The sequence below is a fragment of the Acomys minous genome (assembly GCF_964271855.1).
Source record: "Acomys minous genome assembly, chromosome: 4".
NCBI lineage: Eukaryota > Metazoa > Chordata > Mammalia > Rodentia > Muridae > Acomys > Acomys minous.
In genome coordinates, this window is record NC_140486.1 from 11607630 (window position 1) to 11895987 (window position 288358).

A 288358-nucleotide genomic window follows, 5' to 3' on the forward strand; every position below is an offset into this window, starting at 1 on the left:
CACATGATAGCTACAACCATTTATAACTCCAGTTCAAGGAGATGTGGTGTCCTTTTATCACTTCCTTAGTACACATACACACACACACACACACACACACACACACACACACACACACACACACACTGTGGTATGTATGCTTATTTAAGTTAAACTAGGCTGGGTGATTACTGCTCAAAATTACTGCTTATCTGCTTTAGAAATAAGTGGTTAGAATATTTCACCCAAATTAAATTCCACAATGTATCAATAGAAGAAAGGGCATTTTATGCTTGTTTTTAATCCATTAGTTCACTTATCAACTGTTAGGGTTAACAGCAACAGCCTTTATTCAACTATTCACTAAATTCTGTTAAGCACCAAGAATTTTTTGTATAAACACCTCACCATTTTTTTTTTCTTTTAGAAAAGTTAAGGCAACTTAAGGAAGGATGGACGGTTGGATGGGTGTGTTTTGGTTCTCAGTTCCAGATGATGTTGTCATTAGCAGGAAAGGCATGGAGGCCACATAATGGCTGTGCATCACATCCACAATCAGGAAATGAAAGGTGATGAATGAATGCCTCTGCTCAGCTAGATGATTTTTTTCTTTTGTTTTTTTTTTGAGACAGCGTTTCTCTGGGTAGCCTTGACTATGCTGGGCTTGATCTGTAGACCAGACTCACAGAGATCCGCCTGCCTTTGCCTCCCCAGTGCCAGGATTAAAGGCATGCGCCACCACCACCCGGCTGACTCCTTTTTATTCAGTCTGGAATCTCAGTCCATGGAATGGACTATAGCACTGAGATTTATCTCCATGGTGATTCTAAATCACATAAAACTAACATCTCAGGATTAGATACTCAAAGTAGCTATAACTGCTTCAGTTTTTAGTATCTTCACCCCTATGCTCCGAGGAATAGAGCATATTGGTAAGGAAAAAGAATTGATGGGGTTAATGCCAACTTACTAAAGCAATCAAAGTGGAACCTGATAAAAATTAAAATATAGTTAAGCTTATTAACATGAAAAATGCATCCCGATACTGCATTATACTAAATGGGCATGCTTTTAAACTTGAGGTTCAAACTGAACACAGCAGGTATATACTTTGATACACTGGCTCTGCTAATTTTATCAGCTTTTTCTGCCTCACTTTATTCCTTAAGATACATTCATGGTCCTCATGAAAGGTAGAAAATAACATTTGGGCTAAACTGCAGCCCTGGTAAGGGCCATTTATTACAAGCCAGATTTTATAATCTATCAATTGTTGGCCACTTTCGCAAGTTAAGAGACTAGCTTGAAACAGGTGCTCAGCGCTGATTTAATTCTATTTCCAAAATGACAACCCCCCCCCCCCGTGGTGGATACTTTTATGTCAATTTCACATAAGCTATTGTCATTTGAGAGGAGGGAACTTCATTCAAGAAAATGCCTCCATAAGATTAGGCTATAAAGCAAACCTGTAGGGCATTTTCTTATTTAGTGATTGATGGGGGAAGGCCCAGTCCATTGTAGATGGCGCCGTTTCTGGGCTAGTGGCTCTCAGTTCTCTAAGAAAGCAGGCTGAGCAAGCCATGAAGAGCAAGTCAGTAAGCAGCATCCCTCTATGGGCTCAGCATCAGCTCCTACCTCCGGGTTCCAGCCCCACTTAAGTTCCTGTTCCGACTTCCTCTGATGAACTGTAATGTGGAAGTGTAAACCATATAAACCCTTTCCTCCCCAAATTGCTTAGGTCATGGTGTCCCATCACGGCAATAGTAACCCGAAAACACCCCCTCCCAAAAATTCCATGAATGCTACTTTACACACAAAACCTGAATCATAGTGTAACTAAGTATCTTTGCTAAATTACCAAGTGTCAGAGAAGATGTCCTTCAAACCCAGACAGGCTGGCTCAAAGTACACAACACAACCAATACCATATATTTTGAGTTCTAGAACATGCTTTCAGCTTAGTGTTTTTATAGGACTCCTGAGTGTGTGAATGAGTGGGTCTGACTTGTATGCCTGCTCTTGGGAGTTTTTTCCTTTTGTTGGGTTGCCTTGTCCAGCTTCAATGTGATGATTTTTATCTTATATTTTATTTTGTTATGTTTGGTTATTATCTCTTGGAAGTTTGTTCTTCTAATGAAAGACAAAAAAGGAATGGATTCAGAGGGGTGGAGAAATGGGGAGGGACTGGAAGGAGTAGAGGGGAAACTATAATCAAGGTATGTGAGATGCAGCCAGGCCTGGTGGCACACACCTTTATTCCCAGCACTTGAGAAGCGGATCTCTGTGAGTTCGAGGCAAGCCTGGTCTACATAGTGAGTCCAGGACAGCCAAGGGTACACAGAAAAACCCTGTGTCAAAAAACAAACAAACAAAAAGTGAGAAAAGAATCTATTTTCAATAAAGAAAAATTCAAAGAAGGAATTCATAATAAATCAGTTGTAAATATAAGTTAAAACTATAAAATGCTTACAAGAAATAAAAAAAGTATATGCATATTAAATAGACCAACAAGGACTTGTATCAGTAAAACAAAAGAACTCTTACAACTTAGTAAGACCCATAGCTCAATGAAAATGTAGGCAAAAGATCTGAATAGATTTTCCCCCAAACACAGAAAAAGATAGCATGCTCACTTATCATTAGAGAAACATGTATCAAAACTATTGTCAGGTAAGAGTTTCAACCACTAGGATAGCCACAGTAAACAACCAATGTGAGTGAGGATTTAAAAAACAATACTTTTATAATTTCTAGTGGGAATTTTAAATGGCATGCTTTGGAAAAGTCTGGCAGCTCCTCAGAAACTATGAAGGTACAAAATGATCCAGCAAATTCTACACCTAAAGAAATAAAAGAGCATATATTAATGGGCTAAGGACATAACTCAACTGGTAAAGTGTTTTCCATGCAATCATTATACCTGAGTTCAATTCCCAGTATCCATGTAAAAAGCCAGGTATGGTAGTGTGTGCTTGTAATTCCAGCACTGGAAAGGTGGCAGAGATGCAAACAGTTTCATAGGACTTCTTGGCCAGCTGGCTTTGCCTAATCCATAAACTCTGGGTCCCAGTGAGAGACCTTGTATCAGAAAGAAGAAAAGGAGGAGGAGGAAGAGAAGGAGAAGAGGAGAAAGATGAGGAAGAGGAAGAGGAGGAGGAGAAAGAGGAAGAGGAGGAAAAAGAACAAGAGGAGAAAGAAGAAGGAGGAAGAAGGAGGAGGATAAAAAGGAGGAGGAGAAGACAACGATGACGAGAAGGTGCAGTGCTCTTAGGAGCAACTAAGATTATCCTCTGGTCTACACACACATGTACATACATATACACACCCACCCACCAAAACATATCCACACAAATGTGTATATGAATGAGCATAGCAACATTATTTGTAACAGCAAACACATTGGGATAGCTCAAAATGTCTATGATGAGAAAATAAGCAAATGCACATATATTCAAGAAAGGAGCAAACCACATACATTTAACTACAGCATAGGTGATCCTTGAAGACAGGGCAAATTAAAGCTGCCACCAGAAAGACCATATATCCTGATTCACTGTACACAAAAATGTTCAAAAGGGCACTTGAGACAGTTGCGGAGGATGTAGAGTGATAACAAGGGTGGTTGGTGTTGAACAGGATATTGTGTCCTTCAGGCTGTTGTAGGATACGCCTCTGTAACTTGTCTAATAATCTAGGGTCACCAAGTTAATGTAAACGTCATTTTTATTTCCTCAGAAGAGGGCTACTCCCCAGCCTTTTTAAACTCTGACTAGCTCAATTAAGCTGTTTTGGCTAAACTCTCCACGTTGATTGATTCAAACTTGCTTTTCTTGGCTTCTGACTGAATTCCTCTGCCTGGCCTCTAGTTCTGGCGATGTTTTAATCTTGTGGCTCATTTTTTGGCTCATTCTGTCTTCACCTGTGTCTACCTTATTCTCTGTCTACCTGTCTCTGTAAAAGTGTCCGGATAATCAACTCTTAGTAACTCACAAGATGCTCTTAAATAGCCTCTTTCCTGTCCTGTTCTCAAGAGTTGGGGACATATCTCTGACTCACATTCTGTCAATCCTTTCTCTTTGTCTGTTGTAACTTTCAGACATAGCTGCTTCTTTCTGCAAACTAACCTTAGCTTCATTGTTTGGGATTAAAAGTGTGTACTAAGGGTGTGTCTGTATACCAACCAGCAAGATCACATACATCTAGGTCTTTGGATGTAATCCCTTACCAGAGCAGCCATGTTGTTGGATTAAAATTCCTCTAGAGGTTAACTTACTCTTTTTCCATTTAAAGCCCTGAGTCTGTAAGTAGGTCAATTTGTCAGTCTCAAGACTAAAAATAAATACTTATAAAAGCTACCTTCCTTTCTTCCAACTACTCACATCTATTACCTCTGCCACCCATTCTAAATATGGCTTTTGTCTTTTGTTTTGTTTTTTGTTTTTCTTTCCTCTTCTGGTAAATGCCTGCTGTCACTGGACTTTACAACAGGTATTAAATTTCCATACATGTCAAGTGCAAGTGGTAATCAGTGCTATTTCACAAGGCCATTCAAATCAGCCCTCCTGCAGGCAGACTTTTTACAACTACTTTGAATAAGCAGAGTATAAATACACTAGTGAATAAATTTTGAGGTTACAGGGCTCTAGGCAGTACTGCTTGGTACCATGAAACAGAAAAGTGATTTCTGAATTGAATGAAATAAGGTTGGTTAGGGAGTAAATGGGCAACTGTGACTGAATAGATTGCAGGTGCTACAGAGAAAAGGCAAAATGGGTGGCAATGCAGGTGGCACTTAACTGCAGAAATATCTGGGAAGGGCCTGAACTGTCTCCCCTAAGTGCCTTGCACTGTGCCTTTCAACAGAAGCGTAATCCTCCCAGTGCCAGGAGGGTTAAGAACGTGCATGTGCTCCATCAACTACCTTGTACACCATTTGGAACCAGACCCTACATTTGTCTACAGCTCCACTGGAGTCTCCTAAACGACAGAAGTTGGAGTGACCTTAATTGAGATCAAGGGTTTTTCTGTTTTGTTTTTCAGTTAATTTAGGTCAGATTCCCTCAGTCAGTGTGTCAAAAAACGTATTTCATTTGTCAGGGAATTAGATACTAGTTTAAGTTCTCAGGACAATTACTGTTACTAAGAATTCCTGAATTTTCAAAAATGGATTATAAACCCTTTCAAGCCTGAGACTAGGTATCCCCAAATACTTTATGCCAAGTACAGTTTATAACAACCAAAATAAAGAGCATTTTATTCTAAAACAGCACCTTCCTATAAAAGTTCAGGGTTTTTTGTTTTTTATTTTTTTGAAAACAACAGCTATAAAAGCCATTCACTCTCTCTCACACTCACACAAAACAGTCTGAGAAATAAAGTGCATGCCTATCAGAATGCTATGCCTTGGCCATCTGAACACAGTAACCTATTTCACTTTCACTATGCAGTTTGAGGCAAGCCTCAAAACTCAGGATCCAGCTGCCTCTGCCTGTGGAGTTGAGGCACATACCACATCAGGCCAGCATTTTCTTTCCCCATAGAGGTGGGGTAACAATGTGAGCTATGCAATCTAACAACCTGGTTTGATATGTTGTACCCACATGGTGGCAAGAAAACTGACTCCCAAAGGTTGTGCTGACCTCAACACACCTGTTGCAGCATATGTGTACATAAACGCTAAATGCAGCTGATTTTATTTTAGCATTACAATCTTACCAGTTTTATGCTGTACTGCCTATTTCAGCAAATCCTGTTGGCATTAGTTCAGAAAGGTAAATGGAACCTACAGGAGGGGCTGGCAGCAGGCACAAATAATTTAAAACAAAGCAAACATCAAAATTCCGTCATCTTCATGTTGTTAAAACCATGGAAAAAGCCAGCTGGGCATCCACATACAGGAACTTTGGAAACATGTCAGACAAGTGTGGTCAACTCCCCATATCCATCCATCTTTTATCCACAGATCCAATTAAGTGCAGTGTTCTATTGGCATGGAGAGGGCTGAGACTACTTCTGACAACAGAATTCTATTCCCCAAGTACAGTGTAACACTCATTTATATGGTATTTGTATTAGTCTTTAAAGATGATTTAACATACAGTATAAATGCCAGTTTTATGCAAACATTATGCCATTTTCAGAAGACTCAGGCAGTTGTATTTTTGTATTGGAAGAGAATTTTAAAACCAATCTCACACATAAGGCAACTCTATATTTAAAATTGAAAGGCTGGGTCTGGAAAGATGGATCAGAGGTTAAGAGCACATACTGCTCTACCAGAGGACCTGAGCTCAGTTCCCACCACCCACATCAGGTGGCTCAATACTGCTTTGTAGCCTCCAGGTGCAGAAGATCCAAGGCCCTCTTCTGGTCTTCACACAAATGTGCACACAACACACAAAGACACACAGACATTTTGTTTTTTTAATTTCAGAAAGCATGGAAAATTATCTCCTAATTATTATCTCATAGTCCACTTCACTGGAGTCAGGGGATCTTAATTTCAATACCTGCAGAAACAACTGTGTTCTTGGAAAAAACAGCTATACAATCTTTTCATACTAGCTACTGGTGTGCATGATGTGAAAAAATAGCAAAAGTGAAGCTTCCCTCCCCTGGAGATGTGAGAGCTAGCTGTTATTTTTCTTTGGTTTTCTCCTTTGCCTGAATTCTCTGCAATGAACATATACTACTGACAAAACAAAACAAAAACAAAAAATATTATTCAAGGCAGGCAGTGAATGGGCAAAATGTTCTGATCTCACTATTTCCACTGCTTTTGTGAATGATGTAGCTCCTAACAAAAGGAAGATACAAGGCAGCAACTTACCAAGAGCATCAGTCTCTAAAAAGGCAGAGAAATCCTTCAAATCTTTCCTCCATGTTTCATGATAGTATCTGAAGTACAGTGAGTCAGGTTCAACAATTGTCCTCCAAATGGCAACTCTGAACTCCCAACATTACCTGGACCCAGAGCTACTAAAATCAATGTCAGACTCAAATTAAATGGGCACTGACTTTTATTTTTTTAGTATGAAAAAGGGTGGAAAATAAATTATGATTTTCCATAGAAGTGGAGACAAACCTACAGGGGAAAAAAATCTTTTCCCCCCTTTTAAATAACCAAGCAAAGGTAACTGAAAAGCATACCTAAAAACTAAAAAATTATGAAAACCAACCCTACTTTAAAAGGCAAATGCAACTAATGAATATCTTTATTGGCAAAAGACAAAAGTGAGTGTGCAGGACTAATAGAAGACATATTAAAAGTAAAAAAGAACTGTTTAACTCCATTCAACATGACTTTAAAATTCAACACGTTCCCTTCAAATTCATTTAGTCTACTGTAATAGAACCTTGTTTGACATCAGAAGTTCAGATCAACTGGATTATATCCACTATTCCTTACATAGGCATATTCTCATCACAGTGTTCTAGAACAAATAAAAGGCATGTAACTAAACTCACCTCACCAATTCCATATGGCCTTTAGACTTACCCTAGGGCAGATTATCAGTTTTGCAGCAGAAAAGGAAATAAAATCTGAAATTAAATCACCAGGGGGTCAGAAAGCTAGCTAGTAACAGTATACCTCATGAATGCAGCTTTGAGCAGCAGCTATACTGCTTGAAATTACTAAAGCAAGAAAGCCCTTCAATATTTTTATGTGAGTAACAGAAAACGCAGGCTGGCCAAGTGACTGTAAACATTACCCACAATACCTTAGGTGTGGCTATCTGAGATATTGGCCAGGTGGCTGACATCTAACACCAGGATGACCTCTGTATTATTCCAGTTTATCTGGTTAAACAGAAATCTGCATTAGCAAGACTCTGCTAAGAAGTCAGGATCTTGATTAAAATGTGTAAGGAAAGAATGGCTTTGAAATCACCATGTAATCACAGAGTGAAGTGAAGAAAGCAAAGTGTGGTCCTTCAAATATACCTGCAAAGTCAGTCCCAATTTTAGTATTAAGAACTTACGTCTATTTTTAAAGGTGCTGAGATAAAGTAAATCTTTTGGTAATTTCACTAGACAAAATGAACACTAAAATTGTTCACATGAAAAGTGGCAAATGTACCACAACGACAAAAGACAGAGGCATCTATTATGAGAACTAAGCAAATATTCTCTATTACCATTTTCATAGCTTCTAAGACTCTGCATCATGTCTGTATTGACAAATCGTACCACACAGCCAGGTTACTTTTTCTGATCACATAGGTAACAGCAACTGCATCTGTCCTTACATCAGCAACATAAGATCCTGCAGGATGAAATCTCCTATCTGGACTGGCTAAGAAGGTAAAGCAAGCCAGAGGCCACAGCACAGTGACCACTGTGACCACAGAGCCTTGCTTTGCTTTCCCTATCTTTGATGACTCGAAAGCCTATCAAAAGGAAAGACGATTAAACATGAGGCGCTAAAGGTGAAAAAGGGACAGTGTGGCCAACTATACTGTACAAAAAGCACACAAAGGCCTCAAAAATATGAGAAGATAAAAAGCCAACCAGGGACAAGCTAGCTCTGTAGAGCTGCACCAGTTCTTAAGTGAGTAACATGTCTGTCTCTGTTATTAGTGGAAGTACAGAGTCCTTATATTGGGACTTATTTAAGAAAGAAAGAAAAAGAAAGAGGGAGGGAGGGAGGGAAGGAAGGAGGAAAGGAAAGAAAAAGCTTCAAGTTGGATATAACATGGTGAGGACCAGGCATCAGGAAAATACTAAACCCTTGAGAACTAAAAAGTATTATGGAATCCACATGAAGCAAACGATAAGTGCACACAGCACAATCACATGAGAGGGGGGTTTAAAGGCAGCATTAAGTGGGACTTAGGGGTCCTTCACTTTAATTCACTATCGTGTGTGTGTGTTTTCATAAAAGACCTTTTTTTTTTAAATTAGGAAAATGAGATCTGGTACCACCCATCATTTATCATTGACTTTTCTTTAAACTTGAAAATCACTGCTAAATTTAAAATTACATTGGTAAGAATTATGATCAGAGACCCTAAATATAATTTATCAGTGCCATTAAAAGGTGAAAAGTTCCAACCAAGATAGTATACTATACTAGTCTATAAAATATACGAAACAAATTAAATTCTTAGGAGGAATTTAGTTATTTCCACCTCTCCTAAATATGTTCTGGTGCTTCCCAACTATTAAGTATTTGTGGACATTGTAAAAAAAAATTCTAACAGGTGATCCAAGCACATTTCATTCAAAGGCTGTAGACCTTCTTTCTAAAAAGCAAGTCTCAAATTTGTAGAATAAGAATGTGTAATAACCAAATATCACATTATATCAAAACAAGATCTGTGTAGTGTTCTTAAACATAACCATAAAAGAGCAACCAAATCCCAGCACTTTACTTTGCATTATCAACAACAATGTCAAAGCTTAAAGGACAAGAAAAGATGAACAGCACAATGATCGTCTTCTTTGATGGGATCATGAAGAACAGAGAAGCAAAAGAAGAGAAGTGGAACCCAGGTCCTAAATGTCATTATGTCAACAAAACAGAACAAACCTCTATTGAAAGTATTCATTCATCCAGGAAACATGACTTCTTTCCATCTAATTTTCCTTCATACTGAATTAAACAGAAGTTGCTGTTATGCTAGATCAGTGATTACATCTTTAATTACAAAAGTTTAACTATTTACATAATTTTATTGCTGTTTATTGTAACAAAAGATTAACTGGTTTGTAGAATCCATCCAGTAATGTAGAAACTGAAATCCACGGCTCCAGAAGACTCTGCTGTGGATGAGTAGATCTGATGTTCAGTGTACATACAGCATAGGAAGTCCTTGCATGTCATTTGGTTCTTGCTGGAGTCATCTGTGTTCATCTCTTAGAAAGCCAAGAATCCATTTGACATTTCAATAAATATTAAATGCAAAAATTAGCTTCCATGGACTAGACATCCAAGAAAGAGTAGTTTTGATTAATGATTCCCAGAATCAAGTGAGTCTGCCTTTAGTCCAAAGAGATGACATCAGGAATGTTACTCCCACTGCTGGTTATGACCCCTGTTTCACTCCTGCTGCTGGATGAACTAACATGAGTACTGCTTTCATGGGGGCTGGTGGTGGAGACAGACGCACTGCTTGCTGTTAAGGATGAGGTGAGACTATCCAAAAACATAGGAGGACAGTACTGCTTGAAACAAACAATGATGCCGATGAGGAAGAGGCTACATTGGCTTTAAGTAAAGAGACTAGAAATTGTTAGATATGTACAACTGACAGCCATAAAGTTAATCCTGTTGGGATTTAAAAAAATACCAAATTCCCTATTTAAGTGGAAGACAATATGAACTCAGCTATTTTACATTCTTTACTGAATGCCACATTCTCAATTGTCTTGAATGTGTGAAACTTATTTGTTGACCATATACACAGGGAAAAGACAATGTCAGCAACTACTTAAATCATTTAATGGTAAATATTGATCACACCCCCAAAATTATGACTCAAACTAACCTCAAAAACGAATCAATAACTGAAATAGAATTCACCAATTTTTTTTCAAAGTTTAGAATCAAACAGACCCTTCATGAGTAATATTAAGAGTGACAAACTGAATGATGGCTTTAGAGTCCTCTGTAAACAAATATAACAGTACTTATTTATAACGTTAACATTCATACTGAATTGGAGGACATATGGCGACTATTTACCCTGGTATGATCAGAGAATAATAGCATAACCAAAAAGTTAATATTTCTTATAATATTTAACATCTCCCTCCAAATGTCCATATTTTAAGTCCCCTTCCATCTGGATGATGATTCACATACAAATACAAACCTGACTGTAGTAATCTAAAAATGGTAAGGAGTTAACATAAGAGCTAAATGGAATTTTATATTTCACTGCAGAATGCTTTACATGAAACACAACTGCACTGGCTTTAACACATGTAATGTCTAGTGCTACTAAGTTTGTCTTCAGTTAGACTACAGGAAAGAAGATCAATAAGGACACCTAATATTACCCATCCTATATGTCATTTAGATTTCTTAGAGACAACAAATTATGGACAACAATTCAAAACTGAGCTGTGAGATTACATGATTTAAGGCGCATTAAAAACAAAAGGAAACAGCTGAAGTACACATGAAATTGTGGCTGCCTTTTTATTTATTGATTGGCTGGATGGTTTTTTGTTTTATGTTTAAAGACAGGTCTCACTATGTAGCTCTGGCTTTCCTGGAAGGCACTATGTAGACCAAGCTGACCTTGAACTCACAGAGATTGGCCTGCCTCTGCCTCCTAAGTGCTGGGATTAAAGGTGTGATCCATTATGCCCAACTCAGGCTGCCTTTCAACAAAAATAGTTATTATTATTTTTTTTAATGGATAACTCTTGGTTTGGCTATAAACTTAATGTCACACATGAAGAAATTCAACGGCCATTCTTAAGAAGCTCTGAAAGTGCAATTGTCAAATATTAAAAACTCTCCAAATGCAAGTCAATTATAGCAAAACTGACGAAAATATAAAGAAAAGCCTCTAATTGGTTCCATTTTAACCTGCTACTGCCCAACGTTGTTTTTGCCTGTATCATAGCACTAATCTGTAAAAATGCTAAGTGCTGCCATCCTGCTGCCAATGGAACCAGTCAGTGCCTTGAATATCTAACTTGGGTTGCTGCCATCTCAATTTTACTCTAGATCCCTTAAGTATACATCTGCTCAAGGATTACTGGGGTTGTGGAAAATGTGATGCAAAGGAGAAACCTATGGATTCTATAGTCACTTAGTAGGCACCACTCTCACCCTCCTACCAAGTTACCAAATAAATCAGCCTCCCACTAAGTGTGTTAAATAAAACTATAAAATAAAACCATAAGCTCCAAGATTATTTTTCTTTTAAGGTATTGTTCACATGAAAGTATCTAATTCTCTTAAGCTTGAAAATGTGTATCCTAGAAAAATATGCAACTTCCCTATTAAGGAAGTCAAGTAAGAGTGAGAAAGAAATGCTCAGCCCACACAGATCTGGGACTCAACTTTCCTGTGCTGTTTGTGTAATCAGATGCAGACACTGAAAATAGGAGGCTCACACTGAACCTGCAGTCAAGTCAGTCCTGAAGCTGGTAAGACAGGTCAATTCTTCCAGCTCTCCCTGGGTACCACATCTGTGCCACAAAAGTGCTTTCTTTTGCTGCCCCACCTTGCCCCTTTACTTTATGTGCTTTGCCTCTACTGCTAACGACTGTCCATGCTCACCACGCAGTCCTAAGTTTGTAATTTGGGATACTCCTAGAATTTCTTTTCTTTGATTGAAATTGGCAATACCACAACTCTTAATTGAAGCCTTTTCAAATGACTCTGTCATTCAAGTGAGCCATCCTCAGTGACCCAAATTTGATGAACTTTTAGTTGATTGTTTCATGTAAATGTTTTTAGTGTAAAATCTTAATTTCTATGCACTTAATATTTCTTTTACTCCAAAAGACTTGTAGGAAATACCGTAAAAATAGAAAGTTTAAGTAATAAGAGCAGTAAATAATGAACTGTAATATTTATATAGTACTTCCTTTCTACCCAAATGAGAATTGACTGTCCTGATTTTATGCAACTGGTCATTTTTAGTTAGTAAGACATACTCCACAATCAAATACAAATTAGTTGCTTAAATTCAGGATACATACCTGAGGATCAACTGGAATAAGGGAAAGAAAATCCAAACCTAAAACAAAAATGCTTTGTTAATAGTTGTCTCATAATTTGGAGACAATAATTATTTCCCAAGATCATTGTGCAGGTATAAGCCAGGAAACATCTGTGGTAAATGTTCACCTCTCTGCCACACTGAAATTCTATAATCATAAATGGTGATGGGTAATGCATCTAAAACCCAAAGATGGACACATTTTTTTGACCAAACAACTGGAAAAACTGCCTCCCAGCAACTCAAAAGCAGCAGTCCAAAAAATATTCAGAGTTGGACTACTTAAACCAAATCTTTTTCTTTTGTTATTTAGTAGAGCAAGAAGCAATACAAATCAGAATTATATTTGGACCATTGAACAAGATACTTAGGTTCTTAAGATAAAACTTATTTCACAGAAATATACCACATTAGGTTAGTCTAAAAACACCAATTCTTTAACACTATTTACTTCATTCATCAGGAGCTGTCTGTCTAACCATTCCCACATCTAGAGTGTTACAGAGAATAATGCTCTGCATGAAGCAAGCACTTGGAAAGTGCTAGTCACTAACAAGCTAGCTTAGCAGCCACAGGTTCACAGCTAATGCAATGTCCTAAACCAAGGAACCCAAACTCAACTCAAACATTTTGGAAATAGGAATGTGAAAGAGATTCTCAAGTAAGTACTCAAGTAATAATAAGCTACAGAAAAAACATGCCTCAAAATCTAACAAAAATCTTCAAAGTCAACTTCCAAAGACTTCTCTGTGTGATCAAATGCTTTTAAGATTTATTTTAAAACATTAAAACAGAAACCACATACTGAGTAAATTAGGGCAATGTTGCCCAGCACTTGGGAGGCAGAAACAGGTAGACCTCTGTGAGTAACAGGCCAGCCAGGGCTACACATTGAGATCCTGTATGGGGGGGGGGGGGGGAAGAGAGACAAAAAGCCATACAAACAAACAGGCCAATGTCTACTCAATACCATATATTTTAATTTTTTTCATTCCTGGAATAACCCTATGTCTATGTGGATGCTTTCATTCCCTTTCCAGTTTTGCTTTGTTTTTCGAGACAGGGTTCTTCTGTGTAGCCCTGGCTGTCCTGGAACTCACTCTGTAGATCAAGCTGGCCTCAATTCAAAGAGATCCATCTGCCTCTGTCTCCCAAGTGCTGGGATTAAAAGCTTGCACCGCCACCCCCAACCCCACCCAGCTCCCATATATTTTTATTTGATAGCATTAATATAGCAACTACATGGAGTGAAAGTCTAATACTTTATCACTATAAAAATAGAATTTAGTAGGAAAGATAATGGACACATTCCATAAAAATTATGAATAATTTTTAAAATTTAAAGAATCATTAGTTCCTTATTTACAAATGAGTGTATTTTAAACACATCATCATATAAGCTATAACCCTAGGCATTTAGAAGGAATTACGGAAACAATGTATAAAGCACTTTTAAAGTATTGATTTATTACTTATTTAGTATTCTACTTGCATGCCAGAAGAGGGCACCAGATCTCAAGTATAATTGCTTGTAACCCACCATATGGTTGCTGGGAACTGAACTCAGGACCTTTGGAAGAAGAACCAGTGCTCTTAACCTCTGAGCAATCTTTCCAGCCCTGTCTAAAACATTTTTAAACTTGTTAGTACAATCTGTTACTAACTACACGATACAGTAGTTTAAACTGATGAACAAAGTAAATCATAATCTGCTGTTGGCAATGATTAACAAAGTGATGTATTTAAATAAGGAGAACAGTTTTTAAATCTTTCTGCTTTTAAACGCAGCTCAAACCTGTCTAGCCTTTATATGCCTTCTTAGAGTCTTTTTCATCAAGATTTATTGGAGTACTATTTAATAGACTGGGTTCATTTAATTCACTGTTGTTTTATCCTAAGTGGTGTTAACATTTTTGTTCAATTTTACAATAGATTTTATTTTTTAAAAGACAGTTTTAGCCTGTGTGTGCACGCTCTCATGCACATGTGCACAGGTATCCACAGTGGTCAAAAGAGGGGGCACTGGATAATGTGGGGCTGCAGTTAAAGGTGCTGGTGAGCTATCATGTGGGTGCTATAAAATGAACTCAGGTCCTCTGCAGTAAAGGCTCTTACCACTGAGCCATCCCTTAGATACAGCTCCTGCTTCTGAATAGTTTTCATTGTTGGTTTGGACACAGTTCAGACAGAGTCTTACTCCATGCACAGACTGAACTCAGACCTCCTGCCTCTGCTTCCTAAGAACAGGGGTGACAGGCAAAAGTCACCATCTCTGCCTTGCCATCTTTCATGTTGGTTCATCATTCTATTTAATAACAACCTAAATAAAAGCTAGAGAATGCATTACATTTAAGAGGATGTACCACAAATTGAAGCAAATGATTTGAAAATGCTCATTCTTCCCAACATCCAACTGTTGCCGCTTGATGACTAAGTAAACATTTCAGTTTGGTAAAATATAACTCTTTCTGTGTTCTATTATTACAGAACATACACTGAGGGCCAATGTCTTCCAATATTGGTTACTTCAACCGAGCTTTCCAGATGTACTGTAATTGTCTTTGTTGATTTCATGCATCCCAGCAAATGTAAAATCTATGTAGAAAAGCTTTTTATATGCCCTTCATCTATTTGTTTTGATGTCTCACCCACAGATACTACTACTTACTACTACTACTTACACAATGCCCTAATAAGATGTATGAACATTTTTCTAAAGGGTGGTTGAAATATTAGATCATCTTTCAAGCATCACACAAAATCCAAGGAGAGATTAATGTGACTATTCCTCAATGAAAACATTTCCATGTAGTTTGAAAATTATTCCCAATAAAAGAACAGACTATCATCAAAATATTTTATCACTTGGGTATACTGTTGTGCATATGAAGTAAGTTTCATCAACAGTAAAATTTTACTGTCTTGTTAGCAAAATGTTGTTTCCTTATTTTACCATGTTTCAACTGTAAAAAATTGGTAGGGTTTTCTTTTTTTTGCCCTCAAGTATTTCAATTAAAAATGCCTTATTCTTTTTAACTAAAAAAAGTGCTGTTAAAACTTCTGATAATACAATCTGTGTTTTAATTAAAATGAAGTTGAAATTTTTGAATTTTAAATGCTTTGTTAATAATAAAATGGACTGATGGCTGGTTTGCTTTTCATTCCTTCATTGACAACCACACAATTTTTCCTTACTTGAACCATAAATTTCACAAATTATAAATGCTACATAGTTAAATATGTAAAGGTTTTAGCACTTTGAAATTTTAATCATACAACTTTTAAGCACCATTCACACCTGACAATATGGCACTAGCAATAATAAGGTAGACATTTTTTTCTTGAAATAATCAAGCTGTTTTCCACTCCATAAATACAAATTATGTTTTATTTTGTATTCACTGTTGCACAGTATCAGAAGATGTTCCGAGCTGTACTTCGTTATTAATATCATTTCTTCTTTGTTCCCCTGCAGATTCAGAAGATTCAGATTTATGATGTTTAAATGGAATGTTAGAATCTATGAAAACTATCTTGTCTCCATTCTTGGTGTTCTACTTAAATTTTTACTATCAAAATATTATTTATCAATACCAGAACTGCACATATGACTCCTTACATAAAAGTTATATACCCAATCACTAACAAAAAAGTGCATTGACAATAAAACAGAAATACAAACTAAACTTCTTAGGTATCTAATTGCTACATAACTTTTAATAACTAGTAATTTTTCTAAAAATAAGTGGCCCTGGGCATTCTCAGACATACGTTCAATAAGTCTCAGCGCAAGTATATGGCACCATTCACAACACAATACTTCAATACTCTATTCTATTTAAGTTTATCAACTGCTAAAAACTTTTTCAACATTTAATAAACCAGAATGTTGGTTTTTATTAGCCAAATACCAGCCTTGAATATAAGCATGATCTCCACGAGCTTAAATTGATTTTAGAAAATACAAAGTCCAGGCACATTTAAGACACAAAACACACACACACACACACACACACACACACACACACACACACACACACACACACACACCAATCTCATTTATGATCAAAATCAGAATGTACATTCTCCCAAATTAAGAAGAAAAGCATTCAGATTGTCATAATTTAAAAACTTACCAGGACTAATCATTAATACTTTTTTCTGTATTACAGCTAAATAGTTACTTAAGCAAACAGAAATGTTCAACTATCTGTTCTTTTTTTTCCAAGCCTAACTTTTAACTGAAGGTCTTAAGCAAATCCTTTAGAAATACTTATTTCTAACACATACTAAGACAATGAACACTCAATTACCAAGTCAGCCAAGGTTGCAACACATGACGGTTGAGAACTTTGTCATGAGACCACGAACCTTCACCTCTACCCCTTAGTAGAGTCTCTGCATATAGTGAGTGTATTCTGACTGGTGTTAGTGAGTTTCACAAAGAAGTTGGAAAATACCAAATCACAAATTATACATGGAACAAACATATTCTAGTCTTAAGTGTCAGTGCATATGTGTTTGTTTGAAGACATTTTGGGTGGGTATTATTTTTAGTCTACTGTTTTCCACTACATTTTTTTCAAATAAACCTAAACTGAAGAGGCAAAACTATATAAGGATAGGTAATAAGACTATCTATTACTAAAAAGCATGTATTTCATTCAAAGCATAAGCACTGTGCTTACAACTTAATACATTGCAGATCACAATCAACTTCCAGGGAGCAGAAGGAGGAAAGTGTATTAAACTAAAATCATTCACAGATAGAAGGCATGGATGTTTGATGTACTGGTTCCAACTACGTTCAGACTTGACTGACAAAAAATAAGAAAGAATCTCAGCAGAGAGAAAAGGAAAAACTGGTGTGGGAGGCTGTGGTTAGATTTTATGTCATGGTCTTAGTTGCATAAATTCTAGTACTAAGATAATTCCAACAAATTTGAATTGTTAAAATGTTGATAATTTTACATATAAAAGTATCAAAAAATACTAAGATCTACATCAGAGAAATACATGGTCCACCCTATCCTTACAGAGAAGAAAATCGACAAGGTAAAACCACTAAGCAAAACTGGGTCCTGTACTGGCATACTTAGAAGTTATAAGGAAAGACTTCTGAGGAAACTCTGTCCCAAAACATTGAAGCTTCCCCCCAAAACAAGAAGAACAACAACAAAACAAACAAACAACAACAAAAAACCTGAGTGCAAATCCCCTACAATTCTATAAAAATTTCCTACTACGCTTCTGTATCTCCTATTATCAGAAATTTGAAGAGTCCCATTAAATAAAGTTAAAGTAACAATAGAACATGAGATACTAAGACGGTAATACTTCTATATGAAGCCTTGAGATTTCGTTTAGCATTTGCATTCAAAATACAATATATTTGTTCTACTGATTAGGATTAAAAAGAATGCAACTAAAACAAACAAGACAAAACCTCTCACATACCTGGCAAGTCTGATGACATGCTTGTCACTGGCGTGTGGTGGAATGGTACTGAGTAGTCTGTTAATGAAGGTGGAATAGCAGCAGGATCAACCGAAGTCACACTGGGCACCCTTACAGAAGATGGCTGATACATGAGAACCCTGTTTTAAATAGTATGGGAAATTACAAATAATCTGGCTGTTAGTTCAAAGGAGAGAAGAGCTGAACCACTGGGCATTCTCAGACGTACATTCAGTAAGTCTCAGCCCAAGTATACGGCAGCCATTCACAACACAACACTTCTCTCTCTTCTCATCTTTCCTAGGCTTCATTCTCACATGAACACCTCTTGGTCAGCAACACTAGCTGTTAGCATAGAGGCAAGGTGGAATTAAAATATACTGTAAAGCAGCAGTTCTCAACCTGTGAGTCAGATGTCCTGCATATCAGGTATATATACATTACAATTCATAGCAATAGCAAAATTACAGTTACGAAGTAGCAACGTCACTACAACATGAGGAACTATAATAAGGATCACAGCATTAGGAATGTTGAGGACCACTACCGTAAAGAAATACTTTAATTCACAAATAGAAATATACTTTACATTTTATGCTAATGTATACATAGCATATGGATAATTTATCTATAAAGAAATCTATGACTAAAATAGAGGGCTATTAGGGTTTGACTTAATTGCTGAGCACAATGGCACATGCATTTAATCCTAGCATTCCCTAGCAGCTTGATGTACATTAGTGAACTCCGAGGCAGTCAAGACTACATAATGAGATCCAGACTCAGGAAAAAAAAAAAAAAAAGAATGAGATTTTAAAATAAGAACACCTGTATGAAACTACTAACACCAGCTCCACCAGTCTCTTCAATTACAAATTCAATCACATTATCTGAAATATATAAACGATCTGAACAAAATTAATCAATCCTAAAGCAAGCCAGCCTGGCGGTACAATAATACAATCAGAAATTAGGATAAGATGATGAATACTCAGGATTTAAGAACTTTATAACCAAAATGAAAATTCTGGCTACTATGACATACTCCCTACTTTTCTAAGTGGGCCTATACCTTTAAAATGAGCTATTCAGGCTATTACACATACAAATCAAGCACACAGCTAATACTTTACAGTTTATTGTATATAAAATATATGCATACTGTATAATTAAGACTTTTATAATTCCAAAAAGCAAAATAATACAAGAATTGGGCATATATTTGAAAGGTTCAGCTTAAACCGAGATTTCAAACTCATATTTACCTAATTTTTTCTTAGCTTGGGGAAACAACTAGTACTTTATAAGAGAAATATCGTCAACGTATTTAAGAAACTAAGCAAAGCAGGGTGTGGTGGTGCACTTGGGAGGCAGAGGCAGGTAGATCTTCGTGAGTTCAAGATGAGCCTGGTCTACAAAATGAGCCCAGGACAGCCAAGGATACACAGGAAAACCTTGTCTCAAAAAACTAAGAAGAAAAAAGGAAAAAACAAAACAAAACCTAAGGAACATAACAGACTGCTTACATTGGGAATTGGTATCTTAGCAACAAGTAGTAAGAAACAGAAAAGGAGCAAAATATGTGGCCAACCAACAGCAACTGAAAGACCAAGACTGAAGAAAACCAGTATGAGGATGAAGACAGCACAATTCTCTGGGCTGAGGATATACCACAGCTGGTAGAGTGGCTGCCTGGCATGCAAGAGGCCTACACTTTAATCCCAACACCATATAAAACTTGACATGGTGACAAAAGTCTGTAAACCTAGCACTAGCAGCATTGGAGAGTCACAGACATCAGAGAATTTCAAGGTCAATTCCTTTCCAAACAAAGCAACCAAAAAAGGAGGGCAGAAGGAAGGATCAGGGAGGGGAAAAGAAGAGAAAAGCCAAGAAAAAGAAGGAAAGTACAACATTTTTAGAAACTTAAAGGAGGACCATGGTGAGAAAGTGGGACTAGGATAATAACCAGAGCATCTAGCTCTCCATTTCCACAGCTGGAACACATTCTATCATACTTGCATGAAATTCTTCACTCTAAATTTAACCAATAAACTTCTATAAGCTTGACTTAGTGTCAGAGTCTTAAATCCAGTTAGACTCAAGTGTCATGATATGAAAACACTGAAAAATACCTAGCTGCTACTCCACATCATTTGTCAAAAAGATACTGGAAATGAAGAGAACAAAGTTCCCTTAAGTATATATGTATGACTCTACTGTTAATTATGGCAATGCCACAAAAGGTAAGTAAGTAATATCAGAGTTCAAGCATACATCTTGGATAAAAACTCACTAAGGTAGGAGGTCCAGGAAATATAATATACATAAGGCAAAAATAAATCTGGTGCACTAGTTAGTTTTTGTCAACTTGGCACAAACTAGAGTAATCTGGGAAGATAGAATCTCACCTAGGAAGTGCCTCCATCAGACTGTCCTGTGGGCCATTTTCTTGACTCATGATTTGTATGGGAGGGACAAACCTACTGTGTGTGTAATGCTACCCATGGGCAGGTGGTCCTGGGTTTCATCAGAAAGCAAGCTGAGCAAACCATAGACAGTAAGCTAGTAAGCAGTGTTCCACCACAGATTCTGCTCCACCTTGAGTTCCTGTACTGATTTCCTACAATAGATTGTGATATAGAACTGCAAGCTGAAATAAACCCTTACCTCTCCAAATTGCTTTTAGTAGTCTACCTAATTTGTTATCAGGTAGTGTGGTACTGATGTGATGGAGCAGGCCATATGTGCTTATAAGAATTGTGGTGGCATCTGAACTTGGGCTGCAAAGAGCTCAGTCAGCTGCTACTCTACAGGAGGTAGAAGATAGGAATATTAAAAACAATACAGATGGTGGAAGCCTGGCTTGTGATGTTTCAGAGGGAAGTTTCAAAGCATCTGAAGGACTCTATCAGGGCCATTCAACTTGGTGAGTTAAAAATCCGTGGTTCTGGTTAGGTGGGGCTGAAAAATCAGCTGTGATTGTCAAGAATCCAGCACCAATGGAGTGAAACCTTTGCTTTACTGAACAATTGACACTGGCTAGCTAGCTAGAGCTGAGGAATTGGCAATGATTATGATCAGCTTGATAGAGGATCATAGAGCTGGGAGTATTTTCTTAGAATCAGCTGTTCCCAGAGGGGCCTGAGACTACATCTCATGCTTGCACTTGAACTTCACGGTGTAAGAGTTACCCAAGTAGTGCTGAAGGCAAAAAGGTGCTATACAGAGCAGCTGAGGCTTGGCACCATGGGGCAGGCTTGCTGTAACTGCAATAGGGCCAGATTATTGAAGTTGCAGCCCAGCTGAAATGAAAAGCCCAGCTGCATTTGAGATGCCAGTACCATGAAACAACTGCAGTAGGTGTGGAGTGGAGGACGCCTGAGCTTATGAGATAAGCTGTGTGTGCTGTAGAGGACAGAGTCTAGATCACGAATCTCAGGTGTCTGACACTGAGCTTTATACTGGTAAACTTTGGTTTTGTTTTGGTTGGAATTGACTATGCCCTCTTTGAGTTAAAAAATAAAAAAGACGCCAGGTATGGTGGCGCACGTCTTTAATCCCAGCATTCGGGAGGCAGAGGCAGGCAGACTGATGTGAGTTCGAGGCCAGCCTGGTCTACAAAGCGAGTCCAGGACAGCCAAGGCTATACAGAGAAACCCTATCTCAAAACCACCCCCCCCCCCCGCCATTAAAAAAAAACAGACTTTTTTTTTTTTTAAAGAACGAACATTTATGAAACCTTGGCTATTTTAGAAAAAACAAAACAAACAAACAAACAAAAACCCCAAAGAATCAAGTTTTAGAGAAACTGGACTTTTAAGTGTTCAATTTCTTAAAAACTGGGACTTTTAAAAGTTTGAGTAGGGGCTGGGCATGGTGGTGCACACCTTTAATCACAGCACTCTGAATGCAGAAGCAGCCAAATGGCTGGAAGTTCAAGGCCAGCCTTGTCTACAAAGTGAGTCTAGGACAGCCAAGGCTATGCAAAGAAACCCTGACTCAAAAAAACAAAAGGTTTCAGTAGGATCTGAGGAGATGGTACAGCAGTAAAAAAAAAAAAAAAAGCAACACTGGGTGCTCTTCCAAAGGGACCCTAGCTTGATTCTTAGGGGCCATATGATGGCTAACAGCTGTCTGTGTAATTCCAGTTCCACAGGATTCGGGCTCTGAACATGCAATACAGGCAAAATGACCATACACATAAATGTAAACGCACATAAATGTAAATAAATAAATAAAAGTTGGAGTATTTTATATAGTGATACTATATTAACATGTCATCTTGGGAATAAATGTTTGTGTTTCAACAGTGATATGTTGGTGTATCAAGTTGACAGGGGTCAAATGTGCTGCCTACTTGTCAACTTGACACAAGATAGAGTAATCCAAGATGAGGAAACCTCAACTGATAACATGCCTCCATAAAAATGACCTGTAGACAAGCCTGTGAGGGCACTTTTTTTGGAATGATGATTGATGCAGGAAGGCATAGCATGTGTTCTGAGTTGTAGAAAGCAAGCTGAGCAGGCCATGAGGAGCTTGCAACTAAGCAGCATTCCTCCATGAATTCTGCTTCAGTTCCTGTCCCCTTAAGTCCCCGCCCTGACTTTCTGTAAAGATAGACTGTAAGCTGAAACAGGCCCTTACCTGCTTCTAGTGTTTATCATCACAGTAAAAGGAACCTAAGATTAGTGTTTTCTCGGTGACTGTTTTCTGTGCTCATCAGAAATTAAGAGAAACCAAGCCAGGCATGGAGGCACATGTCTGTAATCCCAGCATTCAGGAAGCCAAGGCAGGCAGACCTCTATTGTTCAAGGTCAGCCTGGTCTACAACTTGGTTGTTCTGAGTCCAAGACAGTCAGGGCTGCATAGAAAACTGTCTCAAAAAACAACAAAGAACTTAAAGAAAGCAGTAAAGAGAGTAAGAATAAAGAAACTGTCGGGCATGGTGCCACAGGCCTTTAATCCCAGCACTCAGGAGGCAGAGGCAGGCGGATCACTGTGAGTTCAAAGCCAGTCTGGTTTACAAAGTGAGTCTAGGACAGCCAAGGCTATACAGAGAAAGAAAGAAAGAAAAGAAAGAAAGAAAGGAGGGAGGGAGGGAGGAAGGGAGGGAGGGAGGGAAACTACCTGTGTTTTAGTGCTAAAAGAGGAGCTTTAAAAAGTAATTATTCTGCCTTACAGTATTTATTTTTAAAAATGTAATGCAAGAGAACCTCAGTTGAGAAAATGCTTCCCTAAGATCAAGCTGTAGACAACCCTGTAGGGCATTTTTTTTTTTTTAATTGGTGACTGATGGAGAGGGCCAAGCCCATTGTGCCTGGTAACATCCTTGGGTTGGTAGTCCTGGCTGAGCAAGCTGGCAGTCACCATGCAGGAACTGATAGCCCACCATTTTGCATGGCTGTGATGGGTGTACCTTGGGACATGGTCCCAGGGGCTTCGGCTCCTGATTGCTTCTTGCTACTGATGTCCCTTCTCATGCTGTCATAACTGTATTTCTCATGTATCTGGCATGATGTGACTGGGCCTCAGTAGACCCTCACTGCCTATAGTCTAGTGTGATTGCTTCCAGGGTATTAGGCCACTCTATTGGGCCAATTTCCTGCAGATCAACATGAAGATGTACTCTCATGAAATAATGCTGTGTAGATGAATTAATGATTTTATAATTCCTGATAATGATTTTATAGAATTTCAGATTTGATACAAGTAATTTTAAGCCCCTTCTTCTCCCTATAGAATAGCAAAAAGCTGCAATAGTTTAGTGAGCTTTCATGTGTCACAAGCATGCTAATTACACTAGGAAGAAAAATAAGCTTGGAACATATTTATGGTCAAGGGAAACATTCACTCTAGGTCAGATTCAGGAATGAGGTTACAAGTCTTGGTGTGCACCGTAAGAAAAACCATGGATAACTGTACAAGACTTCAAAAATAAGATATAAGACAAATGACCTGTTTCTTGGTAAAAAACCTTTCTAACCTATGACATAAAAACTATTGTTTTGAACTTATAATAAGGTTGTGAAATGAAAGATATATAAAAAAACCTACTGCTTCCAGCATATAATGAACTTGTGAAATGATAAAGAATGTTTAGTTAGGTATGAATTTTAATAGAAAAACATGTAACCAATAATCCTGCTATAATTTCCTCATATATGAATATATATAGGTTTTTTGATGTATGTATGTATGTATGTATGTATGTGTGTGTGTAGTAAGTTGCTGAAGCTTGTCCAGCTGGAGCCTGCCTTTGCTTCATTCACCAAGTGTGTGTATGTGTGTTTGTGTATATGTGTGTGAAATGTGTGTGACTCTGTTCCCCTTTTCTCTATTTTTTCTTGCAAGCTCCCAAAGAGTTAAAAGAGGTAAAATAATTCAGGCCCCAGAGGAGTTCAGAATCTCTCAGCAGTTACACAGTACTGGCGCCTCCACCAACTTTATGCCCACCACCTCAGTGTACCCTGACCTGTTGAAGCTGATCACTGACAGCAAGCCATGAAGATCAAGACAGTCAGCACCCCTCCTCCATGGCTTCTACATCAGATCCTGCCTCCAGGTCCCCGCCCTGACTTCCTTTGATAATGAACAATAAAATGGAAGTGTAAGCAAAATAAACTTTCTCCCCAGTCATTTTCAGTCATGGTGCTTCGTCATAGCAATAGTAACTCTAAGACAATAAGAGCAAAGTTTTTGAAAACCACACACAAGAACAGTGTGTGTGTGTGTGTGTGTGTGTGTGTGTGTGTGTGTGTGTGTGTGTGTGTGTGTGTTTCCATTTACTTAAAAATATTCTGGTGTAATGGCTCAGTGCTTAACAGCACATACTGTTCTGGCAAAACCTTTCAGTTCAGTCCTCAGCACCCACATTAGGCAGTACACAATCACTTCTAACTCCAGCTCCCGGAGACCTGATGTCCTCTTTGGTTTGGCCCTCAATGGAGCTCTGCTGTGTACTCCCCCTTCCCCACCACCACCAACTTAAAATTTTTTAATCTTGAGATAGAGAGATGGCTCAGGGGTTAAGAGCACTGGCTGCTCTTCCAAAGGTCTTGAGTTCTATTCCCAGCAACCACATGGTGGCTCACAACCATCTATAATGAGATCCGATGTCCTCTTTGGACAGGTGTGTGCAGGTGTACAAGCAGGCAGAAGACTGTATACATAATAAATAAATCTTTTTTAAAAATGTAATAAATGGGGCTGGAGAGATGGCTCAGTGGTTAAGAGCGCTGCCTGCTCTTCCAAAGGTCCTGAGTTCAATTCCCAGCAACCACATGGTGGCTCATAACCATCTGTAATGTGATATGGCGCCCTCTTCTGGCAGGAGTACATGCAAGCAGAGCACTGTATACACTAATAATAAATAAATAAATCTTTTTTAAAAAGTAATAAATAAATACAACTTAACGATATACTTAATCCACTACCTGTTCGCTGCCATAAAAAGAAAAGTACAATAATTTCGGGGAGCTAGGAGTGTAGCTCAACAGGTGTGAAGCCCTGGGTTCAGTCCCTAACTACCACTGTCTCCAAAAGTATAGCTTTGGGGGGAAGGGGCAGATAATGCCTGTCTTCCTTAGAGCTCTTACTTCTCCTGTGACACTTCACTAGGGATTTTCTCATCTTGATCCTGAATTGAACTACCCATTTGATTTGCAGGAAAAATCAACTCCCTTTCCTTCCTTGAATCCTTGACTGACAATCAGGAGTCAAGCCTGTGTTGTATGTCTCTATAGTAACACCTAACTAATGTATACCAAATCTGTTTCTCCCATGCCAAAAACGTAGAATCCAAATATATAAAAACACCAAATTCCAATGGTCACACCAGTTAGTAAATCATTAAAATCTCACTAAAGATGATTAATGTTAAATATTCAGTGCTGATTAATTCCTATTGCTTGAGCTTTACTATTATTATAAACCCAACATTGTAGCTCATCAACAACAACAGAGCAGCCATACAGGTGCTTGAGAATCGGGATGTACCATGATGTAAGGTGAGCTTACGAGTTTTCTACATGCTTATCTGATACAAGTTTCTTCAGACAAGAGTTATACAGCTCTGGTATAGATTACTATCAAATGATGTAAAATTTAATGATTAAATTTCAAGTTTTAAAATGTGTTATTCATTTCCTCAAAGCATTCATAAATATACACACAAGCATATGCACATATTAAACAACTGTTGAGCTGCTCCAGAAGTACAGAGCAAATGGTAAGGGTATTAAATATGGGAATCGGTAAGAGTTGCTGAAAATCTCATCTCTTTTCTGCTTGTATGATCAGAGCAGGAGTCCAGAGCGAACTTTAAGTACATGAAAACTGTTAACTCATTTTTAGACACCTAAATCTGGACCGATTATGGTTTCGAACTGTTTCTAGTGTAAAATATGATCTTGCCAGGCACGGTCGCATACTCCTATAATCCCAGCATTCTGGGAGGCAGAGGCAGGCAGATCTCTGTGAGTTCGAGGCTAGCCTGGTCAACAAAGTCCAGGCTAGCCAAGCCTACACAGAGAAATCCTATCTCAAAAAACCAACCAACCAACCAAAATGAACATGACCTAAAATACTAATGTTTACTATGTTAACAGCATCCTGGCAATTTACTTTTATACTATCATAAAATTAATATGCTGCTTGCAATGTTAAGTGCATCGCATGAGTACCTGGTATTCCTAGGGGCCAGAAGAGAACATCACAATACCTGGAATTGGAGTTGTGGGCAGTTGTGAGCCAACATGTGGGTGCTGGGAACAGAACCCAGGTCCTCTGTAACAGCAATAAATGTTCTAAATAACTAAGCCCCCAGAAAATGAGATTTTAACACAAAACCTCAATAACAAGTAGTCTAGAAGTTTTCCCATGTATCTTTCTTCTACTTACTGGTCCAAACTTCTAAATGTTATACAAAGAATAAAAATCCAGCCAATCAATAGTTCTATTTTTGAGAATCAGAATAGTTCTCAGTCTCTTTTCTTGGCTTAGTATCTTCAGTCCTGATACCCATTCATCCATTGCATTTTGGGCTCCACTACTCACTTTCCTGCTTCTTCCTCTGGGCTGTATTCATGGGCATTTCTCAATGATCAGCACTTGCTAAAATACTAAGTACAGCCACATACCCTAAATGTAACAAAAATGGTATGGTATGTATGCTAATATATATGTTTGCAGTCTAATAAGAACTCAATTTAAGCAGTGAGCTCATCTTCATTAAGTGAATTCAGACATTTAAAAAGACATTTTTTTAATCAGGAGATATTTATTGAATTCCTTTAAAGCATCTATTTGGATAACTAGATAGTGGTCATTGTGACAAAACCACTTCATCAATGTAGTTTTCAATACTAAAGAATTCCCATAATAAACTCTTATTTAGCTGTAGTGAATGTTATTTTAAAATATCATTACTAACTTCCTTCAATTGAGCTCAAAATTCTCATTTATATCTCTACGTGTTCATTTTTTTGTTCATGTGTTAATGCCTAAATGTGATTTAGGTATTAAGTATTATGTCAACTTAAGGGAAACAGCCCAAATAGTTGAAATTTATAAAGACTTAAAATATAAACTCTCATGTATCCTTGATATAACTACAAATTTCCACCTTATATTTAACAGTGTTAAGTGCTTTTTTTTTCCATCTAAATAGTCTTGACATCTACCTTCTTAGTATGTGACCACAGTATAAACTCGCATTCTGTCTCCTATGGGGTAAGAGGAACGGTTTATGAATGAGTAAAAACTGAAATTCAATTTGTAATTAAATGCATAATGAATTCAAGGTGTTTCTGGCAACACTCACACACACTGCAACATGTGACTTCATTTAAGTAAGACTTTGCTCTTACCACACATGTACATTTTGCACTACACATGAAGTTACACCATGCCAATTGATGCCACTTTAAATGTCTTGGCTCAAATTCATCACTATTGTGGCCTGCCATGTTTCTACTGTACACAGGAATATAGTATTTAATTATGAAAAATAAAACTTAATTTTCTATAGCACTCTTTACTCCTCAGTATGTAAATATCAGTTGATAGCATTGTTGGATAGACTGTGTTATGTTTGACTTCAGGTATTCCTTTTAGAGTTGCTCGCTTGAGGTTCATTTTATAAAATCATTAAAGCCGAGTGCCATGACACAAGTCTGTAATACCAGTACTCGGGGAGGCAGAGGCAGGTGATCTCTGTGAGTTCAAGGCCAGCTTGGTCTACAAAGTGAGTCTAGGACAGCCAGGGCTACACAGAGAAGCAATGTCTTAAAAAAAAAAAATCACACACACACACACACACACACACACACACACACACACACACACAATCATTAAATAAATTGGGAGTAAGAATAAGAAGCTTTCAATGAGCCGGGGCATGGCGGCACATGCCTTTAATCCCAGCACTCAGGAGGCAGAGGTGGGTGGATCGCTGTGAGCTCAAGGCCAGCCAAGGCTACATTGAGAAACCCAGCCTCGAAAAACCAAACCAAACCAAACCAACACCCCCCCCCAAAATAAACTTCCAACAATTTCTGAAGTATTCCTTAACATAATTAGATAATTTTGTACTATGTATTTATGTAAATGAGAATTCTTAGCACTGACATATTCTCTGTTCAGAAACATCAAATATTTATCCAGAATCCAATGAAAGCGCCTATGTGTATGTGCTACCTTTTGTGTAAGTGGAGGCCGTGAGTGGTCATCAAGATGGGTTCTTCAGTCCCATCTCAACCTAACTTTTTGAGACAGGCTCTTCACCTGAACCTAGAGCTCACTGATTCAGCTAGACTGCATAGCCAACAAGCAACACTGGGGTCACAAACACACAGGTCACTTATTTATATGAGTGCTGGAGACTTAAATTGAGCTACTCACTTTGTATGTATAGCAAGTACCGTAGCCACTGAGCCATCTCCTTAGTCACCCACTTAATTCTTTTTAATGGATAAAAATAGGCATACCTATTTCATTAGTATGCAAAGTTTCAACTTTAATGGTAAAACATGTCTATATGCTAAAAAGTTGTTTCTAAACAAGTTATGATTTATTATCAGTTATGATTATTATCCCAGTGATTCCTGGGATCACATAAAAATTTCTCAAGCAAAAACTGATGAGTAGAAAAAGTTTGAAACTCTTTTGTAATCTGAAAACATGTAATTATATTTAAGACGATAAAGTAAAAACTAGAAATACTTAAGCACACATTGTCTTGACTTCTAGATTTCAGTAAGCACTTCAAAAGTGTACCTTCATTTGTTTATCATTTGACTTTTAGAAGTATCAAATGAACTGTCCCAAAACATTAATCAGCACATTAGGAAAAAAATCTACTAAACTGGGGCTGGAGAGATGGCTCAGAGGTTAAGAGCACTGACTGCTCTTCCAAAGGTCCTGAGTTCAATTCCCAGCAACCACATGGTGGCTCACAACCATCTGTAATGAGATCTGGTGCCCTCTCCTGGCATGCAGGCACATATGCAGGCAGAGTACTGTATAAATAATAAATAAATCTTTGAAAAAAAAAAAACAAACTACCAAACTATTTTCCTCGCTTTGTGTCACTAAACATAAAAACTTATTCTAACTAAATTGGTAAGAGAACCTAAGCCCATATCATACTGTGACATATAAATCATAGGTGGAACAGAGGTGCTTTATTTTAGGATTTTCCTTTTGAGGCAGGAGCCTAGGTTGGTCTTAGAATCATGGTGATCTAGCTGCTCAGCCGCTCACGCGCTGATGTCACAGGCATTAGCTACCACACCTGTTAGAATAAGTACAGAAAACAGCTCAAAAGTTTTAAGTCTAAAAAATAGCTTTTAAAAGTTATTTCAAGCTGGCGGTAGTGGTGCACACCTTTAATCCCAGCACTCGGGAGGCAGAGGCAGGCAGATCTCTGAGTTCAAGGCCAGCCTGGTCTACTAAGCGAGTGCAGGACAGCCAGGGCTGTTATACTGAGAAATCCTGTCTGGAAAAAACAAGATAACAAAACAAAAAAAAAAGGTATTTCAAAGTACATATAAAGAATTATAAAAAAGAAATCTGAAGTATATTCAAATTATATTTCAGACTATAATTCATTTATATATAATGTCCAGAACAGGCAAATTCAGAAATTTAATAGAGGAGCAATGTTGTGAACATCTAGGGATGCAAGATAACAAACAAGTGAGTATGAGCATTTTTTCACGTTGAAAATATGCTAAAACTGACTTGGAATGGTAAACATACAACTCTATGACATATACTTAAAATGGGCAAATTTTTATTATTAAAAAATGCACAAGGAAATGTTAAATAGACTGAGGACAGAGATGAGACTAACACACCCGTCTGAAGAATGCAATGGACTATCACAACAGTTTACGGCTGTCAAGATCTCTCTGTGAGGAGGAGCTGCTGCTCAACTCTCCAATCTGTCTTGTCTTAAAGGTCCAATAGCTTTCGTGCATCAGTCAGAGAGAGCACATGATAACACACACCCATCTGTTTGCCCATAGTTTGCTCTGTAAAGTGCAAAGGAAAACAGACGACTTTTCATGAAGGAACTAATGTGCTCCTCACATGGTGACCAGGTTCTTTTATCATCTCATGGAAACCTAGCAATGATTCTATGAAGCAGGCATTATTTTACTTCATTTTAACAGAACAAAAAGTGAGTCAAAGTTAAGGACTACCAAACATTCCAGCAAGTATACAAGTCCCAGAAGTGGCTCTGTCCTCACAAGCCGCCTGCACCTACGTTCTACTACACCAACATCCTTACCCCAGACTGAGATGTCAAATCTCCTTGTGAGGAGGTTCAAGCATATAACACAAGGTAAAAATATTTAAAACTCCCACTTCCCAGACATGTTCAGTATTTCCATAAAAATTTGATTTCCTGAAAATACTATGCCCACTTGAAAGTATTTCAACTGTACCAAAGCAGATGAAAACTGGCTTCTGCAGTCACTTTTCACAGACATCTGGTTTTAAGTGCAATGAACAATAGTGAACTATAAATTGACAAACCCTTTGGTCGGACTGCTTTGTGCTTCAGACATAAAGATGCATTTCCTTTTGGCAGGAGGGTCTTCATCTTCATCAGAAGAGCTCTCTATTGTTAGATCAATAACATCTATCTTCTTCTTGCTTGCATCACTGGCTACAGTCACTGAACAAGGTTTACTAAAGACACTTGAACCTGGATGTAGATAAATAGGAAGAAAACAGAAATACCAAAGATATAACACAACTAGCTATAAAAGTCTTAATACACACATGGAGGCGGGAGGGAGGGAGAGAGAAAACACCAGGGAAGCCATTTTTCTCTAGTAGGGACAAAGTCCAAGTCCCTAACTTGTCTGTTCACCATTTAGGTAGAAAACAGCCAGGGTTACTCCTGACAGAGGTCAGAAGCCTCTTTCATAGCATACTTACTCCTTCGAGTACTACAAGTACAGAGCCTGGGGCTGCTCATGTTGTCTTTCTAGGCTAGCAATCATTGTACAGACAGACCTTTAGGGCTAGAGAATTGGTCTTGTGTCATGGGACAAGAGTATACAGTGTGTCATCTGTGTGTATCATCATACATATGTGGCACCATTAAGCCTCAAGAGTATATGTAGTTTCCACAGCCGTATAGTTTAACATGCAGCATCACCAAATCAGAATTCAACACTTGAATTGTAGCAATCTTGCTCATATAAAGTCCCAACCTGGTTATCTAAGTTCCTGGCATGAATCATCTAGTCATCACCCATTCTGTTTATATAGACAATTACATTTATCATGTTACATAACATTTTTTTCTATTATCTGTCAAAAATGAGTGCTAGTTCACTGTGAAAAAACATTAGACAGTAATCAATAAAACCATGCCTGCCCACAATTTTTACACTAATAAGGACAACCCAGCAATGTGACCTCTCAGAGTTCTGTGATGATCACAAGAGAATATTTAACATTGCCGGAAAGTCTGTATTTTCCCTTCTTACTTGGAAAATCTGTTACTGCATTTTTCAATTTCAACAAAGCCGAGAAAAGTCAACTGCAATGAATTCAGAGGTGGCACGTACACATGGGTTTCGACTTCTCAGACTCCTCTAGTGCCCTCTCAGTGCAGACGAGCGCAGGGTATTAAAACTAGATGAGTAACAACTCGTTCAGGACACTGACTCCACAAGGATTAGTAAATGATATAGACAACCTCTCCACCCATACCGGGCTCTGTACAGATACACAAAACAATTTCTAACCTTTCTTTTTGTTTCTCCTGTGTTTATATCATACACATGCACACATGTGTCTGCATATATGTTGATATTAACCTCTTAATATCAAGCATCTTCCTCAATTCTCCTTTTATTAACTCAGGCAAGGTCTCACTGAACCAACTTGGTTACTTAGTCTAGCTCACTGGTTCCCACCTTCCTACTGCTGCACCCTTTAATAGGAGTTCCTCATGTTGTGGTGACCTCAAATCATAAAATTATGTTGCTCCTAATTTTGTTACTGTTATGTATCATAATACAAATATCTGTGTTTTCTGATGGTCTTAGGTGACCTGTGAAAGGGTCATTCCACCCAAGGTAGAGAACAACTTGTCTTAGGGATTCCTGTCTCTGCGTCTAGACCACTGGGATTCTACAAGGGTCCCCCATGGCCACCCAGTCTTTATGGGTGCCCAGGATCTGAGCTCCAGGCTTCATACTATACCCATCCTCAAGGCTAACTTAAGAAAACTTACACTTATTTTGCACACAAAACACTATTTTAAAAGCTTGAAAAATGGTATAGAAATTAGCACATTCTTTAAGAAAAAATTATTGTGGAAGGACGGATAAAGACACAGTTAACAAACTAAATTCTAAATGTAATTCTAGTGGCTGGGGTTAATATCTCAGAGTCTGTACTCCACTGGGTGCTCCTGCCATTCAGCACTTACTTTCTATTTTTGTACACTGCTGGCTGGCTACTTTCATAGCTTCTTTCTTAGGTCTCATGGGGCACCAAGAACCATCTTCTTGGAATTTGATTTCATCCACATCAGAACACTCATTGAGAATTTCCATGAAGAGCCTATAAATCAATTGGAAGTACATATATGTCATAAAAAGCCAAAGATGAAATAGGAAAATAGTATACACTGAAGAAAAGAGTAATAGCTCTAAACTTCTTTTGGAACTTCAATTATTTTATACTTTATGAGGCAGGTAAAGAGATGGATGGACAGGCAGGCAGATATAAAGGATAGGAATAGAAATCAGGGCTTGCAGCCAGGTGGTGGTGGCACACGTCTCTAATCCTAGCACTTGGGAGGCAGAAGCAGGTGGATTGCTGTAAACTAGCCTGGTCTACAAAGCAAGCCCAGGACAGTCAAGGCTACATAGAGAAACTGTGTATTAAAACAAACAAAAAACAAAAACAAACAAAACAAACAAAAGAAAAAGAAAAAAGAAAAGAAAGAAATCAGGGCTTGCAACAGCATGCACTCATACTTAGACACATACATATTAAAAATAAAATCTTTAATAAAAAGACCTTATTTATTAAACCAGTTCATATAATTTTATTTACACACACACACACACACACACACACACACACACACACACACACACGAAACCAGAATAACCTACACACAAATTACAACTTTAAACTTAGCAGCTCTGTACCTCTTTAGCTACTATTGCTTTGCTTGTTTTGAGACAGGGTCTCACTATGCAGCTCTGACTAGCCCCAAACTCAAGAGATCTGCCCACCTCTGCCTGCCACCTGAGTGATGGGATTAAAGATGTGTACCACACAGCACGTTGTTTCCTGGCCCCCTCTCCCCCACCACACCTTTTCTATTTCTTTGTCTAACTACTTGCCTAGAGTTTTACTTACCCAGAGAAACACTTACCCATCTAATATCAGACTTTCATATGCAGCCTTTTTGTCACAAACAGGACAAATCCAGGTGGGCTTTTTCTCATTCATTTGAAGATAAAGGGCAGCATCAAAACACTGCAGATGTGTACAAGTCACTGCACGGCATGGGATTGTCAGCCTCATTTTTCCTAACTACAAAATAGGGAACACAACATGGAAACCAGTACAAATAGGACAAGAAAGCCTACAGGAGAAAAAAATGTATTTTAATAGTCTTAACAAACCAGGCGTGGTGGTGCATGCCTTTAATCTCAGCACTTTGGAGGCAGAGGCAGGCAGATCGCTGTGAGTTCAAGGCCAGCCTGATCTACAAAGTAAGTCCAAGACAGCAAGGCCACAAAGAGAAATCCTATCTCGAAAATCCAAACCAAACCAACCAACAAACATAAAAATAGTCTTAGCACGTCAAACAGCATGTTCAAAATAAAAACCCCAGCCTAAATTTACTCTCATAAAGTTTTTTTTTAAATCTTTTTATTTTATGTGTGGTCTCAAGATTTTTGAAAGATCCTTTCACTTTAGTAAAGTCTAAGTCCAAAGGCAGAAACACACACACACACCACCACCACCAAAAAAATCCCCACCCAAATCTGCTTCATATCTGACTCCTAGTTTCACTATTAAGAAATCAGCTAAACATTTCTTCCATGCCCTTTTATAAATGTTCTAAGCAAAAATCAAGTACAGATTGAAAAAAATATTTTCTCCCAAATGGTGGCATGTTTTACAAAAATCTGTACCTTACTGTGTTACCCAATTTAGTAGCTAACACACACAAGTCAGTATAAAAAAAGCAACCAATAGGAGCTAAAGAGCTAGACCAATGGTTCAGAGCACATACTGACATTAAAGAGGACCTGGGTTCACTTCCCAGCACCCTCATCAGATGGCTCACAACCACTTATAATCCTAGATCCACATGCCTCTCCTCTCCACGGGTACCTGCCCTCATGTGAGAAAAAACACACACACACACCATCACATACTTTAATAAGTAATTTTAGAAAAAGCTACTGTGATACAAAGACATCATGGTTTAATTAGTGTACTAGTGATAGGCATTTATATTGTTTCCAACCTTGTATCACTGTAATATAAATAAATACCTCAAAATGAATTTGGGGGGGGGGGGTCAATGGGAAATCTTTGTAGACTTTGAACATTGACAAAGTACCTAAAATAGAGAAATCTACTGATCTGTAAATTCATGTACATTAATGTGCTTTATTCCACTCAACCATTATCAGTGTCGATGAATTTTTGCTTTTCTCCAATCTGGTTGGCAAAAAAATACTCCAATTTTCAGTGTGAATTAAAGTTCTTCTTCTACTGTAAAGAGCTATTTGTATTTCTAAGAACTCTCTAGATACACACTTTACTCATTTTTTTAATGTGGTCACTAAATTTGTCATTTATTTATATGGCTCTTTAAATATAAAGAATAATTAGCTGGTGGTGGAGGCACACTACTGTGATCCCAGCACTCAAGAAGCAGAGGCAGGCAGATCTCTGTGAGTTCAAGGCCAGCCTGGTCTACAGGGAGAGTTCCAGGACAGCCAAAGCTACACAGAGAAACCCTAAACCTTGTGTGTTACAAAAACTGAAAATATTCATGAAAACTTTTTACAGTCAAATATGTCAACTTGCAGTATGTTTTTTATATAGCTATACTTATATTGTGCTCAATGCTTAGAGAAGAGGTCCACTGACATACACAGCCACATTAGATCAGGTGGGTTTCTTTTATATGTCATTTACAGAAAACCCCCATTTTTAAGCGGGGTTTTTTTTAATTAAACATTCCTTTCAACTAGGTTTATACCCACAAGGACATCTATTTCTGTGATCCCTCAATGCCAGCTCAATACCAGCTCATCAACTGTCCTCACTATCTGTTGACTAGGTAATAAACACTAGAAAGAGGGCAAAGATAAAACAATGAGAAGGAGAAGGAGTTCTTAAAAGTTAGTGATCTCGGGCTGGAGAGATGGCTCAGAGGTTAAGAGCACTGGTTGCTCTTCCAGAGGTCTTGAGGTCAGTTCCCAGGAATCACATGGTGGTTCATGACCATCTATAGTGAGATCTGGTGCCCTCTTCTGGTGTGCAGGTGTACATGCAGACACACCGTTGTATACATAGTAAATAACCAAAAAAGTTAGTGACCTAGCCTGTTGAGAGGCAGAGGCAGGCAGATCTTTGAGTTCAGCCAGTCTGGTCTACAGAGTGAATTGCAGCACAAGCAGGGAAACACAGAGAAACCCTGTCTCAAAATCCAAACAAACAAGCAAGTCCGGAATTTAACCCCAGATCAACAGGAAATGTACCCTGTCTTCTTACAATATACGTTTCCCTATTTTTCCTTCTTTGAAAACAGACATCTCTTAGTTTTCCAGAATCTTACAGTGAAGCTAAGACCTACAACACACTTACTTCTAATTTAGATAAAGCTGCAGAAATTAAGACAGCTGGACTCCTGAGAGTTCCGTAACAGCCAGTAGAGTTATGTGTACATGCAAATGTTCCTCACTGCCTTCATGCGCCTCTAGCTTCATAACATTAAAATAGTAGGGAATTTAGTCCCTACCTTTCCTGATTTAGCTAAGCTTCTGTCCTACTCAGAATGGAAGTTGACTTCTATTTAGCACTCAGTGTGAATTTTTTAACCCTTTCAATTATAGCATGAACAGTTTTAAGAACTTTTCTAAAATCAAACTACCTCTACAGTCTTGGCAGGCATCTCTGTAAGTTTTTAAATACAACTGACCGTCATATTCAATTTCATAATTTTATATCAATATAAGTGCGTTTGTTTCTTTAGACTATGAGTGTGTAGAAACAAGCCATTAAAATAAGCTGAATAAGTTACACTAACTCACTCAACAGAACGCCTACAGAAATTAAAACAGTTTAACTACTAATACATTAAGATACCTGAAAGACAATAAACAACATGAGCTAGAGAGATTAAGCAAGCAAACAACCAAACCTAGGTGTGGTGGCATGCTTGTAAGCAGTGCTGCGGAAGCAGAAAAGGGCAGATCCCTGAGTTCGCTGACCAGACAGCCCTAACCTGACAGGCAAGCGCCATGACCAAGTGAGATCATGGCTCAAAAACAAAAACTAAACAGTTACTGAAGAAACAACACTTGAGACTGACCTCTGGCCTCACATGTCAAGGCAAAAGGAGGTCCACTAAAAAGAAGTGTATTCATATTTTAGCCCAACCTGGTAGCAATTATTGGAAATAAAATTGGAAGAATTATCAGAATAAATGCTTTATTCTTGTTCCACTAATGACCCTGTGATTTGGGCTACCCAACCTTGACCACTTTCCTCATCTGCAGAGTAAAAATAATGCTCCTATCAGGGCTTCTTAGAACATTTACATGTTGAGGAAACTCAGCAATTAGTTCCTTCTCTCCCTGCTCTGATATTACCTTCTCTCCATTAAATTTTTAAAAAACATATGCCTCACAATGGTAGCAATCATCAAATGTCATCCAAAACTCCAAAAGAAATTCATGACTCATAGGTTTTCTCACGAAGTTCTTCTAATTTTTAAAAGGCTTTCTTCCTCACACAGATTTTAAAGAAACTTTCTTCCACTATTCCTGACATTCCTCCACCTCTCCTCATTCATCACTAGTGCAGTTTACCACTTTCTCATGGGTTGTGTTTTCTAACTAGACCGTCTACTTTCTGTTAGCTCAGTGCCAACCACAAAGCACACAGAAGGTATTAGAGTTGCTGATTGATTTCTCACCCAAGTCTCTATATAAGGATATATGACATAAAAAATTTGTAATTTAAAAGTTCATTGCAGAGGGGCTGGAGAGATGGCTCAGCAGTTAAGAACACTGTCTGTTCTTCCAGAGATCCTGAGTTCCATTTCCAGCAACCACATGGTGGCTCACAACCATCTACAGTGTGATCTGATCCCCTCTTCTGGTATTTAGGTGTACATGTAGATAGAGCACTCATATACATAAAAATAAATAAGCACATTGCAGAGACAGCCCATACATCCTAACTCATAAAACCAAAAGCACCCGTTAGCATTTATCAGACTCCAGGAATGGTACTGCTATTATATGCACTCTGATAAAAGAAACTCTTAATATGCTTACTAAACTGCATTATTTACAGCACTGATTTATGAAAGGCTTTCTGAGCTTAGGCTTTTTTCTCTGACATAACAATCTTGTAGGTTATTGCTTCATAATTGCTCACAGAATACAAAACAAAAACAAAAAACAAAAAACCTTAACACTTACTCATAAAGATATCTAAATAGAAAAAAAAGAAAAGTTTAGAATTCTACCCAAATACTCCTTCATTCATCCCCACCCTTACTTTTTAAAGCAGTTAGTTATTTATGAAAAGAAAATTTAGTCAGAATGTTTTGTCACTTTACTTACAGGGCACATCAAAGAGACACGAAGACTAGTTGTAGCAATTTCACTATCAGGATCTGCAGTAAGTTTTTCTTTAACTTTAAAAAGAAGAAAATGGTAGTAATAAATTTTAAAATTAATGGTGATATTGTAGCAGAATTACAGAAAACATCTTGTAAGTTCCTACTGCCCCCGCCCCGAATAGGTTAAGAAACACAAAATGTTGAATATTAATGTAGTGAAAACATAACCACATGCCTCTACATATTTAATTGAATTTTTAAGATTTTCTTTTTAAAATGAAGCCACTGGGAAGGAATACTTTCAAACAAAAAATTGTTTTCAGGATTTAACAAAACAGTTAGGAGAGAACTTTGGAATGGAGCAGGGGCCTGAGCTATAATGTTTTCCATCATATACTCATTACATTTTTATTATGCTACATTGGTTGTTTTCAACAGCTGCTAAATTTACAAACAGAAAAGATACATTCTTTATTTCTTCTACAACTGAAAACAATGTGGTAATGTGTCTGAGATTTCTTCCAATAGCTAACACAAACACAAGTTATGTAACATGAATTATTATTTATATGTGTGTATATATACAAACATAGACATAGACTAAAATAGAAAAATATATACATATATGTGGTGTACATATGTATATATTGGTGATTAACATTACTGTTTATAGTTGTGTATATAAGGGTTTCCCTCCATCAAAGTGTCTTATATGTTTAGTCTTACACACTTTACTTACTTAGTGCTCTGGAATGGTCAGGATTCCTAATACCTTTCATTTTTAATCTCTGTAGTAAAATGGTTGATGTGAGTTGTCGTACAAGATACACAGACATGGAGTAATTCTACAAAAAAAGAAAATCTGTTTTAAAGACAAGACAGTGGCTGGGCAGTTGTGGTGTACTTGGGAGGCAGAGGCAGGAGGATCTCCATGAGTTCAGGGCCAGCTTGGACTACAGAGTGAGTTCCAGGACAACCAGAGCTGTTACACAGAGAAAATCTGTCTCGAAAAACCAAATAAAAATAAAAATAAAAAAATAAATGAATAAAGACAAGAGTATTTTCTTTACTTATATAAAACAGAGATGGGCCACCTAGTCTACAAAGTGCGTCCAGGACAGCCAAGGCTACATAGAGAAACCCTGACTTGAAAAATCAAAGAAACAATTTACTTAATTTTGGCAAAGCATGGTGATGCACACCTTTAATCCCAGCACTCAGGAGGTAGATATCTGTGAGTTCAAGGCCAGCCTGGTCTACAAAGTCAAGTACCAGAACAGCCAGGGCTATTACAAAAAGAAACCCTGTCTCAAAACAACAACAACAACAAAAATATAGATGGAAGAAACTCTAGGCTCTAAAAGTAATACTCAACTACCTCCAAAGGAGAGCTCCTCCTTAAAGTCACTTGTGCCAGGTATTCTGTCACAGCCTGCGACACAAAGCTGGCAGTCTAAGATGATACGTCAGTTCCCAGTGAGGACACTTCATATTACCCAGACAAAAATTCTTACCTTTCCAATTTCAGATGCCCAAGAAATAGAAATCTGATTTGGCACAGCTGAAGACAACCTAACTAAAGATGTAATATTCAAGGGGCGTCCAGGGCGCTTCTGTTCAATCCCATTTTTAGGTGGTGGTGCATAGCCCTATAATCGTAAGAAGATAATTTTAAAGGTCTGTAGGATTTAAATGTTTTTCTCCAAGATGTAAACAGGATCTCAGCTAATTTTTGTTATATCATGTTATTTTTATTTTATCTTACACACAAATACACCAGAAAAATTTAAATCCATATTCCATCATTAGCTATGAATCTTTTTATAGACAACCAATCTCTACAGATAAACTGACACCTCACTAACAGCTCATCAAAACAGACACACATAAATGAGGGAGTAGAGTGCAATCTTTGGGAATTAAAAAGGAATTCATTAATGAACTTTAAAGGGCTCATTAAACTCTTGTGAGTAGTTAAAATGCTTTCTCTTGCCTCTTCTGGAAGAGAAACTATCATCTTTAAAAGCAGGTTAAGAAACTGAAGAGACAGCTCAGCAGAATGCTGGCTACTTCCTGAGAGCCTGAGTGAATCCCACTAACCTATACCAGGCAGCTACAACCACCTGAGACATAAATGTCAAACCATCACGCTGCCTTTTCTGGACTCTGCTGGCACCCATAGACAAATGCATGCACACATATCCAAATAAAAAAAGAAGCAGAATCTTAAGGGAAAAGGAAACCAACAACCCCATAAGCTTTTAAGAGGCAGATAGATCTGAGAGTTCCAAGTCAGCTAGGACTACATAATAAGCCCTCTGTCTCAAAACAAAACAACAAAACCACACAAAAACAAAAACAAACAAACAAAAAAACCAGGGTTAATACATTTTAAAAAACCACTACTTCAGTAGGTATTAAATTGATTTGAATTTTCTTCAAATAGGAAACCTATTCCCTCTTTACTTCTAGTATATACAATTCTCAATTACTAAAAGCCTGTGATTTTTCAAAGGCAAAATAATATACCTTTTAGAAAAAAAAACTTCCTTTGCTGCAGTAATGCCCCCATATTGAAGAGCAGACAGTATGCTTCACTATGTATGATAACCATGCTATTCAGAGCTTTCCCTAACACACTACTGTATTTACACACCAAAGAAATATAAGCACAATGAATTGACTACCATATTCTGTCTTCCTCCCTCCCTCCCTTCCTTGCGACACAGTCTCTCTTATTAATAGGCCTAAGCTCTGGAACTCATTATGTAGACTAGGATGGCTTTGAATTCAGAGATTCACCCTAGGACTCTGAGTGCTAGGATTAAAGTTGTGAACCACCACATATAGCCCTAGCATATTCTTTTTTGACAGGAAAATCTTCTGAGGAACTTTTCATTCTATCATTAGAGCTTACATTTGTATCCTTTAATAAGAAAAAGCTTTACAAGTACATCTAAAAATTATACTTCATTCCACTAACACACTGCAGATTTCCATGAAAGTAAAAAACAATCTTAATTGTGAGTGTTAAAGCTAATAAAATCTGGAATCTTGCAATAATTCTAGGTAAAAGGTTTTCAGGCAACAGCTAAAATCCATGCTAAAATACACCCAAGTCAACTTTCTTTCACTGTCACTTAAGGGGAGAGTAGTCATTATTAAGAGAGTATCCCTGTCGAGCATGGTGGTGCACGTCTCTAATCCCAGCACTCGGGAGGCAGAGGCACTCGAATCACTGTGAGTTCGAGGCCAGCTTGGTCTACAGAGTGAGTCCAGGACAGGCAAGGCTAGAACACCTGTCTAGAAAAACCAAAAAAGAAGAGAGGGAGGGAGGGAGGGAGGGAAGGAAAGAGAGGGGGGGGGAGAGAGAGAGAAAGAGAGAGAGAGAGAATATATCCCTATGACAATTTGTCATCGATGGCTACCAACAAAATTCTAAACATCATCAAAATTTCTGGTACAAGGAACTTGTAATTATGCCATGAAAATAGAAGTGCTGTGTGTTTATATGTTTTTGTTGTTTTGTTTTTGGCTTTTCGAGACAGGGTTTCTCTACGTAGCCTTACTTTAGGTGTTGGGGAGATGGCTCAATGAACACATGAGGACCTGAATTCAGCCCCCCCAGCATCCATGTAAAAAGATGGGCTACAAAGGCCTTTAGCCCCAGCACAGAGGGCAAAGACCAATGTATTCCGAGAGCTGGATGGCCATCCAGTCTGCCCAGGCAAACCAGCTTCTAAGTCATTAGAGACCTGTCCCAAGGCAGTAAGGAGTGGTAACACTTAACGAGCAGTACACACGGGAGTACCAGTACTAGCATTTAAGCAATTATAAATACAAACTTTTGTTTCTGTCTGTTTGGGACCTTAAAAATAATTCTGCTTTGGCTGTATTTATTGGTAGGTTAACCAATACAATCAGTAGCTTGGAGTCTGCCAAAATGATAATAACTCATGTCCTAGCTAAATATCAACTCTAGTTGGAATTTGAGTCACAAGGCATTTCAACCATCCGAAAAACAGAGAAAGCAATAAACATATCGGAGTGTTAAAAGCAAGGTATGACATTTGCTCAGCATGAACAAGGCTGTGGGTTCAAGTATAAGCACTGCTTCACTCTTTCCAGTACACCAGACTCAGCTCTTTTATTTCTTTAATCTTTTTTTTTTTTTAAGTGTGTGTGCATGTGCAAGCTGGCAGGAGCAACAGGGTGTTGGAAACTGGAACTGAAGTTACAGGCCATTGCGAATTGTCCTATGTGAGTGCTGAAAACTAAACCCAGGTCTTCTGCAAGAGCATCAAGTGGCCTTAACCACTGAGTCATCTCTCTAGTCTTTGGGTTTAAAATTTTATATACAAATATATTTAATAGGGAATGTTGTGTTCTTTCTATGGTATACCACATCATGAGGTAAATAAAAGCTAATTGTCCAATTTTCATTGACTGATCAATCCAAGAACTTTATACTCTCCACTATAAGATTCCCATCAAGGGGAAAAATTTCTCCGTAAAATTGCTTTAATCAGGGTGTTTTATAAACAGCAACAGGAGAGGCTGGAGAGATGGCTCAGCGGTTAAGAGCACTGGCTGCTCTTCCAGGGGTCCTGAGTTCAATTCTCAGCAACCACATGGTGGTTCACAACCATCTGTAATGGAATCTGATTCCCTCTTCTGGTGTATACAAAACCAGAGCATATATATTTATTTAAAAATAAATAAATAAACAGCAACAGGAAAAGAGACTAAGATTGTTGGTGAGTTCCAGGTTCAACAAGAGACTCTATCTTAAAAAAAAAAGTTAAGACAGAGATAAGGGAAGACAGCTGAATGTCAATCTTTGGCATGCACATAAACTTACAAATTAAATGGTGTGGCCACCTCAGTGGATGAAGCACTTGCTGTACAAGAATAAAGACCAAGCCTCTGTCCCCAGAGCCCAGGAAGAAGCCAAGCTGACAGGGTAACCTCCTATAATTCCACCACTCAAGAAGCAGTGACAAGATTCCCAGAGCAAACTGGATAGCTAAACTAGCAGGAATTAGAGAGCTCTGATCCAGTGAGACGCCCTGCCTCCAGACATAAGGTCAAGAGTGTATAAAGACACCCAACATTAACTTCAGAACTCTACATGCATGCACATACATCAGCTTACACATGCCAAATGTGAACACAAAATAGTACATATATGCATATAACACATACATTAAAAAAGAAAGAAAGAATCTTGAAGTGGCAGAAATAAAGCTGACTTCATCACTTAATACTATTCCCTATTCCATTTACTTCATACAGGCAATAAAGCAGCCACCTGTAATGGGTCAACAATGACTGGATATTGTAATAGTCATACAAGTAAGGACTTAGGCTAAGTCAAAGACAAGTTATATTCAGATTTGCCATAGGAAATTCCATAATTATATCAAGGTTACCCCTACAGGATCTGTTTTCAGCAATTTAGCAAACTGAAATCATGGCAAAGAACAAGTCCAAATCCTCTGTGGCCTCTTAGTGCTTTTTACAATTAGAATAAGGTCCCACAAGCTATAGGGCTCAGTTCAACCCTAAAGATCCACTGTATCATTCTTGAGGCTGTAGCATACTTAATATGATTGCTATGAACCTCAGAGTCCTGTTAAGTGCAAACGAAGACACTATATTTCATTATCCTAGTGACTAGTAATTGGGGTCCAATAGGCACTTTGAGAAGTTTTTCATTGGCTGCATGTAAGCTTATGTTATCTGTTCCGTAAGATTTCCTGGGCACGGTGGCAAACACCTATAATACCAGAGCTCAGGAGACAGGCAGGAGGACTGTACCTAGAACAGCTCGGCCTATATGGCAAGTGTCAGGCCGGCCAGGTCTCAAAATAACAAGAAAATGGCTTCATGAGATTGAAGTAAAGGCCTCTCTATGAAATACCAAGCCCCTTCTTGCTTTTCATCTTTGAAATATGCTTTTGTCTTTCTCATAGTACTCACATTTTTCTCCTTCACAGGCACCCCTGACTCAAGGAGTGAGTGACAGCCCCTTAAGATAAAGGATGCTCATATCTTCACAGTCACATATAAGGACTTAAGGGTCCCTGGTACTTTAGCGCAGAGCCCAACATTGACTGTCTCACAATGTACTCAAGTATCTCATCTTTTTTTGTCTCAAAATGTCTGGAAAAGTAACAAATTGAGACCCATCAGAGTGAAGTTACAAACCTCATCCATTAAAATACTAAACTAAAGCATGATACTGACTGGGCCATTTAGAGTTCTGTAGAACTTATGCAGATATACTGTATAACCATCATAGGACTATAAAAGTTTCAAAGAGTTAAGGAAGAATCTGGTACACTGCAAACAAACTCCATCAAAGGCACAGTCATATCACACTGGGTTGGTTAAGAGTGAGCAAAAAGCCTCAACAGTTTTATCTTTCTTCAAGGATAGTAAAAGAGGTAAACAGAAATGAGAACCAAATGAGTATTAGCACATACTAAGCAAAAATAAATGTGAGAGAGAAATCACATATATGCAGAATCACCCTATGATTTGTGATTTTGCCAGGCTTCCTTTTTCAAACATCAAACTACCCAACTACCCAACTGGCACAACGGAGCTGCTAAGGGAATGCCAGTGCAGAGTGGAAACACCTGAATTCCAAAGAATGATGGGCAGGGTTCCACTGCTGCAGCATGAGATAACACAACTGGCCTACAACTTCGAATTTTCTTGACTTTTGTTTGAATGCTTTTTGGGTTTCCCCAACAACAGGAATAACTCAGCATAACTGGCTACCGTCCACAACTGGATTGACTACTCAAGAGTTAAGTAACTTATTTCAAACATTACAAAGGTGATTTGGACTTAAACAGTCAAAAAGAAAAAAAATGTATCAGTTGATGCTGAGAGAACTGGCTCTGGTAGAATATATAAGTACAGTAATTCAAAGCTCATATGCTACAGTTAAAAAAATCAGAACTCTTATGGTTCTATTAGATTTTCCAGAACCTCTTAATAAAGTTACTAACTCTCAGTATGAAGAAACATGTAGAAAGTGCTGAACTTATTCCAGATGATTCAAAATTAAATCTGGTACAGGTAATTCGAAGCAGAGATCATCCAATATATCTAACCTATATTCAACCTCATGCTGATTTGCTGGGACCACTGACATTAGGAAATGCGGTGATAGATCAATTATTAATAGAAAATGTATTAGAAGCTTCAAATCATCATAAAAGCCATCAGGTAAAAAGTGAAGGTTTAAATTTTTCTCTAACCTGGCGATGAGCCAACAAAATTATAAAACATTGTCCTATTTGTTTTTTGTATAATCAAACTCCATTACCTGCTAGAAGTAACCCTAAACTTAACCAAACAAATGAAATTTAGCAGTACTTCATATAATTGATACCTATTCAGGATTTCAGTTGGCTTCTGACATGAGTTCTGAAAAAGCTGATTCTGCAGTTACACTTTTATTAGAAGTGATGGGTATCTTAGGGATGCCTTTACAAATTAAACCTGATAATACTCTGAGATATATATCCAGTAAAATGAAACAATTTTTAGATATTATAACATAAAACATGTCACAGGTATACTTTACAATACTAAAGATCAAACAATTGTAAAATATCCAACTGCTCTTTAAAGGAAATGCTCAGAAAACAAAAGAGGGAACCAGGCATGGTGGCACACACCTGTAATCCCAGCACTCGGGAGGCAGAGGCAGGTGGGTCTTTTTGAGTTCGAGGCCAGCCTGGTCTGCAAAGGGAGTCCAGGACAGCCAAGGCTACACAGAGAAACCCTGTCTCAAAAAAACAAACAAACAAAAAACAAAAAGGGGATATAAGGTTTCCCAGAGATAGACAAAATAATCCTTTATTGAGTTTAATTTTTAAACTCAATGCAGCACAGTTGCTGAAAAACCATAGGACGTTAGAAAGGACTGCTGAATTGAATCAGGCTATAAACTTTAAGAATATGTTAACCTCAGGATGGATGGGGAAAAGAATATGCTCTTGTTTCAACAGGAAGCAAAAAGCTGTGAATTTCTTCAAAGTTAATTAAGATTAGATTTGACCAGAGAGACCTCCTGAAAATCTTGGCTGCAGACATGATGGAAGAGACCCAGAAGAACAACAAAACAGGTGACATGATTGCTGATCCCCTTACATGGGAATAGCCAAGAGACTGGCAGAGATATGAATGTTGCTGCATAGCCAATGACATCTTGGGTACAGTGTTCTCATGACTTATTATTTCATATCACTCCTTTACATAGCATGGGTGGAGATTTATAGTACAGCTTGATTATAAAGTCCAAATGGACTGATAAAGTTGACAGATGCCTTTCTCCTACTCAAACACAGAGCAAAGAATGACCTTTAGCTGATTTTTTGTTTGTGCATACCATATACTCTATACATATGTTAATGCAGAAATGTACTTAACAACGTTACCTTTAAAAGTGTATGTGTTTCTGGAGCAAAAGGACTAGATACCAATGAAGACAAACCAAGTAGGCCAGGTCATGCAGCCTCAGAGACTACCTCAGCTATTTCTTCTTCAAAACTTTCCCTCCAGGGCAGCTTCAAAACAACTGTTCCAATTGGTCTAGCCTCACAGACTGCTTCAGCCAGGACTTCAATTAAAAACCCTGCACTTTCCTAGCCCAGATGGTCCCAGATCCTGGATAGCATGTGAAACAGCCAGCTCTCCCAAGACCTGGCCAGTTTCCCAATTTTCCTAGGGTCCCCAAAAGATGCCTTGACCCACAGACAGAAGGAATGAATTTGAAGAACACAACACCTTTGTTTAGTATGTATACAGCGCTCTGCCTGCATGTACACCTGCATGCCAGAAGAGGTCATTAGATCACATTATAGATGGTTGTGAGGCACCATGTGATTGTTGGGAACTGAACCCAGGACTTCTGGTCCTGGGAGAGCCTAGACTCCCCAGACTGCACTGTGACTTGTTCAGCTGCTCAAATGTATATTGTTCACATACTCATTCTAAGTCAAGTCTCAAGCCTACCAGGAAGTCAAACAGTTTCCCTGTCTCTAATAGCTGCTTTTGCTGAATGGCAATTTGAAATACCAATGGAATCATAGAACACTCAATCACAACAAATACACATGCCCCTCCCCTTTGTTTTAATGCTTAGTAAGGAGGCTTCTCCCCCACTTCTGAATTACAGTACTGCTGGCCTTCTATACAACTGTACTAACTTAATGATGTATTCCAGACCTCAGTGGGAACTAACATATAGTACAACTCAACAAGTGAAGTGCTATTTTAAGACCTAACAATTGGAGAATTCTAGTTATCTCAGGCCAAAACAGGTTGTATATGTTCATATGAGTTGCTTCACTGTTAGGCAACAAGCTGTCAATCAAATATTTGCTCCTGGGGCCAAGTGCATCTATCTATCATCAAGGCCAAGCTTTAGAATCCTGGATTCAGTTGCTATTTCTGCTTTCTTTGATGGAATCTTCAGACCAAACCCAGCTAACTCAGAACTTCACCACAACATATTTTGTATGCTCAGCTGTCTAAGTTCAGCTTAGATATGTGTTGGTGGCTAATCTGGCGCTGTGTATTCTAATGTTAATTACTGGCCCCCAAGATCTGCTTGCTAATCAGACTGCGTTCTCATGTATATCAAGTGATGTTGCGCATGTGACTTTGCTTGCCAATATTCTCTGATTGGTTAATAAAGCTGAAGCGTGTAACAGGGCAGGGGGGAAACAGGTGGTGTTTAGGCTCCCGGGCTTGAGGTCTCAGAGGAACCACGAGGATGGAGGGAGAGAGGAAAGGAAGATACAGAAACAGGAGAGCAAGCTCGAGAGCAGGAAGTTGTCATGGGGCAGTAAGGACCATAAGCACATGGCCATGAGGGCTGGCCTGATAGAACCTCTCTAGAGATGGCTAGAATTATTAATCAGTATCAAGTTGTTACTGTTCCTACCCCTTCTCAGAGGCTTTTTAAACTTACACAAAAATATGGTGAATACATAGCAACTTACAGGCAAAGGAAAGAGTTTCCCATTTACTTTTATACACAAACTATTGGGATAGTTATCTTCTTGAGGGCAACTGGTCTCTGCCAAGCAAAGTCTGTATTTAAAAAAAAAAAAAAGTTAGGGCATCAAAACATGCTTACATGTTTTTTAAAAGTACAATGCATATAGCAAGTGGGCAAATATCAAACTCACCGCAGCTGAACTTGAACTGTATAATCTCTCCTGCCCCCTGGCAAAAAATCCCTGTTGGCAAGAGGGGGAAAAAAATGAATAAGAAAGTGCAATAACATTTCACAGAACAGGAGCTGAGGACATGACTCAGTGGGTACTAATTCAGACCTCAAGTACCCATGTTAAAGCCAGGTACTATTTAACAGTGAGCAACTACACCCTGCCTCCCCCAGGCCCTGTACGAGGCAGAATTTATGAGGACAGGACAATCCCTGAGTCCTGCTGCCCAGTCAGTCTAGGCTCACAGAGAGGCCTTGTCCCAATGAACAAGGCAGAGACTACAGAGGAAGACAATCAGCACTGCCCTCCAGTCACCACTTAAACATGCCAAGAGTGTGGACATAGGTGATCATGTAGACAAGACAGACAGACAGACACACACACACACACATACCACTTTGTAAAATGTAAAATGACACTAACCAAACAAATAATGCAATACCTATAACCTCCAGTTAATAAACTTTAGTCATTCTTCATGTCAATTTTAAGGTATTTTTCTTTTCAGCTCACAGAAACTTCAGTGATACGATATTTGCTTTTATACATAAATATAGTTAACATGAAAAGGAGCATTCTAGGTTCTGAAGGAGTTTAAGGAATTAATCTACATGCTCAGGTGATTCTTCACCTTGACTAAGCATGCTAACCACGTGAAGACTTGATTTAATATAAGGTTTCCTCATCAGGTAGTATTTACTGGTTTGATCATAGTATCACAGCTTTCTGAGTTGCATGGGTGATTCTAACATAGAAACCTATAGTCACTCCATGTCAATAGGCAATTCCGTAACCATGTGTCCAAATACAGACACAGAGCCTTTTATGACTTCTGGACTTTTCAGTCTCAAAATGAAGTCCACACTTAAGAAGAACTGTTTTTTTTGTTTGTTTGGTTGGTTGGTTGGTTTTAGTTTTTCAAGACAAGGTTTCTCTGTGTAGCCTTGGCTGTCCTGGACCCACTTTGTAGTCCAGGCTGACCTTGAACTCACAGTGATCTGCCAGCCTCTGCCTCCCAAGTGCTGGGATTAAAGGCGTGTGTCATCACGCCCAGCAAGAACTGTTATTTTTAAGAGATAATAAACACATAGGATGTCAGGACTTGCCTCTGAGCTATACAATTAAAATCTGGATTTTAACAAGATCTCCAGCAGCTGGAGAGATGGCCCAGTAGTTAACAGAATAGACTGCTCTTCCAGAGGACCAGAATTCATTTCCCAGCACCCACCTGAAGCTCTGACTGCAGAGAATCCAATACACACATACACATAATTAAGGAAAAAGAGGAAAATAAGACCTCCAGGTGACACAGATGCACATTACAGTTCAGGAAGCATCTTCCTTGTTGGATGTCTTAGGGCTTCTGACCAAAATCAACTTGGGGAGGAAAAGGCTTGTTTGATTACATATCCCAAGTCATAGTCCACTGAGAGAAGTCAAGACAGAAACTGAAACTGGGCAGGAACCTGGAGGCAGGAGCTGATACAGGTGGCAGGTAGGAGTGTCACACTAACTAAGAAAATGCCCTACGCACTTGCCTACAGCCTGATCTTATAACGCTATTTTCTCAGCTGAGGTTTCCTACTCTCAGATGACTATTTTGTGATTAAAAAATAAAAATAAAACCCACAAAAACAAAAACAAACAGACAAGCAAACGAAACCCCTGCCTGCACACATGGCAGTGTGTGCCTGGAATCCCATCACAGATGTATGAAGACTAGGAATACAAGGTTATCCTGAGCTAACCATCAACTTTGGGGCTAACCTGGGTCTATACACCCTGTCTCAAACGAACACTTTTTAAATTACAGATATAAAATCTGATAAAAATGAAGTATCCCTCTTAACATTATTCTAAGTGTTGGACTGTACCAGGGAAAATATTACAGCACAGCCAAACCTGAAAAACCTGAAGAAGCACATTTAGACTTCACCTTGCTCACTGTTCCTTATTCTGTAGTTCCCTGGAAAGCACAGGGACTCTCTAATCCCAAGTTCAATGACCTTAGGCAAATCATTCAACCTTTCTGTATTCAGTTTCTATGCGTGTTAAAGACAGAAATAAATGCACCTACTTCATCAAGTGTGATGATTAAACAGAGTAATCCAAATGCCTGGGTTTAAGACGCTTATACAAAAACTATCAGCAGCTGTCTTCTCTGCTCCTGCTACTTCCTTTTCTTCTAGGAGCCTACATCCTCCACAGGCATTTCTTCAAAATATTCCAATACCCTCTGCATTACTGATCCCTTCTAAGCAATTCTTGACTAAATTATTCAAACATTCCATTTATTCAAATCAAACAATTCAGTCTTGCCCCTGAAGCTTCAGAGATAAAAGTAATACAGTATTTTCCTTAAAGATTCATGCTAGTAGTAGATACACAAAATAAAATGTGACAATTAGTACCCCTACCCCAAAAAAAGGAAGGGAGGGATGGAAGAAGGAAGGAAGTTAATTTTATTTAAGAGTGCAAGTCACTTTACACAATCAAAATTAGAACCCAGGTTTCTACAAGAACAATTCTGCTAGTGTTTCCTTGAGTCCAGGGATTCTCAACTAGATACATATCAGAACTTTGTGAGGTTTGGGAACAAAACATGAGAGAGAAGTGTCAAGAAGGGACCCCGGAAAGGCAGAAAGTATACAGTTGTTAGAGAAGAGAGGTCAAAGATGAGAAGCTCAGCCCCAGCTGGCAGGTGACAAAATGGGAATTCTATAAACAAGTCCTACAGGAGAGGTTTTTAAGCACCATAAGAGGAAGGAAACCGATTTTAAAATATTATATGGTCACTGGTGGCTGGAGAGACAGCTCAGCAGTTAAAAGTACAGACCCCAGCTTGGTTCCTGACAATCATATAAAGTGGCTTGCAACAACTTACAGCTCTATACACAAGTATATGAACAAATACACACACATTCACACATGTACCCAAATAAAAACAAAATTAGTATTTACAAAAAAGATTACATGGCTGGGTAAGAGACAGCTAGGAAACCATTAGTATTAGTTATTATGTGTAAGCAAATATAAGGCCTTCAAACGAAACAAGTACTTCTGGGTGATTTCAGTAAGAATCTGGTAAGATCCAATGACTGAGGGGGTATGAGTGTGCATAAATGAGGGTGATTCTAGGGTGGAGGCCAGGTTTCAGAAGTGTTCCTGGACGGTTGTGACAATAACTCAGGGATAAGGAAAAGTAGAACAAGTTTAACATTAAGTGTTTTAACTATGCGTTGAAGTAGTAACTGTTATTCCTCAAAGGTAAAACTGCATAGTCAAAATCTACATCTTGAAAATTAAGGAGAGAAATCAATGGCATACTGCAAATAGACATGGTATGCTTAATGAAAAGTACAATCATAGTATGGGTCATCCGATTAGGTAGATTCCACTACTTGAGGGCAATTTATTTTTCAAATTTGTATCCTTTGGGGGGGGGGGTGACCAGGTTTCTCTGTTTTAGCCCTGTCCTGGAACTCACTCTGTAGGCCAGGCAGGCCTCAAACCCGCAGAGATCCACCTGCCTCTCCCTTCCAAGTGCTGGGATTAAAGGAGTGCACCACTACCACTCGGTTTCAAATGTGTATCTTTGTTATATGAAGTATTGTTTGGACTACAGCAGAGAGTCAGCAAATAACATGCTAAGTGAATAAATGAATGGAAATACAAAACAGGTAGGTCTGGGGAGAAAACAAGTTCAATTTCAGACATAATCTGTCTTCCTTTTCTCTACTTCCCTCATTCCCCCACCGTCCTTCCTCTTCAGGGTCAATGTACAATGAGCTCACTCTGTAGACCAGGCTAGCCTCAAACACAGATATCTATTTATTGTTGCTGGGATTAAACATGTGCATCACCACTCCCAATTAGCAGTTCTTTTTGTTTGTTTGAAAAGCCATGTTGATGGGGCTGGAAAGATGGCTCAGTTGTTAAGAACACTGGCTGCTCTTCCAGAGGACCCCAGTTTCAATTCCTGTTTCAATTCCCAGCATGCATATGGCAGCTTACAACTGCTGGGCAGTGGTGGCGGACACCTTTAATCCCAGCACTCGGGAGGCAGAGGCAGGTGGATCCCTGTAGGTTTGAGGCCAGCTTGGTCTACAATGCGAGTCTAGGACAGCCAAGGCTACACAGAAAAACCCTGTCTTAAAAAACAAACAAACAAACAAACAAAAAACCTTTAACTCCTGTCCCAGGGGACCAAGGCCCTCTTCTGGTCTCCCTAGGTACTAAATGCACACATTACATAGCACAGAGACATACATTAAGACAGAACACCAATACACATAAGGCTAAAGCAAGGAGACTGCAGCCAAGTTCAAAACCAGTTTGGATTGTACAGTAAGACATTATCTAAAAAGGGTTAAACACACAACAAAATAAAGTGCCATTAAGTAAGATGACAACAACAACCAAAATGTTTTTAATATCTAGGATTTAATCTGAAAGACCACTAAAAAAAATTTTGAATCACAAAATAAATTACAACCCACAATTTACCTAGGAGTCTACAATTATACAAATAAATAAATGAAAGGCCAGTTAATCCTTCCTTACAGAAGATTAACCAAAATAAAAGCTGGAAGCTGGCAAGATTCAAGAGGAATACTGAACTATCAAGCAGAAGTTTAAGGAAAAATAAAATATATGCCAAGTCTCAAAGTATCTCCCTCAAGATATTTACTAATAACAATGGGAAAATATCAGAGACTTTACAGTATAACAGACAGCTGAGCCAAATGATGTATTAGCACAACCAAAGTAAGAACAAAAATATTATGTAGCACATGAAATTATTTGGAAAAAAAAAACATACAACAAGACATTTTGGCCAAATCTAATCAAGATAAAGCATCTGTGTATGTTCTGGCAAAAAGGGTGCCACATGGTGGAAGTAAGTAACCATCTCCTACAAGCTGTTCTCTGACAGCTACTCAAAAGAAAGAGCGTAAGATGACGAATGGCATCAATAAATGAAAAAAAACAGTTGCTAAGTGAAAGAAAACTAAGTTTCACAATTAAATGCAATTTGGACTGGAGTGCATACACATTTGCACCCACACACTCACACACAACTTTATGAATAATCCTATAAAATACATTTTAAAAATGTATTTTAGAGCTGCACATTCAGGCAAAATTATATATTATATAATACTGGTGACAAGCTTTGAAATACTTTATAGATGCAATTAACATTCCTAAAGGAACCCTAAGCTAACAAGCATGGTATCATGACAGTTTCATGTTGAATAGCTGGGATACATTAAAACAGGAAACAAGTCATGTGTGACACAGCCAATGTGTATGCCATAAGGAAAAGCTTTAGGAGAATAAAACTTATCAACATCTCAATCTTTGACACAATTCTCTAGAATTTTGAAAATAACTTTCTGTTTAAGTTCCCTAGTCTATCATATTTTGTTATGACTTTATAAGACAAACACATAACCTTCAAGAAAAATATATTTGAAACATTCCTCTTACCTTGATATGCATATCTCTCTAACTTGTTGAGGTGTCAAAGCAAAAATAAAAAACTTCTCTTGAAACCGTTGAATACTGCTTTGAACTGAGAAGGGAAAAAAATTTATTCAGTAACAAATAAGCACCTGCAATAACTAGGAATTGTTTGCTAAATCCTGAAATGCTCAAGGTTAAATGTAATTACTATTCTAAATTCCAGGACTGTATGGAATTGCATTCATCTACGATCTAAGTACAGTTATACAAATGAGCTTAATTTTAAATACTTAACCATTCAGTATTCTAAAACATTAACTATACTGTAATGTCAGAATATAAAAAAAAAAATTCAAGATGACACTTTACTCTGGACTATCTCATGAAAGTCAAAAATATTTCCTCCAAGCATTACAATCCAAGAAATACTGGAGAATAGCTCTGGCTGCTTTGCAAGATGACCCGGATTCAATTTCTAGTACCACATGACAACTCACAACCATCTGTAACTCCAGCTCCAGGATTCTGACAACTTTACACAGTTACACATGCACACAAAACACCAATACACATAAATACTAAATAATAATAAAATAAATGTTTTAGTATCTTTGTTGTTTATTTCAGTGATTTATATTACTCAGACCATACAAAAGAAAAATCCAAATTTTCACAATCTGATAAATAGTAATTATTGCTTACAAAAGATGACCTAGCTAGCGGAAGCTTGGTGGAGGCGGGGGTGGGGGGACGGGTGGGGGCGCATGCCTTTAATCCCAGCACTTGGGAGGCTGAGGCAAATCTCTTTGAGTTCAAGGCCAGCCTGGTCTATAGAGCAAGTCCAGGACAGGCAGAGCTGTTACACAGAGAAACCCTGTCTTGAAAAAACAAAACAAACAAACAAACCAAAAAAGATGACCTAGTCATAATTACCTGGTAAAGTTATTCTGGTAAACTATATTACTAAAAGTTGAAACGCACTGCTAATATCAAGAACTATAACACATAATACTGATGGATTATTCAGTCTTATTCTAATGCTTATTACAGGCACAGGCCTGTCATCTTGGCACTCAAAAAGGTAAGGCAAGGGGATCATGAGTTTGAAGCCAGCATGTATATACAATGAGTCCAATGCTACAAAGACCCTGTCCTAAAAAGTAGGAGCTTACTGACACACAGGGCAGAAGAGTACACCATAAAGTACTGCACCATCACCCAAGAACAAGCAAAAGTAACTCCTGTATCCAAGATCGTGAACAAGATAGCTAAATATATACTGTCAAAAGACATTGTTTTTCAGTCACACCAAACCAAGAAAACTACTAACTCTTTGAGTAAAAATCATGGGCACTTTATTACAGAATTACGCTTCATACAAATATAATGCTAATTCCTATTTTTTCAGACTATCTTTGAAATAAGGAAAGAGAGGGGTTGTGAAGGTAAAGATCTAGGGCTGGAGAGATGAGTCAGAGGTTAAGAGCACTTGCTGCTCTTCCAAAGGTCCTCAGTTCAATTCCCAGCAGCCACATGATGGCTCATACCTATCTATAATGAGATCTGGTGCCCTCTTCTGGCCTGCAGGCATACATGCAGGCAGAACACTGTATACATAATAAATCTAAAAATGAAGATCTATACACGAAGCAGTTTTACATTAGATGACAACTATAGGATAAAACAAAGTCTTTCCACTTCCTCAGCTCCTACTTGCTCCTGCATCCCCTTCCTCCTTGTATGGTTTCTTCTGTTAATGGCTAAGTTACGCACACTATCTTAACTATAAAATTTAATATAAAAACCCATATTGTGAGATTACAAGTAACCACAAAGCGGCTGGGGCTATATAGCTCAGCACTAGAATGCTTGGCTAGTACACACCAGAGCCTAGACCCAATCCCTAGCACAAACCAAGCAAGCAAGTGAATACATAGTGATGCATGAGTGCTGTTTCTCTAGCCATAAATCTGAAAATATCTAACACAAGTACAGAATGCCCCAAAAAGAACATAGCAAAATTATAGCACACATATACACAAGTAAAATTCACATAAAACTTCTAAGTCTTCTCTTTCCCAACTTTTTATAACTGTAACACATGTGAAAACAGGAAATAAAAGATAAATGTTTAGATCTGGTAGTTTACATTAAGTCCTTGCGGAAGGAAGGAAAGAAGGAAGGAAGGAAGGAAGGAAGGAAGGAAGGAAATGAGAGGTCTGGAAAGATGATTCAGTAGTTAAAGAGTGCTTGATGGTCTTATAAAGGACCAAAGTTAGACTTTTTGGGGGGTGGGGGTGGTTTTTTCGAGACAGGGCTTCTCTGTGTAGCCTTGGCTGTCCTAGACTCGCTTTGTAGACCAGGATGGCCCCAAACTCTCAGAGATCTGCCTGTCTCTGCCTCCCTGAGTGATAGGATTACAGGCATGCACCACAGCACCCAGCTCAAAGTTAAGACTTTTTACCACCCAAACAGGTGGATGGCAACCACCTGTAACTCTAGTTCCAGAAGGTCTAAAATCCTGACTTTGAGGATACCAAGATGCACTCAAAATAAATAAATAAATAAATAAATAAATAAATAAATAAATAAATAAAAATAAATCTGGGTAGTATTTCATAGTGTAAACGGACCACAGTTTGTTTATCCACTCTTTGACTAAGGACATCTAGGTTGTTTCCAGGGTCTGGCTATTACAAATGAGGCTGCTATGAGCATGGTTGAGCACATATCCTTGTGTGGTGGAGCATCTTTCGGGTATATTTCAAGGAGTAAAATAGCTGGGTCTTGAGGTAGCCATAGTCCCAGTTTTCTGAGAAAGCACCAGATAGACTAATTTCCGAAGTGGTTGTCCAAGTTTGCACTCCCATCAGCAATGGAGGAGTGTTCCCTTTCTCCACATCCTCGCCAGCATGTAGTGTCGCTTGGTTTTTGATCTTAGCCATCCCAATGGGTGTAAGATGGAATCTGAGTCGTTTTGATTTGCATTTCTCTGATGACTAAGGACATTGAGCATTTCTTTAAGTTTCTCAGCCATTCGATATTCCTGTTGAGAATTCTGTTTAATTCTGAGCCCCATTTCTTAAATGGGTTACTAGGTTTGGTGGTATTTAATTTCTTGAGCTCTTTATATAACTTGGATATTGGTCCTTTGTCAGATGTAGGGTTGGTGAAGATCTTTTCCCAGCCTGTAGGCTTTTGTTTTGTTCTGTTGACAGTGTCTTCTGCCTTACATAAGCTTCTCAGCCTCATGAGGTCCCATTTATTAATTGTTGACCTTAGAGCCTGGGCTGTTGGTGTTCTGTTCATGAAGTTGTCTCCTATGCCAAAAAGGAAGTCTTGAAATTTGCAGGCAAATGGATGGAACTAGGAATGATCATTCTGAACAAGTTAACCCAGACCCAGAAAGATACATATGGTATATACTCACTTATAACTGGACACTAGCCCTGAATGTCTTCACTTAGCAGGAGCTTGGGATAGATGCTGGGACTTCCTAGTGGGACTACAGGTAAGATAGGTATGGGAAAATGGGGAAATAGAAGGATCTAGAGAGTTCTAGAAACCTACAAGAAGACAGACCATTAACGCTGGCAGATGCAGAGGTCGGGGGAGGTTGTTCAAACTACTGTACAAACCAAGGTCAATGCATGCAATAAACCTAGAACCCCTATTCAGATCTAGCCAATGGACAGCATATTCTCCACAGTTGTGTGGAGAGCCAGGACTGACTCTAACATGAGCTCTGGTGCCCCTATTTGACCACTTCCCCTTGGTGAGGAGGCCTAGTGACACTCAGAGAAGAGTAAGCAGGCTATCTGGATGAGACCTGATAGGCTGTGATCATATGGTGGGGGAGGAGGCCCCCTTCTGTCACAGACCCAGGGGAGGGGGATAGGATGAAAAAGGGAGGGAGGGGAGAATGGGAAGATACAAGTGAGCGGATGACAACTGAGATGTAATCTGAATAAATTATTTTTAAAAAATAAGTATATGGGGGTGGGAGGGAGATGTCAATGAGAAGGGCCTTGCAAGAGTTGGAAGGAAAAGACTGGGGAGTAGATTTGGTCAAAATATACTGCATACATGCATAAAAATTTAAAATATATATTAAATAAATGCAAATATTAAAAAAACAAATAAATAAATAAAAAAAGCTGGGCCAGGCATGATGGTACACACACTTTCAATCCCAGCACACAGAAGGCAGAGGCAGGTGGATATCTGTGAGTTCAAGGCCAGTCTGGAATATATAGACTACCAAGTTAGCTAGGTGACATAGTAAAACCCTATCTCAAAATAAGTAAAATAAGCTAAATATTTCAAGGAAAAATGCTATAGTTTGATATATACTGCACCCACTTTATAATAATGACTCTAGCTTGTAAAATATTTAGGTAAAAAGTTAGCATTTTAGCAAACCTGTTAAATATTAATAAAATATTTATTAATCCCTTCATCCTCTGGAAGTATTATATTGACACCCTATAGTAAGCTGGCTTGTATTTTGGTCATGATTGCTCTTTATTGCTGTCCTGGTAAAACAACTCCTCTCTCTGTAAAACCCTCTGGGTAAAATGGCTACCTGTGTTTCTCATTCTGTTTTGCTCCCTTAAATAGCTTCCCTTTCCTCTCTGTTCTTATGAGAGAATCTGTCAAATCTGATTGATCACTTTTTCTGCCAATTAGACATCACTTTCAAACATGGGTGCTTCCTTCTACAAACTCACTTTACCTTCATTGTTTGGGATTAAAGGCAGTGTACTACCACACTTGGACTAAGCTTTTCATTACCTGATGCTTGCTCTATACCAGGCTGGCCTTGAATTCAGATCTGTTTGCCTCTGTCTCCTGGATTAAAGGCGTGTTTGTATTCCAGCTGGACCATACAGACCTAGAAGGTCTTTGGATGTGATCTCTTGCCAGAAGAGCCATGTTCTGAATTAAAATTCCTCTACAGGTAGCTCAGTTTAGCCAACCTGATGATTCCTAAATTTAACAGTGAGTGAACTAATTTATTATATTGCATCCTCTAAGGCTGTACTTGGTTTCCATCCCCCACCAATCCTCAAAAGGCAGTATTATACATAGTGATTTTCAGTTTTAAGGAGGGAAAAAATTATGTACTGTGCCAAGGACAAGCATGGAGGACATTATATTAACTTCACAATAAGCCAGTAGCAAAGTCATGTTGTGTGATTTCACTTACATGAGGTATTTAGCGTAGTCAGTATCAAACACAGAAAGTAGAACTGTGGTTGCCAGAAGCTGGGGGAGAAGAAATGGGGAATTATAGTTTTATGGGCTCAAAGTTTGTTTTACAAGATGAAAGGAAATAGAGATGGATGGTGATGAGAGTCACAGAAAAATACACTCTGTAGACATACAGTTTTATGTTATGTGCATTTCATGACAGTAAAAATAAAAGTTGGAGGAAAATCAAAATTTGCTTAATAGAAAAGGGGATGTTATAGCTCAAAAAAATTTACAAAAATGTATAAAAGTCTAACTTTTATATATAATTGTTACAGGAGAAAAATAAGGCTATTTTATATTATCAAATTAATCCATTTTTTACTGTTTGGTTCTTAATACAGTAGGTGCCATCATTATATTAATAATCAACAGCTGCAATAGTCAGCTGAAGAGGTCAGAGAATTGAGATTTCTTATATCTGAAAAACAGTGAATTTAAAGTCAGAATTACATACCACAGTAAAATTCTCAGAAGTCCTTTTCTTTTTTTGTTTTGTTTTTTGTTTTTCAACACAAGGTTTCTCTGTGTAGCCTTGGTTGTCCTGGAACTAACTCACTCTGTAGACCATGCTGGCCTCGAACTCACCTTTCTCTGCCTCCAGAGTTCTGGGATTAAAGGCGTGCACCGCCATCGCTTGGGAAGAAGTCCTTTTCTTTTCTTTAGTGTTCTTTGTTCCACACTGAGCCTTGTGTCTAAAAACTTCTTCCCTGTCACTGTTGCCCATTTTTATGACATCGCTCTGTTCAATGTCTAGTGATGCTGTAAACAATGAAGTAACTGCACTACTTCTCTGCCCATCTCCCATGAGAGTTAGGTGTGGTGGAGCTAGTCATCGTAGTATCCCTTCCATCACATTCCTCTGCACAGTGTCCAGGTCTCACTTGCACTCAGCACAGTCCTGCATCAGCAGTGGTCTTAGCCATTTCCTAGCAAACCCATAATTCTCAAACCTTCTGAAGTCCATTCAGTTTCTGCACCGTTTTCGTCTTATAATTTCAATTTCTATGATTAAAAAGAGCTTTCTCTTTTCTTGACATTAATTTCAATAATCCCAATTATACACATTTGACATCCAAACCTCCCTCGTCTCTAGAAGAAAGCTTCATTGAATCCCTCATTAATTAGGCAGATGCAAAAATCTGAGCACAATTTATAGTTCTTAATCATAACCACACCACACACTTGTTGTTACTCCCTGGCCCCTTTTTAGTTCTAGAGATTAAATTGAGGGCCTCACACATGCTAGGGAAGCCCTTGAACCCTGAGCTACCAGCCCAAGACCCTAGGCCAGTTTTTCATTCCGTCTCTGAGGAGTCTGACTGTATACCTTCAGCTGACTCTGAAGCCTCTACCCTTCTGCTTCAGCCTCCCAAGTTACAGGTATGGGACACCTCACCTGGCTCTGTTTTTTCCTTTTTCCTATTAAACTCCTAAACTACATTAACACACTCCCTAAAGCCGTTTCATATTTCTTCTAGCTTCCCTACAATTAGGCCACATGGCCACCTCCAAATTAATATTCATTTATTATCTGAGTTACTTTTAAATGTGTTTAAATGTATTCAAATAGTTTTAAACATTCTGTTTTAATGGATTTAACATTAATTAGCACATCACTTTATACTGGTCTGATTATCCTCAGGAGCTGACTGAGTATATCCTAATATGAAGGACTTAAGGATATGAAAAGTAGCTAACACTATTAACTTTATAATCTTTGAGATTAACAAGGATTAAAAAGTCAGTCATGCAATGTTGGTAAGGATTCAGGGAAACAATACAAATATGGGTTTTGTTTTGGTTTTGGTTTTTCAAGACAGGGTTTCTCTGCGAAGCCTTGGCTGTCCCGGACCCACTTTGTAGACCAGGCTGAACTCGAACTCACAGTGATCCACCTGCTTCACCAATGAAGATATTAAATATTCATGCTCTTGGGCCCAACTTTTCATTGAGGTGTTTATCATTCATAATTATGTGCAGTTATTCAGAAACATAAGTAAAGATGTTCACAGTTGCTATGTATATAATAAGACTGCAGAAATGGTGCCTGACATTTCATACACTAAAATATTCTAAGTAAGTAAAAACTACAAATGTACATCAGAACTACTGACAAAGTACCAAGGTAACAGACCAACTATTACCTAAAGACATGTAATACACTTCAGAAAAACCACTACAATAGACTGTCCTGGTGAGACTAACAGCTATGGCAAACAGAATAATAACGCTCTCCAAAGAAGACCCTGCAACTACAAAAGCCTTTTCAAATGGAGAACATGGGGGGAGGGGGGACAGGATGGGGAGAATGGCTCAATACATATAGAGACATCGCCAACTTTGAAGTTTCTGTGATTGAACCAGAAAATATGAGCTCCTGAAGATTTTCCATTTCTGTTGTGTTTGTGATGTTTATAATCTAAGAATGGGGGGGGGGTTTAAGAAAAATAATTAAATACTTATACAAAACAGTGACATACAAGACTACTGAAAAAACATATGAACAGTTTATTTTGGTTCACAAAACAGGTTATGTGTGGAGGGATGGGGTTACAACAAGGATGTAAAGTGAATAAGTAAATCTAAAAGAAAAAAGCAGGTTATGTGCATTTCTAATATTACAATTTCAATTTATGAGCAAAATGCAGATTTTCTTAACTACTCTTGAAAATAAAATATCTCCAGCAAAACATAGTAGTACAATCCTTTAATTCCAGCATTGGGAGGAATAAGCAGGTAGATGAATCTCTGTTGAGTTCAAGACCAGCCTGGCCTACATAGCAAGTTCTAGGACAGCTACGGGCTACAAAGAAAAACCCTGTTTCAAAATAATATATTTCTAGTACAATTTATTCAAGTCAAACAAAAATTACTTGGAATGCTAAACATAAAACTTTATTTTATTAAACTTGTATTTTTTAAAAACCTGTCTTCCTTTAGCCTTGCTGAAATGAGTAAAAGAAAAGCTACAAGTACAGTTAAAGAAAGAACAAATTCATGCTTTCAGGTATTATGACCACCGTCTTTCACCCATTGAGGCATTGAGGCATACTGCTTTCCTCTAATATTAATTTTCAAAATGAAAAGTTTAAATAATAAGCAGGTTTTCATATAAATTTTTCAAAAATATGTGGATTTCTTTTGGTGGTTGGATATCTATTACTACATCTATCTGTATGTACACACAGTGGTCAGAGATCAACCTGTGCAAGTCAGACCTCCTCTCCTATCGTGTGGGTTCTAGCAGCCTAGGTTTAGGTTTGAAGGCTCCATGGCAAACATCTTTTACTCACTGAGCCACCTCACTCTCCGCAAAGATGTTTTTAAAAGCATCCAATAATGGGAAGTTGTTCAATGAGACAATTTCTTACTTTTTTTTGCAGAATTTAAACTGCTAAAACATAAACAAATGAAACAAAGAGTAAAAGATACTAAGTAGCAATGCTGGCCTGTCAACAATCAGACCATCCTAATTTCGTAAACCATCTGACAGCTTCATCCTGGGTCACAGGATAATAAACTGTACCAACCACTGATGCACAAAAGGATAAAAACATAATAAAAAATTGTAAACTTTATCAGACACCCTTTGACACTAGGAAAAATATTATGTATAAGAGGTTTGTTCTTTCAAGAGTTATTCTTTTAATTATGTATATGTGCTTGTGTGTGGGTAAAGGAATGCAGGTCACCTGAAGCTGGAGTTACAGCACAGGTTGGCTGTGAGCCACAGGGTACTGGAAAATGAGTCCTCTGTGACAGCAGTACTTACTATTGCCCACTCAGTCACCTCTTCAGCCAAGAGGTTTCTTTGTTACCAAAGTAGCTTAAAACTACATTAAAGAGGCCAGGCATGGCGGTGCACGCCTTTAATCCCAGCACTTGGGAGGCAGAGGCAGGCGGATTGCACCGAGTCTGAGGCCAGCCTGGTCTACAAAGTTAAGTCCAGGACAGCCGAGGCCACACAGAGAAACCCTGTCTTGGAAAAATCAAAAAACGAAACAAAACAGAGGGGAAAAAAAAACTACGTTAAAAAGATGCCAGGGCTCTGTAACACTATCAAAACATGATTCGGACATGAAGGCCTAAGTTTATTTCCAGTTCACACAAAAGCAATCTGAGTCCTTAAGACATACAAAGAATATGAGAGGTAGTTCCAGCCAGAATTAAGAGGGCAGAAAAACAAAATAAAAGGCACACAAATGTGAAAGGAAAAGGTTAGCTAATATTGGGGGACACAAACCTGTAATCTCATCTCTTGAGAGGCTGAGGCAGTAAGACAGTATTCCAGTCTAGCCTGTGCTACACAGTAAGACTCCAAAAGCTGTTTGTTTTCTGTTTTTTCAAGACAGAGTTTCTGTAGCCTTAGCTATGCTGGACTCACTTTGTAGATCAGTCTGGCCTCGCCTGCCTCTGCCTCCTTCACGCTGGGATCAAATGCACACATCACCATGCCCAGCCTTTTTTTTTTTAAACCAAGTTCTTTAAAAAAAAAAAAGAAAAAAAGATTTATTTATTATATATATAGTGTTCTGCCTGCATATGTGCCTTCACACCAGAAGAGGGCACCAGGCCTCATTATAGATAGTTGTGAGCCATCATGTGGTTGCTGGGAATTGAACTCAGGAACTTTGGAAGGCCAGCTAGTGCTCTTAACCTCTGAGCCATCTCTCCAGCCCCACATATACAATTCTTTAAAATTAGAAAAATAGGAGCCGGGTGTGGTAGCATACACCTTTAATCCCAGCAATGGGAAGGCAGAGGCAGGTGTATCCCTGTGAGTTGGAGGCCAGCCTGGTCTACAAAGTGAGTCCAGGACAGACAGGGATACACATAAAGAAACCTTGTCTCAAAAAAATACTAAATATTAAATGAAATAAAATTAGAAAAATAAAAGACACTCAACTGATAAAACATTTCTACATTAAATTTGTTATGGCTGTCACAGTTTTTTACTCATATATTTAAGTGTTTAGAAGTAATACCTCATTTTGGTTTGTTCGGTTTTGTTGTTTCTTTTTGCTTTTGAGACAGGGTCTTGCTATGTAAACTTAGATAGCCTAGAATTACATTATGTAGCCCAGGCTGGCCCCAGATTCTCAGCAAACCTCTTGTCTCAATCTTCCTAGTACTAGGACTATAGGCATAATCCACCATGTATGACTTGTACTGATAGTTAAAAGTTTGTGTGAGCATCCACATTCACATGTGGCAATTCAGGCAGGAGGGTCAGGTGTCAGTCCTCTGTGTGTGAGTACATACTAAACGTCCAGGGATTTTTTTTTTTGTCTCCATTTCCCATCTCCTGATAGGAACACTAAAATCACAGAAGTATGTGTTACCAAGTCTGGATCTATATGGATTCTAAATAGTCAAACTCAGGTCCTCAGGCTTGCTGCTTTTACACACTAAAGCATTTCCCTTGCTCCTTGACTTTTTTTGGTGGGAGGTTGTTTTGCTTTTGAAATAAGGGCTCACACTATGTAATCCAGGTTGGCCTCAAGCTTACTATGTGCTCCAGGCTGGCCGCCTTATGAGAACCTTCCTTAGCTCACAGATCTCTGGAATTACTGCATACCATACCTGGCTATCAGGTTCTTTATACATACACACACACACACACACACACACACACACACACACACACACACACACACATTCTTTTATATATATATATGTACACACACATATATATGTATGTACACACACACATACACACAGACACACACACACATGCACACACATGCACAAAATGATTGACCTGCATGCCAGGAGAGGGCACCAGGTCTCATAATAGACAGTTGTGAGCCCCCATGTGGTTGCTGAGAACTGAACTCAGGACCTTTGGAAGGCCAGCAAGTGCTCTTAACCTTTGAGCCATCTCTCTGGTCCTCTTACAAATATTCCTTAACACTTATTTATCTGTAGGTGTATGCATGTTGTGGTGCATGTATGCAGGAGCATAGCATCTGTTCTAGGAACAGGTTCTCTTCTTTCAACACATGGGTCTTAGGACTGAGTTCAGATTGTCAGACTTGGTAGCAAGTGTCTTTACCCTCAGAGTCATCTTATCAACCCTGGCTATCAATATTAAGGTATTAATAGCAAATCACTAATCAATAATTGAGGGCTGTTTTATTCATTTCTTTTCAACAAAATTAGTTTAAAAAGTAATTATTCTTTTCTTTTTAAAAAGACTTATTTATTATGTATATAGTGCTCTGCCTGCACATGTGCCTTCATGTCAGAAGAGGGTACCAGATCTCATTACAGACGGTTGTGAGCCCCTATGTACATAGTTGCTGGGAACTGAACTCCGGACCTTTGAAAGACCAGCCAGTGATCTTAACCTCTGAGCCATCTCTCTAGACATAAAAAGTAATTTTTCTTAATACTTACCTAAACTTGTGGGCTTGATGAGAACATCAAGGACGTCATAGAAGGGCAGGTTTTTTAACTGCACGTCAGGATGGACAGGGGGAATGGGAGGAGATGGCTGCTGCATTTCAAATGTGGGCTTAGTGTCTTGAAGCAGCACAGAACCAACAGGAGATGATGGTGAATGAGGTGTAATTGAAGTAGAAGGCAACGAGTGGATTCCAGCCACAGCCAAGTCAGGTTCTACTGGTGATGAGCTACCATCCAAACTAAAAACCGATGATTTGATTGTGGATAGATCAGAAAGTCCTTCAAGTGTCCGTGGGTATCGGCGTCTATATAATTCTCGAATTTTAATCTGAACCGCAGGGCTGCAGCCACTCTTCAATAGATGCAACGCCCTCATCAGGAGGTCATGCTTGCGCCCACTTTTATTCCGTCCGGCAAAGCCCAGTAACACTTGTAATTCAGAAACCCTAAAACTAGAAACCATATTCTAAAAGGAGGAAGGAAAAAAAGACAAGTCATTGTTAAGGATATTAAAAAAAAAATCCTACGTAAAATGTACTGTAAAAGTGGACTTTTTCCTGATAGCAATCATTATTTACATAGACCACACCATGCAGAACATAATATTCAGAAAAATATCATCTCTTGAAACTTATATCTGAGTTATGTTGTTAAATCATAATTTGCTAGTCTTGGTTCTTATTAGCCACTTTATTGTCAGCATGTGCTTATATAAAATCCCTGTATGCTTTCTTCACTATGAATAAAAGTCTTTTCAAAACTAAGACCTGCTAATATAAAACGCAGCATCTGTTACAAAATTGTCACTAATTAAACAAATTGGATTTATGTCGCCAAGTATAACTTCTAGTGGTCCTTAGTAAATTAGAAAATCCAACTCTAACTGGTATCCAAAGCCAAAATATTTTTTAAAAATTTTTTTTAAGTTTTTCAAGACAGGGTTTCTCTGTGTAGTCTTGACTGTCCTAGAACTCACTCTGTAGACCAAGCTGGACTCAAAACTCATAGAGATCAGCCTGCCTCTGCCTCCTCTTAAGTTTAGGATTAAACACATGCACCACTTCTGCTTGGCAACAAAATAATTTTTAAAAGAGATTTAAAAATATTAAGGCTAAACATTGCAGCATGGCACAGTGATGCACACCTGTAAACCCAGCACTCAGGAAGGCAGAAACAAGCAGATCTCTGTGAGTTCAAGGGCCAACCTGGTCTACAAATCAAGTCCAGGACAGCCAAGAATACATAGACAGACAGTGTCTTTAAAAAAAAAGGAGGAGGAGGAGGAGGAGGAGGAGGAGGAGGAGGATAGTAGATGACGACGACGACTAAACATCACATACATCCTATTTGAAAGTCAAACTTATAAAATACATTTAAATTTCAACTTAGTATTCAACAAGAATAAGACCTCGGGCTGGAGAGATGGCTCAGAGGCTAAGAGCACTAATTGCTCTTCCAGAGGTCCTGAATTCAATTCCCAGCAACCACTTGGTGGCTCACAACCATCTATAATGAGATCTGGTGCCCCTCTTCTGGCATGCTAGCTCACATGCAGGCTGAATACTGTATAAATAATAAATAAATAAATCTTAAAAAAAAAAAAAGAATCTCTACAAAGAAACAGTAGTTACAATCCTTAAAAATTAAGATCACAGCTAGGAGTGGTAGTACACGCCTGTGTTCCTAGCACCAGGGAGAGAGAGGCAGGCTGATCTCTATGAGTTCCAGACCAGCCTGGTTTACAAAACGACAGCCAAGGCTACACAGAGAAACCCTGTCTCGAAAAACAAAACAAAAAAATTTAAGATCACTCTCACAGCACTCTTACTGATCTGTACTTGAGTATTAAGCAGCATTAGAAGCAACTCCTGCTCTACATATCTCGTCTACTTAGTCCATAAGACCTAGTCAGTACGGCAAACAGCTTGCTGCCTTCTGAGTCTGGCTACTGAGTGATTTTCAGTGAACTCTGAACATAAGAGGCACACTACATAGGTGAGATTTACTATGCCACACACGAATCCTCTGCCAAGAGATGAAACTGATATGGAGTCACCCATCCAAACCAACTCTCAGAAGACCATCTTCTCACTATGACTTGGGGTTCCCTACTATCTCCTGAGTTAGGCATGAAGCTGCCAGGATTCCTTTCTGGCAAGACTAAGGTTTTAACCCTCCCATGACAGGACTGGGACTCGCTGTTGGACTCCAGGTGAGAGTGGTACGGAAGAATGGGGTTGATGGAAGGACCCAGAGGGCTCAGGAGCCCCACAGGGAGACCATCAAGGCTGGTGGATCTGGACCCAGGAGGGCTGCACAAACGTTGTACCAACCAAGGACAATGCATGCACCCCTGTTTTCATCTAGCCAATGGACAACTCACTCTCCTTGGTTGTGGGGTGATCAGGACTACCTCTGTCATGAACTCTGGTGGCCCAATTTAATCACTTCCCCTTGGTAGGGTGTCTGGGCCGCACACAGAGGAAGGGGAAGCAGGCTACCCGGGTAAGACCTGATACAGGCTGTGGTCATATGGTGGAGGAAGAGGTCTCCTTCTATCAGAGGTCTAGGGGAGGGGAAAAGGGTAAAGAGGGAGGGAGGGTGGGAATGGGAAGATACAAGGGTATAACAATCAGGATGTACTATGAATAAATTACAATAAATTAAAAAAAATTTTTAAGAAAAAGACAGAGAGTAGGGAGAAAGACTGTATATAAACTAAAAAGAGCCAGGCATGGTGATGCATGCCTTTAATCCCAGCACTTGGGAGGCAGAGGCAGGCAGATCACTATAAGTTCGAGGGCAGCCTGGTATACAAAGTGAGTCCAGGATAGTCAAGGGTACACAGAGAAACCCTGTCTTGAAAAACCAAAAAAAAAAAAAAAAAAAAAAAAAAAAAGAACAAGAAAAGGAAAGGTGTTTCCTTCAAGGCTGTCAAATACAAATAGCTAAAACACTAAGAACATAACATATATAGAATTCCTGATTGTGTCATGGTTCTTCTTGCTATAGGTATTTTATTATATATATGTGTAATGATATAAATGTATATGTAAAAAATAAAACTATTTTTAAAAAAATAGTTCATAAACATGCATCCAAACAAAACACTCATAGACAAAGTAAAAAGACATACAACATTTCAAAATCTATAAAAAGCTACAGCTCTGGACACCTCTCTAAATACATCTGTAATTATAAAAATAGTTCAAGAATCAAAAGTCATAAAGGGAGAGGAATTAAAGAATAAAGCAAGATAAAACGATGACAAAAAAAACCCCACACATTAACTAGAAGGCAAAATGAAATCAAACCCAAAAACAGAAAAAGAAGCAAATATACAGTATATTAAGAAGAATAAAAAAGCTAGGCATGATGGCACACACCTTTACCCCCAGCACCAAACAGAGGATAAAGGATTTTGTGAGTTCAGGGACAGTCTGGCCCACTTAGACAGTTCTAGGACAGCCAGGAATAGAGAGACCCTATCTCAAAAAAAAAAAAAAAAAAAAAAAAGAAAAAGAAAAAAGTAGTGATAATGATGATAGAAACTGGGCATGGTGGTATACACCTTCTTTTCTACCAATCTAGAGAATGAAGCAGGAGGATGACAAATGTGAGAGCAGTGCGGGCTATGAAAGCCACTTTTTCTTAAAGAACAAAAAGAAAGTACATGCAACGAGATCTTTTCAAGCATAGTGGCTCACGCCTGAAACCCTAACATTGAGAAAGCTGAGGCAAGAGTATCATCTCAAGTTCCAAGACAACAGTGTAGGCTACAGAATAAGCTCCTGTGTATGTACAGAAAGCAAGCGGCAAGCTTGGGAATAAAGCAATTACTTAAATGCAAGCATTCTGAAAGGCAAAGGAAAGAGATTTTAAAAAAGAAAAGTAAGTTATCCCATCTGATTCAGTAACAGATAGTAATATTTTGTCTCCCTGCTCCATCTAAAACCACTACACAGACCAGGCAGTTAAGTGAACAAATCCTGCCAACTGCCAAGGAAAAGGATTCCTTTTCCTGGGCTGTTGAAGAAAATGTGAAGTTAATATTTGCCACATTTTAGCACACACAGTAATCATCTCATTTGTATTTTATTTGTATTTTAAAAAGGAAAAGTGGGAAAATGTTGAACTATGTAAATTATTGATATTCAAAACCTCAGCCAGTGTGGGTTGTTATGTGACACAACTTTTTCTGGAGACATACACACAGGTGTCTATTCACCCCAGATAGGGATCCCATGACAGAACAAGGAAGTAGAGGCCTAGTGACAGGAGGTTAGGTCGGTAGAGTGTGGAGAGGGAGTATGTATATCTCTAAAGAGACTATTGACATTGAGGCCACTTCCCTTCCTGGCTGCCATAAAGTAAGCAGCTCAGCTCTACCACTCCCTGAAATGATGGTCTCCCTCACTACAGGACATAAGAAAGATATCAATGAGCCGGGTGTGGTGGCGCACACCTTTAATCCCATACTTGGGAGGCAGAGGCAAGCAGATCGCTGTGAGGTCGAGGCCAGCCTGGTCTACAAAACGAGTCCAAGACAGCCAAGACTACACAGAGAAACCCTGTCTCGAAGGGAAAAGAAAAAAAAAAAACTAAGAAAGAAAGAAAAAGAAAGATATCAATGAACCACAGACTGAAATCTATGAAGCCCTGAGCCAAAATATATCTCTAAGTATAGCAAAGAAAAACGATCTTATCATTATAGTCAGACACTACTACTAAACAGGTATGAAATATTCAAAATGACATATTCTTTCAAATAATTTGTACGGAGTATGACATAAAAAGGATTATAGCTGATAACTACTTCAGCTGAGTAAAGTGTACAGGGAGAATTTGCCATCTTTGAAAAAGCAAGAATGAGCTGGGAGGTGGCAGCACACGCCTTTAATCCCAGAACTCAGGAGGCAGAGGCAGGTGGATCGTTGTGAGTTTGAGGCCAGCCTGGTCTACAAAGCGGGTCCAGGACAGCCAAGGCCAACACAGAGAAACCCTATCTCAAAAAACCAAAAAGAAAGAAAGAAAGGAAGAAAGAGAGAAAGAAAGAAAGAAAGAAAGAAAGAAAAAGAAAAGAAAGAAAGGACGTTTCCGTTTGATTAAGCATATCAAAGTTGGCATAAGACTTACAGGGATTATTAATTTCTAAACTTTTCATCAATTCTAAATTTAAACAAATAAAAATATTAGTATGTTTCAAGGTGGGATAAAAAACATTTAGTCAAAATACCTATTCAAATATTTTTTAAAAATCCAGGCTCTTTAGAGAAAATGGCTCATTATAGGTATTACAGGCCTTGGTTTAAAACTATACAAGAGATCTCTAAGATCTCTAAGAACTCTGAATAAAGTTGTCCTAACAATAATAAAAAAAAAAAAAACTATACAAGATGTACTTGCAATTTTTCCCCCGAGACAGGGTTTCTCTGTGTAGCCTTGGCTGTCCTGGACTCACTTTGTAGACCAGGCTGGCCTCAAACTCACATTAGTCCACCTGCCTCTGCCTCCTGGGCGCTGGGATTAAAGGCATGCGCCACCACGCGTGGCTCATACTTGCCATATTTTATCATACTAAAAAACAAAGAAATTATACAAAACTATTCAGGTTTTATGAAGGACATACGGGGGAAAAATCTAGGTCTGAGCCAGTCATGTAACCGAGATGAGAACTGGATTCAAACATTAAATATATAATAAAACTTGCTCATAATGATATTAAAAAATTCACTGATTTCCTTTAGAAAACTCAATGATTGCCTTTAGAAGATATGAGTAACTGAACAATTATTTTGAAGTTTATAAAAAGCAAACCTTTTTAAAAAAAGATTTACTGGTTTAAGGAAAGCCACATTGACTTAGATAAATGACAGAAAAGCATCTGATAAAATTTTACTTATTCAGATAAAATCCACTTAATAAGGTATAAAAACTTTGTCAACATGATAAATAACATCAGAAATCAATAGCAAATATCCTATTAAAGATGAAACACTGTATCATAAATCCAAGGCCCATAATATGTATACTATTTTGTCATTAAATGTTATTCCAAAGATTCTAGATAATACAACAAAGCCATAGTCTTTGAAGAAGGCGCTGGATATGTAGCTCAGTTGGCAGATTGTCTGCTAAGCATGCATGACGTCCAAGGTCCCAGGACTACATAAACTGAGCATGGTAGCACACCTGTAATATTAGTAATCGGGAAACTAAGGCTGTTGCAGATTTAAGTTCACACCACCTGGGTTACAAAGCATGATCCTGCATCAAAACAAAACAAAACTGCAAATGACTAAGGAAAATAACATTTACACGTGGAAACCTAAATAACATAACTCAAAATACAAAAGATTACATTTCAAAGCTTTTCAAACACTAAAACACAACTGAGAGAGGGGAGTAGTAGCCCCACATCTTTAATACCAGCAGACAGGAAGGCACAGACAAGTGAGTGATTCTCTGAGTTAGTCTAAATACAGTTCCAGGCAATTCAGGGGTATCTCAAAAGACAAAAGGCCACACTAAATAAATTAAAGACAAAAACCACTTTATCAGATTAAATGTAAAATTCAGTATTGAAAATAGTTAGCCAGTGTGGTAGTGTATGCCTTTAATCCCAGTACTCTGAGGCAGAGGCAGAGGCAGGTGGATCACTGCAAGGTCGAGGCCAGCCTGGTCTACAGATTAAATCCAGGACTGCCAAGGCTACACAAAAAAACCCTACCTTGAGAAAAAAAAATAAAAATAAAACAAAATAAAAGAAAGTTAATACTTTCCAGTTTAAGTTACAAAGATAAAAATTCCTAACTTCGGGGGACATACACAAACTACTGTACCAACAAAGGACTATGCATGCAGTAAGCCTAGACCCTCCTATTCAGATCTAGCCAATGGACAGCACATTCTCCACAGTTGTGTGGAGAGCAGGGAGACAGACTGACATGAACTCTGGTGCCCCCTATTTGACCACTTCCCCTTGGTGGGGAGGCCTGGTGGCACTCAGAGGAAGGGGAAGCAGGCTACCAGGATGAGACCTGATAGGCTGTGATCATATGGTGGGAGAGGAGGTCCCCTTCTGTCACAGACAGAGGGGAAGAGGATAAGGTGAAAAGGGGCGGGGGGGGGGGGGACAGGAAGATACAAGTGAGAGGACAACAATCAAGATGTAATCTAAATAAATTATTTAAATAAACAAAAATGTCTAAATTTCAAATGAATGACAGGGCTGGAGAGATGGCTCAGTAGTTAAGAGCACTGCCTGCTCTTCCAAAGGTCCTGAGTTCAATTCCCAGCAACCACATACATGGTGGCTTATAACCATCTGTAATGTGATATAGTGCCCTCTTCTGGCCTGCAGGCGTACATGCAGGCAGAGCATTGTACACATAATAGAAAATAAATAAATCTTCAAATGAATGACAACTCATGAGTAACTGGAAAATTTCTCGATCCAAATTGGGGTAAAGGCCTAAATAAAATAAATATTTATTTTTATATATGAAATGACTAAAGATAGGGAAGAGAAATAACAAAGAGAGAAGATTTGCAATTGTAAAGGTTTATTTATTTCATGTATATGAGTATTGTATCAGTATGTACAACTGCATGCCAGAAGAGAGCATCAGATCACATTATAGATGGTTGTGAGTCACCATGTAGTTGCTGGGAACTGAACTCAGGACCTCTGGAAGAGCACACAGTGGTCTTAAACAGTGAGCTGTATCTCCAGCCCCAATTTGCAATTTTAAAGGAGAATGGTTAATTGAATAGGTAAGCGTGAGTAAGTAGGAAAAAACACACTCTATGGATACATAAGAAAACACATTCCACCAGGCACTCAGGAGGCAGAGGCAGGTGGATCACTGTGAGTTCGAGGCCAGCCTGGTCTACAAAGCGAGTCCAGGACAGCCATAGCTAACACAGAGAGACCCTGTCTCGAAACCGCCCCCCACCCAAGAAAAAAGAAAAGAAAAAAAAAAGAAAAGAAAGAAAACACATTCCAAAACAAGACGAATATAAAACACATCAGTTAAAAAACATTTTTAGAACATTGGAGAGGTTATTATCGCTGTTGAACTAAAATAGGCTAGAAAAATGAATATTACAATAGTTGGATGATTGGGTTGCTAATAAAGCTTATTGGTAGTGTTTACCTAGCAAGCACAGTTTGATCATCAAAAACAAAGGACAGAATAATAAACAGAGAAAATAACAAACCTGAAAAGAAAAGGATTATATTTATCTTAAATAAATATTTGCTGTAAAGAAGAAATCAAATTGTGAGGTTAAGACAATCTGAAAAGGTAACAATAAGCATATAAACAAGCAGAGCAGTGAGTAGTTTAAAATGTTCTATAGGTGAGAAAGCAAAAGTAATTTTAGACTAACACATCAAAATTTCAGGAGATGTCAAGAGAATAGGAAAAGGCAAAAATGAGGTTGGGTATGGTGGCGCATGCTTTTAATCCCAGCAGAGGCAAAGACAGGCAGATTGCTTTGAGTTTGAAGTCAGCTTGGTCTACAAGGTGAGTCTAGGACAACCAAGGTTACATAGAAAAACCCTGTCTTTAAAAAAAAAAAAGGCAAAAATGTATGTCAAATTTGCAACTGGTAAAATGAGAAAAAACATGACAAAGAGGGAAAAAAAATAAAATCAATCTTACAACAAATCAGCACAAGGAGACAAAACTTAAAGCTCAGAGTAGCATAAAAGGGAAAAGATAAAATGATAGGTTAAAAACAAGAGAGATGCATTAATAGTCCCCCAATCCACCACTAACAACAACAACAAAAATTAATTTAATTGTATTAAAAGAGCCAGATTAAGCCAGGCATGATGGTGCACGCCTTTAATCCCAGTACTCAAGAGGCAGAGGCGGGTGGAAGGCTGTGAGTTCAAGAGTAGCCCAGTAGTCTACAAAGCAAGTCCAGGACAGCCAAGGCTACACAGAGAAACCCTGTATTAGGGGAAAAAGAAAAAAGAAAAAAAGGGGGGGAAAAAGGAGAAAGATTAGGATAATCACTACAGTAACTGTAGAAAGATAATACAGAAGTGGAAAGAACTATAAATGTGGCAATTTTTTTTAAATGGATACATTTCTTACAAAATAAACTATCAAAACTCACTAAAAAAAAAAAAACAAATAATTTAAGTATTCTTCTAATTTGTCAAGAAATTTAATTCATGAGGGGTGTGGGGGAGACGACTATGTAGCCTTGCTGTCCTGGAATTAAAGGGATGTGTCTCCACACTCTCTTTTTAATTCACAACTCAAAAACTTCCCAAAACAAAATTATGGGCCCAGTATGGTGGCACTTGGGAGACAGAGACAGGTGGATCTCCGTGAGTTCAAGACCAGCCTGATCTACAAGCGAGACCAGGACAGCTAGGGCTACACAGAGAAACCTTGTCTTGAAAAAGCAAAAAATAAAAACAAAAACAAATTAAAAAAATAAGAAATGAAATAAATTATGAGGTCTATGAAGAACATCTACAGCTCTTCCAAAGGACTGAAATTTAGCTCCCGGCATCCACACTGGATGACTTAAAATCCCTTGAAACTCAAGAGTAAAGGGTTCAATGACCTCTTCTGGTCTCCTCAAGAACTACATGAGCCAGGTGTGTCACACACCTTTAATCCCAGCACTCAGGAGGCAGAGGCAGGCAGATCTCTGAGTTTGAGGACAGCCTGGTCTACAAAGCGAGTCCAGGACATCCAGGACTACATAGAGACCCTGTCTGCGGGGGAGGGGGGAGAACTACATGTATGTGTTGCATATACTCTCACACATATATACTCACATAAAATTTTTTAAAGAAATTGAGACCTCAATAATTATAAAGAATTCTTTAAAAAAACAACAACAACTAGAAACCAACATCCCTCACAAATATATACAGAACCTTTAATAGAATATTTTCAAAGTCCAGCAATATCTGAAAATAATGTACCACACCAAGTAGGATTATGCCAGGGAGGCAAGCTGTGTTCAAGATACTAGCATAGTATAGCACTTTAACAGCTAAAAAGAAAAGTCATGTGAACATACATAATCCACACAGAATTATCAACAAATTCAAAACCCCATCATGACTTTAAAGAGGAGGAAGAGGAAAGGTCTCAGGTGGGTGTGTAGTGCAGCCTGTAATCAGTACTGAAAACTAATGCTGAGTCAGGAAGGTTGTTGCTAGCTCAAGGCCCACTCAGCTGAACTACATAGTATCAGGCCAGCTGAGGCTATACAACAAGACTTGTAGAAGAGAAGTAAAGTCCTCACTTGACAAACAGTATCTACAAATGGTGGGCCTCATGTTTTGCTTAGTGGTAAATACCTTTCCCCAGATATTAGAATGAGGTAAGGGTGACATGGTTTGAATGAGAATGGCCTTTGCAGGTTCATGTTTGGTGAATGTTTTTTTAAAAATATAATTTATTTATTTTTATTTTATATGCATTGGTGTTTGCCTACATATATGTCTGAGGGTGTCAGATCTTGGATTCATAGACAGTTGTGCGCTGTCATATCGGTCCTAGGAATTGAACCCAGGTCCTCTGGAAGAGCAGTCAGCACTCTCAACCTCTGAGCCACCCCTCCAGCCCCCTTGGTGAATGTTCTTATGTCCTGTCTGTCATCCCTGTCCCCAGTGATACATTTCCTCCAAGAGGCTCCTAATCCTTCCCAAAAGGGAGTGAGCTCTGAGGTTTCAAACCCCAGGGAAGTCCCCAGTCGGTCCGTCTCCTCTCTTTCTGCCTGGTGCCTGCCTGCTAGGAAGCCATGATGACCATGGACTAGTCCTCTGACACTGTAAGCCAGCTGGAGGACTTTGCAGGATACTCGATCCCACTGTGATCCCTGAGATTGTGAATTGGGTGCTTTTCTTGGCCTCTCTGACCTAACAGGTTTTCACCCCAGGATCTGGCTCCTGTGTCTTTATTGGTAAATTAGGATTGGGATTTTCTTTTAACAGCAGAGGATGATCTTGTGTGCTATGTATTCAGATGTTGATTTCTATGTCCCACACCTGGGCATTGTCATTTCTAGGAACAATCCCGTCTCAAGGTTGTGTTAAAAACTGTTCTCCATCATCTCTGTTTGGTTAATGGCTAATCAGTCTATAGCTAGGCGGAGAGAAGACTGGAGTCTGGACTTCCTCTAGCTGGGCTGCCTTGTCTGCTTTCAATAGGAGAGGACGTACTTAGTCCTACTTTGACTTGAGGTGCCAAGGTGGGTTGGTACCCCTTGGAGGCCTCTCTTTCTCTGAGGAAAGGGAGAAAAGGAGAGGATATGAGGATGGGACTGAAAGGAGAGAAAAGGAGGGGGCTGGAAATAGATAAAATTTTAAAAAGAACACTAAGAAAAATATGAACAGGAAAAAATAAACATTCCAGGGGAGGGGAATTTCTCAGGATGTAACTCGGTTGGTAGAATGCTTGTCTAGCATGGCCAAGCCCTAGGTTTGATTCCCAAGCACTGCACAAAGTTGGGTGTGGTGGCTCATGCATGCAATTCCAACATTCCAGAGGTGGGGGTAAAAGGATTAGCAATCAAAGTCATCTTTGGCCAACACTGGATACGTGAGACACTGTGTTCCATAAATAATCATCCTGGCGTAAGAGGTACTGGCTATTTGATCCCATTGTGAACCCAGAGATTGTGAACTGAAAAAACTTGGTTTTTTGCCAGGCATAGTGGCACAGGCCTTTAATCCTAGCACTCAAGGAGGCAGAAGAAGGCAGATGGCTATGAGTCCGAGGCCACTCTGGTCGACAAAGGGAGTCTGGGACAGCCAAGGCTACACAGAGAAAACTGTCTGGGGAAAAAAAAAACTAGGACAATGACAACAAAAACAAAAAACAACTCTGCTTCTTGCTTGGTGTGGTTCAGCCCTACTGCACACCTTTAATCCAAGAGTTTTCTATACACAAGATTTAATAAAATTAATTCTTAGGTCACAGGGACCTGGTGGAGCACACCTTTAATCCCAGTGCTTGAGAGATAGAGGCAGAGGCAAGCGGATCTCTGAGTTTGAGGCCAGCCTGGTCTACAAAGAGTCCAGGATAGGCAGGGCTGTTACACAGAGAAACCCCATCTCGAAAAACCAAAAAATAAAATTAATTAATTAATTAACTCTAGGTCAGGAGGCAGAGCAAGTAACAAGATGAAATGAGGGAGTTTGAGTTGAAGGGTATTTAAGACATCGTGGAGAAGAAGAAAGCCTCTGCCCTTTTCCTCCTCGGAGGTCAACTAAGCTAGCAAGCTTTTGGCCTTGGGCTTTTTGCCTTTTGAGACCTGAGCTCAGTAGGAAGGTCAGCTGGATGTTTTCTGGATGCTGGTAGGTTTTCACCCCAATATTTGACTTTCGAATCTTCATTGGTAAAATCTGACTTCAGAATGTTCATTAGTAAAATCAAAAGATTGGGATCTTCTCAAGGGAGTGTAAGGGAAGGGCTGTGGGATTCTTCTGTTAAGGTTTAAGTCTGTCACTTCCTGATAGCCTCTGAGCTTGGTACAAGATGACACACTCTGTTTCTCAGCTGAGTACCCTCTTCACCTGATCTGGGGAACCCCAGATCCTCCAAGAGTCACATAGCCCTCAGGGAAATCACAGGCTCAATCCTTTCCTGATAAGCCTCCAAAGTGCACACAGGGATTCACCCACCCTATGCTAATTAGATGTCTTGGTGTTTTTTCTTTCAACCAATGACCTTTAACTGTACCTGGAGTTCTTCCCCCCACCCATAGGATAAGTACTGCTTTCCCCCTCTTATGATAGGGCTATGTAGTTACATGTAAATGAAGTATCCTTGGTTCCCCTAGCCCCAAAGAACCAAACACATTCACCCTCAAAACCCCTCCCACTGCCCAAGGTTTATAAGTCCCTGCTTCACACAAATAAATGGGGCAGCATCATCTGTTTCCTTAAAGATCTTCTGATACTCGTCATTTATTCTGGGAAGGGCTCTCCTTCTCCTCAAGGAGTTCATCACTGCACCCTTGGGGCTTCGCTGCCTGTTGGTCAGCCAAGTGTTGCTGCCCACCAAGAGCTTCTGCTATTCAAAGGCATGTCAGCTCAGATTGCTGCTGCCATCTTTCCAGTGCAGCTCCACTCACCACAGCAGTGCCTATCTGCAGGGGTGAACATCTGGCTGTTCTAGAAGCAGCCATTTTGTCTACCCAGACAAAAACTAGACTCCTGCCTGTGCCTCTCTCAGTTTCGGAGTTCTGAGGAAGCCTCCTTTACTGGCTTCTCTTGCCCAAGTAAGGCAGGGAACTCATGCCCCTGGCTAGAGTTTTCCTATTACTCCGCACTTCACCCTTTCAGCCTGGTACACGCACTTTCAGTTTTGTGCTCAACAGGGTCCAAGCTTCCCAGCAGAGTACGTGATAAAACCCAGGCTTCCATTGGATGCAGAACAGGGACCAGGAGAGGTGGCTCAGTGGTTAGAAACACTGGTTGCTCTTGCAGAGGGCCCTGATTTCCAGCACCCACTAGCTCCACCTTCTGACTTCTATGAACACCAGGTACTCACAGTGCACATACATATATACAGGTAAAATATGCACATAAAATAAAATAAATCTTTAAAAAGAGAGAGATGAACAACATAATTAACTATCCAGACAGCCATTCCCAGTGAGTTCACCCTGCCTTACACTCATGGATCAGATGTCAGTGCACAGTTACTGACTCTGCACATGGCTGCCTGCTGCCATGCTCCCTGCCATGCTGGTCCCTGATTCTAACTCCAAATTTATAAGCCCTCTATAAACTGCTGATTCTGTAAGTTACCTTGGTCATGGTGTTTTATCAGAGCACTAGAAATATAAGATGAAATGGAAAAAATATATTTTTCTTAATACAAGCAAAAATGTTTTTCAAAGTGACCATCTGACCTGGCTAATGGCACAATGCCTGCAAAGTCAGCACTTAGAAAGTTAAAGGGACACTGCAAAAGTCTGCCTCAAAGCATGAGGGGAAGCATACAGTTCAGTTCCAGAGGATTGCTTAATATGCGGCAAGGCCCTGGGTTTTTTGTTGCTGTTGTTGTTTTTCGAGACAGGGTCTCTTTGTGTTAGCCTGGGCTGTCCTGAACTCGATTTGTAGATCAGGCCAGCCTCAAACTCACAGGGATCCACCTGCCTCTACCTCCTGAGTGGAATGCTCAGATTAAAGGTGTATGCCAACTACGCTTGGCTACCTGGGATCAATTTTTTGGGGGTGGGGGTGGGGGATTAAAGGGAGTAACAATTTTAAAAATAACCATATAGTTTCAACAAATTTTTGTGTTTGTTTTTCAAGAGAGAAGGTTTCTCTGTGTAGCCTTGGCTATCCTGGAACTCAAAAGATCCACCTGCCTTTGCCTCCCAAGTGCTGGGATTAAAGGCATGCAACACCACCGCCCAGCAACAAATGTAAAAACAACTGCTATCACACTGACCTTGGCCATCAGCATAGTGCAATTACAAATCAATAACCAAATTTAAAAGCCAGGTGTGACATATACCTAATTCCAACATTCAAGAGGCTGAAACAGGAGCATCACCAGTAGTGAGTTTGTGTCCAGCCTGTGCTATATAAAAGACCCTACCTAAAACACACTTTGACCAGGGGTAGGAGGTTCATGATAGCTAGAAAGATGGCTCAGTGGTTAACAGCACGTGCTACTCTTGTGAACCCAGGTTCAATTTCCCCCACCTACATTGTGGCTCACAACCATCTATAATCCTAGTACTAGAGCTGATGCACTTCGGCTTCCATGGATACTAAGCACAAATGTGATACACATATATTTATGCAGATGAAACACCCATACACATGAAATTAATTAATTAAAAGGTTTGTTGGTTAGTAAGGGCCTCCTGTCATAGACATGAGACCTTGAGTGCAGATTCCCAGCACCTACATAAAAAGCTAGGTGCCGGAGCTCACACCTATAATCTCAGGGTGAGGGAGGTGAGGACAGGAGGGTACTTGGAGCTCATAGCAGCCAAACAGGTGAGCCCAACATTCAATGAGACAAACTCAAAAGAGTATGGTGGAAAGCAAATAAGGAAGACACCCATTCTCTGGCCTCCAAACACATGCACATGTACCAACTATGACAGACAGAGAGACACAGATACACACCTCACACTATGGTTTTAAATGCCTATATAATATAATAAAATACTAAAGAATGAGACACTCAACGTAAGAAACTAGGGGGAACGTCAGGCGTGGGGGCACATGCCATTAATCCCAGCACTCAGGAGGCAGAGGCTGTGAGTTCGAGGCCTACAAAGTGAGTCCAGGACAGAGAAGCCAAGGATACACAGAGAAACCCTGTCTCAAAAAAAAAAAAAAAAAGAAAGAAAGAAAGAAAGAAAAAGAAACTAGGGAGAAAAAAATAGGCCAGAAAGAGTAGGAAATTAAGGGCAAAATTAATCCAATGACACAGTAAAGAACATAAAGAAAAACTTAATTCTCTGAAAAGTCTTTAAAAGTTGACAAGCTTTTTTTTTTTTTTAATTTTTGTTTTTCGAAGGCAGGGATTCAATTAAAAGCCACCACTACTGGGGCAGTTGACAAATATTTTAGCTAAAATAATCAAGAATAAACCAGGGCACTTTAAAAAGGAGGCTAAAGGAGCACATGCCTTTAATCCCTACACTCAGGAGACAGAGGTAGGTATATCAAAAAGAAAAAGAAAATAGGGCTGGAGAGATGGCTCAGCAGTTAAGAGCACTGACTGCTCTTCTAGAGGTCCTGAGTTCAATTCCCAGCAACCAGATGGTGGCTCAAAACCATCTACAATGTGATCAGATGCCCTCTTCTGGTCTGCGGGTATACATGCAGGCAAAACACTGTATACACAATATATAAATAAATCTTAAAAAAAAAAAAAGCAGGGCACACCTTTAATCCCAGCGCTCAGGAGGCAGAGGCAGAGGCAGGTGGATTGCTGTGAGTTCGAGGCCAGCCTGACCTACAAAAGGAGTCCAGGACAGCCAAAGCTACACAGAGAAACCCTGTCTCAAAAAAACAAAAAGAAAAAAGAAAAAGAAAATAGAGGGCTGGAGAGATGGCTCAGCAGTTAAGAGCCCTGACTGTTCTTCCAGAGGTCTGGACTGCAGGTGTACACTGTATACATAATAATATTAAAAAAAAAAAAAAAAAAGAAAATAGAAGACATGAACAAACTTCTATTCAAGATGGGGAGGAGGAGTTGACAATTAGAATTATAAACAGAGTAATTGCATCAATTGGTTAAAAAATGGTGTTCAGGGGCTGGAGAGATGGCTCAGTGGCTAAAAGCACTGCCTGCTCTTCGAAAGGACCTGGGTTCAATTCTAAGCACCCACATGGCAGCTTACAACTGTCTGTAAATCCAAGAGCTGACACCCTCACACTAACACACATAAATTAAAATTAAATAAAAAAATATTTTAAAAATAGTGTTAAAAGAAAACACCACCAACAAATTTACAGCAGATTCTATTAGACATTTATAAAACACATTATTCTCTCCCCCTCCACCCCAACACAGGGTTTCTCTGTGCAGCCTTGCCTGTCCCTAGAACTCAGAGATCCACTTGCCTCTGCCTCTCCAAGTGATAAGATTGCAGGCTTGCGCCACTGCACCAGACTAAAACACATTATTCTAATGACATGACAATTCTTCTGGAAGAGGGAAGGCAAAGTGAAATTTGTACTATGAATACAAGATTGGCTTAGATATAATACAATAAGCAATCTACTTCATTATGTTAAAATGATTACAAAACAATGATTTTCAAAAACATAGAAAAGGCATTTGCTAAAATTCAGTATCCATTCGTGATTTTAAATAATTAGCAAACTTAAAAAACCATTAACTTGAAAAGATTCTCTCTAATAAGCCTACAGCAAACATCATACATAACTGCAAAATTCTGAAAGCACTCCCTTAAGGTAAGAGAAAAGCTCAGGCTATTATGCCCCCACCCCCACAGTTTCTATTCAATACTGCACTAGAGAACATAGGCAGAATGTGTTAAGACAAGGGAGGAAAGGGGACAAAGTAATAATCAGAAAAGTGAAAATAAAGATCTCATTACATACTAGGATTAAAGGTGTGGGTCAGCACCACCAGGCTCCCTCTTCAATTCTTCTTTTGTTGTTGTTTTTGTTTTTTCGAGTCAGGGTTTCTCTTTGTAGTCTTGGCTGTCTGGACTCACTTTTTTTTTTAACCTTCATGCAGACATTTATTAATATGCTTTTTTCCTTCATTATATAGTATTTTTGGAGGAAAATAGCTTTTAAGTTTTTTTTATTTCTTACATATACATTCATATTATTACTCATGTATACAATAAACTACCTACAGCAACAAGAACCATGAAACAATTAGGAATTATATGAATGTTACATTCTTAGTGTTTTGGCTATTTGTATTTGGCAGCCTTGAAGGAAACATCTTTCCTGTCTTGGTGCATCTAAACTTCTGAATGTAAATCAGTATTTATCATTACCATTATCAACTTAAAACATCTTAGTTTTACAATTAAGCTTAGCTGTTTAGGAGCTGTTTTTAGGTCTAGATAAATGTTTTAAACTGAAAGTAACAGGATATCTTAACGTCTATAATTTATTCTATCAAAGTAACTGAGGGATTAAGGTCTCACAGAAGAATTAGTAAGTAAGTCTCTCTATACATAAAGATATGAATGGATACTGCAAACAAAACTTTCATGTCATCTACAATTCCTCCTGAAAAAGTTATCTTTAGATTATTTATAATGCCTAATACAACATAAATGTTATGTAAAGAATTGTCGCCAGGCATGGTCGCACACACTTTAATCCCAACACTCAGGAGGTGGAGGCAGAGGCAGTCAGATTTCTGTGAGTTCGAGGCCAGCCTGGTCTACAAAGCCAGTCCAGGATAGCCAGGGATACACAGGAAACTGTCTCGGAAAAAAAAAAGTTTTTTTAATTGTCATACTGCAGTGTTCAAGCAAGCAAACAAAAATCAATAAAGCACTGAAGAGATGACTCAGCAGTTGTGGACACTGGCTAGTTACTCTTCCAGAGACCCCAGTTTGATTCCTAGCACCCACAGTGGCTCACAACCATCTGTAACTCCAGTCTTGGGAAATTTAACTCTTCTGAACTCCTCAAGCACCAGACACACAGTGGTATGCAGACAAAATACCCATACACATAAAGTAAATTTTTAAAAAGAAAAAAGTAAAGTTTACTGCGAAAAAGTACATCTTATTATGCCTGCAGCAGCCTCACTAACCTCTTTCTTTGCCAGTTTTTTATTACTTCATTTTCTTTTATGCTTGATTTAATCACTTTATTATTTTGTTTATGGCCTTAGGAGCAACAGGCTACTGCATATTGCATATGTAAATGCCATATAGCCTAAGTATACATAGTAGGCTATCCCACCTATATTTGTGTAAATATACTATATAAAGCCAAATCTGTGGACACATACTGGGAACATCAGGAACTCAGAACCATCTTCAGCTACACAGTGCTCAAGATCAGCCTAAGCTACAAGAGACTATGCCTCAAAAACAGAAAGAAAACAGAAAGGGGGTCTGAAGAGATGGGTCAATGCTTAAAAGCACTAGCTGAAGCGCCAGGCATGGTGGCACACGCCTTTAATCCCAGCACTCGGGAGGCAGAGACAGGCAGATCGATGTGAGTTCAAGGCCAGCCTTGATCTACAAAGTGAGCCCAGGGCAGCCAAGGCTATACAGAGAAACCCTGTCTTGAAAACAACAACAACAACAAAACTGAACAAATTGCTTATACATGCTACAACACAGATGAAGCTGGAAAACATTATGCTAAATGAAAATTAGACACAGAGGCCACTGTTGTATGATCCCATTTGTAAGAAATGTTCACGACAGGCAAGTCCACAGACAGAAAGAAGACTAGTAGATGGTATGGCCTGGGGAAAAGGTGAACTATAAGGAGCGACTATTATAGTGAATGTGGAAATAAAGACTATTTTGGAATAAGAAAAATGCTCTTGAATTAGACAGTGGTGATACTAGCATGATTTTGTGAATAATCTCAAGAGCACCATACTCAATACTTTCCAGTGGCTTAATCTTACAACAGGTAAATTATTCCAATTTAAAACTAATTAAAAAGCAGGCATCAAACCCACAGAAACAAAGACAAAAATGCTGAAGGAAAAAGGAATGTTCAGATGTTACAAAAGTTACTGGTGTTTACTGAAAGGTACAAACAGACCTAAAAAGCGAACAATACAAAAGTGCCTGCTTATACCAAGAATATCATGGCTCACTGACAACTGGAAATTGTTTATTTCATTTTAAAATAACATTTATTTAATTGTGGCATGACTTCATAGGTAACTCAAGCAAAGTATTGGAATCCTCATTGTGTCTCCTTATAGTGCTGAAACACCATGGGCTGTCACAGCACATATATAGTGGTTTGATGGAGGGGTGATGAGGACTTATAACATGAACATCTCATTAACTTCTCATTCTTCCTCTATCCTAGTGGTACCTAAAGTTAGAAAAATGAAGATAAATGAAGATTTCTTGTAGATGTAAAGGATACACCTTGGATATTCTAGGCAGAAAATTACCTGTTACAGAATTACTAAAGACTCTTAGTATCAAAGACCCACCTCTACTTTCCACATCCCACCTTCCACACTCCCAAACCCAGGGCATGAAGTATATTAGGCAAATTCTACATAGCAATGGACTATGTAGCAACCAGCCAATCTAACTGATTTCAAATTACGATGTAACAAACTTTCCAAACTTTATAAATGTTCTAGTTTACCCATAACTATAAAATTGTAATCAACACCATACATATCCAAGCTGTCATATGTATCTTCACTCTCTGTTAGATACACAGAAATCGAGTTCTCAATACATGAAAGGTAATGAACAAAGGAGGAATGTCCTTTTAAGAAAAATAAATCCTTCTTTCTTCCTCAGGAAACTACCAAATGGGGAGGGCCCAGAGGCCAAGGATTAGGAGGTCAAGGCTGCAGGACTTGTGGAAGTAAAGCAAAAGACAAAGAGTGGATCCCCGTCACCAAGATGATCAAGTTCTTGGAGATTCATCTGTTCTCCCTGCCCATTAAGGAATCCAAGATTATTGGCTTTTTCTTGGGCACATTCCTCAAGGAGGAAGTTGCAAAGATCATGCCAGTGCAGAAGAGACACAGGCTGGCCAGCGGACCAGGTTCAAGGCTTTTGTCACTATTGGGGACTACAACGGTCACATTGGTCTTGGTGTTAAGTGCGCCAAGGCAGTAGCCACCACCATTGGAGGGGCCATCATCCTGGCCAAGCTTTCCATCATCCCTGTGTGGAGAGGCTACTAGGGGAACAACAAGACTAGCAAGCCACACACTGTTTTGTGCAAGGTGACAGGCTGTTGCAGCTCTATTCTAGTGCGGCTCATCCCTGCCCCCAGAGGGGCACTGGTATTGTCTCTGCTCCTGTGCCCAAGAAGCTACTGATGATGGCCAGTATTGATGGCTGTGACCCTGGGCAACTTTACCAAGGCCACCTTTGATGCCATCTCTAAGGCCTACAGCTGCCTGACACCCAACCTCTAGAGGGAAAGAGACTGTGTTCACCAACATCAGGAATTCACTGATCTAGTGAAAACTCACACCAGAGTCTCTGTTCAGAGGACCCAGGCTCCGGCCGTGGCTACCACATAGGGGTTTTTATACAAGAAAAAGTGAATTAAGTCTAGAAAAGAAAAAGAAATAAATAGAATGTCACTACAAACAGAGTCCCCCATCCACTGATAGTAGAGAACAGAATGGATTAACTAGACTGAATTGCTGCAAAAAGTTTTGAAGAATGACTGCCACCCGAAATCCAATGTTGGAACTGTGTAAGAAGCCAAGAAAGACAAGGGTAGAAGCTAGTGAAAGGATGAATAGGTTGAATTGGTCCCAGAACCCAACTGTTGTACCTCCATGACTTCACCCAGTACTTAGCTCTCTGAGGGACTATTTTAAAGGGAAAAAGTAGCAATGACAGAAGTATCATTGATCTTTGTGGTAATTTGAGTGAGAATGCCCCTCCCAAGAGTCTCATGTTTCAATGTTTGGTCCCCAGTTGGTCAACTGTTTGAAAATGATTAGAAAAATTAGGAAGTGTAGCCTTGTTGGAGGAAGTGTGCGCGGCTAGGGTATGCTTTAAGGTTTCAAAAGTGCAGGCCAAGCCCATGTGCCTCTCTTGCTTCCTGCTGACTAGGCATCAGGATATAAAACTTTTAGCTCAACAGTTCTCAATCTAGGGGTCAAAACAATCCTTTAAAGGAGTTGACCAAGACCATCAGAAAACACAGATATTTACATTAAGATTCATAACATAGAATAATTAGTTATGAAGTAGCAATGGAAATAATTTTATGAGCCAGGTGTGGTGGCGCACGCCTTTAATCCCAGCACTTGGGAGGCAAAGGCAGAAGCAGGTGGATTGCTGTGAGTTCAAGGCCTGCCTGGTCTACAAAGTGAGTCCAGGATAGTCAAGGCTACACAGAGAAACCCTGTCTCGGGGGAAAAAGAAAAAAGAAAAAAAAAGAATTTTGTGGTTGGGAGTCACAACAAGAGAACTGTACTAAAGGGTTGCAGCACTACGGTAATTACAAAGATTGAGAAGCACCGTATCAGCTGGGATGGCTCTAAGCCTATGCCTGTTCGCTTCCCACAACAATGATGATGAACAAATAACTCTTTCAAACTGTAAGCAAGCCCCCAATTAAATGTTTTCTTTTAGGAGTCACGTTGGTCAAAGTGGCTCTTCATAGCAATAGAACAGAAACTAAAATAGTATGTACCAAGTTAATTCACATCCAGCTGTTAATTCACAAACTAGTTAGCCATCCCTTCAATTATAACAAAGATGTTTTAAGTGAGCATCTAGGAAACCAAGTAATTTCCCTGGCACATCAAAGCTTCTTATACTAACCACAACATTATAATCATCTTTGACTACACTGGCCACCTTCTTCCTTCTCAAAGAATGTCCCCCTTCCTTCCCTTCAACCCATTAGAACAGCTTCCTACATAAGGTTTGTACCATGATTCCAATGCCCCGGCTACAGTCCAGTGGACTCTGACAAAAGTTCTACACTCATCATATTCTCTCAGAAGGATGGAACAAAGCTAGACTGGTAATCTACTAGTCACTTGGGCCTGAAAGGCAAAACAGAGCTGCCATATTCTGGGACTACACAGTGTCTCTTTGTCCCTGGCTCACACTGTAGTCTTGAAAAACATCTTGTCAAGCAACCCTTCAAGGTTCCACAGCTGCCTGACCAAACGGCACCTCCCCTCCCCACCCCTTTGCCAAGCCTAAAAAGTAAGAGGACATGGATAACTAAACCACACTGGGGAGGCAATTATCTTTCCCCAACAATCCTTCCAGAATAGACACAGACTGACTGCTGACTGCTGATATTATACTGATCTTCAGCAGCTTAAACTGTGGTACCAACAGGGCTTGGGAAGCACATGCCTGTAATCCCAGCACTCCAGAGACAGAGGCAGGCAGATCTCTGTGAGTTCCAGACCAGCCTGGTCTACAAAGTGAGTCTAGGACAGCAAAGGCTACACAGAGAAACTCCGTCTGGAAAAACCAAAAAAAGAAAGAAAAGGAAACAAAGAAGAAAAGTGTCATTCCTTCCACTGCCAAGAAGATAACCAAAAAATAAATGCACAGATTTTCTCTGGTCCTATAATTTAATTGCCACTCTGATCATTAGAATATAATATAGATCAGAAACCATCATTCTGAGAGTCTCTTCCCCTTCTCTTTCTGATTATAGTTTTTGTTTGTTTTTTAAAGTATTTACTATTTATACAGTATTCTGCCCCCATGTGTGCCTGCACTCCAGAAGAGAGCACCAGATCTCCAGATCTCATTATAGATGGTTGAGAGCCACCATGTGGTTGCTGGGAACTGAACTCAGGACGTTGGGAAGAACAGACCTCTGAGCCATCTCTCCAGCCCTGTTTGTTTTTTTTGTGTGAGTGTGTGTGTGTTTATTTGGTTTTGGTTAGCTTTGGTTTCGTTTTTTTTCCACTCTATTTTTCTTCCACTTTTTTTTTTTAAACAGTCCCATTTTCTTTTTTTTTTTATAATTTATTTATTTTTATTGTATGTACACTGGTGCTTTGCCTACATGTATGTATGTCTGTTTGAGGGTGTCAGCTCTTGGAGTTACAGACAGTTGTGAGCTGCCATGTGGGTGCTGGGAAGTGAACCCGGGTCCTTTGGAAGAGCAGTCAGTGCTCTTAACCGCTGAGCCATCTCTCCAGCCCCTTTCTTCCACTTTTATGATTTAACAGAGTGGTATTTATCATTTAACTTATTCCATAAATGTCAGTGGTTAGGAGTTCCACCTGGACCCAAAGGCATCTGAATAATTAACTCTAACATGGACAAAAGAACTCAGGACTCTGAAGTCAGATAACTGATGTTTGAAACTTTCAACTCTCAAACTGTGATCTAGGAGAAATTTTTGTCTTTGTTTCATTTTCTTCATAAAATTTTGAGAATGGCAATATATCTATGAAATATTTGAACCAGAGTTTGGCATGTAATAAGACCACATTAAAGTGACTATGCACCATCATCATCACTTTTCTCACTGGAGAAGTGGTTCTTTAAACACAAGTTAATATGAGTCTGTCTAAGAAGCTAAGGTAAAACATTGTGGATAGGGTTGGGGAGATGGCTCAGAGCTTAAGAGTACTTCTTCCAAAGGTCCACAGTTCAATTCTCAGCAACCACATGATGGCTCACAACCATCTATAATGAGATCTGATGCCCTCTTCTGGTAAATAAATCTTTAAAAAAAAAAAAAAGAAAAAGAAAAACATTGTGGATAATTCTTCCAGCATATACTCAGCCTGCAGCCTTCATTCCTTCCTTCCTTTCCTCTGGAAACTCTGAGGTCACGTCTCTGATGGTCACCTGGCCAGCCAAGGGCTTCCAGGTGACTTAAGGGATGAGACAAAATGGGAAAAATGCAAAAAGGGCCACTTTGGTGTCCACTGCTCTCAAGGGCCCGGTTCCACTTCAATCTGAGTATTGGTGCTCTTTTCCACCCTGTATGATTAAGGTTAATTCTTCACTTTAACCAGTAGCATTTCTAAAAGTCTCATACAAGCCCTAGAGAGATTTCCACCAACCAAATTCAAACAATGACAACAACAGCAGCAGCAAAGCCCTACCTTCCCGCGAAGAGGAAATATACATGCTACTGTTCAAAAGTTAGGGTAATACTGCAGGTAAAAAATAACTCCAGAGTTCAGTTGGCTAGAGCAAGGCTCAGGCCTGCTTGTTTCAGGAGCACCACAGAACATTTAGGACTGTTATGGTTCAAATGGCCTTTATGATCATGATTCTCAGTATAAAGTGTGCGTGGATACAACACGTAGCCATATTATTTTCTTAGTGGGAAAGTCAGTCTTTTCTGAAACACAAGGGAAAATGGTAGGCCCCGTGCAATCTCCCACATTCACTCTTTTGTTGGTGTCCAGCCAGCTAACAATCTTTTCCCACAAACAATCACAGTCTTACAAAACAGTTCATCAGGTTAAAGAAACCCAAATACCACACGCGGCTAAGTTATCCCAACTGGTTATACTTCACTTAACCTCAAATCTATACTTACGTCTCTACTTTAAAACACAAGGGGGAAAAAAATCAGGGTTCCTACTTGTAAAAATCCCACATATGCCCTCAGTATTTCGGATTTCAATCCAGCTAACTTATCACACCTGGTTTAGTTTGAGACAAAGCTTCTGTGAAGAAGCAGCTCATCAGGCTAGCGGAGAAAAAGAAGAATCTTTTTCCAGGCAACCTCCAACTCCCTCTATTTTAAACTCCAACTACAAAGGTACCAACAATAAAGTTATGACCTTGTCCTCGGGCTAGCAAACAGTTTTTCCTCAAGAGCACAAACTACAAATGCATGACAACACGGACTTTGACGATTTCTTACCATGGTTACAAAACAAGTATCTGGGTATAAGGCCGGCTACGCAAGGCAGTGTTCCCAAAAGACCGCGCTTCTCCCCACGCTGAGGGAGAAAGCACTGGTGGGAGGAAGGGGCCTCATCTCGTGACAGACTTGCCTAGCCCACAGCGGGGGGACAGGAAAATTCCTAAACGCGACTCCACGTTCCCGAGGGCGGTCTTCACACGGTGAACGGCGGGCACGCAGGACTGAGGGGTCGCCAGCACCGAGGCGAACGCCGCTGCCCGTGCCCAGCCGAGTCCACCCACCGGCCCTCCCTCCGAAGGCTGGCCGCAGGTGTGAGGCCCGGCGCCCGGGCTCTGTCCCTCCCTGCGCAGCGCCCGTGGATGCAGCTCCGCCAACCGGCCGCACGCCCCGGCGGCGCCGCGCAGCTCCCGCCTCCCCTCCCCCCCGCCCTGCGGCCTCCACTCCCCCCCGCGACGCTCACCCTCAACTCTTCGAAATCCGCCATCTTATCCCGCCCGCGGGCGCCTCAGCCGTCACCGCTCCTCCGCCCGCTGCCGCCAAAGACACCACCGCCGTCTCCTGCAACATCCTGCACTGGGCGCCTCTCTAGACGCCACGGCCGCTGCCGCCGCCGCCGCCGCCGCCGCCGCCGCCGCCACCGCGCCGCCACCACCACCGGGCCCCTCACGTGACCTGCGCGGGAGCCCCGCCCCCGGCGCGCTCAGGCCCCGCCCCTTCGTGGCGCCCCCAGCCCACCGTGCGCGGCCTTCCGCCCGAGCGCCCCCCACGCGCTTCCGGTGGTGGCCTGTAGCTGCCGAGCTTCGCCTGCCTCCTAGCTTCCTGCACCCCCGCTCTCTTTTCCGTGCACCGGACTACAGGCTGCTACCGAGGCTCGTAGGATCACACGGAACTGCTGCGTTCTTCCGGACTTGGAGGGACAGCCTGGGCTGAGGAAGTGGCCGGGAGAAAAGAGTTGACAGGACTCGTTCGGGAGAGATTCTCACAATGCTCTTCCCAAGGTGGTTAAGAACAGAGGAAGCAGCCACAGTGCCATCCGCAGAGTAGCTGTGGTAGGATAATCCAAACATGGGTGACGGGTAAACCGTTGTTCGAGTTAATAGTGCTCACACATAAGATTTGTGTGTGTGTGTGTGTGTGTGTGTGTGTGTGTGTGTGTGTGTGTGTGCTTTGTTGTTGCTTTTGAGACATGGCATCAACTATGTACCGCTGGCTGGCTTGAAATGCTTTAGTAAACCAAGCTGGTCTCGAATTCAAAAAGATCCACCTGCCTCTTGAGCGCTAGCATTGAAGGTGTGCGCCACCACACCCAGCTGAATAAGACTTAATTTATGTCTTGACAGTGGCTGATTTTTTTTTCCTAACCTTGAAGTTAATGTCAGTGACCTGTATGTACAGCAGAGCTGAAAAGAGGGCCCCAGAGAATCCTGACGAAGTTGAAAGATCAAGAAACTCTGACAATGGGGAAAAATGAAAAGACACGAGATAGAAGATTGCTGGATGAAAAATTGGTCATGAGGAAATGGGGGGGGAGGTTGTATACCTGCACTTGGGAGGCTGAAGTGGAAGGACCAGACAAACTCCATCTTGAAAAAGAAAGTCCGTTTTGTGTTAAGCCTAGCCATGGGCTGAACCCAGATTACAGAAAAAACACAAACTAGTCTAAACAGAAAAATATTCCCTAGCAACACAATCAGCTCACCTTGGGGAAGTCCAAATATACTCTGCTGGTCAAGCTGACTAGCAGGTGGTCTGGCACATAGCAACAACCAATTATGAGAAGCCAGGCCAAAGTTCCTAAGGCCCCCATGAACACCTGTTATCCAACCATGAAATGCCAAGGCTTGTAACTCCATGCTTGCAGCTTTTTTGCCCAAATGACATCAAATCATATACTGTAAAACCCATTTCTTTGTCTAAAACCTATTAAAACCCCTCTCAGTTGAGACTTGAGGCCACTTCCCTGCATCAGCTGTGTCAGTGGATACGAGGTGTGTCCCAGGTTCGAACCTGCAATAAAGACTTCCTTGTCTTTGCATTTGTACTCGGCTCTTGGGTGGTCTGTTTGGGGAGTCTCTCAAATTTTGGGCATAGCAAAAGCAGGAGGATCAGATCAGGAATTGTCATGTAGCCAGATGGAGGCCAGCCTGGGGTACAGTGTGAGGCTGAAAAAACAAAACCAACGATAGACAATGCACTCACACTGGTTGGAATGCAACCAGTTCAGACACCTGTTTAATATTGTTCCTACCTAAGGCTTTTTCCCAGTCACATTCATTCTGAGAACGTTGCACTTCTAGGCAAAGAGTTTCTACTGTATATATCCACTAGTTCTCACTTGCCCGCAAAGATCTTCCTCAGACCGTACTAACTCAAATGCCTTCGGTTTGGCCATGGCTAGACTATAATAATCCCTGGCCTCCTTCCCCAACACAGAAAAACAAAATAAAAAAACTAGGCCCTAGAATGCCTCTCCTTAAAACTGTTACCTAAAAGCTAACTGAAAGTCTAAACAGAGTATACTATCCATGTGTAATAAATAACAGAACTTAAGTGAGTGGAATGTACACAGCTGACTCAGGTAAGGCTTAGAAACAAAACGCAGTGTCCTAGTAGTTCTGTTTCTTAGTCACAGCAGTTGTATTGCTATAAAGAGGCACCATGGCCAAGATGAATTTTATAAAAGAAAGCATTTAATTGGGAGCTTGCTTACAGTTTCAGAGCTTTATTCAGTTATCATCATAGTGGGGAGCAAGGCCACACTCAGGCTGACAGCTACAACCCGATCCGTAGGCAGAGAGAGAAAGAGACTCTGAGCTTACCATGTGCTTTTGAAACTTCCAACACCCACCCCCACTGACATAACTTCCTCCAAGAAAGCCACACCCCTAATCCTTCTCATGTTACAGGATATTTGATTATTGTATATAGAAAGCCTTATTAGCAAAATATAAAAGCCTAAACAGAGCTGGGAATGGTGGCACACGCCGTTTAATCCCAGCACTTGGGAGGCAGAGGCAGGCAGATCTCTGTGAGTTCAAGGCCACCCTGGTCTACAAAAGTGAGTCTAGGACAGGTAAGGCTACACAGAGAAACCCCATCTCAAAAAACAAAAAAACAAACAAAAAAGTTCAAAGTATCTTCTGAGACTCAAGGCAATCTCTTAAGTGTAATCCTCTGTAAAATCAAAATCAAAAGCAGATGACATACTTCCAACATACAATGGCACAAGTATAAGTTACCATTCCAAAACGGAGGAAAGGGAGCACAGAGAGGAAATGATAAAAGCAAGACTGAAACCCAGCAGGGCAAACTCCAAACCCTGCACCTCCATGTCTGTAGAGGAATTTTAATTAAGAACATGGCTTTTCTGGTAACAGATCACATCCAAAGACCTTCTATGTATGTTTGATTTGCCTGGAATACAGACACACCTTTAATCCTAGGAGACAGAGGCCAGCAGATCTCTGGGTTCAAGGCCCACCTGGCATAGAGCAAATTTCAGGTAAAGAAAAGCTTACATCCAGGCATGGTGGTGTATGCCTTTAATCCCAGCACTCAGGAGACAGAGGCATGCAGATCTCTGAGTTCTAGTGAGACAGTTGAGAGGCAGTGCAGTAGAGTTGAGTTTGTGGAATTCAGAGTCTGTTTTACTGGAATAGTTTTACCGAGACAGGTTGGAGAGAGAACAAACTAGACACATGTGAAGACAGAAGGAGCCAGAGAATGAGGAGCCAGAAGATGAGAACGCATGCCAAAATTAGTGTGAGACCAAGCAGAGCAATTAAGTCAGAGCCTGAGAGGAGCCAGTCAAGTAGGGGAAGAATTTGAGCCAGAACAGCTGAGTTGAACCAGCCAGCCAGAGTTCAGAAAGAGCTAGAAAGGGTGAGCTTATTCAGCAGTAAATCCCAGGGGCTGAAACATTCTAGGCCTAGATTAGATTGTACAGAGGCTAAAAGCTTCCAGGACTAGGCCTAGGTTAGCAGATGGAGGCAATAAGCCTCGGAGACAACAATTACATCAGGTGAGTAAGATACTTTTACACATTCTGATGTCAAAGAGCTCTTCAGATCTTCAACTTCTTTCAGCTTTGTTGACTGTAACTCACTAGTAGGTCTCTGTTGCAGGTATCACATAATTCTTGCGTCTTCAATATTTTAGGAGCTCCAACACAATCCAGGATTCACTTTTTTTCTGTTTTTAGTTTTTTCTGTTTAGCTTTGGTGTTTTGCCTGCATGTATGTGTGAGGGTGTCCAATTAGAGTTACAGACAGTTGTGAGCCCAGGTCCTGGGAATTGAACCCGGATCCTTAGGAAGAACAGTCAGTACTCTTAACTGCTGAGCCATCTCGCCAGACCCCAGGCGTCACGTTCACAGCTTCACTCAATGGCCTCTATGGGCCTCCATGCAAGGACGTCCCTGACGCACACCTGGCCTTGTAAGACTCTGATCGGGAGAGGTTATACCAGGAAGCATCAAATGAGAGAGACAGAGACTGGGTGGATGCAAAAGCAAGAGGCTGTATTGTTCCAGTGCACTGGGGTCCACCTGCACACAGGCGACCCCAAATAGAAGAATTTTAGGGTTTTTGTATTCTTAGGCTGGGCAGATTTTGGTCACAGTTCCTGAAGGGAAGGGATAGGTGAAGCTGTGGAAACTTCACAGTTCCTTAGGCAGGTTGAGTGGAGACTTGAGTCTCCAGGGAAGTTGTTTTATCTTAGCTAATCGCTCCTGTGGGGTTTCTGGAAACTGCTAGCAGTTTATGGCAATGCGTGGTCATTCCTGGAACACAGGAAGAAGTGAAGTCGCCTGGAGACAAGTTCTGATACAGAATATGGTATTAAATGCAGAATATAAGTTACATAGAGGATATGGCGTTAATTTTGCTCCTACAGCCTCAGCAGCTTTCCTTACCCATGGAAGGAGATTCCACAAGCCCCTTCTTGTACCCTTGACTTTAGAGCCAAAACCATATGGCTGAAACTGCCAGTTTCTACTGATTGCTGGAGCTGGAATTTGTTCTCCTTCAATTACATTTTCTTTCTTTTTGTTTGTTTGTTTTGTTTTTTGAGATAGAGTTTCTCTTTGTAACAGAGCCCCAGCTGTCCTAGACTCTTTTCTGTTTGTTTGTTTGTTTGTTTGTTTGTTTTTCAAGACAGGGTCTCTCTGTGTAGCCTTGGCTGTCCTGGACTCACTTTGTAGACCAGGCTGGCCTTGAACTCACAGCGATCTGCCTGCCTCTGCCTCCCAAGTGCTGGGATTAAAGGCATGCGCCACCACGTCCAGCCCCTCAATTACATTTTCAACAGCTTTCTGTTGTTGTTCATTTCCCTCACTACTTAAGCTTTTCTTTACTTTCTGTCCACAGGTTGGAAGTTTAGCTGGGTGAGGTCTTGATCTAAGGTAACGACTCCCTTTATTTCATTTAGCATCAGAGTTTTTTGTTTGTTTGTTTTTTACACTTTTTGTTTGTTTGGTTTGGTTTTTTCGAGACAGGGTTTCTCTGTGTAGCCTCGGCTGTCCTGGACTCCTTTTGTAGACCAAGCCTTGTAGGCCTTGAACTCAGAGATCTGCCTGTTTTTTTGTTTTTTAGGTTTTTTTTTTCTTCACTTTTTATCTCCATGAGCTACGGATTTAGCTTCATTACACTTCCTGGTCCTCTTTTTTTCCCCAAACTACATTTGTATGTCTTTGTCCAGCTTTCTCCTTTTCATAATTATAGATGATGAATTATGCATAAGAATAATTACTGATAACCTCAGGATACATTAAATACTAGGCTGTCTTGAAATCTCCTCTGCCAAAGCCATTGATCCAAAACTCACTTTAGCCTTGGGCAGATTCTTAGGACAAGGGCAAAAAGCAGCCACATTCTGGGTTAAAACACAGCAAGAATGGTCCCTAGGCCACTTGCTAATATTCTTGCCCTCTGGACCTTCTCGGGCTGGGCCGTCATAATCTACATGGCTCTCAAAAACCACTGTCTTCCATGCCCCTTCTAGGATGTCCCACTAGGCTCTGCTTAACGCATTCAACTGCTTTCCTACTCCAAAGTCAACATCCTACCAGCAAGCAGCACGGTCAGGCCTGTCACAACAATACCCCTGTCCTGGTACCACGGACCTAGTGGGCTAGTTCTGTGAACAGACACCATGGCCAGGACAACTGTAAGAGGAGCATCTGACTGGGGCCTTGCCAGTTTCGTCCATGATTATCATCGCAGGGAGCATGGTGGCATGCAAGCTGCACTACAGCCCACCCATAGGCAGAGAGAGGGACTATGGGTTTGAAACCTCAAAGCCTACAGCCTACACACACACATACACACACACACACACACACACACACACACACACACACACACGGCACACTCCTTCCAACAAGGCCACGCCTCCTAATCCTTTCAAATAGTACCACTCCCTGGTGACTAAGCACTAAGCTTTCAAATATGTGATCCTTTGGGAGTCATTGTTATTCAAGCCACCATAAGCTGTAAGCAACTAAGGTTCCATGTCCCTGCACCTGACAGTGTCACTACTCTCAAGTTCTGATAATTGTGAATAAAAGCTCTTAAGATGTGTTTCAGGAGCCCGGAGCTGTAGAACACGCCTTTAATCCCAGCACTCAGGAGGCAGAGGCAGGTGGATCTCTGTGAGTTTGAGGCCAGCCTGGTTGCTCTACAAAGTGACCAACAGCCCGGGCTGTTACACAGAGAAACCCTGTTTCAAAAGAACAAAAACAAACAAACAAACAAAAAAGCAAAGATGTGGTTTGGCCTATGTTTGTAATGCCATTGCTTGAGTGACAGAAGAGGCTTTCCAGCCTTAACCCATGTGTTTTTCACAGCAAAATCCGTGGTTTTGTTCTTTGGGCTTTTTAATTTGGGGGTTTTGTTGTTTTTGGGTTTTGGGTTTTTTAGCCTTGGCTGTCCTGGACTCACTTTGTAGACCAGGCTGGCCTTGAACTCACAGCAATCTGCCTGCCTCTGCCTGCAGAGTGCTGGGATTAAAGGTATACGCATTTGTTAGTTTTCTTAAGCTAATACCTTTCTTCTGGTGTTTAAATTATTTTGAGTTTCCTGTTAATTGCCACTGAAAATCTTAGAATGGAGTGTTGACACCCTGAAGCAGATTATTGGATGCCTTTCTGAAACTGTACTTCATAGTCAAGGAAAGTCTAAGTGATAAAAGGTGTTAAGGACACTTGTTACTTTTCTTCATTATTGTAAGCCATTCAGCTGTGCTTCAGACTTTGTACATCCCACTTGTCAAAAAAAAAATCACCCAAATTTAGTTTCCTCAAATTGTAGTATACCCTTGGGAGAGAGAAGGGACTCGGGTGTATGTATAATCTCTCCTCTCACAGCAGGCCACATATTTCTAGCCAGTTCCAAGGCATTTCCACCAAAAAGAACTCCATTCAACACTACCATTACCTTTCTGTTAAAACATGGGCATTCGGCTGGAGAGATGGCTCAGAGGTTAAGAGCACTGGCTGCTCTTCCAAAGTTCCTGAGTTCAGTTCCCAGCAACTATATGATGGCTCACAACCATCTACAGTGAGATCTGGTGCCCTCTTCTGGCCTGCAGGCATTACATGCAGGCAAAACACTGCATATGTAATAAATAAAATCTCTTTTAAAACAAAACAAACAAACCAAAAAAAAAAAATGAGCATAGACCTTTAACTCAGGCCTATATCAGGTCATGACAACAGTTCCTCTTGCTGGAACAGGGTTGAAAAAGCAATCTATGTCTTAGCATGATCACATACTCTGATTCCAGAGCGCAGGAGGCAGAGATCTCTATAAACTCAGGGCTAGCCTTGCCTGTGTAGTGAAGTCCAGGCTAACCAAAGCTACTTAGCAAGACCCTATCTCAAAAAAAAAAAAAAAGAAAGAAAGAAAGAAAGAAAGAAAGAAAAGAAAGAAAAAAGGAAAAGAAAGAAAAGAAAAGAAGGGAGCTAGAGAAATGGCTCAGCAGTTAAGACCATTGCTTGCTCTTCCAGAGGACCCTGGTTCAATTCCCAGTACCGACATGGCAGCTCAGAACTGTCTGTAACTCCAGGTTCAGGAGATCTGACACCCTCACACAGACATACATGTAGGCAAAACACCAATGCCCATAAAATAAACAAAGTAACTTAAAAAAAAAACCTCCAAATCTCAGCGGCACACAAATGGCAGCATCTATAAACTCCAGAGCATTGGATAGAAATGATTTGAAGTGGAGATAATAAAAGTTTCTTTCTTTTTTCTTTTCTTTTCTTCTTCTTTTTTTTTTTTTTTTTTTTTTTTTTTTTTTTTTTTTTTTTGAGACAGGGTTTCTCTGTGTAGCCCTGACTATCCCGGACTAGCTTTGTAGACCAGGCTGACCTCAAACTCACAGCGATCCACCTGCCTCTGCCTCCCAAGTGCTGGGATTAAAGGCGTATGCCACTTCCATCCAGCTAAAGGTTTCTTAACAAAAAAAACCAAAAAAAAAAAAAAAAAAAAAAAAAAAAAGGAAAGGAAAGGACAAAGTAGCAATCTCCACTGTGCTTGGCAGCTTTGGATTTATGGTGCCTGGTTCTTCCATGCTGTTTGCCATGTGATATGAAATTTCCCATCAAAAAGTTATTGAAAGTCAAATCTTTCTTTTGTTCAGTGCATTGGTCTTAGATTCCTCGGGGGAACTGCTGGGGAGATTGTGTTTGGAAAGAGTATTCTCAGTATCACACAAAGTAACACAAGCACAAAGCAAAAGTAGCCTGGCAAGCAGTTTCTTTTGGTTAAAAAGAAGGTATGCCACAATACACACTATGCTAGCAAGCATGCTAAGGAGCAGGACACAGCCTTGCTTTTACTGTAGGACAGGTGATGCCTAAGTCTTATCCCATTGGTGGGAGCTCAGCTTTATGAATCTGTCTTAGAGCCGGGTGTGGTGGTACATGTCTTTAATCCCAGCACTCGGGAGGCAGAGGCAGAGGCAGAGGCAGAGGCAGGCGGATCGCTGTGAGTTTGAGGCCAGCCTGGTCTACAAAGTGAGTCCAGGACAGCCAAGGCTAACACGGAGAGACCCTGTCTCGAAAAACCAAAAAAAAAAAAAAAAAAAAAAAATCTGTCTTAATTGTCAGTGGGAAGGGAAAGAGCATTACAGTTTAGAGGATGGGCAAACGTGGAGATTTCTAGACTATTGACTCTTGCTGAGCTAGCTACATTTTTTTTTAATTTGGTTTTTTGAGACAGAGTTTCTCTGTGTATCTTTGGATGTCCTGGACATGCTTTGTAGACCAGGCTGGCCTTGAACTCACAGTGATCCGCCTGCTTCTGCCTCTGGAGTGCTGGGATTAAAGGTGTGCGCCACCACTGCCCAGCAAGGTAGCTACTTTTGAAAGGGACAAAAGCATTTCTTGTAGCTGGGAATATGGTTCCGGGATTAAGAACACTTGTTGCTCTTGCAGACAACCTGAGTTGTTTTTCCAGCATATAGGTCGTGCAGCTCACAGGAGCCTATGGCTCCAGCTCCAGGAGACCCTGTACTCTCATGCAAATAGTATATACACAGCAAGACCCACAAATGCACATACATTTTAGAGTTTAAAGAAGAAAAAAAAAGGGCTGGAGAGATGGCTCAGAGGTTAAGAGCACTGCCTGCTCTTCCAGAGGTCCTGAGTTCAATTCCCCCAGCAACCACATGGTGGCTCACAGCCATCTATACTAGAGTCTAATGCCTTCTTCTGGCTGGTAGGTACACATGCAGGCAGAATGCTGTATACATAATAAATCTTTTAGAAGAAGAAGAGGAGGAGGAGGAGGAGGAGGAAGAGGAGGAGGAGGAGGAGGGCTGGAGAGATGGCTCAGAGGTTAAGAGTACTGGCTGCTCTTCCAGAGGTCCTGAGTTCAATTCCCATTAACCACATGGTGGCTCATGACTATCTGAGACCTGGTGTCCTCTTATGACCTGCAGGCATACATGCGTGCAGAACATTGTACACATAATAAATAAATAAATCTTAAAAAAAAAAAGCTCTCTCACAATTGGTCCAAAGACTGTTCTCTGCAGAGACTTCTCTGGCCTCCCTTCACATCTATAGTTCTCTCTATGCCCTCTTATTTTCTTTCTTTCTTTTTTTTAAGGTTTTTCGAGACAGGGTTTCTCTGTGTAACAATACTGGCTATCCAGGACTCATTTTGTAGACCAGCTTGGCCTTGAACTCAGAGATCCACCTGCCTCTGCCTCCTGAGTGCTGGGATTAAAGGCATACAGCACCATGCCCGGCCTCTTATTTTCATTTTTTAAAGAGATTTATTTATTTATTTATTTATTTATTTGGTTTTTCAAGACAAGGTTTCTCTGTGTAGCCTTGGCTGTCCTAGACTTGCTTTGTAGACCAGGCTGGCCTCAAACTCACAGTGATCCCGCCTGCCTCTGCGTCCCGAGTGCTGGGATTAAAGGCGTGCGCCACCACGCCCGGCTATTTATTTATTTATTATGTATAATGAATACAATGTTTTGCCTGCATGTACACCTGAGCGCCAGAAGAGGACACCAGGTCTCATTATAGATGGTTGTGAGCCACCATGTGCTTTCTGGGAATTGAATTCAGGACCTTTGGGAGAGCAGTCAGGCCTCTTAACCTCTGATCCATCTCTCCAGCCCTTATTTTCATATTTTAAGGGTCTATTTACTTTGATATATGTGCAATGCCTAGAGAAGCCAGAAGAGGTGGTCAGATCCCCTCAAACTGTGGTTACAGACAGTTGTTAGCCTCTATGTGGGCATTGGAAACCCAACTCACATCTTTTGCAAGAGCAGCTATTTCTTCAGTCCCTCAATTTTCATGAATAGTGTTTTTCCCCTGGCTTTAAAGGGAAGTCTTTCTTTGCCTTTTTGTTCAGATCTCTGTATTCTGTCTAATGCTTTGCCTCCCACCTCAAGCTCCAATCTCTGGCCTTTTGAGACCCTTTCATTCTAATAAACTTCGCTGAAGAAAATTTGTGTGAACTTTCTTTATGACTCAATGGCTGTTATTCTTACCTTATTTGACACTTGACATGCCAGAAGAGGGCACCAGATCTCATTACAAATGGTTGTGAGCCACCATGTGGATGCTGGGAATTGAACTTAGGACCTTTGGAAGAGCAGTCAGTGCTCTTAACCTCTGAGCCATGTCTCCAGCTCATATTTGACACTTTTTAATAATGAAATGTTTTTACATTATTGTTATTTCTGAATTCAGTCTATGGGAATACTACAATAGGCCACGACCTTAAAATTAGTCCAGTTAGAGCCAGGCATGGTGGTACACGCCTTTAATCCCGGCACTCAGGAGGCAGAGGCAGGTGGATTGCTGTGAGTTTGAGGCCAGCCTGGTCTACAAAGTGAGTCCAGGAAAGCCAGGACTACAAGAAAAACCCTGTCTCGAAAAACCAATAAATAAATAAATTAGTCCAGTTACAAAACTCATTACTATGCCAACGCTACACAGAGAAACCCTGTCTTGAAAAAATTAAAAATTAAACAAAAAGAAAAGAAAGGAAAACTCATTAGTGTCTGGAGAGATGGCTCAGTGGTTAAGGGCACGGCTGCTCTTCCGAGAGGACCCAGTTCAGTTTCCAACTCCCACATGGCAGTTCACAACCGTATGTAACTCCAGTTCCAGGGAATCTGAAACCCTCACACAGACACATGCAGGCAAAACACTAATGAACATAAAAGAAATTATATCTTAAAAAAAAAGAAAGAACGAAAGAAAGAAAGAAAGAAACCTCAGCCGGGCGTGGTGGCACACACCTTTAATCCCAGCACTCTGGAGGCAGACGCAGGCACATTGCTGTGAGTTCGAGGCCATTCTGGTCTACAAAGTGAGTTCTTGACAGTCAAGGCTACACAGAGAAACCTTGTCTTGAAAAACCAAAAAAAAAAAAAAAAAAGAAAAAGAAAAAGAAAAGAAATCTCATTACAAACTCTGAGATTAAAAACTAAAAATTAGCCAGGTGGTGGTGGTACACACTTGTAATCCCAGCACTCAGGAGCCAGAGGCTGGGGGATGTCCATGAGCTGTCTGGAAACATCCCCTCTTTAAAAAGTCAGGGTTTCTCTGTGTAGCCTTAGCTCTCCTAGACCTTGCTCTGTAGAACACAAAGCCCTAAAACTCACAGAGACCCACCTGCCTCTGCATCCAGAGTGCTGGGATTAAAGGCATGCTCCATCACTGCCTGACAGAACGTTTAGAATTTTTTTATTTTAATTTTGAGACAAGTTTTTTGTGTGTAGCCTTGGCTGTCCTGGAACTCACTTTGTAGACCAGGCTGGCCTCGAACTCACAGAGATCGGCCTGCCTCTGCCTCTCTACGTGCTGAGATTAAGGTATGAGCCACCAAGCCTGGTTTAGAATGCTTGTTCTTAATAAGGGATAAATCATCTTCCTATTTTGTTATCTTCTATGTTTCTTTTTAACATATTTTGAATGCATTCACTCGCAAATTTCTTCCTTTTCTATGACTTATCAGTACCATAAAGTGGATAGATTAAAAGCCTGTGGGACTAGGGGCCTGCAAGATCCCCACACAGGAGGGAGAGCTGAAGCACAGGGCTAGGGTTGAATGAGATGTGGCTCCTTAGTCCTCACTGCATTGGGGCATTGGTTTCCAGTTGATGGTACTGTTTGAGTAGGTTTAGGAGGTGTGGCATTGCTGAAGGAAGTAGGGGTGGGGTGGGCAAGGTGCTTTTAGCTTTCTTTTGTTTATTTATTATGTATTTTATGTATTGAGTGACCTATCTGCATGGACCCCTGCATGCCAGAAACGGGCATCAGATCCCTGTATAGATGGTGGTGAGGCACCGTGTGGTTGCTGGGAATTGAACTCAGGACCTTTGGAAGCCAAGCAAGTGCTCCTAACTGCTGAGCCATCTTTCCAGGCCCTCTTTTAAATATTTTATATATACATACTTATATTATTACACATATATAAATGAACTACATACAGCAAGAAGAACCACAAAACAATCAGGGATTGTATTAATGTTACATTCATAGTGTTGCTTTTAGCTTTCAAAAGACATGTAGCATTCCTAGTTTGATTTCTGCTTCCTGGCTGTGGTTTGAAGTGTGTTGCAGGATATTTGATCACACTGTGAACTCCAAGATTGTGTACTAGAAAAACCTACGTCTAGTTGTCATGTGGCTCAACCCCAGCACATACCTTTAATCCAAGAGCTAAATAAAGTCAACCCTAGGTCAAAAGGCAGAGCAAGGCCAGGCATGGTAGCGCATACCATTAATCCGAGCGCTCAAGAGACAGAGGCAGGTGGATTTCTGTGAGTTTGAGGCCACCTTGGTCTACAAAGTGAGTCTAGGTTAGACAGGGAAGTTACACAGAGAAACCCTGTCTCAAAAAAAAAAACAAACCCCAAAACGTAAAAAATAAAATAAAATAAAGTCAGAGTGAGCAACCAGCCCACAAGAAGTAAACAGAAAGGAAGAGACATCGGGTTGAGGGTATATCAGACAGTGTGGAGGAGGAGAGGGGCCTTTTCCTTCTAGGACACTGGTGGAGTAGGAAGGTGGCCTAGGTGCTTTCTTTGCCTCTCTGAGTTAGCAAGTTTTCACCTCAGTATCTGGCTCCCGAGTCTCTATTAGTAAAATCAGATGGTTGAGATGGTGTTTTAAAAACAAGAGCGGCCTGAGGCCCAGCTCCACTAGCTACACTTCCCAGCTGTAATGGTGATGGATCCCATCTTTCTAGAACCACAAGTTAAACCTATCCATCTGCAAGTTACGTCGGGCGCTGTGTTTTATCACAGCAATAGAAAAGTGACTAAGATGGAGGGTAAGTACCAAGCCAGCCTGACCTGCCTAGTAAGACCCTGTTTTAAGGAGGAAAAAAAATGTAGATTATGATTTTTAAAACCTAGATTCTAGAACCTTCTCCAAGGTAGAATTATGGCATAGGTTCGGTAACGTAGTAGGAAAAAAGTAAATCTGCTTTGAGGAGAAAATGAATAACCAGTGAGTGAAATGATAAAAAAAAAACCAACACATTAAAAAAAAAAAGGAATAAATGGTTTGGGTTTTTGTTTGTTTAGTTTTTGGTTTTGGTTTTGTTTGGTTGGTTGGCTGGTTTTTTGAGACAGGGTTTCTCTGTGTAGCCTTGGCTGTCCTGGACTCACTTTGTAGATCAGGCTGGCCTCGAACTCACAGTGATCTACCTGCCTCTGCCTCCAGAGTGTTCGGATTAAAGGCGTGCGCCACCATGCCCGGCCTAAATGGCGTTGAAACAATAATAGGGCCATCTAGATGACTCTGCAGGCTAAGGTGCTTGCTACCAAACCTGGCCACCTAAGCTCAGTCCCCAGGACTGATCAGCCTTGAACATCGATGACTGTAGAAAGGTAGGAATGTTGCTGGTCTGAAGCATAATGCCCTGTGACTATCAGGTAACATCGTTTGGACTGTGTTAGCAACAGCTCACAAGCTAGCAGCCTCATTCCATCACCAGTGGTTTCTGAGGCCCACAGCAGAGGTTTCTCTGTTTGGCTGAAACTTGCCTACATTTTTAAAATCTGTTGGAGGTTGGTCTGGTGCTATATATATTTTTTTTGGGTTGTTTTTTTTTTTTTTTTTTTTTTAGACAGGGTTTCTCTGTGTAGCCTTGGCTGTCCTAGACTTGCTTTGTAGACCAAGCTGGCCTTGAACTCACAGCGATCCGCCTGCCTCTGCCTCCCAAGTGCTGGGATTAATGGCGTGTGCCACCATGCCCGGCTTTATTTTCATATTAATTACTGGGTCCCAAGATTTAATTGCTGCCCTGACAAGCACATTCTCAAATACCCCAACTATACCTGTGAAACCTTGCCTCCAAGACTGTCTGAGTAAAAGGCCTGGGCAAGGCAGAAGGAAGGGTGGGGTGGAGGTTCAGGCTTTGAGGAGGGAAGGGTCATGGGAGGAAGAAGCAGAGAGATACGGGAGGAAGGAGGAAGGAGATGATCACTGTGGGACAGGAGGGAGCCATGTGGGCCCAGAGGAGGAACTCTGAAGTCCCACGAGAAAAGAACTGGCCCAGATGAACAACCTTAGCAAGTATTTTGGGATTATGGATGGGAGGTAGGCCAAATAGAAATTATTAGAGGCAGACAGCATGGGATGGAAGGTTGAATATAATGGAAAGTAGCTTAGTGGTTAGTATCTGCCATGCACCAGGTGATAGCGCTATTCTGAAGTGTATCAGTTGTCAATGTCTTTATTTATTCATTATTTTTAGGATTTTGTTGTTGTTTTGTGTTTTTTTCTAAAGATTTATTTATTTATTATGTATACAAATCTCATTATAGACGGTTGTGAGCCAACATGTGGTTGCTGGGAATTGAACTCATGACCTTTTGAAGAGCAGTCAGTGCTCTTAACCTCTAAGTCATCTCTCCAGCCCTGTTTTTTTTTTTTGTTGTTGTTGTTGTTTTGTTTTGTTTGTTTGTTTTGGGTCTTTTTGGTTTTTCGAGACAGGGTTTCTTTGTGTAACAGCCCTGACTGTCCTAGACTTGAGTTGTAGCCCAGGCTGGCCTTGAACTCATAGAGATCCACCTGACCCTGCCTCCCCAGTGCAATGGTTAAAGGTGTGCGCCTCTGCACCCAACTGTCTATGTCTTTATTAATTGTGAAAGTGGTCCAAATAATAATTATAAGTGTAATAATAAACATTTGTTAGGCCAGACCATTAAATTAACAGCAATAACAATCTTTTTTAAAAAGCAAGCTATTCAAATGTTGTTATATTCACTCCTGAATTAGGAGGCACTTAGGGCTTAATGTCCCTTTCAACTAGCCATTCTCTCTACAAATCGAGTCCAGGACAGTCAAGGCTACACAGAGAAACCCTGTCTCAAAAAACAAAACAAAACAAAACAAAAAACAAAAGCAAACAAACAAAAACCTAGCCATCCTCAGCAAAGCTTGGTGGTGCACCCAAAACAAAACAAAAAACTAGCCATCTGCCTTGGGGTCCAACTTGAGAAGCAAAGCCGTGGTTTCTGGTGAGTTCTGAGTTAGGAAGGTTATGGGAAAGGTACTAGGCCTTCCTTTTCCCTTTCTCAGACCCTACAACTTCCTGTTATGTCCCTCCATGCTGCCCCTTTCTGCCCTGACCCTGGCTGTGCTGCTCCCGAAGCGCAGGTACTCCTCAGGGCACCATTCTTACACACTTTCATTTGGCTTATTTTTATTATTAGTTTTGTTTTTCTTTATTTTTCTTTTTCTTTTGGTTTTTTGAGACAGGGTTTCTCTGTGTAGCTTTGGCTGTCCTGGACTTGCTTTATAGACCAGGCTGGCTTTGAACTCACAGAGATCCTCCTGCCTCTGCCTCTCAAGTGCTGGGATACAAGGCGTGAGCTACCACACCCAGCTTATTTATCTATTATCTGTTCACCCACTCAGTAATAAGACTTCTTCTCACTACAAATAAAGTGAACCCTGTCCCACCGCAAGTTATGCACCACTAAGAGCAGGTGAACACATGGAAGTAATCAGGACACTGAGACTGAAGCTCTTAAAAAACTAAAACCTAAAAAATAAATTGCGGGGACATAGGGCATGGGTCCCATTTGGAGCTCAAAACAGGGGAGTGGGAGAAAAGAAGTCATTATCAGTAAATATGGGATACTCAAAATGAAGGTTGAGAAGAACAGGGAAATATAGTAACTTTAGTTGCTAAGATCCACTGAAAACTATGTGCTGGGCCTTCCCAAGCATTAGAGCCAGATCCTTTGAGGTTGAGGGGACACATCAGAGTTGCCTGTCTTCCCTGAGGCTCCTGCAGACCTATTCCTAGTATGAGATCATACACCATAGCCGGGCTGATTCATCTGGGGGAAGAGCCCATCTGTCAGCCAGCAGAGAAGCATTTCAGTCTTCTAAGTTTGGACTGAGCGTTAGAGATAAAGAGGCTTTAAAGTGAGTCACACTAATGGCAGGACACTTTGAGCAAATGGAACAGCTGTTGAAGCTGCTCTGGTCACAACCTCTCTTCAGTTGTCTTGTGCAGTGCTTTCTGGCATGATGCTCCAGATAACCACACAGACATTCCTTCCGGCAACATATACTCCTTTCTTTCTTTTTTTAAAGCTTGAGGACAATTTTTTGGGGGGTGGGGAAGTCAGAGACAGGGTTTCTTTGTGTAGCCTTGGCTGTCCTGTACTCACTTTGTAGACCAGGCTGGCCTCAAACTCACAGAGCTCTGTCTGCCTCTGCCTCTGCCTCTTGAGTGCTGGGATTAAAGGCACGCGCCATCACACCCGATAAGGACAATTTTACTATCGGTTAAATGAAAAACACTAGCTCAGGCAATCAGGCCAGAGGAGGAAGACAGAGAAGAGAAAGAGAAAAAACCTACACAGTTTGAATTAAGCCGCAGTCAGGGCCAGCAACATGGTGGACAAACACCATGGCAGTGAGGAGAGTTTTGGAGAAAGAGGAATCCAGAATCCTGGGGAAAGCCTACAGGGTGTAGTGGGGCACACCTGTAATCCCAGCACTCGGGAGGCAGAGGCAGGCGGATCGCTGTGAATTCAAGGCCAGCCTGGTCTACGAAGTGAGTCCAGGACAGCCAAGGCTACAGACAAGCAAACAACAACAACAGAGCAGGGCAGACAATTCATCATGGAAGCTGTAGAGTGTCACAGTATATCCCTCTGTCCACGTCTTCACTTGGCAACGTTCATTGCAATGAGTTGTTCTAGTTTGCCATTTGTGGCTTCTGTGACACCATCAATTTTGGATCCTCCTGGTTATCCTGTTGTTGCCTTGTGTCATGGAGATCTTGCAGATTTGGAACAACAGGACTGGCCCCTTTCACATGTCCCGATCATTCGCAAATGATATAGATTTTTGGGAGAGGCAATTCAGAGGGCTCTGGATCTAGGCCTGGGTGGTAGCTGAGCTGGTCATTGTGCCAGCTCTCCCTTATCCGTACCACCAGGGAAAGCCCTACAGCACTGCTTCAGCTAGGCCACCCAATGCCACCATTGGCAGGAGGCAGGGCCAGCTCTCCTGCTCTCATGCCCTCATGCCAACTCAACTGCACCTGCCTCCAGAGCCAGCTCTGCTATGCTGCCCAGTCAAGGTTTGTGCGGGGCCCACTCTCCCAAGTGCTGCAGCCTGTGAGGGTGTGAGGGGCTAGGACAGCTCTCCTGCTCCCACACTCTTAAGGGTATGCCTTCGCCATCAGGGCCAGCACCATTGTATTGCCCAGACAAGGTGCAGGGCCCTCTTTCTCAAGTGCTACTACAAGTGAGGGGTCATCGCTAGCCCTCCCACTTTCATGACCTCAGGTTAGATCTCTTGGCTAATACAGATGGTGTGGGAGAGGGAGATCACTCCTTCACCCATGCCACCTCATGGCAGACAAGTGGTGGGGCTGGCTCACATGCTCCCCTTGTGATGCCTAGCTAAGGTGCAGGGCCTGCTCATCCACTCTCATAAGCCCCAGGGTCAGTTCTCCCAATTGCCTCTGGTGTCAAGGGGCGAGGGGTAGAGGGTATCTTTCTCCTAAAGGCCAGCTCTCTGGAACTCTCTCTACTGTGCTGCCCAGGTGAGGTGCAAGGCTCACTTTCCTGCAGCTAGTTAGGGACAGGGCCAGCTCTCCCAACTGCTGCAGGTGGTGAGGGGCAAGTGGGACAATGCTTTGCCCCTGCACCCATACTACCTCATGGCAGAGGAGTGATGTGGCCAGCTCTCCAGAGCTTTAGCTCTCAGGGCTGACTTACCTGTGTGTCCCTCACCACTCACCCCGGGATCAACTCTATTGTGCTGTCCAGGAGAGGTGCAGGACTTGTTCTCCTGAGTGCTGTAGCTGGTGAGGGGCTGGTCTCCATTGGAGCACTCGGGTAACCACAGGAATTGTTGATGAACAATACTATTTTGAAAGGGCCTTTTTTTTTCCTCCTCAGTGGTTCTAAACAGTGCTTAAAATATGTAGTAGACCATGTTGTAACCAGATGTACAGTTGTCCAAGCTCTGTTATTCCATTTATAGAACACAGAGGTTTAAGAAAATGATGAAGGGCCCTAGGAGGTTCTGGATGGGAAATAAACATTGCTTCCTTCTTTAGTTACCAGCTTTAAGCTAGGCATTGACTTCTTTCTGCATATTAAAGTCCTAATAGCATCCTTTTCCAATAAAGTCTGCTTTATCTGCACTGATAATTGTTCTGCTGTTTGTCTAAAACAGGGTCTCACATGCACTGTCCTTAGACTCTACCTCAGGGCTGAAGAGGTGGCTCAGTGGCTAAGAGCATACACTGCTCTTGATGGGGACATGAGTTTAGTCCTAGCACCCACGTCAGCAGCTAACAATTATCTGTAACTCCAGCTGCAGGGGATTCAACACCTCTGGCCTCTGCAGGAACCCATACTCGCAGACACACACACACACACACACACACACACACACACACACACACACGTACTCACATAATTAAAAGAGTGGTGGCACATGCTTCATAGGGTAACAAAGGCAGGGCTCTAAATCACATAGTACTGGGTACCATAGATGCTTAATAAGTTATAGATGCTAGTACCTTGAAAATAGTGGCACATTTCAGTAAGAAGACTAAGTATGGTTGCTCATGTCTGTAATATCAGCAGTCAGGAGGCTGAGACACAAGGGTTGGCAACGTGAGACACACCACCCTGAAGGAGAGATGAGCCTGTCTTTTAGGATCCCAGGTGCGGGATCTTGTGAGAGATCTTGTGAGAGAACAGGTGAGGTTAATCCATTGAAAGACCAACCACCTCGTACAGGAGCTTGATTATCATCAGATGAAAAGATCCCGTGACCAGACTCTGGGAAGAGATATATAAATGAGCCGAAAACTGGAGGCGAGGCTTTTCTGGAGAGTTCAGATAGTTTTAACTGTTCATTGCTCCACTTTGAGATGCTCCTAGAGAGAACTGCTTGAGGGAAGGCTTCCAGGTTCTGGCTCCTGCTGAGGTTCCGGGTTCTGGTTACTCCAGGTGCCAACAGAAAGAATCCTGCTGATTATGCCAGGAGAATCATTCCTTGGAACTGATATCCTTACAGTTTTGTTATTGTGTTCTTTAATCCTCTTTTACTATTGTTTTGGTTGGCTGGGTTATAAATGATGTACACTCGGTTAATAAGTTGTTGGGTTAATAAAAATGTTGGGTTAAAAAAAATTGAGCCTACACCGCCCCAGCCGCCCCTCCCCCATTTACCCCCTCCTGCCCCAAGAATTCAAAAGAGCAAAGAGTATAATGTGAGAAGTGGATGGGAAGTGAAGAAACGAAGAAAAAGACAGACTGAGAGTGCACTCAATTCAACTCATACTTTTTTTTTGTTTTTTTGTTTTTCAAGACAGGGTTTTCTCATACATTTTTAAAAGATGTAGAACACTTGAGTATTTTATATCTGGACCAGAGCGAATGGATGAAAACAGAAAATAATGAAGAGGGGAAGCTTTGGCACAAAAAAGACAGAAGGGCTGGAGAGATGGCTCAGCGGTTAAGAGCACTGGGTGCTCCTCCAGAGGTCCTGAGTTCAATTCCTAGCAACTACATGGTGGCTCATGACCATCTATACCCTCTAATGCTCTCTTCCGGTGTACATGCAGATAGAGCACTCATATACATAAAATAAATAACATATTTAAAAACAAAAAAAAGACAGGAGGGAAAAGATAAAATATAGTGGCTTTCACCTGTAAATTCTAAGTGTATGGAGGCAGAGGCAGGAGGATCACAGCAAGTTAGAAGTCAGTTTAGTGCAAATAGCGAGTTCTGGGCCAGGACTGGTGTGCAACGAGACCCTGTCTCAGAAAGTTGGACGTAAGAAAGACAGAAGGAGGGCTGGAAAGGTGACTGCTTGGTGAAGAGCACTTCTTGTTTTGTCAGGGGACCCAGCGCTCACATGGCAGCTCCCAACTGCTTGTTAAGTCCAGCTTCAGGGGATCTGAGCCCTCTTCTCTTCTGGCCTGCATGGACACACACATGAAAATAAATCTTTTAAAAAGTTTTATTGCCCCCCCTTTTTTTTTTGGTTTTTTGAGACAGGGTTTCTCTGTGTAGCCTTGGCTGTCCTAAACTCGCTTTGCAGACCAGGGTGGCCTCAAACTCGCAGCAAGTTGCCTGCCTCTGCCTCCTGAGTACTGGAATTAAAGGAGTGTGCCACCACACCTGGCTAGAGGGTCCTAGAAACCTACAACAAGACCATTAAGGCTGGTGGATCTGGACCAAGGGGGGTATGCTCCAACTACTGTACCAATCAAGGACAATGCATGCAGTAAACCTAGAACCCCTGTCCAGATCTAGCCACTGGACAGCACATTCTCCACAATTGTGTGGAGCAGGGACTGACTCTGACATGAACTCTGGTGGCCCCTATTTGATCACTTCCCCTTGGTGGGGAGACCTGGTGGCACTCAGAGGAAGGGGAAGCAGGCTACCAGGATGAGACCTGATAGGCTGGGATCATATGGTGGAGGAGGTCTCCTTCTATCAGAGGTCTAGGGGAGGGGAATAGGGTGAAAGAGGGAGGGGGAACGGGAAGATACACGTGAGAGGATGACAATTGAGATGTAATCTGAATAAATTACTTAAATAAAAAAAAATAACGGTTCTATTACATTAGCTTTTTAAAAAGAAGAGAGAGGAAGGGAAGGAGGGAGGGAAGAAAGAAAAATGGGGAAAGACACTGAAGTCATTAAGTGTGTTAATATATTAAGAAAATGGGGGCTGGAGAGGTGGCTTAGAGCTTAAGAGCCTGATTGTTCTTCCAGAGGGCTGAGTTCAATTCCCAGCAACCACATGGTTGCTCATGACCATCCCTAATGTGATCTGATGCCCTCTTCTGGCCTGCAGGTGTACATGCAGGCAGAACACTGTATACATAATAATAAATAAAACAGAGGAAATCCTGGAGCCCATGTTCGTCCACTCCTGGCGGAAACTGGGCCCATGAGGCAGATGGAGAAGGGAAACTTGTATTCCTGAAAGACCCTGGCAGCCATAGTATTGGTAGACTCCCCACCTGGGGCATTATTTCAAAGAAAAGCTGGGAGAACTCCAAACCTTTATCCTTTGGCGAGGGGGTTTGTGTCAAAGCACAGCCATTGGGTCACAACCGTCTAAACAATTTCCCAGCACAAGTCCGAATTAGGAGAACCCCAACAATCACAAAGCCCGCCTCCAAAGGTTCTACCAATCACACCCTCTCAGCCTCTTGATTGACGGTGACCGCGCAGACGCTCTGGATCAAACGTTTCGCGTAACCTTGATTGATTCGTTAACGAATCCCTCTGTAGCCGGCGATTGGCTGGGACGTGTGGGCCTAGGCCAATCACGAAAGGGGCGGGCTGGTTGAGCGTCGGGTTTCCAGCAAGCAGTTTTTAGACACAGGTCGGCTGGTGGCGGGCTCTTCTCTCTTCGTGGGCCTCGACTCACTGTCTAATGGAGCTTTCTTACCAGACTCTCAAACTCACGCACCAGGCGCGGGAGGCGGTAAGGAAAGCCACCCAAAACAGGACTGTACTAGGAACTCTTGCTGCAACAGGCAGATTCGCGAGTCTCCAGTTGCTATGGCAACAGAGGCGGCCGCCGAAGTGGCGCAAGCGCGGTGGCCTTAGGTTCTTTTGGCGAAAGAGGCTGTGTTTGAAGTGGTGATCCCTTCCAGGATAAATTTTGGGGCGAGCCATGGAGAGTTTGGGAATGACATTGAACTTTTTGAAACAGGGCCGCAGATCGGTTTGTGAAAGGACAAAGGAAATTGGATTTTGAAGGTCAGATTAGGCTGCTTCTTGATGTGAGTTTCAAGTGCGCAAAATGAGATTGTTGAGTTGGGCATGGTGACCCAGGCCTTTAATGCCAGCACCAAGGGGGTACAGAAACAAGCTGGTCTCTTGTGAGTTCGAAACTCGTCTGGTCTACATAGCAAGTGCCAGGCCAGCCAGGGAGGGTTTTCCCTGTCTCAAAACAAACGAAACCAGAAAAACAAAAAATTGGTTTGTTGAAACCCTTTTACCGGGCCTCCAAAAAAAAAAAAAAAAAAAAAAAAAGCTTTGAGCTGAAGGTAGAATTTTAGATTTGGGTCCTCAGTTTCATTACCAAGGCTTGAGCTCACAGGCATTAAGTCAGCCCTCCCTCTCCATTTGAAGTAAGAGAACTGAGTGTGATCCTTTCACACGAGGGTTTTGTGAATTTACAATACACCCCATGGTATCCTGTGGTCTGGGTTGTCAGCTACTGCCAGCAATATTTCCACAACAGTGGACATGAATCGAAAGCTTACCGTGTTACAGGCGCAGGGCATGGAAACAATACTGTCGGTACTCAGGAGAGGCGGGTGCTGGGGGAAAGGCGAACAGAGTTAAAGCTAAGAAAATACGGACATCTGGTGCCTACTCAGGGATTCAGGACAGATTCTTTTTATTGATAATTTTTGTAAAGCTCCACAGGTGACAACTTCATTGTGTAGGTAAGCTTGTGAATCACTGCCCTGGTGTCTTTTAGCTTCTAAAAACAAAAACAAAAAAAAACCACACACACACACACACAAACTTATTTTGTGTATTTGAGTGTTTTATCTGCACATGTGTCTGTGCGCCTCCTGTGTTCAGTCCCCACAGAGGCCAGAAGAAGGCATTGGAGCCCAGGGTCTGGAGTTACAGATAGTTGTGAGCTGCCGTGTACGTGCGTGTGCACACGCGCACACAGTGTTCTTAACTGCTGAACCATCTCCCCAGCTCCTTCTGCTCTTTGAAGTGCTAATTCCACACACATAAAGCACACAGCCTTCTGCTAGGCCCCCTCTCTACCCACCAACCTCTATAAGTTCTAGAAAGAGTTGGATACCCTTGCTGTTGCTACTGCCCTACCCAGGCATCGCGTTTAAGCCCACTCCACTCGGAGCCTGAACCACCTGAATCAGAATCAGAAGCGTTACCTAGTAACAAAAGCATGTTCTTGGGCTTCAGTGGGGTTTGATGAAACACACAGTGACTGAGTTGTGAAACTGGCATCATAAACACGCCCCAAGTGTTTGTTTATTTTGGTTTTTCCAGACAGGGTCTTTCTGTATTGCCTGGCTGTCCTGCATTCCCTTTGTAGACCAGGTTGGCCTTGAACTCACAGAGATCCATCTGCCTCTCCCTCCCAGAGTGCTGGGATTACAAGCGTGTGCCACCACGCCTGGCTAGAGCTCCAAGGGTTTGAGGCACAGTCCTAAATGTCTCCATGATTTCAATTCTATCTATGTGTGGGGAGACTCCAAACCATGCCTCACCCACTCCACTCACTGTACGGTGAGGACAGTGGTTTGGTACTTGGCAGAGCCAGTGGGCCAGCTGCAGTGTCTTCGTCTTCACTTGCTCTGTACCTAACTTTCCTGGTCAACACCTATATCCTTTTCATCCTCCTGACTCTCACCCGCAGTTCCTTACAGAAGGAAAACAGCAACAAATATTCCTCATTCTGCTTCTGTCACGTACCTTTAGCAGTGCAGGTTGCTGTTGCTGTCCTTATGCGCTGTCACCTCAGTAGCCTTTTCTCTGTTCCCCGGTGAGTTTGCCTCTCTCCTGTATTTATTGAATGTAACTCTTTGCCTGGGATCGTTTAAATGGCTTTCCATTATACTTGGAAAAAGAAACCTAAACTTTGACAGGACCTATGAACCACTACAGGAAATTGTCTGTCCCAGGGTTCATCCATACTGCTTTCTGCTTCATGTCCCTTGGCAGCAGATACGTTCTTTCTGGTCAGACCTATATCCAAGCTCCATAAAGTCTGTACATTAAAATATGCTATCCAACTGTAATTGATTTATTATCTGTTGTTGGTATGTAACGTACTCTCAGAAACAAATTCTCTGAAGCTTGAACACAAAGGTTTAAGTCTTGTTTGTTTGCTCTGTTTCAGGCCCTAGATGGCGCTCACGCAGTGTTTAGCTCTGCTCAGATGTCCATGCAATGGGGATGCTTTGGTTAGAGGTCCTGAGGAAGGCAGACAGTATAGATGGAGGAGGAGACCGGTTAATTCTTCATAAAGAGAACTAGCTGTCCACAAGAACTGTGATCACCTAATTCGTATACTGTATTAGGATGTCCAGAATGTTCCCAAGTGTCTCCTGTGGCCCTGTGTGGTCTCAGATTTGTCATAGGTTACTTAGACCAAAGGAATTCATGCCCTCAGTTCTGAAAAACAGTGTAACATATTTTAAGATAATTTTCTCTTTTCTCTTCCTCCCCTTCACTCCTTTCCTTTCTCTCCCCTCCTTTAGGAGGAATTTATAATGGATAAGCAATCTAGAGATGACAGGGATAAGGGGGATATGTATAGGTTATATGCAAATACTGTTTATTACATTTTACATCAGATATTCGAGATGTACAGATTCTGCCATCTGACACCCAGACACCCCAGGATACCAAGAGATGCCTCATCCTCCATCTGCGGTGTGTGTGTGTGTGTGTGTGTGTGTGTGTGTGTGTGTACATATATGGTATATTTTACAGGTTTTGTCTCTCTGAAGAACCTTGATAAATACAGATTTGTATGACAAGATTCTATGAAATAACTGACACTATTGGTCACTTTGGATGGCAGATTTTTGCTTACAGTTTTGATTGTTTGTTTCTCTGTGTAGCCTTGGCTGTTCTGGACTCACTTTGTGGGTCAGGCTGACCTTAACTCGCAGAGATCTGCCTGCCTCTGCCTCCCGAGTGTTGGGATTAAAGGCACATGCCCACAGCACTTGGCTCTCTTATAGTATTTTAATTTTAGTGTGTAGGATCTGGAGAGATGGCTCAGAGGTTAAGAACACTGTCTGCTCTTCCAGAGGTACTGAGTTCAATTCCCAGCAACCACAAGGTGGCTCTTGACCATATATAATGAGATCTGGTGCCCTCTTCTGGTGGGCAGGCACACATGCAGGCAGAATATTGTATACATAATAAGTATTTAAAAAAATTTTTTTTTAAAATTTTACTTTTAATTAAAAGTAGACTATATCCAGGGTCTGAGAATGTAGCTCAGTTGGTAGAGTGCCTCCGTGGCATGCAGGAAACCCTGGGTTCCGTCTCTTGCACAACGTAACTGAGGATGATGGTGAGTACTTGTAATCTTAGGAGGGAGAGGTCGATGATCGGGGTTCATTGGGGCATCTTTAGCTGCATGGTGAGTGTGATGCCAGCCTGAGATACCTGAATGATACCTCGTCTCAAAAAAGAAAAATAAACAAACAAACAAACAAAAGGATTGTATCCAATTTGTGTACCTCTGCCACTGTTGTTTTCTTTGAGACCAGGCAGGTTGTAAGGAGCAATGGCTTCAGTGTTTTTGTTTTTGTTTTTTTGAGGCAGAGTTTCTTTGTGTAGCCTTGGCTGTCCTAGACTCACTTTGTAGACCAGGCTGGCCTCGAACTCACAGAGATCCACCTGCCTCTGCCTCCCGAGTGCTGCGATTAAAGGGATGCACTGCCACGCCCGGCCTCCGACTTCAGTGTTTTAAATGTGAACACACAATCAGGAATTAATAATGACTGGATTAGTGCCCAGGAATGTTTTTTTCGAAAGCCTGATCCACATACTCATGGGTGAGTAAACTGCCAATAACTGGGACACGGAGCCAGTCTTCCTTTCTCTCACCCGGTTGCAGCTGGGGAAAAGACACTTCTTCACTGGTAAGGGCTATGCACTTTTTTCTCATGTGCTTTTTAAAGATGATTCTGCTTTTCCTAGGGTGAGCCTTTTGTTTTAAAAATTTTTAGTATATGTTTAGCTAATTGATAAAACAGTTGACTAACTTTTAAAATGAGTGTTAAATGCCTTAGCTTTTATTAATTGCATGGGTCCCTAAAAAAACAAGTAATTGAAAATTTAATTACCTCAGAGTTTTCCTTCAAAGAACCAAGGCTTATTAAACTTTAAATGTTCAAAACATTTAAGCATCTATTGAAATACCAATAGCTATAAACAATGTTCAGTTCTAAATACTAATTAAACAAGTTCTAAATCACCAGAAACCTAGGCTGAATTTTAAGTAACTCATGTTTTATGCTCTGCTCTGTTCTTACACAAGGAAGATTAACTACTTCACTGCTGACCACTTCTCTGGCCTTGTGGGCATCTTTCAAATTGTCATGGCTTTAAAAACTGCAGATAAATGGGCTGGAGAGATGGCTCAGAAGTTAAGAGCACTGACTGCTCTTCCAGAGGTCCTGAGTTCAGTTCCCAGCAACCACATGATGGCTAACAACCATCTATAATGTGATCCGATGCTCTCTTCTGGCCTGCAGGTGTACATGCAGGCAAAACACTGTATACATAATAATAAATTTTTTTTTAAGATTGATTTATTACATATACAGTGCTCTGCCTGCATGTATGCCTGCAGGCCAGAAGAGGGCATCGGATCACATTATAGATGGTTGTAAGCCACCATGTGGTTGCTGGGAATTGAACTGAGGACCTTTGGAAGAGCAGTCCGTGCACTTAGTCTCTGAGCTATCTCTCCAGCCCAAAAAATAAATCTTAAAAAAAAAAAAGAAGCTGCACATTATTTTGCACCACTGCAATCCTAGTACACTGGACACAGAGGCAGGAGGATTGCTGAGAGTTCAGGGGTAGCCTAGCCTATATACTAAATTCCAAATGAGCTTGGGCTAAATAGCTAAACCATGTTTCAAAGCAAAACAAAAACCTAGAACATAAATAAAATGAAATGCTAGCCAGGTATGGTGGCGCACACCTTTAATGCCAGCACCTGGGAGGCAGAGGCAGGCCGATCTCTGTGAGTTCGAGGCCAGCCTGGTCTACAAAGAGAGTTCCAGGTCAGCCAAGGCTACACAGAGAAACCCTGTCTCGAAAAACCAAGCCAAACAACAACCACCTGGCTGGAAAAATGGCCCAGCAATTAAAAGCTCTTGCTGCTCTGTTCTCAGCACCTATATAGGGGCTCATACCTGCCAGCAACTCCTGTTCTGGAAGATCTGATGCCCTCTTTGGCTTCCACAGGCACCAGTCACATACATGCTACACAGCCATGCATGCAGGAAAGACGAACACATAAATAAACACCTGTCAAAATATATTTGTGGATTAAAAGAAAAACATGGTCACAAAAAGGAGAAAAGCACAAGGTGTGATAAGAATAAAATGGAAACCAGGGAGGTTTTTGTTTGGTTTTGTTTTGTTTTTGAGACAGGGTTTCTCTGTGTAGTTTGTTTGTTTTTTGAGACAAGATTTCTCTGTATAGCCCTGGCTGTCCTGGAACTCACTCTCTAGATCAGGCTGTTTTTGAACTCAGAGATTTGCCTGTCACTGCCTCCTGAGTTCTGGGATTAAGGGCATGCATCACCACCACCACCACCACCACCACCACCACCAGGCTAATCCTAGCATTCAGTGGCCAGAGGCAAGTGCATCTCTCTGAGTTCAAGACCAGCCTGGTCTACATAGAGAGCCCTTGTCTTGAAAACAAACAACGAATAAAATGGAACATCAAGAGTTGAAAAGTACAGATCTGCTCCTGAATGTCACACTCTCTGGATGGCTTAGGAGGTAGATTGGTGAATTGAAGAGCTCAAAGTAGAAGTGATCTGAACTGAGACACATAGAAAAATGACTGAAGAAAAAAAAAAGGAGGGCACAACCCAGAGAAAGGCAGTTCATGTCCAAGGGTGAACGTGGGGAGGAAAAATGTGTATCAAGAAATTATGGCCAGCCGGGCGTGGTGGTGCACGCCTTTAATCCCAGCACTCGGGAGGCAGAGGCGGGTGGATCACTGTGAGTTTGAGGCCAGCCTGGTCTACAAAGTGAGTCTAGGACAGCCAAGGCTACAGAGAGACCCTGTCTCGAAAAACAAAAAAAAAAAAAAAAAAAAAAAAAAAAAAAAAAAAGAAAGAAAGAAAGAAATTATGGCCAATGTCCCCTTGACGGGGAGGCCCGATGGCACTGGAGGAAGGATAGCAGACTACCAAGAAGAAACTTGATACCCTAGCATCATATTCAGGGGGAGGAGGTCCCGTTCAGTCACAGTCATAGGGAAGGGGAATGGGGTGAAAGCAGGAGGGAGGGAGGAATGGGAGGATGCATAGGATGGGATAGCAATTGAGATGTTATATGAATGGTTTTATCTTTCAATTTAAAAAAAGTTAAAAAGAAAAAGAAGAAATTATGGCCAAACATGTTCCTGTAGATTACAAAACCCCCACGGCCTCCATGCAGAGAGGTCACACTCGCTGACTGACAAAGCAAGCTGCTATGCTGTGCCCTGCTGCTTAGAAGCCAGTGTGATGAGGAACTGAAGGCAGCTTCCAGTCACCAGAACCAGGCCTGAACCCCGTAAGGAGCAGGGTTCTGCTACTAACCATTCAGGCTGAGGGGGGATAGCTTGTGACGCTGGGAAGGTTCTAAATTTCAGGAGCGCGTTGATTACCCATGTATGTTTCTTTTTTCATTTTCATTTTGGTTTTTCAAGACAGAGTTTTTCTATGTAGCCTTGGCTATCCAGAATTCATTCTGTAGCTCAGATCCACCTGCCTCTGGGCGGGATTAAAGGTGTGCGCCACCACACTTGGACTGTGTATGTTTCTTGAAACTCATTGCTCTGATCCCCCTACCTTATTTCATATGTATATGTTGATCTGAGTGGAAACAGGTGCTCCTGGTGGCCAGAAGAGGGTGGCCGATACTATGGTGGTTTGAATAAGGATGGATGGCCTCACAGACTCATAGATTTGAATGTTTAGGGAGTGGCATTAATAGTCGTGGCCTTGTTGGAGGAAGTGTGTCACTGGGTTGGGCTTTGAGGTTTCAAATGCTCAAGCCAGGTCCCATGGCACACTCTCACTTTCTGCTGCCTGCAGATCCAGATGGAGAACTCTCAGCTCCTTTTATTTTTAATTTTTTAATTAATTATTATTTTTTTTTTTTTTTGGTTTTTTGAGACAGGATTTCTCTGTGTAGCCTTGGCTGTCCTGGTCTACAACTCACAGACACCCACTTGCCTCTGCCACCCAAGTGCTGGGATTAAAGGCATACACTACCATGCCTGGCCCTCTCAGCAAACAGGCTCAGAGCAATAGCCACTTTTTAAATCCTGGTGCTTGGTGCCTGAGGTGTAGAAGGACCCCTGAGAGTTGAAAGCTAGCAGGGCCAAGCAATAGCTTGTTTTCAGAAGGTGCTGGCACACATCTGCATGTCTATCTGTAACGCTGTCACTTGGGACAGAAGCAAGAGAGTTATGGGAAGTTTGAGGGCAGCCTGGTCTATTTAGCAAGTTCCAGGCCAGCTAGGGATACATAGTAAGAGACCTTGTTTCAAAAACAAAGAGAAAAGTGTATGATAAAAAGTCAGTGCCACAGCCAGGTGTAGTGGCACATGCCTTTAATCCCAGCACTCGGGAGGCAGAGGCAGGTGGATCATTGTGAGTTCGAGGCCAGCCTGGTTTACAAAAGAGTCCAGGACAGCCAAGCTACACAGAGAAACCCTGTCTCGAAAAACCCAAAAGAAAGAAAAAAGGCACAGCTAGGCATGGTGGTGCACGCCTTTAATCCCAGCACTCAAGGAGGCAGAGGCAGACAGATCTCTGTGATTTTGAGGCCAGCCTGCTCTGCAAAGCAAGTCCAGACCAACCCTGTCTTGAAAAAAATGACAAGAAATATCAGCGCCACTTTCCTACAATTGGCTCTTGCCCAGCTTTTTTCATATGCTATGTGACATTTTTCAGCACAGGGATACAGAATGCAACACACACACAAAGACAGACACACACTTATTCACCTCAGAAAGGAACCCCACAGTGGACCAAAGTAACGAGGGTCCCTAAGCCCAACTTGGTAAACCAATAAGTTTTTCTTGGGGTTACTACAAGAGTATGGGTAAAGGGCTCCAAGACCAGAGATGAACCGAAAGCATCTGCATCACTGCAAGGCCCACCCCAATGTAGGACTCCCGAAAGCCGGGCACCTGGAGCTCTCTGCACGGCTTGCAGGCTACCGAGAACATGCGGTGCTGTTTTTATGGTTCTGCCACACTTTGGCTAAGATGATGGTCTCCAGCTCCGTTCACTTCCCTGCAGATGGCAGGTCAGAGGATCCCCTCCCAGCAGCTGCACCGCTCGGCCCACTCCCCAGCAGTTGTTTTCTGCAGCTGTTGCTCTGCAAAGGGACGCTAGTGAAGCTTGTAAGTTTCAGTTTTTCCCAGACTTGGGAGGTTTGCTGACTTCCTGAGTCTCATGAGCACAGACCTTCTCCTGGAGAGAATGTTTCGCTATGGAGGAAACAGCTCTGTGATGCTGTAGAAGAAACAGCCATCAACAGTGTCTTACTCCTTTCCATGTCATCATAGCATATGTCTTTTTATATTTCTTTACACAGAAGAGAATAATTTCTTCTTTCTGTGTTCCTTTATTTTATTCCTATGTTGAATGTCTCTGTTCTTTACATATATTGACTTTACAAGACAGTGGGCTCCGTCATGGCATTTTCAATAGAATGTAGTTTAAGTAGATTTCCATCCTTACAACTCTCCATCTTATCCTTTGTCTCCCTTCTGCTAGGTCCCTTGCTCTCCCTAAACCGTCTCTTACTTATGTATTGAGTCAGAATCTTGCTGGAGAGCCCTGACTAGCCTGGCACTTGCTATATAGCCCAGGCTTGACTTGAACTCTGCAGTTCAACGTCAGCATTCTGAGTGCTGGAATTACACTACATACTCTGCTTTAAAAACAAAATCTAGATTCTTCAAATTAGAAAGAACATTTGACATTTGTCTTTCTGATTCTGACTTTTTTAGCATGATAATCTCCAGTTTTGCCCATTTTCCTTTAAACAATGTAATTTTATTCTTAACCTTTATTCATAATAAATTAACATGAAGTAAAATTTTTTCTCCTTGGCATATAGCTCCATGACTTCTGAGAAGTGCATACATGTATACAGCAACCCCAATAGACAGATGTAGAATAGATCTGTCCCCCAGGTCTTCCTTTATGCCATAACACCAGTATATTGGTATCCACTTCGTCCATTTCCCCCCTGTGGGCATCTGGACTGATTCCTTATATCCCAATAAACATGGATGTGGGAGCATCTTCCAGTGTGCTGATTTGGTTTCTTTCAGGTCTTCACCTAGGACTGTGTAGCAGCATGATGTTATAGTTTGGTGTTTAGTTGGTTTGTGAGACAGAGTCACACTATGTTCTTTCAGTGTTTGATCACGCTCCTTACTGCCCTGATAAATACTCTGGGAAAATAGTCTCGTTTTTCATTGTCCTCACTGTGAGATCATGTCAGTTGTAGTCCAGTCTGACTTCAGACTAAAGTGTTGCTGAAAATGCCCCTGACTGAACTCTCAGCTCTAAGTGTTGGAAAAGCAGGCTTGTCCTTCTGCTATCCCTACTTTCCTAATCCTGTTGTGACGCTGTTCTTGGCCAGGCATCTTGTCAACTTGACCATATCCGGAGTTAGCTTAAACCCAAATGCCTGGGCACACCTGTGAGGGATTTGTATTTTTCTTAATTAAATCATTTGAAGTGGGAAGACCCACTTCTAATCTGGATCTTTCAGATGGGAAGATCCACCTTTTCTTAGTTGTTTGTTTGTTTGTTTTATGAGACAGGCTTTCTCTGTGCAGCCCTGGCTGTACTGGACTTGCTTTGTAGGCCAGGCTGGCCTGGAACTCAGGAGATCTGCCTCCTTTAGTCTCCAGAGTGCTGGGATTGAAGGCTGCACCACCACATCTGGTGTCATAATGAATCTTTTATTTATTTTTATTTTTTGGTAAGATTTATTTATTTATTATTTATACAGTGCTCTGCCTGCATGCATGTGTACACACCAGAAGAGGGCAGCAGATCTCACTATAGATGGTTGTGAGCCACCATGTGGTTGCTGGGAACTGAACTCAGGACCTTTGGAAGAACAGCCAGTTCTCTTAACCTCTGAGCCATCTCTCCAGCTCCCATAATGGATTTTTTTTCTGTTTTAAATTATTTATTTATTATTATGTATACAGTGCTCTGCCTGCGTGTATGCCTGCAGGCCAGAAGAGGGCATCAGATCACGTTATAGATGGCTATGAGCTACCATGTGGTTGCTGGGAATTGAACTCAGGACCTCTGGAAGAGCAGTCAGTGCTCTTAACCTCTGAGCCGTCTCTCCAGCCCCTAGAATGGATTTTTTACAATGCAAAGTTTTCATAAAGACTTTCTCAGTCTTTCCCTTCATGGTTGCTTATATTTTGTACCGTGAAAACAATCTTTCCTACCTGGTGTGGTAGCTGTGGTGGTTTGAATGAGGACAGCCCCCATAAGCTCCTATATTTGAATGCTTTGTCCCTGGTTGGTGGAGCTGTTTGGGAAGGATTAGGAGGCGTGGCTTTGCCGGAAGAGGTGTGACACTGGAGGATGGCTTTGAGGTTTCAGAAAGCCCATGCCAAGCCCAGTCTCTCCCTCTGTCTCCAACTTTTGGATCAGGATGTTAAGCTCTTATTTTTGCTCCAGCATGTCATGCCTGCCTGTCAGCTGCCATGTTCCCAGGCACAGTGGGCATAGAATTACCACTTGTGGTGGTTTGATAGGATTGGGCCCCATAGGCTTATATATTTGAATGCCCGCTCGTTACTGAGTGGCACTACTTGACAGGAATTAGAAGGTGTGGCCTTGTTGGAGTGGGTGTGGGAGTGGGCTTTGGGGTTTCCAGCCAGGCCCAGCGTCTCTCTCTGCTTGCTGCCCGTGGATCCCGATGCAGAACTCGCAGCTGCTATCCAGGACCTTATCTGCCTGCATGCCGCCATGCTTCCTGCCTTGCTGACAGTGGACTAAACCTCTGAACTGTAAGCCAGCCCCAAGGAAATGTTTTCCTTTATAAGAGTTGCTGTGGTCACGGTGTCTCTTCACAGCAACGGGACACTGACTAAAACACCCTCTAAAACTGTAAGCAAGCCCCTAATTAACTGTTTTCTTTTATAAGTTGCCTCGGTCACCAGGTAGTGGTGGAGCATGCCTCCACCCCTTTACCTTTGCTGTCTTAATTTTGGTTTTATTCTTTGATGTTAACACATTTTGTATAATTGTATTGTACAGCTGTGTTGAATCATGTAGTATCAAATATTAGATGTTACTTAATACTGTTAATCAATTTAAACCCATTTTAGTCTCTTTTTTTTCCCCTAAAAAAATACCGCCAGATGCTGATGTTCAGTGTAATTTCTTTGCCTGTTCAGGTACAGAAAGTGGTGCTTGGTTGTAGAATGCATTGTACCTTTTGACACCTGATGTGCACATCCCGTGTGACAGAAAGGGCGACAATAAAATAGCAATCCTAAAGAAAGATGTGGCAGAAAGAGATCTTTAAGCATAGCCTTACTGGCTTCTGTTGTCCAGAATACTTACACTTCTTGAGCCATCCAGAAATTGGAATCTAAATAAAGCAATTAAGTTTCCTTAAATAAACAAAAAACAAAAAACAAACAAATAAAATACCCCAAGCAACACTGGAATAGGAAACTGGCTGAAGCACCTTGACATCTTTTATTTATTTCTAGGACAGAGCCCTTGATGTCTCTAGGTCTCTTGACTTGCTGGGTCCTACATACAGCTTTTGTGAGTGGAGCACTTAGAAGTTGGTATCGCTACTCAGTGTCTTAGATTTTACTATTATTATTATTACTATTACTATTATTATTTTGAGATAGGGTCTCACTATGTAGCCCTGACTATACTTGAACTCACAGAGATTTGCCAAACTCTGCTTCCTCAAATTTAGAGTAAAAGGGTACACCATGATGCTTGGCCACAACTCTTTGGGAGTAGTAAATGTCCTTGAAAAAGGTGGCTTCAAGGGCATTGGCTATTTGTTTCTTTGTTTGTTTTCTGAGACAGGCTATCTCTGTGTAACAGCCTTGGGTATCCTGAAACTAACTCTATCAAATTTGATGTATCTTTTTCGGGACAGGGTTTCTCTGTGTAGCCTTGGCTGTCCTGAACTCACTTTGTAGACCAGGCTGGCCTCGAACTCACAGCAATCCACCTGCCTCTGCCTCCCAAGTGCTGGGATTAAAGGCGTGCGCTACCATGCCTGGCTTTCAGAGAGTTATCTTTTACTCCTGGTCTTCCTGGCTTTCTGGATCATGGCAAGACAAGGGACCATAGATAAATATTTCTGGAATCAAGTGGAAACCAGCCATATGAGAACACGAAAAGACAATATTTGTCAGGGCTTGAGAGTCCACCAATACCTGCCTTTAGCAGAGTTGAACTCAAAGGCAGGCAAGAGAGAGCAAGAGCTTCATTATGGGAAAGAGGAGGGGCTTGGAGAGTTCCCTTCTGTTTTTGTCCCTTGAGACAACAACTACACAACTCACTGTAGCCTTCAGTCCACTGTGTAGGTCTCCTGAGTCTGCATCTCCAGCCGTGGGACTGCAGGTGTGTGCTGCCAGCCTGGCCTGTGTCCCTTACACTGAGCTGTGCTTTCTATTTCTTTCCTATTTACTATCGTTCTTTCTTTCTTTCTTTCTTTCTTTCTTTCTTTCTTTCTTTCTTTCAGTTTTTCAAGACAGAGTGTCTTTGTATTATCTTGGTAGTTCTAGGCTTGTTTTGTAGACCAGGCTGGCCTCAGACTCACATCAAATCGCCTGCTCTCTGCCTCCCAAGTATTGGGATTAAAGGCATGCGCCACCATGCCTGGCCCTCTTTTTTTTCTTTTTTCTCTTTTTAAAGATTTCTTTATCTATATTATGTATACAGTGCTCTGCCTGCATGTACACCTGCAGGCCAGAAAAGGGCATCAGATCACACAATATAGATAGTTGTGAACCACCATGGGGGTGCCGGGAATTAAACTCAAGACCTCTGGAAGAGCTGTCAGTGCTCTTAACCTCTGAGCCCTCTCTAGTCCATTATCTTTTCTTTAGAAGAATTATTTATTTAATTTGTGTATATGTGTGTGTGAGAGAATTGGTGTGAGTGTGTCAGATTCTCTGGAACTGGAGTTACAGACAGCTGTGAGCTGCCACATGGTTTCTGGGACTTGAACCCTGGTCCTTTGGAAGAGGAGAGAGTGGCTCTTAACCACTGAGCCATCTTTCCAGCCTCTCCTCTTGTCTTCATATACTCATATTTATCAAAGAAATGTATAAATACACAAAGGAACAAAATTATGCAGAAAAGTGGGCGAAACCGTCATAGTGCTTGACAGAAGTCAGAAAGGCAATGCTGGCTGCTTCTCCAGGCAGAATCTAGATTTTCTTTTATTTTTAAGGAAGATATTGTCTTAGCTAGTTTTATGTCAGCTTGATATAAGCTAGAATTATCCGAAAGGAGTGAACCTCATTTAAGAAAATGCCTCCATGAAACCTGGCTCTGACGTATAAGCGGAATAAGCCCTTCCCTCCCCAAGTTTCTTTGATCATGGTGTTTCATCACAGCAATAGGAACCCTAAGACAGAAGTAAAATTATAAGGGGTAGGAAGGGGAGAGAGAGGGGAACAAGTGACAGTAATAAAAAAAATGAATGTGATCAAAGTATATGATATACAGGAATATAAGGTCATTTGAAAATCCATTATTTAGTACAATTAATTGATATTAATAAAAATGAATTTTAGAAAAAGGGTTAAATACAAATATAGTTCGTGAAGATGTACAAAGTAAGATAAAGCCAGGTGTAGTGGCTCACACTTTTACTGCTAGCACCTGGGAGGAAGAGCAAGGTAGATCTCTGTGGGTTTGAAGCCAACCTGGTTTACATAGTGAATTCCAAGAACACTAGAACTACATAATAGAGATCATTTCTCAAGAAAAAAAAAAAGATAAAATTAACAGGCTTCAAATAAATATGTAAAAAATTTGCCAGTGTTTTGAACTTCAGGACACTGGGAGTCTAAGATAGCTTTCTTTAGTCTGAGATTTAGCAAAACTCTCCTCCTCCTCCTCTTCTTCTTCTTCTTCCTTCTTCCTCCTTCCTTCTTCCTCCTCCTCCTCCTCCTCCTCCTCCTCTTCTTCTTCTTTTGAGGCAAGGTTTCTCTGTGTAGCCTTGGCTGTCCTGGACTCGCTTTGTAGACCAGGTTGGCCTCAAACTCACAGCGATCCACCTGCCTCTGCCTCCCGAGTGCTGGGATTAAAGGCGTGTGCTACCACTGCCAGCCAAAACTCTCATCTGTAATGTTTTAGTAATTTCTTGCTTCTTCCAGTGCAACCCAGAGATATTTGTTTATGCAAATCATGTTACTGTCTATAAAGCAGGCATTTAACAGTGAGCAGCACTGTAAGGTGGGAAGATGGTCACACCCTGGGAAACTGCAGGCTCAGAGGCCTAGTTGAGATCATGAGAGGAATTCTAGTTCCTGTTGGGATTTCACTGCAGGGAGGGCTCGGCTTATCTTTGGTCCAGTCCTCTAATCTTTAAACATTTTATTTTTTAAAGAAAATTTATTTATTTATTTATTTATTTATTTATTTATTATTATGTATGCAGTAATCTGCCTGCGTATACACTCACAGGCCAGAAGAGGGCATCATATCACATTATAGATGGTTGGGAGCCACCATGTGGTTGATGGGAACTGAACTCAGGACCTCTTGAAGAGCAGCCAGTGCTCTTAACCTCTGAGCCATCTCTCCAGCCCCCATCTTCTAATCTTTAATGTACTTGGCCACGAGCAGGGCAGTTTGCTGAGCAGTGGATTTCCTGATGTTGACCATTGACATGGTGAGAACCCTTCTGGTGTCGGAACAGGTATGAACTGTGGGATTCAAGGTGCTCCTGCTGCTGGCGCTGCTGGCGGGGGTAGTTCCTGTGTGGGAGGGGCTGGTAGGATGATGGCTTTGCCAGAGACTGCTGTTGTCGCCCCCACCCCATTGAAGATGTCTGCCTCCTTGGAACTTGATCGGGTGGTGTAGTCAGTGTCTCCGCTTCCCACCTGAACTGTTTCTCAGCCTTTTTCCCTTAAAGTCTTTGTGAGTGAGTTTCCCATAACTGGTCTGTTTCCTCAGGTACTTCCTGCTTATGGTTCTCCATGCCACACAGCTGAGCAGGCGTGCTTTCCTGCAGAGCTGGCTCAAGGACAGGATTACTGGGGAGTCTTGTCACTTCTGAGAAGTTCAGGTTGCACCACTGTTTGCACAGCCACCCCCTTTGGGAAGATTACCCTGGCTGGAAGCATCACAATACACCTGCAGTTTTGTTTTGTGTTTTGTTTTTCGAGAAGGGTTTCTCTGTGTAGCAGCCCTGGCTGTCCTGGACTCTCTTTGCAGACCAGGCAGACTTCAAACTCTCAGAGAACCGCCTGCCTCTGCCTCTAAGTGCTGGGAACTTAGTCTATGACCAGAACCACTAACCACCACCTCCTCCTCCTCCTCCTCCTCTTCCTCCTCCTCCTCCTCCTCCTCCTCTTCTTCTTCTTCCTGGGGTGAGGGTGTTTTTATACCTGGTTAGAAGCGGACTACTGTTGGCCTTAGCCTGGGTAGTGCAGGGTAGTGCTGCACTGTGGCCTCTGGTGAGATCTTCAGCTTGCCCCATCTGCTTTCACAGATTACAGTGTCCCTGGCTTGTTTCCATGCACAGTAAGTAGGTAAATAAAACTAAGCCCCCCCCTTTTTTTACTAGTGCTTTTTGTTTTTGTTTGTTTGTTTTCGAGACAAGGTTTCCCTGTGTAGCCCTGATTGTTTTGTACTCACTTTGTAGACCAGGCTGGCCTCGAACTCACAGAGATCCGCCTGCCTCTGCCTCCCAAGTGTTGGGATTAAAAGCGTGCGCCACCATGGGCCATCTACTAGTGCTCTTTTCTTTTCTTTCTGAGACAAGGTTTCTCTGTGTAGCCCTTGCTGTCCCGGGCTCACTTTATAAACCAGGCTGGTCTTGAACTCACAGTGATCTGCCTGCCTCTGCCTCCTGAGTGCTGGGATTAAAAGCATGGGCCACCATGCCCAGTTCTACTAGTGCTTTTTGAATTACCTTTAAACTTTTTTTCTCCTCGAGTGGAGGCTAAAGTTTTCTTTGCCTTTTTCTTTAGTAGCTGGGTCATAGGTGAAGACCTTCCATGCCAACTGGGTATATGGGTATATGGGGGTTTATGTGGATTCTCTTTCTGTGACTTGGATATGTTTGAAATCTGTTCTGCCTCAGAAAGCTGGTCTGCTACCTCTGTCTCTCCTCTGTTCAAGCAGTTTGGACCTGGTGTGTTTGGGTCAGATTGGGTTCCCTCCAAGCTCTTTGGACTTCTAGCCTGTTGTCTGAGGCCATATGAATTTGGGCGAACTTTTAGCGATCTCCTGCCCCTTTCTTGTTGCTTTCCTGTCACCCACTAGAGGGCAGCCTTGGCTATTTGGATTTTGAAAAGGACTTGAGGGCATTTCTGGTCTTTCAAAGAAAAGAACTTCTCCCTATCCTCCAGGCTGACTTCCTGTTCTTGCTCTTCCTTGTGAGACTTCTCCCCTGGGGACCTTCTTGAGTCCTACCTGTATCAGAAGGTGTTGGTGTGGCCTTTTCCAGGTGTTGGCAGGGAGAGGCGGGGCCAGGATTCTCTATGGATTGTGGGTCACTGCCCTAGGAGAGGGCAGGTGACCATGAGGAGGCCTGGTCCATGGCCATGAGATGATCCCTAGTATTGGGGAGAAGCTGGTGTCCTGGCTCCCAGCGATGAGGCTTCTAGTATAAGGTCCTTGGCGCTCCGGCTTTCTGTCCTTTGTCCATTTTCTCAGCTATGAAGGTGGCTCTTGGGTGCTGTCATGTTTTCGAGTTGGCCATGGAATTATGGTTCTCCTGAAGAGTGTTCCTGGGATGCTTTCTACTTTGGCTCTCCTAGAAGTCCTGTGAGTCAGGCTCAAGGCTGGGGCTAGAAGAGGCAGCTTTTTCCACTTGGCTGCCAAGTCTTTGGCAAAGGAGCCAAGCAACTTGTTTCTGATACTGGTCTCCACAAGAATGCCAGCGGTGAGAACAAGCTAGGACTTCTTCAGATACCACCACAGCTTCTCAGGGTCAGCGCCGGCAGCCAGGCGGGCCTGCAGATTCAGCAGTGTGCCAAGCGCCCTCTCAGCTGCTATCACTGTCCTTGGTGCAACCCCTTCCCCGCAGCAAGGTGGACCACTGTTCCTCAAGTTCACTGCTGGCCAGGTCAGCTTCTGGCCCTCGAGCAGAGACCTTTGCTGCATGCTGATGTCCAAGATTGATTCAAGTGCCAGCATGAGACCCCACCCTTACCTCTGGGCTCTGCTTAGGCTGTGAGCCATGCCCTCCCCATCCGTCTCTGTTGGTGGGCTGCCCTGGCCAGAGCCTGTTTGCTGCCTCTTACTGATTGGTTAGCTCACCAGAACTCCATGGGGATTGATGACCACTCTTACCAAACCCACTTTAGTGAGTTCTAGAATCCTCATATTAGAACAAAAAAACAAAAACAAACAAACAAAAAAACCCAAAACAAAACCTGGGTTATGAGAAATCCAAGGAATTTGCACATACCTCAGGCCAGAGAGAGGAAAAGAAACTGAATCCCAATAGCCTAGGTTAAGTGTAAGCACAGAAGTGGGAAACTAGAGAGAAAAAGGGATGTGTCTCCAGATAAAAAGTGTGGTCCTCTGTCCAGTTGCCTTCCTATGTATGGATGCTTTGAAGATAAACATTGTAGACATTCTTCCTAGCCGAGTATAGTAGGGTTAGGAACCTCAGCACTTGAGGTCAAAGCAGGTGGATCTCTGTGACTTCCAAGCTAGCCTAGTCTGTATAGCAATAATAATATAAAAAGTAAATAAAAAGCTGGGCGTGGTGGCTCATGCCTTTAATCCCAGCACTTGGAGGCAGAGGCAGGTGGATTGCTGTGAATTTGAGTCCAGGACAGCCAAAGCTACACAAAAAAACCCTGTCTTGAAAAACAAAACAAAACAAAAACACAAACAAAAACAAAAACAAAACAAAAAACAGAAAAAAAGCCAGGCGTGGTGGAGCACACCTTTAATCTCAGCACTCAGGAGGCAGAGGCAGGTGGATCGCTGTGAGTTCGAGGCCAGCCTGGTCTACAAAGAGTCCAGGACAGCCAAGGCTACACAGAGAAACCCTGTCTTGAAAAACAAAAACAAAAACAACAACAAAAAATTCCTGAATGGATGAGATGGTTATGTGTTGCAATTACTTTATCCATAGGCCTATGTCAGAGGGTCTTGATACACTGTGTGGAGGGTGCCTACCCATAGGCTAGAAGGCCTACATTTTATTTACTATTACAATGTAGAGTTAGAGGCCAGAGAGGTAGCTCAGCAGTTCAGAGCACTTACCAGGCACTCACAGCAAGCCGCTCAAAATCTCCTGTGACCCCTCCCCCAGGGGAATCCCAAGGGGCTGGCCTCTGCGTCCCCTGCATTCACAACACGCATGCTCACACACATACATTTAAAAATTGTAAATATAACCCAGTTAGTTCCTTCTGCCTATAATCAAGGTACTTGGAAGGCTGACACAGGAGTGCTGCTGCAAGTTCAGTAGCAGTCTGGACTATACAGCGAGTTCTAGGCCAGCCTGGCTAGGGCGAGGCCCTGCTCCCCCCACCCCCAATCAATCAGATCTCTGAGCCTTGGGTTACAGGCCTTTAATCCCAGCACCCAGGAGCTAGAGGCAGGTGTCTTTGTAAGTCTCCATAGTAGAGTTCCAGGTAGAGCTACATACTGAGACCTTGTCTCAAAGTTTTTAGAATTATCAGGATGTATTAGATTAAAAGGTCTTGACTGCTATTACTGCTTTCAATATTCTCAGTGCTATAACTTTGCAATTCAAAAAATCATTAATTGAGTTTTCAGTCTTAAAAACTGATGGTTGGGCATGGTAGCATACTTCATAACTCTAGCCTTGAGAAGTGGAGCCAGGATGGTAATTCCAGGCCAGTCTGTACTACATGGTGAATCTAGGCAGCCTTAGTTATCTGTGAGTTTCTGCTTCGCAAAACAAAACTAAGCCAGAAGGGTGCAAGGGAGCAGAGAGAGTGCATACATACTGACCAGTAACAGAAGGAATCCCGTTACATTCCCTTAAACCAGAGAAACTCAGACTGTATCTGAATGTCTTTTAATTTCTATCTTAGTTACTTTTCTATTGCTGTGCCAAAGCACCACAACCAAGGCAACTTATAAACGAAATGGTGTATTTGGAGTTTACAGTTTCAGAGGGTGAGTCCAAGACCCTCATGGCAGGGAGCATGGCAGCAGGCAGCCAAGCGTGGTGACAGCAGTAGCTGAGAGTCTACATCTGATCCACAAGCACAAAGCAGAGAAAGAGAGACCTGACAGGGAATGGTGCTGACTTTTGAAACCTCAGAGATCACATCAGTGACAATAAGGTTGTCCTCCTCCAATAAGGCCACACCTCCTAATCCTTCCTAAACGGTTCCACCAACCGGGAACAAGTATTCAAACATATGAGCTGATGGGGAGCATCCTCATTCATACTTTTGGCTTTTGGTTTAGTATTTAAAGATGTGTGTGCACATGCACCTGTGTGTGTGGAAGTTGGAGGAAAATTGTGGCATCAGTTCTCTCATGTATACCAAAGGGATCAGACTCTGGTGCTGGTTTAGTGGTAAATGCCTCTAATCGCTGAGCCATCTCTCTGCCTCCCTCCTTTTTGAGACAAGGTCTTACATAACCAGGGCTGCCCTTGAACGTTGATTTCCTTGGCTTCACCTCCCGATGAGATTACAGGTGTATATCATGTCTGACTCCAGTGTGTATTCCTGTTGGACTTATGGTGTGGACTTTTGAAAGCAATGTAAACGACCTTTATTACCTTTATTCTAAATCTTGTTCAGTGTTTAAAGCAATAGTATGGTAAGGACATCTTTCCTGCTTTATATTTCTTCTCTGAACTCCAAAGTCCAATAACCAGTCTGTACTTGTATTGGCTACTTTTTGTTGCTGTAATAAAACAGCATAATCAAGGCAACTTATTTACTTGGTTTTTTTGAAGCAGGGTTTCTCTGTGTAGCCTTGGCTGTCCTAGACTCACTTTGTAGATCAAGCTGGCCTCGAACTCACAGAGATCTGCCTGCCTCTGCCTCCCTGAGTGCTGCGAACTCACAGAGATCTGCCTGCCTCTGCCTCCCTGAGTGCTGGGATTAAAGGCATGTGCCACTATGCCCGGCTGATCAAGGTAATTCATAAAAGAAGTTCACCTGGGCTCACAGAGGTTAGAGTCCGTAGTGGCAGGGATAGCACAGGAAAGGCATGGCAGTCGGAGCAGAAGGTTGAGAGTTCACACCCTAAACCACAAGCATGAAGCAGAGAGAATGACCTGGAAATGACACAAGGCCTTCCTTCCTTCCTTCCTTCCTTCCTTTCTTCCTTCCTTCCTTCCTTCCTTCCTTCCTTCCTTCCTTCCTTCCTTTCTTTTCTCAAAGCTTTCCTCTAGTGATGTACTTCCTCCAACAAGGCTGTGCTACCTAAACCTGCACAAACAATACCAACTCCAGGGACCAAGGGTTCAAATACCCAAGACTATGGAGGGCGTTTCTCATGCAGCCTCTACACACATGGCTCCCTCCTCTTCGGTGCCTCTTGTTGAACTTAGGGCCTTAGTTAGGCATGCTAGGCAAGCATTCTACCACTGAGCTCCATTGTCAGCTCTCTTTCTGCAAGACCATTGTGACAGTGAGCTTGGCACACCCTAGAATCACCTGGGAAGCCGCTAACCCGAGGAATTGTTTGCTCTTTCTGGATAGGCTAAGTTGCCTAGGCTATAGTCGAGGCAGCTTTACACGTGGCCTTCTGCTTCAGCGTCCCCAGAAGCTGAGGTTACAGGTATCCACCACTGCCAGGTCTAACTCAAAATTTGTTTTTATATTCAGGACCTCAGTTCATCAATTATGGCTCTGTATCAAATACAATAGTCTCTTTCCTGGATTCTGGAACATTCTAGTTGTAGCTTTAGAGCCTTTGAAATTTATGAACTTTCTTGGTAGAATCAGGGAGTAATCAGAAAACAAAACCAGATCAGAACCCATAGGCACATCTACTCAAGCTTTGAAATGAATATTAGTTGTGAGGACTGTGGACTCGAACTGTAATAAAAAGGATTTGAAACGAGATGTGTCCTTCTTCACCTTGTTTTTGAGGTAGAAATCTCAGTGTAAAATTTAGATCTTGTACAGAAATGAAGCGAGCTCATGCAAGTTAATCTCCACTGCACCCGTAAAAGGAAATTGAAAGCACTAATGCTGCCCGTGGAACACAGGCAACAGCGTTTCCTAACTGTCTTTGCAGTCTGAAGCTGGGAATTATAGTCAGTGCTTCCTTTTCCTCGGGCTACAGTATCATAGGATTCAATTTTGAATCTGATAGTGGAGGCGTTTTTGTGGCACAATGGCCCACAAAGGGCATGAAGGAAGACATAAATAACCAGATCACTGCGACAGACAAACAAGACCCCCAGATTAGATCTTCACTCCTGGCCTTCTTTTCATTGGCAGACAGAAATTAATTGAGCGTCTGATTGTGTCCATTTCTGGGGCATGCCCTCATTCTTTCAATTTACTGTTTGTTGGTCACTCACTCCTAGGTTTTAATTCAGAAGATGGTTTTCCATGCTAATTCGAAGGGCATGAACAGAACGATACTGTAGATGTGGCAGGCTTCACACCATTAACTTAAACGTTGTGAGTCAGGCATGGTGGCAAAGGCAGGAGGATTGGGAGTTCAAGGCCAGCCTGAGATAGAGAACAAGTTCCAGGCTAGCCTGGGATACAGAGGGAAAGCTCGCCTCAACCACTAAAACAGAAGCAAAACAAACAACAACATCAATAACAACAAATCCAAATGGGGCTCAGATGACCAAGGTAAGGGGTTGGCAGGTATAAAATTGTCAAAGAGTAAACGACATTCTATTAAAAACCCACAAACAGCCGGGCGGTGGTGGCGCATGCCTTTTATCCCAGCACTCCGGAGGCAGAGGCTGTGAGTTCAAGGCCAGCCTCATCTGCAAAGAGTCCAGGACAGTCAAGGCTACACAGAGAAACCCTGTCTCGAAAAATCAAAAAGAAAACAATACAAAAAACAAAAGAAAAACCCACAAACAATTCTGTGATACCATTGTGCCCGGTTAGCTTGGCGCACCCTGGAATCGCCTGGGAAGCACCTAAATCAAGGAATTGTTTGATCAGATCGACTTGTGGGCATGCCTCTTAGAGACTGCTTTGGCTGGTGTGTGAGAACCCAGCACTGTGCCCTAGGCAGGAGGCCCTGGACCACATAAGGAGGAAGAAAGCTAGCGGGGCAGGCAAACAAACAGTGCACTTGCATGCTTTCCTTTCCATCCTCGGCTATGGCTGGTGACCAGCTGCTTCAAGCTCCTGCTGCTCTGGCTTCTATGCTGTGATGAACTTTAACCTGGAATTGGAAGCCAAAAACACTCTTCTCTAAGCTGCTTTTTTCAGGGTATTTATCACAGCAACAGATATGAAACCAGAACAACCACATTCGTGTTGCACAGAAGCTCATCTTAGTTATTTCCCACTAGTTTTTTTCTGTATCTCCTTTCTACTGTACTAAATGGCAAATTTCTATCTGTATTGTCTTAAAGTATTGTCATCACCATCGTCATCATTGTTGTTTTTTGGTTTTTCAAGACAAGGTTTCTCTATGTAGCCTTGGCTGTCCTGTACTGGCGTTATAGACCAAGCTGGCCTCAAACTCAGAGCGATCTGCCTGCCTCTGCCTCCTGAGTGCTGGGAAATATATTGTCTTAAAGTAAAAGTTACTTTATTTTAAAGCTAGTGACCCCAATTATAAGCTGCTTCACAGTATCTGTAATACAGAAGCGCCATCTCCTCTTCCTGGTACTGGAAGCCTCTTGTGTTTTACCATTGAGCTATATATCCAGCCCTTTGGAAGCCATTTTGTTTTTGTTTTTCAAGACAGGGTTTCTCTGTGTAGCCTTGGTTGTCTTGGACTCACTTTGTAGACCAGGCTAGCCTTGAACTCACAGTGATCCACCTGCCTCTGCCTTCTGAGTGCTAGAATTTCAGGGGTGCACCACCATGCCCAGCTGGAAGCCATTTTTAAAGTGGCCCCGATCTCAAATAGAATTTTACCCAACTAAATTCAAGGATATTCTGTAATTTTTACCTTCTGCCACAGAGAATAGAACTATGGAACCATGACTTTAGTAAATGAGAAACAAACAAAAGGAAATACTTTTGGGTAGCTTTGGAATGGCTACCAGGAATGCAATAAAAACTGTATATGTCTCTCTGTTAGGCTATCCCCACCCCTTTCTTTTTTGAGACAGGATCTCATTGTGAAGCAGTGTGTAACTTTTTATCTTGGTGTCCCCCTGCTTCTGCCCCAGGGGATTGTAGGCATGTGCCATCATGCCAGGCTTTCTGAGAAAGTAAACTCTTCAGATCAACTGAGGACCTGGAGTTCCCTCCATCTCAAGATTCAGGGTTTGTTGTTGTTGTTGTTTGAATTTGAGTTTTCACCTTCTTTGTTCATCCTGATCAAATATATTTCCTCGGTTGGTGGCCCAATGTTTAGAGAGTCCCCGCAGACTTGGAAAGGGCCTGCCTCGTGTCTCAGATGTGAAGTCGATCTTCTTCCTGCTCCTCTAGAGAGCCCTGGTGCATATAACACAGCACGTTTTGCTCCTCAGCCTGAAGCGGTCCTTCTTGCAGCCACCATGGCTGGCTTAGGAGTCATAAATCCCTCCAGGCTGCCTTCATCATGCGCTGGCTTGATTCTCCGTCAGCTGTGGCAGTCGGCAGTCGGGCGCAGCACTCTGGGTTGTAACTCTGGTTTTCAGGATTTGAAATGTATCATTCTTTGCCCTTCCAGCTTTTAAAGTTCTGTTGTGAAATCTGCTATTACTGTGATAGGCCTGCCTTTATAAAGGATTTGGTGTTTTCCTTTTGCACATTGCAGTATACTTTCTGTTCTGTACATTTAGAATTTTAACCGTAATATGATGTGGGGAGTTTTTTTTCTGATCATTTAGTTAGGGTTTTGTACGCCTCTTGTATTGGAGAGGTCTTTCCCAAGACTTGGAAATGTTCTGCTCTGGCTTTATTGAAAATATTTTCTATGCCTTTGACATGAAGTTGTCCATCTTCTGTGCTCCTAATTTGTAGATTTTATCTTTTTATGGTGTCTCAAAAATCTTTTTTTTAAAAGCTTTTTAGTTTATTTGTCCTCTTAGAAATGTGCACATCACAGCTGATCAAGTCACCGCAGATCTAGTCCTTTGGCTGTGTCCAATCTCCACTCACTTTTTGCCAGCACCAATGTTGGCCTTTGCAGTCCCCCTGACCTTCTTCATTCTGTTCTTGCGTTCCTTTCGCTGTTTCCAGGAGGTCTTTCTCTTCTCATAAAGGCCATGTCTTGCGAGTCTGTGCTTAGGCTCATTCTTCTTTGCGTAATCTAGAGAATCATCTTCCCACCGCCAAAGTGGGTTCTGAATCCAAATACAAAGATGACATCTGGTGTGGTTTTGTACATTTTGGCCAGCTTTTCCCGAATTTCTGTCTTTGGTACTGTTGCCTTCCCAGGGTGAAGGACATCGATGACCATCTGTTTCCTCTGAAGCAGACAGTTTGTCATGAACTTCCTGGTCCGGATCGTCACTGTGTTGTTCATGATGGCTACGGTGCCTGAGCTGCAGAGGTGTCTCAAAAATCTTGCCTGTTCTGTTCATATGTTTAAAAAAAAAGACCAGGTATGGTGGTGTATTCCTTTAATCCCAGGACATGGTAGGCAGAGGCAGGCAGATCTTAGAGTACAAGGCTAGCCTGGTCTACATATCGAGGTCCAAGAAAGCTAAGACTACACACAGAGACTCTGTCTCAAAACAGCAGCAGCAGCAACAACAAAAATCGTTGTTTCTGATTATGTGTACTAATTCCTCCATCTTGTCTGTCCTCCTCAAGATTTATTCTGTTGGTGAGATTTTCCAGTAAGCTTTTTATTCATCTTATTGAAAATTTCTCCCCATTATTATTTCTTTCTTTTTTTTTTTTTTTTGGTTTTTTGAGACAGGGTTTCTCTGTGTTAGCCTTGGCTGTCCTGGACTCACTTTGTAGACCAGGCTGGCCTCGAACTCACAGCGATCCGCCTGCCTCTGCCTCCCAAGTGCTGGGATTAAAGGCGTGCGCCACCACGCCCGACTTCTCCCCATTATTATTTCAATTTGAATTTTCTTTTTTTTTTTTTTCATTTTAAACAAGAAGTTTATTTAAACAACAAGACGCTTGACTTGAAGGGAAAACTATCTAGGGTCATTTTGTTCAAGAGTATTTACCCCTACTTAAAGACAGATTGCCCTACATGTAACAGCTATGTACAAAAAAGTTATAAAATTGTCCTTGGTTTTACAATGATAAATGAAAAACATTAAAATTCTCCAATCGAACAAGGTATGCAGGGATTTATGTTGTTGGGTTCTTTTGTTAAAACAATGAGAGAAAAATAACTTACTGGAATATAAAGATAAGAGCTGAATGAGCATGCCACTAGTGGAGAAAGGGGGGGTGTTTTCACAGAACCAGTACTTTCCCCAGACCGTCTCCATCTGATGTCAACCAAAGCAGAACATTGGCCATTTAGTTCAAAAAAGAAAAAGAAGAGCAATATGCTTGTGCACATACACCAGTTACTTTATGTACAATAAAGAAATGGGGACAGGGAAATGAAAGAATAGAGAAAACTATACTGTAGTAGTCAGGATGGTGGAACCAAATTGCGGCTTTCTAATTGAGAATGTATTCTTGGTCTATAACAGAATTCTGGAGTAAAGTAGCAGGTTCCCTTTTTAGTAGACACCTCCTGTCTGCTGCTGGAACACATCAATCGTATCTTCGTCCTCCATTTCCAACTGTGCAGGTGTGTCTGTTTCATTGATTGGTTGCCCATCAAACCGGAATCTGATCTGCCTCATCGACAAACCCTGTCGTTCACAATAGGCTTTCATTAGTTTACTAAGTGGTATGTGCCTCTTAATCTTAAACTGCACCACAGAACCATCCTGCCCCGCCACCTTCAAATTAATATGGTCATTGTTCTCAGTCTTGACTCCTTCCTTGGGTTTCTCGTCGGCCATGGTGAGCGCCGGAGTCTCCTCAGCTGCCGCTTCACAAAAGAGGCACCAGGTCCGCACTGAAGGAACACACAAGCAGCACCAGGAGCGGCAGAAGAAGGAGGCGGCAGCGGTGGACGAGGCGGAGGGCGCGCGCACGTCGTGCCTCAATTTGAATTTTCATCAATATTTGTATATCATTGTTGAAGTCTGTCTTCATATCCCACATTGACACCCTTATTTCAGCCAGCTGCTTGTGCTCTCTTGGAATTTATTATGCAATTTATTCACATCCTTCTTCATTTGAACGTATTTATTGTTCTTTTAACTTCTTTGTTGGAAATTTGATCTAAGTAACTCTTATTGAGAAAAACTACTCTGGAATCAGTAGATTTTGGAGGGGTATTCTGGCAATGTTCTTTTGTTGTTGTGCTAAAACATTCTGACTAAAAGCGACTTGGGTGAGGGAAGAAATCATTTGGCTTACATTTCTGGGTCTCAGTCCATCACTGAGGGAATTAGGGCTCCATCCCAGACAGGAACTGAAGCAGGGTTACTGGAGGGATGCTGCTGACTGGCTTGCTTCCAGCCTGCTTTCTCATGCAGCCCAGGGCCCCAGCCCAGGAGCGGCCCCAGCTGAGGCGCACCATCGCCACTATAGAACACAGATGGCTTCACTTCCATGCTTTCGTCTTTCAAACGTGTCACTTGGATGGTCCAATAGTGTCTTTGATTCTCCTCTTCCCCCTTCTCTTCCTCCTCCTCCTCCTCATTGTCTTATCTCCCAAGCTCCTGAAACGGCCCATCAAGCTGCGAGCCCTAACTAGCTTTTCCAGTTTAAAGTTCCCAAATCTTCCACTTGCCACCCACAACAAAGCTCAGGGCATAAAAGCCGCATGGCCAGGGCTACCGCAGCAGCATCCCACTTATCCTGATACCAATTCTTTTCCACTTTGGTTTCTGTTGCTGTGGTAAACACCATGACCAAAAGCAAGATGTGAAGGAAAGGGTTTATTTCGCTTCCACTTCTACATTGTAGTCCATCACTGAAGGAAGCCAGAACAGGAACTCAAATGGAGCAGGAACCTGAAGCCAGGAACTGTTTACAGATTTGCTCCCCATGGCTTGCTCAGATGCTTTCTTTTTGAATTTTTTGTTGTTGATTTTTCGAGACAGGGTTTCTCTATGTAGCCCTGGCTGTCCTGGACTCATTTTATAGACCAGGCTGGCCTCGAACTCACAAGATCCGCCTGCCTCTGCCTCTTGGAGTGCTGGGATTAAAGGCGTGCGCCACCACGCCTGGCCAGGACTGCTTTCTTATAGAACCCAGTACCACTATCCCAAGGATGAACCCACCTACAATGGGCGGGGTCATCCCCCATCAATCACTAATTAAGAAGATGGCCTACAGGCTTGTGTATATCCTAATCTTATGGAGACAAAGTCTCAGATGACTTTGGCTTGTGGCGAGTTGACATAAAACATCGGGCACAGTTACCTTTCTAACTCAGCCAGGCCCACCTGCCGCGGGTAGCCTGCTGGGCCTATAGATCAACGATTAAGTTGATTTACAACTGTTTACCATCTATGCTGCTTTACTGAGAAATTTTAAAAAATCTGTGATATTGAAATATGAAATGAACAATGAAAGGCTAAGTTAATAGAGTCGACTTGACAGGGTCTGGAATTACCGAGGAAGGCTCGAGAGATGCTCAGGGTTTAAGAGCCACAGTGCTTTCCAGGTCAGACAGGTCTCACAACCACATATAACTTCAACTCTAGAAGATCTGATATCTCTGGCCTCTGCGGCCACCTGCACTCAGGTGCACATACCCATACATGGACATACTTAAGAATAGTAGACATACTTAAGAATACTAATACATCTTTTATTATTATATAATATATATTATACAATATATAATATAATAATAAAAATACATCTTTTACAAAAGACTTATGGTCATTGGAGAGACGAGCCCCTGGACATGTCTACGAAAGGCCTGTCTAGATTAGGTTATCCAAGGTGGGAAGCCCTTGTGCATGTGGCGTCCTAGACTGTGTAAAAGGGAGCACAAGCTAGGCACTCGTGGCTTCTGCTTCCTGACTGGGGGCACAGCGCCATCAGCTGCATCCAGCTCCTGCTGCCCTACCTTCCCTACTGAGATGTAGGCCCTGGAGCTGTAAACAGAATAAGCCGTTCTTCCCTTAAGCTCCTGCCATCAAGTATTTTGTCATAGCGATGAGATAAGCAACTGAACCAAGGAAGGAAAGTTTCCAAGGGCAGTTGCAGTGTAAGCTCCAACCTAAAGCAGAGTGAAGACGGAGGTGTTATGGGAGGTCCAGGTTCGTGGTGGTGTATCCAGAGATCTGCACACACATAACACACACATAGCAAACAACAGGAAGTAACGAGAAAGGACAGGATTCACTGCAGAGAGCCAGCAGCATCCTTGAGCTAGAGTGCCCAAGACTGTCAGCCTTTGTTTGAAGTTCTCCTTTTCATGGGGTTCAGGAGGAGGTTGCTAAGGGATTCAGTGTGATGGTTCTCTGTTTTGATTGATAGGTTTGAGCTATTATGTAAGCCTTTCCCTGTCGCACATGTCCTTTCTAGTGGTGTCTCTGATTTTAACCATATATATACCAATTGAGCATAGGCATACAACAGTAAATAAAGGAGAGTTTCCCAATAAGTTCACTCAGAGGACACAGTTCATTTTAATGTATACAGACCGAAAACCAGTAGAGTTGAGGCTAGGTAGGTCCATTGTCCATAGTTCCCAGGTGTATTGCAGTATGTATTTTGCAACAAAGGGGCTTTATCAAGGCGTTGCTGAAAGAAAGTGACCTATTGCATCGTTGGGAGCAGGGGGTACGTGCAGCTTGATGCAAGGGAGGGTCCTAGATGGTGGGGGGGGGCACTGTCAGGATAGGAGCATACGTATAACCCAAGCCAAAAGGAGCTCTAAGTTCTAAGCCGTCCCTCTGCTTGACTGCCTCAGATGTTCCTGGAGGGAAGCCATGGAGGACTGTAGTAGACATACTACCTGATGTGTCCCATGGTGAGGAAAGTGATGCGACATGTCTGGGTATTTGATAATTGTATTACATTACTTTTCTATTGCTGCAATAAGACATCATGACCAAGGCAACTCAGGAGAGTTTATTCAGGGCGTACAGTTTCTGATGGTTAAGAGTCCCTCATGGCAGAGCTGAGGCAGCAGGCAGCAGGCACTGGAGCAGTAGTGGACAGCTCATGTCTCAGAGCCTGCCCACCCTACACCCAGTGACACGCCTCCTCCAACAAGGCCACACCTCCTAATCCTTACCAAACAGTCCCACCAACTGGGGACCAAGGATTTAAACATATGAGCCTATGGGAGCCATTCTCTTTCACACCACCGCAATAAGGAATAAGTATTTTGAAAAGTAACCTAATAAAATGAACAATAACTATTCATTACAAGAAAGAAAAACAAGGGCTGCAGAGATGGCTCAGGGGTTAAGAGCACTGTCTGTTCTTCCAAAGATCCTGAGTTCAATCCCCAGCAACCACATGGTGGCTCACAACCATCTGTAATGAGATCTAATGCCCTCTTTTGGCATGCAGGTGCGTATGTGGGCAGAATACTATGTAAATAATAAATAAATCTTTAAAAAAGAGAAAGAAAAACAATTGTCAAAGAACAATAGCCATGGTGACTTGTGGCTCAGCAGTGAACAGTATTTTCCTGGTCCTAATAATACAGTCACTGATGTAACTGTCGGGGGAGGGACTGCAAGGGTGTGATAGGCTTAATTCTCATCTTTTTTAAACAGGGCAGTCATATTTCATGAACCTGATGTATAAATTAGAGGCATAGGACAGGATACTAGGTTAGCTAAAATAGTTGATTTCCCCTTATAGAAAGTGAGTTTGGGGTTAAAGTAGCAGAATTTGGCATAATACTATTTTGTAAGGTAAAAAAAAAAAGCTATTTAAAAATATTTCTTTAAGGCTGGGCATGGTGGCACACGCCTTTAATCCCAGCATTCGGAAGTCAGAGGCAGGCACATTACTGTGAGTTTGAGACCAGCCTGGTCTATAAAGTGAGTGAGTCCAGGACAGCCAAGGTTACATAGAAAAACCCTGTCTTGACAAACAAACAAACAAACAAAAAAAAACCTCTTTATTTTTATTCATGAGTGCTTTATCTGCATGTACACCTGCAGGCCAGAAGAGGGCGTCAGATCACATTATAGATGGTTGTGAGCCACCGTGTGGTTGCTGGGAATTGAACTCAGGACCTCCAAAAAAGCAGCCAGTGCTCTTAATTGCTAAGCCATCCCTCCAACCCCTGTTTAAAAAAAAACTATTTAAAATTTTGCAATAGTGTGTTATGGCTGGAGAGATGGCTCAGTGGTTAAGAGCACTGGCTGCTCTTCCAGAGGTCCAGGATTTGAAATCCAGTACCCACATGGCAGTTTATGTCTGTAACTCCAGTCTTAGGAGATCCTGTACCTGCTTCTGGTCTCCGCAGGCATGGCATGCACCTGTTATACAGATACACATGCAGGCAAAAGACCCATACACATAAAAATAGTAATTTTAAAAAGTAGTACTTATTGTGTGTGCATATACATGTGTGCATTTATGTGCATGTATGAACATATGTTATGGAGATCAGGGGAGGCAGTTTTTCCTCCCCCCAAAGGGACCAAGGCTTTAAACCGGGGTTGTCAGGTTTGGTGTACCTACTAAACCATCTCACTAGCTTGTGTTTTCAGTGTTAGAGGGAAGGCAAGTTTTACACATACTACAATGTGGGTGAACCTTGAAGGCCTTGTACTAAGTAAAATTTACCAAACACAAAAGGACAAATACTGTGTGATTCTGTTTGGATGATGGACTCAGGATAGGCAAGGGCATAGAAAGAGAAAGTAGATGGGGGAGAAGGGACAGGGAACCGGCGATGACTGAGTACATTGTTTGAATTGAGGCACATGAAAGGGTTCTGAAGATGGAAGGTGCAGGGGTGTGAATGTATTCAATGCCTCTTACCTGGACATGTGTATATGTTTTCCTGCAATAGAAAGTAACTTAAAGGGGAAAAGAGTGGATGGGCATGGTGGCCCCAGCCTGTTATTCTTGCACTTGAGAATTGGAGGCCGGAGGATCAGAGTTCAAAGTCATCCTCAAGTACATAGCAAGCTTGAGTCTGCTCTTGGCTATGTGCTCAAGAAAGAGAAAGGAAAAAAGTACTATTGCATTTTGAATAATTAATTCTTCATACCTTTTTATTTTATAACAGCATTAGTTTTTAGAAAACCATGAACATCACATGTCATGAGTGTTTACATGTAAGTTTAATTTTTTTGTTTGTTAGTTTTGGTTTTGGCTTTTCAAGACAGGGTTTCTCTTGTAGTCCTGGCTGTTCTGGACTCAGTTTATAGAAGAGACTGGCCTCAAACTCACAGTGATCCTCCTGCCTCTGCCTTCTAAGTGCTGGAATTGTAAGTGTGCACCACTGTGCCTGGCTGTAAATTTAATTTTTGAGACAGGGTTTCCTACAGCCCAGATTAGCCTGAAGCTCCTCATGTAGCTGAGTATGACTTTGAACTTATGACCCTCCTGTGTCCTCCTTTCTATTGCAGGGATTACAGGCATGTACCATCTCATCCAGTTTGAGGTTTAAGGCAGTGCTGGGGTTGGGTCCACAATTGTGAATGCTAAGGGCCCTGCTAACTGAGCTACATCACCAGCCTGTGTACACAGATTTTATGACGTAATTTGGACTACAGTGAGCTCATTTGAGGCCCCCCACTTCTTACCTTTAGTCTCTTTAGATAAGGCTAGTTATTTGCAGTGAGGAGAAGCACTATTAGATAGAGCTATTTAGAGAATTTGAAATTCCAGAGTACTAAATGTGCGCATTAGCACTGCAAATAAAGGCACAAATACATCCAGCTTGGATGATGACTTTCTTATGCTGCAACTTCCCTTTACTGGCCCTGCTCCTCTTCGTGCCAGTCCGAGTACTTGATGTATGGTCACCTCTGAATGGCGTAGGGGAAGCCATCGTTGAGTTGGTCCAGGAACTGGGAAGGACCCTGAATTAAAGATAGATTATCATGTGGACATGTGTTGCACAGATGATTTCTAGATCACAATTTTATTTTATTTTATTAATATTTTTGTTTGTTAATTTTTTGAGACATGGTTTCTCTGTGTAGCCTTGGTTGTCTTGGACTCACTATGTAGACCAGGCTGGCCTCGAACTCACAGAGATCTTCCTGCCTCTGCCTCCCTGAGTGCTGGGATTATAGACATGTGCCACTGTGCCCAGCAATTTATCTTATTTTTACAAATTATCTTTTTTTGCCGATCACAGTTACAAAAATTAATTTTTCTGTTCTCATATATTACATCCTGACTGCAGTATCCTTTCCCTCCTGCCCTCCTAGTGCCTCTTCCCCACCTCCCTTCTCTGCCAGATCCATATTTCTTCATTTCCATTCAGAAGAGAACAGGCCTCCCAGGGATATCAACCAAATGTGCCATAACAAGGTACAATAAGACCAGGTACATGTTCTCAGACCAAGGCTGGGTGAGGCAACCCAGGAGGAGGAGAAGGCTCTCAAAAGCAGGCAAAAGAGTCAGAGACAGCCTGTAGGTCCTCTGCATATACATTATAGTTGTGTGGCTTAGTGTTCTTGTGGGACTCCTAACAGTAGGAGTGGGGGCTGTCTTTAGAAATTATCTTATTGAGCTGGGCATGGTGGCACATGCCTGTAACCCCACTCAGGGAGACAGAGGCAGGCAGATCGCTGTGAGTTCAAGTCTAGCCTGGTCTACAAAGTGAGTCCCTTACAGCCAAGGTTTCACAGAGAAACCCTGTCTTTAAAAAAACCAAAAGAAGAGGAAGAAGAAGAGTGAGAGGAGGAGGGAGAGGAAGAGGGGGGATGAGGAGGAAGAGGAAGAAGAAGATGATGAGTAGGAGGAGAAGGAAGAAATTATCTTATTGTTTAGTTTGTATGGGTGTTTTGTTTCCTTGTGTACATGCAGTACCCCTGGAGGCCAGAAGAGGGCATTGGATCTCCTGGGATTAGAGTTCATGAGCTGTCATATAGGTGCTCGGAATCAAACACTGGTCCTCTGGAAGAGCCATTTCTCCAGTCCCCACAAGTTACTTTGTAACCATGTTAATATATATCTTATTATATATATTGGCTAAAAACAAGGAAAGGCACTCCAATGAGTGAGTGAGTGTGTGTGTGTGTGTGTGTGTGTGTGTGTGTGTGTGTGTGTGACTAATAGGCTATCTAGCTTTCCAGTAACTTGTCACATGCAGTCAGTCACATTCAGGTCAGTGTCTCTCAGACTTACTGATGAGCTAGGAGCTGGACTGAAGGAGAAACAGACTGTAGAAAACAACTTTATGCATCCTCTGAGGCCACGGAGGCTGGCCAGCCTCTAAGACAGACTGCTTGGTTTTGACAGCTCGCCTTTCCCTGTAAGCCTTTATTGCTATGCTATAAAGCACTGCTGCATCTTGTGGGCCCTTCTAAATTTTCCTCTTTGTTCACAGTACGAGATGAGAACAGAAGCACGGCGAAAAAACCTCCTCATTTTGATTTTGCATTACTTAACACAAGAAGGGTATGTTATCACCCGCGTTCACGATGATGCCTCTGCTCTCCGACCCTCCAAAAGCAGTGACTGCCCTTTACTTTTAGAACAGTTTCATATTACAGGGCAATGAGAAGAAAGTATAGTGAATCCTTATATACTCTTTCTCCCCACCTGTTTCCTACATCATCATCATCATCATCATTGTTATTATTATCATTATTTGCAATGCTGGTGATGGATCCCAGGCAAGCACGGTGCATCTGAGCCCCAACTCAGTCCCTTATCCTTCCCATCTCTCCTTAGTGTAGTTTATTTGTTATAACTGCTGAGCCTGTGCTAATAAATGACATTATCCACAGCAACAAAAGAATAACTAAAACAGCAGCTGCATCCATATTTGGCTAAAAACAAGGAAAGGCACTCCAAAGACAGTTTCTTAAGTACTTCCTTATTTGACTATAAGCACTTTGGAAATTGTTTTGGATGGTGGGAACATCTCTAGATATCACTAGAAGCCAGAAGCTTCCACAAATAACCATTGCAAATGACAGTGTTTGGATATATTTATGGTGTGGTTAAGTCATATGTCTGCAGTCTCTGCTTTGGAGACTGGCACAGGAGGACCACAAGTCCTAGGAACCCTTGAGCTATGTACTGAAACCTTATCCCTAAAACAACCAACCTGAAGACATCAGAAAACTGACATCACCAAAAGCCATAAAGAACCAACCCATTCAAAGTGTTAAATAAGCCAAACCAGAAAACCAAATCCAAGAAAACCAAATCCAAAACAACCCCCAAAGCCATATGTATTGGTCCTTACTCTAGAAGAATCCTTTACACACTGGTTTTTCTGTCATGTGCTGCTCACAGCCTGCTTGTCCTTTGTGTTGAGTCTCTTTGCCTTTGAAACCCTCTTTGTTTTTATTCCTTAAACTCAGACTTAATCTTCTCTCTCCTGTAAAACTGCCAGCTACATGGATGCAGCTAATGCTTTGGAGGAGGAGACTAAGCTGGGATTACGGCGCTTTGAAGTTTGTGACAACGTTGACCTGGAAACTATTTTGATGGAATATGAGAGCTATTATTTTGTGAAATTTCAGAAGTACCCCAAAATGGTTAAGAAGGCACCAGATGCAGGCAAGTAGCTTTGTGCTAGTAGTGATGCTTTATCCCATGGTTAAGGATGGTGTTTCCGGTGGCCCACATCTATAACCCCACTATCAGGGAGGTGGGGACATGAGGAACAAGAATTGGTGACCAGATCGGCCTATCCCTCCCCCAGCAAAAGGTGTTCCCACGTACGTGGTTAGATGGAAGAGTAGACCAGAAACATCTGGAGCCTACTTCAGACCCAGAACTGACCACTCAAACATGAGTGCCGGGATGTTTGGCATTGTCTAGTCTTGTTGGCATTTGTTTGAGGAATGTGTTTTAGGGTAATGAAAGCAGAGCCCCAGGGTGCTCAGGTGCTCTTCAGAAGACCAGCATTAACTTCTGCAGTGATGGAAAGGGCTGTTGGAAGACAATAAATGACAAAAGACTCTTCCTTGTTAGGAAGACCTATTATCTGTCTTGAAAATAACATGGAAATGAGTATTGGTAAAGCTAATAGCTCATGTATAGATAATGAAATGCTTTTGAAAGCCATCAATCCAGATGGTGATCAATATAATGCAAAGACCCAATATAGGTCAGCAGTCAAGGAGGCTGGCTAGAGGGAGGATCTACAGCCAAGGTCTCAGGTTTTGTAGTAACATTGACTTAGAAGTCAGTAAGTGGGGGAAGTAATTACAAACCAAGGGAGACTGTTGTCCTGTTTACAAGGCACTTGTTAAGCCACAGAGTTTAACATTTCATGTCGGGACCAGGAAACTGAGAGGAGCATCAATTAAAAATAGCCAGGGTCAAGGCTAGGGTTGAAAGAGGCCTGCAATTTTAATTTTCTGTTCTCTGAGCTCCCTTCCAGTGAAGGGCTCAGAACTCAGTTCACTTGGGTGGTTGTGTGAGCTAGGCACTGTCTTCTGACACAGAGAGACAGGCACCATCCCTGACAGGGACTGACCTCTAGATGGCCTGTCCCCATCTAGCTTGGCACTGATCTTCTCCTGTGACATTGGATACAGTGTCTTAGTTCTAAAGGTCACTTGGCAGAATTTGACTCAGTAAATGTTCCTGTCAGACTCATGAGATCCTCGAGCTCTGTGTGACCCAGAACAACAGTGGCAAGTCCATGAAAACTCAGTGGACAACTGGCACGCTGTAAAGCCAGCCTGTTGTGGGTCTTGTTCCCACATGTGGGGTCTGTGACACATTCACTAACCAAGGCCTGGGTGCCTTTCTCCGTGTGGTTCACGATGCCTGAGATGCTCTGACTTCCTTCTGTTCGGTGGCCCCTTCACCTCTCATTTGGCTATCTAGCTGTCTGTGGTCCAGAAGGCTGAAGCACAAACTGTAAGAATGCTGTGAAAGAAAATGTACATGAAAGTTTGCTTGTTCCCTCTTAAGTATAAATTCTTCCCTTTCTCCCAATGTTTTTTTTCCCACAGTAGAAAATAATTTACCATCAAGAAACGGAGGGAAGAACAGAAGGTAAAGGGATGCATCTTGATCAACTCAACAACTTAACCCTGTTTTTTCTGTTTTTTGTATTGTTTTGTTTTGTTTTTGTTTGTTTGTTTTTGAGACAGGGTGTCTCTACATACCCTAGATTTCTTAGAGCCTGGCCGTGAGTCACAGAGATCCACCTTTGCTTCCCAAGTGCTAGGATTAAAAGCATGCACTAACATGCCAGGCCTGATCAGCACTCTGATCTGAGGCTCTCTTTCCCGAAGAGTCTCCAGTGCCACTCCATGGTTGCCTGCCAGAAATGCCAGACTGTGGCCATGTGACCTTGGAGTCCCCCTCTTGTCACACCACTGCCTGGACTTAAGCCAGTGTCTTTAGATTCTCCTGGGTCACTAACATTATGGTCAGTGATATCCTATCTTTCTTGCCCATGTGGCTTGGAACATCCGGATCTCTAAAGTTGAAAGATTGACACCCAAGTCCCACCACTGATTTTTAAGCATGGAGTAAGCATCTGGCATATGTCTCAGGATTGGCTGGCTTGGGGCAGCAGGGACTGAGGTTTTTGCTAGTATAAAAAAGCCAAAATCTCACGAGTGGGTGAAAGTGTGATTCTGGAAGGAACTGTAGTGCACACCCATTTTAGGCAATGAAAAAAAAAAAAAACACCTTAGAATGTGCCCGAAAAAGAAAACTTAGATTGACATACTAAATGACGTATTAGGTCTTGAGAGGCGTGCATTCTGTGGGCCTCTCCAAGTGCTTCAGCTTTGTGAATTCAGGATCCAGAGACCTCAGTAGGGACACTTGGCATCTGCTGTGACAATGGCTGGATGGACCGCAGGCTCTCTGCAGAATACTAATCACAATGCTCTTCTGCCTCAGGCGGAAGCTTTCTGAGATAAATTGGAACACGAGGGTCTTCTTGTAGGGACCCTCCTACTGATCCCCTGCGGAGCTGGGAAAAGAGAGCAACTTATGGAACTCAGCCAGGTGTAGGGGAGCACACCTGCAATCCCAGCACTCGGGAGGCAGAGGCAGGTGGATCTCTGTGAGTTTGAGGCCAGCCCGCTCTACAAAGTGAGTCCAGGGCAGCCAAGGCTACACAGAGAGACCCTGTCTCAAAAAAAAAAACATGGAAACTCATGTTTGCCTCTTAAGAAGGCCCTGCCTGTTTCTTACATTGTCTTCCATTGCAACATTCAAAAATCCCAATACCGTTTTTTGTTTTTGTTTTGGTGTGTGTGTGTGTGTGTGTGTGTGTGTGTGTGTGTGTGTGTGTGTGTATACTGGCAAGGCTTTACTGAACAAATTAGTCCTGCTCTTGTGGTGATGTAGCACATATTCTCAAATGCGTGCATGTGACTATCACACTCAGCCCAGCAGCAGACTCCCTTATCCCTTCCCACGCTAGAAAGCCCATCTACCCCATCTTTACCAGAGTCACCTACTCTCCTAACTTCAGCACCCCCCACCCCCACCCCTACACTGTTGATTTGTTTTTCCGGAAATGACTTCTACTGAAGAGAAATCATTTTGCAAAGATGAATGACACGTGACAGTAGACATGGGTTAAGTTTTGCTGTCCTTACATAAGTCCCCCGCCTTTAAGTTATTTTCTTATGTGTTTATGCGTATTTGTGTGTGTCTGTGTCTGGATACCTGTAAAGGGCATACGATCCCTGGGAGCTGGATTATAGCCGTTGTGAGCTGAGTGATACAGGTGCTGGGAATCAAACTCAGGACCTCTGGAAGAGCAGCAAGTGCTCTTGACCGCTGAGCCAGCTCTGTAGCCTGTAGCCCCTTTGGCTGTTTACTGTGTACATCAGGCTAGGGCTGCTTTATGTAGAGGAGACGTTTTATATTCAGTATCCTGGGTTACAACCTAGACAGACCCCTGAGTCTTCTGAGGTTTCATAACTTGAGTGGAAGGACTGTTTCCGCCCTCCACCCCCACATCATCCCTGGTCTAAGGTGGGTGGGAGATGCTAAATGGTCAGAACACTTTCCTGAAGGTCTTTGTTCCCTTCCTCAGGACGACGAATGACAGTTGTCAAAATCTCCCCAAGATCAGTCAGAGGTCACGACCCAAAACTTCAGCAGGGAAGACAGGGGACACCAAATCTGTCAAGGAACACCCTAAACAGGTCGAGATGACTGCTTGATGTCGGTAATACCACACTTGCCTGATAAATGGCCTCAAGAAAAATATCTCTGTTTAAAAGTTGCTGTATGATTTAATTAAATTGTAGGGGTCCCTGAATACAGGTGACATTTATTTCAGTATGCTGGAGCAAAGAAATGGACAAATCTGTAGGTTTTCCAGCTCCTCCTCTGGTTCCAGCGCAGAGGGTCGTGGAAGTTGTTGTGCTGCCTGGAAGAGCCTCATAGCTGAGACACAAGTGCAGAAAGCAGGCCTCCCCACCCCAGGCAGGTCTCCTGGTTCCCCAGTGTGTCCCAGGGACAGTCTGAGGGACAGCTGGGCCTTGGCATTTCTGTCTGGACATCTGTAAAGCCCGCGAGGTTCCTCCTTACCCTAGACCTCAGTGTTAGACATCCTAGAAGGAAGGGACGTGAGAGGAGTAGGCCCAGCAAACGTGTGGAACCAATGGCTCCTACCTCAGGAGAGCTACATCCAGAACCTTCCTGCCTAGGACAAAACAGTTTAGGTTTTTGTTTTTGTTTTTTTAAGATTAATTTATTTATTATGTAAACAGTGCTTTGCCTGCATGTACAACTGCAGGCCAGAAGAGGGCATTAGATCTCATTTAGATGGTTGTGAGCCACCAAGTGGTTCCTGGGAATTGAACTTAGGATCTCTGGAAGAGCAGTCAGTACTCTTAACCTCTGAGCCATTTCTCCAGCCCTAACAGTTCATGTTTTAATGAGAAAGGACCAGTGGAAACTGATAAATGGAACAGAAAAAGTTAGCCCTAACAACTAGATGGAAAGAAATGATAGAATTCTATTTGTTTGAAGAGGGTCTATGGCTGTCTTGGGCTGTGCCCAAGGTAGATGGGAGGTGGTTGGGTGACTCTGCTGAGTCCCCGGACTCCGGCCAGCCTTGGCCAAAGGAGAAAAGACAGGCCCATGAGTGGGGTTGGGCTAAGTACAGGTATTTTCCCACGGGTAGGACTACTTAGAACCCATAGCCTGGAGTCTCAGCCTCTGGGAATAGCTCCTTTCTCAAGGCACAGAGACATGGTTTAGAGTCCTGTCAATCTGAACAAAATTGGCCAAGTAACCATTACACAGAAGTGGTATCCAGCATTTGGTTTTATGGGGGAGATGGGCAGTCAGAGCCAGGGTCTCAGCTGCTTGCAGACTAGCTACTCACGGTCTTCCTGTTTCTCCAGGAGAGTATCAATAACATTAAACCAGAGACCACCGAGTTTGGCTTAAACATATCAAAAATCCACAAAGACAGCCCAGAGGAAAAGGCCCACCCACGAAGGGTAAGTAGGATGGAAAGGAGAGTTTGTTTCTCTGTAGAAACAGGAAGTAAAGCACACAACTTTGCCAGACATGAAGGTGAAGAGAAGAAACATTAAAGCTTGGCTGTGAGGTGAGGTGAGAGGGATGTCCCATGGGACTCAGAAGCCCAGAACGTGGTTGTGATCACCTGTTCTTTCTGGAAGGATGACCGAGAGCGACTCTTCTGTAGCGATCAGTCTTTAGATCATTCGCAAATGCAAGTATCAGAAGAGAGACGGTTCCATGTTCCTTTCGGCCTAAACATTCTATGATTATGGGGTGTAATCGGGTGCTAGAGTGTCTGCCCGTCCTTCACAAAACTCCTGGCATCAGAAATGGCTAAGAAAACACAAAGAATCCTAGGACGCTTGCAATAAACATTGGCATGCCACATCATTTACTGAGCCATGGCCTCATGCTCGCTTGCTTTGGGCCTTGCCAAGAGTGGTCGTTGACGCCCCTCTGCTTGGAAGCATGGCTCCAGACTGAAGTTAAATTTTTTTTGTGAACCGTGAAAGGTTGGTTGGTTTAGGGCTGAGCTTAGGGCTTAATAGATATTTCTGTCTTTCCGTTCCTCCCCATTCCTCCTCCCCCCCCCCTCCTCCTCCTCCTTTTCTTCTTCCTCCTCCTCCATCTGGTTTTTTGTTTTGTTTTGTTTGAGTTCACTAGCTAGCATGGAACTCACTATATAGACCAGGCTGGCAACTCAAAGAGATCCACTTGCCACTGCCTCCTGGGTGCTGGGATTAAAGGTGTGCACTGCCAGCTATTTTTACCTTTTTCTGATGCCACTCAGGTCTGGTTTTGTAAAGAATAGTTTGTTCAAGACAAAAGCCTCAGATGGACTGAATGTAGCAAAAGGTAGGGGCAGCAGGCCCTTTGTCAAGGAGGGGCACCTTTCTCTCGGACCCTTGGTTAAGGAGAGGTACCCTCCTGTTGAGGAATCTGCAGACTGTCCTTCCTTAGCTCCTTCTGTCCTGCTGTTGAACCGCGGGCTGCTGGATTAGCTCCGGCCTGCCTTGCAGACAAACTGATCGCTGTGGTGTGTGTGGGAAGGGCTCCCAGGCCCACCCCCTTGCAGAGCACACCTGCCTTAGGGGCTGCACCGGCTTCCCCGCATGCCTCAGGAACTGACTGCTGCCAGAGACATCGGGTCCCTGGTTAGTCCTCACTGCCTTTGTCAAACTCTTAGTCCCCTGTGGTGTGCCTAGCAATTTTGTGGCTTTAGTCTCTTGTGAATGCTTCACATTGATATAAATGGGTGCCTCTGATTGAGTCACAAGAAGGGACTATTTAACCCAGCACTTAACCTTTCAAATAGTCTGGCTATAAATTCTGTTTCTAGTAGGAATGGCTTCAGGGTAAAATGTAGATAGATCCCTGCCCCCAACCCCTGTAGATTTTCAAGTGTTCATGGGCTGAATGACAGTGCCTAGGCTTTTCCCCCAAGAGGGTCTCTTGTCACTAGCTTTGGATTCTGGTACCTTCTATTCTTTGGAGCCCAGGCCTGAGAGCCAGCCTGTTCCAATCCTCCATGGTCAGGCTGTTTATCATTCCTCAAGCCTTAGGCTTTTGTTTTTAATGAGTGAAATGGAAACCATGACACTACCTGTTTTAAAGGTGAGAAGGAAAGAGGAGCCTCCCATTTTTGCCTGCCCTGTAATAAACACTCAGTAAACATTGATGGTTGTAAACATGTCTCATGTGCTCTCTTGATTTCCTTTCCTGACCCTAAGGAGAGCAGTACCAGGAGGATGGGGGATTGTGTTGGCTCCTCTTTGTACTGTGACCAGTGCCTGGCAGAAGCAACTCAGGGGATGTCCATCAGCCAGGCAGGGCAGGGCAGGCAGCGTGCAGTTGCACTTCTTCCACATCCTGGCCAGCCAGGACGCAGAAAGCTGGACTAGAGTCAGAGGGAACCTCCACAGGGCTGCTGGTAGTGGCCATTGTCTGCCAGGCAGGCACCGTATCCCAAAGGTTCTACAACCTCTGAAAAGAGTACCGCCCCCCTCCGGTGCTACTTAGGATTAAATGTTTGAATATTTTGATGCTATGGAGGACATGTCAATCAAACATAATAGCAAATATCTGGGTTTGAGTCCTGGCTCAGCCCTATTAGTCTTGTGGCCCTGGGCAAGTTGCTTAATTCCTCTGGCTCCTAGAACAAAATTAAAAGTCACTCACCACTAGTGGGTGTGATCATGGGCTGAGAACCTAGTACACCTGTTTTGTCCCAGGCCGTCCTCTGCTGGATGATGCATGCAAATGCAGCCAGCACATAGGACCTGTCTCTATCCATGGCCCACTGTGTTCTTCCTGCATGTATAATGCTTTAAAAGGATGTGGTCAGACAGGGCAAGTAGCCATATAAGGAAGCATATCAGTATCAGCAATGCAAAATGCCCATGAATTTTATTCATCTAACTTCATCCTAAAGAATTAGTTTTCTTTTTTACTGAGTCCTGACTTAAACACATCATCTTATTCAGCAATAGTTCAGCTTTCTCTTAAGATGTGAAGTCTGCCTGACTTACATATACAGCCACACAGCTACTAAGGCTACTCTGCTCTTGTGTGTTTATGCCTTAAGTAACCATTGCTCCTTTTTAGGGCCAAATCATTGACTTCCGGGAGCTGCTCTCAGATGCCATCAAAGGAGCCACCAGCAACTTTGCCTTGAACACCTTTGAATGTAACCCAGACCCAACAGTAAGTGACCAAGAAAATGTGCCTCCGCTTTCAGACTGCCCAAACCTAGTGGACCTTCTAGAAGTAGCATTCTGAGGCCGGAGAACTTTGAGATCTAGTCAAAGGTCATAGCAACCAGTCACTGTTTGTTTCGCCAAGATCCTGTTTTTCTTCCTAAATTATGAAGCAGCTTTGTAATGCCAGCCTATCTGTTCCTCTCACCAGGAACGATTGCTGAAACCTCTGAGTGCATTTATTGGCATGAACAGTGAGATGCGAGAACTGGCAGCGGTGGTGAGCCGGGTAAGGTCTGCTATTCAATTCACAAATTTATGGAGGCAGACCAGGGCTCCTGGAGCATTGTGGGTTGCTTCTTTTATTAATAACAATAAATATGATCATTTATTTATAAAGTGCCCCCACTTGCAGAGGCACTCATATTGTTTAGAGGCACAATAATGCATGATAAATAAATTATAGAATCATAAAATTACAATAGAAAAAGCCCACCATCCTACTATAGGGGCCAAGAAAACAGACAGCAAAAAAGATGCCAAAAGGAAGGGACAGGTGAAAGGCTTTCTAGCAGCCCAGAGCCGAGGAAAAAGGTTCTAAGAAAAGCAAGGAGCACACATGCATTTTGTTTAAAATGTCTAGAAATTCAGGGGTCTGGGAGTGTGATGCCTTCATACTTGGAAATTTCAATGAATATAACAAGATTTGCAAGAAAATTTTTACTACCAGGCTATAGATACATCAAGCTTGCACCCTCAAACCTAAAGGCAGTGAAAATTATGGCCAGTGAGACAGCCTTGAAATCAATTGACCTGCATTTGATTTCTAGAGCCTTCTCTTTTTAACCATATGATTTTAGGCAAGATTCTTTTTTTTTTTTTTTAAGATTTATTTATTACATATACAGTATTCTGCTTGCATGTACACCTGCACACCAGAAGACGGCACCAGACCTCATTATAGATGGTTGTGAGCCACCATGTGGTTGCTGGGAATTGAACTCAGGACCTTTGGAAGAACAGCCAGTGCTCTTAACCTCTGAGCCATCTCTCCAGCCCCTTAGGCAAGATTCTTATGATAAGAATAGATTATTGATTACAGAAGACTTTTCTAATTTTTACTGATCTCAATTTAATTGAAGGCTGAAACTGAGATAGGCTCAAGAAGATGCTTGAAAATCACTCAAACAGTTCACAGCAGCCGGAACAACCACGGGAAACTCAGCTGCTCTGTTCAGCCAGCAGAGTCCACTGCACACCCATAGCAGTCATGCAGAGGACCTGCAGATAGAGAGGGTGACTCAGGCCCAGGCCTCGCCTCAAGAGACACTGGCTGCATCCATAGTGCATTCAGAGAGGAAAAGGGTGCAGGAAAGAGTGGAAGAAAAGAGGGAGCTGGAAGGCTCTCAGAATAGAGGTGGGGTGGAGAGAGGGACAGGGTTCTGGAGGAAGGGACCCTGAGCAGTGTCCAGGAAGGAGAATTGGGTAGAGGAGGATGCCACAATAGCATCCCTCTGAGCGCCTAGGCCATCCCGTGTGTTACTGGGTAGTTTGTTTAGTGGGGTGGATGGTGGCAAATCAATGGAGAGGAGAGGTCAGCTATGAGGTGTTCACCAGAGAAGGAGGATAAAGATGAAGCTGGGTCAGGATGCCTGAGGAAGCTTTCCATACCCACAAAATTCTGTCATCTCCTTCCTGGTTTTGCAAAAGGATAACACGACTAAAGTTCAGGCTAGAGCGTGGAAGTGGCCAGAAAGGAATCCACACCGCCAGATGAAGTGGACACTCGCTTTTTTCTTGAGGCCAATGTCATGAGGCAGACCCTGCTGAGCTGTGGCAGATAACTCTGGGTGTATGTAAGGACGAACCTCACAGTGGGGAACTGAAACACTACCTTGTTCAACTCAGCATCAACTCTAGACTGTGGAGAGAAGTGCAACTGTCTGTGATGGTTCAAATATCAGAGTAGATGGCTCTTTGTTGTGTGCCAAGATTTCCTAAGAAAGTCCTTGATAAGACATGTGTGGTCTCCCCAGGTTTGGGAAGCCTGGAGTCAGGTGTGACCTAATTCCTGTCATCCCAGTACTTGAGAGGATGAAGCAGGAGGCCACACAGAATTCCAGGCCAGGGGCACAGACACAAACCTTGGAAGACTGGGTCCTTTCTCCACCACCTCGTCCGACAGTGGATGACATACAGTATGCGTGGCCCAATCATTTCTAATAAATGTGTCTCATTAGAATGGAACTCCTGGTGCCTGGAGGGAGGAAGGTAGACATAGGACCAAAACATCTTATGCCATTTAAAAACAGATCTTTATATATTTGAAACATGTGCACATATCACTTACAACAACAACAACAATAACAACAAGTAGCCAGGCATGGTGGCACACAGCTTTAATCACAGCACTTGGGAGGCAGAGCAGGCAGATCATTGTGAGTCTGAGACCAGCCTGGTCTACAAAACGAGTCCAGGATAGCCAGGGCTACAGAGAGACACCCTGTCTCAAAAAACAAAAACAAACAAACAAACAAACAAACAAAAACACCAACCCAACAAGTAGTTAGAGAAACAGTTTCTGGATTTGTTTTTAGTCAGGATGGTACAAGAAAGGCCCTTTAAAAAGAAAAGTAATACCCTAGACATTGCTTGCCTGAAATCGCTCCTATGGAGAAAGGCCCCTGAGTGACTGTTGAGAGGCATCTTGTGAAATTGAAATTGGGAAACTGTAAATTAGTTATCAGTAAAAGCTACTTAATTGATTACCTCAGGGCGGTTGCTACAGGGCTCTCCTGTATGAGGGGAAACTGCAGTTACTTGGTTGTTGGCCTCCTTGAATGCTGAGAAGCAATCACTCCATCTGGGAGCAGGGAATGCCCTCTAGGGAAAATGGAAATGGGTTTCAGGGGAATATGGGAGCAGTATCTCTTTTATGTAACAAATTAAGAAAGTGTTTACCAGATCAGGAAGCTAGACGGACGGTGATGATCTGTTTTTCATTAAAAACTAATGACATTTGAAGGTATTTTTTTCCTTTTGTTTGTTTGTTTGTTTTTTGACACAGGGTCTCTCTGTGTATCCTTGGCTGTCCTGGACTTGCTTTGGAGATCAGGATGGCTTCGAACTCACAGTAGTCTGCTTGCCTCTGCCTCCCTAGTGCTAGGATTAAAGGTGTGTGCTATGACCACCCAGCTTGAAGTGTTTCTTGACTGTGTTCATAAATGAGCACAGGTTGCTATTGCCTGATGGCAGGCATAGCTCACTGTTGGACCTCCACTAAAAGACACACACACACACACACACACACACACACACACACACACACACACACACACACAACACACACACACACACAGTCAATACCTTCTTCAGGGAAAATCATTGAATATGTTTATACCATTTCTTTGGTGAACTAACCCCAAATTATAATGTATGCATAGGTCTACATTATAATATTCATGAAACATTTTTTTTTATCACCAGCACTTTATATACTATTAAGTCCCATGTTCTTTGCTGCTATGTTATTAGAAGTGGAAGAAAACATTGGTTTTAACAAAATAATGCAACACACATTACAGGACATTTATCTCCATAATCCCAACATAAAGTGGAATGACATTATTGGACTGGACGCCGCCAAGCAGTTAGTCAAAGAAGCAGTTGTGTACCCAATAAGGGTAAGTATGGAAGAAAGCCGTGTTTCTGCTCACTATCAACTGTACAAGCTGTGTCCAGAAGGGAACCCATGGCAGCTTGTCTGTGTATAAGTCAGCCTTTGCCTGGGCCACACATGGTCAGTGCTGGAGCATCAGCCCAGGCTATTCTGTACCACCTCACGTCATTGCCGCCACAGCTCTTGCCGAGGACCCGGTCAGGTTCCTGGCACTCACCTCATGTGGCTCACAGTGCCCATAACTCCAGGGCCCGGGTATCCAGTGCCGCCTTCTGTTTTCCTCAGGCACTTTCATGTGCTTGTGCATACAGAACACATAAATAAAAATAAATATTTTTTAAAAATCACATTCTAGGCTGGGCATAGTTGTACACACCTTTAATCTGAGCTCGTGGGAGGCAGAGGCAGGCAAATCTCTGTGAGTTCCAGGACAGCCTGGTCTACAAAGTGAGTCCAGGACCGCCAGGGCTATTACACGGAAGAACCTTGCCTTGAAAAATGAAGAAAAAAAAGAAAAAGAAAAGACATTCTAAATTGGTTCAAAGCAAGTCTCTGCTCAGTGGTAGCTGATCTAAGACCGTTGTGGCTATACAATTTTTCAAATGCTAAACACTAACCCATTAGCTTGCCTCCCCAACAGTATGCTAAGTGTTGTATGCTAGGAGGGAAGCCTCTCACTTTGTTTCTGTGGATCGTCCCTCAGGTCCCGTCAAGGGCTTTGCGTCAGTTATTTATGAAGACTGGACAGCCACTTCCAGAGCCATGGCCAGCAGGGCCAGCATGCTGTTCTCTTTACCTACTTCTGACTTTTCTACACACTTCATAAAACAAGTGGACGAATAGAAAAGACAGTGCTCTTCAAGAGGGCTGAGGAGATGGTCAGGGTACCACATAGCGTTTGCTGTCTGACAGACTAGCCCACCACTCAGCGCCCTAAAACAATACTCATTAAAACAGATATTCATTTGTCCTTCTGTGGGCGGGCAGTTCAGGTTGGATCCAGCTAGGCCAGCTCATCTGATTCTACACGGTATTATTCGCCTGGTCTATCCCATGCCCAGGGCATCAGCCAGAGTGCCTGGGAAGACCAGGTGAGAAGTTGGGATAAACGTGTAGCCAAAGTCATCCCGTGTGTCCTCCCCCTGTGACGAGCAGGTCCAGTCTTGTTCACATGGTTCTTAGGAAAAGGGAAGGAGGAGCAAATCCTAATGTGTGTGCTTTTGCGTATCTCCTCTCCTATTTGATCATCTTATATTTTCAAATCACTTTTTATATTTCCCAGCATCCTATTAGGCAAGAACAGAGGGCTAGGCCCAGATGCTGGTGGTGGAGAAACACTCCACCTTTTTTTGTTGGGAGCAGCTATACAGAATTTGGGGCTAGCAACTATAATTTCCTAAGGCCAGGATTACATACTCATTAAAAAAAAAAAACCACAGCTGTGTATTACTGCCACTGACTCCATGAACCTCTCAGTTTGGGGTACTTTAATTCTAAGGGCAGAAAAACCATTAAATCAGAAGATGTTTTCCCACCTCTTTCTTCTTTCTGCTGAGATAGGAGTAGGAAATACATTGATATTAGAACCAAGAGAGAAACCATAGCACAAAACTTTTAGAAAGAATGGAACATTTCATTGGCACCCTGGATATGTTATTTTCTCATTGTGGGGAAGCTAACCCATGGCCTGTCACATGTAGGCAAGAGATCTACCACAGGGCTACAGCCCCGCCCCCTTGCTAGATGTGTTATTTCTGAGGTATTATACCTCTATAAGCTATGGTATTGGGTTTGCCAGCAGCACTAGTGAGACACTAAGAACATGTGTAACTTCACTACTGTTTCCCTTTGTCCTGACTTCTACTAGGCCTGTCCAGCTCCTACAAGAATTGAACGTGAACAAATGAAAGACTTGACTGAAATCTGCACACACCCTCTAGGAGTCGGTGTCCCCAGCCTCCACCCCAGGCTCTACCACAGCTCCACGTGGACATGCAGGGTCCCCAGCCTCCACCCCAGGCTCTACCACAGCTCCACGTGGACATGCAGGGTCCCCAGCCTCCACCCCAGGCTCTACCACAGCTCCACATGGACATGCAGGGTCCCCAGCCTCCACCCCAGGCTCTACCATAGCTCCACGTGGACATGCACGCTTAGGAGTTGGTTCTAGACCTCATCCTGGGTTTATGTCTTTACAGTTTTAAAAAGGAGTTAAATGTGCCACATAGAGAACCCAGAGGGAAAGGAAATTGTACGCATAAGAAATAACTATTGTCACGGAAGAGCAAAGCTGCACATACCTTTCTTTTCCTTATTTATTTACTTACTGCTTTTCAGAAGCCACAAAAATTAAGTCAGACATTCTTGCCCATTGTGAAAATGCCATTGGGACAAACATGATACCCGTAGAGAAGAGCACTGTAAAGCGGGCCTGAGCTGGAGAGTGGCTGTTTTGCACTCGCACTCCTGCCCTGCCTGCTAAGGCTGCACAGGCTGGCGTGTTCACGCTCACCTTGTTCTTTGTTCTCAAAGTACCCGCAGCTATTTACCGGAATTCTCTCCCCCTGGAAAGGACTGCTGCTCTACGGCCCTCCAGGTAAACACGCCTTTCTGTTGGCGTCCTACAAGTGCCTGTGTTGTGTGTCGTCCCTCCTCCTCTGCCTGTCAGTGACGCAGGCGGCTCATGTTTACCCTCATGTGTCCCTAGGTACAGGGAAGACTTTACTGGCCAAAGCTGTGGCCACTGAATGCAAAACGACCTTCTTTAACATTTCTGCATCCACCATTGTCAGCAAATGGAGAGGAGACTCAGAAAAGCTTGTTCGGGTAGGAATTCTTAATATTCTTAAATATCAGCTTTCCAGATCACCGAAGTACAAAAGTATGTTAGAGCTTATTTGTTTCAAGGCGATATATATCTTAGGATCCACTTGGATTGTGGCTACCAAAAGCCTAGGAATGGACTGACTATCACATGTGGATTTTAGTCATAGCACCATCAGTAAAGCATGGACTCCCTTCTTTTGGAGTTTTACCAACAGCCCTTTTTTGATTCATGCAATTTAGGAATAAAAGCTAAAATAAAAGTCTCTAAAATGGCCTAGTTTTCCTTTACTCAAGAAACATTCATTATTAAGCATGTACTGTATATCTAGTTAACGTTTAGTGTGAGGCCACTGCTGTGTGCCAGACCTACACTAAGTAGTCTGTGGAGGAACTGAGAGACTTAAAACTTAATTATTCTTTCAGATGTTCTGAGCAACTTTTCTTCCTCTGTGCTCATTGCCTGCGCAGTGTGTTCTTTCCTTGAAAGGCTGTTTGCATCTTTACAGTATCTCATTCCTGGTCCATGGCTTCTCTTACACTATACTGTTTTGCTGTGGCTTCCTGTATTCTTGAGAGAACAGCTGCTTGTGATGTACACCTCACCATGGGGGTTGGGGGGGGGAGGCTTCCCAGAGTCCCGTTAGACTGTTGCCTGCAGTGCAAGGATTGATGAGTAATCAATGCTAAGTGAACGTAAAAATCATTTTCTAAAAGGAAGTTATCCTAAAATACTACCCTGGAATTATGTTCCTTCATAAAACTAATTTCCAAATGATTAGAGACTGCTTAGGAGATGTAATGGATTTTTAAAGTGTTGGTTTAAAAAAATAAAGCTTTACTTATTATTTATTACTTTGACTGTTTATTCACTCATTCCTTTTCTGGGGATTAAATACAGGCCTTGCGCATGTCAGCCAAGTGCTGCAACACTAAATAGGTCCTTAATCCCTTTATATTGTTTTCAAGTTATTTCAAATGTTTAAGTTTTTATGAATTTTTATCACCCCCTCAACACTCTCTTTCCTGTTGTTATTTTGTTTATTGTGGCGGCGGTGGTGGTGGTGGTGTTTTGACAAAGACTTTTTGTATATGTAGCCCCGGCTGGCCTTGAACTCATGATTCTTCTACCGGGATTACCTCATTCTCCTAGGTGATGGGATTATGAGCATACACCACCATGCTAACTCAGGTCACATCCACAGGCCCCTGGTTTATCTGCTTCTTCATATGTGGATTCTTGGGGTTCTGAGAGTCAATTAACCACAATCATTATCAACTGAAAACTCTTTGGGACGTGTGCTTTTAATTTCTGTGTGTTGAGTAACCGTAAAACAACTCCCAAAAGACACCCCCCCCCAATAGTCCAGATGCATGTCCTGTCATGAAACGTGTTTTGAATCCTAAGCACAAGACATTGAAAAGTGCTCAGAGAAAGAGGTGTTCAGAGAAGGATGCCAGGCTCTTCGGACAGGCCTTAGGTGGAGATGTGGGAATATCATCAACAGACATGGAGACGGAGTGGTTTCTTGTGTTGAGTGGCTGCAAATGCCAGATCACAAGAACACCTCTTTTCTGAGAGCATTTTCTTTAGTTTAGGTTTTTCTTTTTCTGCTTTAGTGTTATTTTATCAGAATTCTCGGAATGAGGCAATGATCCCTCCCCCGGCTTCCCATCTCCTTTACCTTATGTTTAAAAGAAACAGGCTTTATGAGTAATGCATGAAAGCGTATATTTCTTTGATTTGGAATGTGTGAGCTCATATTCTCTTGCTCACACGCCAGGCACTTCACTGACTGAGCCATCTCCCAGGCCCCTAATGTGAGCATTTTGCAGATTACTTTAGAATATACTTGTATTTCTTTTCTCTGATGAGAAATGCGCTTTAATTTAAACATTTGAAAAATATTTAAGGAGAGCCGGAAACCTCTGCTGGTCTTGAAGGCTCTCATCTTATTTCCTTCTAGAAGTTATTTTTTCCTTGTTTTTGAGATTTGGGAAGATCCCCAGCTGAAGCATTTCAGTCATTCTGTCAGCTCCTTCCCGTAAAGGATGTTAGAGAAAGGAAACCCTTCAGGACCTTCCCCTAAATCACAGACGTGTTTTCTCCCATTTGCTTCTCTTTCTATTCCAATTAAGGAGTTATTTATAGGGAACCTTTGGGCTGCGAATCTCCCCCCTCTCCTAATGCTCCTGCTCTTAGGAGCTGCGCACCGCTGAGCAGTGGAGTGGTCTCTTTAGCAAATGCACACACCTGTTGAGGATTACGTCTTCTTCCCCCTTGTATGATTTAACTTCCTCCACCTCTGGACGTTTTGGGCTAACGCTTCTAGAAGCACTTACCAGGATTCTATTTATCCTGTGGGGATGGAAACCCACTAATCTGAGCAACATGGAGACCTGCACCCGAAGAGCAGGAGAGGCTCTCTCTGGGTCTCTGACACCTGAGTGAGCTCCTTAACACTGGGGAAGGTCGGATCTGGGTTCTAGTGTCTTCTTCATCGGATAGATTGCTGCTGTTGTAATCACCGTTAGCACCAGGTACAGTTGGGCTTCTCGTTCTGTGACAAGGAAGGAAAGTTACGTGCTTCTGATTGTCTGGTCTCCCTGTATCAGAGAGAGGTCAGTGATACGTCCCCCAGCACTGCCCTGTCGCATGACTTTTCCTGGGGAGGTGTGAACAACGTGTATCCAACCCAGATAGGGCGCTGGTAACATACGAAATAAATGGTTCTACTCCAGTCTTATTACTCAACCAGTGGATTATTGGAGCATGGACAAGTGGTCATATAAGTAAAAGTATCTGCATCACCAAAAGGCCCACACAACATAGAGGTGATCCATGGAAGCTGCGTACATGCTGCTGCCTGAACAACATACAGGAAGCTCCCACCAATCACAGAGTTTCCTCTCAGACCAGTTATTCACCTTTTTACAACCATGGGGATCAGCCTTGTGAATCTTGTGTTTCAGCAGTTCCCGAAGCCTTGTAAATTCTCTTTATCCCCCTAGCCTGTAAATTCCCTTTACTCTCTGACCCTTCTAAGTTCCCTTTATTCCTGGAACCTTTGAAATGCTCTGTATTCCTTGAGGCTTGTAAGCTCCCTTTACTTCCTGAGCCTTGTAAAGTTCCCTTTTCTTCCTAAGTTTAGTAATTTCCCTTTATTCCTTGAGCCTTGTAAATTCCCTTTACCCCCTGAGCCTTGCAAATTCCATTTGTTCTTGTATCCTTGTAAGTTCCCTTTACTCCATGAGCCTTGTAAAATCCTTTATTCCCCAAGCTTTCTAAGTTCCCCTTTGTTTTCTCGAGTCTCTTTAGCTTCCCTCCTTTGTCCAGGAGGGACTAAACTAAAGGAAATAGCTGCACACCATCTTTCTTTCAGTTTTTGAGAAGGAGCTGGGTCCTCTGAATGAGGGTTCTGTGAACGAGCAGCGCTGACACATCACCTTGGGCTCACCATACCCTGAGTCATGGGGAAGGTGAGGGCGTTCCTCCTCAGTGACAGGGAGGCTCAGAGGGATATTATGCTGCTGCCACTCCTGAAAGCCACACTCTAGCTTTCCCCCTCTTATTTAGTTTGTGATGCTTGCCTAACGCTAAGTGACACAGAGAATAAATCTCCCATGGCAACAGAAGAATATCTTTCTTGAACCTCTGCTGCATTCTCCAATCAACAGTGAAGAACTGTATATGGTGCTCAAGAGATCAGTTGCAGGATTAAGGGGGGAAAAAAGATTTAGGTCTTGATGCTGTTCACCACCACTGTGTCTCCCTGTTGAGTTCTTTACTTTGTTTTTATGTCTGTTCTTTTGCTGGCTGCTTTCTTGTTCTTGTTCAGTCTATAATGTTTTACTCTGGAACGGAACATCTTATTCAATCAAGAATTGCTTTTAAGGATCAGATCCTCCAGCGTTTGGGCGGCAGGGTAGGAGGATCACCAGGAGGTCAGCAGCCACCCGAGCTTCCGCTGTCTCAAAACAGCAGCAAAAACCTAACAACGATAACAAACAAACAAAGGAGAAAATGTGCGAAGAGCCAGATCCTAGCAGGCAGTGTTGAGGTGGGCTGAGGGCCTGTGGAGTCACGTGGAGAGCAGAAAAGGACATTTCCAGCTTGCTATCCACGACTTTCCTTTTCCTACACTCTTTCCTTCTGAGAACAACCCTGTTGTCCCCAAACATGAAAGGGGGAAGTTACTGGCTGATCTTATAAATCCTAAGGACATTTATGTCCACATGGAACTTGTTACTGGCAGGATGTCCCCAGGGGTTAACTAGGCAGCCGGGAGCTTGAGAGATGAATTTTATCTTCAGTTCTCACAATTATCACTGGGAACCGTGAACCTTGAAACACGTACTTTCTTTGGCTAGAATTTTATCAGATGACAACTGGAAATAAGTGGACCTCACCCAACCTCCTGGCCTACAACTAAGGAGAAATAGTGGTGGCTGTAAACGTGCCTCACGAGTACCAGTGTAGGATGGGTGCTCACTAGTTCAACAATGCTAAACTTTTAATCTGGGAGCATTTGCGGACTAAAGTTCAAGTGTATGATGAGGACTAAAGAGAACATAAATTCAAACCTGTCCTTGCTTTTCAGGTGCTGTTTGAATTGGCCCGCTACCACGCCCCCTCCACCATATTTCTGGACGAGCTGGAATCTGTGATGAGTCAGAGAGGCAATGTTCCTGGGTAACAGACAGGGTTTTAGTTTTTTTTGTTTTGTGTGTGTGTGTGTGTGTGTGTTTGTATGTGTGTGTACGTGTGTGAGTGTATGTGTATGTATGTGTGTGTGTATATGTGTGTATGTGTGTGAGTGTGTGTATATGTGTGCATGGTGTGTAAGTATGTGTGTATATGTGTGTGTGTGTGCTGAGTGTATGTGTGTGAGTATGATCATTTCTCTTCTTTTTAAGTGTATGTGATGGTCGGAAGCCCATCAACATTTACCAGCAGAATGAGCCTATTAATAAGCCCACACATTTTCTGCAGACACATGAAAAGGTCTTTAAATTAAATCCTGTTAACTGAGTAGCTGATTTAAATAGTTTTTATAACCGGAGGAAATATCACCCTCCTTTCTCCCGTCCCCGCAGAGTGGCTGTCAGGCCTCAAAATCAGCCAGCCACAGGATCCCAGGCTGCCAGAAGGCCTGGCTGCCTCAGAATACCCTCCTTTGGAGCCAGAGGGCTGCCCATGGGGATGGGCACCAGGCTCACTCGTGGGCACCAGGCTCGCCAGTGGGCACCAAGCTTGCCTGGGGGTACCAGGCTTGACCAGGCTGGGCTACTTCTGTATTTCATTCTCTAGAGGCCATCCTCCAGGCCGAGGAAACGGGTGATTCTTTGACATCTGTCACAGGCATTATTTCTAAAGATTATCAGAAAATGTCCCCATCAGGAAGGGGGACCTCTCCATTATAAACACTTTTGGGTTATGCTTTCAAAAGGCCAAGTAGGGCCGGCCGTGGTGGTGCACGCCTTTAATCCTAGCACTCAGGAGGCAGAGGCAGGCGGATCTCTGTGAGTTTGAGGCTGGCCTGGTCTACAAAGTGAGTCCAGGACAGCCAAGACTACACAGAGAAAGGCCAAGTAGGGTTGTTTGCTTGCCTGCCTGCTTAGTTTTAGGAGTGTGTATGGCATGTGTTATGTGTGTGCTAGTGCATGTAACGTGTTTTTTTGTGTGTGCATGTCTGTGTGAGGTATGTGACATGTGTTATGTGTATGCGTATGTATGTGCTGGTATAGATAACATTGTGTTTATGTGCATGTGTGTGTATATATATGTGGTCATGCATGTGTATGTGTATATGTATATATATACGTGTATGTATGTATAAGTGTGTATGCATGTATATGTGTATGTATATGTGTGTATGTACATATGTGTGTGTGCATGTGTGTTTATGTATGTATGTGTATATGTGTGTGCCTATGTCTGGCTCTGTATGTGTGCTGGATCAGATCCTCATGCTTACACAGCAACATTTTACCAGCAGAACCGTCACCTGAACCCCCATTTTTAAGTTTTAAAATTTACTTTAATTGTTTGAGAATTTCATACAGTATATTTTGAGCACATTTGCCCCCAATTACTACCTTTAATTTCTCCAGATACTCCTTACCTCTGACTTCATGCATTCATTTAAAAAAAATTCCTTTAAGAACTCATTGACTGATTTGTTCTATGTACTTCTGAGCGCTGGGCCATCTGCTGGAGCACAGCAGACTTAGTGGAAATCCCTCCCACTAGAAGCCATCAACTGGGCTTCTCAGTGAGTGGTGGAGGCTCACAAGCCCCTTTCCACTACACGCCGGAATGCTGATTAGCCTGACCTTGGGCATGTCTGCAGCAGCATTCACTGCTGTGAGGTTGTGAACATAGAGGTCCTGCCGCTGCCCAAAAGCTGCTGTTTCACTCAGTTCTCCCTGACCTCTGGCTCTTTGTCCTTCTACTCTGTCTTCTGAAATGGGAAGGAAGGGTGTGGCACAGAGCTGTCCCACGCGGGGCTGAGCACGCACGCCCGTCACGTACAGCCTGCATGCACTTTGGCCAGCTCGGGTTTCTGCATTGACCGCTATCTATAGCACTAGGCAGCTACTCTGCAGGTTGCGAATGGAGAGCACGGTTCTATACTATGTCCAGTAGCAAAATGACAGTAGTAGGTTCACCCTGGGGCCATCAACTCCCAACCTTGGGTACTGGCTAGATTTGCAGCACCAAGCGTGCACGTCCTCCAGGGAAGGGGCCATGAATGCAACCAGAAAGCAGTTGCTTACCCCCATAACATCACATGACTGTTGCTGTACTGGTCATTATTGGGGTTTATAGCATTCACAGTTGGATAGGGCTGTTGATTCCCAAGCTGGGCATAGTGAGCACGCCTTTAGTCCCAGTACTCAGGATGCAGAGGTAGGTGGGTCTTTGTGAGTTCAAGGCCAGCCTGGTTAACTTAGACAATTCCAGGACAGCCAGAGAAACATAGTGAGACCCCCATCTTGAACAACAACAATGACAGCAGCAACAAACTGTTGCCTGTCTCCCCCCCCCCCACCCCCCGCCAGCAGGCTGCATAGCATCCTCTAGTGGAATTAAGTAGTAGGAAGGAAGCTTCCTGGTCAATACCAACATGATTTCTCAATGTCCTGTGACCAATGTGTATGCTGTCTTCAGCAATATGGAGCAGTGCAATAGCCTGTATTGTGGGGGCTAAGAGCACTGGCCGCTCACCCAAAGATTCTGAGTTCAATTCTCAGTAACCACATGGTGGCTGACGACCATCTTTAAAGAGATCTGGTACCCTCTTCTGTCTGATGCTCGCTTCTGTCAGGCTGGCATACATGCAATAAAGTGCTTATATACATAAATAAATCACTCTTTTAAGAATGTTTTTAAAAATAACCTGTATTGTTTTGAGGGTCTTTAGGACACCTCTTACCAACAGCAGAGGAGAGGACAATTTGGGGTTTTTTATTTGACAACCTGTGAATGGTTCTCAGATGATATAATTTCCTGTGAAGGGAAACTCCAATTAAACTCTTCTATATGAATGTGGTGTGTGTGTGTGTGTGTGTGTGTGTGTGTGTGTGTGTGTGTGTGTGAGAGAGAGAGAGAGAGAGAGAGAGAGAGAGAGAGAGAGAGAGAGAGAGAGACATAAAATAGTAGGTTTCCATATACCTTTCTCAAACATCCTTAGAATTCTCATGTATCCTAGGCTGGTTTTGAACTCACTATATAGGTTAGGGTAACCCTGAACTTTCGATTCTCTGGCCCTCCACCTCCCAAGTGTTTGAATACAGATATGCCTATACAGTGTGGGAGACTGACCCCACGACTTTGGATTTGATAGGAAACCATTCTATCAACTTGATTGGTTTGTTGTGATCAGTGATATTTTTGAAACGTTTTATTAGATTTGACACCTCCATCTGGAAAAATAAAAACAGGTGTCTGGAAAATCTCTGTGCATCTGTATTTATTAATGACCTTTAATGGTCTGTTATCAAGACAAAGCCAATGGTAATAAGAAGCAAAGAATTTGCTTGTTGAAAATATAAAAGTAGTATTAGAAAATAATTTGTGTAATTTTACTTATTGGAAACCATTTTTCTGAGCAGAGAAACAGAAAGCTGAGCATGCAGTTAAAGTGGCTGGGGTTTCATTGAAATGGGACACTGACCTGGCCTTCAGTGCCTTGTCAGATCCGAGCTGCAGCCCTCTGCCTGCTGCACCCATGCAGAAGGCCCCTGACTGCACCAGCTGCCTCTCCCTCTGCAGGGACAGGCCTCCCTGCTGGCCTAGCTTCAGTGGGACCTTTTCCTGCCTTGTAGATGGTTCTTCCTGGGGTTTCCTGTGGCCTAGATCTCGTTAATGTAGGTCTTTCTCTGCCCTTCCTGATTGCAAGTGCTTCGTCCATGATCTCTCTGAGTTTCAGTGTATCCCTTTCTAGGACTCAAAGATCCCAGCTTATAAAACGAGGGCAGCTAAGCCAGCATGATTGTGCACACACTTAATCCAGCAATTGAGAGGCAGAGGCAGGCAAATATTTTGAGCTCCAGGCCAGTCTGGTCTACATAGCAAGTTCCAGGCTAGCCAAGGCTAAACAATGAGACTCTATCTGAAAAAACAAAAACAGACAAAAAGTAAGGTCACCTTAAAGACATATCATGGGTCATATGCCAATTATGCAAAAGTATGGACAATTACATTAAAATTAGCACATGCACACATACTGTGTGTAATTATGGACAAAGGCTATGGGAACATATAATTGTATATTGCAAGTCTTTTCTCTTAGACACCGAGAGGCACAAATTCTACAAAGTCATACACAGCTGGAGCACCCCCAATGTGAAAATCCAGTGTGACTGACCCATTCTGGACCTTTCATGAAAATGGGAACTTCTGCCCCAGGAAAGTTTGTTTCATATAGGAAAGTATAAAATATCATATAAATTACCTTCAGGCTATATGACAAGGTACTATGTGAAAATACAAATGAGTTTTATGCTTCGACTTGGGTTTTATCCCCAATATGGCTCTTTATATCTGAACCTAACGCGAGCTGCTTCTGCACACATGCACGAGGGGTTGAGTGTTGTGCCGTCTAAGAAGACATTTTGTTACTGTGCCTTTAACTACATCTATGCCAACGAGGAGAAGTATGCTGAGCCTGTTCTAGAGTTCAGCCTACTACAGGCTGTTCAGCTCTTCCTGGTCCTTGAGGGAGGGACTTAGGCGACGGTGATGGAGGCTGAGAACATGAAGTTTCAGAGTCTAATCTATGTCATTAGCATGCATTTCATTAGGAGAGAATGAAGCTAATTCAGTGTGGGGATTTTATAAACACACAAATGTACATACAAAAATATTAAGAAACATGAAAATGTTATACTACTCCATAAATGGAGTATTCTCAATTATGCCATTTCAATTAATTAATTAAGTTTGCTTTTTAAAGACCAAGGTGGTCTGAAACTATGTAGCCCAGGCTAGCCTCAAACTCATGGCAATTCTTCTGCCTCAATATCACAAATGCCAAGCTACCATTATACCTGGCAGTTATGGCATTTTAAAATAGTGGACCAGGTAGATACAACTGGTTATGTGTAATCTAACCCTTCAGTTATTTATTTATTTATTTATTTATTTATTTATTTATTTGTCAACCTTGGCTTTTTATTTTTAAATGTCATCATTTTATTATTTACTTCTCTTTTTAATGCCCATTTTCTTGAACTCACTTGCTATCAAAATGGAGCCTGTTCTCAGTCCCAGGGCCTTGGTGCGAGGATTGCTTTTGTCACAAAGGCTCCAGCATGAGGGGAGTCACATCTCCTTGTCTCTGTAGGGGAGAACACGAAGGAAGCCTCCGGATGAAGACGGAGTTACTGGTGCAGATGGATGGATTAGCGCGCTCAGAGGATCTCGTGTTTGTCTTAGCAGCCTCTAACCTGCCATGGTAAGACATCAAGAGAACGTTGTACACGCAGTTTCATGATCCAGTATACACAGGTTGGATTTCAGTGACTTGAGAGCTGTGGGAGGAGGTACTGAAGTGATACAGAAACCGAATCTGCAGTGGCGTGGGGGTGGGGGTGGCAAAGGCACCAATCTCCTCTGGAACAGAGACCCAGCATAAAAGTGGGCAGCACTGCTCCCTGGACTTGGGTTCTAACCTGTAAGAGTGGAGAAGTGGAGCTCATCAGAAGGCGTGCATGCATTCACTCTCTCTGCTCTAACCTGGAGCTGTGAGCTAAAATAAGTCCTTTCTCCCTTATGTTGCTTTTGTCAGGTTTTATATAGTATTTTTAAGGCATCAGAAATGAAATTAGGAGAGAAGGAGTGACTATTCTGTTTCTTTTTAATCAAGCAGAGGTTTTTCATAGAACTATAAATGTTTAATACTGCTAGTTCTCAAAGAACATTCCAGAAATAATGTTTCAATTTTATCGGTACTAAAATTAAACTTTTTTAGGTTGGTAGAAAAATCCTTTATTTAATGCCATATAGTAAGTGGAAAACTAAACAATCTCTAATTGAAAATATAATCTACTCTCAGAGCCTTCTATTCAGGCTGTATCCCAGAGTGGTTTAAGAACAATTCTAGAAGAAGAATTGGGAAATAAGAGACGTTGACTAGGGGAAAACAATATCTACTTGGAGAATGCATTTTTAAAATGTTATAATCCTCTTACAGTTCTCAGAACATTTTCACGTTATTATTTTTTATGTCTTGGATAGAGAAGGAGACGCGTGAGGAAACATTCTTATAGGGTGTCTGGGAGCCCATGGTCAGTGGCAGCGAGCGGGGCTGTGGTCAGCGGCAGTGAGCAGGGCTGGGCTTCTCACTCCACCCCCACCTCCTTTTCCACATTTGCAGACAGACAGCTCTTTAGATCTTGTGTCCCAAACAAGAAGTGGCTTTTTAGGCAATTCCTGTGTACTCTTTAAATACATTCCTAATCTAAACCCAGCCTCACCTCCCTGTATTTATGTGCACCGTTGATGTGGGGTCCGTAGAGAAGTGATGTTTAGATGTTTACATGAACATTATTGGGAACTGTTGTTTGGGCCTGAGCTTCTGTATGGACTTGTCATGATTAGGTTACTCATGTTAAACTTCCATTCAGCTACACTGGGACAGTTGTTATTTAATCTCAGAAATTAAACAGGCAAATGTCATATAAATGCTCTGGGTTGTATGCTCTGTACTTGCCACAACAACCCAGTAACCTAATGTTGGCCAGTTGGGTTTTTTCTTTCTTTCTTTCTTTCTTTCTTTCTTTCTTTCTTTCTTTCTTTCTTTCTTTTCTTCCTGTTGTTTCGTGTCCTTGCCCCCCAGTTTCTAAGAACCATTTCTTTGAGGAGGACCAAGCTGCTTTTGATCTCTGTGCCTTTATTTTGTTGCCTGGTGGCTGTGTGTGTTCACCCAGGTGTGTGAAGCTCCTGTCATGAGCGTGGCAGGTCTGCACCTTGGGAGACTAAACACATCTTCCAGAAGCATGTAGAGCCCTCCCCTTGGCCGTGAACCCAGTGGTTCCTGCAGTGTCGCTGTGTTGATTGACAGGGCAGCTGTGGTCTTGGGAGTGTCTTCTTCCTGCTTTAAGTGCTCTAGGCTGAAAATGAGGCTGATTCACTTCAGTTTTTTTTTTCTTACAATGTTGACTCAGTGTTGGGAGCATCACACTGTATCACATCCTGAGGTGGACAGTGTCGTTTTCTCACTTTTGCTGATGCCAGAATTGATCTGGGGGTTAGGGTATATTGGTCTGGTTCCTTTACTGTACATCTCTGAGTTATAGCATCCCCTGATCAGCGTGGCCTCAGAGGTTAAGTGCACTTGTTGCTCTTCCAGAGGACGCACGTTCAATTCCTAGCACCCATGTGGTGGCTTACAACCATCTGTAACTCCAGTCCAGGGCATCCGATGTCCTCTTTTGACATTCTCCAGCACCAGAAATGCATGTGGTTCATAGACATACATTCAGCCAAAACATTCATGCACATAAAAAATAAAATAAAATAATATTAATGAAACTTCAAAGCTGTTTTTTGTGTTTCAGTGAAAACTCTCTGAAGAGTGAACATGTGACTTATAATTGTAAACTGAGCATGCTCGGAAATGTGCCTGCCCTTAAGTGTGCTTTCCTGTTGTGCTCAGATCTTGAGGTCCCTGAAAAGAACCAGAAAGACTCGAAACCTCTGTAAATGCAAGGGGAGTCTTTAATATTTCAGCCCGAGATGGATCACACCCAACACCAAATCAGTAGTATCGAGAAGTGACCCCGGGGCATTGATCTGGGGACCTTTTCTTCCATTGCCCCTAAAGCAAGAGCGGGGGGTGGGGGGTATCCTAGTACGGCAGTCATCTATTGGTTGAGTAACATAAGTGGGTCTATTATCCAAAGGTGACAGGCTACAGAAAAAGGCGCCAAGACCACCCATGGCTTAACTTTCTTTGTTCTCTTTATTCACCACCTTGCCCAGGGAAGTGTCTGTTTTTCTTAGTAACTCTTATCTCCTGTGGGCCGGGTCAGTTGCTAGGTAACACTATCTCTAGTGGGGCTCTTCCTTGCAGCTGTGAGTTCAAATCTCCTTACCTTTTCAAATCTCCTTTTTCTACCTTTTAAGTCTGTTTCTTCAAAGAACTTTTGTCACCCTTAGATAGACCAAGGCCATTTGTGGTTCCAGCAACCTTGGTTTAGTGGTCATCCCTAACATCCCTAGTGTTAGAGAACAGTATCGTGTTAGCTCAGGAGGGAGTGCACACCCTACTTGCTCCCAGGGTCTGTCTAAGTGCTTGTCTCTTATATCGGTGTTTAGCCAATTTTAAAAAAATCTTTTAGGCCTCAGCCGGGCATGGTGGTGCATGCCTTTACTCCCAGCACTTGGGAGGCAGAGGCAGGCGGATCGCTGTGAGTTCGAGGCCAGCCTGGTCTACAAAGTGAGACCAGGACAGCCAAGGCTACACAGAGAAACCCTGTTTCTGGGGGAAAAAAAATCTTTTAGGCCTCTCATTCTCTCATCCTTCCTGAATGTGCGTAGGTAAAACCATCATGTTGTGCTCGGGAAGAGCATCGCTTTGGGAAAATCCCGATGCAGTCTTGCTCTTTTTCAGTTGCAATGCTACCTCTTTTCCTGACCTTTCATCTCCTGTTTGCTCCTTGCAGCTTTGTGTTCACAGCGATATGACCTGTTGTCATTGCTTCTGGCTGACAGCTAGAATCACTCAATGGGGTTGCTTGGTTACCCAGAAATGTAGAAAGACAGGCAACACCACTAGCAGTGAGGGAGTCCCCTCGCCCCACTTCCCCAAACTGAGAACTATGCTTTAGAACCTCTGGTGTGTCCCATGATTTCTAGGCTTGTTTGGCACATTACCATTAGGGTTTGTGAGTGATTTTTTTCTTTCTTCTTGTTGTTTTTGGTTTGTTTTAACAGGCCCTTAGTACATAGGCAAGGCTGGCCTCGAATTTTAGATCCTGCCTGCCTCTGCCTCTTGGCTGTTCTGATTACAGGAATACAGTGCCACCCCTGAGGAGTTCTGTGAGTTTTAAAGAAACTTTCTTAAGCTGTAACTCACAAAATGCACAGTTCACAACCAATGCTTTAACTGTGGTATATATTTTCATTGTATCACTATTATTGTTGTTGTTATAATTATTTGCATTATGTAGAGATTAGAGCTAGGTCCTTGTATGTATATGTTCTGGTTTTGGTTTGTTTGTTTGGTTGGTTGGTTTTTGGTTTTTCGAGACAGGATTTCTGTGTAGCCTTGGCTGTCCTGGACTCGCTTTCTAAACCAGGCTGGCCTCGAACTCACAGCTATCCGCCTGCCTCTGCCTCCCAAGTGCTGGGATTAAAGGTGTGCACAACCACGCCCGGCTATATGTATATGTTCTGAAAAATGCATATCTGTTATTGTAGGATGTATTAGAGTTCTTTAAAGGAACAGAACAAACAAAATGTATATGTATTAGAACAGGATTTGTACTAGCCTGGTTGAACACACCTTTAATCCAGCCGTTCTGAGACAGAATCAGACAGATCTCTGTGAGTTTGAACCAGCCTGTTTACATAGCGAGTTCCAGAACAGCCAGAGCTCCAGAGTGAGACCCTCTCTGAAAAACAAACAGATCAACGAAAGAGGGGTGTTTACTAGAATCGTTTGCAACGGATAGTGGTGGTAGTCCAACCATGGCGGTAGGCATGCTGGACTGGCTGAGAGCCTAGTTTCTAAGCTGGATCTCTTAGCTTTCCCAGTCTGTGCTGAAAGCCTGAGAGAACCTGGGAATCACCTATTTTTAGTCCTCTCTAGAAGGCCAAACAAGCTAGGTTCCGACATCAGTTAGGGATGTCTCAGCAGCATTGATGCACTCACCAGCAAGAAGCTAGCTAAGTAGACAGCAAGCAGCTCTGCATTTTCCTCAGACCTTTTTATATTTGCGCTGTTCGACCTTGAAGAGGGTCTTCTCCCAACTAATCCTTCCTACAAATGCCCTCACAGACCTGCTCAGAGGCTTGTCTCTCAGCCTCATTATGTCAGCTGTTGAGATTTACCATCATGCAGGAGTACAAACCTAGATAACTTAAATCACTCACTCAACGTAGCCTCCTAATGCAATGAAGAGATGCAGCAAAGGCCTGTCGGGGTAGCACAGCAGATAGTTCTAGCACTTAGGAGGTGGAGGTAGGAAGATTCAAGGTTGGCTGCATAGTGACCTTGAAGTGAGCCCCAGGTACATGCAGGGTCAGTGGTGGGGAGAATGTGTGTTCTCAAATTGCTTATGGTAGCAATTGCATCATCCTGTGACAGCACTGAAGCCGTGCACACATAATGGTATCTCAGGCAATCATGGGCTGCACATGCTACAGTGGTCCCATGAGATGGTAATGCAGCCACAGAGGTCCCACACCTCAGAGTGTGAGCACGGTGCTCCCATGTCTGTGGATGCTGGTGTCAGTGCGCCTATTGAAGTGTTAACTGTATCAAAGTGTAGCATACACAGCACAGTGCATAGAGAACAAACAGCTGGTACTGATTTACATGTTTTAGTAAACATGTTTACTGCTCTGGCTTTTTATTATTTTAAAATCTACAACTTCTAGTTATTTAAAAATGTTTTACTATTAACAGCACTCCATGTTTTATAGGCAGAAGCTTCACACATCTTGTATTTATCTCTTACACAAAAGGCAGCACACTATATACATTGTTGTGTATTTTGGCTTTTTTTTTTCTGTAGAAAATATCAGAATATCCTGGAGATCTTTGCAAGTAAGGCCACAAATTCTTCCTTACTCCCTTTATAGTTATATGGTTCTACATTGTGTAGCTCTGAAAAGTTATCCAACCAGTCACCTAGCGGTGGCAGCAGGGCTGTCCCTCCTCTTGCTATTACAAATAGAAATGCAGTAAGGAGTGGGCATGGATGTGTCGCTTTTCTTTTCTTTTTCCTGCCAGTGCACCTTTGGGATAGGTTCCTGGGAGGAAGAGGTCAAAGGGTAATGCGCATGGAATTATGGTATAGCCCGCCAAATTCCCCCCGCAGAGCCTGTGGCACTCTAGAGTCACTTCCAGTGTCATTAAATAATCCTTGGAAATTGGATTTGGTAATGGCTGCCCAGAATTCCCACAAGTGGACTATGCCATAATTTAATCATCCCTTTCTGTTGAGCAGATATGATGTTCCCAAACTTTATTTATGGATAAGTACCAGTGAAGTGAACTTGGTTGCGTGGAAGCCTTCATGAACAGGACTAGGGAGAGAGCTCAGCCAGTGAGGTGTTTGTAGTCCAAGCACCGGAGAGCTCATTCCTGGGCTCACTGGCCAGCCATCCTACCTGCTTACTGACAGTGACAGACTCTCTCAGAAAGAAAGGGTGGTGGCACCTGAAGATGATACACCATGATTGTCTTCTTGCCTACACACACACATACACACACACATGCCCCCTCACACACGAGCGTGCATACATAAGCCAGTGTGCACACATGCACAAAACACCACCTTTGGGTACGGTTCTGGTTCTTAGGAACGTCCTCTGGAGGTGGGATTACTCACTGAAAGGGTTTTGTATTTTAGCTCCCGTGCGACATATTGCCAAACCACTTTCTAAGGACAGATTCTCTGAAGAAGAAATATTCTTAATGAATAAGGTTTTCCTTGGCTTCAGGATCCCATTCTAGAAAGGGGTCTTTTCTGCTTCAAGAAGTGAACCCTGGAGAAATAACTGCTTCAGAGCAACTGTGTGAAGCCTCAGGCCTAAAGTATCAGATTCTTTACAGTTGTGTGGGATGGGGGAGGGGGGTTGGGGGAGGGTAGGGGTAGGGGAGGGTGGGGGATGAGGGTCATTTCTTGTTGAGAGTGCCATCGGGGCACTGGGCAAGCCTTACCACTGTCTCAGCAGTGGGGCGGCTTACAGTTTTTGCTCACGTCCCTTGGCTGGTCTATACCATGAGAGAGGACAAGAAGGAAACAGGATGGAACCACTTCTCTGTGTCATCTGATGTGTAAGTGAGCAGTGAGAGGCATGCAAAATGTTTGCACATTTAATATTACCACTTAATGTAATAGCGATGTAAGAAACTTAGCATAATTAGGGCTAATTTGACCTGCCTTGATTGCTGCGTATTCACCGACTCAGGCCTAGCAGTCCAGAGGGAATGAGTGCTGAACAGGGCCATTAAGGCAAATCCCATTTAGAGATGTCTATTTAACTCTATGGTAGTTTGTACAAATAAGGTGTGGGGCTGCGAGTGTCACACTGACACTCCTGTCTCCCTTGATGCTTGCCAAATGCTAGACATTCCAGGACCCCTTGTTAGAAAGCAGGTACCGGCAGAACCAAGCTGTAGGTTAAAAAACAAGGCGGTGACTTTCTTGTAATGTTCAAAAGGAGACTCAAAAGCTGAGCCTCCTGCGCTATGAATGAAACTGCCTCAGTCTGTTTAGGGACACCGGCAGCTGCTCAAAGGGCCATCCCTTCGTGACTCTATTTCCAGTTTCTACAAGACCTAAAATGTTCCCAAGACCACTTCTAGCCTGGCTGCCTTTCTACCACCTGTGTGAATAGACTTCTTCCCACATGGGCGAGCCTTCCTGCTGTGGTGCTTCTGTGGAAATGCACATTTGTGACCGAAAATATCAGTAAACAAGCATTGCCTTTTAACAAAATCTCAATCCTTCAATTTTACCAATAAAGGCTCAAGAGCCAGATGCTGGCACAAAAGCCGGCTAGCTCAGGGAGGTTCCCAGCTGCCATCTCAAACAGCCCTCAAACTGAAGGTCCCTCCCTTCTACTTCCTGTGCGTCTCTCTATCTGTCCTCTTGACTTCCTCTTATTTTCTATGGCTTTTTTCTGTTCACTCTCTGTCAACAGGTTGCTTGTTCCACCTCTTGACCTATGGTTGATTTTATTTGATTCAAGCAGAAAGCTCTTGGATTAAAGGCACATACTAGGACTGAGCCACACCACAACTAGAAACAGTTTTTTTTTTCAGTAAACAACACAATCTCGGGGTTCACAGTGTGATCAAATATCCTGCAACACATAACCACAGTTCTTTTCACACTAGCATTCTGAACCTGGGGGAGGAGAGGTGCTCTTTGAGGGTCTGTCTTTGAACTTTGAGCTTTGACCAGGTCTATATTTTCCCAGTGTGGGCTACTGCAGGTCAGTACTCACTGTATGAAAAGCAGGATCTAGCTGGGAAAGTGGAGTGCCTGCTTCCCATGTGTGAGTGAGGCCTTGAGTTCCATCCGGCACAGCAAATGAACAAACAAAAATGAAAATAAGATCTAATGGCCTAACACACTCCAGAGATACTGTGTGCTCAGCCCATGCACGTAATGCACGTACAGCAAGAGATGGGATGGTCCTGTGGGTTGTGTTACGCTATGGCCTTCCGTATATCCCAGGCCGTGGCCTGCCGTATGTCCCAGGCCGTGGCCTGCCTTATGTTCCAGGCTTGATGCACTGTTGTTACTTTTGCAAACTTGCTTAATTCTATGTAAACAATTCCATTATGTTAGGGGCCCATCAGTCATTTGGCTTTCCTTTTGGAGAAGTTGTGTTTGTTTGTTTGTTTGTTTTTTTAATGTTTTCCACTCTTGACTCTGCTTCCTCATTGCTGCCCCCACCCCTGCCTCTCTGCCCAGTCCCTTGGTGGGAAAGGTATCTGCTAAATGCTTGGCTGGATTAGGGCAGATAATATCAAGAAGGGTTCTGTCTTACAAATCTCCTTTTTTTTTCATCCTATGGTTGGGGAGAGGGAAGTTTTCTTGGTGTTTCATCTGTAGTTTTGAGTTGTGGGTTTCTCCAGTGAACCACCAGGAGAGATGAGAGACAGGAAAGCCCCAGGCACCCCCAGCCAGCCTGCTGGCTTTTCCTGCCTTTCCGAGTCTCCTCGTGGTTACTTATTGTAGGCAAGGCAGAGGTTTCTGTCACCAGGGGTGAGATGTGCAAGTCTCTTGCTCATATTTTTGATTCACCTTTTTTTTTTTTTTTGGCACGTCTTAAACATTGTTTTATTCTCTGCTAAATGGAGTGCATTTCTGCTGTTAGTTTTTTTCTTCTGAATTTCATTCATGGTGGTTGTTGCATGTCTTGTAACTTTATTAATGTTGTAGATGCTATCTATGGGAGCCCTGTAATGGGCTCCTGCAGAGCAGATTCGACTGTTTCTGGTTTTGGACAACTTTGACTTAACTTCTCTTCTCAGCTTAAGATAGCTTGGGCTGGGACAATGAAGCTGCTGGTTCCTAACTATCCATGAAGATGTTTCTTCCCCAAGTGCAGGGCAGAGACGTGCTTTTCCGATGGCTTCCCTTGCTAGTGGGAAGGCATTGTACGCTACACTATCATACGGGCAGGTGCCCATCAGCCACATAGGCCATTTGCTTTATGCCAGAACCTTGGCTCTACCACTAATGGATCCCAGCCTTCTGGCTCGCCTCGTAGGAAGCCTTTCCAACCTAACCCATTGTAACCAAGAGGCAAATAGCCCAAGTCATCCATAGTTTCACCTTCATCTATCCAGTCTTGATTTTGAGCCTCTTTTTTTTAGCACTTGAGAGTTTTGCCCCAGTCTCTAGGAGGGTTCCATTGTACATTCAAAAAGTGTTTTTTTTAAATAATCAATTGAGTTTTTAAATGGGTCTTAAGACAAGATTTCTGATCTCATTCATCCTTCTCTGTGGTTAGAGCCATCAGATTTCTCCCCTCAGTTGTTGGTATTGTATTTTGGGGTGGGAGTAATCAATAGGTGCTGTGAGGTAACTTCCACTCCACTGAAGTGATACTTGCAGCTCACATGGGAGTAGAACAAAGACTGCGCTGCCAAGGCTCCCCTGCCAGATCCTCTGACCTCTCAGAGAGGCCAAGGAATCTTCAGAAGCACCGCCCAGCGAGCCTGGCCAATCAGCGCTGAGACTCACGATTCCCACGGTTTCACTAAGAATGAAAGTCCAGTGATTGTTCCCTCTGCCCAAGCCAATGCAGCTTCTCCCGATTAATTTAAACTAATGATGGCCACAGTGTACTAATTTCCAACAAAGCACATTCCTCTTCATAAATAACTCAAGGAGTTTAAGAAAGCAGGGCATTTTACCCAAAGCCAGCAGCTCTGCAAGCCCAGTCATTCATCTGCCCACCAGAGCAGGATTTCTTGGGAACTTGGCAGTATTCTGCATGATGGAGGACACAGGGCCTAAGAGCATGCTGCCCTTCATACCTGGCCTCTGGAAACTAGAGGGGACAGTGATCCACACCTACACACGTAACTGTGAGCTGGGGGTGCAAGAGTGTGGACAGAAAAGAATGGCATGGGCTTTTTTTTTTTTAAGATTTATTTATTTATTTATTGAATATGAGTGCTTTATCTGCAGAAGAGGGTGTTAGATCTCATTATAGATGGCTGTGAGCCACCATGTGGTTGCTGGGATTGAACTCAGGACCTCTGGAATAGCAGGTGGCGCTCTTAACCACTGAACTATCTCTCCAGCCCGGCGTGGGCTTTTGTTTTGTTTTTCTGTTTTTTGTTTTGTTTTGTTCTTGTTTTTGTTTTCCAAGACAGGATTTCCCTCTGTAGCCTTGCTGTCCTATCCTGGACTTGCCTTGTTTTGTTTTTCAAGACATGGCCTTGCTATGTAGCTCAGGCTGGCTTTGAACTCATTGTATGGCTCAGGCTTATCTCCACTTCATGTTCTTCCCGCCTCACCACACAGGGGTTGAAATTCCAGGTATGCGCCACCATGCCTGGTGTAACAAGTGCTTTTTATGATAGATATTAAAGCAAATCCAAAGCCTTTTCTGCATACTAGAGCACTTGCGCTGGATCTGTCACACTTGACAAACAAATTTTGTTTCACATGAAGAAAATGACATGGACATGCCAGCAGCACTCCGATTACTGCCCCACCTCCCTCTCCTTAAGTGTACACACACACACACACACACACACACACACACACACACACACACACACAAACACACACACCAGAACTAGAATGAAAAGCAGGTTCAAGGTCAGCACGTGGATCTTTGGGGAAAATGCGTAGGTAGGCAGCCTTCCATGTGCGGCTCACTGTAGGAGACAGCGCTTACATCTCTGGCCTCCTGTTATCTGTCAAAGACAGCTCCTCAGCCTGCTCTTCCAGAATGGTCCTGTCACGACCATCCCTTCCTGGTGGCTGTGGGTGGACTGCAAGGACTACAGAACGGGTGTCGGCTCTTCTGTTAGCATACCGAGATAGCGCAAACTCGAAGTACGGTAACTGTTGAGGAACACATTGGACCGTTCTTGGTTTCTACATGCTGTGAATTTTGGAATGATCTCAGTTCTGGGGCAACGCAGTGCAGCAGGGACAGTGAGTGGTCCAGGGGTGAGGAAGGTGTCCCCCACAAGTTCAGTGTGGATACTTAGGCTGTAAGGCCCAAGGCATTGTGGCCCTTGGTAGTTCTCAGTGTGGCCAGGGCTGCACAGGGCTTTGTACTGTCTAGAGTAAGCAGAGGTCTGAGAGCCTTGCTACGTTTCCTGTCTGATGTATCTCATGCTTACTGGTTGATTTGACCACTGATGGGATAGAAGTAGCAAATCACCAGGAGGAAGGAGTCCTAGGAACAAAAATAACTGCTAGAAAGTCTAAGTGCAAGCAAGAGCCAGGACGTGTCTTTTCTGGTGGCCACAAGTTACATTTTTTATATAAATATATTGGCATAAAGAATGATTTCTGGGTATATTCCATTTGTCCTTTGTTTCCTCTCATATATGATTATATGATTATTGATGTCATTAAGAGAGCATTCATCAGGCCTGGCTGGCAGCACTTGCACTTATTTTGTACCCACAAGCAGTTTTGAGGTAAATCTCTCACTTTAGGGCATTAGTTGATCAATACAGACATCTATAGTGAAGGATTGTTTCTCCACCCCATCCATGTGATCCTCTTGTCTTGATCTTCCCTCTTAAAAAGAAGCCACTCTGGATAAGATGGGGACAAGAATTAGGTGCTGTTCAAATCAGCACTTGCCTGACACCCCAGATGCACCATCCTACAAAATTCTTCTCCTTGCTGATATGTCTTCCTGAACCTTCAACCCAGGTTCAAACCGAGCTGCTTGTCCCTGCACTTGTGTGCAGAGGAGACCCTGAGTGCTGGCCTTGCCACCCTGGTGACTTTCTTCTCGTCCTGTCAGTGTCTCTGGTGCTTGGGTCCTGCCTGGCTCTGGCTTCACGCGTTGAAACTGTCTGTATTGCTGATCCATATAGTTTGACCAAGCCATAGTTTTTTTTTAATTAAAATTATGTTTTTCCTCAGAAATTTAAAGTCTTTGGTGTCTTTTAATATCTCATGTTGCTCTGGACAAAGCTTGTTGTTGTTTTTTAGTCATGATCGTGCCCTGCTGCCTTAGGCTGGCCCAGAACCGGCTCTGTAACTGAGGCTTATCTTGACTAGTTGCTCCTCTTTCTTCAGCTTCTGAGTTCTAGAATTACAAGCACAGACTCCTACACGTGGTTTGGGAAGTGTTATGTTTAATCCACTGTCTGAAACTTGTTTTTTCTCTCTGGTGGAAACTCCTTTCATCCTTTATTCTTTGTTCTAAAATCTCACCATGATGCAACTTGCGGGCCAGTGGGCAGAGAGCCGTGCCGTCCTCAGTGCAGCACCCTGGCACCTTTCCCAGGGGTCCTGAGTTCAATTCCCAGCAACCGCATGGTGGCTCACAACCATCTGTAATGAGATCTGGTGCCCTCTTCTGGCCTGCAGGCACACATTTGGGTGGAACACTGTGTGAAGGGCTGTAGAACATAGACACTTGGGGCCTCCTAGTGCCTTCTGGTAGCAGATAAAGGTTTGTTTCTACAGGTAACAGGAAGTGTAAAGTCCACCCTTCAGAGGCTTTGAAGGGTTTCTAGGTGTATCAGGGCACTCGTGCTTGACCATGGTCATTGTTCCTAGGTACTGGCACAATTATATTATTTTTAACTATCTTATGTATGCATATGTTCTGTCTGCATGTTTGTCTGTGAACCATGTATGTGCCTGGTGCCTGTGAAGGTCAGAAGAGGGCACCAGATGTCCTGGGATGGGAATTACAGGGGGTGTGAGCTGCAAGAGCAGCCAGTGTGCTTAGCTACTGGGTCGTAGCTCCAGTCCTGAAACAAATGTGCAATAATTGAGGTTTAGTTATTAGTGTTGTTTATCTAATCTGTTGATTTTGTTCAAGTTCTATACAGTAATTACAATTTGAGCAGCATGCAATAGTAAGGAAAAACCTGTTCTTTATCCTTCTGAATTTGTTTCTGCATGTGTGTCTTTCTTACTCTAGGAAATTGCTACAGTTTTACCTTTTAAATGTTCCCATATGCTCTTAATTTCACCTAGTTTATATTTTGTTGTTTCCCACCTCCCTGAATGACTCTTTTTAAATAGCATAGATAAGTCTGTTTCACAGATATAACATGTTTTATTTATTTTCTGAGAAGAGTGAATTTTTTCTTTTTTGTTTTTTTGGGACAGGGTTTTTCTGTGTTATCTTGGCTGTCCTGGACTCCCTTTGTAGATCAGGCTGGCCTTGAACTCACAGGGATCCAGCTGCCTCTGCCTCCCTAGTGCTGGGATTAAAGGCGTGCAGTACCACACCCGGCTGAGCGATTTCTTTTTAACAGTTGTTTTAACTGTTCCTTGCCTACTTGGTTCCGACTCTGTCTTGTGCTAGAAGCATTCAAGAGAAGCAGTTTTTCGGTTGCCTGCTCATGTTTATGCACACACTAAGAATTCAGGTGCCTGTGGGGTGGCTTCATCCACATGGCTCCATGTCCTGGGACCTGACAAGGCTGCTGTGTTGGGAAACCCTTAGCAGCTTTGTTTTCTGGTCTTTTTCTTTGGATGCTCTTTGGATTGGCACTTGACTGCCAGTCATCTATGGCCGTGGTTCTCTTTGAGGGTCCTTTGAGGGTCAGATGACTCTTTCACAGGGGTTGCCTAAGACCATCTGCATATTAGAAATTTATTTTATGATGCATAACAGTAGTAAAATTACAGTTATGAGGTAGCAACAAAAATAATTTTATAGTTGGGGTCACAATACGAGGAACTGTATTAAAGGGTCGCAGCGTTAGGAACGTTGAAAACCGCTGATCTAGGGTAGAAAGCTGGTACCTCGCTGTTGATTGATGACTCTGTCATCCTACTTTCAACTTAACACAGTTTTCAACCTGTTTGATGTTTCTCAGCACAGAGACTCCCACTTTATCCCCTCTCAGGGTGTGATGGACGCAGTCCCTCTCCCCATAAAACGCAGGGAAGAAATTATGATCTAGTTTTTAAACAAATTTTAACCCATCCTCCCTTTTTAAATTGGCCTTCCCCCTCAGCCCCAAAGGAAAGTGCTGCTGCCACCCCAGGGCCTTGGTGGGGAGGGCTGTGCAGCTGTCATTCACGTTGGCTTGTATCTTGGCTTTCTTCACAGCTTGATCTGAGAGCAGCTTCTCAGGCCTTCCAAGTCGGGTTGTCACTGAAAAGTGCGCTTTCCAGCTTGAAGATTTTGTTGTGGTTGTTACCAATTCTCCTATTCCATTTGCATTTGTAGGCTTATGCCAATTACACACCCTTTATTAGGGTGTTGCAGGAAGAAGTGGGGATGACTATATCCCCTCTCAACTTTAAGTACCATCTTTAAAAAATAAAAGACTTTATTTATTTTATGTATGTGCATGCTCTATCTGCGTGTACACCTGCATGCCAGAAGAGGGAATTAGATCACATTATAGATGGTTGTGAGCCATCATGTGGTTGCTGGGAATTGAACTCAGGACCTCTGGAAGAGCAAACAGTGCTCTTAACCACTGAACCAGCTCTCCAGCCCTTAAGTAGCGTCTTAGTTAAAGTCCTCCTTTTGCCTTCCTCTGTCTCCACCCTCCCCTTTCTCTGTAGCGCAGGCTGACCTCCAGCCCTCAGTCCTTGAGCCTCCTGAGTGCTGGGTGACAGGTGACTCTCTTGTTACTTCCTGTCAGCAATTAAGGTGGATAAACATACAAGCATTTCCTCACTTCTACTTTAGAAAATGAAATGTTTCTATACTTCTAGGAGTTTGAAAATTTAACATGTGAAGAACTCACAGATCACACACAAAATGAACCATTAATAATAGAAATGGTAACCATGGTAACCAGGAAGCTCCCACCAGTGAGGAAAAGCTCCTCTACAAAGCAGGGCTGGGAATTGCCACAGCCACTCCTCATAAAATATCTGGGATAGAAACAATTTAAAATCACTATATGGAAGCTTGTGTGAACAATAATTCTTTAAACTAAAGTCTCTAACAGAGTGTCCAACTACTAGTGGAGAGATGATGGCAAAATCATGTGGAGTCAAAGGCTTGCACACAAAATGTTTAATACTTATTAGAAGGTGTATCTTTTTGATGTAGAGTTATGTCATCATCAGATGGTCTCAGAAGTGGACACACTGTCACTGATGGTGACACATACACATGTGTATCATGATATGCTGTAATGCAAAACTGTCTCACCAGAGGAACAGAGTCTCCATGATGAGTACCCTGGAGCAGGTCAAGCCTTTAGTCCCAGCTTACACACAGGACGTGAGGCATTTCCCAAACAGCCTCGTTCCTTCTTAAGAGGCTGGCCCTGCGTAACTGCTTTAGGAGACATGACTACACAATCCATGTGCATTTGCTTTGGTTGGAAAATCCTGAAGAGAGATTTTGGCGTGACTGGAGAGGCTGAACATGGCTGAACAGTGGGCACGGTATCAGTCAGTCTCATGGTGTCAGGTGCCACGTGATAACCATGAAAGACAGTGGCCCTTTTCTCAGAAGCAGTGTGTTAGCGATGGAGTCAGTGATGCAGCTGAGAAAGCTGAGTAAGGCTCTATGGGAGGCTGCGTGAGGCAGGTGTGGCCAAGTGTTACCTGCCGTGTAGTCACGATGACAGGTATGTAGATGGATTGCATTCTTTACTCTGCTTTTCTACTTACTTGAAGTATTCACATTGAGAGGTTTTGGAAAACAACCTAGAAGTGCAGAATTGTATACACCTGGGCTGGTGGCAGCAGGGACGAGTGCTCCATGAGGCCACGTTGGCACAGGACACTTAGGATGGAGAGTACTGGTGCTGGGTTCACCAGAGCAGTGGAGTGAGGTGGTTCTTCACTGAAGCATGGATGAACGTCCCAAAGTTAATATACTTCCAGGATCACTCAAGGTCGTCCAGCGATTGATGTTAAAATCTCAGTGAAATGCTCATAGGGTTGGTTGTTGGGGGTCATCCATTGGCCATTGTCACAAGGAGTACCTTCTTTCCATGAGGCCTGAAGTGCACTCTTCCTCCCTTCTCTCCTTCTCCTTCTCACCAATTAGTCACATCTTAAAAAACTTCTTTCTTGTGCTCTCTCTCTCTCTCTCTCTCTCCCTCTCCCTCTCCCTCCCTCTCCCTCTCCTTCTCCTTCTTCTTCTTCTTCCTCTTCCTGTCTCTGTCTCTGTCTCTCTCTCTCTGGGGTACCCCTCCCCCTTTCCTTCTCTCTCCATGCTTATTTAATAAACTCCTCTACAACATTTAAAAAAAACTTCTTTCTTCAAACAACATGAAGTAACTTCAGTAACTACTCAGGTATAGATATACAGTGACAGTTAAGATACGGAATTGCTTTTTGTAAGGCTAAATTACACTTAGAATGTAGATACTGGGGCCAGTGAGATGGCTCGATGGGTAAACGCAGCTGCCTCTAAGGCTGACGGCCTGAGTTCAATATCTGGGACCCACAATAAAAAGAGAGAACCAACTTCCAAAATGTGCCCTCTAACACACACACACACACACACACACACACACACACACACACAAAATAAGTAAATGTAAGAAATCTGTCTGTCTGTCTGTCTATCTGAAGCACTGCTTGCTGCTCCATCCATTTCCTGTCTCCTGGTGATACAGGGAGCTGGACTGTGCCATGTTACGGCGCCTGGAGAAGAGGATTCTGGTTGATCTCCCCAGCAAAGAGGCCAGGCAGGCCATGATCCACCACTGGCTGCCCCCTGTGAGCAAGAACCATGCCTTGGAGCTGCACACCGAGCTGGAGTACAGCGTGCTGAGCCAGGTGGGCACGACCATGCATCCAGCACACACCAGTCTACGGCCCTTAGAAAAGATGCAGGCCGTCCAGCAGTGCAGTGGAACCGCTCCTCATGACAAAATGGGTGCCAGCGAAGCAGAAAACGGGAGTGGCAGGGAGTAGCACAGGATTCAGATTCAGAGAGCCCTACAGTCAGATCCTGCCCTGCAGCATATTAGCTGCGAGACCTTGGGGACACCCCTTACTCTGTGAGCCTCAGTTACTCCATTTCTAAATTGGGTAGCAGAGAACCTAGAGTTATTGTAGCTAATGAACTGATGAGTCCTTTACCAAGAAAGACTCAAGGTTCGGTTCTGTTAATCCTCAAGGTTCTCTAGAGGAGCAGAACTCATAAAATTAATACATGTGTTTAATATAATAATATATGTATACACACACTAAAGGGATTTATTAGAGTTGCTTACAGGTTGTGGTCCAGATAGTCCAAAAATGGCTGTCTACGAAAGTAAGGTCTTGCCAGGCGTGGTGGTGCACGCCTTTAATCCCAGCACTCAGGAGGCTGGGGCAGGCTGATCTCTGAGTTCGAGGACAGCCTGGTCTACAAAGCAAGTCCAGGACAGCCAAGGCTATACAGAGAGACTCTGTCTCAAAAAAAACAAAAACCAAAACCAAAACCAAACCAAACCAAACAAAAAACTGACCAACCAAAGTAAGGTCTCAGTTGGTCTTCTGTATACTCCAGAATTCCCTAAGGTAGCTGAATGGCTTTCTAATGCCAGTGAAGGAATGGACTTGCCAGTGAGACTGAGAGCAAGCAAGTGGAGAGCGAGCTTCCTTCCTCATGTCCTTTCTATAGGCTGCCAGCGAAAGGTGTGGCCCACCCAGATTAAAGTTGGGTCTCAAAAATACAGATTAAAAGGGAGTCTTCCAACGTTAAATGATTTAATTAAGAAAATGCCCCTCACACATACACCCAGCTGCTCGGGTTTTGGTTAATTACAGGTGTAGTCAAGTTGACAACCAAGGGTAGCCATCACAGGCATGCATTCCCAGAATATCTGCTTTGGATAGACACTTAAGCCTAATGTTTTCTAAAGACCTCAAAATTGGGAATGGCTTTCACACAAGAACAAAATATCCTCGTTGGCCATCTTGGACTTAGGATAAGGGACCTATTAGGCAACACTGGCTGGTCCAGTCCTCCACTGGTTTTCTCACAGTGTGTTTGATGGCATGAGAACGCTATCCCTCAGATGGCCAGGTTAGGCCATGTGTTAGTACCTTTTCTCTCTCCAGCATTGCTCATGTGGAGATGTTGGTATAGTGAACTGGGATGATGGAATTCTCAGGCAGTGTTCTGATATGGGGTCCTGCCCATACGGATGAAGAGGGCACCGGCCTCCTGCCTGCTGCCTGATCCTGGCTCTACCACTATTTCAGGAGACAGAGGGTTACTCAGGCTCCGACATTAAGCTAGTCTGCAGGGAGGCAGCCATGCGACCCGTGAGAAAGATCTTCAGTGTGCTTGAAAACCACCAGTCAGGTATGGTTGGGGTCACTGTGCTGGTGCTGTGGGAGAGAAATTTGTGCTCATGGAGGGACGTGGTGGTGTGTGCTTGAACTCCAGCCACTTAGGATCTAAGGCGGAAGCAAGTTTTAAGGCCACCCTGGGTTACATAGTGAGCTCAAGGCTAGCCTGGGCAACTTAACGGGACCCTGTCTCAAAATACACACACAAAAATGGCAGAGCACTTGTCTTGCCTTGCGTGCAAAAGTTCTACCGCCTCTCACCAGCAGATGGCACCCGACACCCTGTTTTTACATTTGTATGCTCTGATCAAATCATACTGCTCTCGTACTCAGCTGCTTCTTCTGCAGCAAGATCCGCGTTGCTGGCTGATGGTAATCTCCTCAGAGTTTGGGCTTTAGTTTTCCTGCCACACGCTAACGTGGGCCTGGATTGTTCTGAGGTGTTGTACGAAAAGTAAATAATACTTCGCTATCGAGATATGTAATTCCCTTTTGGAGGCAGGATGGTGAGGTTGAGTGGGAGGTCACCACTTAAAGTCCCATAGCCCTCCTCGGATGTTTGAGCTGCATTACTCATCTAGAACGGGAAGGTGCCCTGTCTCCAGACCTGGCCTATTAGCCTTTCTAGACCTCAGATCCCCACCAGGTGCAGCGCCGCGCTCTCACTGTTGCCTTTTTGTCTAGATAACAGCACTTTATCTGGGATCCAGCTGGATATCGTTACCACGGAAGACTTTCTGGATGTGTTAGCTCACACCAAGCCTTCAGCAAAAAATCTGACCGAGAGATACTTGGCCTGGCAAGAGAAATTCGAGTCTGTGTAAAGCTGCACCCAGCCTGACCTGGCCAAAGGTGGCAGGCCTTCCTGGTGTGACTGGGATGGAAGGGAGGAAATTATCCTTGAATGCTGGACTAATTTGGAGGACTGTGTTATTTTGAAAACATGAGATCTTGTGTCATGGATGTCAGCTAAGTGAAGATTTCAGTTACAAGTGTGTGCTATTGGGTCAGGCAATTGAGATTTTCTCAGAATTCGACTATAAAATTTTAAAGAAGTTTCCTGTGGTTTTCCTTATTTGTGAACTGAGGCCGTCTTTTTGAAGAAAAATATTTTCTTAGTCTCTGTTCTTGATTTCTTCCTTGTAACACAACCTCAAGCTTGTCAGATACCAGCAATACACCACCCCCTCCCTCCCTCCCTCCCTCCCTCCCTTCCTTCCTTCTGAGACAGGCTCTCAATGTATAATGCCTGCTGGCCTGGAACTCACTTTGTAGACCAATGTGGCCCTGACTTCACAGAGATCCACCAGCCTCTCTGCTGGCATTAAAAGTGCTGCGTGAACACACCTGGCAATGTGCTTTCCTAAAGCCGAACACCTCACAGAACGCAGTGTTCTCCCCACTCTCTCTGCCGCAGGGGAAGGAGACCACCTTTCCTATCCACCCTCTCCTTCCAGTCCGCTTTACCCCAGCTGACCACCATGACCGCTGTCTGCAAGGCCTTAACTCCTACTTTCCCAGAGAATAAAGAAAAACCTCCATTCTCCCGCCTGGCTGCTCAGTGCTTCTGGATTCCAACTTGTTTGCCACCTAATTTCAACCACTTGGCTTTCAGGCTGCCTTCCCTTTCCCTCTGCACAGTCTCCGAGGGCGTTCTTAAGGATTCAGTATGTGTGTAGCATGTAGCATGTTGTGTTTGGTGCTCAGTTTGGTTATTAGTGCTCCTTCTACTTTCCATCTTCCAGTGTTACATCCTCCTCAGCACCCTCCTGCAGGCAGATCTGTGGGTTTACAACTTCTCTGCTCCCTTCCTTATTTTAGTGGGGGCTTAAGAAATAGACCAATACCTAACTTTAGAGCATCTACATTTGTTCGTTGTTTCTGTGTGAGTGTATGTCACAGTATACAGATGCCATGGAGGCCAGAAGAGGGTGTCAGCTCCTCTGGATCAGCTGTAGCTAGAGTTACAGGCGGGTAGTTGTGAGCTGCCCAACATGAGTGCTGTGTACCAGACCCAGATCCTCTTAAAAAAATGCAAGTGCTCGTAACCACCCAACCATCTCTCCTGCCCCCTATTTGTTATTTTTCATTAAATTTATTTGTTGACACTTTCACATAAGTGTATAATGTATCCTGGGTACTCTCACCCCTACCCTTTCCTTCTTCCCTCCCCTCCCATGCTGTCTGCCTCCCTCTCCCTTGATAATGTCGTTTTGACTCACCGAGTTTAACCAAGGCATGGCCATGGGTATGGGACTGTCCATTGGAACTGGTGGGCTCATCAGTGGGCACACAACTGAACGTAATGGCTCCTCCCACCTCAGCATCCACCAGGAAGCAGTAGCTCCCTGGGGAAGGGTGGGGGTTCATGGCCCTCCCCAATCCATGACTGACGGCTGATAGGAGTCTTGTCAGACTCGGCACAGGTAACGGCAGCTGCTATGAAGTCATGATTGAAAGGACGTCATTCTTAGCAGACAGAGGCTTGCAGCCTATCTCCCTGTCATCCAGTTCTTAGGTTTTTTTCTGTTCCCTCTTCTGAGATGTTCTTTGGACTGTAGAGGAGGTCTGTAGTTATTCTTAATTTTGGTAGGTTAAGGAGTTGGTACAATAGCTCAGTTGGCTTGCCTTATAAAGATGAGAACCTGAGTTTGAGCCCTAACATTCACGTAAAAATGCCAGGTCTCGTGTTGCGTGTTTATAGCCCCAGTGTTGGGAAGGAGGCAGAGCGAGGAAGAAACTTGTGGATCTAGCCAGTGAGCTTCAGGCCAGTGAGATCCTGTCTCAAAGGAGGTAGATGGTGTTTCTGAGGTCTCTAGAACATATGTGCATATGCACTTTAAGAAGATTATTATATGTATATATGTGTATTGTATGTACACACACATATTTATGTATATATGGTTGTATGAGGCATTGATTTCTTAGTAGTTGGAATAAATATTTTAACCCAGCAACATGTGGGGAATTTTGTTTGTTTTGAATTGTGTTGTTTTGTTGAGTTGTGAGAGTTCACAACTCACATGCCTATAGTAACATGGAAGTTGATACCACACAAGTAAAGTGTGTTAGGTATAGTACAAGGCAGAGGTGAGGAGGGAGACGAGCTGGTGAGGACCAGCGATTCTTGGAAGGACACAGTCATGTCTCAGCCCAGTGCAACATGGAAATTTAGGTCCAGCATTGCCAGATCTCTTAATCTTCCTAGAAACAGCAGCAACTGACTTACATCAGAACGTCATTCTCAAATGCTGGCATCTAGGGTTAGTCACCTCTTGCTCCTGTATCATTTGCATCCTTCTTGTCTGTCTGGGGGAACCACACCTCCAGGAAACGAACCTTACTGTCAGTGTCAATGGTTGTCTTCTTCACTATTTACCAGTCTCTTGCACTGGACTAGGCAGTTGTGTGTTCGAGTCCCTGTTTATCCTCAGACGTAAGCTCCACGGTTCAGGTCCTTTTTTTCATTCCTAGTGAATGAATGCAATGTTCTCTCAAACAGTACAGGCCAATGACTTCACACGTGCAGAAGTCGGGGATATCGTTGGCAAGCACTCAGCTCACTGCTCTCCATGTGGAAGTCTATGGCTGCTTTGAACTTGTCAGAGCCCTTTGTAGTGCTAGGTTTGCTTCCGTGTGCTTCAGTGCCCTGATGAGGAAGTACACATCTGAAGAGACAGAGCTGTGCCTGCTGGTATCCTTAGGCTTTGGCCACAATAGGCATTTAATAAGTACAGATTTCTCAGGCACGTCAGCCATGGAAACAGTTCCAATGTGTATGCCATGAAAGTAAATGCTAGAAGATACGCAAAGCTGTTAGTGACCTATGCAGTTTACATGATTTTTGACCTGGTGCCTCGCTATTGCCTCTTAAAGACAGAAATGTGCTTCTAGCTAGTAGGTATTGACAACTGGCATCATAAAAAGCCAGCAAAACCCTCATGAATTTATGTAGGAAAAGGCCTTTGAGATTAATGACAAAGAAACATGATAATGTAAACATGGCTCCCCACAAATGACTGTAATATGAGAAAGGGATTCATTCTCCCACTCAGGGTGGAGTGTTTTGGTCAGATTAATGCAGTTTTAAAAATTTTTTATTGTGGGTGCCTAAGGACCTTCCTTTCACGTTACCAGAACCATTGATCCAAAGCTAACTGCATGTAATAAATACAGGGTGTTTCCACCTCCCTGTCTTACAGGACACTGCAGTTTTAAAGTGTGGGATTAAGGGTGAAATGACAGCGCTATCACTCCAAGGTACTCACATCACACCTGGTGGCAACATTTGTGGAGCCATCACAGTGGGGTGGTCCCTTTTCTTTTCTTTTTTTCAGAGTTCTGATTCAGATTTACTGTAAACAGGATAACCCAGGACCTGACCATACTGGCAGTGTCACATGCTCTTACACATCAACGGATTAAGAAGACTTTTCAGCCTAGAGTGATGGCCACACCTTTAATTCCAGTACTTGGGAGGCAGATTGATGTAAGTTCAAGGCCAGCCTGGTCTACAAAGCGAGTCTAGGACAGCCAAGGCTTCGCTGAGAAACCTTGTCTTGGGTGGGGGGGTAGACTTTTCAAGTCTCTGGTGACTCAGGATTTTTTCACAAATCTCACTTGGGAAGCTTGAGGGCACTGTGGTGGCAGTCTCTGGGTAGTCTGATACTGTTTGTGGACCCAACCTGGACCCACTGAGATGAACCCGTCAGGCTGTCAAGTAACACACAGGAACTCTGGAACACACTCAGCACCATGTGCAGGTCCACAGAAGACCACATGGGATTGTTTTCCAATCTCTTCATGGGCCTTTTCTCAAACAAATGATGAACTTTTAACTGTATCTTCCCCCCTTTGTTTTAAAGAGCTAAATTATTCAATGCCATGTGATCATTAACAGAAAAGGTAGCAGACTGTTATTTGCTTTTACAGTGATGGTGGCCCCTTTGCTGTCCTTATGATGACAGGCTCTTACAGATGTGGTGTGGCAGGCAGGCAGAGCTGCGCCCAGTGTTCAGCTGTGTGCAGTGTGGAGGTGATGCAAACCCACCTGGCCACCACTGCACTGGTTCTGCCCTCCCCGCTGTGTTCACCGCTCAGGGTACCCATCAGTTCCTGTCATGCCCGCTGGCCTCCCTCTTCCCAAAGCATCATTTCATTCCTTTTCTGGCCTAGGAGAAGATGATTGTGAAACAGATGAGGATACGGTCTTTCATATCAATCCACATAACCTTTTAATTATGGGATGGCCTGCGTGATGGTCAGTGCTGTCCTGCTAAGAACCACTGTGGGCTGCCTGTGGGGGACTATCTTGACTTTGTGGAGGAGGTGAGATCTGTGCTCTGGGAGGCACTGTTTCCTGGTTGAGATCCTGAACTATATAAAGTAGAGAAAGACCTTGAGCAACACAGTGCATTCTTCTGGATGGAGACATGACGTGGACAGCTGTTTCAACTCCTGTTGCCTTCAATTCCCTGCCATGAAGGACCTTGTACTGTGAACTATAAGCTGAAACAAACTTCTCCCTCAAGTTCCTTTTATCACGGTATTTTGTCACAGCATCCACAGAAGCCAGGACAGCTGGGAAGGAAGCCCCTTAGACACTGAGTCTCATTTCCAATAGTGACCGGCTGAGAGGCTTACTGGAGTGTCTCTAGCAAGTCCAAGATGGGCGTCTGCGTCACCCTCATGCACCTCTGTGGCCAGGCCAGTTAACAAGCCCTGAAGTGCCAAGTATGTTAAAGAAATGCCTCCAACTAAGGTTCTCACGCTCCCCGGGACACTGGAGCAAGCTGTTTCCCCAGCACTGAATCCTTAGCTCCTCAACTAGAGAGCCCCTCAAGGTACAAGCCTTTTCTTCTGTACCACTTACTTACCACAGGAACCAGGGCCAGCACAGTACGTGGTGCAGAGCAGCTTCAGAGTATGTGATAATTCCTGAGTGGAACCACGTGACCTTGGCACCCAAGCACAGACACAGATGGACATAGCCTCTACCCCAGGCAGGGTATTTTCCTGCAGGCTGAGCTTGTGCCCAAAAGCAGCTCTTCCCAAGTCTAAAGGTGGCATAGTGTCTTTGACCCTCAAGACCAACCCTCGTCAAGACAGCCCCTGCCAGGGTTTCTGGGCTAAGTATCTAGTGAGGGTTCCCACACTGGAGGCTCACAGCAACGCTGCGTGCTGAGGGCGACTCAGAGGGCTTGAGCTCTTCAGGCACTATAAGCTCTGCCCTCAGCCATTCCAGCTTCCTTCCGACAGGATGTGGTGCATGTCACACTGTCATCTGCACTTGCCAGCATATAAGCACTAAGTTTGGACATTTGCAAAACCAAGAACAGAGCACTTACTAAAATACATTTATTTAGCTTTGTTCCCTTCCATCCAAGGCAGAGCTGATCTCTAAACAAGCATCAGAGCCTGAAGCTCATTAACATTAGTGTGCGCCTCAATAAGGTGAGCACTGCAATGATGCACAATTACATTCTAATAATTCAGTGCCCAAGAGCCCTGTAAAACAATTGCCACGGCCTCGGATTAGCACAGCATGCAAATGCACCAGGAAAATCATTACCTACGTAGTTTCCTTCATTTGGGTGGGTTTAACATGAGAAGAATAATCCAGCGCCGAGACGAGATCTCATTTTACAACTGTAGTAAGAAGTACATAAAAGCTTGAATCTGTCCCAATAGTTTCTAAAAGATTTCTCCCATAGTGTCAGAGGCAAAAATAATGAAATCTTGCAAATGTACAGTTAATAGGTCCCCAGTGGACACTAACTTCAAAAATGCACGGTCTATAAGACATTAAAGGCTTGATTTTAGTTTCTGCACTGTTCCTGTTAATAACAATGTCTAATTAAAACATCTGTAAAATACTGATAGTTTTAATTTTACATAAAATTTCCAAAACAACTGTTACACAGTATAATAGGTATCTGCAATGAATAGGTTATTAATGGAAATATTATTTTAAATTAAATTTGGGTTCTAAATTTAAATTAGTCATCTCTGGCTAATGAAGAGAAAAAGAAGTCATCTGTGCTGGGAATACAGTGGGAGATCTGGCTTTCCACATCTGTTAAAGCAACTTCACTGAAGGACTCGCCATGCTGCCTCTGCCTTGCTTCTCTGTGGCTCTTCTGCCGTTCTGCAGTTGACTCTGCATCCGGAGGACAGCCTAATGCACCTTTCTGTGCATCCCTGTGTGACACAGCCACAGCCACAGAAAATGCCCCTCATTTCTAGCAGAGAGAAAGTGAGAACTACCTTCCTCTATTCCCAGCCCAGTGAACCTGATGAATATCTGAACAGGAATGGCATGAAATCTCAGCTCTCCCTTTCTTCAAGTCCCTTCTTTTACAAAAGAAAACAAAAGAGATTAGCAAGGTTTTGGGCTGGCTGCAACTCAATACCCTCTTCCTAATTAATGCATAATGAGAGGGTCCGACTGGATGGCGCTGTCTGCTGATGCCACTGTGTTAGGAAGGATCGGTCTGGTCCAGACAATGGAGGCTGCAGATGGAGCTGCCTCACAGCACAGGCCGTTCACAAGAGATGCTGCAGAATGTGGTCCACAGCGTGAGGGAAGCTCTCGCAAGTTAAGTAAGGAGGTGGGTTAATCTTTTCTTCATCTGCTGCTCGGTATTTCCCTGAAATGAAGGTGAAGCCAATGAACAAAGGCTACAGCTAGGATGCCATGGGGCACACACACCCAGGAGCACCCTACAATTGCCAGAGAACCAGGGGTTCCGCCTCTCCCCAAAGCACCTTCACTGAGACTGTGGGAGGCAAGGAAAGAACTGTCGCATCATCCCTTTCTAGGCCTCAGGTCTTTCACAATGAGGAGTTCTAGCTACAGGGTTACCTGACAGTTAAGATTTCCTTCAAATCACGGGCTTATTTTCTCCCTGACCTACAGTCCTGAAGGTGGGCCGACCATTTAAATCAATGCTTTTTAAAACAAGACCGGATATAAGCCAGGTGCCAAGTGCTGCCTAACTTGTGACACTGGAGTCCCGGGGCCTTCATCACCCTTACTAGACCAGTGCATGTCTGAATCTCCTCTTCCTTCCTAGCACCCAGCTGTTCTAGTGTTTATCAGCCTGCAGCTGCCCATTTGTTACCGTCTCACAGCTTCTCTGGGAGCAGGGATGCTGTCTGCTCCACACCCTAATGGATTCCTAGCACCCAGCATTACGATGGTGCGTGGTACACATTCCCTAAATATGTCTTTAAATATGGATAGGAGGGAAGAGAGGAAGGAGAGGCAGGTGAGGAGGAAGGAGGAAGAAGAGAAGGTAGCCAGGCTCCACGCTCAGTAATGAGTAAGAGGGAGCATGGCAGGTGCCTGTAGCGGGCCTGCAGGACCGCTCTGCACTTACCTCCTTTCTTGTCTACTTTTCTATGACCTCTATTGTTTATTTTTAGGGTTTTTTTTCAAGACAGGGTTTCTCTGTGTAACAGCCCTTGCTGACCTAGACTAGCTCTGTAGACAGGCTGGTCTTGAATTCATAGAGATCCACCTTTCTTTGCCTCCTGAGTGCTAAGCCAGGCTGCCGACAATAAACAGAGCAGGTGAGTCAAGGCAGGTGGGCCATTCACAGCACAGCACAGATTCAGTTTTGGTGGCTGCTATAAGTCCTTAGTTATATGAACTAAAAAAGGAAACACTCATGGAATAATAGCCAAAAGCAAAAATAGTGGGTTCCCTCAAGGTAGGAAAAGGAAAACAAAACAAAGGGGGGATGGGTGTAGCTACCCCTGCTTCCTTGTCGCTTAAATCATAGGGCTGTAATGTTCCTGGGTAGGAGGTGACAGAGAATCTGAAGAGATGCTGTGTCAATTCTGAAGTTATGGACTTTACTGTTTGCAAGGCTCCAAATGGACCACACATGAGCTCAAGCATTTACACACTTGACACAGGGCCTAGTCTGACATTTTCCAACCATCTACATTTTTCTGTTGCTAGCCTCAAAGCAACTCTTTTGTTTGTTTGTTAGGCTTCTCTGTGTATCCCTGGCTGTCCCAGAACTCACTCTGTAGACCAGGCTGTCCTAGAACTCACTCTGTAGACCAGGCTGTCCCAGAACTCACTCTGTAGACCAGGCTGTCCTAGAACTCACTCTGTAGCCCTGAATGTCCTAGAACTCACTGTGTAGACCGGGCTGTTCTAGAAATCACTCTGTAGACCAGGCTGGCCTAGAATTCACACTGTAGACCAGGCTGTTCTAGAAATCACTCTGTAGACCAGGCTGGCCTAGAACTCACAGAGATCCGTCTGCCTCTGCCTCCCAAGTACTGGGATTAAAGGAATGAGCCTCCACTGCCTGGCTCTCAAAGCAGCTCTTAAGAGGTCAGATGTCCATAGTCACTCTCCTGTAATAACTCTTCTGTGACTTTATGTTTGGTCCTTGCTTGATCCAGCTTATACAACTCGTCAGCACAGAGCTGAGACCGAGACACTGCACAATTAACCACTGCATTGCTGTCAAAATATTGACTTAGCTGTATTTGCCCAAAGAAGGCATTTCCTTTTTTCTAAACTTGAGATAATGTGAAGAAAACTAACTTTGGTGTAAAGAATTTGTAAACTCTTGTTTTTCTATGGTGCTAAAGTTCAAACCCAGGCTTTGTGCATGCAATCATTCTACCACTGAGCTATAGTATATTCCCAGTCCCCTAAACTTTCAATCACCAAAACAGAAGTTAAGAGACAAGAAAAATATTTTTCTGCATATACTTTTAAAAATGCAAAGTGAACATGTAGGATAAAGTCTAGCGGACCAGTTCCTGAGATCAACTTCGTCGTTGGCCAGCCCACACAAAATGAGTTATTTTCACAGCACTATGACCCAGTCCTCTTCCTAACCGCTGTGAATCACATTTCTAGGAAAACCTGCAAAAGTGACTTGTCCACAGTGTGGTCCCCTCTGGGAAGTATCCCAATGCCTCCAGCTCCAGCCTTGTGCAGCGCATCCCTTACTGCTTTTTCCTGGAATCCTAAACTCATTTCCCCTTTGCTTATGGCAGAGAGAGAGAGAGAGAGAGAGAGAGAGAGAGAGAGAGAGAGAGAGAGAGAGAGAGAGAGAGAGAGAATATGCCTTCTGGTGCCTTCTGGCTGGCCTGGAACTTGCTACACAGGCAACATTGTCCCTAAACTCATGGCAACCTTCCACTCTGAGCTTCTCAAGCACTGGGTTAAAGGAGCCAACATGCCCCGCTCCATCCTATCTTTGAAAAGGCATATATAGGAGACACATACCAGTTCTGACTAAGATGCCCAGCATGCCGGTGTTCTGAGCCCCACCAACATCGTCCCTGCAATCCTGGAAAAACACAAAGACATTTAGTCCAGAGTCTTTACTCAGCTTACCCACACATAGCACCAGGGACTGACTGGGCTGCGCTGACTACCTATAATGCCCTGCCTGTCTTCTTCACTCCTGGGAAGGAAACCATGCTGGAGCATCACCACACAGACGGTGAACATCAGGGCAGAAGCCCCAGTAAGTGAACACAGAGCACATTGATGAGTGTCCATGCTTTTCACATGCTTGTCGTCGTCTTAAAGGGGATCATGGGAAGCTGCATCCTTGTGAAGTGGGTTATCAAGCTGCACACAATCAATGAACCAGACTTACATGGTAACTTTTCTGTGGCATAATGTCTTTAAAGTCCTTGCAGCCAGCGAGGATCAGGTCAGGCAGCTATGTAAGCAGACTGTCTGCATCCACTTCCCATCTGGGAGTGAGAGCAATCTGCAGGAGCTCCATGGACCAAATCTTACTCAAGACAGGCATGAGTATGCTTGCTGGAGCTGGGTGCGGCCACACATACCTGTGGTCTCAAAACTCAGGAAGCTGAGACAGGACAATTGATTGAGCTCAGAAGTTTGAGGCTAACTGGGCAGCACAGTGAAATTCCATCTTTAAAAACTGCCCTAGACCAGAAACCCAGCCAACATATACTTAGTTAATTTTGGCAGTGGATGTGGGGTAACTAAAAATTCGAGGCCTGGAAGAAGCATCAAAACAGCCAACCTTGCCAATTCATGTTTGAAAGCACACTCACTTAGATCATGCCTGAAGACAATTTGTTTCTTTAAAAAAAAAAATTACTATTATTCAACAATAGTTCTTGGAAATGATTTTCCCAAATACCAAAATCTTCCTTTAAAGTCTACCAAAGTCCTTTTATGTTAACACAGCTAAATTTTCCCTGTTGAAGAGTGGAGTTGGGGAGAGAAAGGAGGGGACCCACTTCTCCTGGATAATGGCCACTGCATGCAGCTGAGCACATTTCTCGCATGCTTCTCCCTCCTGCCATCCTATCAGCCCCAAATAATTAACTTATCACACACATTTGTCTAGGAAAATCAGGGAGAATGCCAAGAGAAAAAAAAAATGAAACAAAAAGCATAGTTTCTCAAACTACAGTAAGGCTCAATAACCATTCTATCGACTTTAGTGGGTGACTGAAGAAGCAGAAGGGGACACCAGGGGACTGTGACACTTTCACCACCATGGACTAAGAAACTAGGAGGGAATCTAAACCCTGGTCTGCACGCAGCTGTGCTAGGCAGGAGACCCACCCCTGCAGCCTTCAGTCTCCACCCCTGCAGCCTTCAGTCTCCACCCCTGCAGCCTTCAGTGTCCTAATGTGGAAAGTTAGGGTGGAGCAGCTGTGCTAGGCAGGAGACCCACCCCTGCAGCCTTCAGTGTCCTAATGTGTAGAGTTAGGGTTGAACAGACAGTCTGAGCGGCTGCTTCCATCCTGCCATGCTGTCACTTAGAGCTAAACTAAACCATTCACACCAAGTTACCACACACAGCACACAGAGGACGTGATACCTGCTCAGGTCACGAAGACAACAGCAGGGTGCTCACCACACATGTGTCTGTTGGAGGCTTCCACTTGTTCAGGCTCTACCCCACTACTCAGAGAGCTAATGTGGTCAGTATTCCTAGCTACTAGACACACTGATTGGGTGATTCTTTCATTAGTATAAGGCAAAAATGGTAGAATTCTTTTGGTATAGGTTGTTTTCTGCATAAGTTATATTACATTTTTTGAGATCTGTATTGAGGTTTTCTTTAGCAGGGTACATAAAGCATTTAACTGACTGGAGTATAAATAGTTTTTCACATACATGTCTCTAGTCACTAGGAAGACATGTTAGACACAAAATCTCTATTTTTACAAGAATACCACTGAACATCTACAGGAAGCAGGGATCTGAAGCTGTCTCCCCAAGCATGACAGACACCTCAGGACATCTCTTTGGCTCTTCTACTTACATCTCCTATCATGACGGCCTCTTCTGGTGCACAGCCGGTGTCTCTCAATGCTTCCAGGAAGAATGTCTTCTCTGGCTTTCCCACTACTGTGGCTTTCGTGTCTGTGGCATACTCTAAGGCAGCCACGAAGGGTCCTGGTCCCAAGGCTAAGCCATCTTTTCTCTTGTAGTATCTGGCCTTATGGATAGCTATCAGAGGGGCCCCATCCAGCAGTAACCTAGAGTGACAGAGAAAATGGAGACAGGCTGAAAGAGTCTTATGACTGAGAAAAATGTCAGACTTAGAAAGTGGTTCTATTCACATTCGCAGAAACAAATAGTTTCTTATTAACTTTTAATGACTTGCTGTCTTCTAATGAATTCACAGAGAACTGCTGGGAATAGCACAGGGATACACTAAAGAAAGGTGATAGATTATTAAATTTGGGATGACTTCAACCTTTTACCTTTAGTGATTTCAGACACTTTGCCCAAATCACCAGGGAGAGAGAATTAAGAGAACTAAAGCTAAATAAGGCACTGGAGGGAAGAGGCTTAACTTAATGAGACGAGTTGTTTCGCCTTCCCTAATGGGAAGCAGGGGGCTCCGAGCCTCTCAAGACGCCATCGGGTTGTTGCTGCCGTGATGGAGGAGCGCGCGTGTGGAGCGCTTGCAGTTCTGTCTCCTCCACTTAAAAATGTAAGTTTTTTTTTTATCTTGGGAAGTTTAACAGACATTTTTCTAGTTTCTTTTAGTAATTTAGCCTCCTCACACAGCCTTGTGACTGCAAGCCAGGCAGGGCGTCACTGTGAAGTGCTCACTAGCAAAGCTGAAAGGAGGGCTCACCACCAAGCCTAGCACAGGGCCTCCCAGTAGTTTGAGGAACAAGCTCTACATACAGCTCGGGAGCTTCAGTGACTCAGGCAGCAACACTGCCAAGCTCCACAAACTTCATACCCACCCCTAAAACCTGCCACCTCGCCCAGCAATGCAGCTTTAGTCAAACAGCGGAAATCACACTCAGCTTACTGGCTAATGGAATTTGAGACATGATATTATTACTTAATCTGATTTTAACCAATGTAATAAATGACCTCACCAGCTTAATTTACTTTAAGCCATCTACTTAGTTAAAATATTTAGTATGTCCATGGAGGAAGAATTCATCACATCTTATCCCTCACAATTATGAGTAATTAAGCGCTCAGCTATGAAACTGCTAAATTATTCTTGTCAGTGGGCACAGAAATAACTTCCTGTGGGAGATGCAGAATTCAGACATTTATGATTAAATATTTTATTAAGTAAAAACCAATGCCGGACGATTACAGGGGTTTACTGTTAGTTACTACGAATTGCTCACAGCCAGGACTGCGCCTGCAGAGTCCCTCTGCTGGCTTTAAAGAGCCACAGTGACAGCAGCGACTTAGCATAGGATGACTCACCTAGCCCTGCCTCCCCGTCCCATTACTTGCTTCTGCACCATGGAACTGTATACAACAGACCTCAAAACTGCTTTCTACTTACACAGCTAAGCTAAAAACTCGTTTGATTTAGCTTGGTTAGTATTTTATTATGTACTAACTGGGATGGAACTATCATCGTGATTGATGAGCCTCAGGGAAGGCGAGCTCTCGCTGCTACAGCTCTCTGCTCAGCTTGGGTCTCACTGGATCTTGCACAGGCTGAAGCATATTTAAGTAAATGTTTTCCAGGGTACAGCCTTAAACACCTTTTATGGTTACATATTTTTCAGAAAATATGAAAACTGGGTCAGGCGTAGCAGCACACACCTATATTCCCAGAATTCCCTCTGTAGAGGCAGAGGCAGGAGAATCTCAAGTTCAAGGCCCGCTTGGACAATACAATGAAATCTTGTGTCAAGAGAAATGATAGCTGCATTAAAAGCAGCTACTCCATAGTCTCAGCGCTCCTCCATCCACTAAGTAGGCAACAGAGGGTGGCTTTCTACCTCAATTACTACAAATAACATGTCAGCAGGAAATCTACAATTTTCTAACTATAAACTTATTGTGGCATAAGAAACAAAGGAAAAAAAAAAACAAGAAGGGCTGTTACCAAAGCCTTTGGCTGTAAATTTTAGGCTGGCAAGGAAAAGAACTAAAAAGTCCTAGCTGGGGAACAGAGTAACAGCAGAAAACCCAAGGCAATACAGCAACAGCTGCCCGGAAGCAGACTGCATGGCCACCACTCAAAGCTATGGAGTATGGTACACCCAGCCCAGTTTGCCTTGTTTGGAGAGCCAGAACCAGCATCAGAACTCTGAGGTAATCTAGATACTCACACATCTTTTCAAGTAACTTTACTCTTTACGGCCATTACTGGTCTGTCACCATTCCAACTGAAGATGGGTCACGGTTGAATCAGACACCCCAACACCTAACTAGCCAGTCTCTCACCCCAGTCCCTCAAAGCTTTCTGCCTGTTTTTTTCCCCCCACTTCAAGGAACTCCTCACCCAGTGACTCAAGCCAGGAACCCTTGAGAACACCTGAACTTCTCACTCTCTCCCACTATCTCCATGTTCCGACCCCACTAACTTCATTCAAAACAAAACTTAAAGTCTCTCAAAGCATCCTCTGACGTGCACATGACACGGCAGCCTTCCAGCACATCTGCATGCGTCTCGTGCCCTAGTATTTCAACCCACTGCACAGGCAACAGGAAGGTGCACGTCCCCTCCCACTTAAGACTCTTTAATAAGCTTTCGCTGCAGGCAGGCGATAAGAAATACAGGCCACACAGTCCAGATCCTCCCCTTCTTCACCCAGGGCTGCTCCAGCCACCTCCCCACTCGGTGTCCTGACAGTGTTCAGACACCGACCACTCTCATTTCCTGGGAGAACTCTTAAAACTCTGTCCTGCTTGCAGATGCCACCTGAACAGAGCTTTCTCCTGCCCACCTGACAGGTCTGAGGTTAAGTTTCAGGACGTCAAAGCGAGCATTCCCAACCTCCTCCTCAGAATAAACAGATTCCTCTTCACTTGGCATGGTAGTTCTGCCCGCCTGTGGTTGGTCTGTTTTCCTTGCTGGAATATAATCCCCAAAATGTCAGTTTTACTCCTCCCTGTATTTTTGGTACCTCTTACAAAATGGTTCTGAGTGAAACTCTAAATAAATGAAAATACACCTTATAGACTGGAAGATGCATTATTGTTTAGATGCAAATCCATATATTTAATAAAGTATCAGTGAATGCCAGGGAACTCCTGAAAGGGAAGTTAACAAGCTGATTCTAAACCTTATATGGACGTGCAAAGGATGGAGCACAGCCAAGTTGTTGTACAACAGTCATGGCAGTGTGGACAGCAGAGTCCAGAAACAAGCAAGGCACATGGCTACTTCTCTGGGGAAAGAGCAGGTCCCTATAATGTTTCTGGAACAAGTGAATAGATAATAAGATAAGAACTTGTCCCTGGGCATCGTGATACACATGCATAACCCAGCTTTCGGGGGCTGAGGCAGGCGATCAAGGGGGCTGAGGCAGACAAGTTCAGTGCCAAGGAGAATATGTAGGAAGCCCCTGCCTCAAGCCTCCCTCAACCACTCATTCTTACCTCATATGAGTCATAAAGACTCAAACAGATCCTATACCTAATCATTAAAAGCAAATAAACAGTATGCAGAAGAAAGCATAGTACCTTCATGACCTTGATGTATAAAGATTCACTAGGCAGAACAGAAGACTGTTGACAAATAGAACCCCATCAAAATGAAGAACTCTGTGCTCTCACATTAATAGAGAGCACAAAGGCAAATCCAGTGCAGCTCAAACACTTGCAGTCCCCTATGGAAACTGAGACTGGTACACACAACACAGTACATCAGAACAAGAGACAGCTCAACCAGAACAGCAAAGATGTCAATGGGCACATCAAAAAAGCTTTCTAATGTCCAATAACATATGAAAAGTTCTCCAACATTACTCATCAGAGAAATAAACTCAAGCTCATTAAGAAACTTCCATGAATGCCAAATGGACATGCAGACTGTCAACAGACTAGGGAGAATGTGGAGTAAGTGGAGCTAGTGAGAAGGTATGACTTGGAGCTGGCACTGGGAAAACTGGCAATACTGACCAAGGCTAACACTGTTACCTGCTCCACTCTCTGGCAACTTCACTCCTAAGTCCATACCCAAGAGAATGGATGTGTATGTCCCCCACAGACACGTGGAAGAGTCCACAGCAGCAAAATGGGGACAAAGCAAGAGGCCAGGAACCAGATAAAGAGGCATGGAAAGCTCATCCAGTATGCTACACTACACAATGCGAGAACGGGCAAGGCAAAGTGAAGTTCGGCCGCCTGTCAGACATGGGTACATCTCAAAACCAGCAACACCAGAAAGGGCCCCATGCACAGTTTCACTCATGTGACCATCAGGAACTGAATACACTGACAGACACTAGGGCAGGGGCTACATGGAGGAGGCGCATCACTGCCTGACAAAGGGAACATCTGGGGTACAAGAAAAGTTCTTTGTTGTGAACACAGTCCAGGTTACACGGGTGTCTAAAATCTTCTGAGTTCTGCTTTCTACATTTCTCATGTCCAAAGCTTTAACTCCTTTTGTGGCCTTGCAGGAGGAGGCTCTCTCCTTCCACCATGTGGGTTCCAGCGATAGCACTCAGGTGGCTGGCCAGCAAGCACCTTCATCTACTCAGCCGTCACGCTGACCCTTTCTGGACTTTAATTAGGACCGCATATCAGACAGCCATTTCAAAAATGCAAGAGCCCCACAGGACATGTCTGCTTTGACCTTGGTACCACACTACTCTGAAAGTTCTCCCGCCCAGGGCTCTAGGCACTCTGATTCAGGAATTACATGCCAACAGTACTCACAGAGGCCATCACTGCTCATCTTCACCCGCCATTTGTATTTGCTTCTGATTCATAAGTAGATATGCTGGAGCCCTAAACCTGATTTCTGTTGCTGTTAAAAAGGCATGCCCCTAAGTGAGCAGCCCTCCATTACAGAGGGCTGGGGAGAAGGGTTTCAGTGGGAGAAGGAGGAAGGTGAGAAAGCAGAGTCAGAGGTAAAAATGGTGACATTTCTTTATATAAATTTATGGAACTATAAAAAAATTAAGATTATTTACATGTATTTTTAGTTTTGCCTGTGTGCCTGTAAAGGACCTCTGCATTTGGATCTTCCCTTGGAAGGGCACCCAGTACTCTTAATGGCTGAACCCCAGTCTGTCAACCCCAATTGTTTAATTTAAAAAGAAAGAAAGAAAGAAAACCTCTCTAATCCCAAAAGTACTAAAATCTGCACACTGTCAACTTTAGGAGAATGCACAGACCCTGTAACAGGAAAGAAAATTACAGAAACGAGGTCATGAGTGAAGCCTCAAAGCTCCTTAAACAGGCTTCCCCTATGGAAGTTGTGATACCCTGCATCTTTGGAATTGTGATATTCTTACACACAAATATGTGCAAGAAACCAATAAGTAAACCAAGTGTGTGCTAAAACGCTGATATTGATTCTTTTCAGGTGGCAGAAGCAGATAGATTTAGTTGACTCGTTCTTGTGTGTTTATAATTTTTCACAACAGAAACATATTATTTTCATGTTGAGTATTTTTTTCATGTTGGATATATTTTTTAGTCTTATTAATACTAGGTTCAGGCTAGATTATTAAGTAGTCTTATGTAGATTAAGTAAACCTATGTAGTGGTCCTTCCAATTGGTCCATTACTTAAAGGTGCAAACACTGGGCTTCTAGCTAAGATCATAAGAGAAATAGGCTTTACTCCAACCTAGTTATAATGTTGTGACCATAAAAATAGAGCTATGTTAATATTAATGAATCATACAGTATTTCTAGGAAAGTAAGGAAATTGGTGAAGAAGTAGCATAAAAGATAAAAAAAAATAATTTTTTTTCCCATTTAGGGATAGCTATATATGTGTTACTGATAAAGAGGTACATGAAAACAGAGTACAAAATTCATGATTCTAATACTACAGTGAGTACCAAGGTGGTAGCAGGGGCGGGGTAAGGCGGGGCATTTGTAGTAGATATCAAATGTACTGGTAATTTCTACTTCCTAAAATAGTGGAACATTAATTATTCCTGCATAGTTTGCATTAAGTGAAGAGGAAAGAAGTTATCACAAGTTCTTAGGTTTGAATGTTTTAGAGAAAACAAACCCAGATGAAATCTATTTTTTACAGCTGGATTACATCCTTTCCCCAAATCAATTCTTTAAAATTATTCTCAGTTTCACTCAGGCAGGTAAGACATATGTATGTATGTGCCATGCATTTTTAGAGAGGCCAGTTCATTAAGAACATAACAGGGATGAAGCAGTGTAAGATGAAATTTGATGCATCTGTCTTGATGCGTAATGCCTGTGAAGGCAGTTATACAATGGGCTTTAACATCCAGTGTTTATTCTCATCATCAACGTGAGTAGTAATTTAATCGGTGGTTCATTTGTGATGCCCATATTTGCCACATATACTCCAAACAGCTGCAGTCACTGGTTGGAAGGCACAGTCTCTGTGGGAACATCAATATGCAAACAAGGCCAAGACCTAGAATCTTTGTTAACTCTCCATACAGCTGTTAAGTGCATTTGTGAAATTAGAGTTGACCTAGAAGTACACTGCAATGCTTTAAAATGTGGTGTCTGAAAAAATCAATATGGTTAGGAAAGTGTACTAATTAGACAGCATCCGAGCAATTACAAAGCCAGTGTTATGTCAACATATATTTTTATTACCCTGAGTCTAGTATTCATTTAAAAGAGACCTCCCAACTTCCTATTAAATATGTCCTTCCCAAATTACCAGTAAAATCAATCAATAGCTTCTTCTTGAAATCTGTGGCTGGAGGAATGCATAAAAGTAACAGGAGTAAGGAACAATGCAGGGTTTCTACTTCAAATAAACCCCAATGCTGATATGGTCGGAGGCCTTACAAAAGGAGGGCAGACAATCTGCCAGGAAACTGAAGCTGGACAATTAAAATATGTGAAACAAAAGATATTTTAATACCATATACTGTGATGTATGATCTCAAACCATTTGGCAGTGACTAGATGAATTTTAAAGAAGGCGTGAGCATCAGAGTGAGCACGAGAGCTGCCGACAGTAGTGGCTCTCATTGACGACGAGCACAGAAGCACACCTGCCCTCAAACTGCACTTCCTGCCCATTCAGACTGTACACAAGGATGAGCACTTCCCAAAATGGACAGCAAACAATGTGGTGAGACGTGTAACCTGCTACTGTGCTTAATTAGAGTTTCTTACACGGCATACACACCAAGAAATTAAGTATGTGTTAGGGTGATTCTTATATGTCCTCATACAGTAGGAAAAATTAAAAATAGTGTCCTAAAATACTATTGCGCCATTGTTTGTTTTACCTTCTTTTGTTTGTTTGGTTATTTTTGGTTGTTTCCTAGGCTGACCTTGAGTTTTATGCAGCTGAGGATGACTGACCTTCTGATCCTTCTGCCTCCATCTTGAGTGCTGGGATTACAAATTCATGCCACACCATCCCCAGTTTGTGAGGAGCTGGGAGTGGACGAGGGGCTTTGTGCATGGTAGGCAAGCACTCTACATCCCTAGTCCTCTACCAAACCATTGGCCTTTCTTTGTAAATTAATTCAATAAATCTTTCTGTAATATTTTAAATACTCACCTGTCGTAAATACAAAGGCAAATCACACCGGTTAGTTGTTTGCCAAGAAATAAAAAGATGAAAAAAAAAAAATCACAATCTCTCTCCAGGTCAGATTTGTAAGCAAATTCTGTCCAATGTATTTTGGAAGTAAGAGAACGAGTAAGGAACGAGTAAGAGGAAAACAAGTCCATACTTTCCCTTTTGGAAGCTGCAGGAGTTGGTACAGGCTAAACACATGCATACACTGGATTTACAGCATTGCTGAGCTATGTGTCTGCCAAAAGCACCGGAGTATCCCCAGCTGGCTGCCTCACGGGTTGCATGTCTGTCTCCAGCCGCCCCTCACTACTAAGGCAGGGCTCCATCTACATGCAGAGGCCGGAGTCTGACAGTCTTCTGGGTTTACTCTTCTTCACTCTGACCTAGCGACTTAGTAAGTCATGGGGACACTCCCTGAATCTCCATCTTTACACTTTGCAGTCACTTTTCCAGGGAAGTCCTTCATTAGCACTCACTGTTAATTCTTTGAAAACACTATGAGACTCCACTCTTTTCATAGCCTGGCTTCTCAGTGAGGAGGAATCACAACCATTGTTTTCAGTTGATTAGCTGGATGCTACTTTCTCTCAGTGACCAGCATTGTTGGTGGAAAATGCCGAGTATCATCATCATCATCATCATCACCATCATGATCATCATCACCACCACCACCACAAGTACTTCATCCTTTCCACTTATAATTTTATTATTAATTCCTGTCCTAGAATATTGATTCTACAAATAAGAGGAAAAATGATCATCACATATCAACATCCAGATGAAAAACAAAACTAAAATGAGATGATGCAGGTAAAGGTTCATGCTACAAGCCTAATGACTTAAATTTGATCCTCAGGACACACACGGTGAAATGGAAAAGAGCCAACTTCTGAAAGCTGTCCTCTGACCTCCATGCAGATGTGTGGGTGAGCATGCGTGTGTACACACACACACACACACACACACACACACACACACACACACACACACACAGAAGGGGGAGAATAAATGTAACACAGTGCACACGCCTTTAACCTGAGCACTTGGGAGACAGAAGCAGATGGATCTCTGAGAGTTCAAGGCCAACTGATCTACACAGAGTTCCAGGATAGCCAGAGCTACATAGAGAGACCCTGCCCCAAACAAACAAACGATACCAAACCCCAAGATAGTTAATATTATTTGATGTTGACTCTAAAGTGATTTTTAAGAGGTTTATCCTCATGTAAAATCTAGGATGTCAGAGATTAAAACACAAAATCTTATGTGCTAGAATCTAAAAAAGAAACTAAAAAAAGAACATATAACTAAATGAAAGGTGGCTGGCTTACCGAAATGCTTGATTCAGAAGTTGGTAGTGGAAATGTTCTGGTGCCAGGCCTATGACCACAGCATTGGGGTCACCTGTTTGTACTCCTGGCAATGGAAAAAAGTGAGACTTTAAAGCTGTCACACTGTGTAACAAAATCTCCAATATGCACACATTTAGCTATCACCATGAATTTGAAGTACATTTTGGAAGTTTAAGAAGCGAGAGAAAGGAAAAAAGAGAAGGGGTGGGGTAGAGAGAGGAGGGAGAAGAGAGAGACATTAATATCTTCCCGTATTCTTCATATATGTTGTTATAGCTATTGAATACCTGAATTGAACACTGTAACCTGATAATTCTAGTGATTTCTGGTTTCCAAATGCTTTACTGATTACAACCAGGAGTACATAACTGAGTTTTATCAGAGCAACAGTGACTGATGAGGGAACAGAATTCTAAGCAGCAAGGGAAATTAGACTTCTAATTGGCACATGTGTGACAGATAGAGAAAGCACTGTTGTGCAGAATTCTACAGTTTTATAATCATTTCCTAATCTTTTCGTTTCACGCATGCTAAAGTGTGTTTTAAGGCCTTAGCATCTAACAGTAGGACTTCAGATATGACAAACAAACATATTCACCTTCATAGTTTTTGCCTGATTGCAAGTTCTGTGGATTACGCATATGCTAATTCCCCTTTGCCCAGCACTGCATTCAGATACCCATTTCTGGATTGTTTTTCTTACTAATTGCCATGAGTATTAAGTAACTTGTTAAAGTTTGCTGAGGGAACAAACTAAAATAATTGCCTACAGTGAGAACTGAGTATTTTTAGTGTTCATTCTTTTTATCACATCTACTACTGAAGCAGAGATAACGTTGGTAAAGATATTTTCATTTTCTTCAAAGACTCACATATACTGGTTATTTTCATGTATATCAACGCGTTTCAAGAGGTACAGTTCGTCACCAAGTGACAAGATTTCTTCTAGCCCTGACGAAGGATTCTGCTTTTAGATCCTAATTCTAACTTACTGCTACCACATCAGAAAAGCTAGGATTTTAATACTGTTTTACTCTAGTCCAAAAGGAAAAATCAGATTTGAATCTTAGTTTGCTAGCCTTCAGTTTATTCAGAAACATCTATGTTGATGACGGAATACGCTCACACACTGTGCTGCATCCCACTGTTAACTGGAGAACGTGCTGGCCTGTGTGGCATCCCACAGGCAGAGGCAGAGAATACCAGAGTACCAGGTTTCGTGGCAGCAGCCTATCTGGCCTTCCTCAGGGTTAGTGTCTAATTGCATCAAGGAGCAGAAGTGAACTTACACAACGAGAAGTGAGAGTGGCATGGCCTTATGGGTGTGGCCAGTTTGACATTCCCTGTGCTGAGGCTGATTAGCATTTGGCTGGTTCTGTAGTAGCATTTAAGTTGTTTGTTTACCCTCTACCTTACCTGTCCACAGGACATTAGGAGTCTGAACAGGCTCATATCCAACTTTTAAGCAGTCAACTTCACAGGCAATACTATAACTTCTTACTATATCACATCATGAAACTAGGTCCGGTTACTCCATTTCTGCTGGTGTGGAGATTGATCAGTGGAGTGCAGGAACAAGTACCTAGACCCCTCCAGTTTGAAGGTCACATCACCCTTGCAGTTAATGCTTTAAAAATCTATCGATATTTTCACTTGTTTCTTGAGGGCTTATCAAGTGCTGCTGTTTAATTCTCTCATTTCTATCTGTGATTCCTCTTAAAGAACTTAATTTTATCAAATATTTGGTTATTCCAAAACAGTTTAATTGGAAAAGTACAGTAAGCACTTGTCCCACTTTTCAGAGTAAGGCGCTAGCACCCTCCCCATCTCCAGCCGTGGCCTGGGAATAGTGTGGCTGATCACTGGGCTTCTTGTCTGTATGGTATGTTATAAACCACATCATTGTTTTTGATAGTCACATTATCCCATCTTCTTGGTTCTACTGTTCTTTGGACACACCCTCACCATCAGGTCTTCAGTAGGTTCCTTACTAACATGATGCACCAAGTAAGACTCACCTACTGCCTTCCTTGGCAGGGAGGCAAGCCCTATCCAGGAGTAGGGAAATGGCAGCAGACACCACAGTCTGAGCACTGGGTTGTCACTGCTCACAGGCACACTTAGTGGAAGACCTACACAACCTGCAAAACTTTCTGGGATGGTAATACATTTATTTTTCAGTTAAATTCAGTTAAAGTTGGTTTTTGTTTCTTATAAGTAGCAATTCTAATTGCTGCACTGGTATATCTCCTATTAGTACAGGTTTGGGGGTCCTGGTATTACAATCAAAATATTCACATCTATTTTTGCATACTGTGTCATTTCACAAAGAATCATCTATAGCAACAAAGCAATGCAGCAAAGCTTCAGATACTCAGAACATTTTCCTATAGTTACTTTTTCCAAAGTAAAAACAATTTACTCTATTGAAAAATATGTCATGCTCATTACGGAATACTTGCACTATTTAGAATGGCATCTGTTTTTAAGAAGGCCTTGATTTATCTCACGTAACCACATTAAGAGAGCACATCCTGGATTAAGAATTATAATATTCAAAATAATTCTTCTTTTAAAACATGGCTCATGGGGCTGGAGAGGTAGCTCAGAGGTTAAGAGCACTGACTGCTCTTCCAAAGGTTGTGAGTTCAATTCCCAGCAACCACATCGATAATGTGATCTGGTGCCCTCTTCTGGCCTGCAGGAGTACATACAGGCAGACCTCTGTATACATAAATAAATAAATCTTAAAAAAAAAAACAAACATGGCTCATGATTCACCAACAGATTATTAATTTGGAATGATCTATGCAGCATTAAAAACCAAACAACCCAAATAATACAGCACACCTCACAAAGTGAAAGTAGTAATGAACACATAGAAACACACTCACACCCCACCCACACCGCTATACAGTGAGTCTCTTATTGTGGAAAGTGGTCAAAAGGTTTGTGAAACATCAACTCAATTCAGGCTCTATTAACACAGCAGGTACCTGGAGAATCCGAACCCAGGGGTGCAGAGGTGGCTTCCATGTTCCAGCCTACAGCGGCTCCTACTGTGGCAGAGCTGCTGACTAAGTGTTGGGGAGAAGTCACTGTATTGCTATGGACAAGGTTGCTTTGGTTTTGTGGACTATTTCAGTAACAACAGAGAAATCTGAGTAGATGTCTCTTCTGCACGATTTCAGGAATCCCTATATGAAGAATCTCTTTTCAGTGTCTTCCAAATCTCTCTCACCTGTGAAGTCAGGCAGTGCACGGTCATCAACCAGCAGCATAGGCCTGACTTGCTTCTGCTCAACTAAGTTTCGGGCTGCCGTCAGAGACGTGAATATTTCATCTTCGGAGATCTCAAACTCCAGTTTTTTCAACCTTTCCAGTAGGTCTTGCTTGCTCTCTTTCGTTGTATTGGTCACAAACCGAACCATCACAGAAGCAGCTCGTAACCTGGAAAAGTCAAGTTCAGAAGTGCAGAGGCAGTGTTCACCTGCTGCTCTCTAAAGCCTCCTAAGCTGACCAGGTGTTAGGGCACGAGGACAGGTCACTGTTGTTAGACAAAGGGAATTTTTATTTTTAATCTTCCCAGAATGCTTACAGGTTACCCACACCCTGTGGGCAGTGTTTCACCTCCAAAAGCTGGAATGTCAAACTTTGAAAGCTATACCCATTTTTGTGGGGCCTTCTGGACTTCAGCTGCCCTTTGCTGAGGGGTTTAGTAAGGAAATGAAATGCCACTGTCCTCACAGGGTCAGAGAGATGCATTATCTTAAAGGCTATCCACTGATGCAACACTGCAAAACAGACTTACAGAGGCAAGTAACTTCCCAACTTTACTTAGCTAGGTAGCAGTGGGGCCATGACAGGGTTTCTGGGTTCTGGTATAGTGTTTTACTGTCCTCAGTAAAAGAACTGAGGGCACTACAGTTATTAGAGGTCTGTGAAAGTAATTTTGAAGAAAAGACATTTAAAAACCAAAGTGAGATGCTACACCCCAGTGACTCACTGTGTTTGTAAACAGGAACTACTGACAGCTCAGAGATGCTCAAGTGTGGTTTTCTTGTTAGACCCAGCAGCTTGTGGAAGAATGGGAAGATTGTACAGTGAGTTCAAGACCAATCAGGGCTACACTGCAAAGCCCTGCCTCCTCTTGAACTGCTTCCACAGAGGACTGATGTGATTCCATAATCTGGTTTTGATAATAAATTGGCATGATTTCAGAGAAATAATTAGTGACTCTAGCCTTCTTTTAAAATATTCTTTTCTTGCTTCAGCAGTGTTTCAACACAAAATCTAGAAGTAATTATAATTTAGCTATAACTTAGAATTTATATTATTAGCCTGTGGCTTTTAATGTCTTCCCTAGAAGGCTACAAGGCATAAAAGTACTTGACACAATTTAAAGTAAGCAAATAAAACAGAAGAGAGTTGTAAGAATGCACCCAAAGAACATTAAGTAAATTTGTACCATTAGGTAACTCACTGTAATCCTGATTACCATTGGAATATCCATGTGGTAGCTTTTCAGTAAAACACATTAAACTTGGTAGTTTATCTCACAAAAGAAACAGACTACTTCAATGTGGCTATTATCCAAAAAAGGAGTGTTACTGTGGAATAACCACATCAGTTTTAATGAGTTTTGCTTAAAAAACCAAATCTCAACTTTTTGCGTAACTAGTCCCTCAATTTCCCTTGTCTGTCTGTTTCTGCAGAAACCACAGTGGCAGTGCCAGTGGGAGAGTCTCTGGCAGGGAATCTGCCAGTGCCCCAGCGAGAACAATGACCATCTCCTGACTGGCAGAGTGGCAAGCTCACAGGTTACACACGGCACAGAGGTGCCACTGTTCAGCAGAGGTAAAGATTTTTCTTTCAATCTAAGCAGAAAAGTCATCTTCAAAGCAGTGAGACCTAGTACTGATGGGCGGTTTTGCTGAACTCGTGCACAAAGATTTAAAGACAGGCAGAACCATCAGTCCTCATTTTCAACCCAGAACTCACTGTTAGTGTGGGTTTTGATCTATGCATGAAGGAATACGATACTTAAGAGAATTAAAAGTAACAAAGGTACTGACACTAGGCTTTTATCTTGAACATGAGGTCTGTAGTTGAAGGTATGAGCCTTACTGTGATGAACAGTGGCTGTTTCAACGAAGCATATTCACAGATCTGCAGCCTTCCTCAGTGGGACTGGCAGCTTACGAATGAATATTATCTGAGCTCATCGTGCTGGGAGAAGTGGCACGGTGGTGTCTGTTCTAAAGTGGATTCTGAAGTAACCTGTGCGGGGAGACAGCTGGAGCAAACACCAGCTCGCTCAACCTAGAAGATGTACAGGACATCTTGAGCTTTAGCTTTGTCTCCTAAGCTCTGGGCCTTATGAGCAGTATCGGAATCACAAAGGAAATCGCTTAGATAAAGAACTAGAGAGTTTAAATAATTCTGCCTAATTTTACTTATTTTTATAAAGCCCCTTTTACAGTTTGTAGAAAGTCAGCATGGATTTTTGGCTCAGTTTCTCTAGTGTTTTCTATGGAGGAAATAAAAATTAAATTTAGCTGTTAAAAATAAATAGAGCTGAGGAAGTATCTCAGTTGGAAGAATGCCTGCCTATTGCACAAACCCCTAAGTTCCTCTACTCCCCAACACTGCATGAGCTGGGCGTGGGTGGCATGCACCTGCAATTCCAGCCCCTGAGAGATTACAGTAGGAGGCTCAGAAGGGCAAGGTCACCTTTGGCTACATTGTGAGCCCAGCACCAGCCTGAGATACCTGAAGAAACAAGCAAGCACTAGGAAGTCTACTCGCAGATGGTGCCCGATCAGTTGACACCCGTCCTGACCCGGGGAGGCCTGACTCAGAGATTATGTCAAAGAAGTCTAGCTGTCACTTGGCTGTCTTTTGGTTCCTCCAAATGAGATGACAGCTCCACTTGATGAGCTTAGGTATATACTGGCATTTTTATGTTTGGTTCTCTAAGTGGATAGTAAGTACCAGAAAGGGTAAAGCCTGTGTTAACTACTGCCCTCATTCCCAGCAGTGCTGACACTCGTTACCAGAGGCTCTGATTAACAGCCCACAGTGAACATTCTAGGGTTTGAAAATAACTACTAAATTCTATATCATTGACTTTGAAAACCTCTAATTTCTTTCAGGATAAAGACACTTAATAGTAAATTTTTCTTCATGACACCCAGAAGCAAAGATCCATGTTCAGTTCACTTGTGTACGTATGTGTATATATGCACATGTGGGTGGGTGTGCACATGTGTGTTCATTCAAATGGCACTGTCTACCTCTTTTGAGACATTAGCCTGAGGCTTGTGGATTTGGCTAGGCTGGCCAGCCAGGTCGTCCCAGCGATCCACCACACCTGCCCTAAGTGAGTGCTGGGGACCAAACTCGGGTCCTTATGCTGGCAGATCTCCTTGGCGAGCTTCTACCATGTTCTCTCTGCTTATCTCTAGACTTGTTTAGTACTACAGCTGGTGAATCAGAAATATAATTTAGAGCCAGGAGCGGTGGTGCATGCCTATGTGCCTATGTATGTGATTTTTTCCCAATGCTATTCATTCTATATTTTTAGTATTAAATTACTATTTTAGTTTCTTGAGTCTTCATGACCAAATTTACATTATCAGTTTTTTAAAAAATCAGAGCAAGAGAAGGAGGAGGGAGAAGAAAAAGACTAAAGGCCAAATCTAATAAAGGCAGGGAGAACAGTGTTCGGAGGATATTACAACGCATACATCTTCTAGATAAACCCAAGGCAGTTCGCCACGTATGGTGAGCTGGTGAACGCCATCTCAAGGCCATCCATTTAGCTAATGATCTGCCTTGGTAAAGCGGCACTTAAAAACGTATTTGTCATCTGAACCTGGAGGATAGCTTGCCTTTTAAGAGCTTCCTGTGCGCCTGGCACAGCTGCATCTTCAATGTGAAGTGTGCCATTGAGATCCACCAAAACAGCTTTTAATGCACGGCGTGCTGCCATCCTTCATTCCCTAGGAGAGAGCAAATGAAATTAAAAATACAGTTTAACAAACAATGGACAATTAAAAACTGGTAAGCAATCAAAAATACCATCTACATCCAGGAAGATATTGCTTAGTGTTAAGCTGCTTCTCTTTTGGAAAAAAAAATATTTAAAAAATCAAAACCCCAACATTTAATGCATGAAACTTTGATAATGCTTACATTTTTATATATTTTCTTTTTAATTGACTTAAAAGTTGGAAGATAAATGCTAAAAACAGATACTTTGACTTACTTTCAGGTTTCTTAGAATAAATCTGGTGAATAATACATGTTTTATTTTTAAGTATGAGAATAATGAATACATAGACAGAACACTACATTAACAAGGTCTTTTTATTTTTGGTTATGAACAATTCAAACATTCAATTGTCACTGCTATGTGTTGAATTGGTGTGTGTGGCCAAGGAGTTGCCAGTATTTATAGGTTATTAAGGGGGAAAAATCAAGTTATATAGTAAAAATAAGCTCTGTCTATATATACATGTGTGTACATACACACACATACATATGCACATATGTATGTGTATTTAAAATAAGGTCTTATGCAGTCCAGGCTGAATTCCCAACTGAAGACGACTTTGAGTCCCCTGCTTCCGCCTCTCCCAGTCATGCACCGCCAGACATGAGTCTTATGGTGTTTGGTACTGAATCCTGAAATCAATGCATGCAAGGCAAACGTGCTATCAACTAAGCTGCACCTCCAGCTCCATGTTGCAAGGTTTAAAGGTTACACCCTCATTTTCTAAGCTGCAACTTTACCTTGCAAACTTTTCCCCACATAGTTGTTAAATACTTATTTGTTTAAATTATGTGACAAGGTCTTGATATATACATATATATATCTCCCAGGCTAACCTTGAATTCACAATCCTTCTGCCTCGTAAGAGCTGGGACAACAGCCTATGCTACCATACCTGAACCCTTTAATCTCTACTGTGAATCACAGCACGTAAGAATAAATGCAGTTTATAGATAGATACTAAGGAGGGCTTAAAATATAGGATTAAGAAAAGGAATGAGCTTTGATTCAGTTGAGACTTAGGAAGTTTTAAGGGGAAAATCAAGTTATATAGTGAAAATAAAAAAGATACATATATTATGTACACAGAGAGAGAGGGGGGGGGGGGAATCCATTTGCCTCCAATTTGCAACAATACTACTGCGGCTTCTGTTTCCCACCAGAGGCATTTGCCACCATGCTTGGTGACTTACAGGTTCTTTTAAAATTAGCTAATCCATTTATCAGTCATCGATTTTTTCCATTTGTTTCTCATCTTTACATAGTGTCTTAATTAGGGTTACTATTGTGACAAAACGCCATGATTAAAGAAGCTTGGGGAAGATACAGTTTATGCAGGCTTCACTTCCACAGCACTGTTCATCAGTAAAGGAACTCAAACAGGCTGGAACCTGGAGGCAGGAGCTGATGCAGAGGCCATGGAGGGTGCTGCTCACTGGCTTGCTTCCTATGGCCTGCTCAACCTGCTTTCATATAGAACCTAGGACCACCAGCCCAGGGATGGTACTGTCCAAAATAAGCGGGGCCTTCCCCCATTAATTACTAATTAAGAAAATGCCTTACCAAGTGACCTAGGCTCATGGAGTTTACAGAGGCTGAAGCACCAACCCAAAAGCATACATGGCCTGGACCTAGCCCCCCTACACATATGTAACCAGTGAGCAGCTTGGTCTTCATGTGGGTTCCCTACAGGTGGAGCGGGAGCTGTCTCTGACATGGACTCTGCTGCCTGCTTTTGGATCATTGTCCCTTAGTGGGCTGCCCTGCCTGGCCTCAGTGGGAGAGGATGAGCTTAGTCCTGATGTGACTTGATGTGCTGGGGTGGATTGGTGGCGGGGCTCCCCTTTTCTGAGAAGGGGAAGGGGGAGAGGGTCAGAGGGCGGGACAAGAGAGGAAAGAAGGGGCTGTGATTGGGATGTAAAGTGAACAAGTAAGTAAATTTTTAAAAAATTCCTTACATCTGGATTTTATAGGCATTTTCTCAATTGAAGTTCCCCCCTTTCAGATGCCTCTAGCTTGTGTCAAGTTGATAAAACACACACACACACACACACACACACACACACACACACACACGGGGGTGGGGGGGCAGGGAAACTAGCCAGGATGCAAGGAATATAAAAATGGTATTAAGGATAATAAAATCATCCTTTTTTTTCTACCCTTCTTTAACCTTCTGAAGACAGAGATACAGTCAAAGCCCTGTTCATCTCCTTACCCAGTTCCTCTTCTTACATTATATGACTGATGCTATACATTAATGAAGCTACAGTGTACACTTAGCAATTTGCTACATCGTCCCCTATCATGTTAGATGTGTGTAGGTTGCTACAGGTAGCTCTGGACATTCATTTCACTACCATATTCTATTATATAAGTGCATTATTATTGTGTTCTCCTAATAATAAACAACTGTAGTTTTACTATTTTATTATACCACAAAGCACATCTATCAACAGTTTACACGTCTCCTTGTGGATACCTGTAAGCATTTCCCTGGGGTCTTGCTGGGTCTGAAGGTGTCAAATTTCAGTCATGGTCATTTTATACATTCAGTACAAAGTTCCTCCATACAAGAATTTATTAATTTTAAGAAAACCACTGGGTGTGGTGGTTCAGGCCTATAATGCTATCTCCAGCATTCAAGTGCATCTTCAGTGTCAGTGATATTGTTTGCGGCCAGCCTGGGTTACATGACACCCACTGCTCTATACCATCACCCCTCCCCACAAATGGAGTCTGCTTGTCTTTGCCAAATATCTACTGGAAAAGAGTACAGAGACAAAAAAAAAAAAAAAAAAAAAAAAAAAAGGATATTAAGAGTTGCAGTCAGGGCTGGACAGACTGCTCTTGCACAGGATGGGGTTCAGTTCCCAGCACCCACATGGCAGCTCATAACTGCCTGTTCCAAGTAACTCCACTTCCTCCACTTCCAAGGGGATATGGCATTCTCTTATGACGCCCTTGAGCTCCTGTCTGCAAACAGATAAGCTCAGGCACATAATTTAAAAAAAGAAAAGAAAAGCTGTAGTCAATCAAGCCTCAAGGGCAAAACCCCCCTTTTATGAGGATATTTTCTATCCTGACCTTTTGTGACCTTAAAATTAAGATATGGTTGTGTATGCTTGTGACCCTAGCATTTGGGAGGCTGTGGCAGGGCCACAGCAAGAGGCCAGTTTGGGCTACTAGAAAGTTCATGATCTCCATGAGCTAATTAGCAAGACCTTGTCCTGCAGCTAAAAGGCAACTGAAGGTTATTAAAGAACAGGAGAGTAGAAAACCATAACCAGAAAGAACTGTAGCTAAACAACTGTCCAATTAGCGCCAGGGAGTAACCAGAGAGACTACTGATGGCTTTAATCCTCCCAGATGCACCCGAAGGTGTAATGCTATTTAAAAGCCTACATTAAAAAACTCATTTCCATAGAACATGCCCTGCTCTTTTTGGAGCTTCACACATGTGAGAGGAAGGGAAAACAGAACTCAGATGCTCCAGTCAAACTTTAAAACACATTCACTTTTTAGCTAGTCCTATTAGGCCCTGGCCAGATCTGCCAGGCTTTCTACTCTCTTTGGAAACTTTAGAGACTAGTATTTGATAAAAGGGACACTTGGTATACACGGGCTTGGTCCCAAGAGCCCCTGGAGGAGCCGAAATCTGAACGTCCTTTTTGAAAGCAGTACAGTACTTGCGCGCAGCCACCCTCTTCCTACTAGATAATTGGAATCATCTTTCAATACAGTAAAACGTGAATCTGTGTGCACTTGCTATATTCCTGTAGGGAATAATGACAAGAACTGCATATTGTTTAACATAAATACAATTTTATTTCTTGCCCTCCCTCCCACTCTCCTTTTTTGGTACTTTTAGAACAAAGTCAGCGCAAGCTGGCCTTGTACTCATGAATCTGTCTCCTGAGTGATGGAATCGCCAGTGCCTACCACCTCATCTGGCTTTTCTGGAATAGTTCTGATGTGCAGTTGACCGGATGTGTAGATACAGACCCCGCAGATATGGAGGGCCAACTGCAGTGATAAATCTGAGTATCAACCTGGGTAGAAATATAAGGGCTTCAAAGGGAGTCTACAGCTTTTTGTTCTGATATGGAACCAACACTGACCATTACCCCTAGTTTGAACAAATTATATAGAATTTCTCTTGGAAGAGTTGTAAACTGCTAGACCACTGAGGCAGGAATAAGGAAAAACAAACAAACAAACAAAAAAGCAAACAAACCAAATAAAAAACAAGCAAAGAAAAACCATAAACAACTGATGAGAACTGTTCAGTGCAAAGAAGTAAAGCCCATTTGCTTTTACACCAAGAGGAACTGACCCAAATATTGCAGAGGGCAGCTGCCACCCCCCTACCCCACTTCCATCTTTACCTGGAAGGCCCTCTTTTCTCTGCAGGCCATGTGATGGTGGAGGTCCCAGCAGGTCAGACAGTCCTACCACCTTCAGCTTTCAGCCTGACTTTTCTTATCTTTAAAACTATCTTAGTTTTAAAATCACCTCTTAACTATTTGAGGGAAACCCCAAACCTCCTCTCTTAGTCCAGTCCCAAATCATTTCCTGGCCGGCAGGCGCAGCAGTTGAGTAGAACAAAGGAGGGTGAGCGAGCCTGCCCACATGAACTCTGGAGAGTTTTGGCTGCTTAGCCTGTTTCTTCATTGCTGAGAGTATTAAACACCATGAACAAATGCTCCACAGTAGAAAAGGTAGGTTTCTGTGTCTGAGGTTGCGGAGAAGGGATCACATAATGATGTGATAAGGGCTATTTTTAAAACCCACCAAGATAAGTGTGATGCAAGTTGTGGCACATAATTTTAAAACGTGTGTAGCTAAGATAAAATATCAGACTTCAAAGAATTCATTCTCATGGAAGGTTCAACGTCTTTATGCCATCTGAACGCTCTGGATTTAAAACGCGTCCCTTCCCTTCCCTTCCCCGTACAGTTCCTGACATTTTGGGAAACCACTGTTATTCATCCAGCCGTTCTGTAGGCTCCCCATACCCTCAGACCCAAGTCCTAACAATGAACAGTGGTGTACAAAGGGCGTCCTCCACCTCTGCAACCGATTTACATTCACTCCCACACCCTTCTTGGCAGCTTCTGCCTCCCTCACCCGCCTCCTCCCGTCTGGCCACCTCCTTCAGTGCGGTCTCAGGTATCACTTCCTCTGATAACTTCAACTTCTCTTTCTGCGTCTGCGCGTCCCCAGTATAAAACCTACCGCCTTTGTCCCACCTGCTGGCATCTCCCACTAAACTGCAGAGCTCTGTAAGTGGGAGAGCCATTGCCCTGTCCTCTGTGGACGCTCTAACGAGACTCTTAAATCAACTGAGCTCATGCATTTATCTCTGAGCTGGGAAGGCTTAAGAGCAAGGACCTCTTTTGTCGAACTCAATTTGCAATGGCTTCCACCTTTAGGGGTAAGGTTCCTCGGCTTCTGCATTCTGCTCTAACTCGAGTTCCAGGGATTCGAGTTGCTGACGTCCACATTATACTGTGCAGGACGGTAGAAGTGACTACTACATAGCATCCACCCGCCCTGGGAAACTGAGCCCCAACAACGTCTAGACCAGTTCTGCGCACGCGCAGGCCGAGAGGACGGGTCTCCGCTACAAGATTCGGGGAGGCCCGGCCCAGCAGCGCGATTCTCTAGGGAGGCGCTGGTATTTTCCCCAACCCGCTCACAGAAGTGGCCTCCGGCAGGGGCGCGGCCGCCATTCCCCAACCCTCCGCCTCTTGGTTGCGCGCGCCTCCTCACCCTCACTGGCCCGCCGTCCTCTGGAAAGCCCAGGGCGCTTGTGGCGCACAACACCCGACCCGGATAGAGTCCCGACGCGCCGGAAGTCCCGCCCTGCGTCCCAGGTCTCCCTTGCGCCTCTCGAGGTGAGAAGAGGCGGCAGTTGGCGGGCGAGCGAGCAAGTGGGCAAGGGAACCGAGGCTTTCTCAATCGCTCAGTATAGAGCCTCATACCGTAGCGCCATTGTCCAAACACTGCCTACTCCCTCCTTCGCTTCCCTATTGCTTGTTCATTTCAGAGGTCTTCAAAATCCTTTAACACCCCACGCCCTGTCTCCTATTTCGGTACTTGAACACTTACTTCTGGGTCCCATCAAGCCATCCAAAACTGTGCCTTCAGCTTTCCTAGTCTTTATCTTCCATGGCTCCATGGCCTTATCTGTTTTTAGATGAGATCTTGGTCCACTTGCCTCAGCCTTCCTTACCACCCCTTTCTGCACACGTTAGGAGTCAGTTTGTCTCCGTTTGATCCAAATAAATTGCATGCAGGCATAGGCAACCTAGTGTGTTCACTGTGTGTGAGGGCTAATTTTCATTGTCAACTTGACTGTTTTTTGTTTTTGACACAGGGTTTCTCTGTGTACCCCTGGCTGTCCTGGAACTGGCGCTGTAGACTATAATGGAGGAATTTCTTTAAATTAACCATTTGAAGTAGGCAGACCCACTTTTAATGTGGGCCATCCCTTCTGCTGGCAGTCTATAGATAGGACATGGAAGAAAGACGCTTGCTTCCCTTATGTGCTTGCCCTCACCTTGCCAGCAGTGCCATTCCTTCACTGACGTTAGAGCCTACTTCCTCGGTGTTCTGGCATATACTAAAGAGCTGGCCAGACACCCATTCTTGTGGACTCTACAACTACTGGATCTCTCTCTCTCCCTCCCTCCCTCCTCTCTCTCTCTTTGTCCCTCTCCCCCCCCTCCCTCTCTCCCTCCCTCCTTCTCTTGGGCTCTGGAAGAGGCTGCCCAGGTTCACTGAGTCAGAGGGAAGACACTTTGCTGTGCTACCTCTTCTGGTACTGCAACATCGGGTGCCATGAAAGCCTTCTCTTGACTGATCTACCTACCTCAGTTGTGTAAGGGGAGGTGGTAATGCCAAGAAGCAGGAGAGGGCACAGCATTTATATAGCTCAGCAGGTGGCTAGCTTCAGTTACAGAGGGACAGCCAACTGCATCTAAACACCGAGAGTGGCCAGAGCAAGAAAAAAGAAAAGGGCGGCAAAAAGGAGCAAAAGGGCAGAATGCCAAGGCAGATAAAATAATAATAATAATAATAATAATAATAATAATAATAATAATAATAATAATAATAATAATAATAATAATAATAATAAAGCCTGTGAGGAGCCAGAGGTTTGGTCACCAGGAAAACAGGCACATCTTTAAAGCCCAGAAACCCCAGATGCCTAGGTCCAATCAAGAACTCTAACACTGGCTGCTGCCAGGGGCTGAGACCAGGATTGCCTGGAAGCTCTGATGCCAGCCAGTCAGCAGCCTTTGAACCTTGACCTTCTAGGCCCACACGAGAGTTCTAACACCAATAGGGCTGGAAGTGCTGAGGCTGCACCAAGTCTGCAGCCCTCACGCTGCTCCTCCCATCTGACATCACTCCTAGGCCCACAACACCCACAGAAACAGACCGGCAAAGACCACCTCCTTGTGGAGCCTTGCTGGTCCGGGCAGTTCATAAGCAAAGCCCGAAAACCACTCTACTTGAGTAAAATTGTGCCGTGAATGTTTTATTATCTTGAGACCCTAAAAACAGAGCAAGGCACAGACACTGGCCAGAGCATAAGAGGACCATCATTACTAAAACATTTGGAGTCTACAGACATGACACCTTGTTCATCCTGAAAATGGATCAAGGGAGGACATAGTGGGTTACAGGAACATCAGGTTACCGTGGACTAGAATAAGATATTGCAGTTTTAAATATCATCTGCTCTGGGGGAGCTCAGGGCACCCCAGACAACATCAAAACAAGACTATGAGCAGGCCTCCATAAGCAATGCTATAGTACCCTGGTCCTGCTAGGTTCCCAGTGGAGTGAACTTGAACAACATTCCTAACTAAATTAATAGAAAGGTGCATTGTTACGTCTTACGTGAGCAGTGGGGTAGGACCAAAGTCTCTGAAAAGTTTGTACAGCTCAGTAGGTAGAGACAGGAATACCCTGAACTGAGTGCTTCTTAAAGAGCTGACAAGAGGCTCAGACTTGGACACAATCATCTTCAGCGTTTTAATGAGGTGTAAATCGCCAAGGCCGGTCAGTTAATCCTCAGGCCAGAGAAATGTCCTAGTGCCAAGCTCCTCACAGAAGCCATGAACTCAAGGACATTTTTTGGTCCAGCTGCCAGCCCTTAAGTCCAGCCTTCTCCAATTGACACATTACCAGAAGGTCTTCAACACTGAGTTGAAGACTCCTCCAGTTTTAGAAGTAACTTAAAGGTTACTCGAGAGTCCTCTTGATTTATGTCAACAATTCAGTGAATATTAACATTCATTAAATTTTTACTCAGCAATTTTACAGTAAAGAACAAAAGAGGTCAACAAATTTATAACGCTAGGTTTCTTCTAAGGCATGAACCAGATACTTAAGATGGAAAGTCAACTTTATTTATAAAAGTTCTATACAGAAAGATGCTATCCAACCCTTTAAATTATTGTAACTGAAGCACTTCACATATTATTTGCACAGTTTAAACTTTCCTGTACAGTAGTATTATGGATGAGCAAAGAATATCAAAGTTGGACTAAAACATTCATAAAAGACATAAAAAACAAAACCAAATCAAAACTAAAGTAAACTAAAAACAGTTTCATAAATAGTCTACTGGCAGACAGAATGAGCAGCTAAGAATCAACCTACCCCATGTTGCTCCACTGAGGAATGGACTCTGACCCGGGAGAGGCAAGCACTTCATAATTAACCTGCTTGCACAGCTTGCTTTGTGAGTGTATGGGCTGATTTTGCCAACTAACAGTTACACTGATTTTATCGAACAAGTCATCTTTGTAAAGAGGGAAGACTTTCTACCACTGACAATATGCAAATACTCTGGTGTCACTGTTCAGGTCAATTAATAGACAACGGCATGAAGAGAACTTAAAACCAGTTACCAAACAATTGGTTTTTGGTAATTAGAATTCTCCCTGAAATAAGGGTATTGCCCCATATAGTTACCTATAAATTTATAGCAGAAATGATGTAGGCTAGTTAACCAAAGAGCTCAAAATAGATGCCAAATTACTAATTTGTCAATTGCATCTAATTGTTACTTTTAAGAAACTCTTTAAGTTTCTATAGGAAGTTAATTACTCTCAGGTCATATCTAAATGACAAGGAATCCCAAAGCTTTGGGGGAAAGTCCATCCCTGAGCTGTGAGACAGAACAGCATCTAATGGAACAGAGGCAGCAGTCTGGTGCCTTTAAAGAACTTGACCAATTACAACCAAAACGAGTATGCTCCAATCTCGGAGTGCTCCTGCCTCTGATGAGCTGATCTTTCTGTACTGAAACTACAAGTGTAACATTAAAAAAAAAAAATCAGATAAATATAAACTCTGGTTTTATTGAGCCTACTGAAACACGAATACTCCAGTCACAATGGAAATAGTGGCTTTAGAGAGGGCGTCTCTTCCACTGAGTCGATGACTTCCCAGCGATGTTCAGCCAAATAACAAAAGCAATACAATAGTAACTGAGTTTACTATTATCAATGGCACTGAAAAGGAAAAGAGAAGTTTGTTACTATTAAAAAAAAGGAAGAAAGAAAGAAAAGAAAAAGAAAGAAAAAATTAAATAGTAGCAACTGGCTTCCAAGGAGGATGGAAGTATCTAAAAATACGCCATCATGCTCACACTGTAGTAGTAATAACAGAAAAATACACTTTATAAAACTGAAGACACTCTTTTGGTGGATGGTAGTGAAACAGGGATGCTCTGTACCCCTGGCTGGCCTGGAACTTTCAACAACCTCCTTTCTCTGCCTCCCAGGGGACAGGACTGCAGGTGTGAACCACCATGCCCAGCCCCACTGCACATCCAGATGCATGGAGGCATTTAAGGATGGGTCAGGTGCACCTCTGGGATTTTATCGAACAAGTCATCTTTGTAAAGAGGGAAGACTTTCTACCACTGACAATATGCAAATACTCTGGTGGGTATTGAAACAGTGAGATTTAAGAGACGTCTAACTTGAAGGTGTGTGGTATTGACAATTGTGGTGGAGAACATTGTGACAGCCACAGCCAGAGAGATCCACAGGGCTACACACTTAAGCAGAAATACAGTACAAGGAAGGTTCTGCAGTTTCAATGTATTAACAATGAATCCAGAGATATGATTAAGACATGCAAAGTCTCTAACCCTGGTGTTTAAATATGAGGTGTTTGAACTCTGTCTTGGCTGAAGTGTTGCTCCAGAGTATTTCTCAATACAGTGACAGATTCAGAACCCTTAGTTCTCTCTTGGAAAATCTTCATGATTCTACTTTACAGCGTGGAAGCCCCGGTTTCTAAACAGCAAGGACATGGTTGTCTTTCTGCCCTGACAGGTAACACACAGAGCAGACTAGTAACATTGCATTCCCTAAAAGATGTGATGTAAGAAAGAGGCCAGCAGGTTTCAAGCAGCAAGTCCAGGTTCCAGAAGACAAAGCTCCTACTACAAAGAGAACCCGGTGGTTCACACTCCCGGATGCTTCCCTTCTATAATCCTTCCACAAAACTGTAACTTAAATGCCCTGTAAGTTCTTCATCTTACCTCTCATCACGGTTCTCACTGACCGAATAAGGTTCATTAGTTGAGACTTAATTCCTGGCTCCTCTCCGAATCCACCAATTCCCTGGTCTGTTCCCCAGCCAACTGCGCAAGACAAAGACAGCCGAGTTAGATGCGTTATGCACTCGTCTTATCTCCTCATTAGTCACCGTTAAAAATTAGTTTGAGCTCTGAACAGAAAGTCGTATGTCTCAAAGTTAAAATATTGAGCTCGATAGGTCGTTGTTTTTTGTTTGTTTGTTTGTTTTCCTGGCTTCCAGCTCTTCAGCTTCCGAGGGTGCTAGTGGCTGTGGCTGTCCCAATGTTCTCCACCACAATTGTCAATACCACACACATTCAAGTTAGATGTCTCTTAAATCTCACTGTTTCAATCCCTTTAGGTTTTTCCCTTAACGAGTTAGGACTTTCTACCTCAGAATTCAATGATGTTCACTGGACTGCAAACCATTACTTTAGCATTCTGGAGTGTGTCAGTGTGAGCTGGAACCAAGCCCTGCAAACACTAAGGAACAATGGCATAGACAATTACTTACCCATCAGCTGTTAAAGCTGGCTTCTGATCTGGGTCTGTCACATGGGGCTTTCCTAATATGCCCAGGTCACAGTAAATCTTCCTTCTCTTTGTTCCCCAAATCCCACTTATTGCAGAGACTTTTTTCTCCTTGTAGGTGGTTTTTCTGAGACAGGGTTTCTCTGTGTAGCCTTGGCTGTCCTGGACTCACTTTATAGACCAGGTTGGCCTTGAACTCACAGCGATCTGCCTGCCTCTGCCTCCCGAGTGCTGGGGTTACAGGCATGCGGCAGGGTACCTGGCTTGGTAGGTGTTTTCAAGCACTTCCCATCATATTATAAATTCCTGGAGGACAAGGACTGCAACTCACTGTCTTCATGTTTCTGTATTCTCCAGACCACAGCAAATACTTAGCAAAGGCTGTGGAACTGAACTCAGTTACAGTGGACTGAGTCAATCTAGGACAACGGAAGGTAAGACGAGTTCCTGGCTGTGGAATTGAACTGAATTGTAGTAGACTGAGTTAATACTAAGATAAGGGAAGATAATGTGAATTCTAAGATCATAAAATTTGTAAATAGTGCCATTTCTTTATTATTTCTATTACATGTGGACTTAAGGTGAAGAACCCTTATAACAGCCTTAGGGACTAGGAAGAAGGTTCTGTGGGAAAAGTACTTATGCAAGCACAAAGACCTGAGTTCAAATCCCCAGTACCTAAGACAGCTGCAGGAGCACACATCTGTAATGCCAGTGTTGCTATGGAGAGATGGGAGATGGAAACAGGAGAATCCCTGGACGCTTGAGCCAGCACCTTTCGTTCCCAGGAATCTTTTTTTTTTTTTAAATTGGGTTAGTTTTTAAAAGATGCTTACACACATTTTTAATATGAAAGGAATAAATCTTAAAAAAAAAAAGCATTTTCTAACATTACAAACATAACATAACAAAACAGGCAGATCCCGGGCAGCAGTAGCTGACAGGCAGATGCTCTTGGCTTACTGTGGCCCAGTCTTCACTCTCATGCTTCCAGGATGAAAACAGGCAGAAGTTTGGGTAAAGAGCACACAGTTGTGGCATTTGGAGGACCAGGGGGAAGAGATGTTTATCAGTTTCCCCTCTAAATACTATACAAGGCTTCTCAACTGTTTGGTTCAGGGCACTGATGTGCGCTTGTGGGGGTGTGCGTGCACCTGTGTGCAGGTAGATGGCGGAGGTCGATGCCAGGTGCCTCTCTTCTCTGCTCTCCACCCTTCATCTTGAGGCCCGTCTCTAGCTGAACCTAGAGCGCACAGATTTGACTCAGGCATCCCTTGTCTCCACGTTTGGAGTGCCAGGGCTACAACAGGTCACCAAGCCCACCTAGCATTTATGGGGATGACAGGGACTCAAATTCAAGGCCTCGGGCTTTTATGGGAGGCCCTTTACCAACTTAGCCACCACTCCAGCCTCAAACGACTGGTTTGTATGTACTATATGTGCCTGAGAACCGCATCGAGCTTGCTTGATATTAGCCTTATAGCTAATGGACTTTTCAGGACCTACTATGTACACAAGACTATATTATCTGAAAATGGATAGTTCTTGCTTCTTATCAAATTTCCCTGGCCAGAATCTCCACACAGTGCTAAACAGAAAGAGCAAAGAGAGGGTCTCCATGTCTTAGTCAGCGAAAGTAGTCAGACTTTCGACAGTTACGTATGATGTTAACTGGGACATTTCCATAGGTGACGTATGGCTGTTTGAGGAGTTTCCTCTTATTTCTTGTTCAAAAAATGTATTTTTGTTTTTGTATGTATGTGTATATACACGTGTACACACAGGCTAGAGGTTAAAATCAAGCATCTCCCTAAATCACTCTCCATCTTATTTTTTTTTAGACCAATTCTCTCACTGAACCTATCGCTTGCAGATCACACTAGATTAGCTGGCCAGCAAGTCCCAGGGACCATCTTGTCTCTGTCACCCTAGAACGTAAGGTCACCCCACACCTGACCTTACTGACAGGGCTGGGGAGTAAACTCAGCTCCTCTTGCTTTTGCAGCAAACAGCACCAAGTCACTTTCCCAGCCCCCAGGATCAACACTCTACCAGAGTACTAGGCTTTCTGAATGCTGTTCCTGTGCGTCTTGTGCTGGCTGCGTTGAATTTTGTTATTAATATGATGAAATGTTGAACCAATCCTGCCATTCTGGATAAATACCACTTGATTACGATGAATGGTGTTTTTATACATTCGTGGATTTTTTAAACATATACTTTACATACATTCGTAAGAAAGTTATAAATATTTTGTTTGTATGAGTATGTGTGTACGCCTGCTTGATTTATGTGTGCCACATGCGTGCAGGAGCCAGACGAGGGCACTGTGAGCCACCTTGTGCATGGTGGAGCCAACCCAGGTCCTTAGCTGCCTGCCGTTGTACTCGATGGAGTGTGTTCCCTGAAAAACAAATGCTTCGTTTGATGAGCACATGCTCCTGAGAGGAGTCGGAGTGTCTGGTTTTCACAGACTCACCACTACTCACATTGCTCTGCTGGGAGGTGGGTGAGCTCAGGGAGTCTTCACCCTCACCGTCTGGAGCTCTCTCCATTAGCATCCTGCTTCCAGACCCTCATGCAGTTCAGTGGGAGAGTTGCTGCTATCGTGTACAGGGGCTGGGTTCAAAAAAGGTTCTTCCACATTAAACAAAACCAATACATTATGTGTATGGATGTCTTGTCTGTATATGTCTGTGCACCGCATGCATGCCTGTGCCTTCGGAGGCTTGAAGAGGGCATCAGATCGCCTGGAACTGGGCTGACAGATGGTTGTAAGCACCATGTAGGTGCTGGGAACTGAACCTGGGTCCTCTGGAAGAGCAGCCAGTGCTCTTAACTGCTGAACCATCTCTCTGGGCCTATTCCCCCCCCCCCCCAGATTTTAAAATAATCACCTAAGTATATATGATAGTCTCTCACTTACCTACATATATGTAATGTTTCTTGTATGCAAAGCTTAAAATATTTATATCGTGGCTCTTTAAGGAGAAGTGTATGTTCTTTCAGGAGCCCAGTTTCACCATTGGCACTTAGACCCTCAGTGCTCTTCCAACTGGCTTGTGTGTTTAGGATGATAGAAGGCCCAGACTCAATTATTTCTTTAAAGCTGCCATTCTGTAAAATTAATATGTTCTTATAAGGTCACCATTTCTTTTCAGAAAATCTTTTGTTTGTTTGGGGTTTGGGAAGAATTGTTTGGTTTTGGTTTTGTTGTTTTTGAGGCAGGGTCTCCAAAGCCAGCCTCCAACTCCTTATGCAGTGAAGGATGACAAATGCTGGGCTGTGCCACTGTGACCAGCTTGATGCTGGGAATTAAGGCTGGGGCTTCCTGCATCCCAGACACTGTCTCTGCAAAATCTGAACTAGACCTCAGCTGAGAAACATTTGCTGAAAAGACCATCCTTTAAAAAACAACAAAAACCAGGCACCAATTCTTTCTGTATTTTTCTGTGCTGGGACTAAAGGCGTGTGCCACCACTGCCCAGCTAAAAGACTGTCACTTTAATGAAACTTTACTGTCTAGGTTTTCTGTTCTACCTCCACTTAAGTTATGTACTAGAGGGATTTGTAGTGCCTTTCTAGTGCTTATTTTTGTTTGTTTGTTTTTGTTTTGTGGTTTTTTTTCAAGACAGGGTTTCTCTGTGTAGCCTTGACTATCCTGAACTCGCTTTGTAGATCAGGCTGGCTAGTCACAGTGATCCACCTGCCTCTGCCTCTCAAGTGCTGGGGTTAAAGGCGTGCGCCATCACCGTCAGGCTCTAGTGTTTACTTTTATTTGCCTCCATGTATGTGTGTGCAGGACCTGCAGATCTCAGAGGAAGATGTTGGAGGCCCTGGAACTGGAGTTAAGCCAGCACGTGGGTGCTGGGAACCGAATCTGAGTACTTTACAAGAACAAAAAGAGCTCTTAACCAAAAAACCCCAGAATTTTTTGGCTTTATTTTTTCTCCCCCATTGTCAGTGTTCAACGTGCTGTTTGTGTATGGCTGGGAGCAGCAGGGAGCACATGAGGTAAATACTCTACAAGAGCTGTATGTCCAGCCTTCCCTGTACTTTCCGAGACAAGGTCTCACTAAGACCACTTACTTGCTCAGAGGTCTTAAACTCACTTTGTAGCTCAGTTCGACCTTACAGTTTCAAGCCTCCCCAACAACACCTTCTGCCCTGTTTTCTGGTCTGAATTAGTCTCCTAGAGTGCCTGATTAAAGCACCATGAACTAATGCTTAATATGACAGAAATCACTTCCCTACTTTTGGAGGCTACGTCCAAACCCAGCAGACCTGGTTCCTTCTGGGAACTGAGGGAGAATCCTACCAATGCTCCAGTAACATCTATCTGGAAGTTGCTGGAATCCCTGGGTTCCTCGGCTTGAAGGCAAGCCACTCTCTAACCTCTGCCTCTGTGACCACACTCTCTTCCTGTGTGCGCCTCTGCCTCTCATTCTCCCTGTGAAGAGCTCAATTTGATTACAAAATTTTGAAGCTGGCGTTTCCAAATTAAGGTAACAGCCACAGGCACCACAGAGCCAGAACACAATCCGACCCATCGCATGGTCTCAAAGATTTCCCTGTATCATTCAGAGGTAAAGAAATGGACTCTGGAGTCCGTATGCTCTACTGCGCCACCTTCTCCCCATGTGATCATCCAAGTCACCCATCCACTTCCTGCTTTAGAGTCCTTACCTGTAAAGCTGGAATAAAAGCACTTCACAGAGCAGCAGTGCAATCCTGGGCTTTCTCACACACATATGAAAAAACGTCTTACACAAATCCTGCACACAACTACGCAATTACTGTTTATTATCAATATTAAGGTCATATTCATCTACCTGCCTTTCTGAGATGGCCCTTTCTAAATCTACTTCTTCTCTTTCCCATTGCTTCCCCACACTGCAACTAACAGGAATCAGCAACACAAATCTGGCTGTAACCCTCGCTTACAACTATTTTCACCTCCCGTGGTTTTCATGCCAGAGTGACACTATGCAAGGCTCCAAACTTTTTCCAACCCGTTGCCTTCACCTAGTTAGTATACATTCACTTAACAAACTTACAGTCAGACACACTTCCTCCAGGCCTTTTCAGATTCTCATTTGTACATGGCTCCACATAATTTTAATAATCGGCATATTTGTTACTCATTTTAAATTAGCGTAAATTTCATTTTAAGGACAGGTGACTGGTGTAACCAGCCACGGTTACATATAAGCCTGGTACGTTTTTGTGTGTGTGTGTTCATTTCTTCCGAAGTAAGCGGAACGCATCCTTCTTGCTTGTGGGTTTGAGTTTCAGTGATTCCAAGGACACAGTTGGTAAACTGCAACAAATAATTCACATCGTGTGGTCCTGTCTCAGTTTTGCCCTATACCGCAAGAACCATAACGTGTGCAGGTCTTCATTTTTGTATTCCTCGATTCCAGTCCTTGGTACACTGTAGGCACCCAATGGGGCGTGCTTATTGAATGCCGCGCTCCTCGAACTAGGGTGGCTGGAGAGCCTCCTAATTCCTTTTCCCATTAACCCCAACTTCCACGAACCTCCACTGCTCTCTCTCCACATACATTCTCCCCATCAGTCATTCTAACAACTAGCACTCTGGAAAAAAAGCTACGTTCCTCTTCCACTCCCAGTACTTAAGTCAAAAGTCACACGCCAGCTTTCCGATCTATAAAGTCGGTAACAAGAATACGCAAAGAAATGACTGAGCGGAATTCAAGGAGGGCAGAATGGAGTCCGGGTCCCCCGCCGCCGACCCCAGGTCCCACACTCCTACCCAGGCTCGACACGCAGGGACGCCCCTCTCCTAGCCGCCCGGCAGTTCCCAGCCCCCACCCGATCACCTCCACACCCCGCCGGGGCACTCACTGTTCTTGAGGAAGCGCTCCTCGTGCAGCACGGCGATGGCGTTCACGCACAGCAGGGCCGCCTGCATCAGGGAATACAGCGTGAAGGCCATGGTTACCCCAAACTATTCCCAGGCTGGACTGACTGCTTCCCTGACGCCGCCAGGGACGTGGCGCCGCCACCACCCGCATCCAGCTACGGAAGCCCGCGCGGCCCGAAACGCGCTCACAGGGGAGCCCCGCCCCCGCTGTCATAGCCTCGCCCCGCGCCGGGTCCGGGGCAGAGTCCGAGCGCCTGTGACTCCGGGAGTCCAACACTTGATACAGTATTCAATCTCCAAAGACAGGGCCTGAAAATAACGCTTGTAGAGCATAGCATAATTTTAAAGGGCTCTTTACAGAGTGAAGTAAATGTTTTTCTAACACTTTCTGCCTACTTTTGCTTTTTTGTTAACTGTGGCTGTGAGAAGTGAACCACGTGTGAGGCTTGTGTTGTGTTTTGCTTGAACAGGGCTGCGGGACTTGTTCCCAAGAACTGTGTGAAAAGTCTGTATTTAAGATTCTACCCCTGAGGAAATGGAGAGCATAGAAATGTTTAAAATTATAAAATAACACCTTAACATTCATTGTTCATAGAGAAGGATTGTCTCCTTGATCAAACTCTACCCAGAATGTCAGTACCACAGACTGGTACATCAGCTCTTTCACCCATAGCGGCATGGGAAGACTTGAACACATCAACATGTCTCACAGCTGACGGCTGCAGCCCTAGGATGATGACCCAGCCCTCCCTGACAAGTTTGCCCAGGCCTTTGCTGTAGGAACAGAAAATGAACGGAAACAGGAAGTGATCAGAGACTATGAAAAGGAAGCTGGGAATGGAGCTGCCCAGAGCTGTGCCTGCCGGCTGCCACGTGACTGATTCTCTTACTGGCACAAATCTCTCTGGGCTCCTAATTTTCATATACAAAATTAGGTGATGATCATCTCTAAGGCCCTTTCTGCTCCAAAATTCTAGCAAACGCAGCTTAAAATATAAGGTCGTATACACGTTTCCACTGCTGTATTATTTGATTTCTAAAAAATCCGGGTTTGTAACCTAAGTGGCTATGAGCAGATTATATCCTTTAAGACAACTGTTGCTTTATTTTCAAAGAAAGTCAAAAGCTTAGACGCCGTTATATATATGGTAGATGTTACAGCTTATTTACTTATTTTTGAGACAAGGTCGCACTCTCTAGCCTTGGTTGGCCTGGCATTCTCTGTAGACAGCACCAGTCTAGAGTCCACAGAGATCGATTTGCTTACTGCTGGGATTAAAGGCTTTGGCCACCATGTCCAGCCCAATTTGTTACAGCTTAAAAATCTCTCAAAGGATCCCGGAGTTGGTGGCACAAGCCTTTAATCTCAGAACTCAGGAGGCCAAGGCAGTCGAATCTCTGAGCTTGAGGCCAGCCTGATCTACAGAGGTAGTTCCGGGACAGCCAGGCTACACAGAGAAACTCTGTCTCAAAAGCAAAATATAAACAAACAAACAAATAAACCAAAAAATTCACCCAAACCAACCACCACCAACAACAAAAACACACACAAAAACAACCCTCCCCCCCAAAGAAAACAACAAAACCACGTGTTAGTCTGCATCTCTGCGGGATGACTGATTTAAAACTAGCTGTGGTTTGGTGCTGAACTTCTGATGGACCTTTGAGAAGGGTTCTTGTGTCCTTGTTAATCGCCTTATTAGATGTTTCTACTGGGGGTGAAATTTTGTATTTACAATGCCAGACAGTGAGGGCTTTTCAACATTTCCTTCGAGGTGTTTTGTTTGTTTGGGCTTTTCTTTCTGGGCTAAGAGACAACACAGTTTGTTATTGTACAACATCTTACCATAGACTTTCCTTATAACTAGTAATTTGGAGTCAGTGTTTTTATTTGCTTAACAAGGATCAAGGAACTGAGGCCTCCAATAACCAACTGGCTTCTTCCTGCAGGGGAAAATAATAGTTAAAGAGTTGTTTGGGATAGGAATGGAGAGATGGCTCAGTGGTTGAGAACACTTGACTGTTCTTTCTTGCCGAGGACCAGTTTTGGTTAGCTCACTCCCAAAGCCATTAGCATCTGTAACTCTAGTTCCAAAGGATCCAGCGCTTTCTTCTGGCCAATTCTGGAACTGCACTTATGTATTGCACCAATATACATGCAGACAAAACTTACACATCCACACAAATTAAAAATAAACGAACCTTTTACAAATAAAGTGTATAGCTAAGATAATCTTCATATTTTGTCTCATGATAAATGAAGGCTTTTGTGGAGAAAGTAAGTTATAGGGTTCAAACTTGACCTTTAGAGTGATGGTCTAGGACTTAATCCTTATGCACATGAGAGATTTACTGAGCCCACTCTTCTTTTCTCTCTCTCCTTTTTAAACCTTTCCTTGTATTGATGCCTTTGATTTAGAATCGTCTGGTCTTTAACTTGAGGTGTCAGCTATGTGATTTGCTTTGGCTAAGAATGCAGAGAAAGTGACCCTGTGCCTGCTCTGAGCATAGACCTCAAAAGCTCACATGTGTTCCTGCTTTTTCATCCTTTTATGTTGTTGTTGTTGTTTTTTTTTTTTTTTAAGCCTAACAAGAGCCACCTGGAGAAGTGCCACAGACCAGCAACCCAGACAAGATTCACCTGCAGCAGCCACGCCCTCTCCAGTTTCAGAGCCCTGAGAATGGTCGCTTTAAGTCACCAAATTTCTGGATTGTTTATCTCACGGTACTTGTAAATTGATTTTTTTTTTTTTTTTTTTTGGTTTTTCGAGACAGGGTTTCTCTGTGTAGCCTTGACTATCCTGGACTCGCTTTGTAGACCAGGCTGGCCTTGAACTCACAGCGATCCGCCTACCTCTGCCTCCCAAGTGCTGGGATTAAAGGCATGCGCCACCACCGCCCAGCTATAAATCGATTTCTTTTGGGTCAACATATGCTTACTCTACTCTAATGGCCCAAGTACACTGCTGTGCCCCGGAGCCTCACATTCACCTCACCCATTCAGAATGCACTCATCAACTCTTGGATACCTAGCCCTTGAGGATCTGTTCGATATTTCAAGTTCTCCTTGCTCCAAACAGAAGTAGACTTCTCTTCTGAAACTAACCTGTGTTAGTGAACGGCAGCTCCAGAGCTGAGAGGAAAATTCTGGCATCATTACTGGACCTCTCTTTTTACTTTTACGTCCTGCATACAACCCAGCAGATCCTGTTAACTTCTACTTCTACTATTGTTTGAATGTTCTCTCCAAAACGCATGCTGAATTTTTTTATTCTTTGTTTTATTGTTACACACACACACACACACACACACACACACACACACACACACCATACAGCAAGAAGAACCACAAAACAGGAATTATATAAATGTTACATTTATAGTGTTTTGGCTGTTTGTATTTGGCAATCTTGAAGGAAACATCTTTCCTATCTCAGTGAGTCTAAAATTCTGAATGTAAGCCAATATCTATCATATCTCACTCATCTCTATCAACTTAAAACATCTATCTAGACCTAAAAACATCTTAATCCCTAAACAACTAAGCTTAATTGTAAAACTAAACTATCTGGTCTTCAACTTGAGACTTGAGAAGGAATACAATGAATTACCTGAGTAAACAGGAAGTGCAGGTTAGCAGCTTCCAAAGTGGAAAAAACAAATGACAGAGACAGTTTGCTGCCTGGACAGTCCCCCAAAACTGTAACATTGGAGCATCATCTTCAGCCTTCTGGCCCAGTATATCCGACAGACATATTTGTGAAGCAGGAACTACTGAGGGCTTACTTACCCTGTCTTGGTAGAGTTTGGCTGTCAGCTCTGTCTGCTTTGTGCTAAAAATTTAATTGACTTTGTAACCTATGGAGCGTGTGTACATGTGTGATATGTGTATGGGGTAGGTAGGCGCTGGTCCCCAGGTGGTGGGACTGTTTGGGAAGGATTAGGAAGCATGGCCCTATTAGAGAAGGTAGGTCACTGGGCTTCGAGGTTTAAAAGCTGACGCCGTTCCTAGTTACTTGTCTCAGCTTCGTGCTTATGGATCAGATGTCAGCTCTCAGCTACTGCCTCAGCGCCATGCCTGCCCGCCTGCCACCATGCTCCCTGCCATGATAGCTGTGCTGGCTGGTCTTATGTCACTTTGACACACAAACTCAAGTTCTCTGAAAAGAGGAAACCTCAGTTGAGAAAATGCCTCCACAGGATCCGGCTGTAAGACATTTTTCAAATGATTGATTCTTGGGCGAGGGCCCAGCCCATTGTGGGTGGTGCCATCCGTGGGCCGGTGGTCCCGGGGTCTATCAGAAAGCGGGCTGGGCATCCCCTCCCCTCCCCTCCTCCCTCCCCCATCCCCTCCCCTCCCCTCCCCTCCCCTCCCCTCCCCTCCCCTCCTCCCTCCCCCCTCCCCTCCCCTCCCCTCCCCTCCCCTCCCCTCCTCCCTCCCCCATCCCCTCCCCTCCCCTCCTCCCTCCCCCATCCCCTCCCCTCCCGTCCTCCCTCCCCCATCCCCTCCCCTCCCCTCCTCCCTCCCCCATCCCCTCCCCTCCCCTCCCCTTCCCCCCTCCCCTCCCCTCCCTTCTCCTCTCCTCTCCTTTCCTCTCCTCTCTCCGGTCCTTGTTGCAAGGTGGCCTGATAAACTGTCTAGAATGACAGGGAATCTCTTCCTGTCAAGTAAGTGCCTCTTCCGGCTGGCAGCCACACTTCTGTATTTTAATTCTTCAGAGGCCACTGTTTCAATCATCTGATGGTCACGGGGAGAGACATGTGTGTCTTCTTCGAATATCTCCTGTCCTCCCAGGCTGGCTACAGGGCCATTAAGGAGCAATTAGGTCAGAGTGGATGAATACTGTTGTTTCACGAGCCAGTTCATCATAAAAGGGCAGACTCATGCCTCTTTCCTTCTATAATGGGATGACACAGCAAAAAGTCTCTCACCAGTTGTTGGCTCCTTAATCTTGGGCTCCCTGGCCCCCAGAGCCGTGAGCCAATACATTTCTCATAAATGGCAGCGTGTGGGTATTCTAGCTGGGCCAGGCCTTTTCATCACGCGGAACCCTGCTCTTAACTCCCATCACCTCTTGGTATCTCTGGGAGGCTGGCCTCCAGACAAGCTTCTGTGTCCTGGGAAGGTTTTCCCCTTTCTCAATTAGTTCTTCCTAGAGCATCCTAGGAATTTCTTATGAAGCCAAATAATGAAAACAAGTTCTTTGTTGGGAGAATTTGGGTCATCTGTTCTCTGGAACTCCCCACATTTCCGTGTCCCCGTGGTCCTGTCTGAGCCACATCACAGGAGAAAAATGAAAATACTGACTGATTAAAAAAAAAAACAGTTGCTATAAATTTTCACATGTTTGATCTTAGAAGAATTTTACCATAAACTTGTTAACTTGGCCCTTTCTCTTCCTAGCTTTAAATCTCAGCATCTCTATTCCTGCAGTCATTAAAAAATAACCCTTGAGATACATATTATGTGTTGTTTATTAAAAATTTAGACTCAGTTTGAAGTCTGACAAAAATGGATTTTGGTTTTTTTTTTAAACTCTTTTTTTGTCCTAGTATATGCTTTGTAGATATTTTTATTTTCTTATTCATGTCTGCAATGGGAATCAATGGTGACTGAAGTATGTTTGCTTTTAATCGTGTTATTTACAACAGCAACCCTGAGTTTAAATGGACTTCTGGCAGCAGAATTCACCTAAATGGCTTCTATTTGGGGGTCAGCACTGGACTGAAATAGAAAGATCCCACAAGTGAGCTTCATTCATGTTGGTGAGCATGTGCAAGCCATTTCTGCTCCAAGGCTCAAGTGAAGCCGCTTGCAAACTAAAAGTGTGTGCATTATAAAGTTTTTCTGGAAATAGGGACTTAAACTGGGAAATTTCTTTAAAAAAATAAAATGAGTACCTAAAATTAATCCTAAGTAGCTATGGTGAGCTGACAAATTTTATTTCAAAATGTACCACTAGAGTAAATGAAATCAGGATTAAAAGAACTCTAGAAACTACTTATATGTGTATTATTTGCTCACTCATTCATTTGTTTGTTCATTTTTTTTTCATTCATCAAGAATTTTTTGATTTTTTTTTTTGGTGGGTTTTTTTTTTTTTGTTTTGTTTGTTTTGGTTTTTCGAGACAGGGTTTCTCTGTGTAGCCTTGGCTGTCCTTCCTAGACTCGCATTGTGGACCAGGCTGGCCTCACAGGGACCTGCCTCTGCCTCCCGAGTGCTGGGATTAAAGGTGTGTGCCACCACTGCCCAGCAAGAATTTTTTGAACTTTAGTGTCTAGACAGGTGGTTCAGAAGCTAAGAGCACTTGTTATTCTTGCAGAGGACCCAGCTTTGGTTCTTAGCATCCACGTGGTGGCTCACATCCATCTGAAGCTTCACTTCCAGGGTGTCTGATGCCCTCTTCTGACCTGTGAGGACACCAGGCACACATGTGCACAGACATACATGAAGGCAAGATACTCACATACATAAAATAAATAAAACAAAAAGGAATTTAAAGGAATTTATGGAACTTTAAAGAACTGCCTCATGCCATGCGAGGAGTTGGGTGAGGTGCAGTAGGGTGAGCACAAATAATCAGGTGAGGTGTTTTTTTTTGTTTGTTTGTTTTTTGTTTTTGCTGGCGTAGAGGGAGGTTGCCAACAAAGACTATAAGCAGTTACAAAGCAGACATGGCACAGAAGGACAGGTTAGGACCAGACTCATCACCAGGATCATCTGAAGGCTCTAAAATGTAACTGTCTCTCATTTCAAGGTGGTGCACGAAACACTTCATGGGCCTGTAACTCTCTGCATGTTGTGGGTCTCTGTTTCAAACACCAGCTTCTGCAGAAAGAAGCCTCCTCAGTGAGGGCTGAGAGAAACACTAATCTATAGGTATCTACTGTATGCATGTATGAAATCCTCAAACAATATAGAAAGATTCTAAAGCTAAGGGGAAAAGCCAACAACCACCAAGTGTCGGAGGCAAAGGCATACATATTTCTTTCACTATTTTGAAAGAAAATAAATTTGAATCTAAAACTTATATCCAGTCAAACTATCTACCATCTACCAAATATCCACGTAATTTAAAACAGCAATTAAAAAGAAAAGCAAAATAAGGGGAAATTATTTTAAAATGAAAGTTTTAAAAACAAAGGAAAAATCTAACATTTTCTAAGCAAAAACATGTTTTGAAAAATCTTTTAAATGTGCTCATGGCTTAGAAAATTTTTACTAACTTAATTTTAAAAATATTTTTCAACACTAGAAATGCAACAATAAATATGATCAAGCAGCTTACCATGAAGATTGGGTTTTTGAATATCCTCTTTGAGAAAGTTATTTGAAGATGGTACTCCAGGGACACATTGATTAAATGAGGAGGAAAAGGGGTCGGAGGAAAAAAGTTATAAGAAATGGCAAGCCGGTAGGAAGATACAAGAAGGCAGAGGCAGGGATGAAGGTTACCAAAACATGCATGTAGTTGTCAAAAATAGACTAAAATATTAAAAAAAACTTGACAACTAAACTAAGCAGTCAGGAGGAAGACTCTTGGATGACAGTAATGTTACAATCCCACAGTGCTTGGTCCAGATTAGAGCAGCAAGTCACTGTGATCTGTAAAGACTCTGTGACAGGAGTGGCCCAGTGGGAAATGTGTTGGCTGCATCCGAGTCTGGATTTCAGCACTCATGCGTAGAGGCAGGTGTGGCTGCTTGCACCTGTAACTCCAGCAGGGACAATGGCAAGAGGGCCCCTGTGGCTTGCTGGCCGCCAGCCCAGCTCCAGGTTCAGTGAGAGATGGTATCCTCATGGAGGGCCTCCAGCCATGCAAGTACAGACATGTGTGCTCTCTCACAACATGTGTATACACGCCACACACATATACCACATACATACATAGGAGGGGAAGGAGGAGGAAGGAGGAAGAAGAGGAAGAGAAAGAGGAGGAAGAGGAGGAGGAGGAGGAGGAAGAGAAGGAGGAGGAGGAAGAGGAGGAGGAGGATGAGGATTCCTTGATGTGAATGCAGCCTGAAATGCAAGTCAGACAGCATTAGTACTGGGTGGTGGCCAGCTGTAGCCTCCACAGAGACACAAGATGTTTGCATTTTCCTGTGTTCCCAGCAGTTCAGGTAGGACTGTGTACAGAATTCTGCCCAACAGAATGAAAATTTCATTTTGAGGCCAAGGCAAGTAATCAATTATAAATCTTTATAGTCTATTTCCTTTTCTGGGCAGATGGAGAAAGCCCAAGACTGGGAAGACCCTAAGATTGTTGGTCATAGCAGAGCAGAAACCTCCTCTGGCGTACACTAGGCAACTAGGCTTTTGTTCACCACTTAACTTTTTAAGTAGGTATTTCTTCATCTACCCAAGCTAAAGAGCTGCTCTTAAAGAAGGACACAAAAATATAATCAGGAGTCAAGAAAATAAAACGAAGAACAAGTACTTGATCGAATATGAAATCGAGGTAAAAATGGCCTTCTCCGGTGCAAAGGCTAGGCTCCAAGGAAGAAAGAAACGCTGCAGGGCTGAAGGAGAGGAGTCGTCAGTGACAAGGAGAAGGCCGAAGCAACAGCTTGAGGATAGGGCAGACTTTGAGAAAGGTTGTTCCATTTGGTTTCAAACCCAGTGGTCCAGTGAGAACACCACTCAGACATGTGCTGATGTGGACAGAGCTAACTCACCTTGCACCTGCAGCCAAGCTGCACAACAGGGATTTGAAACTCAAGAATTCAATAAACAGAGGAGGGAGGGTGTGGTGGGGGGTGGTGACGGGAAGGACAGACAGATGATAGATAGATAGATAGACAGATAGATAGACAGACAGACAGACAGATAATAGATAGACAGATGAGACTGTGAAGGGCAGGAGTGGAGAGAAGAGATGCTAACAAAGGGAACACAGCTAACAAAGGGGATAAGCTTGACTGGCCACATTCTGTGAGTCTTCCCAAGTTTTGATCTTGTACAAGTTTGGGACTTGCACTGGAAAACCCTTAAAGGGACAGCTATTGTTGTTGATCCCAGCAGAGTCCAGTATAAGATGCTGACTGTTTATAGTCTCACTGGGCACTAGAAGACAGAAGGCAAGGATGCGCATAGGCATGCCGACTGGTGTGGTCAAGCAGTTCTTGTTTAGATGACTGTATTTGTTGGGATTTCAAGGGTGCAACTTCCTTGTCATGTATAGAAGAAACAATCTGCAGCAGATGTCCTGACCCTCCGCCTCCTAGCATCTTTCCACCCCCTTTTCGGCATGTTCTATGTGTTGTGGGTGCAGGGGCTGGGTTGTAGGCATACTAATTAAGGTAGGGTTTTTTTTCCCCCATTTACTTGACAGCTTTGTCAAAAGAGTCAAATGGCATGTAAATGTATTTTATTTGGGGGGGGGGTGTTAAAATAATAATGTATTTTAGAATAAGATATTTAGTAAGATAAAAATATGCTAATGTGGATGAGAGATGTTTAAGGCCCCACCTGTACGGAGAGTTACAGGAAATCAATGGCTGCTAAGCTAGGGAGAATGGAGTTTCTTTCTTTCCTCCTTTCTTTCTTTCTATCTATCTATCTATCTATCTATCTATCTATCTATCTATCTATCTAAGAGTTATTTATTATGTATACAGTGTTCTGCCTGCCTGCATGCCTGTCTGCCATTAGAGGGCACCAACATTAAGTGTTTGCCAGCCAATTGAGTTTCCTCTTTTGAGAATTCTCTGTTTAAATTTGTTCTGTACTCCATTTTTAAAATCGGGTTTTTGAGTTCTTTAGATATTTTAGATATTAGGCCTCTATCCGGTGTGTAGTTGGTAAATGTCCTTTTCCATCCTATAGCCTGTCACTTTGTCTGAGAGACAGTGTCCTCTGCATGCAGAAGCTTTTCAGTTCCATGAGGTCCCATTCATTGCGGATCTCGGTGCCTGTGTGAACAGTGCTCTGGTCAGAACGTCCTTTCCTGTGCCAATGAGCTCCAGGCTATTCCTCACTTTCTCTTCTATCACGTTCACTGACCTGGTTTTAAGTTGAGGTACTTGATCCATTCGGACTTAACTCTTTTCAGGTGAAAAGTGTGGATCTATTTGCATTTGTCTACTTGCAGCCATCCAGTTTGACCAACACCAATTTTTGAAGATGTTGTCTTTTCTCCAGTGTGTATTTCTGACTCCTTTTTGAAAAAACAAAACAAACAAACAAACAAAAAACAGATGTCCATAGGTGTGTGGATTTATGATTGTGTCCTAAATTTGATTCTTTTCATTGACAAATTCCATTGAATCGTTTCAATTCTGTGTTAATTATTATAGCTCTGTCATATGCCTGGAAACTGAGGTGTTGATACTCTTCTCACAGTTCTTTTATAATTCAGGATTGTTTCTGTTATCCTGTGGTTTTTTGTTTTTCTATATGAAGCTGAAAAAATTTTCAAGATCTGTGAAAAGCTGTGTTGAAATTTTGATGGGAATTGCATTGAATCCGTAACTTGCTTTTGGTAGGATGGCCATTTTTACTATATTAATCCTATTGACTTTCCATCTTCTGATATATTCTTGAATTTCTTCTTCAATATCTTTTTTTCACTTTCTATTTTATTATGTTTTTATTATTTAAAACTATCTTTCAATTTAAATATATTTTTTGTCCCATTTCCCCTCCCCCAAGACCTTCCAGTTCCACTATCCCTCCCTATCTACCCAACTTTAGGTTCTTTCTAAAAAAACAAACAAACAAAAACAAAAACAAAAACAAAAAAACCTGAACAAACAAACAAACATGAACCCAATACAAAAACAAAACTCCCAAAACCAAAATAACTACCCCTAACCCCCCACCAGACTGTAAACAAATACATGGACACACACAAAAAATAACTGTGGGTTCCATTGTACATAACTACTCCGGAACACGAGGCCCTTCTGGACTGGTTGATATTACACAAGTCTTTCACTTGCTTGGTTAGAGTTACCCCAAGATATTTTACATTATTTGAGGCTGTTGTTGAAAGGCCTTTCCCTGATTTCTTTCTCAGCCCATCTGTCGTTTGTATACAGGAGGCGTACTGATTTTTGTGAGTTAGTTTTGTATCCCGCTGCTTTGCTGAAGGTGTTTACCAGCCGTAGGAGTTTCCCTGTGGGACTTTTAGGCTCACTTCTGTACCCTATCCTATCATCTGCAAATAGAGACACTTTGGCTTCTCCCTTTCTGATTTGTGTTCTTTCGTTCTCTTTCAGTTGTGTTATTGCTCTAGCCAGGACTCCAAGTACTGTAGCCCTTATCTGTCTCTCTTCTGAGACTTGCAAGTTTCATTTGGTTTCCGGGTCTCAGGGAGCCTCCCCTGAGGAGGGAATGCTTCAGTTAGGAGGAAGTAGCCACATAAGATCATCCTCTGGACTTCCGGCACACACTGTGCAGAATCGGCTTGGCTTGGCTCACTTAACAGTGAGCAGTGGCAAAGTGACAAAGATGATGTAAAAGTTCAAGGTCTTGCTTTGTTGTTTAGTAATTTAATATCTTAACCCTAAGGTTCAACTCAATAGGCCCTCCCTTGTAGGGTTCTTGGGGGGATTGTATAAATTCATAGACGCTCAGCACGATGCTCAGCTTACTGTAAAAACTCAACCGATGTTGGCTGCTGTTACTCTGATTGGCTGCCAAGTAATTGGATGGTCTCGTCATTTAAGCAGAGACATGAGAAAACAAGTACATTTAAAATCGCAGTTTCACCAATGACACTTAGTGCTAAATCCAAGCAGTATTTAACCATGTTTTTAAAGTACACAATTCGGGGGGGAAATGTTGAGTCTTGGAAAAAGTCAATCTCTAGAGGGCCATAAAAGCTATTTTAATCACTACAACTAATTACAAGGAAGTATAAATCAATAAACTTTGCTAAATGGTCTAAAATATAATAAAGAAAACTATCATTAACAGCCATGCAGGAAGCCACCGTCCTTAATAGATGATGTAAAAGTTGGATGAGAGGAATGAGTTTTGCCATTTGAACACTCCAGGCGTTGCTTTCAGGGAGGGATTATTTTAGTGTGGTGCCAAGGGGTTTCAAAATGATTTTTACTGTGGGGAATGTGAAAGCACCATTTCTAAATTACATGTGTGTTTGTCGTAGAATAGAAAAAGGTGGCCGTCTGTAGAAAGGTGTTTTCCAAGCACCCTTCTCAGTCCACTTTGATGTCCTCCTTAAGACTGCAGTTCTGTTTCAGAACACAAATGGATCGGGCCAAACTATAGATGAGAGCCTCCTTTCTCAGGTATGCAAGGTAGTTCCTGGCTTGAGTTTAGGCATCCCAGGGCTGTGGTCTGAGTTCTCAGACTCCCTCTGCCACCCTACTATCCCGGAGAACCAGTTTCCATATAAGGATTGTTTCTTGCCACCCTGTTTTTTCCTCAGTGTTCTTCCCCCACTCCCACCAAGACAGGGTTTTTCTGTGTTGCCATGGCTGTCCTGGAGTTCACTCTGTAGACTAGGCTGGCTTCGAACTCAGAGACCCACCTGCTTCTGTCTCTCAAGTTCTGAGACTCAAGGCATGTGCCACTACTGCCAAGCCCTCGGTGTTCTTTTTATCCAAAGGCTGGACCCCACAAATTCATCAGGAATCCACGCTGGTCAACAATGGTTGACAATCCCTTGCTGGGGTTGGCAATGCACCTGGTTGCACCTTTGCTTGTGTTACTGTAAAGTTGTAAAGACATCGCAGAGCGTGCCTTTCCATCTCAGTTTCTGACCTGGCCTAGGGGGCAGACCACATTCAGACTCTTCTCTGTTCTCTATTGTTTTAAATACTTCTTTCTTTCTTTCTTTCTTTCTTTCTTTCTTTCTTTCTTTCTTTCTTTCCTGGTCCTGGCCACCTCCCACCTCTCCTCTTAATCCCACTATTATACCTCCCTCTCCCTCTTCTCTGAGAAGGAGCCCCGCCCCCACAACGGGTACCAATGCACCCTGGCATCTCTAGTCACTGCAGGACTAAGCACATCCTCTCCCACAAGGCAGCCCAGCTAGGGGGAAGGGATCCAAAGGCAGCAGCAGAGTCAGAGACAGCCCCCTTCTCCCATTGTTAGTGGACTTAGAGAATGACCAAGCTGCACATCTGCTACATATGTGTAGGGGCTCCAGGTCTGGCCCATGCATGCTCTTTGGTTGGTGGTTCAGTCTCTGTGAGCCCCCATGGGCCCAGGTTAGTTGACTCTGTAGGTCATCTTGTGGTGTCCTTGACCCCTCCTGGTCCCTCTGTCCTTCCTCTCACTCCCCCACAAAACTCCCCGAGCTCAGCCTATTGTTTGCCTGTGGGTCTCTGCATCGGTTTCCGTCAGCTGCTGGATGAAGCCTCTCAGAAGACAGTTATGCTAGGCTTCTGTCTGCAAGCATAGCAGAGTACCATTAATAGTGTCAGGGGCTGGCTCTTTGGAGTGGGTCTCAAGGTGGGCCAGCCATTGGTTTCCCATTCCTTCAATCTCTGCTCCATCTTCATTCCCGCACTTCTCATAGGCAGGACAAATTTTGGGTTGAAGGGTTTATGGGTCAGTTGGTGTCCCTGAAGTCACCACCTCCTGTAGCCAGGTTGGACTTCAAGTAGATGGAAGGGACACCAACCTACCTATAAAACCTTTGACCCAAAATTTATTCTCTATTGTTTTAAATGGATTTAAAAAAAAACAAACCTGTATGTATGTCTGTGCAACATGTTACTGCAGTACCCACACAGGCCAGAAGATGGCGGTGGACCCTCTAAAACTGGAATTACAATCATGAGCCACTGTATCTGTGCTGGGAATCAAACCTGGGTCCTCTGGGTGAGCAGCCAGCACTCTTAATGGCTAAGCCAGTCAACAACAGTTGCTCTGTTCCATATCTTGATCTGCCTCCTTGCAATGGGAAATGCCAGGAATATTATAGGCGGGCTCAGTGCTAAAGGGAGGCCAACAAACTGACAAGAAAAATAACTGGATTTGGCTTTACTCTGCAAATAGCTAAACTTTATACCCAATACCTAAATCAAAGGACAATGAGTTCACAAAGAATATAAACAGCGTAAGTAGCCTCTGGAATGTTGTCATGTGAGCAAGTCCTGCTGTTGGCAGAGCCAAGGCCCTAAATAGAACAATTTGTAGTAAGAAGTAAGAAAACCTAATGTGGGCTGGAGAAGTTAAGAGCACTGGCTACTCTTCCAAAGGTCTTGAGTTCAATTCCCAGCAACCACATGGTGACTCACAGGCATCTATAATGAGATCTGGTGCCCTCTTCTGGCAGGCAGGCATACATGCAGGCAAAACACTGTACATAATAAATAAATAAATCTTAAAAAAAATAAAAGAAAAGAAAAAAAAGGAAACCTAATATATCTGTGGCTAGTAAATAGAGCCCCTTCCTTTCTTTCACTTGTCCTCCCTTCCCCTTCCTTGCCTCTTTGGGTTCTGGTGTAAGTGTTTTATTTGAGGTAAACTGTCTTTAAAACTGCTGTTGTTAGGAAACAGAGTGACAGTCCTTTGCAGTCCTCATTAGTTCATTCTTCAGCAGTTAACTCTCATAGAAACACCTTCTAGAAAACTGGATGATCAAGACACACCCCAGGCCCCTCTGACTGAGCTACCTGTTTATGTGGATAACCAGATAGGAACTAAGGCTCACCTTATTGTTATTGTTGTAAAACGTAAGTTTATTTTTCAAATGAAGACCAGTTTACCCCCTGAAATACTTAAGCCTTTACATATCTACAGAACTAGACTTGGGGGTTTGGAAGTGAACTTTATTAGTTAACTTAGATAGTCTTAAATGCAATTAGTACTTTCAGACAGTTGAATGGCTATGGTGTCTTGGCTTATTCATAAGGCTGGTGCATTGTAAGTGCTAAAACAGTATATTTAAATTAATACTTTCCAAATTGTTTGGAGCTTCCCTCCAAAGGAAATTAGAATGATCATCACCACAGAAAACATGCAGGGCTTGACTTGGAGGTTTTTAATGATTTTCAAATATCTCTCCAGAAATTCTGTGTCTGGGTGAATATCTTTTGTTGTTGTTGTTGTTAAAATGATTTTTCATTTATTGAGAGGATAGTTTTTTTTCTCTTCAATTTCTGTTTCCATAAAGGAGTTAAAACTTGGGAGACCATCTATCTAACTCTACTATAAGCAAGCATGGAACATACTCTAAAAACATACATCTAAAAGGAGCTTGACGGTGCAGCTTTTCAGACTGTGGGATCACTGCTTGCACCATCAGATGAAAAGGTATTTGTGCGGTTCACCTGGATCTTTGATGGAGTATGGCCTCCTCTGGGATTGCTCTTCTTGGTTTGCCTCCTGGCAGGGAGACATGGACTGGTCAGGTGGAGGGCTGCTTTCTACTCCCAGCCCCTGATCAATACTGCAGAGTCGAACCAGGTTAATCCTACCACAGTGCCGGGTTGCTTTGAGCATGCCTTTGTTCTTTAAAAAAAATTTTATTTAATTAATTTGTTCAGATTATAACTCAATTGCTATCCCCTCTCTTGTGTCCTCCCATTCCTCCCTCCCTCCCTCTTTTACCCTATTCCCCTCCCCTAGGTCTGTGACAGAAGGGGACCTCCTCCCCCACCTTATGGTCACAGCCTATCAAGTCTCATCCTGGTAGCCTGAGTGCCACCAGGCCTCCCCACCAAGGGGAAGTGGTCAAATATGAATATCTTATCCTTCAAATTCGTCACCCACACAGTCAACTCAGGATGGTCTCCAAACCTGTGGAGACTGGTAGCTGATGCAACTCTGGGCAGACATGCTTAAATAACTGTTCTATGATTCAAAGGACCCATGAGTGACTAAGGCGATGCTGCCAGGGGAACGCATAAAACGAATTTACAACTTTGCCTCTGATGTTTGCATTTCCAACCTTAACGCTTACATTTTAAAATCTACACTAACAGTAAAGCTTTGTCGTTTGAGCTATATGCATCTGATTGGGGAAAATGTTTTAAATCAGTTAGAATGAGTCTTTGGAAAAAGAGACATGGCCTAGCAGGTTATGGACTTAGAAAACTACCAGGCAAAATCCAAGCACTGCTTCTGGGGGCAATTCCAGAAAGGCTTGAGCACAAACAATATTTCTGAGCTAGGCAAACTCACCTCTTAAGTGACTTATCAGAAGGACTATACTCATTTGGATGGGCAAAAACTAGAACGCTAGTTTTCTGGGTTTTTATTTTTTAATTTATTTTAAATGTTTTTATTCATGAGCTGTTGACCAATGCTGTCTTTAATTTTCTTAAAGGACAGAACTCTTCTCTGATTTATCATGTCCCTTGGAGTTAGGAGAGAGGTCTCCCTCTATTTTCTACACGTACTGCTCAACATAAGGAAATTGGGATGTGATGCCCCCTCTCTCCTTTGCTGCAGCAAACCTAAGAGCAATTATTCAGGCACTCCTGTGGACCGGAAGCAGCAGGCTAACAGGAAGTGCTTCCTGAGTTGGGTTGAAAGCTTTGCTCTGTTACAGCCCTTTTTGATCTTATCATTTAACTGGGCATTAATATAGAGAACACTATTTGTATCACTGAATTTCTTCACTAGCTAGCATTTTGGGGTGACCTTGGATTTTTGACAAGATAAAACAGTCAACGAGAAAAGTGTGACATTTTTCTGCTGTCTTTTTTGGAGAGCCAAGAATTTTTATTTGTCCTTCCAATGTGTGGCTTTATTTTTAGTAGTGTGCCTCCCCACCCCCACCTCCCAGCCCTCCCTGCCCCCCTCCCCCACAGCACTGCAGATGAATGTCCTGTCAGTTTCTATGAGGCAGCTGAGATAAACCAGGCATATCCAGTTTGAGCAAGAAATTCTTTTTGTCCCTGCTTAAAGGCAGCACGTGCTACTGCAATGAGGGTGAGGTGTTCTCTGTCCTCGTGAGAAGCAGTGTGGGGTAAAGCCATGTTTCCACAGCACACGCTGGGATCCTTGCTGCCTTCTCTATGAACGCTTTTGGTTCCGCTGAGTTGCTTTATGCTTGCGTGGGGGACTGTTGGGTTCTAGTGCTGAAAGGGAAAAGAGACTTAGATAAAAATAGTGCAAGGCATTGGCTCTGGGGGGAGGGGTGCCATAAACATTCGGGGAGAGGAACCTGGGGTTTAGGAGGCAAACAGGAAGACACCAGTGGGCTTAGGAGGCAAACAGGAAGACACTAGCGTAGCTTTCCGGTCTCAGATTCAGGCCAGTGGCATCTGTACTGAGTTTGGTCATCACGTCGATTCAGAGCTTGGCTGGGGTTGTAACTTGAGCATAACTATTAAGTTATACAAATTTCCCTCTTACTTTATAGCCATTTGCTAGTGTTTGCGCAACAATAACCGAGACATTTGAAGCTGCAATTAGAAATAAAAGAATGCTGTCTCAGGCTGGTTTCTCAAACAAGTGTCTCTCCCTGCCCAGACCCATCCTTAAAGGGACCAATCTTCATTGCAGCACTCATCGGGCTCCTCAGGAGGCCGCATGGACCTTCCTCACGTCTTGTCTTCCACATGGCCTCTCATTCTTCCTGAGGTGAGAGTAAAGGCACAAGTTAGTAGGCTTCCTTGGGTTTCATAACGTAGGCTACGGTTCAAGCTTCAGTCACTAGCTTGTGCTGCTACTGGCAGAACCTTGCGGGAGGGAAAGAAGTCATTAGGGGTGTACCCTTGAGTGGTCTGGGCCTCCCTCATTTTGTCTCTTGGCATCCGGGTGCCTCTCTACTTTCCCTTCACAATGTGATGCTTTGCCACCAGCCCAAACGCGTACGATCAGCTGACCGTGGAATGAAACCTATAGGGCAAAGTAAATCTTTTATTCGTCTCTTTTCAACACCTCTCCCCTGCCATGTGCGTGGTGTAGGTTCACATGTGTGAGTGCAGCCATGCGCACGCATGCCATACTACATAGTGGAGGTTAGAATAAAACCTCCAGCATCTTCTATCTTGTTTGAGATAAGGTCTCATCCATGCTGCATGTTTTGGCCTCCCATTTATCTTAGGAGCAGTGGGATTACAGATGCATGCTATCACTCCAGGATTTATGTGGGTTCTGGGGGTCCAAATTCCATTCTTTATTACTTCTGAGGCAAGTCATTTACCCACTGAGCCATCTCCCACTCCTCCTTTAAAATATTAATGTGTGTGTGTGTGATATCTAAAGATATTTGCACCGTGTACATGTAGTTCCCAAAGAGGCCAGAAGAGGGCACCATATGCCCTGGAACTGGAGTTGCAAAGTGTTGTGAGCCACCTGCCGTGGCAGCTGAGAACTGAATCCAGATCTTTTCCAAGAAGACCCAAGAGCTCTTAGCCTCTGAGGCATTTCTCCAGCCCCAACCTTTTATTTTTTTTTATAAGTTCATGTATTTCAGGTATTTGTTACAACACCAGAACACAATGTTTCAGCAAAGATAACATTTTTCTATCTCAAGAGGAAGTTGGGGCACTTCTTTGGATAGTTCATAATAATAGGGCTGGTGTGCAAAAGGATTAAACATCATGAATATGAATATATAATCCATCTTCTCGTGTGTGTGTGTGTGTGTGTGTGTGTGTGTGTGTGTGTGTGTGTGTGATGCTTGTGTAGGCATCAGACCCTGGAGCTGGGCAGGTGATTGTGAGTCGATGGATGTGGGTGCTGGGAACTAAACGTGGGTCCTCTGCAAGACCAGCAACTGTTGTTTCTCCAGCCCCATAGTGGTGCCTTTTAAATATTTTTAAAAGTCTGTCAAGGGATGCCGAGAGTGGAGGTATCTTCAATTAGGATGGTCCTTGGCAGCTTCAAGTTAGGAGGTCATCCATGTTGGACCCAGAACTACCTTAGACATTATTACTACAAAGGGTCACAATTTTGCTTCTTCTGTTTATTGCATCTAAAAGGCATTTGGGGGGCCTTAAAACTACTATACAGATTTGGATTTAACATCACAGTAAGGAGAAGCCATGGCACTAAGCCTGTTAAGAAGTCTGTTAAGAGACCTGGCTGGAACTTAGAAAGATTCTAAGGTCATGGAGTGGTCCCCAGGTGCTGATGGGCTCAAAGGCTAGTCTAAGAATCATCTGTGAAGGAAATCTGTTTTCAAAAATAATTTATTCAAATACTTTATGCCAAAATAGCTCTAAAAATAGCTCAGCATTAGTTACTGAGTTGCCCCCAAGCAAATATGCATTTAACTACATGAACACATCTATTACTTGATAGTTTTTTTTATTATAGACTTTTTATCCACAGGAATGTTAAAGAAACTACAACAGAGTTAAATACCATTTTTGATAACATGATTATATTCTTAATTACACTCAATATTAAACTGTAAAATATTTCCAGAGGAATACAATCTTCATACAGCAGGCAAAGTACCAGAGAGGAGGTGCCACGTGTGTCTGTCCCTCTCGCTATGAAAAAAGCAGGTTTGTCTAAAGGTTAAGTCCCCAGTGCCAGGCTTCTTCTTCTGTTCTCTTTCCACTAGGAATCACTTCTGGAAAAGCAAAGGACCATCAGGTGGCGCGGCAGACGCCACACAGGACTCTCCTGGATCCCCCATCCAGCCTGTCGGCCAGCAGCACTTCCTACACTCTGGCTTCAGTTACGCTTTAAAAACACAAATATTCAAACTTTGGTTCCACCAAAAGATGTGACAGGCATTGACTGCTCTGGTTGGCTATCCCCCCTCCCCCCTGCTAATGAATGACGGCCACAGTCTATTTTACATGGTTGTCCAGGCTGCTGTGAGGTCACTTGTCCTAGGCTTCCTCTCGAACCCGATTTCGATTCCCAAAGCCCTTTCGGTTTGAAGTTCTTCTTTCTGCAGGTCCAAAGTGCTCAGTGGCAGGCTGTATCTTACAAGAGAACAAGAGTAAGTGGGTCGGTCACCTAGGACACCACAGAAGCACATGACAACACAGGCACAACATCATTGGATAACAAAGACACTTAAAGTGGTGGAGAAAATACTTGTAATTACAGTTTCAATACATTTCAAATAAACCGTGGTGTGTGCACATGTGCATGTATGTGTGTGCCCATGTGAGTGCGCATGTTCTCATGTATATAGGTTACTACGTGTGTATGCACACAGGTGAACATGCACACCCATGAGTATGTATGTGGAAGGCAGAGGTTGATGTTGGTCTTTCCACCCTATATTTCGAGGCAGGGTCTCTCACTGAACCTGGGGCCCCCTGATTTGGCTAGGTTGGATGGCTAGTGAGCTCTGGGGTTATACAGCCCCTGCTCCACCAGTTCTGGGGACTTAGAAACACACAGCTGTGGGATTGACAGGATCCAAACTCCGGGCCTTTGGGCTTGTAAAACAAACACCTTTCCCACAAGGCATCTTCCTGGAACCTGAACACATTTTTAAAAATGTAAATATGCTTAGTGTCTTTGTTTGTACATATTTGTCTGCTGTGATGGATGATGCATCTCTGCTGACATTGAAACAAATTGGAACTGTTAGTTAAGTCACAGTGTGCTGCTTTTGCCTTGCCTGCTTCATAGCAAAGGTGTTTGACTGTTTTAAAAACTCCACTTTGTTGTCGGGCAGAAACTAAGCCAGCCTGCTAGGAAAGAACAGACACAGTCCATGGTCCCTTGCCTGCTAGTTTGGGTCAGGTATTATAAGTCTCGCCAATTTGATTATTCGTTTATTATTTTGTCTTATACAAAGTGAAACTGTAGCAGCATGCTGAGATCAACAAGAGCATCAGCTTGGCGTGTTCGCAGCTGATGACAAGATGCAAAGCTTCAGGCCACAGCTTCAGGCCACAGGTCAGAGGAGCACAGATGAAGTTCAGAGTCTTGGGCTGCACTGCAGATAAGATGCCCATGTCTCTGCTTATCACATGAAGGATAAAGGAGCAGCAGTCTGAATCTCAGTGAGTGACTCGGCTTAAGTAAAGTCGTAAGGTGCCGAGGACATTGGGGGGGGGGAGGGGCGGAGAGGTGGGGGAGGCCCATGGCTGTTCCCAGTAGAAGTTCCAGCAGATCCTTGCCCTCTGCCACCTGACAAGCCATTCCTGCTCTTCATCTCTTGTTTATATAGCAGAGTTAAAAAGAAATGTTCACAAGTAAAGTGAAAATAGTAGGAATTTAGCAGAGAGGTAGATATTCTTAGCGTGGGGTCAGAAGCCACGCTTTCAAAGCCCCTAGAAGTGTCTGAAGTAGCAGTTAGTGATAGCCATAATGCAGACATAGGCAAAAATATGTGGGTCATCTTCTGTGGGCCTGTTGTGACGGTCACGATCTGGTTTTAATAAAAGGAGCTTCTGGGGCTGGAGTGATGGCTTCGTGGTAAAGAACGGGCAGCACTCTTGTGGAGGACCTGAGTTTGGTTCTCAGCAGCCACGTTTGGCTGATTACCCCTGCCTGTGACTCCTGATCCAGGGGACCAGACACCTTCCTCTGCTCTCTGTGGGCACTTGTGCTCATGTGCGCCCCCTGTCCCCCAATGCAAAATAAAATAAAACTTAAAAAGCAAAAGCATCCCTTTAGGGAAGGAGCGAGAATGTAGCAGGAGCCCGGGATGCAAGAGTGATCCTGAGGGCTGCAGAACAGAAGAGGCATTGCCCTTTCATAATGTATAGATAAGAGCAAGGCCAAAGGCATTGGATAGGATTACTTTGTGTCATATTAGACTCCTGTCTGCTCCTCATCAGCCCTAGGATCCAAGGGAAGCAAGAAAGTATGGCTAAGTATCAAACAGACCAGAGCGGAATCCTGGCATTACCAGTTGCCAGCTCAGTGCTTGAATCTGTGAAATGGGGGGGCTGAAGTTGGATCTACCTTACAGACTTATGTACCTTACAGAGCTGTAAACCACAAGGGTAACTGAGCCAAGCATTTAGTCTCGGATTTTACACAGTTACTGCTAACGTAAAGATGGGTGCTGTTACATCTTGGAGAGTGGTGTGTACCACTGCAAATGAGCTATCCTATGACTCGCTTCCCACTTAGGTAAAATAATTTCACTATTTCCTGATAAAGACATGGGTGTTTTAACCAGTTACATGAATGACATTTGCAATTTTGAAGGTAATTAAAATGAACATTTTCGATTTGGGGGTAGGGATTGAATGTAGGCTCCACCAAGATGTCTAGGCGGGAGCTGGTCAGAGCAATGAAGAGTACTGGAAGTGATTTTGGAGCAGAACATGGGTCCAGGGGCCAGAAAGATGGGCTCAGTGGTTGAGAGCACTTACTGCTCTAGCAGAGGACCGGCTTCAGGTCCCAGCACTTAGGAGAAGGCTCACAACCATCTGCAACTCCACTTCCAGGATGACCCTTTGACCTCTGTGAACTCCTGCGCATACGTACAGTGGGGCACATACATACGCCCAGACACCCAGACAACACATACGCACACTAAAGTAAAATAAAATAGAAAATGTTTAGAGGGGGCCTAGGTGAGTATCCATATGTAACTCTTGGACATGTTTCTTAACTCTTTCCTGTCACTCTCCTGAGCTCACAGTACAACAGCCTAGCCAACCAGAAAAATGTCTCGTCTAATGGGGCTTGTTTTAGTCGATGCTTTAGAGATAAATAAACTTAACTACTCTTTACACAGCTGGGTGCTAAACAAATAGAATTCACTGCCCCAAAGGGGACTGTGCCTAGGTTGAAGAAAGACTTTAAATAAATCCACAGATAATGAATATATTATGGGTGAGTTAAGAGTGTTTCGTGCATACGCCTGAACTGTGAGGTTGCTTCATAATGAGGAAGTTGGCTCTTCCGGTGGCATTTGTTGCTGTGCTGACCTGGGTAGACACTTTAATTTGACACACCATGGAATTTCTTATGTTCTAACTGAGGGCCAAGGAAGATTTGTGGAGCAGTGAGATGCGGCAGTACTTGCTCGGCTTATTAAATGGATTGCCTGTGGTTTTGAAAAGCTTCCTCCCCTTAATATTCATATTGGAATCCACTGGGTGGCATGAACACTACCTTAAGGGTCACTCTTGCATAAGACGTTAATGCATCAGAGTCCCTAATTTGGAAACCTGTGGTCACTCAGCAAGACAGAACCTTGGCATAACGATTTTTATCTTATCATCTCTCTTGGGGTAACTCCTTGCAGGCTCTGCACACGGCAAGTCGGAGACCGCCTCTAACAACGTGGTTGTGATTCTCTGCTTGGCTGAGTTAGCTAAGTAACCGCTAATCTTCTGAAAGCACCAGGGCCTACTTAAAGAAATCCCTGTTGTCTGCAAGGATGGGAACGAAATCAGCATGGAGGAAGCATTAGTTACTAAACATAAATCAATCTCCTTCTCAACCATAGCATAGCTATACGCTCTGCTTCTGTGAGAGATTTCAGGGCAACGAGGGAGAACACTGTCTACTATATAGTATTTAGAACACTATATACATGCAAGGAGGGCTTTTGTGATAAGCAGGGAAGATGAGACTGAGGAGTGGAAGGAATAAAGAACTCACTGAAGTCCCTCCATATAAATCAAACCACCCTCTAATGGATGAATCTCACACACACTGAGCCAAACAATGAATCTTTGACATGAGGCTCACATATAGGAAAAATTAACTCATGCTGGGGGCAGGAAGTGAGAGAAACTGGCTGGGAGAGAGGCAAGACTGTCATCAAATGCTGGAAATCTAAAAGCAAATTTCTCTCATAAACACTGACTCACTGCTGATTGCAGACTATATGACCTCATAATTTGCTGGCTTTGCCGACCCGACGGTGTGCTACACAAAGGTTATTTTTAAACACTCATGCTAATATTTCCTCCGTGATGTGAAAGAAAATTAGGTTGGCATTTTCAATACTTATCACAATTCATTTGGGTTATTCTTGTCTTGATTACCTTGATATTCTGGCTTAAGATTCATGGAATCTAAGCACCATAAAAATTTCCATTCACCTTACCAATACCAACCTGCCCTACCATAATATGGAAAAAAAAATCACTAAGTCAACATCAGACTCAATAAAAATATTTCAGTTGAGGACCAAACTCACATGCAAGTTTGAGTTTAGCTTTATGGAGATGGAAGTAGAAAACTTTCACTTCCAATACTTTTACTTTCATTTCTGCTGAGAACAAGATGTTCAGGCTAGAGCAGAAAAATACTGTATCTAAGGTTGGTGCGGAGGTGCCTCTTCCTAGCTTTGCAACATAGGCAAAAAAAAAAAAGTTGCACGTCCTTTTTCTGTACTTTATTTCCCAGTGTACAAAATGAGGAGCATTTCACGGGATTTTGAAAGATGAAATGTGACATTATCATCATCAAAGCAAGTACTGAAACACACCACTGATAGAGACTGTGAAAAGGACAGTCATCTGTACAGGACAGACACACAATATATAGAAAAGGATCATGGATGACAGAAAGGACAAGGAGCCTGCTTTGTAAGGATCCCCCCAAACAGACTCCAGTGAGTTGAAAGGATGATTCACAGGGAGGAAGTCTCGGCATCTTTTGGCAGCCATGAGAAGGAGAAAATGCTACCCAGAGGCTTGGGCGATGGCTCAGTGGGTAATGCGCTTGCTGCAAAGGCACAGAGACCTGAGTTGGGGCCCCTGGTACCCACAGAAAACCTGTGTCTGGCGGGATGGGCAGAGACAGGTGGATCAGGGCAGCTTGCTGCCAGCTAGTCTGGCTGACATGGTGAGTTCTGGTTTCAGTGAAGACACTATTAGAAAGTCAGATGGAAAACAACAGAGGAATACAATGCAGCATTGGCTTCTGCCTTCATATGTATGCATGAGCTCTGGACTTGCCCTGTTAGGTAATCCTGACCTATTGCCATAGAAACAATCACGTTTTTGTTTTTTGTTTTTTGTTTGTTTTTTTTTCACTTTTACAAAGAGGGTGTCCTTCTCAATAGGCTCAAAACGATGCTTTTGAAATTCTTAGGCACGTGATCATAACCAGAGAATTCTCACTACCTGCTTCCCTTTAAGTTTAGATTTTTGTCTTTTAAATTGTTGCCAGGAATGTGAGTTTGAAGCTGGCTTCATTTGAGAGAAAGAAATATTTCACTTTAGGGAAAGGCCAGATGACTATTCCCTGAACAGAAAGCCTCCATGGTCTGTATTCTCCTCAGTTGTGCTTGTGTGGACTGACTCACAGAATCAGATGGGGGAGACTTTTGGAAACAGCAGCTCAGATGGGGGAGACTTTTGGAAACAGCAGTGGTAATGACGTAATAAGGACTGCTGACACTTCAGAGGGGCAGACAGACCCCTACAGAGAAAGAGGTGGAAGAGGGGAATTATCACTTCTAAAGCTCCACTAGAGAAGTTTTTAAGTTCAGGAGCTTGCCATAGCATTTCTGGGAAGCCCTTGTCCGAGCCTGGGACAATAGACACCTCTGAATTATACACAGGACACACAACTTCCTCAATCCCTTGGGGCTATTAGAATGAACGCCCAGCACTGGCAGGAGGAAACAGGCAATCTCACCTTTTAGCTTTTGCTGAGATGGGCGCCAAGCTTCTCTTTCCTGATCAAGCTTGCTGCATAGGGGATCTGGAAGACAGAAACAAACAAGACCATCAGGCTGGAGCCAGATGCTGGTGCATCTTCCCTGCAGAGAGGAGAGCTTCTCCTGCTTAGCAGTGTGAGGCTGCTGGGGTACACAGCATCGGAAAGGCTGCCCGCAGAGCGTAGTAAGGACAGAACAGGCAATCACACACCCGTTGCTGTTACTGCTAATCGGTGAGGTTAACAGGAGACGTTTTCCTTTTGAAAGGGTTTAAGGTCTTTGTATTTAATAGTATGGCACTATTGCTACCTGAAAACTGAATTACAATGTTAAAGTAGGTCCAAGGTCACAAAAAGATGAACGTGATTACAAACTAGTTCAAGGCAGCCAGCTTAATTAGAGTGTTTTCTTTATGAAACATGCTCTCATTGTGAATCACAAAAAGGCTAGACATAAATTATTACTGTGGTAAATTCTCAATTACTGATAAGAAGAGCTAGAAATAACTGCACTGAATGACCCATTTTGTGTGGATGGCTTGCAAGTGCTTCTGAAGAGTGGCTTGTGAATGAAGGCCTATCTCATTTGATATGAGACTTTTCATTAGAAAATTCAAATGGCAGCGAGCAGACACATACATTATTTACATTTGCTTTTATCCGAACCCAGGTCAAGCAACTCTGCCATTGTGTCATTCTAACCCTGGTCAAACAGCTCTATCATTGTGTTACCTGCCTGCATCATTATGAGGTTAAATTTAGGACTCTACATTTGCATCTCTGTTACACTTGAGGAAATAAATATCCAGCTCTTTTTTTTTTTTGATATTTTATTTATTTTTATTTTGCGTGTATGTGTCTGCATGCAGTGCCGTGGGAAGCAAATGGGGATGTCAGATCCCCTCAGATTAGGGTTGGAGTTGTAGACTATTGTAAGATACCCTGTGGGGGTGGGGGTGGGAATTGAACCTGGGTCCTTTGGAAGAGCAGTCAGTGATCTTAAAAGCTGAGTCATTTCTCCAGCTCCAATCATCAGTCTTTTACAATGTAACCCAAAAAATGACTGCTATATACAAGCAGTAAGAGGAAAAATAAATTTTCCTTCAGTTAGATAATACTTCTTTCCCTCCCTCCCTCCCACTCTCCCTCCCTCCCTCTTTCACTCTCTTCCTCCCTCCCTCCCTCCCTCCTTCACTCTCTCCCTCCCTCCTTCACTCTCTCCCTTTCTCCCTCCCTCCCTCCGTCCCTCTCTCCCTCTCTCCCTCTCTCCTCCCCTCCCTCCTTCCCTCCTCTTCTCATCTTTCTTCCTTTCTTTTCCTTATAGCTCAGGCTCAATTCAAACGTGTGATCCTCCTGCCTCAGCCTCCCAAGTACTAGACTTAGAGGTGTGCAGCGCCATGCTTGGCTGTGGGATATTTTAGTATTTAGTTAATGCATCTCTCCACGCCTAGCATTTTATGGGTGCTGGATTTACTCTCTTGACTCAGCACTCCACACATGAACTTTTATTAACGGAAAGAGACTATGAGCTTACAACGCTGTGGGGACTAAGATAAGCAGGGCCATTTGGCTATAAAACTGGTCACTTGAATCAAGCAGTGTTTTAATGGACAAAAAGAAGATAAAGACAAACACCTCACTATGCTGATACACAATGTATCCGATAAAGTGCAAGTAGCAGCATTGAAATTAATGGTTCACACTACAGCATAAAACGTTCAGTGCCTATTTTAGGATGTGGGCTGAGGGCATCTAGACAGCTGTGACAGGGGGGCTGGGAGGGGACCTACTCTAGTTACCTCCTCTTCTCATGGGAGGTTATGCTATACGTGCTATTCACAAAGACACTCTTGAATGGAGGTTTTCCACTCTAGTGTAGGCTGTAAGTACCAAAGGGTATGGGTAACCTTCTTTGTTAGCTGCATAATATGAGAGTCTTGAATGGAATTTTATTATTTAGGCTAGCAAGATCCGATATAAACCTCTGAGTTCAGCGAGTTCCCAGTAAGATGTGCTTGTTCCACTTTGCTGTTTACAAAGGGCATTTAAAATGTTGATTAGGTACTTCTGGGCTTTGTAAGTGTCTGTTACATGCTGAGCACTATAGGAAAGAAATTCATACTGTCCTGGACCACTCACCAAAGTGAGTAAACCACGTCCTAGCCCAGAGAAAACCCCAGGAGTGATGCGACTTTCATAGCCAGGTCACATGTCTTCCTTTCACTTTCCCTCCATCCCACTTTCCTTCTTTCCCTCCCCTGTTCATGTTTTATACAGCTAGAAAAGCGGGAGTATTTCTAAATAATATGCATCAGAGTCTCAGAGCTTAGAAAGTGACTTGCCACAGAGAGCTGTCCTCGTACAAATGCTGGGTTCCATGCCTGTTTCCTTAGAACAAGAATAAAATAAAAGCCCAGGCAATAACAAAGACAGAGAGCAAGAGCATCAGGACCAACTGTTGTGTGTTTGAAACTTCAAGCCCCAGTTCATAGATGATAAATAAGGATTATCATATGGCCCATTTGTTCCTGAAAACTACACTATTTCACTGGTTCCAAGTCACACTTTTCCCTGCACATTTTAACATCTCTGAAATTGGATGTATAGTAATTGATGGTATGTTAGAATTATACTTGGAAGCTCTTTTATTTATTTATGAGTTGTTAGGCCATGGCTCCTTGTACAATTGATGGTTTCTTAGAATCTATAAAATAGATATAATAAAATCTATGTAATATTGGATTTACAGATGTCAGAAAACACTTCAGACTTGGGAGCTTCATATTCTATAGGATCTGTTTAAGCTACTTATTCTCAAGGAAGTCTACTGCAGGACCTACTAAAGTTCTCTTTTCATTTTGACAAGTGTGGAAACCATGAAGGTGGATAGAGAACTTTGAAATGTTACACAACTTAAATGACGCCCATTGACCCCAATAGGTCCAAAGCATCGCTATCTCACCGAAAAGATAACGCTCCAGTTTGTGCCAAGGGAGAGTTGGTTTGAGCTCAGACACTCAGGTGAGTCAATATCTCAAAGCTAGACATGTGAGGAGAATGCCCAGGATGGAGGGACAATAGCATCATTGTCAAGACACAGGGCACTCCTGGGAAAAGACGCGCAGTGGTCAAGGTCTTCCTACTGCTATAGAGTTTTACAAAGGTGTCTATGGAAGTCCAAATTTCCATCAAGCTCAGAGGCCTTCAGGGACCCCCTTGTCACACATATTTAGCCACAAAACCAAAGCTGCATAATCGCTCTGGGAATCTTTTTGTAAACAAAACAAACAAAAATAAACAAAACAAAACAAAAAACAAAACAGGAACAGTTCTACCTGCCTTTTAGAAAAAGCTTGACAATGCAATTTAAAGAACTTTCTGGTTTGAGACTGTGGAAATTTGGCCAAGTTCCCCTCTGAAAGAATACTGTACAATATCCGAGAAAAGATGGTTATTGCCGAGAGGCCGTGTCCTTGCTCAAGAGCTGGTGCTAAAGGCTTACAGTTCCACTGTAAAGGGCTACTGTGTTCCCATCACAGGGAAGCAGCAAACTGATCTCACGAGTCTACCACAAATGAAACATCAATACCAAACATATTGTTTGGACATTATTCTAATTGAGGCCTTTTATCGGGACGTCTGGTTTCCCCAGCTGCATGTGGCTGCAGCATTCCAGAACAACAGCAGAGGGCACTTCAAGACTGGCCCATTTGCTGCATCTCTGCTCCTCAGAGTAGCTGTCAGGCAAGTCCAGTGGCTGAGGCTGCTCTAGCCCTGGGTTGGGTGCTCAGTACTGGTAGCTGAGAGCATCTTTGAAGAGCTCGGAGGTTTGCAGAGAGGTACCTTAGGCAATCCTACAGTAATTGCTTGTACAGGTGTGCGTTCTGAGGGAATGATTGTCAAATTAGCAATGAAAAAGAAAGCGCGCCACGTTCTATAAATTACTACGTATTCTGGGACTTGGGTCAATTTCAATTGAAAGGCTCTGTGCTGAATAAAACATCTTCACTTTCTTTCCAACCCTAACAGACAATAGATTTTACTTTTAAAAATTGAACGTGTTCTTCTGGAAGTCCTTTGCCTTGTAGTATACTGCACACTTAACATTTTCACAAACTTGCTAAATTTTAAAACTTCTGAATTTGATTCCTAATCAGAGGAATATATTTCTTTGTTTTGTAGAAATCAATCTGGCTTCATAAAGAAAACATTTTAAGCATTTTAAAACCCAGAAAAGGGATGACAGAGTTTTTTTCCCCCACACAAGTATTAGAAAATTCAAATTTTAAGTATTGTTTTGAGAGTTTGGCTTGTGGCCATTTATAAATGTTAAGTAATCCAATTCTGCACCTGCCTTAACGTTAGCATCGCAACATATGCACACTCATTTATAAATGCACAGGGAGGCTCGGTCATTTGACTGTATAGCCATTACAAGTTTATATTGAACAAACTGGAGAAAGAAGGCACGGAAGCTATCGTCAGCAGAGGATCTAAAAATGTAGGAGCCTAAGAAATTCACGAGTTTTCTTTTTACGGCAATGATACCCAAGATGCTTCCCATGTAAGTGTTTTGGATAGGAACATTGTGTAACAATACAGAATAAATGCACTGTGCATCTACAGGAACCATTACCAAATATGATGGTTTTAATATATCTTTAACTCTCCAGGATGTCAAGATATGTTTAGGTTTTATTTCACCTAAAGAAAAAAGTGTGTACTCTGTGGTTCTGCTCTGTGTAGACTTTGAGTATGAAACGCCCGGAGTGGTTTGCCTCATTACCAGAAGGCAAAGTTCAGAACAGTATTTACGGACAGAGAGATCATTCCACTAATATACTGTGAGAGCAAATAAAAGTGTAACCTTTTGCCACTCCTTGATAATCTTCAGAGATTCCCTGAAGGCATCCCCTCTGGTGCTTTTCATATATATAAAATGCTGACTAAGAAACTAGATAAGTTATTGTGTAAGCAACATTGGGTCTGTTGTCTCATTTCTAAAGTGAGTAGAAGAATTAAAAAACAAACAGGCCCTTCCTGCCCAAAAGCAACCCTGACACTGACACTATTTTGAGAAGCGCCGTGCTATTCTGCTGGTGTTAGTCATACTGGTGGCACACCGCATGGTTTCCAGTGTTCCACTCATGTGTACTCTCCACATGACTTTGGATTATAATATTCCTGCCAGGCTCGGCAGAAGGATAGCAGACTACCAAGAAGAGACTTGATACCCTAGCACCATATTCAGGGGGAGGAGGTCCCCCTCAGTCACCGTCATAGGGAAGGGGGATTGGGGTGAAAGTGGGAGGGAGGGAGGAATGGGAGGATGCATGGGATGGGATAGAAAATGAGATGTAATATGAATTATTTTATTTTTCAATAAAAATGTGTTAAAAATATTCCTGCCAGGTTCAGCCTTACAGAACTGACACTCAGGGAATTGGCCTGGAGTCCAGATTGGTAGACCTTACGGTGTCGTCTGCTGGTTGCAGGTCGGGCAGTAATAAAGTGTGAGCTCTCTGTAGTTCAGTAGTGTGCCTCCCTTTACTGGTGTGTGAAAGGACATGTGAGGACATTAGGACCAACCCAGGAAAAAGTGAGAAAGAATGGAAAGGAAAGGCTGGATTGTGTAGGGACGGGATGGCTTGGGGTGATTCATGCAACAAAATGTTTGTTTCAAGTGTTGAAGGATACACCATTCTTTCCTCTTTTAGTAAAAAAAAACTGTCAAAGGAGAGTAAGATGTTAAAACCAAACAACTAGCTTTAAAGGGCAGCCCTGAAATAAAAGCCTAACTCCTTCCCTATAGCCCATTTTGCTCTATTTATGGTCACCCTGAAATCTCAACTTTTGTTTGTTTCTTGCATGACAATCTCTGTTTTAAAAGCCAGAAAAAAAATGATACCTTATGTTAATTAAGTCAGGTCTCAATATTCTGTCCCACCTGCCTCCAACCTCATATTTATATTCTTCCTCTGGAGGGAAAAAACAATAGCTGTATTTGCTGTAAGGAATTTGAACTTTTACTAAAGAAATCAAAGGTGGAGAATGATAGATACGTTCATTTTTACCCTCTTCATGGAATATATTGTCAATAAATTAAGAATATCTTCACCTTCCCAGTGATTTTAGGTGCAAACAAAACCAATACACACACACGCACCACCACCACCACCACTACCATGAACAACAACAACAACAACAATAACAACAACAACAACAAAAACCCACAAGAAGATCCTGTCTAAGCAAACTCTGGTATAAAGGTTTTCCAAACCTGGGGTTGTTAATGAGCATTTGAGACCGGAGAAATCCCAGTGGGAGTGTCACAGTTATTATAAACTCCACTTTTAGCTGAGACCCCCACACAGAAGATGTAATGAAATCCAAGATTGCTTTCAACTCTCTCAGGAGTCTCTGTGAACATGGGCATGCCTCCCACAGAAAGGGGACATTAGCAACCGTCTTTTCTAAATAATCCCGACAGAGAACTACATGCTTGGCTCTTAAGACACTTTAGACATGCTCTGTGGTCTGAGGGTAGAACAGATCAACTAAAAACAAGGGCTAAAGACCAAAATTATGACAACCGTGCTTCCAGAGACATCACTATAAATCTTCACCCAGTGTTTAAAAATAATCTCAAAAATTACTGAGTATAAGTCATTTTCCCTGTTGTTTGCTCTTTGGAAAATGAAGAAGCCTTGGAGACTGATTTGAAAACATAAGGCTTATACCAGATGTGTCTTCACGGGATGGAGAAGAGAAGCACTCAGAAAACAAAATCTCAGAACAAAATCCTTCTGTTTATCAGCCATCTTCTTGACGGTTGTTATTTTCTATTTAAAGAGATCATTTTGAGACAAGATGAGGATAGAGAAGAAGGCTTCACCTGGAAATGATTTGCTTCTTTTCATCAACCCTCAAGTGTGTGTAATTGGCTAATTGTGTGTGTATTCTGTTCTATTGACCTTAGAGGGCCTGGCTGGTGGAAGGTGCAGGGGGCCTGAGCTAGGGTGCTCTCTGCAATTCACATCACATCACCCCACAGTGCCTGCGAGTTTGCACAGCGAAAGAATGCTAGGTACCTGTGATTTGCCCACGGAGGCAATGCACCCATCTGTGTACTAACACATGGGAGGTAGTTACAGTTAGAAGAAACATGCTGACACATCTGTTTACTCCCAGCCTATGTAAATCCCTTTATAATTAGCATCTCAGCCAGCTGAGAGGTAAGTGGACCAAAGGATTGCCTGCAAAACAGGATCAGTGTGGCGTGCATCTAGGGCTTTGAAAACAAATCAAGGATGCTGCGTGTATTTGTAAGCAGAAATGCATCTTACGATTTGTAACTGTTGCACCATTTCTTCTCGGTAAGCCAGTTCCCTTTTCATCTGGTCCTGAAAGTTATCTGGGGAAGAGAGAAACAGAAAGGAAACTAATGAAAATGCAAAACCCAGGCTTACTGCGTATTTGGCCCTCCAAATCCCAGACTCCTGGTGCTGAGGATGGAACCAACCTTAGAACGCCAGCAACTTGACACAGAGTCTGTAATAAACACAACGGAGTACTTTCCACCCACACAGCATCCATCTGTATCAGTAAAGACACAGAGGGCAGGGCTTCTGAAACTCTTTCTACTCAGGACAAATACAGTTCACCAACATTCATCTAACTGCACAATTTATCAGTGACAAAGTCAAATCTGCTACTCAGGTAGATAAACCTAGCCTGCTTTAACTTTATGCAAACAGTTAAACACTGGCGGAATATTTGATCCTATAGGACATCTTCAGTATTTGTCAGAGTTGATTGATATTCTTGATCTTGTAATTATCAATACCGAGAATGTGGTTTTACATAAGTATGTACCACAAAATGGTTTAGGGCCATTTCAGAAATTGTTAGATTATTTTAGAAGAGTCAAGTCAGCAACTCAAACAACAATTTTTTTAAAAAAACCAAACAACCTAATACAATATAATCAAAAGATATATTAAATTGATCCTTATATGCTGAAGAATAGTAATAGGGAGATTTTAAAAAGTATGTGTTCAGGACCCTGAAGAGATGTCTCAGAAGTTAGGAGCACTGGCTGCTCTTCTAGAGGCCCTGGGGCACCCACATGGCAGCTCACAGGGCATCCTACATATTTTTCTGGCCTCCACTGGCACTGTGTGGGTGGCACTTTACACGTAGTGCACAAACATATATGCAAGCAAAACACCCATACACATAAAAATAAACTAATTAAAAAAACAATTTCCTGTAACTTAACCACTATGTTTGAAGAGCACACAACTTTGTATGGTAATCATGATATTCAAAGCATGCAGTTCTTGAGCTGAGGTGTTCCTCTAGCATTTCCTGGCACTGCAGGACTTGGTCTGTGTGCCAATGGTGGTCAGAGGTGGAACAGTGCCTCACAACAAAGGCCAGTGCTGCCCCAAACACCTTGGATTCATTTTGCTTTTGAGTTTCAAGTAACTCCTGGTCATTTAATGTCCAGAAACTTCTTACTGTTGCCCCAAATTGCATGACTTCCACATTCACTTATGTGACCCCATGTGGGGGTTGTGGCCCATGGTGTTGGCTGTAGTGTAAAGCATGTGGGAGGATGTACATGGGCTGCAGGAAAACACTAAGCAATACTATATGAGACTGGCACATCCATGAAATTTTGTTATCTGCATAGGGACCTGGAGCTAATTCCCATGGACACAGAAGGATGAGTACATTTGAAAAACAGGCTGACAGCACCCTAGAGTCTCCTACTCTTTTCAGCCCCCCCCTCTTCTTTTTCCCTTTTATTTTTAAGACAGACCTCACTGTATAGCCCCGGCTGGTCTGGGACTCTCTAATCAGGCTGACCTTAAATTATAGTTGATATTTTTGCCTGCTAAGTGCTGGGATTACAGGTACATGCCACTGGTCTGGCTTGTAGGTAAATCATTTAGTTATTTGAAGATGTGTTTACAACATTATAATTTTTTTAGACCTCACAGGACATTCTGAGCGGTAAGGCTGTGTCATTTCTTTGGCAGTATCTCATGCACCATCGAGTCTGTTCCTTTGCATGTAAGGACCAGCCCAGAAATGTGCATTGCAGTCATGGTCTCTACTTGTGCAAGTCACAGCATAGAGAGCTCCTACTGTCTGCAGTGCTACCAGTCAGGGGAGGGTGTAGCTCACACAGTGCTAACCACAGGGAATGCTGAGTTGTATGTGATGCCTTCTGGGTAAGACGTGGGTCTGAAAAATGCTTGCCTGGCTCCCTTGCTATTTAGTGCCCTTGTACTCCAGCCTGACTCTCCAAACAGCAAGCCTTCTCTGTAGCTTGTCTTTGTTACTTTATGGGTTCTTCTTTTTCCTACCCTTTATCACCCACCCCTGTTTCACCCCCTATCAGTAGATAGAAGAGAAAGGAGGAAAGAGGAGAGAGAGAGAGAGCACCATCCTTGAATCTAATTTCTTCTTGTTTTTTCTTTGAGCACAACTAACAAACTGCAACCCATGCCCCCCTCCAAATGACCAACAATCACCACCACCACCACCATCACCACGAGGCTCTGAAAAATCCCAGAATCTCAAACATCACACAATCCCAGAAACTATCTGCAGTTGTCAACACCACATCTCTGCTAGACACACAGTCAGGTGCTGCAGACCGTCTGAAGCAGCCCCATATACCCACTCCTGGGATTAAAATGAAAACATATTCTTATAATATTTCTGAGTTTTTAGAGAAATGAAAATTCCAGAATTCTCACTACACTTCCCGCCCATGCTACCCCTGTTATGGTCTTTTTTTTTGGTGTCATGATGCTATAAACTTGGCCACAATCTGAGGAAGGAGGGTTTTAAAAAGGCACTGCTACGTAAAATCGTATTGATATTCTATGTGTTAATTATTTTAATTTTATCTAAATGCCTTCCAAACCTACAGCAGAGTGTGGCATGTTCTCCTTGTAATTTTTAAAAGTGAAGTCTTGGATAACGTGTCTCTTTCCTCTTATGAAGGAAAAGAACATGGATTCACACTGCACTTGTGGCTGATAGACAGAAGCTTGGAGAAGCCAGAAACATCAACTACAACACTTCCTTTCTTTTTTTTTTCTTTTGCCTTAACAATCAACTAGCTGGCAGTGGAACCCCTAGGCTTTCCCTCCACCACCCCTCTGTTCACCTCCCATATGCAGGTGCTTCTTTCTGGACTGTTTCTAGAGGTTTCTGACTGACCTCACACCTCTAGCTCCTTCTCCACAAATCCTTTTCATCTTCCTAAAATTCTGCCTGAAAAATTTTCAATGGCCTCCCAGTATTTCCAAGGTAACAATTCCTAAGTCTCCAGGTAGTAGAATTAAACATAATTGGTCTTTTCATTTTTTTTTTTTTTGGCATTTGCCTTTCTATATGAATAGAATTCCTTCCCTAAACCCAAGGCATATAGTATCACTTATTTTGAAAAGCATCCAACCCCTACCTCACAATACCTCCAAATGTGACAAGGAAGATTTTACAGTAGAGGGACCAGGGTGGGTCAGTGAGAGGGAGGTGGGGGTGGGGGTGGGGAGAGGGGTGAGCAGCATCCGAGGGAGAAAGGAGGAAGGGGGCACTGCAGGGCAGGCTGCAGCAGAGGACGAGGAGGAAATTCCAAGAGCCCAGCTACCCATCAGACCGCTCTCCAGCTTTCAAGCAGGCACTTTGCTTCTTGTGTCTGGGCCCCTGTTCCTGCTGTGGTCTACCCTTACAGCAAGCATCCCGGTTCAAATCCCTATTTAAAAAAAAAAAAAGTCTTCCAATTCTCTTGATTCCCCTACCAGAATCAATTATCATCCTTTCGGGCTCTTCAGGCTAGCTGCTCACACCCCTACTAACACGTCTAACATGTCCATAATATGTATTACTAGTTGGAGCACATCTGTCTCCAACTGTCACATCCACCTAGGTATATAGTGAGGTCACAGGACAGGAAGGTAAGTTTTATCAAAAACCTCTAGGCCCACAGCAGTCCTCAGTGTGCAGAGGTGGAGAGTGACAGATTGGAGAGTGGGAAGAAACAAAGCCCTTCACCAGAGGGTCAGGGCTTTGGCACCAAGGGTAAGTGTCCTGCTCTGGGGCCTTGGGCCAAAGGAGCAGTGTGGACACGATGCCCCTGAGAAATCTTCTTGCTCTAGTATTTTAAGATCTGATGATGAAGCAAACTGGTTTGGTTAGGGACAAATACTTTTCCTGTCTTTTCCATGCTGGGGATCAGGAGCTGCCTGATTCTGACGTGCTCTGATGAAAATTAGGAGAAAGGCGCTGTGCGCGGTGTTGGTAGCCACCCCACACCAGGAGACTCAGGCGGGTCAGCGTCCACGGTCTGGGCATCCACCACAAACTGACCTAATCTTAACGCCTTCTCCCACGGCTGCCCCAGAACCTCCATAGAGCCACTGTATTTCCACACACAGTAGATTCTTCTTTTCATCCAGTGATCTTCTCGGAGTGAAATGGGAGGCATGAGAAGTGGGGGGCATCCCGGGGCTGGTCACATAGCTGGGGTAGGTCCCCCTGGACCCTGGAAAGGAATCCAGGGAGTACGCTGGAGCAGCAAAGGGCGATTTAGAGTGGGCCGACGGCAGCTAGACTCTCCCTGGCCCTCCTGCTTCTATCTCCTCAGGGCTGAGCTTGCAAGCATGCAGTACCACATCCAAGGCTGATGGATTCCTTGAAGCGGAAGCTGAAAACTTCAGTACTAAAACAAATTCGCACCCAGGAAGTGGACGTACGCAGGGGCGGAGGGTGCCTGGGACAGGCAGGAGTTAGTCTTGACTCTAAATAAGCAGTTGGGCTGAAGACAGATTCTTGGGTGCAGAACTTGATGGCAAAGGTGACATTTTAGGGGGGACGGCATGGGTTGGAGCAGGGAAGGATGGGAGTGGACCCAGAGCATCCATTTACTGCTGTACAGTTGGGAAAGAGGCTGCGGAATGCGCCTTGGGAAAGCAAGAGGGCATGCTGCCGCCAAACCTGGAGCCCTCCCTCAGAACCCCTGTTCCAGGAGCCCTCCCTCAGGACCCCTGTTTTTGGCCTGTTTGCCTGGTGTTGGGGTCCTGTCCTCCTCCTGTGCTGTCCCAGCAGGGTCAGGCAGGTATGCTCAGGAAGCTTAGTTCTAGAAAGCCCTTTCTCAACACAGGTAGAGGTTAGCTTGCTGCCCCATCCCCAGACTTCTGCCTTCTAAGGCTGCAGGCTCCTCTTCCTCCTTCTCCCCCTTGCTTCTCTCTTCTCCTTCCCCCCTTCCTTCCTCCTCATTTTCTTTTCTTTCCCCTCCTCTCCCTCTGCTTCCTTTCTCCTTCACCCTCACCTTCTCACCTGCTCAGCCCTCAGAACCGCACAAAGACCCCAAGGCCCAATGATTTAGAAATCCTCCACGCAGCTCAGTGCTGAGTCTGCCCTCCTCACCCTGCTGCATCTTCACCGCCTCAGACTACAGATGACAGCTATTGGATGAACCTAACGTCAGTAAATTCACGCACAGCCCCTTGCCTGCTTGTGCTGTTTAGTTCTTTCATCCTGAGAGGCGGGAATTATCTGCCCCGGTGGGTGGGCAGTTTCCGAGGTCAAGCAGCCAATGAGGAGAAGCTCAGGTGTGGTAGATTTTGGAACCTGGACTCCTAGTGACCACACCCTGTATGTAGCTCCTCCCCTGCATCCTTGGGGAGTGGAGCAGGTTGCGAATTTCCAAAACTTGAGGATGTTGTTTATTGAAACGCTTATGTGTGGCAGCCGCAGACTGGCTCCCATCAACTCGGGTCAAGATGATCACTACTAGGTCTGGGTTTTTTCATTGCATGGTTTTTGTGGTGGTAACGACCAAACTCAGGCCTGAGCTATGCCCTAGCCCAGCCTAATATTGTTTTAATGTACATGGTTTATGCTAGAAAGGGCAATGTATAGGAATATACGTTACTGTGAGTTAATTCCTTAAATGAGTATTAATTAGCTGTTACTAATAGAACAAGTTATGAGCACACTGGCCTCCTGGGGAACTGAGAGGGCACTTTGGGGCTGCCAGACCTACAGCAGTGATGCCCTGACTGCCAATTAGATCATCCTAGCTACATGGGAACAAGCCATTAGCTGTCCTCTCTGCCGTGGGGACCACGGGTTACATTCTTCCTTAGCCTAGAAGGCTAGAGCTTCATGCAGTTCAGGTTTTGTGATGCCCAGATTACACAAGACATGATGGCATCCTAAAAAGTGTTTGCATACTTTAGAAAATAATGCTGTTGGAGAGGTAGCTCAGCGGTTAGGGGCACGTTCTGCTCACAAAGGGGACTAGGGTTTGATTCTTAGCACCCGTGCTGGGCAGCTCGAAACTGCCTACTAACTCCAGCTCCAGGAACGCATGGGAGTGGGTCACGGGGGAGGGGGGGCAGGGGAGGTACATACACAGACATACATACACACACACAGTTAAAAAATAAAATAAATTCTAAACAATGGTTTGCATGCTATTTTTTTTTCTGACTTTCATTTCTCTGAAGAGGAGAATGTGACTAACTGAAATGCCCAGAAGCCTGAAAAACACTCCCAAGATGCATTTGTTCCTGTGCTAGCCCACCCCATGGCATGTGAATTTTTGAATTTTATATGGACACCTACCATAAAGCCTTTCTGAAATTCTATGATCTGGGAGCAATGCGAAAACTTGTTAGGTTTCCTGCTTTACATCGGAAGGGAGTTTTGCATTAAAATAGATTGATAGTGTAAAACTATTAAAATTAAATTGATTTAATTATGGCAATGCCCCTTAACTCTGGTCTGCTTTCACTGGTTCTGTTTTACACAAGGTCAAGTGTGGCCTAAAAATATTAAGTGGAAATTCTAGAAATAAACAATCATAAATATTATATAACCTTTATTATGGTGTAGATCATTGTTCTATTTTTGTCCTTGGTTTTTTTTTACTAATATCTCACAAATTAAACTTTGTCATAGGAATGTGATTATAGAGGAAAAGAGTACAGAGAGGGCTTGAAACTATCTGTGAGTTTCACGCATCCATTGGGCGCTGCCTGGACTATCCTGCCCACCCCCACCCCCCAACCCCCCACCCCCACAAGATAGAGGAGCTACCGTGAGCAAATCGACTCGTGGAAACCAGCTTGTTTAAATCTTCATGTTTAAACACATCTCCACACCAGCAGCTAACCAGAGCTATCTGAGGATAAAGGGTAATTAATTGTCCCTTTGTTCTTCCTACTTTTGGAAATATAAATACCAAGGAATTATTGTATATTAAAATATGTAATCTGGATGTATTTGAACATGAATACATTCATACTGAATGATGTGTTTATATACATATTTTAAGATGCACATGCGAGCACACACACACACACACACACACACACACACACACACACACACAGAGCTACCCATATATCAGAGCATAAATAGCAAATGCTCTTGTGAGAAATTCTGTCTTTGAGTTAATTTTAAGCACAGATTAGGGAGGAACGTGTATGACCACTTAGGCAGAGCTTGGGACGCCTGTGTGCTTAGCCGCTCTGGCTCAGCCTTACACTCTTGAACCTAACGGTAAACATTCTAGCAAACGTCACACAGAGAATGAAAAGAAAAAGCTCCTTACTGAACACCGGGAAGGACGTGTTTCCCTTTAACACTTGGAATTCTTGCTCCAGTCGTCTCCGTAAATCTATTTGCTCAAATAAAACCTTCTGAAGTTCCTCTAATGGGGGGGGGGGGATGGAAAGAAGAGCCATTTTACTAATCTTTACAAATAACTCTCCAGAGAACTGTTATATCTGGCAATTTGTTATTATAAGACAAAATATTTTACCAGTTTAAAAAGTGTTGCATAGACATAGGATAGATTTTGTGCAGAAATCCATGAATATAAATCAATGTAATATATTATTTTAAAGTATTATATTACAGTGTCATGTATTGATTGATATGTATGCATTAATCTCAATTATGTCCATCCAATGGTCCATATATTATTCATATGTTGCTTGTCAAGCTTAAAATATGGTGCAGAACGAAAATATCTTCTTATTATCTCTGTACTCTTTAATAGCTAAGAGAAGGATACAGCATTAAGACTTGTCTTTACCTTTCCCCATATTTTCTACATCCTTTTTGAGTGAATGAGGTGAATTGGTTTCTTGAGTGTGTTCACCTTAAAAAAAAAAAAAGGAAAAATATTAGTTTGCATGGACTATTTTCCAGAGCTTAAAAAATTTTTTTTACATCTAGAAAAAGTTTATTATTTAGCGTAACCTGACATTAGAAATTCACAGGACTAGATACTGCTCCTGTGAATGAGTAGCTCCCCTTTGAGTCACAGTAGCACTAAAAGCAGGGTCTCTGACGTCAGGATGCATGCTCTCCCTGGAAAGCCCTTGACACTGGCAGAGGTGGGAGTGTCCTAAACTTCTGGTACCCTCAAAATTTGGAACAGAGAAAAAGGAAGGAACCCTTGGCTTGTCTTAGGAAAACAGTCATATGCACGGAGGCTTTCCTAGCCGTTGACAGCCAGCTGAAAGAAATGTACGCTATAGCCAATATGTGAAATAAGTTAACCTGTTAGTTTGTAAATATTTACTTATTCAGTGGTAGCTTCTCATCTGGGACCAATAAAAATGGCCCTGGGAGCAGAGGGTGGGGCTCAGGAGCTAAGCACAGGTTTTGCTTCCTTGGTGAGTGGAGCGGGTTGCAGATTTCCAAAACTGGAGAACGTTGTTAATGGAAACGCTTCTTATGTGTGGCAGCCACAGCTCACATCAGCTCGGGTCAAGATGATCACTACGAGGTCTGGTTTTTTCATTGCACGGTTTTTGTGGTGGTAAGGAGCGAATCTGGGCCAAACTCAAAAAGCCAGCCGTCTATGTTACGAATAAAGGTTAGACGGTCGCTCCTGTGTGCTCACTGTTCTCTGCGTGCTCGCTAGAACATGGGGAATTAAACAACGCATCTATCTACAAATATCCGGAGGCTTACCCCATTCCTTCAGCTAATCAGATGATTGTGTTTTCAGATTTTCAAGCTAATTTCTGTGAGAGCCACATGGCGGGACTGGCCTCCTGGTTTTGTCTAGACAGGTGTGGTAGTGCAAATGGTGGTTCTCCAAGAAGGTTTAATGGATTCCCCACACTGGATCTGAGAGGTGAGGCCACTCCTCTGTGCCTGCAGCCCCTGGCCCAGGACTTTGCCTGCCTTCTTTCCCTCACCCACTAGGCCAGGCACTACCGGAGGCAGGAGCTCTGTCTCTTCTCTCCAGCCAGCCAGTGCCCACCATGGCACCAGACATATAGAACAAGCCCTCAGCAAAGGTCTTTGTTCTTACTAAAGGAACCCCAGGGGGACATAAGTCCTAAGTCATCGCTGCAGCCAGTATGTGTCACTTAGATCCTCTCTCTGCTATTTATTCCTTTCCCTCGGCAAGAAATGGAGCATAATGGCCCCTAGGCACCTGTTGGAATCCTGGGAGATCTCATTGCCAAGTTCAAATGTCTATAAAAAGAGAAACAGAATTTCTTCCCAAAGCAGCAACCTATACCATGGACAGGCATCTGTGTTCCACATGCTGACTGGAGTGTGCGAAGGGACACATGAATGTGCATCTGTCTCTTTAAGGAGTTATATGTAACTGATATATGCACTCATATATTCCCAAATACATGCATACTCAGGGGCGAAGCCTAATACATCCTTCACACTCCCACATTCCTGAATGGCATCCTCTAACAAACAGAGCAGAGTCACATGACTTCATTCCGGCACATCTGGAACTTGACCTCTCTCTCTAGTCTCAACTTGGTTTTCTTCTCCTTGTAGTGAGGAAAAAGCCCGTGACGTATCCCAGTTGTAGATCTCTAAGGAATTAGATCCTCTACTAGAAAAGTAATAGGTTGATAACAAATCATTAATATGTAAACCAAGCATGGTGGTGTTTTGGAATGAAGGTAAACGTGTGTTAGGTGCAGGTCTGCGTATGTAGTGCCAGTTGACCAGGATGGGAGTTTCCTATTGATGCACTGCTGAATCGCAACAGAGAAGAGCAAGCAGGTGCCTGCCTCTGTGCTTACTCACACACAGTGACATGGCGCTGTCCCAGTCTACAATTTTTGCACCTAAGCATGACTTAGGTGAGATGTGAACACATTTCTAGAAGCCATGTTCTTACCATGTTGCAGACCAGACTTTTTGATTCACTAAATATTCTGAGAACTGTTTATCATGTATTACATTTCAATGGGATGAATACATTTAAAAATTAAGATGTATAAAACTATGTTTCCTTTCCCCTTCATACTTACTAGCATTATATGTATAGACTACCCCTAAATCAATAGCTAATAAATGGAAATGAACTGATTACAGGAAAATCTACTGTTGACATTAACAATGGGCTTTTCATCAGCTCTGTGGAGGTTTTAGTAACATTTTGTGTCAGTGTTTACTGCAAATAGAGATTTTACTACAATTTCTGAGCAAAAATGGCCAGTTTAGAGCTTAGAAGCTATAAATGTCTGCTTTACCCTGAGGTTTTTAAGTGTCTGGTATTAGGTAAGTAAGGACACAGAAGCAGTGTCGCCTGTGCTTTGTGCTGTCTTCCTGGACTGGTGCTTTCTGCATCACTGCTAATCTGTGAAAACCAGATTGTTAATGGTGGTTAAAAATGACCTCTGGGAGTGTGGATGTTTGCTCACTATCACCACTAATGTTTTCCATCTGGTCAGAAAAAAAAAAGCAGTCTAATACTAGATTAAATAAAAGTGATTTAGTTGACAACGAGCCTCCAATTTTTATAAATATTCCATCAGGTTAGATGCATTCCACTTTTCAAAATTAATGAATGGCTTTGGAAGCTTCCCAAAACTAAAATGCTTACCTTTTCTCTCCCTACATCCCTCTTTAAAAAAATATTTACAAGCCTAGAGGGTGAGGGGAGCTTAGACACCTCATGGTTTAGAGACAGAAGACGGAACATTATGCATAGGAGAAATATCTTTCTTAGAGACCTGGCCTCAAACATACCAGACGGTAGAAGAAAACACAAGTGTTTGAAGTGGGAAAAAAATGGATAATTAGAGTATAAATGCATTGGTGGAGGGAGGAGACCCAAACCTGCAGCTTAGGGATGTGTTGCCTTCTCATGGAGTCTTCATGATCCGTGCTGGCAGAGGCAGCAGTGTGCCTTGTAGGACAAACCTCACGGCAACCAGGTGCAACCACAAGCCAAGGCCTGAGCACATGGCTTGCCTTCGTATTCTCTCTGGGGTCCTCTAGCACAGGTGGCCTCATGTTCCAGAGATGTTCCATCCCACCCTTGGGTTTGCCCACACTCAGCCACTCAGAAAATAGGCAAGAGGGATAGATATAAGAATGTGCCACGCTAAGGCATACATCAGTAGTAAATAACAAATGAGCAAGGACTCAAATTCACACACACACACACACACACACACACACACACACACACACACACAGAGAGAGAGAGAGAGAGAGAGAGAGAGAGAGAGAGAGAGAGAGAGAGAAGGAGAGACAGAGACAGAGAAACAGAGAGAGAGAGAGAGAGAAAAGGAGAGACAGAGACAGAGAAACAGAGAGACAGAGAGAGAGACAGAGAGAGAGAGAGAGAGAGAGAGAGAGAGACAGAGACAGAGACAGAGACAGAGACAGAGACAGAGACAGAGAGACAGAGAGAGAGACAGAGAGACAGAGAGAGAATCAGTCAGTAAATTCATTAGCATAACTTTATAGGCTCAAGAGCAAGCGGTTTCTCTTAAATATTGTGGCATACTCTTATTCAAGAACCTGTAATGGATTCCCTGGTCTTTACAGGGAATAATATTCACTCTAAACTCCTCTAGAGTTTTTTTTCTTATACCTGGGTTCCTGCTGCCTTGCCCCCCAGCTCATCTGTCTTTATTACCAACACAAATCTTTTACTGTATTCAGGCCTGTATTTCTCACTGTGGATTATCTTGCCTTATATTGTTGGTCTTGCTTGAGGTACCTGGCCCTTTCCCCACTTCCTATTCCAAAGTGAAATGTCATTTAAGTCTCCTTGGTATGAACTGAGCATTTCTAGTTCAGCAACCTTCATTTACCTAAGCCCCAACCTTCAGGATGATGGCTCCCGAGGCAGTTCAGCCAGTGGGGTTGCTTAGGTCATCATGGCTGACGACATCAGTGCCATCTTCAGGGCACTGTAGTGTCATACCCTGTGTGGTCAGGAAATAGCTGCCGATGCAGCTCCTAAGAAGCCCCCATGAGACGCTGTGTCTGCTGCTACCTTGACCTCGAACCTCACAGCTCCGAGAGCACAGAGAAATAATTCTTGTTTCAGCACCACATAGGACTAAGATGCTGCTTCTGTGAAGCAGCCTCAGGTTTTTGCAAATGCCCATGGTCACCCACTTCCTGGGCTGAAGTTCTAAGTATCTTTTCTTTACCCCTTTGCTTCCTGCCTAGGACATTTGCTTTCTGGAAGCAGCAACACCCACCACCCTACCCCAAGGTAGGAAAATACATTCCACAGATGCCTGCTGTACTAATTTATTCTAGTCTGTGAAAGAAACATCAGCCAGTGCTATTGTAAATTTGTCAGAATTGTTAAACTAGTTCTTTTTTCTTATAGTTAAACATAACTCTTACAAGAGAGAAAATATATTTTGATTCATTTTATAATCAGACTAAATCAGGCTAACTATATTTTAGTCTCTTGAGAACTGTCCTCAGTCTATTGGGAAGTTTGTGATGTCCTCTCCAAAAAAATTAGTTTTGTTCTTGTCTGACATTTTCAAAGTGTCTATGTGAAAACACAGTCTAAATTCTAGCTAAAACATGGAATTATTAATAAGCACACATGTCTGCCATGGCACCCAGTAAAAATATCAGATGTATTAGGATTAATTAATTCTATTACAACAATAATTTTATTATAAAACTTTTCATTTTCTATCTATGTTCATGATTTATTTTCATTTTATTTGCTTGAGATGAAACCTAGGGCCCCTGCATGTTAGGTACACTCCTTTCCCTGGGTTCGGTGATGCCAGTATCACAAATAGATGAGATGCCATCTTCTGTTGGTGGCCATAGGACAGGAAAAGAAGCTAATAAGATAGATGTCACTGACACTCTCCCTGGCAGCCCACTTCCATAATGGTGGAATGTGCTCTGCAGGTGGAGAAGAGCCATCAGTGGTCTGATCCACACAGGGCCTCCATACTGCTACACTGACCAAGGTGTGCCCATGGGTGTAGTAGTGGTAAGACTGGTGTAGAAAAGGCAACACATTATTATTATTATTATTATTATTATTATTATTATTACTACTACTACTACTACTACTACTACTACTACTACTACTACTACTACTACTACTACTTGGCAACACATTTTTTATTGGACTTGAGGAGAGAATTCAAAGCTGGTATGGTAAATATGGTCCAAGCTCTTGGCTATGGAGCTATGGGGCTGGGGAAGAATGTGTCGATGGTGTCGTGTTGTCAACTCCCTTCTAAACATTGATGTTTATGGATTGGTGCTGCTTCCAGCCTTGGTCAGAGAAGTTTCTTACTGATGTAGGTAGTGGTCAATGCAGAGACTCAAACCCGCTCCAAGTGCTGAGAATAGTGACTGTGGGTGCTCAGCCACCTGCCTGCACTGAGCAGCCTCCCCACCCAAGCCTCAGAGAGCACTGAGGAGTAAGATCTGGAAAGAATGTTAGGGGTCAGAGGACTTGGAGGAGCGCCGTGAATGTGGTCTTCTGGACACGGCATGGCTATTGCGCACAGGAGCTCATGGTAGCTGTGTGTATCTGGATAAGATCTGTGTAAGATCAAGCTGGTTAAAAACTCCAGCATGGGTTGTGGGAGAGGGATCCCATGTTCCCTAGTGGAGAAGCTTTGGCAGTTACTGACTGTGAGTAAAGGAAAGGCACATGCCTTTAGGGGTGTGGCTGCTGGGGGCCTCCCAAGGCCCAGTGGACGATCCTGTTGAACTCAGTGGGTTAAACATAGCAGTAAATAAATACATAAATAAATACATATAAAAAGAGGACTTGAAGTTGAGAGGAAGACATGATGGAGGATTCTGGGAGTTCGGAGGGGGTAGATATGTTCAAAGAACATTGTATACATGTATGAAAATTTCAAGGAAAATACAAAATTTAAAAATTTGAGTTCAATAAATAAAATTTAGACATTGTAACCTGAGTCTGAATGTAGGGTGTCTTATGGGGCACAATGTCAGATGCCGGGTCTTAAAAGAAGGAGTAAGAGAAGTAGCTTTTTCCTATTCCTTCTACTAAAAGCCACCCCTCTTGGTGTCCTACTCCCATGCCTTAGCTATCTCCCCAAATTCTTCCTTGAGCCACAAACAGGGCTCATAGGCTCTGCCAGCCAGCAGCCACAGCAGCCACAGCAGCCACAGCAGCCACAGCAGCCACAGCAGCCACAGCAGCCACAGCAGCCAGCACATTGCTCCTCCCAATATTGTTACTGAGGACACTTGGCAAAAATATTTTTGTAGAGCACATTTGCTTGTACAGGAAGAAAGCGTGTATTCCCTGGAAGGTCTCTTCAAAACAGATAAACATTTTTTGATTTGGGATAATGCCTGTATGTGAGATTGATATGTAGTCTCACATTCAGATGACTGTGTCCCGCAAACAAATGCTTCAGCAGCCCCTGGGGACTCGTGCACTCCTGTCTGTGTTTTGGTGCAGGGGAGCAGATGTCTCACACAGTCAGAGGTGGAGATGGGCCCCACATGATGTTGCCAGCACCCTGCCACAGCCCCTCCAGCTGCACGGAGACTCTACTCTCTTGCCTCCTGGCACCCTAACAGGGCCTGGCCTTGCCACACAGGCCTGTTGAATTCTCAAAATAAGCACTGAATTTTAATAACTGGCCTTAGCTTTGTAATCTAGCTTAGGACTTTTCTGCACCTTTTCTCTTCTCTTATAATGCATCTTAGAGGTGCAGGTTAGAATGAGTCAAAATTAATCTGCAATTGGAATAATCAAAATTTCAATACAACATGTGGCTCACAGGGTTCTTTTTAAGGATATTTAGCATCCAGGCGTAAGAAATCAATTCAGGAGGCCAGGGAGACTGCTTAGCAGGTCAATTATGAAGACTGGAGTTGGGATCCCAGGCATCTGCTTAAACAGGCGGATGTCATGGCCGGCCTGTACCCCAGACAGAGACCCCTCAACAAACGAGCTAGCTAGACTAGCAGAATCAGTGAGTTTTGAGTTCAGATGAGAGAGAGAGAGAGAGAGAGAGAGAGAGAGAGAGAGAGAGAGAGAGAGAGAGACTCTGTCTCCTTGTGTAAGGTGGACAGTGATGAAGGAAGACACTCAGTAACGATCTCTAGTCTCCACACGCACACGTGTGCACCCACATGCACACGTGTGCACCCACACGCACACGTGTGCACCCACACGCACAGGAATGTAGATACTCGCACACAAACGTTACCAAATCAAGCATGTAAGGAGCAAAGTTAAACAATGTTCTCCTCTGTCAGCGGAAAATAGTCCTGCTAACTTTTTGATGTTATATCTACACTAAACTACTTCTTTGTAGTGCTTTACACTTTTGTAAGTTAACGAAACCAGAGGCAAAAAGAAAAAAAAGAAAAGAAAAAGTCACCAAAGCGGGTATGCTACAGAACAGGCTGGTTGAATGAAAAAGACAGAGAAACAGTTGGAGTCTGTGATGCCAGGGAGGTTATAATAAAAACCAGTGATGGTACACTGCGTGATTGATGCTCAGAATGTATTATTGATGCTGGCTGTGGCTACACGTGCTTGTAGACCCAGCACTCAGGAGGCAAAGTCAGGAGGACCAAGAGTTTGAGGACAGTCTGACTATAGAGGGAGGCCTTGGCTCAAAGAACAAACAAATCCCATGAACGTATGTTACATATATACGTACATATGTGTGACTATGGAGGTCATTCTAGATTTCTCTTGAATTTTAGAATTGAGCTAATGCTATGTAAGTTAATGCTATGTGATATTTGTGTTTGTTTCACATTTATTTATTTATTTGTGTGTGTGTGTGCATGTGCACGCATAAATGTGATACGTGAATGTGGAGGTCAGAGAACAACTTGCAGGAGGTGGCTCTCTCTTTCTACCACTTTAACAACTCTAATTTTTTTCTACAAAGCTTTTCATTGTTTTCTATCTCTTTGAGTTTCACATAATTAAAAAAATCATTAGCATGAAGAAAAAAATCGTAAACAGAAAAGTAGATGTCTGAAATACAGTGATCATTTAATTCTGGGTGCATGTATTGAACAGCTTCAAAATGTGTTACCTGGAAGAATGTTCATAATAAATTAGAGGTTTTGTTAAATTCTATAGGCAGAAAAACTTAGAAACAAACTTACACAAAAGTTCCCTTACAAGTGAAAGAATTAAAACTCAGGTCCACTGCTCTGGTTTTTAAGTTTTAAGTTCTCCTCTTTTGCTTTTTTTTTTTTTTAAATCATAAGCATGTTCTAAAAGTGAATGGAATAATAAATCAGAGCGCCTCATCTGCTATATATTCATGAGAAGTGTAAGTGCTTCTTACTATTCTTGGAAATCCATCCACAGCATATTAAGTACACTAGAGAATCATATCCGTGGAAATCAAATTGATTTTAAAACTTCTATACATATAACAAGATGCAGCCGTGCCTGGAGTCTGCAGGTGCTGGTGTTTCTACACTGTCAGGGGTTGGAAGGCAGGAGGATGCCTCTTTCCTTCATTTTCTTGACCCGCAAAGGCTCTGTCTCACCAGCTTACCACACTGCATTCAATTTCAAATCACTTAACTTCACTGAAGTTATTCAAAGCAGAGATGCAAAACGCACTTTGGGATTGCAAGTGAAGTCCTGTCATCTGCAGCGTTGAGTTGGTAATAGTTTGACCAAGCTACTAGGTGTTTAATTCTGTCTGGCTTAGTGTACTTTTAAGGTTCTACTGCCTCCTGGGGAGTTTTGGTTGCTGAAGACTATCTTGTTTGGCCCCTTGAATCATACACAGTACAACATCTACTATGCATGATGCTTTCCCAGAGAGAAATTTAAAAAACTCAGTTGCGAATGTCAACAAATAACTTATCAATAGAGCTGAGGTCTTGGAATAAAGGTGATAGTGAACTAAAAGGGGAAACAACTGATCCACAGAAATAACGGCTTCAGATGAACTGAATTTATATAAGGGGCCAGTTAATGCCACCGAGGATAGACATGTCTGTTTCTTTACGTAACTACTGAGGCTTCCTGGTAATTGCATTGGTGATTACCATGAGAATGAAAAATTCATATAAAAGCAAAAACTGCCTGCTGATTTACCGGGCAGTTTAAAAAAAAAAGTGGTTTTGTTCTCCCATGCTCTTCTTATGTGAAGGAATTAAATATTGTACTGCAAGTCTTCACAAATGGTGATTGAGTTAAATGCTGGCTGAAGGAGTACATGTGTAATCCCCCCTAGGTGGTGTTACTTTTTTCGATTTGGGTTTTGTTTTGGGGGCAAGTTCTCACTATACAGCTTAGTTGAAATTTGTGGTCCTCCTGCCTCAGCCTCCTAAGTTCTAGGATTATGGGTGTGGCTTGGGTGATATATATATATATATCCTATATATATTCTGATCATATATGTGATGTATCTGGCTAGTTTGATATCTATCTATTTGTCTATCTATCTATCTATCTATCTATCTGAATTCTCACAGTTTAGTGAACTACCTAGCACGCAGTGGGCATTCTAAGCTAAGTGTGGCACTAATGAGTAAAGCGCAAGGACTCAGGCAGTCAGGAAAGCCAACAGTTGTCATATGGAGAGAAACCTCTCCAGAGACTAGGCGGCACTGGGCTTGGCATTTGTCTGCTGCTACCAAGCAGCAAGCCATATATGCTCACAATCTGTTTGACTTGTTTTAGTTTTGACATTGCCAAATGAATAGAATCTGATTATGATGAAATAAATTAATACCAAACCACAGGTGCCCATCCTGGGATTTTCTTAAGTGTATTTCAACAGGAAGACCACAGGCTAATCTGTTTTACAAGTCAGCGACAGCTGAAAGCATAGCAAGCGAAGTCGCACAAAACCCCAACCTCTTCAACCTTCTGAGGTTTAAAATTCTCCGTACAAAGTCAGGAGCAGTGGTGCCCACTGGTAGTATCGACTCTTGAGGAGGCCTAGGCAGGTGACTTGCTTGAGCCCATGGATTTGAGATTAGCCTGGGCAATCCGGGGAAACCCCATCTCAGAATAGATTAAGTCATAGATGAAATAAAGAAAAAGTTCAACGGCATCACAAAGATGAACTTCTTGTGGCTGTATATTCTAGCACCAACTCAACACCATTCACCAGAAAGTTGCACACTCCAGTAGTGTTTGCATCCTCCCATTCTCCAACTCATTACAGGATAATAATATCGTCTAACATACCACTCACATACTTCCCTGAATAATGTGAGGGTAAGACTGTGACATGGAAAAATCGATATGGAACAAACTTCTCTGGGAATCTGTATCAAATTAATTATTGTGAGAAAGGGACCGGCAATATATCAATAATATGAGTAGGTGTTATTACCAACATAACTATTGACTGTGCTGCTCTGAGCTCCAGGCACCATGGAATGTTTGTGTGAACATGGATTCTGTCTGCACTTTTGCTTATGTCCTTTTAGCATTTGCATTTTCAGCTGCAAACTAAACAACAGTGGATGCAGTAGTTTTTTATCCACTCTGGCTATCATTCTCAAGGCTCTGAGGGCGAGTCAGAGTTTACTGTTCTGAATGGATGTGAGGACATGAACACCCTTTCAGGTAAGCCCAGAAACTTCTTTTAAAATCCCATCCAGGTCACTTATTGAACATTTAGCTCAAAAGTCTTTCTAAAAATCATGGGTACAGTTGCTAAACACAATGTAACAAGTTATGTTTTCTAAAGAGAAATGATCTCAGACTGTAGAACTTGGATTCTCCCATTAAATCCCATGTAAACTATTTTAAATATCAAATTATCCATGGTTTTATGCAAATCATTGCCACCTCTTGGAAAGCTATGCACATTTTTACATTTTTATAGCATATATAATTCCCTTAAAAATTATACCTAAAATAGAGGAAGAATTTAGCAGAGCAGACTTAGAATAATTAGTGTTTAGTAGCTGAAGTGTAGCATCTACTATGAATCATCCTGTAAGTGATCATCTACATTTCGTATCAAATACAAAATGTATCTTGTAATTTGCACCACAGAATCATTAATGGCCAACTCCAGAGTCAGAACTTCCAAATACAGGCAGTCAAAACAATCCGAACAACTAATGCACATAATTGTAATGTATTAACTTTAAAAAGCATCACTAAATTAAAACTAAACTAATTAGGGAAAGCAAATGGAAACTGAGGGCCCATATCCTGCCCCTGAAAGGGTTAAGCTGTTATAAAGTACACAGCCCATGTCATTCTGTCAGATTCCAGGCTTCAGGGAGGTTACAAAGTGAGGTTGCATAAAAAAAAAAAAAAAAACCAAAATGAACCAAATAAAAATCCCCCCAAA

The 288358-nt window shown here is 42.6% G+C and overlaps 6 protein-coding genes, 3 long non-coding RNA genes and 1 pseudogene across 27 annotated transcripts in view; 3 read left to right on the top strand and 7 right to left on the bottom strand.

The window, feature by feature from the left end:
- Positions 1–7172: 7172 nt before the first annotated feature.
- On the bottom strand, positions 7173–91520 carry PIAS2 (protein inhibitor of activated STAT 2). Of its 9 annotated transcripts, none has more exons than XM_084780980.1 (14): positions 91358–91520; positions 65871–66345; positions 54240–54324; positions 48708–48758; positions 48519–48609; positions 40005–40139; positions 39230–39335; positions 38492–38565; positions 34045–34205; positions 33085–33218; positions 31170–31341; positions 18123–18262; positions 12646–12683; positions 7173–10143 (listed from the first exon to the last, which is right to left on the bottom strand). In XM_084780980.1, exons 1-14 carry the CDS (start codon positions 91379–91381, stop codon positions 9964–9966), a joined length of 1866 nt encoding a protein of 621 aa, XP_084637106.1. In that variant the 5' UTR covers positions 91382–91520; the 3' UTR covers positions 7173–9963. The 9 variants fall into 9 exon arrangements, with proteins under 9 accessions (XP_084637106.1, XP_084637105.1, XP_084637107.1 ...); XM_084780979.1 differs by having other exon boundaries at positions 7173–10146; XM_084780981.1 differs by lacking the exon at positions 91358–91520 and adding an exon at positions 90895–91224 and having other exon boundaries at positions 7173–10146.
- LOC311597005 lies at positions 85333–89764 on the top strand. Its single transcript, XR_014779059.1, has 2 exons — positions 85333–86170; positions 87339–89764. It is a non-coding gene; the product is annotated as an uncharacterized lncRNA (long non-coding RNA).
- A 181-nt stretch (positions 91521–91701) lies between the features above and the next one.
- On the top strand, positions 91702–92936 carry LOC311596998. 2 transcript variants are annotated; one of them, XR_014779049.1, is made up of 2 exons: positions 91702–91946; positions 92238–92936. It is a non-coding gene; the product is annotated as an uncharacterized lncRNA (long non-coding RNA). The 2 variants fall into 2 exon arrangements; XR_014779050.1 differs by having other exon boundaries at positions 91702–91895.
- An 18266-nt stretch (positions 92937–111202) lies between these two features.
- LOC311596325 lies at positions 111203–113101 on the bottom strand. Its single transcript, XR_014778799.1, has 2 exons — positions 112954–113101; positions 111203–111857 (listed from the first exon to the last, which is right to left on the bottom strand). It is a non-coding gene; the product is annotated as an uncharacterized lncRNA (long non-coding RNA).
- Positions 113102–113223: 122 nt separating this feature from the next.
- On the top strand, positions 113224–192958 carry KATNAL2 (katanin catalytic subunit A1 like 2). 3 transcript variants are annotated; one of them, XM_084779566.1, is made up of 16 exons: positions 113224–113382; positions 147487–147557; positions 148504–148670; positions 150080–150122; positions 152134–152245; positions 153455–153553; positions 156183–156281; positions 156486–156563; positions 159859–159957; positions 162486–162549; positions 162661–162779; positions 167378–167469; positions 172628–172738; positions 189242–189404; positions 190821–190923; positions 191595–192957. In XM_084779566.1, the coding sequence occupies exons 1-16, from the start codon at positions 113332–113334 to the stop codon at positions 191732–191734; spliced, it is 1611 nt and encodes a 536-aa protein (XP_084635692.1). In that variant the 5' UTR covers positions 113224–113331; the 3' UTR covers positions 191735–192957. The 3 variants fall into 3 exon arrangements, with proteins under 3 accessions (XP_084635692.1, XP_084635693.1, XP_084635694.1); XM_084779567.1 differs by lacking the exon at positions 113224–113382 and adding an exon at positions 113420–113683 and having other exon boundaries at positions 191595–192958; XM_084779568.1 differs by lacking the exon at positions 113224–113382 and adding an exon at positions 113420–113660 and having other exon boundaries at positions 191595–192958.
- LOC311595901 (small ribosomal subunit protein eS24-like) lies at positions 138009–138505 on the bottom strand (annotated as a pseudogene). The gene has a single exon. The product of its transcript is annotated as a small ribosomal subunit protein eS24-like (transcript).
- On the bottom strand, positions 139479–140079 carry LOC311596551 (small ubiquitin-related modifier 2-like). Its single transcript, XM_084780138.1, has one exon. It carries the CDS (start codon positions 139940–139942, stop codon positions 139655–139657), a length of 288 nt encoding a protein of 95 aa, XP_084636264.1. The 5' UTR covers positions 139943–140079; the 3' UTR covers positions 139479–139654.
- Positions 192959–197253: 4295 nt separating the features above from the next.
- On the bottom strand, positions 197254–225154 carry HDHD2 (haloacid dehalogenase like hydrolase domain containing 2). 5 transcript variants are annotated; one of them, XM_084780998.1, is made up of 7 exons: positions 225064–225154; positions 219125–219235; positions 215473–215681; positions 212211–212295; positions 203207–203423; positions 201172–201235; positions 197254–198559 (listed from the first exon to the last, which is right to left on the bottom strand). In XM_084780998.1, the coding sequence occupies exons 2-7, from the start codon at positions 219223–219225 to the stop codon at positions 198456–198458; spliced, it is 780 nt and encodes a 259-aa protein (XP_084637124.1). In that variant the 5' UTR covers positions 219226–219235; positions 225064–225154; the 3' UTR covers positions 197254–198455. The 5 variants fall into 5 exon arrangements, with proteins under 5 accessions (XP_084637124.1, XP_084637126.1, XP_084637127.1 ...); XM_084781000.1 differs by lacking the exon at positions 225064–225154 and adding an exon at positions 224983–225043; XM_084781001.1 differs by lacking the exon at positions 225064–225154 and adding an exon at positions 224991–225010.
- Positions 225155–227692: 2538 nt separating this feature from the next.
- IER3IP1 (immediate early response 3 interacting protein 1) lies at positions 227693–236497 on the bottom strand. The gene is made up of 3 exons (XM_084781003.1): positions 236301–236497; positions 229865–229966; positions 227693–228824 (listed from the first exon to the last, which is right to left on the bottom strand). Exons 1-3 carry the CDS (start codon positions 236389–236391, stop codon positions 228769–228771), a joined length of 249 nt encoding a protein of 82 aa, XP_084637129.1. The 5' UTR covers positions 236392–236497; the 3' UTR covers positions 227693–228768.
- Positions 236498–255430: 18933 nt separating this feature from the next.
- SKOR2 (SKI family transcriptional corepressor 2) overlaps positions 255431–288358 on the bottom strand; it is a 50828-nt gene continuing 17900 nt past the window's right edge. For 2 of the 3 annotated variants that reach the window (XM_084780825.1, XM_084780824.1), the window contains exons 5-9: positions 276880–276945; positions 276394–276492; positions 269096–269163; positions 261729–261794; positions 255431–256129 (exon numbers count right to left, since the gene is read on the bottom strand). In XM_084780825.1, the coding sequence (XP_084636951.1) occupies positions 261732–261794; positions 269096–269163; positions 276394–276492; positions 276880–276945 (296 nt within the window). In that variant the 3' untranslated portion in view covers positions 255431–256129; positions 261729–261731. Of the gene's footprint in view, positions 256136–261728; positions 261795–269095; positions 269164–276393; positions 276493–276879; positions 276946–288358 lie in introns of all 3 variants that reach the window. The other variant, XM_084780823.1, reaches the window with a different exon arrangement.

What these genes read in the sequence shown, in the direction of transcription:
- PIAS2 (XM_084780979.1), bottom strand. Translation starts at nt 91,381, where the DNA reads ATGGCGGATTTCGAAGAGTTGAGG. An exon ending in CGGATTTCGAAGAGTTGAGG is followed by an intron (nt 66,346 to 91,357) that starts GTGAGCGTCGCG and finishes TCCTCCTTTTAG; the next exon opens with AATATGGTTTCTAGTTTTAG. An exon ending in CATGTCATCAGACTTGCCAG is followed by an intron (nt 12,684 to 18,122) that starts GTATGTGAGAGG and finishes TTTTTGTTTTAG; the next exon opens with GTTTGGATTTTCTTTCCCTT.
- KATNAL2 (XM_084779566.1), top strand. Translation starts at nt 113,332, where the DNA reads ATGGAGCTTTCTTACCAGACTCTCAAACTCACGCACCAGGCGCGGGAG. An exon ending in TGGCAGCGGTGGTGAGCCGG is followed by an intron (nt 156,564 to 159,858) that starts GTAAGGTCTGCT and finishes CACACATTACAG; the next exon opens with GACATTTATCTCCATAATCC. An exon ending in CAGAGAGGCAATGTTCCTGG is followed by an intron (nt 167,470 to 172,627) that starts GTAACAGACAGG and finishes TTGTCTCTGTAG; the next exon opens with GGGAGAACACGAAGGAAGCC.
- LOC311596551 (XM_084780138.1), bottom strand. Translation starts at nt 139,942, where the DNA reads ATGGCCGACGAGAAACCCAAGGAAGGAGTCAAGACTGAGAACAATGAC.
- HDHD2 (XM_084780998.1), bottom strand. Translation starts at nt 219,225, where the DNA reads ATGGCAGCACGCCGTGCATTAAAAGCTGTTTTGGTGGATCTCAATGGC. An exon ending in TGCACTGCCTGACTTCACAG is followed by an intron (nt 212,296 to 215,472) that starts GTGAGAGAGATT and finishes TTCCATTGCCAG; the next exon opens with GAGTACAAACAGGTGACCCC. An exon ending in GGGCATCTTAGTCAGAACTG is followed by an intron (nt 198,560 to 201,171) that starts GTATGTGTCTCC and finishes CCTTCATTTCAG; the next exon opens with GGAAATACCGAGCAGCAGAT.
- IER3IP1 (XM_084781003.1), bottom strand. Translation starts at nt 236,391, where the DNA reads ATGGCCTTCACGCTGTATTCCCTGATGCAGGCGGCCCTGCTGTGCGTG. An exon ending in GGAGCGCTTCCTCAAGAACA is followed by an intron (nt 229,967 to 236,300) that starts GTGAGTGCCCCG and finishes TGTCTTGCGCAG; the next exon opens with TTGGCTGGGGAACAGACCAG. An exon ending in AGTGAGAACCGTGATGAGAG is followed by an intron (nt 228,825 to 229,864) that starts GTAAGATGAAGA and finishes TTTCCTTTTCAG; the next exon opens with TGCCATTGATAATAGTAAAC.